This window comes from Scyliorhinus canicula, chromosome 2 (genome assembly GCF_902713615.1).
Source record: "Scyliorhinus canicula chromosome 2, sScyCan1.1, whole genome shotgun sequence".
NCBI classification, from domain to species: Eukaryota; Metazoa; Chordata; class Chondrichthyes; order Carcharhiniformes; family Scyliorhinidae; genus Scyliorhinus; species Scyliorhinus canicula.
The window spans coordinates 81,253,686-81,497,478 of NC_052147.1; the positions used below are offsets into that span (position 1 = coordinate 81,253,686).

A 243,793-nucleotide genomic window follows, 5' to 3' on the forward strand; every position below is an offset into this window, starting at 1 on the left:
CTATGTTACATCTCTGGGATTGTATGGTGGAGGAGACTGGTCCAGTCTGTGCTAAGATGGTGGCAAGAATCCATTTTTTATTGTGGTATAATTTCTTGCCAGAACCTCCTATCCCTGGCGGAAAACACGGTGTTTTGCCTTGTTCTCCTGCCGTATGACCAACTATTTATTTTGTCAGAGTGGTTTCAGCAAATCATAGTGACGTTTAACTGCCAGCAATACTGGAGAAACCTGGGTTACTGAGTGGCAGTATTCCTGTATGTGAGCAGGAATTTACTCAATCATTTAGACTGTGAACCCTTTTAACATAGAACATACAGTGCAGAAGGAGGCCATTCGGCCCATCGAGTCTGCACCAACCCACCCAAGCCCTTACCTCCACCCTATTCCCGTAACCCAATAACCCCTCCTAACCTTTTTGGTCACTAAGCAAAATTTATCATGGCCAATCCACTTAACCTTTTGGACACGAAGGGGCAATTTAGCATGGCCAATACACCTAACCTGCACATCTTTGGACTGTGGGAGGAAACCGGAGCACCCGGAGGAAACCCACGCAGACACGGGGAGAACGTGCAGACTCTGCACAGACTGTGACCCAGCGGGGAATCGAACCTGGGACCCTGGCGCTGTGAAGGCACAGTGCTATTCACTTGTGCTACCGTGCTGCCCCGAACCTGGTACCAGTCTCTCACAGAGGTGGGCATACCAGTAAACCTTTATTAATAATGATGGAATGTTAACTCTCACTCCCCAGAGGGGAACCTGCCTGTATGGATAGCTCAAGTCTTTGGGTGGAATATAGCTTTACCTGGGGTTTGCTTCTGAATTTTGGGGGGTAGTGTGGGGTTGATGATGGTGGTGGGTGGGGGTGGTGACACACGTGCTTTGGAAAACCACAATTCAGTGTGGTCTCACTTGTACGCCCGATGCCAACCTCCATCTCGGCGAATAGCCACTCTCTCCAGACTCACCAACCAGGTCCACTGCCTTCTGCTCCGCTGCGTTGAGGGGCCACAGATCTGGCGGTTACCCTCCAGTCTTTTCCCTCTCCCAGCATTGTGGGTTGTCTTCTCCTTTGGGGTGATTGGGGGGGGGGGGGGGAAGAGACAGAAAGTACACACTGGTTAAGCAGTCGGATGCAGGCAGCACAGGTGGCCCTCGTGTCCAGGGCACCCAGCCATGAGGGCTGATATGGGCACTAGTATGCAGTGCAGGGTGGGGAGCGCGCAAACTACCAGTCACCCTCCAGGAGGGCGGGTCACTGGTGTGTGGGATGAGGCTTAGTGCAGGAAATGGTGCTGGCTGCTCACCCTGGCCGCCCTGAGGTTGTGCAGTTTTTCCAGCACTGCTGTCTTGTTGGCTGGGATGAGTGTGTGTGGGGAGTGGAGTGCTAATATGTGGCTATAGCTTGTCAGCCTCACAAAGTGTCAATCCCAAGTCTGGTGTATCCTTACCGTTTCTCATTGGAACCGATCATCTTCCTTGTGGAACCGCTGCTAGCCCATTAACTGTTATAATAATAATAACTGTTAGGCTTACATTGCACTGCAATGAAGTTACTGTGCAAAGCCCTTAGTCGCCACATTTCAGCTCCAGCTCGGTACAGAGAGGGAGAATTCAGAATGACTCTAGAGAGGGCGCCACTGTCACAACATTCCAGATCTCAGCAGCTTCCTTATCATCCTCCACTGCAGACTACTGTGCATCTGTCTGGCAAATATCATCACACACACACATCTTGCTGTCACACAATTGAATTCAATTATGCATAACTGGAGTATTCTGCTCACCCCCCCCCCCCCCCCCCCCCCCCTCCCCACCACCCCTAGCTTCCTGTCTTCGCAAGCATCACTCACCCACTCATCTGCCGATGGACAAAAGCTTACAAGTTGGTTGAAGCCATCCATGCTGCACCTCACTCCGCGATGACCTGTTCAACTCACCTCCAGCTCGCATCCATCTTGGTGGCCCCTATTGGACACCTTTCCAGCAGACCTCCACCAAGCAACATCTACCAGCAGACATTCTTTGGACCAAGGAATGGAAAACACGGGATGTCACCAACTTGTGACAAATGTGATTTCACATGAGTGGCTCAGATCTGGAATGCACTTTCTGGCAATGTGCTGGAGGCAGATTTCATTGAGACATTCAAGAGGGCATTAGGTATGGGGAAAGGGCAGAGTAACTAAGCCATGGTGCTCGTTTGGAGAGCTGGTGCAACACAATGGGTCAAATGGCCTCCTTCCGTGCCATAACAACTCTGTGATTCTGTGAAATGGCACAATGGGAGGATTTGAACTACCAGTGCGAGAGTGGTCCTTGCTAAATAAGATCAAAACAGGCCAGGATCCCTGTGCAGCCAACCTCCACCTTGGGGACCTCAGTACAAACCCCTGCACTTGTGCGGACCCATAAACAATGGTGCATATTACTGAGGAATGTGTTCTTTACAGACTAAATGGCAGGTTAATAACATTAAACGCAGAAAATGAGGATGCTCTTGCTTGGCTTCGGGAATTTGCATTCATTAAGTAAGTAAATAAATAAATAAAACAAGCAAACTGGATCAAAATTCAAGAATTGTCTACCTAACATCACAAAGATTGGTTCCAGCAGACATGCCACCAATATTCTTTCCAGGCAGCTCCCTGGTTGGGCAATAACTGCATCTCTGGTAATATCCAGACAACAGAAAAAAAGGCTCAATAATTTAAGACAAGAACATAATTAGGAGTTTTGGGGAAGGTATTGTGGCACTGTGGATAGCATCCCTCTCTGAGACAGGAGCTTCTGGTTCAAGTCCTACTCCAGGACGCGATGGCCAAGGAAGATGGGGGCAACACGGTAGCATGGTGGTTAGCATAAATGCATAAATGCTTCAAAGCTCCAGGGTCCCAGGTTCGATTCCCGGCTGGGTCACTGTCTGTGTGGAGTCTGCACGTCCTCCCCGTGTGTGCGTGGGTTTCCTCCGGGTGCTCCGGTTTCCTCCCACAGTCCAAAGATGTGCGGGTTAGGTGGATTGGCCATGCTAAATTGCCCTTAGTGTCCTAAAAAGTAAGGTTAAGGGGGGGTTGTTGGGTTACGGGTATAGGGTGGATACGTGGGTTTGAGTAGGGTGGTCATTGCTCGGCACAACATCGAGGGCTGAAGGGCCTGTTCTGTGCTGTACTGTTCTATGTTCTATAACGCAGCCACAAATTGGTAAATCTTTCCAACATACGCTAAAGACAGGCATTAAGACCAGGCATTAAGACTGGTCAGCCATGTGATGAAAAGAAAATTTGAGTCTCGACCATCACTATCCATAGCTGCGGATTCTAACCTCAAGTAAAGGTGCATGTTAGCATGACCTCGGAGGTAGGGGTTTGGGACCTGCCTCCTTGGTGGAGGTCACTGCACCGTGGATCAGACCTGCTTTCAGGCAATTGAAGAAGGAAATGTTTTAAAAACATTTTCAAAAACAGAATTTATCGCTATCATTTGACTTCAGTGAAGATAATTAGCTTATCCCAATACCAATAATATGTACCTCCATATTTTGGTAATATTTTCCAGCATTTTAGATTAAACTATGAGCTATAAAATGAAAACTTGTAAATGTAGACGTGTGGAAATGGTATTGAAGGTTATGTCATACTTGGGACCCTCTGGTGGCGGCACATAAAGTAGCTCCTGCCAGGGTCCTTGTTTTTTGGTCTTTTGTACCAAGTTCCATGAGGATTTTGGTGAACAAACCCAGCCCATCTAATTGTATTAGTACAGGTCGACGAAAGTAATTTGAAAGTTACCAAAAAGGCTGCTGGGAAGAAGGGTACGAATGGGAGTCCTTTGATGGAACCAGAGAGAGTGGGGCGGCACAGCAGCACAGTGGTTAGCATCACATGGGGGTGAGAGACAGCAGAAGAACTTTGGCATCCGGGCAGTGCCAGGGACCGAGTTCAATTCCCGGCTTGGGTCACTGTCTGTGCAGAGTCTGCACGTTCTCCCCATGTCAGCGTGGGTTTCCTCCGGGTACTCCGGTTTCCTCCCACAGTCCAAAGATGTGCAGGTTAGGTGTATTGGCCATGCTAAATTGCCCCTTCTTGTCCAAAAGGTTAGGTGGGGTTACGGGGGGGTAGGGTGGAGGTGTGGGTTTAAGTAGGGTGCTCTTTCCAAGGGCCGGTACAGACTTAATGGGCCGAATGTCGTACTTCTGCACTGTAAAGTCTATGATTTTCTCATTGGGAGAGAAGATGGCGGAGACGGTCTCGGCCGATGTAGCCGCTCCTATCACAGTGGAAACGCTGACTGGGGTATTGACGCACAAAGTCCAAAAGCAATTTGAGAAACATTTTGAAAGGCAAGGAAGGGAGATGATGCAGACCCTCAGTCTGTGACAGTTTATGCACACAGGGGTTAAGAAATTTTATTTTTTCTTCCCCTTAAAGTATATTCTTGGATAAACTTTATCTTGGTGGGAACATCTCTTCTTCCTGGGGTGAGGAAAGCAGAGTACTCAGCTGTAGACATCTCAGACCATACTCACATTTAGTGGACCCGGTAGCAGAGATAGGCCCGGCTAAACGCCCGGCATAGAGGCTGGATATGGGATTATTGGCAGACATGCAGTTTTATGGACGGATATCGAAGGTTATAGATGAGTTTGTGGGGTTCAATGGGAATGGGGCGGTTTCGCTCTCCATTCTGTGGGAGGCCTCGAAAGTGGTGATTAGAGGGGACATTATATTGCACAAAGCATATGTAGATAGGGAGGTTAAAGAGGAGTGCCAGAAGTTGGTGGATTATATTTTGGAAGTGGACCACAGCTACTCGAACAGCTGAGGTGGCAGGTAGCTTCCAGGGAGATTATCCAGGTCAGAGACTCAAGCAGCAGGCAGGTGTCCACTCTGGATAAAGTTAATGGAGCATTCAAAACATTTTATAAGAACCTTGATAGGTCGGAGCCACTGGTGTGTGGGGGGGGGGGGGGTTTGATATGTCAGAGTTCTTGGAGGGCTTAAGAGTTTTCCGAGGTGGGAGAGGAAGAGCATGAGGAGCTGATGGCGCCATTGGGTCCAGAGGAGGTCCTGGTACCGATAGGGTGGACGCAAACAAGTAATGCACCTGGGCCAGACCGGTTCCCGTGGGGGTTTTACAAAAAGGTTGCTGGACAGTTGGTTCCGTTACTGCTGGGATGTTTGTGGACTCTTTCACAAGTGGCTTCCTTCCTGCGATGCTAATACAGTAATCGATTTCCCTTCTACTGAAAAAGGAAAGGACCCTGTGGAGTGTGCGTAATACCATCCTATTTCATTACTTAATGTAGACAGGATAAAAAGGTGGTATTTTTTTTGCAGTTTTGGAGAGGTTTGGGTTGGGGCCTATATTTGTGTCATGGATATATCCGTTGTATAAGGCTCCCTTGGCTAGTGTTCGCTCCAATGCCACGAGCTCGGGGTACTTTAAATAGGGGAACAAGACAGGGGTGCCCCATGTCTCCCCTCTTGTTTGCATTGATGACTGAGCCTTGGGCCATCACTGTGTGGCCTTCAGATAAGTGGAAGGGGTTAATTAGGGGAGGGGTGGTGCACAGGATGTCCGTGTATGCTGATGACTTTTTACTTTACGTGATGGACCCCATCCCCACTGTGTGTGATATAATAGAATTACTGAGCAGCTTTGACTCTGTTTCCAGATATAAATTAAATCTGGAAAAGTGTGCATGTTTTCCGTTGAACTGGAAGTGGAGCCAACCTGGTGGTACTTTCATTTTGCTTGGTCGGATCCAGTTTTAGGTATCTGGGGGTCCAGGTGCTTCGAGATTGGGCCCGACTTCATAAACTGAATTATACTAGCCTGGTAAGTAGAGTCAAGACCGAGATAATCTTCATAACTTTCCCCTGTCCTTGTGGGGACGGTCCAGTCAATCACGATCGTTCTGCCACAATTTTATTTTCCAGTGTCTGCCAGTTCTCCTTCCTAAATCGTTTTTTTTGGAAAGGTTGAGAAGTTGGTATCATCCTTTATATGGGTGTGCAGGGATCTATAGGGCAGTCCTTCAAAGGGATAGACAGTGGGGCTGGCGTTGCCAAATCTGCTATTTTATTATTGGGCAGGTAATGCAGAGTAGATGTTGGGTTGGTGTAGTGATCCGGGAGCTATGGGGGTGCAGATGGAATTGAGGTCATGTAGGAGGCCTGGTCTGGGGGCATTAGTGACGGTGAAGCTCCTCTTCTCGCCAACAGAATATTCGTCAAATCTAGTGGTTGTTTCCACTATGGAGGCAATTTCGACAACATTTTAAATTGGGGCCAATGTCGAAGCTGGCTCTCATCACTGTAAGGGGAGAAATCGAGTGCTATCTCTATGCCAACCATCTGTTTGAGCCGGCAGGATTAGATGCCACATTGGTTAGGGGGGGGGGGGGGGGGGGAGTGGGTGACTGGTTCCTGGAGGGTTGGTTTGCCAGTCTAGAGGACTTGACGGAAATGTTTGGGCTCCCAGGCTCAAGTTCCGTCAGATACCTCCAAGTTCGGAACTTTGCGAGACGGATTTTTCCGACATTCCTCATGGCACATCTCTAATGCAGAGGGTCCTTTGCGCCTGTATGGTCCGAGAAAGGTGGCACTTCCAGTATTCGGTGATTTGGTAGCCCCCTCCACTGAAAAAGCTTAGGTGGGAGGAGGAGTTGGGGCCCATATTGAATGATGAGGTGTGGAGTGAGTCCCTTCGCGAGGTGAACTCCACATTCTCGTGCACGAGACTTGGTTTAATCCAGCTTAAAGTTGTGTTTAGGGCACACCTGACCAAGTCTATAATGAGTAGTTTCTTTTTAGGGGCGGAGGACAGGTGCTGCCGCTGTTTAGAAGGTCCAGCTAACCATGCGCACATGTTCTGGTCTTGTCCCAAAGCTTGTGGGGATTTGGGTCTCTTTCTTTAATACCATGTCGGCAATTCTGAAGATTGAGCTGGAGCCCTGTCCTTTAGTAGTCGTATTTGGTGTGTCAGATGTACCTGAACTGCAGGTGGTTGCGGGGGAGTGGCCATATTTGGGGTGTCGGACACTCCGGAGCTGCAGACTTGTGCGGGGGCAGATGTCCTGGCCTTCGCCTTGCTGATTGCCTGGAGGAAAATTCTGCTGGGGTGGAAGTCTCAGTAAAACTGGGGGATCTGGTGGAATTCTTTTTGGAAATGGGAGGAGAAGGGGATTAAGACACTAAAAGATTTGTTCTTAGGGGTCGGTTTGCAGAACTGAAGGAGCTGGAAGCGAAGTATGGGCTGGAGTGGGGTAAGTGTTTAGATACATGCAGGTCGAGATTTTGCCAGAAAGGAGAGATAGTGCTTCCCGGAGGAACCGGCCTCCACATTGCTGGAGGAGGTGCTGACGGCAAGGGGGCTGGAGAAGGGGACAGTGTCACCGGTTTACGGAGATATTTTGGAAGAGGATAAGGCACCACTGGAAGGGATCAAAGCAAAGTGGGAGGGAGAGTTGGGAGAGGTTATAGAGGAGGGGTTCGGGTGTCAGGTGCTTCGGAGAGTAAATGCATCCACCTCATGTGCGAGGTTGGGGCTAATACAGCTGAAGGTGGTATACAGAGCACACTTCACGTGAGCCGATTCTTTGAAGGAGTAGAAGATGTTTGTGAGTGTTGCAGGGTGGGGCCCCGCTAATCATGTTCATATGTTTTGGTCCTGTCCAAAGCTAGAGGATTACTGGAAGGAGGTTTTTCGGGTAATTTCCAAGGTGGTGCACATGAAACTGGATCTGGGTCCCCGGGAGGCCATATTCGGGGTGTCGGACCAGCCAGGGTTGGAAACGGGGGCGGAGGCAGATGTTGTAGCCTTCGCCTCGTTAATTGCCCGAAGACGGATCCTGTTGGGATGGAGAGCAGCCTCTCCACCCTGTGCACTGGCGTGGCGGGGGGGACCTGTTGGAATACTTGACCCTTGAGGTTAAGTTTGAACTGAGGGGAAGGACGGAGGGGTTCTACAGTTCATGGGCATTATTCATTATGCACTTTCAAGAACTGGATAACATCGAACATTAGTTGGGGGGATGGGTGGGAGGGTTGGGGGGGAGGGGGACTGTGTGTATTAAGGGTGATCCCGGATTCCTTTTTGTCATTTGTTTATGTAAACATGTGGGCTGATGTTTGGGGGTTGGTGGGAGGATGGGATCGTTGTTATTGTTATGGGGATTGAAATATTTGTTGCTGATTATTGTTTATTGTTGGTGGGTGTAAATTTGGGAGAAAATGTGAAAAAGGAGAATAAAAATATTTGAAAAAGATTCTAATGGTTCTTTGTCCAACGTTGAGGAGGTTTGTCACATGACTTCCCCCAAGCTAGACTGTGATACCATCTGTTGGAATTGAATTTGATCATTTACTGTTTTGCCCCCAATGTGAACAGAACTTCAGGCTGTGCTGTCTACTATCAACTGCTGGAACCTTGGAACTTGTACCTCCAGATTAACTCACTCTACATAGAGCATAGAACAGTACACCACAGAACAGGCCCTTCGGCCCTCGATGTTGTGCCGAGCAATGATCACCCTACTCAAACCCACGTATCCACCCTATACCGTAACCCAACAACCCCCCCCCCCTCCACCTTACTTTTTAGGACACTACGAGCAATTTAGCATGGCCAATCCACCTAACCCGCACATCTTTGGACTGTGGGAGGAAACCAAAGCACCCGGAGGAAACCCATGCACACACGGGGAGTACGTGCAGACACCGCACAGGCAGTGACCCAGCCGGGAATCGAACCTGGGACCCTGGAGCTGTGAAGCATTTATGCTAACCCCCATGCTACCGTGTTGCCCCTAATGTCTTCTCTGGTCATCAAAATCTGGACTCTCATGTCTTCTCTGGTCATCAAAATCTGCACTCAGTCAACCTCCCCTCAGACGGAACCCAGTTGACTTCTGATTCTGGACACTGGACATACGTAAAACCTGTATTTTACCGTGGTCGTGTCCGGAACCCTCGTCCTTTTTCCTTATCCCCATTTATTATGCTCCTGTAAAAGGGATGGACATTGTGAAACCCCTTTTGTGTGTGTGTGTCTTGGAGTAAAAATAAACCAATCCTTTTTATTTCATCTTGCCTTCAGTTTGCTGTGCAGCAAGTTAATAGGGGATTGGAACATTTCCAAATTTATGGGTTGGGGAAAATAGGCCACCATTTCTAAATGGGGAAATCAGAATTAAATAAAACAATTTTCTGTTGACGGAAACGGTCCATTGATACAGAATGGGTAAATCAGGCCGTTTGACGGAAACGGTCCAGTGATACAGAATGAGTAAATCAGGCCGTTTGACGGGAATGGTCCAGTGATACAGAATGGGTAAATCAGGCTGTTTGACGGAAACGGTCCAGTGATACAGAATGGGGAAATCAGGCAGTTTGACGGGAATGGTCCAGTGATACAGAATGGGTAAATCAGGCAGTTTGACGGAATCGGTCCAGTGATACAGAATGGGGAAATCAGGCCGTTTGACGGGAATGGTCCAGTGATACAGAATGGGGAAATCAGGCCGTTTGACGGGAATGGTCCAGTGATACAGAATGGGTAAATCAGGCTGTTTGACGGGAATGGTCCAGTGATACAGAATGGGGAAATCAGGCTGTTTGACGGAAACGGTCCAGTGATACAGAATGGGGAAATCAGGCCGTTTGACGGGAATGGTCCAGTGATACAGAATGGGTAAATCAGGCAGTTTGACGGGAATGGTCCAGTGATACAGAATGGGTAAATCAGGCAGTTTGACGGGAATGGTCCAGTGATACAGAATGGGGAAATCAGGCCGTTTGACGGGAATGGTCCAGTGATACAGAATGGGTAAATCAGGCCGTTTGACGGAAACAGTCCATTGATACAGAATGGGGAAATCAGGCCGTTTAAAGTGACTCGGCCTGTGCCACCTCAATTACAAAAGAAACAAAAGACCCTAAGCTCTGCACTATTAATTCTAAACGCTGTATCACACAACAAACCAAGTCAAGAGATATGGTGAATGGGTGGCACTAGCACAATGGTTAGCACTATTGCTTCACAGCACCAGGGACATGAGTTTGATCCCGGCTTGGGTCACTGTCTGTGCGGAGTCTGCATATTCTCCCCGTGACTGAGTGAGTTTCCTCCGGGTGCTCCGGTTTCCTCCCACAAGTTCCAAAAGACGTGCTGTGAGGTGAATTGGACATTCTAAATTCTCCCTGTGTGCCCGAACGGACACCGTACTGTGGCCTCTGGGGGGATTTCCACAGTAGCTTAATTGCAGTGTTACAGTAAGCCTACTTGTGACACTAATAAAGATTATTATTATAGCTTTTTTTGATTCTTTTCCTTCATATCTTATGCATATAGTTGCTAACATCAAGTAGTTATGATAGTTGTTGTACATTAACTGTTGTGGTTACTATTCAATTGCAAGCAAACCTATTCACATCTTCTACAGCATATGGCCAATTATATTTGCAGTTTACATTTCAGCTCATTTCCTTACAATATAAACTATGGGATTATTACAAAGGATTACACTAGCTAGAGGACATTTAATAAAAACAAAAATATTAAATAATTTCTTTTAAAATATTTTATTTCTATTTTGGAAAATAGTGTAGTCTGTGCATCAAATAAGTATCACATTAATTGTACAACAGCCATTTCTGTAGGCTGAAAACTGAGAGAAAAATCCCTCAAAATCCTTTGGGTTCTGAGATCATTGATGGGTTCTGAGCTGTTAAATCCAATGCGTGATCAGCAGACTTTGCCACATGGAGAGGTGGTCAGGTACATGGGAATTTTGGAGAATGGTGCGCTCATTTTGACCCCCTCGACCTCACCTCTGCACACTCCTGGTGAGGTCTCTTGATGGATTCAGTGCAATCTTGGATCAGCGTTCTTCATTTTGATCAGTCATAAGTCAGGGACTCCTATGAATCGGCAGGTGTGTTTGACCTCTTTCAGTGATGTTTTGCAGACATCCGTAAACATTTCCACTGTCATCGTGGGAGTCTCCTACTGCAATTGAGTTCCTGAAAGAAAATTTACAAAATACAGGAATACTGATCAGATAGGTAATTGACGGAGATTTTACAGGCAGTGGATTGTCACAAATAATAATCTTTATTGTCACAAGTAATGATATTGGATCTAAATTTGACTTGGTAACCACTGCCTGATGGCATCAAAGCTGTTCATTCTCATTAAGATTCAGATGAGGGCATTCTGAATAAGCAATGTTTGCAGTTGACACAAAAATATGTACAAGGTTGAGTAATTAAGACCAAATAAATTAAGGTAGATCTGTAACCTATTGAAGAGTGTGAGCAGTTCTCCTTTAATACAGATAAGTGCAGTGTTATGCATTTTCAGTTGCAACAAATCAAGAAAGAAACCTGGCAATAATTATTAACAACACATTAAAAATGCACGGGGAAAGCAAACAAGGGCTCTTATTATGTGTAGCTAGTTTGGATCATCGATATAAAGCTAACACCGAGCTTATACAGTCAATCCCCATTTTAAGTTTTTATCCCCATTTTTATAGTGGTTTTAAAGGGCTTTACTTTTTATGTTTGAGTATCATTTGAAGTGTAGTATTCCCTGTTTTAAAGTGGAGGAGCAATGTGGTGACATCATAGTGTGACCATGCCCTGTGAGTAGAGGCCAGTTTGTGATCAGCACCAACTGTTCTTGCCTTCGAGGAACATTTTTTTTCCCGCTGCATTTCCTGTACTAAATTTCATTCTTCAACTTGTATATTGTTGCACGCTGTACTGGCCTTTGCAAACATGCCAGTAGGTCTTTTGAAAGACTGTTACACCTCAGATCAAGAAAGGCAAAAATAACACAGCCCTTCTCTGAAGCAGTTGCATTGGTGGTGCTATTCTTTTATGACACTTCTGTATCATCTTTTATTACACTTCTTTGTGTGTTTTGATATACTACGGAGTGTAATATGTGTTGCTCAAACTTGGTTGCTGATGAGGTCTTCTGAATCTCGATGAAAAAGACTCTAACTCGTCCAGTAGTAACAAAAGGTTTACTGAGTAATTATAACAATAATTGTGTGAGTTCTTTACTTTAACATTGATACTAGTGATAAGGTCAACGAGATCTAACTACAGTAACTATGCGTAACTCCACTAACCATCTGAGCTAATCTGATACTCTGGACCAATTTTTCAACAATCTGCCATTGCGTCATGGTATTGGATTCATCTACCACGAGTAGAGTCGTATTGAACTTTTCAACCGTGTTGCTGATGCTATGATCATCATATCCGAATAACTCAGCCATGTCGGAGTAGTATTCTTCAACATACAAATCACCTTCTTTGGTTTCGGATTTGTCATTGTGCTCTTCACTTTGGGTGGTGCAACTGCTTGTTCCAGGGTGCTGCGGAGGTTATTTCCAACTACTGATTGAAGTTCAGGCATTGTTCTGTCTTTCGAGGTAAAACAAATTGGGTTTTGCAGCTTTAAAATTCTTATTTTTAATTTTCGGACAGTGTTGCTTTAAGTGGGTGTGGTCTGACTCTTCTGACATAAAGCGTAGGAATCGATTGCACATGCGCAATTCGATTTTCCTTTACGAAGCACTCTTTTTGCAACTGCGGCTTCTCGCGCATGTGCAGAACGCTGTTTTATCGGTTTGCGTCTTTTAGGGAAGTGCGCATGTGCGGACTGGTCAGACTGCACACGCGCAAGATGGCTACTGCTCAGAACATCCATCTTCTTAAGTTTCAACACTGTGGTGATATTCGCGCTATTTTAACGGATTTTGTTTTCTCGATAATGATGCTCTGTTTGTAAAGAAAGACTCAAAGTAATGATTTTGTTTTTGTTCATAAGCAAGGCATTTCTGTATAGCGATCTCTAGAGTTAGAAACTTTTTTTGTTAAAGTTCTTCCCTCAAATTTTTATCAGATAGTCCATAAATCAATTGATCCATTATCATTGAGTCTCTGAAATCAGCAAATTTGCAGCCTTGTGCTAATAACTTGAGGTCTGTAATAAAATTAGTGATGGGCTCTCCGTTTCTCTGGCCCCTATGATGAAAGTTAAATTGTTCCAGCATCTCACCAGACTGACTTTTACAGTGCCTTTCAAATTTTGCGATAATCACTTTAAATTTAGTTTTGTCTTGACCTTCCAAGAAATTTTAAAAATATATATTTTTATTCTCCTCCTTTCTCACATTTTCTCCCAGATTTACAACCACCAACAATAAACAATAATCAGCAACAATATGTCACTCCCCATACCAATAACAACGATCCAATCCTCTCACCAAACCGCATTAGCCCGCATGTTCACATTAACAAATGACAAAAAGGAATCAGGAATCACCCAGTCACCATTAACACACAGAGTCCGCCTCCCCCCAACCAACCCCCTCCCCTCAAACTAATTTATGATGTCGTCCAGTTCTTGAAAGTGCATAATGAAAATGCCCATGAATTGTAGAACCCCTCCATCCTTCCCTTCAGTTCAAACTTAACCTTCTCAAGAGTCAAGAATTCCAACAGGTCCTCCTGCCACGCCAGGACACAGGGTGGAGAGGTTGCTCTCCATCCCATCAGGATCTGCATTTGGGCGATCAATGAAGCGAAGGCTACAACATTTGCCTCCACATCCGTTTCCAAACCCGGCTGGTCTGACACCCCGAATATGGCCTCCTGAGGGCCTGGGTCCAGTTTCACGGCATCAGAAATTGCCTGAAAAACCTCCTTCCAGTAATCCACTAGCTTTGGACAGGACCAAAACATACGAACGTGATTAGCGGGGCTCCTCCCGCAACGTTCACACACATCTTCTACTCCTTCAAAGAATCGGCTCCTCCTCGCCCTCGTGAGGTGCACTCTGTATACCACCTTCAGCTGTATCAGCCCCAGGCTCACGCACGAGGAGGAAGCATTCACTCTCCAGAGCACCTCACACCAGAAACCCTCCTCCATATCCTCTCCCAACTCTTCCTCCAACTTTGCTTTGATCCCTTTCAGTGGTGCCTTCTCCTCTTCCAAAATAGCTCTGTAAACCGCCGACACTACCCCCTTCTCCAGTCCCCCTGTTGTCAGCACTTCCTCCAACAATGTGGAGGCCGGTTCCTCCGGTAAGCTCTGTATCTCCTTTCTGGCAAAATCTTGAACCTGCGTGTATCTAAAAATTTCCCCCTGCTTCCAGCTCCTTAAATCCTGCAAACCGACCCCTAAGAAACAAATCTTTTAGTATCTTAATCCTCTTCTCCTCCCATTTCTGAAAATTTCCATCCCACTTCTCTGGCTCAAATCTGTGGTTCCCCCGAATCGACATTTCCCTTGACCCTGCCCCCAACCCGAAGTACTGGCAAAACTGCCTCCAAATTCTCAATGAAGCTATTATTACAGGACTCCCTGAGTATTTCCCCAGGGCCATTGGGAGCTGTTGCTGGTGCCTTCAATCCCGACCCCCTGCACAAACTCTCCTCCATTCTGCCCCACTGGGAATCAACCCCTCTTACCCAGCTCCACATTCGTTGGCCAGTAATAATGCTTTCGGAAGAATGTTGTACCTGCGGAGCTTTAGATCCCCAGGTATCTAAAGTGAGTCATAGATCATACAGTGCAGGAGGCCATTCGGCCTATTGCACCTGCATCGACCCTCACTTTCACCCTTCCCCATAGCCCAATAATCCAATCTAACCTTTTTGGTCACTAAGGGTAATTTATCATGGCCAATCCACCTAACCCTGCCCTGTGGAGTGGCAGCCCCCCAACCCCCGGTTGAGACACCATAAAATACTCACCTTCCAAGAAATTAAAGGAGTTATAGATCTCTATAGTTTCATGTCCTGCTACTGCGAGTAGCAGTGCTATTTTCCTTTTTTCAGCTGCCATATATGCTTGAAACTGTTGTGTAAATATTTTCCAGTTATTACTTAAGTTACCGTTATTTCAGCTGCCATGAACCTTGAATGTGGTCCATCAAGTCATTTAGTCGTCGAGGATCCATCTGCTGCGAAGTCTTCTGCAGTCGGTACTTTGTTTTCTTTCTTTTTGTCTAATCTCATCTACCTGGTTCTTTTAAAGCCAACAGTCCTGGTAACATCTTTTATTACACTTCTGTATCATCTTTTATTACACTTCTTTGTGTGTTTTGATATACTACGGAGTGTAACATGTGTTACTCAAACCTTGGTTACTGATGAGGTCTTCTGAATCTCAATGAAAAAGACTAACTCGTCCAGTGGTAACAAAAGGTTTATTGAGTAACTATAACAATAATTGTGTGAGTTATTTACTTTAACATGATACTAGTGATAAGGTCAACAAGATCTAACTACAGTAACTATGCGTAACTACACTAACCATCTGAGCTAATTTGATACTCCTGTCCTGGTCACAGTACATCCAAAAGAGATGAGAGGCACAATGCGGTTTACTTTTATACCCCTGTTGGTCCGGCCCTCTAGTGACCATCTGGTGCTACTGATTACCCCCTTATGTACATGCACATGGAGATCACTACACAAGGAACATTTTTGTTTCGCTGCATTTCCTGTACTAAACTCCATTTTTCAACTTTTATATTGTTTGCAGCCTGTGCTGGCCTTTTGAAAGACTGTTACACCTCAGATCAAGAAAGGCAAAAATCGTACAGCCCTTCTCTGAAGCGGTTGCATTGGTGGTGCTATTTTGCAATTTGCCCAGGTGTCCTGGGCTTTAGCATCAGAGAACCAGTTTCAATCATGGTTGATGACCATTGATAAAGAATAGAAGGTAGATGGCGGTCTTTTGCACTTGGGTATTCTTAGCTTTCCTCTGGTAGATCACAAATTTGGAGACATTGAGTCCAGGGGTCCATTGTCTGTGTTTTAGAATAAGCTTTGACAATAGCAGGTGTGAGGTTGCACAAAGGGATGCTGTTTAGGCATGTCCATTCAAAGGGAAGACCCCTACGCATTTCACTCAATTCGGAACTTTCTGGAAGCTTGCTAAGTAAGGTCTGTGTTGAAATTGCATAGGTTACATGACCCCCTGACAGTTGATCAATGTCCATTAAAAAAAATTAATACATTTTTAAACTTGCAGTGCATGATTCAGCGGATTTGAAACTAAGTCCACTTTTGGCGTGTTTGGCTGGGTGTTTCTTGGCAGCTGCAGCACTGGGATTCACCCCACTATTCACCGGCACTTTGCTCTTTTTTTTGGGCCTCGGGGGAGTTTCTTTCGGCTGAGGCTACATTTCAATTGACTTCCTGCACTGGTGAGCTGAGCTCGACAGGCTCCTCTCAGATTGGGTGGGTTGTGGAAACCAGTGCTAAACGGCACTCGGCCGAGATCTCGCGGCCGTTGGCACCAGGTCAAAGCAGCATCCGAATATTTAAATAAGCCATATTGATCTGGATCACGTCCAGCGAAGGCATGACTCGCAATCGTCCCGGCCCGGAGCCCAATTTGGGGCACTTGCGGGAGGCACCCGTTGTTCCCAGCTCCGTGCCAGGCACAATGTGGTAGCTGAATTACACCCATATCTTCATGCCTGTAATGGCATGGAAATCGTTTAAATGCATGCCCCTCGGTCCTCCAGAATCTCTCAAATTAGAATAATCTCAATTGGTTTGTAGTCCACTCCTTTTTCTTTTATTAACTCTATTAAGCCACCTCAACGTCTATCCTGTTCACGAGTAAATAGGCAGTCTATGCTTTCAGTGTTTCAATTTAGCACCATATAGGCTTCTGTACCTCTCATATAATTTCCTGCAATGGTATCAGCACTAATAGAAAATGGCACAACTCAAAAATTGATGTAAAATTTATTCTTTAATTTGAAATGGTGCCATTAAGAATGCTTAACTGAGCATCAGAATTCAGTTTCACCTATCTGATTTTTGACTAAAAGTGACAAAGGCCAACTCAATTGTCTGCTTCGTTCTCAAACCCAAATCTGATTATCCATTCTAAATCAGCAAAGGTCACTGATCAGGTTCTTCATACCGTTCCTTTAAGCAATATTATACTCTCTCCAGACCATGTCTGCTTGGTTTTCACCCCCACAACCCAAAGATGTGCAATTTAGGTGGATTGGCCACGCTGAATTGCCTCTTAATTGGAAAAAAATAATTGGGTACTCTACATTTTTAAAAAAAGTAATATTAAACTGGACACACAGCAAATATTTAATGAACATCTTAGTTATTTCCCAAAGACTGTAAGACATACTTATCTAAATATTTAAACTATTTGGGTTTAAGAGCTTATTCCAAACTTGCCAGTATTTAAAAGATTAAATTTTAGAAAAATAATTGAAAGTACCCAATTCATTTTTTAGCATGGCCAATCTACCTACTCTGCACATCTTTAGGTTTGTGGGGGTGAGACCCACGCAGATACAGGGAGAATGTGCAGACTCCACACAGACAGTGACCCAAGGCTGGGATTGAACCCGGGTCCTCGGCACCGTGAGGCACCAGTGCCAACCATTCCACCACCTGCCGCCCGGAAGATTCAATTAAATTTAATTTTTAAATGAAGTTGCCAAATTAGAACATAGAATACAGCACAGTGCTGAACAAAAACGCTCATCCTTGGAGAAATGGTTCCTACTGCATTCAAATATAGACAGTTCCATAAAGGATTACTGAAGGAGATAAAACATTAAGGCCCTGCTAACAACAGGAGTTGAGTATTAAAAAAATGACACCAATCACAAATTTGGTACAACATTTGTTCGAGGGGATCTGTACCGTTGGAACGGTCTCCACCTGAACCGATCTGGAACCACTGTGCTAGCGAAGAGGATAAATAGGGTGGTCAGTAGGACTTTAAACTTCTGAGTTGGGGGGAAGGGAAAGTGAAAGCGACAGGGAGCATGGAGTTAAATGGCAAGATACGCAGGAGCATAACATGTAGGCAGGTGGATTTAAGCTTGAGGCAGACTAGGAATTCAACAAAAAGGAAGGATAACTTTGGACATCTTAGGACTTCCAATATCTGTAATGATAAAAAAGTTAGCATTAAGGCACTTTACCTGAATGCTCGTAGCATTTGTAACAAAGTAGACGAACTAATGGCACAGATCATCGTGAATGATTATGATGTGGTAGGCATCACAGAGACATGGCTGCAGGGGGTTCAGGACTGGCAGTTAAACATCCAAGGATATACAACCTATCAAAAAGACAGGGAGGTGGGCCGAGGGGGTGGGGTTGCCTTGTTAGTTAAGAACAGAATTAAATCTATGGCACTAAACGACATAGGGTCGGATGATGTGGGGTCTGTGTGCGTAGAATTGAGGAACCACAAAGGCAAAAAAACCATAATGGGAGTTATGTACAGACCTCCTAATAGTGGTCAGGACCAGGGGCGCAACATGTACCGGGAAATAGAAAAGGCATGTCAGAAAGGCAAGGTCACGGTGATCATGGGGGACTTCAATATGCAGGTGGATTGGGTAAATAACGTAGCCAGTGGATCCAAAGAAAAGGAATTCATGGAATGCTTACAAGATGGCTTTTTGGAACAGCTTGTCATGGAGCCCACAAGGGAGCAGGCTATTCTGGACCTAGTGCTATGTAATGAACCAGACTTTATAAAAGATCTTAAAGTAAGGGAACAATTAGGAAGCAGTGATCATAATATGGTTGAGTTCAGTCTGCAGTTTGAAAGAGAGAAGGCAAAATCGGATGTAATGGTGTTACAGTTAAATTAAGGTAATTACGAGGGCATGAGAGAGGAACTGGCGAAAATCGACTGGAAGCAGACCCTAGTGGGGAAGACAGCAGAGCAAAAATGGCAGGAGTTTGTATGCATAATTGAGGACACTGTACAGAGGTTCATCCCCAAGAAAAGAAAGATTATCCGGGGAGGGATTAGACAGCCATGGCTGACAAAGGAGGTCAGGAAATGTATCAAAGAAAAAGAGAGATCCTATAAAGTGGCCAAAAGCACTGGGAAATCAGAAGATTGGGAAGGCTACAAAAACAAACAGAGGTTAACAAAGTACAAATAAGGAAGGAGAGGATCAAATATGAAGGCAGGCTAGCCAGTAATATAAGAAATGATAGTAAAAGTTTCTTTCAATACATAAGAAACAAACGACAGGCCAAAGTAGACATTGGGCCAATTCAAACTGATTCCGGAAGGCTAGTGATGGGAGACGAGGAAATGGCTGGAGAACTTAATAAGTACTTTGCGTCTGTCTTCACAGTGGAAGACATGAGTAATATCCCAAAAATTATAGAGGGTCAGGGGGCTGAGTTGAGTATGGTTGCCATTACAAAAGAGATGGTGCTAAAAAAGCTAAAAGGTCTTAAAATTGACAAATCTCCTGGCCCCGATGGGCTACACCCTAGAGTTCTGAGGGAGGTGGCTGAAGAAATAGCGGAAGCGTTGGTTGAGATCTTTCAAAAATCACTGGAGTCAGGGAAAGTCCCGAATGATTGGAAGATCGCTGTTGTAACCCCCTTGTTCAAGAAAGGATCAAGACAAAAGATGGAAAATTATAGGCCAATTAGCCTAACCTCGGTTGTTGGTAAAATTCTAGAATCGATCGTTAAGGATGAGATTTCTAAATTCTTGGAAGAGCAGGGTCGGATTAAAACAAGTCAACATGGATTTAGTAAGGGGAGGTCGTGCCTGACGAACCTGTTAGAATTCTTTGAGGAGGTGACAAGTAGGTTAGACCAGGGAAACCCAGTGGATGTGGTCTATCTGGATTTCCAAAAGGCCTTTGATAAGGTGCCACACAGGAGGCTGCTGAGTAAGGTGAGGGCCCATGGTGTTCGAGGTGAGCTACTGGCATGGGTTGAGGATTGGCTGTCTGACAGAAGGCAGAGAGTTGGGATAAAAGGTTCTTTTTCGGAATGGCAGCCGGTGACCAGCGGTGTCCCACAGGGTTCAGTGTTGGGGCCGCAGCTGTTCACCATATATATTAATGATCTGGATGAAGGGACTGGGGGCATTCTAGCGAAGTTTGCCGATGATACAAAGTTAGGTGGTCAGGCAGGTAGTGCTGAGGAAGTGGGGAGGCTGCAGAAGGATCTAGACAGTTTGGGAGAGTGGTGCAGGAAATGGCTGATGCAATTCAACGTGAGAAAATGTGAGGTCTTGCACTTTGGAAAAAAGAATCCAAGCATAGACTACTTTCTAAACGGTGAGAAAATTCATAATGCCAAAGTACAAAGGGATCTGGGAGTGCTAGTCGAGGATTCCCTAAAGGTAAACATGCAGGTTGAATCTGTGATTAAGAAAGCGAATGCAATGTTGTCATTTATCTCAAGAGGGTTGGAATATAAAAGCAGCGATGTGCTACTGAGCCTTTATAAGGCTCTGGTTAGGCCCCATTTGGAGTACTGTGTCCAGTTTTGGGCCCCACATCTCAGGAAGGACATACTGGCACTGGAGCGTGTCCAGCGGAGATTCACACGGATGATCCCTGGAATGGCGGGTCTAACATATGATGAACGGCTGAGGATCCTGGGATTGTATTCATTGGAGTTTAGAAGGTTAAGGGGAGATCTAATAGAAACTTACAAGATAATACATGGCTTAGAAAGGGTGGACGCAAAGAAACTGTTTCCGTTAGGCGAGGAGACGAGGACCCGTGGGCACAGCCTTAGAATTAGAGGGGGTAAATTCAGAACAGAAATGCGGAGTCATTTCTTCAGCCAGAGAGTGGTGGGCCTGTGGAATTTATTGCCGCGGAGTGCAGTGGAGGCCGGGACGCTAAATGGCTTCAAGGCAGAGATAGATAAATTCTTGATGTCGCGAGGAATTAAGGGCTACGGGGAGAATGCTGGTAGGTGGAGTTGAAATGCCCATCAGCCATGATTGAATGGTGGAGTGGACTCGATGGGCCGAATGGCCTTACTTCCACTCCTATGTCTTATGGTCTTATGGTCTTAACTACTGCTCGGAACAGTAACCATGATTTTTAGACTAGAAACAATATTATTGGCATCCATCATGCAACAGTTGAAAATATTTTCTGCATGCTTTTTTATGTTCCATTTTGTTAAACCAACATTGGTACACACAGGTACATTTCCAAAATAATCTGGAAATGTAATTTTGTTTTAGTTTGCAATATTAAAGGAGAATTTAACTTACTTAAAAGGGGTACATTTCAAGGCAGCACGGTAGTGCAGTGGTTAGCACTGCTACCTCACGGCGCCGAGGTCCCAGGTTCATACCCAGCCCCAGGTCAAGAGGTGTGGAGTTTGCACAGTCTCCCCGTGTTTGCACGGGTTTCATCCCCACAACCCAAAGATGTGCAGGCTAGGTGGATTGGCCACACTAAATTGCACCGTAATTGCAAAAAATGAATTGAGTACTCTAAATTTATTTTAAAAAAGGTACATTTCAGTAGTTTGTTCAGAAGCCTAGTTATGGCAGTCTGCCTTTTGGGGTAAAATTGCTACAAAAGTAGCAAATTCCTGCCAAAGGGTGTAAAACAAACGGGAAATGAGAAAGGTGCTACATGTTGAACGGAAGCTATACTGTTGATTTGGATTTGGATTTTGTTTCTCGTCACATGTACCGAGGTACAGTGAAAAGTATTTTTCTGCGAGCAGCTCAACAGATCATTAAGTACATGAAAAGAAAAGAAATCGGATGAAGCATACAGGGGTGTAGTGTTAATCAGGTCAGTCCATAAGAGGGTCGTTTAGGAGTTTGGTAACAGCAGGGAAGAAGCTGTTTTTGAGTCTGTATGCGAGTGTTCTCAGACTTTTGTATCTCCTGCCCTTAAGAAGAAGTTGGAAGTAAGCCGGATGGGAGGGGTCTTTGATTATGCTGCCCACTTTCCCCAGGCAGCGGGAGGAGTTGATGGAGTCAATGGATGGTAGGCAAGTGTGTGTGAGATGGACTGGGCTGTGTTCATGACTCTCTGAACTTTCTTGCGATCTTGGGCAGAGCAGTTGCCATACCAGGCTGTGTTGCAGCCAGGTAGGTTGCTTTTTATGGTTCCATCTGTAAAAGTTGGAAGAGTTAGAGTTAATGTGGATATGCCGAATTTCCTTAGTTTCCTGAGGAAGTATAGGCGCTGTTGTGCTTTCTTGGTGGTAGCGTCGACGTGGGTTGGCCAGAACAGATTTTTGGAGATGTGCACCCCATGGAATTTGAAGCTTCTAACCATCTCCACCTCAGCCCTGATGATGATGACAGGGGTGTGTACAGTACGTTGCTTCCTGAAGTCAATGACCAGCCAGCGCCGGCCCTAGGGTTGCTGGCGCCCCGGGCAAGCTGAGCTTCGGCGCCCTTGGGGGGGGGGGGGGGGGGGGGGGGGGGGGGCGGGGCCGAGAGGGGGGGGGGGGGCCGAGAGGGCCTCCGACCTTTTCCGCATTCTCAACGTCGAACCCGCTTTCAGTTGTCCAGGACTTGAAGCTCCGGAATGCTCTCCTCAAATCTCCTTTACGACACTCCGTTAGTCTACTTTTTTGATGAATGACCAAGATTCCTGTCACCTGATCCAACCGCGCCTCATGTGACTTGATGTCAAATTTTGTTTGATAACCATTCTGTGCAGCACCCTCGACTTTAAAGATGCAGTGAAATGAAAGCGGTTGTTGACAACATCATGACTGTTGGTGACTTCCTGTCTATGACATAAAAACATCTGCCAGTTTACAATAATAACCCTTCACTTACTTTCCCATTTAGTAAAAATAGGAAAAGAAAAACCCTACGTCCAAAAATAGTATTTTCCCAGCACCGCGGCGGAGTCTGTTATTTACTTTTGTTAATAAATCCACAGATGAAGAGCACTTATACAAACATGTAATGGCTTACTTCTATCTTTATTCTCGCACACATGGCGGGGGGGGGGGGGTGCGGGTGTGTGGGGAACTGGTGAGCGAATGTCTTCAGTAAATGTGGCAAGACTTTACATCAGGGCGTCAGACGTTTGTGTCTCGGGCTTCTGACGATATTGTTAAACCCATAAGCTTTGCCCAAGGCCTTAACGAACTACCACTGCTCAATGGGCACTCCACTGCTTCATAAAATGGCTGTATTCCAACACAGATCTTAAGGTCTCAGAACAGCAGCCACGCAGTGAGCTCTGTAGCATCTGCCCGCATCACATACTAAACAGGGGAGAGAAAAAATATTACAGATTAAAATCTGTACCCGGGGGGGGAGCGGACCCGAGGGGGGGGGCGTGGGCGGACCCGAGGCGGGGGGGGGGGGGGGGGGGGGGGGGGGAGCGGACCGAGCGGGCGGGCGGACCGAGGGGACGGACCGCGGGGAATGCGGCCACCGCGCATGCGCTGGTTGGCGCCGGCCCAACTGCGCATGCGCGGGACCCGAGTCTGGCGCCCCCGAGCAAATGGCGCCCCGGGCAACAGCCCGAGTTGCCGGTGCCTTGAGCCGGCCCTGTGACCAGCTCTTTAGTTTTGCTGGCATCGAGGGATAGATTGTTGTCACTGACCACTCCACTAGGTTTTCTATCTCCCTCCTGTATTTTGACTCATCATTATTTGAGATCCGGCCCACTATGGTCGTATCGTCGGCAAACTTGTATATGGAGTTGAAACCAAATTTTGCCATGCAGTCGTGTGTGTACAGGGAGTATAGTGGGGAAATTAAGATGATGTGGATCAAAGTTGACTAAGATTGCAGGTTCCTATTTCATCTTGTGCAAATACAATGTGTACCTACCTACTGGATGAAGTAACCGATCTTAACTGTTGCAATGAACTGGCCAGGTCAGAATTTATTGTCAATCCCTAATTACTCAATAAGGTGGTGGTGAGCTGCTTTTTGAACCATTGTTGTCCATGTGGTGTAGGTACACCCAGAGTGCTCCTAGGGAGTCCCAGGATTTTGACCTAGCAACACTGAAGGAATGGTGATGTATTTCCAAGTCAGGATGGTGAGTGTCTTGGAGGCGCCTTTCCAGGCGGTGGTGTTCCATGTGTCTGCTGTCCTTGTCCTTCTAGAATAGATGGTTGTGGTTGTGGGTTTGGAAAGTGCTGCCTCAGGAACCTTGGTGAGTTTTTGATGTGCATCTTGTAGATGGTACACACTGCTGCTAATACGCAATGGTGGTGAGGGTAGCAAATGTTTGTGGAAGGGATGCCAGTGAAGCGGGCTGCTTTGTCCTGGATGGTGTCGAGCTTCTTCTTTTAAAATAAAAATTTAGTGTATCCAATTTATTTTTTCCAATTAAGGGGCAATTTAGCGTGGCCAATCCACCTGGCACGCACATCTTTGGGTTGTGCGGGCAAAACCCATGCAAACACGGGGAGAATGTGCAAACTCCACAGACAGTGACCCAGAGCTGGGATCGAACCTGGGACCTCGGCACTGTGAAGCAGCAGGGCTAACCCACTGCGCCACCGTGCTGCCCTTGGTTTCGAGCTTCTCGAGTGTTGTTGGAGCAGCACTCAGCCAGACAAGTGGAAAGTATTATATTACACTCCAGACTTGTGCCTTGTCAATGGTGAACAGGCTTTGTGGAGTCAGGAGGTGAGGATTCCTAACCTCAACCTGCTCTTGTAGTCACGATATTTATATGGCTAGTCCAGATCAGTTTCTGGTCAATGGTAACCCCAGGATATTGATAGTCGGGGGTTCAGTGATGGTAATGTATTTGAATGTCAATGGGTGGTGGTTAGATCCTCTCATGTTGGAGATGTTCATTACCTGGCACTTGTGTGGCACGAATGTTACTTGCCATTTATCAGCCCAACACTGGATATAGTCCAGGCCCTTGCTGCATTTGGACATGGACTGCTTTATTATCTGAGCTATCGTGAATTATGCTGAACATTGTGCAATCGTCAGTGAACATCTCTGAGAATGCTGAGACCCAGGCTATTAGAATAGATGGCATTGAGGTGCGTAGGGAAGAAGTGTTGGCAATTCTGGACAAGGTGAAAATAGATAAGTCCCCGGGGCCTGATGGGATTTATCCTAGGATTCTCTGGGAAGCCAGGGAAGAGATTGCTGAGCCTTTGGCTTTGATTTTTAGGTCATCTTTGGCTACAGGATTAGTGCCAGAGGACTGGAGGATAGCAAATGTGGTCCCTTTGTTCAAGAAGGGGAGTAGAGATAACCCCGGTAACTATAGGCCGGTGAGCCTAACGTCTGTGGTGGGTAAGGTCTTGGAGAGGATTATAAAAGATACGATTTATAATCATCTAGATAGGAATAATATGATTAGGGATAGTCAGCATGGTTTTGTGAAGGGTAGGTCATGCCTCACAAACCTTATCGAGTTCTTTGAGAAGGTGACTGAACAGGTAGACGAGGGTAGAGCAGTTGATGTGGTGGATATGGATTTCAGTAAAGCGTTTGATAAGGTTCCCCACGGTCGGCTATTGCAGAAAATACGGAGGCTGGGGATCGAGGGTGATTTAGAGATGTGGATCAGAAATTGGCTAGTTGAAAGAAGACAGAGAGTGGTAGTTGATGAGAAATGTTCAGAATGGAGTTCAGTTACGAGTGGCGTACCACAAGGATCTGTTCTGGGGCCGTTGCTGTTTGTCATTTTTATAAATGACCTAGAGGAGGGCGCAGAAGGATGGGTGAGTAAATTTGCAGACGACACTAAAGTCGGTGGAGTTGTAGACAGTGCGGAAGGATGTTGCAGGTTACAGAGGGACATAGATAAGCTGCAGAGCTGGGCTGAGAGGTGGCAAATGGAGTTTAATGTGGAGAAGTGTGAGGTGATTCACTTTGGAAAGAATAACAGGAATGCGGAATATTTGGCTAATGGTAAAATTCTTGGTAGTGTGGATGAGCAGAGGGATCTCGGTGTCCATGTACATAGATCCCTGAAAGTTGCCACCCAGGTTGATAGGGTTGTGAAGAAGGCCTATGGTGTGTTGGCCTTTATTGGTAGAGGGATTGAGTTCCGGAACCATGAGGTCATGTTGCAGTTGGGGCAGCACGGTAGTAAGGGGCAGCATGGTAGCATAGTGGTTAGCATCAATGCTTCACAGCTCCAGGGTCCCAGGTTCGGTTCCCGGCTGGGTCACTGTCTGTGCGGAGTCTGCACGTCCTCCCCGTGTGTGCGTGGGTTTCCTCCGGGTACTCCGGTTTCCTCCCACAGTCCAAAGATGTGCGGGTTAGGTGGATTGGCCATGCTAAATTGCCCGTAGTGTCCTAAAAAGTAAGGTTAAGGGGGAAGTTGTTGGGTTGCGGGTATAGGGTGGATATGTGAGTTTGAGTAGGGTGATCATTGCTCGGCACAACATCGAGGGCCGAAGGGCCTGTTCTGTGCTGTACTGTTCTAAATTCTAAAGTTGTACAAAACTCTAGTACGGCCGCATTTGGAGTATTGCGTACAGTTCTGGTCGCCTCATTATAGGAAGGACGTGGAAGCTTTGGAACAGGTGCAGAGGAGATTTACCAGGATGTTGCCTGGTATGGAGGGAAAATCTTATGAGGAAAGGCTGATGGACTTGAGGTTGTTTTCGTTAGAGAGAAGAAGGTTAAGAGGTGACTTAATAGAGGCATACAAAATGATCAGAGGGTTAGATAGGGTGGACAGCGAGAGCCTTCTCCCGCGGATGGAGGTGGCTAGCATGAGGGGACATAGCCTTAAATTGAGGGGTAGTAGATATAGGACAGAGGTCAGAGGTGGGTTTTTTTACGCAAAGAGTGGTGAGGCCGTGGAATGCCCTACCTGCAACAGTAGTGAACTCGCCAACATTGAGGGCATTTAAAAATTTATTGGATAAGCATATGGATGATAAGGGCATAGTGTAGGTTAGATGGCCTTTAGTTTTTTTTCCATGTCGGTGCAACATCGAGGGCCGAAGGGCCTGTACTGCGCTGTATCGTTCTATGTTCTATCTCCACTTCTGACCTTATGGTGGAAGGAAGGACATTATTTCATAACCCTGAGGAACTCCTGCAGGAATGCTCTGGACAGAGATAATCAACCTCCAACAACCACTATCATCTTCCTTTGTGCTAGGTTTTACTCCAACCAGCAGAGAGTTTCAACCGATTCCCATTGACTCGTTTCGTTCGGGCTCTTTAATGCCATGCTCAGTCAAATGCTCCCGGATGTCAAGGACAGTCACTCTGGAGCACAGTGCTTTTGTACTGGTTTGCACCAAGGCTGTAAGGAGGTCAGTACTGAATGACCCTGGGGGAATCCCAAACTGAGCATCAGGGAGCAAGTTATTGATAAGCCAATGCCAATTGATGGCACTGCTGATGATCCCTTCCATCATTTCACTGATAATTGTGAGTAGACTGGTAATTGGCTGGTTTGGATTTGTCCTGCATTTCGTGTACAGGACATTCCTGCGCAATATTTCACCATTACCAGGTCGATGCCAATGTTGTGACTGTACTGGGACAGCTTGGCGAGGGGGCGCAGCAACTTCTGGAGCACAAGTCATCAGAACTATTGATGAAATATCGTCAGGCCCATAGCCTTTGCAGAATCCAGTGCCCTCAACTATTTCTTGATATCACGGGGGGGGGGGGGGGGGGGGGGGGGGGAAGAGAGAGAGAGAGAGAGAGAGAGAGGTGAATCAGATTGGCTGAAGACTGACATGTGATTCTGGGGACCTCAGGAGGAAACCGAGAGGATCATCCGCTTGTCACTTCTGGCTTAAGATTGTTGCAAATGCTTCAGTCTTGTCTTTTGCACAGATGTGCTGGGTTTCCCCATCATTGGGGATGGGGATATTTATGGAGCCTCCTCCTCCAGTGAGTTGTCCCCCAACGTACACGACTGGATATGGCAGGACTGCGGCACTCAGATCTGATCTCATGGTTGTGGAATCACTTAGCTCCATCTATTATGTTGTTGGCATGCATGTAGTCGTTGTTACAGTTTCACCAAGTCGACCATTTTCTTTTAGGCATGCCTGATGCTGCTTTTGGCAATCGGCAAGAGGTTTCCTTGCCCATTTTTGACCTGATGCTGTGAGTCTTCATGGGGTCTGGAGTTGATGCTGTGGATTCCCAGGGCAACTCCCTCTTGACTGTATACCACTGTGCTGCAACCTCTGCTGGATCTGTCCTGCCAGGGGAACAGGGCAGCGATGGTGATGATGGTGTCTGGGACAATGCCTGTAAGGTATGATCCTGTCAATATGATTATGTCAGCTCGTTGCTCGACTAGTTTATGAGACAGCTCTCGCAATTTTGGCGCAAGCCCCCAGATGTTAGTAAGGAGGACTTTGCAATGTTGACTGGGCTGAGTTTGCTGGTGCCATTTCCACTGTGCCACCACATCCTCTGTCTTACTGTGAAAGAAAGCAGCTTATGATTCAAATCAAACTTCAGCTCAGCTCATTCAGTATTAACAATAGTGGATAGTTACAAATATCCAGTCCGAATCACAAGTGGATACTATATTTCACATCCTGGATTATACTATTGTGTAAGTACATATAGGGCAGTACAATTTTCTTGGAAGAGGCTGAGATAGCCTGAGGGAGGTGCTTGATGCCACTGAACCAGAGTAAGTATTTATGACAGAATCATAATGGCGTATTTGAAAGAATAAAATCTTGTTGACGTGGTCAAAGCTTCTGCAATTTTAAAATGTCAAATCAAAAGCAATTTTTGCTGCACTGATTTCAGCAATTTGTTAAAATGATCCATTAAGTTTTAAATATTTGTGAATTTACAGTTTGTAATTATTAACAGATAGATCTTGAATCCTCTAAAATATCAACATTTTACAAGGGTGTGATAAAGTTTGGTGCAACAATCACTGGTCGGCATGTCAAAAATTACCTTAACATACACACATAATTAAATTCTAAAAGTCAATTCCTCAACATGGTTTCTCATCCTTCCCTACCAAACACAAACAATGACCTTTGCTTCTGTGATGGAAAAAAAAATTGAGTCAGGAAAGAAAATTTCACAATGTGCAAATTTTAAAAGAACTTTGACCAAGGCTGTTCGTTAAATATCTATTCTGAATAAGAAAACTAAATATTAATAAACAAAAAAAATGATAATTCGTCTAACTCACCCTCATATTAGCCTTGGCATATACAGGTGCCCATACTAGTGGAGTAAGCGGAAACATCATTTATGAGGGACATGCTCAATGAATGGCACAAAACCAGTTGACTTGGCCTGGTGTAACACAATCAGAACACACCCCTAAATGTAGTCTTAGGCCATTTTCCATAGCTGAATAATAATGCAATACTTGCTCTCTTGAACTAGCTGCAAATGTGCACCAGACACTCCAGTAAACTGGAGGGCAATTACAAAAAACATTCCAATCTGTAGAAAGGAAAGCAAAAATTCCTAAATTGAGCTGCTTTGACACTATAATCCACATATACCTTCACCTGTTGTAGAGAGGCTCATCACACAGCTGCTAGGTTAGACATAAGACCGTGGGGCCTCACGGTAGCATGGTGGTTAGCATCAATGCTTCACAGCTCCAGGGTCCCAGGTTCGATTCCCGGCTGGGTCACTGTCTGTGTGGAGTCTGCATGTCCTCCCTGTGTGTGCGTGGGTTTCCTCCGGGTGCTCCGGTTTCCTCCCACAGTCCAAAGATGTGCGGGTTAGGTGGATTGGCCATGCTAAATTGCCCGTAGTGTAAGGTTAATGGGGGGATTGTTGGGTTACGGGTATACAGGTTACGTGGGTTTAAGTGGGGTGATCATTGCTCGGCACAACATTGAGGGCCGAAGGGTCTGTTCTGTGCTGTACTGTTCTATGTTCTATGTTCTAAGACAGAGATGAAGAGGAATTTCTTCTCTGAGGGTAGTGAATCTGTGGAATTCTGTATTGTAGATGGCTGCAGAGGCTTGGTCATTAAGGATGTTCAAGGCTGAGATAGGCAGATCTTTAATCAGTGAGGGAATCAAGGACTATGGCGGGAAAATGAAGTTGAGCATCATCAGACCAGATCAGTCATGACCACATTGAATGGAAGAGCAGACTTGATGGGCTGAATGGCCTACTTCTGTCCTGATATCTGATAGTCTCATTTTAAATTACTGGTTCTATTGGTTTATCAGGAGATCCAATACTAATACAAAGAATATATCTTTGTGAATTAGTGAGAAAAACACCTAACAATTACACAAGTATCTGCTTACGGAAATAAAAACTACCAATTAGCTCCAGCCACACACAGGTGCAAGTAACTACAGTATAACACAAATGGTTTCTTCAGGTATATTGGATAAGTACATAACAAGGGCTAATCCAGGGGTGGGCAAACTTTTCCGTGCAAGGGCCACATTCAGAAATTCACAATTTTAAAGGGCCGCATAGTATATTAAGTAAAATAATTACTTCACCCGGTTATGATTCTGGGCGCCTCATATAGAACATAGAACAGTACAGCACAGAACAGGCCCTTCGGCCCTCGATGTTGTGCCGAGCAATGATCACCCTACTCAAGTCAACGTATCCACCCTATACCAGTAAGTAACCCAACAGCCCCCCCCCCCCAATTAACCTTAAAAAAAAAATTTTTTTTTTTAATGACTTGGTGGGCCGCATAAAGACCTTTGGGGGCCGTAGTTTGCCCACCCCTGGGCTAATCAGTTGTTATTTGATTAACAAAAAAACCCTAAATTGATTAAGATAACACAGAGAGAGGGAATAATTAACTCTCCAATGTCTTTAACAAGTGGCGAAATCGCGGAGAAGACTTGGGGCACCTCCAAAAATACGTCCACAAAAAGGGCAACGAGACAATTCAAAACGAACATCATTGTGGAAGGCAAATGCAATGTTAAGTTTTTCTAGAATTATAAACAGCAAGAGTGTCAACAAGAATTGAAATGGAGCATTCATTAAGACCGAAACATGGTAATTCGTTTTTAAGAGTATCATCACAGAAGACACCAACAATCACTTGAAGTTAACAAGTAACCTTAAATAAATAAGAAAATAAATAAGCTGGATAGATTTCAAGGACTCGAAATGAATAACCTGCCTAAGTCAGAAACTCGGGATGCGATCTGCAAATCAGGATGGGGAACCCAATGGCTAGATAATTTCCGGGCTCCAACTCGTACCACAACTTATTGCTCATGTAAAGCTATCTTGAAATGCAAATGCGGCATGGTAGCACAGTGGTTAGCATTGTTGTTTCACAGCTCCAGGGTCCCAGGTTTGATCCCCAGCTTGGGTCACTGTCTGTGCGCAGTCGGCACATTCTCCCTGTGTCAGCTTGGGTTTCCTCTGGGTGCTCTGATTTCCTCCCACAGTCCAAAGCTGTGAAGGTTAGGTGGATTGGCCATGCTAAATTGCCCTTAAAAGGATCCAAAAAAAGGATAGGTGGGGTTACGGGGATAGGGTGGAGGTGTGGACTTAAGTAGGTTGCTCTTTCCAAGGGCCGATGCAGTCTCGATAGACCGAATGGCCTCCTTCTGCAGTGTAAATTCTATGGTTCTAATTGGGCAGAAGGGAATTTGACACCCAATTAGTGGTGCTGAACCTGGAGGCGTGAAATGCCTGCAGAGCGCAAGCAGCATGGTCAGCGGACAGCCATGATGGGGTCTTCTGCTTGGATAAACAGGCAGTTTCTCAGAGTGCCAAGAGCCTCAGCAAACACAATAGTGGCAAAATGGAAAATGAAGCGCATGATCGCCCCTCAGCTTTCAAAATTTATCAATTTAAGAAAAACTTGCCTCAATCTCAAAAACTTTGCACTAACATACACCAGGACTGTTCGGTTTCAGCGATTTCAACCTGGAAAATTCCCTTCTTGCCCTCCCCATCACATCAACAATGGGCCATCAATTCGGAGGTGAGCCCATTCCCTGTTCCCCACCTTCCTTTGGAAAATTGCAGCGTTTTGGAGGCAGCAGGATCCAATACCAATTTATGGGAATGTGATTTTCAAATTGCACCCCACCCCGATCTGATCCCACTAGCAATTGAAAATTGGAGCCATATTTCCAAAGTTCCTAAGCCACAAACAAACTATAATATGGTAACAATTCTCAGGGGAGTCAATTGAATATGGATGTGTCCCACTGATTACAAACATGTTACTAACAGTATGTATTTTGGATGGCAATAAAACCATGGTAAATATGTAGCAATTCATTTTGCAATGGTAGACGTTCATTCATTGTAGCTGGGTCAAAATGCTGAAACTTCTCCCCCAACAGTATTGAGTGTACCTACACCACAGGGACTGCGTGGTTCAAGGCGGCCTTCACTACCGCCTTCTCAAGGGCAATTAGGGATGGACAATAAATGCTGGCTAGCCAATTACATTCTCAAATGTATTTTTTCAAATCCATCGACAAAATTGATAATGAACAAAGAACAATACAGCACAGATACTGGCCCTTTGGCCCTCCAAACCTGCGCCGATCACGTGCCCTATTTAGACAAACCGCCTGTATCCTTCTATACCCCGTCTTCATGCACCTATCCAGATAAGTCTTTAAGGTCGCTAACGTATCTGTCTCAACCACCTCACTTGGCAGTGCATTCCAGGCCACCACCACCCTGTGTGTAAAAAAACGTGCCCACACATATCCACTGAACCTTTCCCCTCTCATCTTGAACCTGTGCCCCGTTGTAATTGTCATTTCCGCCCTGGGAAAAAGCCTCCAACTGTTGACCCTATCAATACCCCAAATAATTTTATAAACTTCCATCAGGTCACCCCTCAGCCTCCGTCTCTCCAGGGAGAACAATCCCAGTTTATTCAATCTTTCCACATCGCTAATACCCTCCATGCCAGGCAACATCCTGGTAAACCTTTTCTGTACTTTCTCCAATGCCTCCACATTCTTCTGGTAGTGCTGTGACCAGAATTGGACACAGTATTCCAAATGTGGCCAAAACCAATGTTCTATATAACTGTAACATAACCTGTGAGCTTTTATACTCGATACCCCGTCCTATGAAGGCAAGTATGCCATATGCTTTCTTTACCACTATTTCCACCTGTGCTGACACTTTTAAGGATCTGTGGACCTGCACACCCAGATCTCTCTGTGTCTCTATGCTCCGGATGGTTCTGCCATTTATTTTATAAATCCCACCTGAATTGGATCTACCAAAATGCATCACCTCGCATTTGTCCAGGTTAAATTCCATCTGCCATTTCTCTGCCCAATTTTGCAGCCTATCTATATCCTGTTGTATTCTCTGAAAATCTTCATTACTATCCGCAACTCTTGCAATCTTAGTATCATCTGCAAACTTGCAAATCAGACCCGCTACGTTTTCTTCCAAGTCATTTATATACATTACAAAGAGCAGAGGTCCCAGTACTGATCCCGGCAGAACACCACTAGTTACAGACCTCCATTCGGAAACGACCTTTCCACTACAACCCTCTGTTTTCTATGGCCAAGCCAGTTCTGAATCCATTCAGCTAGTTCACCCCGACCCCATGTGATTTAATCTTTTGCACCAGCCTGCCATGAGGGACCTTCCAAATGCTTTACTAAAGTCCATGTAGACAACATCTACAGCCCTTCCGTCGTTAATCATTTTCGTCACCTCCTCAAATTATTCAATTAAATTATTGAGACATGACCTCCCTCATACAAAACCATGCTGTCTGTCGCTAATAAGAACATTCACTTCCAAATGTGCATAGATCATATCTCTGAGAATCTTTTCCAACAATTTCACTATCACTGACGTCAAGCTCACTGGCCTATAATTACCCGGATTATCCTTAAAACCCTTCTTAAATAACGGTACAACATTGGCTATCCTCCAATCCTCTCGGATCTCACCTGTGGCCAACGAGGGCACAGGGATTTCATCTCTTGTCTCCCTCAGTAATCTGGGACAGATGCCATCTGGCCCTGGGGACTTTTTAAACACACCTAACACTTCCTCCTTCATTGAAGTGTCCATATAAAAAATAATTTAACAGTTTCAGAAAGGGACACATTCTGCCTGACCAGTCTCCTTCTTGAAAAGTGGCATCCTGAATTGATGTTAAAAAACTAAATTTCCCCAGACTTTCTGAAAACCTTCAATGAACGTTTCACATGAAAGATTGACAAAGGAGTGAAAGTGCTGCAGAAACATCTGGACAATATTTACAAATGAGCAGAACCATGACAAGATTTTACACACAAAGGAAGAAAATTAGGTTATTGGAGCAGAATGATAAAAAACAAGTCCTGGATTTGTGCAAAGGGCCATTCCCATGAGGCATCATCAGGACACCTTGCAAAATCTTCTGCTCTCGCCACCAAACCCACCCAGCACAGACGGGAGTAGAAAAACCCGACCATGGTATACTTTGCGACACTCAGCCAGAAATCTGCTATCTTGTCAGGCACGTCCTTCTCCAGTGTATATACTTCTAAATCCTCATCCCCATCTTCATCTTCATGGTCTTGCCTCTCCAGCCTTGTGTCTATGCATGCAGCTTCCATTCTTCTAAAGCTGAGCTATTGTGTATATCCACACAAGGCTTTTTTGGTCGACCAAAATTAAGGCAAGTGAAATGAGCTTGCCACTTGACCCAACTACAATAGAAACATTTCTGCTCTCCATCAGTTTTGAAATATTCCAGCAGAATATGGAAATGTGGCTTGCAAAGGAAACAAAAGAGAGGTTCTTCGAGGGGTAGGATACCAAGTAGAATAGAAAAGATCAATCTAAGTTAAACCACAATTGCAGGACAAGGGGTACAGGTGTAAACAGGTAAAAGTTCAGGACAAACTGGGAAACATTTTTTTTCAAATGATTAATATCCAGATTAGTCTTCCAGATAGGGAAAACCCTGGCGTGGTTCAGGGTCCACAGAAGCTGCAGAGTTGGCTCCTCAGGGACAAGGACTAACCACTGAGGAGGTGGCTGATGACGCCTGTGTGGAGGTCACATATTGCTGAGGAGATCCTCGAGGGCGAAGATGTCAATCATAGGCAATGGTGATGTCCAGAGGAGGCAGACATGCTCATTGCCACAGAATTCATGGAGAGTTAAGACCACATCCAGCGATGTGTTCACATGCCACCTTAGAGCATTGAAGTCATCTCTTTTTAAAAAAAACTTTAGAGTATCCAATTAATTTTTTCCAATTCAGAGGCAATTCAGTCGCCAATCCACCTAGCCTGCACAGCTTTGAGTTGTGGGGGTGAAAACCCACACAAACACGGGGAGAATGTGCAAACTCCAAACAGACAGTGACCCAGAGCTGGGATTGAACCTGGTACCTCGGCGCCATGAGGCAGCAGGGCTAATCCCTGCGCCACCGTGCTGCCCCTATTGAATTCATGTCTGACTAATGGCAGCGCATGTACCCTCCGCAATAAGGCTCCTGTCATGGAGACATAACAGATACCCACAGTCCAGAAGGATACCTACATTTCAGAAGGAAATTAAATGAAAATGAAAATCGCTTATTGTCATGAGTAGGCTTCAATGAAGTTACTGTGAAAAGCCCCTAGTTGCCACATTCCGGCGCCTGTCCGGGGAGGCTGGTACGGGAATCGAACCGTGCTGCTGGCCTGCTTTAAAAGCCAGCGATTTAGCCGAGTGAGCTAAACCAGCCATTTACTGTGAAAAGCCCCTAGTCGCCACATTCCGGTGCCTGTTCGGGGAGGCCGATACAGGAATTGAACCCGCGCTGCTGGCCTTGTTCTGCATTACAAGCCAGCAGTTTAGCCCACTGTGCTAAACCAACCCCTATTTGCAGTGGGGGCAGTACAGAGATCCACAGAGTTTGTGTGAATGTCAGACTTCTATTTGGCTGATGAAAGCTCGCTTGCTCTCAGTGACCAGGGTCACTGAAAGATTAACTTTGCCTGATCCTACGGCATCCTTCATGTGCTGAAGCCTTGAGGGACACCGTCACCACAGGCAGAAGCTGATGAGATAAGGGACCAGCTGTACCTCAAGGTGCTGAGAGCACACATGGAGAATGACTGGAATCTGTGCTGCCAGCCCTGTACATTGTAGCAGACATCCTAATTCCCATCAAGATAAAGATGATGGGAATCATCATGACTAATGTGTTGAGTCACTGTGAGAACATCATCAATTTACTGGGAAGGTTACACAAAGCACAGAAAGGAAGCATGGACTGAGCACCCTGCCATTATCTTGGGCAGGAAGCAGATTTTTGTTTCTGACAGGGACATAGCTCATCATAAAAAGGAGCCACAGAAAGTGTGACATTAGTTTATTTACAGAGGCGAACGTTACGTAGAAGTTCCCTTGCTTTGCAACTACACTGTAACTTTTCTAACCCTGCCGCTACATCTTGGTGCATCCCCAAGATCCACAGCAGAGGTGGAGGCAGCTTGCTGACTGCTGTTGTCTGTGATGATGGGGGGGGGGGGGGGGGGGGGGGGGGGGGGCATGGACTGCTACTGGGTCCTGCTGTGGAGCTGACGCTGTCACAGGAAGAGAAGATTTAGGTGGGCAGGACACTAAGTCACCTGGGTGGTTGGCCTCGGGGTGTGCCCAATGGCTTACTCCTTGACATGAAGGGGTAGCTGGAGTAAGCTCGAGAAGACTCGCTGCCGCTGACCTGTGGCATTGGCACTGATGGATGCAAGTAAGTGCCTCTACCATGGAATCTATGAAGTACAGGAGTCTTGTACCAAGGTCTCTACTACGGCTGGCACCCTACCAACAACCACTTCAATGGGTTGGCCTGCTGGCGCATTAATCTTCGACTGAAGCCAGACAGACTCCTCCATGGACGTTCCTGAGCTTGTCTTTGCGGCTCCAACAATTGAGGTATGATTAAGTCCAGAGGTTTGTCATCTGACCTAGACTCAGAGGATTCCCGGTCACTAGCAATCCTCCAAGTGCCAGCATTTTGGAATATCCTAACCTCCGCTTCTTGTGGATCAGGCAGTGCAATGTGCTCACCAATTTGTGATCTTGAGGTTACTCTAAGACTAGGTCCCACCAAGGTTGTGTCTCTGAGCTGGTGGAGTGAATGCTGTGACTGTTCTTCCATTTCAGCCTCTTGAGATTTAATAGTCCATGCTGCTGTCAGAACTGGTGTCGGGGACCTGCCATGGACCCCTGGGGCTGCTTCCTGGACATGTTTACAAAAGAAAGGGGAGGTCATTAGTGCATTACAATGGTTTGAGAAACAAGAGATATAACTCACAGTCCGGTAAACTGATAGATGGTGCAGTGCTGGATCCTTACTTGGTTGAGTGCCCCCAACCTCACCATCAACCCTTTTTAACCAACTGAAGCACACCCTATTCAACGTTGGTGAGGGTCTTCAGTTCAACCATCCCTCCCTCTCTCCCTCTGGTTACATGCCAGCATTCCTGCGTGAACACAAATGGAGAGTCTAAGCAGGACACGTACCAGGATTGATGATAACAATGTCTGGCACGTGGGTGATGAGTGGGGCCATAGATGGGATGAGGACACAACCCCCAAGGAAGTTGAAGATGTGTGTAGGGTAGAGTGGTGCTGTTCCTTGAGCGAGATCCTGTGGATGTGTGATGGGCCGGAGAGTGTGAAAAGAGTGACTTACCCTGGCAGAATGAAGGAGAAAATTGGTCCTTTTGCAGCACTGGATGGCTGCAGTCTTCTGAATGACCACCACTGCCACCGCCTCCTATGCTGGATTGGTGATCTTGGTTGCAGGTCTTCACCCAGAGTGTGGGAACAGAACATTGTGATGGGCTCTAGCAGGTGCTCAAGGGTGGCGGAGAACTTGGGTGTGGTGTGTTTCCTAGGTCTGGCAGCCATGACTTCTTAGCAAATTCTGAAGTGTGGTACCTGTGTGCAGGTGCACCTGTATTATTGAATCGCTGAGGTCATGATGGGGTACGCCAACAAGAGGCTGCCTGCCAGCAATATGGCGTGGAACTCATGTCTGCCAGTTTTTCGACTAAATTCCACACAATACGGCAGAAAAAGCCGCATTGCCGTTGGCAGGCTAAACGCCGCTTTTCCTGCCTGACATCGGACTTTGCCGATATTGGAGATGATTCTGCCCCAAACGTGTTTTGAAGGAATCGTGGCTTGATGAGGCAGTAGTGATGTGGTTGGAGGGCTTGACGATGAACAAGGTATGGAGTTTGAATCTCAGGTCAGGACAGTTGTGTACCTGTACATTTGGTCAGTTAGCAGTTCGAGTCCGTGTCGAAAAGGGGAGTGGGGAAGGGGAAGGTGTCAGAAATATATAAGGAGCTGATGGAATGGGAGGGAGCCCCGATGGGGGAGGTGAAGCGGAAGTGGGAGAAAGAGTTGGGCAGGGAGTTGGAGGCTGGGTTATGGGAGGACGCCCTGAAGAGAGTTAATGCATCTTCGTCATGCGCCAGGCTTAGCCTGATACAATTAAAAAATAAATGAATTTAGAGTACACCCAATTAATTTTTTTTTCCAATTAAGGGGCAATTTTAGCGTGGCCAATCCACGTACCCAGCACATCTTTGGTTTGTGGGGGCGAAACCCATGCAAACATTGGAACAATGTGCAAACTCCACACAGACAAAATGACCCAGAGCCAGGGTCAAACCTTGGATCTCAGCGCTGTGAGGCAGCAGTGCCACCATGCGGCCCGAGGCTGATACAAATTAAAGCGATCCACAGGGCACATATGACTGTGGCCCGGAATGAGCAGGTTTTTTGAAGGGGTGGAGGATAGGTGTGGGTGGTGTGCGGGTGGGCCCGCAAATCATGTCCATCTGTTTTGGGGCGTGTCCGATGCTTGGGGGATTCTGGCAGGGGTTTGCCAACGTCATGTCGGAGGTTTTGAAGAGAAGGGTGGTCCCGAGATGGTGATCTTTGGTGTTTCAGAAGACTCGGGAGTCCAGGGGGCGAGAGAGGCCAATGTCTTGGCCTTTGCCTCACGGAGCTTGCTTGCATGGAGGGACTCAGAACCCCCGAAGTTGGGGGTGTGGGTGAGTGACATGGCTTGGTTTCTCAGGCTTGAGAAAATCAAGTTCTCCTTGAGAGGCTCGATGCTAGGGTTTGCCCGGAGGTGGCAGTCGTTTATCGACTTCTTTGTTCTTGGTGTAAAATTTATAATATAAATGCTTCAATAAAATATTTTTCAAAAGAAAAAGGACCATATGTTGTTCGTGAAATTATTTCCAAAGTCTTTAGTAATTAAACTGTTGGAAAAAGTTAATAGCTCAGGTTTGTAATGTCAAAGATATTAATGGCATAAAAAACATTTGGATATTTGGCTGAGTGCAGCAATAGAAGGTTTAGTAGTGGGAGGAAAGGACTTTTCCTATCCTTTCTTCATCAGATCAGGATAACTGAAAATAAAATATTGCAAACATATAGTCATGACTTGCATTTGATCATTGCAAAACTGCACCCTTGGTGTATCTGGTTGCCTTTTATTTATCAATGCAACAAAATACAAGTTCAACTTCAGTCAGTAAATACTTCTCACTTCACATCACAACAGTTAATCTTCTTGATGCCAAATATAAAATCAGTTATTTCTGTGTGCGATCACAACGTCACTACATTTTCCGCATTCATCATATGTTCCATTTAAATGTTCTGCTTCAGCAGCTGTTTTCACAACGAGTCTTGAAACCATCTACTTGAGGCAAAATATAATTGCAAACAAACCTGGATGCCGGAGTTAGGAACTACCCACTGCTCATCCATGAGGTGCTGGCAGTCTTTTCACCACTTCTGCAGTAAGTTTCAGGTACGCCTTCGCCTGTAATGTAAACCGTAAAGCTATAAAGTTAATTTATGTGGTCTAGTTAGAAATGTTGAGGAGATACATATACCTTTTTAAACAAAAAATGCAAATGCAAAATGTAAATTTTACATAATACAGAGATAAACTAAATGGCAGTTCTCGGCTACAAGCTACAGATAAACACTTGGGTCAGTGGGGAAATATTCCTAAGATTAACTCCCTCTGATAATATTGATTATTTTATTTCCTATGATAATAGTTGGTCTGTCATCAGTTAGAAAAATAGGAATGCAGGAAATGTGGTAAAAGACACATGCTGTATTGTTGTAATTATGGAGTGAAATGATGTTTGCACAATCAGTTCCTCACAGCAAATTCAATCCTCATTTCTCTATCTGCAATTGACATAATTAATTTAATGTTGAATTCTAGGCACATTTGCACAGAGGAATGAAACTGATACTGTACAGTTAAATTACTGTGCAAGACTCAATCACCACAAACTCAGGAGCTCTGCATCTAATTACCCTGAAGGATAAACAAAAGTATAACTGCATCTTTAAGGCATAGCTAACTTAAATACAGTCCCACATTCAGCCCCCCGAGCTGTCAACCATTACGTGATTGCGGTTAGGTGAAAATTACGTACTTGAAGTTAATTAAAAGACTGCACTATCCTGCCATGACAGAACACTCAAAGGTATGTAGCTTTAAGATCAAGCAAGACCAAATGAAATGAAATGAAAATCGCTTATTGTCACGAGTAGGCTTCAATGAAGGTACTGTGAAAAGCCCCTAGTCGCCACATTTCAGCGCCTGTCCGGGGAGGCTGGTACGGGAATCGAACCGTGCTGCTGGCCTGCTTGGTCTGCTTTAAAAGCCAGCGATTTAGCTGAGTGAGCTAAACCAGCCCCTCTGCTGAGATGGCGAAAATGTCCCAAAGGTCTTTACCTCAGAGGCTTCAAAGTGCCTGTTTTAATGTTCCTAACTATAGAGTGTTGAAAATAATTTTCCCTTTATACCCTAGTTATGAGCAGAAATTTGTCAAGTACAAGCTGGATGGGTATTTTATTCCAATAGATAGCATTGTCCTGATATTCGCAGAACCACTGAACATGCACTCCTCGGCCACTAGATGAATACTGCAATCATTTATTTTCTCTCCTTGGCAATGCATTACAATATTTTGCAATTTCTGAAACTAATTATTATCCCATTACTCGTTACAGGATTGACAACTTGATGAAATACTGTTCCTAGTGAGTTAAAAGACTGTTCCTAGAGAGCAGCCCGGGGGGGGGGGGGGGGGCGGCGGCGGCAGGGGCGCTGCCGAACTTCTGCAGCTATTATTGGGCAGCGAACATATCCATGATTCGGAAATGGGTAGTTGGTGTGTGTGTGTGTGTGTGTGTGTGTGTGTGTGTAAGCGGCTTGAGGCAGCGTCTTGCAAGGATACTAGATACTAGCTTGGGGGCACTGATAACGGCACCACTGCCACTCTTGCCGGCAAAGTAGAATACGAGCCCGGTGGTGATGGCGGCACTGAGGATCTGGGATCAGTGGTAGCATGGTGGTTAGCATCAATGCTTCACAGCTCCAGGGTCCCAGGTTCGATTCCCGGCTGGGTCACTGTCTGTGTGGAGTCTGCACGTCCTCCCCGTGTGTGCGTGGGTTTCCTCCGGGTGCTCCGGTTTCCTCCCACAGTCCAAAGATGTGCGGGTTAGGTGGATTGGCCATGCTAAATTGCCCGTAGTGTCCTTAATAAGTAAGGTTAAGGGGGGTGGGGGTTGTTGGGTTACGGGTATAGGGTGGATACGTGGGTTTGAGTAGGGTGATCATTGATCGGCACAACATCGAGGGCCGAAGGGCCTGTTCTGTGCTGTACTGTTCTATAATCTTGAATCTAATGGCGTTATGATTACTGCCTCCAAAATGCTCAGCCACCGCCCCCTCCAGCCGCCACCGCCCCCTCCAGCCACCGCCCCCTCCAGCCGCCACCGCCCCCTCCAGCCACCGCCCCCTCCAGCCACCGCCCCCTCCAGCCACCGCCCCCTCCAGCCACCGCCCCCTCCAGCCACCGCCCCCTCCAGCCACCGCCCCCTCCAGCCACCGCCCCCTCCAACCACCGCCCCCTCCAACCACCGCCCCCTCCAACCACCGCCACCTCCAACCACCGCCACCTCCAACCACCGCCACCTCCAACCACCGCCACCTCCAACCACCGCCACCTCCAACCACCGCCACCTCCAACCACCGCCACCTCCAACCACCGCCACCTCCAACCACCGCCACCTCCAACCACCGCCACTTCCAACCACCGCCACTTCCAACCACCGCCACTTCCAACCACCGCCACTTCCAACCACCGCCACTTCCAACTGTAGCCACCTGGGTTGGCCACTTCCCGACTTAAAATGGAGATTCGCAAAGAATGCAGGGAAAATTGGACAGTATGAGAAAACAAGCAGTTTGCAGAGTTCTTCTATGTATTCGAGTTGCAGAAAGCAGACAGCATTGAAACCAGCAATCTGAATATTAATGAGCGATTCCCAGGCACAATAGCAACAGTTAGGATAATCAAGGTAAAACCAGACTTCTCGGCGCCAGCAGGAGTCCAAGACAAAGAGGCTAACGAGCACCCAAGGACCGCCCAGCGATCAGGAAACAGCCCCAGTATTGGGGAATTCAAACCGATCGATTGGTACGTGATCCAATCGATTGGAGTCAGGTACGGGGTCCGCCCAAAAGGGCGCGAAGCCCCTGGGGCCTATAAAAGACAGGTCCCAAGTTCAATTCGCGCTCTTGGCAGTTTCTCTCGATAGACTTCTCGGCAGGGTCACACAGCAGACCGAAACACCACTTGACCCTGAACTGCCTTGCAGCTGCACCAACAAGTAAGTGTCCAGTCAACGCACGCTACGAGATAGGCGCTCCTGACCCTTAGTCCGTACCAGCTGGAAGCCTGCAGTCTCAGGATTAAACAAGAGGCCATTGTTCCCTGACCCAGTGGGTTTCTTTTCCAGAAGATAAGTATTGGCCTGTAGTGGTAGAAGTAGCTTAGTTTTGTAGTATTTATGCATGAGTAGCGATTGACTGTGTATATAATAAATGTGTTTTGATTTGAACCTTATTAACTGGTGTATTGATCAGCACTAGAACTTGAACCTCGTAGTGGTATCATAAAGATACCTGGCAACTCTAGAGCAAGGGAATAAAACAGCCAATTGAGTGTAAAGCACACTCACCAAAACGAGCAACACAACCACCGCCACTTGCAACCGCCGCCACTTCCAACTGCCGCCACTTGCCCAGTTTCGATACCTAAAATCAAGTCCAGGACCGCCCCCCCTCTTGTAGGATCCTCTCATTCTGGCTTAGAAAGTTCTCCTGGATGCATTTTAAGAATTCCGTTCGCTCTAAACCATTTACACTATGGCTGCCCCAGTTAATGTTGGGGAAGTTAAATCCCCCACTATCACTACCATATTGCGCGTCTCTGAAATGTTCCTACATATCGGTTTGTATGTAATTACGATCATATGGAATTCAATTCAGAGTCTTCCTGGTTGATACAGATCAGTACCACCCAAACCAGTCAAAAGTTTAAAAGACAACTGGAGCTGTTTCTAAATTTCCTGAAAACATTCCTTATTTTTTGTGTTGCTGTTCAGCTTTTAAAAGGTGCATTAAATAACTGACATATACCCTTTGAAATTTATGCAGATAGTGCAATGTTTGAACACTTTAAAACTGCTATGCAGACATCATATTAAGTATGGAGTTAATTGTTGGCATCTATTAGATAAGGAGGAACTAAAATCTGAATGATTTTTAAAAAACTATAACTGCTCTACTAATTACCAAAATACAACATACCTCTGGACTGTCTGGATGAGATACAACAATTGGTTGTCCTTTATCTGATGTTTCCCTTATATTTAAATGTAATGGGATATCACCTATGAAAGATAAATCAGAATGTTTTTTGCCAGTTTTTCCAGTCTGACAACAAGAATAAACATTTATTACTTTTATGGAATGTGAGCATCACTGGCTAGGCCAGCATTTTTTATTACCCATCCCTAGCTTTCCTCGAGAATGTGTTGGTGAGCTGCCTTCTTGAACCGCTGCAGTCCATGAGTTGCAGGTACACCCCTAGTGCTGTTAGGGAGGGAATTGGACCCAGTGCAATGAAGGAACGGCGATAAATTTCCAAGTCAGGATGGTGTGGTTTGGAGGGTAAATTGCAGCTGGTAATGTTCCCATGCATCTGCTGCCCTTGTCCTTCTAAGTTGTAGAGATCATAGGTGGCAGATGCTGTCCCAAGGAGTCATAGGAACATAGGAATTAGGAGCAGATCATGGCTGATCTCTTCAGCGATGTCATGGGGCGTCATGGTGCATTGATACATCTTATAGATGGTACACACTCCTGTCACTGTGAGTCAGTGGTGCAGGGAGTGGACTTTTAAGGTGGTAAATGGGGAGCCAATCAAGGGGGCTGCTTTGTCCTGACTAGGCGTCTTGAATATTTTTGGAGCTGCAGTCATCCAGTCAAGTGGAGAATATTTCATCATACTCGTGCTTTGTAGATGGTGGACCAGCTTCAGGGAATCTAAAGGAGAGTTCCTCATGCAGAATTCCCAGCCTCGGACATTCTCTTACAGCCACAACATTAATAACAGTGGTCCAGTTCAGTTTCTGGTCAATGTTAAGACTCAGAATGTTGATAGTGGTGATTCAGCAATGGGAATTCCATTGAATATCACGGGGAGGTGGCTGGATTCTCTCTTGTTGGAGATGGTCACTCTGTGGGGTGAATGTTATTTGCTACTTACCAGCCCAAGCCAGAATCCTGTCCAGGTCTTGCTACATCTGGGCACACACAACTTCAGCATCTGAGGCGTTGTGCATGTAGCTGCACATTATGCATTCAGCTCTGCAATCATCAGCAAACATCCCCTTAAACTTCTGACCTTATGATGGAGGGAAGTTATTGATGAAGCAGCTGAAGATGACCCTACCTTGAGGAACACCTCCTGGAACTGAGATGATTAACCTCCAAACAACTACAACCATCTTCTTTGATGCCACACTGGGTCAAATACGGCCTTGATATCAAGGGCAGTAACTCTCACTTCACCAATGGAGTTCAGCTCTTTTGTACATGTTTGAACCAAGGCTATAATAAGGCCTGGAGCTGAGTAGTCCTGGCAGAACACAAACTGAGCATCGGTACTGCTTGATAGCACTGTCAATGTCCCCCTTCCATCACGTTGCTGACGCTAAGGAGTGCAGACAAACGGGGCAGTAATTGGCTGGGTTGGATTTATTCTGATTTTTATGGACGTGACATATCTGGGAAATTTGCCACATTGCCCGGTTGATGCCAGTGTCGTCGCTGTACTGGAAGTGCTTAGCTTGGGGCGCAGCTACCTTTGTAGCACAAGCAATCAGTACTATTGCTGGAATGTTGTCAGTGTCCGCAACCTTTCTTAATGTTACGTGGTGTATATCCAATTGGCTGAAATCTGGCATCTGTGATGCTGGAAACCTCAGAAGGAGGATGATTTGCATCATCCACTTGGCACTCTGGCAGAAGATTGTTGCAAATGCTTCATCCTCATCTTTTGCACTGATGTGCTAGACTCCCCAATCATTGTGGACAGGGGGAAGTTTGTGGAGTCTTCTCCTTCAGTGAACTGTTTAATTGTCCACAACCATTCACAATTGGATTGGGCAAACTACAGAAATTAGATCTCATCCATGGGTTGAGGGATTGCTAAACTCTCACTATTAGAGGCTGTTTGGCATGCAAGTAGTCCTGTGTTGCAGCTTCAGCAGGTTGACACCTCAATTTTAGGTGTGCCTGGTGCTGCTTTTGGCATGTCCTCCTGCACTCTTCATCAAACTAGGGTTGATACTCCACCGAATGGTAATGGTAACATGGGGGATATGCTAGACCATGAGGTTACAGATTGTAGTTATATACATTTCTTCTGCTGCTGATGGCCCACAGCATATCATGAACGTCCAGTTTTGTCTTCCAGATTTTTTCAAAATCTATCCCATTTAGCAAGGTAAATGTCATAACTGTGATCGTCTGCGTGGAGTTTGCACTTTCCCTGTCTGCGTGGGTTTCCTCTGGGTGCACCAGTTTCCACCCACAGTCCAAAGATGTGCAGGTTGGGTGGGGCTGTGGGTATAGAGTGTGGCCTGGGGAGGGTGCTCTTTCGGAGGGTTGGTGCAGACTCGATGGGCCAAATGGTCTCTTTCTGCACTGCAGGGATTCTATGGATAACACAATGGAGGGTATCCTCAATGTCAAGATAGGGCTTTGTCCACAAGGAATCTGGGGCAGTCTTTCTTACCAATACGGTCATCGACAGATGGAACGGCAACAGGTTGGTGAAAACAAGGCAAAGTATGTTTTTCCCTTACCAACTGTCGCAATCCCAGTCTAGCAACCATGTCCTTTAGGACTTGGCCAGCTCAGTAGGATTTAGGGCTACCGAGCCACTCTTGATGATAAACATTGAAGTCCTTCACCCAGAGTACATTCTGTGCCCTTGTTACACTCAGTGCTTGCTCCCAGTGGTGTTCAACATGGAGGAGAGTGGTGGTGGTAACCAGCAGGAGGTTTTATGTTTGACCTGATGCCACGAGGTTTCATGGGGTTCATAGTCAATACTGAGGACTCCCAGGACAAGGCCCTCCTGGAACCGGATCTTCCCGTCTTCTCCAGACTCAGGAGAGGTGCCAGAGAACTGGAGAATTGCTAATGTTTTTTCTCTGATTGTTTACCAGTGTGCTGCCACCTCTTGTGAGTCTGCCCTGTTGGTGTGTCAGGACATACCTAGGGGTGGTGGTGCCCGGGACATTGTAAGGTATGATTCCATGAGTATGACTAGCATTCAAAAAAGAGAAGAAGGAAATGTTCATAGAATTATAGAATTTACAGTGCAGAAGGAGGCCATTCGGCCCATCGAGTCTGCACCGGCCCTTGGAAAGAGCACCCTACCCAAGCCCACACCTCCACCCTATCCCCGTAACCCCACTTAACCTTTTTGGACACTAAGGGCAATTTAGCATGGCCAACCCGTCAAACCCGCACATCTTTGGACTGTGGGAGGAAACTGGAACACCTGGAAGAATCCCACGCACACATGGGGAGAACGTGCAGACTCCGCACAGACAGTGACCCAAGCCAGGAATTGAAATGGGACCCTGGAGCTGTGAAGCAACTGTACTAACCATTATGCTACCATGCTGCCCCGCGCTGTTGAATAGATTGTCAGTACTGAAAATTGACAAGGCACTGGGACCGGATCTTCCAGTCTTCTCCAGACACAGGAGAGGTGCCAGAGAACTGGAGAATTGCAAATATTGTTCAAAAGTGATTGTAAGGATAGCCCCAGCAATTGCAGGCCAATCAGTTTAATATCAGTGGTGGGCAAGCTTCTAGAAACAATTATTCAGGATAGAATGAGTCATTATGATATCATTAGGGCTGGAGGAAGGTTTGTAGTTCTCAAGGTGTTAGTATTAGAATCCTTGCTTTTCCTGATATATATTAATGATCTAGATCTTGGAGGGCAGGGGATAATATCAAGGCTTTCAGACAGCACAAAATTTAGAACCATTGTAAACTGTGCAGAACTTCAAAAGGATAGAGGCAGGTTGGTGGAGTGGGCAGATAGGTGGCAAATGAAGTTCAATGCAAAGAAGTGTGAGGTAATGAATTCTGGTAGGAAGAGCAAGGAGGGACAATATAAAATAAGAGGTAAAATTGTTAATGGGGTGCAGGAGCAGTGAAAGTGAGAGGACAGGTGGAGAGAGCAGTTAATAAAGCACATAGCATTCTGGGCTTTATTAATAGGAGCATAGATACAAGAGCAAGGAAGTTATGCTGAATTTATACAAGACATTAATTAGATCGCAGCTTGAATACTGTGTAAATCTACGGATGCCACACTACACAAAGGATGTGAATGCATTGCAAGAGAGTGCAGAAGAGATGCAGAATATAAACTTCAGTTATGGGAATAGATTTGAAAGGATGGGGCTGTTCTCCTTGAAGAGAATTAGGTTAGGAGGAGATTTGATAGAGATGTTCAAAATTATGAGGGGGATGGACAGAGTACATGGGGAGAAGCTGTCCCCGCTCGTAAAAGAATCAAGAATGAGAGGGCGCAGATTTAAAGTGATTTGCAAAAGCAGCAAATGTGATATGAGAAAAAAAAAATTTCCTACAATGATTGGCTCAGGTCTGGAATACATTGTTTGGGAGTGTGGTGGAGGAGGTTCAATCGAGTCATTCAAGAGGGCATTAGATGCTTGAATAGAAATAATGTGCTGGGGAATGGGGAAAATGTCAGGAGGCCGGCATTAAGCAAAGGTGCCCGTTTACAGAGCTCAAATGGCCTCCCTTTGCACAGTAACAATTCTGTGATTCTGTCATGTCAGGCTGTCGCTCGACTAGTCTGTTGGACAACTCTCCCAATTTTGGCTCAAGCCCCTGGATGTTACTTTGGAGGACTTTGCAGGGTCGAGAGGGCTGGGTTTTCAGTTGTAGTTTCCAGTGACTAGGTCAATGATGGGTGGACCATCTGGTTTCATTCCTTTAGACTTGGTAGTGGTTTTATATAGTTTAACTGAGTGGCTTGCTAGGCCATTTCAGAGTCAACCACGCTGGTATGGGCCTGGAGTCACATGTTGGCCAGACCAGGTAAGGCCATAGAAACATAGAAAGTAGGAGCGGGAGTAGTCCATTTGGCCCTTCGAGCCTGGAACTTTCAACATGATTATGGTTGATTCTCAATCTCACAGGCAGCAGGGTAGCACAGTGGTTAGCACAGTTACTGTCTGTGCGGAGTCTGCACGTTCACCCCGTGTCTGCGTTGGTTTCGTCCGGGTGCTCCGGTTTCCTCCCATAGTCCAAAGATGTGCGGGTTATGTGGATTGGCCATGATAAATTGCCCTTAGTGTCCAAAACGGTTGGGTGGGGTTACAGGGTTACGGGGATAGGGTGGAGGTGTGGGCTTAAGTAGGGTGCTCTTTCCAAGGCCGGTGCAGACTCGATGGGCCGAATGGCCTCCTTCTGCACTGTAAATTCTATGATTCTACGATTCAATGCCATACTCCAGCTCCAGAACGCCCCTCATACTACTCGACAACTTGAGTCTAGGAATCTATTTCCATCTTAATTATATTCAGTGATTTGGCCTCAGCCTTCTGTGGTAAATAATTCCATAGGTTCACCACCCTCTTGAGTGAAGACATTTCTCCTCAGCTTAGTCCTAAATGGCCTAACCCGCATCCTGATACTGTGACCCTTTGTTGTAGACTCTCCAGCCAGACAAAACAATAGGACAGTAGATTTCTTTCCCCATGGGACATTAGTGAACCAGATCAATTTTTACAACAATAGTTTCACTGTCATTGTTACTGGTTCTAGCTTTTTAATTCCAGGTTTCTTAACTGAATTTAAATTCCACTAGCTGCAATTATGGGATTCAATTACTCGTCTGATGGTATAATCACTATGCTACGTACGATGCCTCCCTCAACCTGCAGACAAAATAAGGCTACATTGTATTGTTGCAACAAAGAAAAAAAAGTTAGTAAATTATTTTCAGAATACAGTCAATTTGATCTATGTTTTGATCTTTACCTAGGACATCTAGCCCAAGTTTTGTTGCCAACGTCTTTGCTCCATCAGCCCCAAAGATGTGAGTCTCATATTTGCATTTGGGACACTGGAAGACACTCATGTTTTGAACAATGCCGAGAACCTGTCAAAAGAGAGAGCGCTGCTAAGTTCAAAGATGAAAACATACAGAGAAACAATGTAGTTCAAGTGCAAAAAGGCAAGATCATTAAAGTTCCAATTTCCATACATTCCATCAACTCAATTTTGACATTAGAAATGGACATAAACTGATAAACTGTTTAGCCAAGTTAACACTTTCGCTGGCTTGTAATGCAGAACACAGCCAGCAGCACGGTTCGATTCCCGTCCCAGCCTCCTCGAACAGGCGTCGGAATGTAGCGACTAGGGGCTATTCACAGTAACTTCATTTGAAGCCTACTTGTGACAATAAGTGATTATTATTATGATTATTGAGATTGTAGCAAAATTGTTTAGGTTTTCAGCTAACTTGACATTCAGATCACAGTAAAATCGCTATTTACGATTAATGCAAGCTTTCTTTAAACTTCTGCGTAGAATTCCACTTGAAATGAATTAAAATATTTCCTCATAGCTTTCCAGTTACATTTTGTTTAATATCCTTTTCAGGAAAACCAGTTCCTCTCATTAACAGGGATTGAATATTACCAAGAACAGAAATGTTGTAAATAAATTTAATAATCCATACGGTAACTAGATTTTCAAAAAAATTCTCATAACTGGGCTTTAATACAAGATTTTGATAATTCTGTTAATTTATAAAATCTGTAGATTTTATTCTGTAACCCCAGTTTAAAATTAAATGGTCCAGTTTTGATTTTTTGCTGGGCAATTAATAGTCAAGATAGGGGAGGGCAGCACATGGCGCAGTGATTAGCACTGGGACTACGGCGCGGAGGACCAGGGTTCGAATGCTGCCCTGGGTCACTGTCCATGTGGAGTTTGCACATTCTCCCCATGTCTGCTTGCGTTTCACCCCCACATCCCAAAGATGGTTAGGTGGATTGGCCATGCTAAATTGCCCCTTAATTGGAAAAAAAAATAATGAGGTACTCAAAATTTATAAAGAGAAAAGAAGATAGTTGGGAACACAGGAAAAGCAAAATTATTTTGTTTTATGACGAGCTTATGTGAGCCTTGAGCTGAAGCCATCGTAGCACGGTAGCATTGTGGATAGCACAATTGCTTCACAGCTTTAAGGTCCCAGGTTCGATTCCGGCTTGGGTCACTGTCTGTGCGGAGTCTGCACATCCTCCCCGTGTGTACGTGGGTTTCCTCCGGGTGCTCCGGTTTCCTCCCACAGTCCAAAGATGTGCAGGTTAGGTGGATTGGCCATGCTAAATTGCCCTTAGTGTCCAAAATTGCCCTTAGTGTTGGGTGGGGTTACTGGGTTATGGGGATAGGGTGGAGGTGTTGACCTTGGGTAGGGTGCTCTTTCCAAGAGTCGGTGCAGACTCGATGGGCCAAATGGCCTCCTTCTGCACTGTAAATTCTATGGAATTCTATGATAATGGTCAAAATACAATCAAGTGTTTATTTTGAAATCAGTTTGAAGGAATAGCTAAAGCAGCCTGAACTTATGATGACACTACGTTTACTATGCATTGCTTTAATTGATCTGTGCCAGAGAGGAATCCCAATGATCAGAAGTGGTGTTCACCGTTGATTTTAGTAGCTTTAGTGTGGGGCTTGGATTAAGATATGGCAAGGGAAAGTGACTTTACTTATGGCTTCTCTGTATCTGGAAGGAAATGTACATTTGTTTGCGATGAAACGTAAACTTGGGTTTTATGACCCGTAAAGCAGGGATGGTTGCAAAAATGAGGAGATACTGGATGATTTGGTCTTATGGCCATGAAGGAAACCTGCTACTTCTGATAGGTAAAAAGATCATTGATTGATCCATTTGTTATAAATACTAAAGCCCAGTTCAAAAATCATTTTTAAAATGGATCCCATCATAAGACTGCAAATATGATCAAACACAACCTCAGCAATAACAAAAGCATGGATTTTGAAAATATTTGCAGTCGAACTAGAAGCAAATGCAACATTTCTACTGAAGGTCAAATTGACATTATAGTTTATATGAACTGTCCATTGTTCAAATGAACAGAATCACAGAGTTCAGTTCGATGATAAGAGCAAAGTTTGCATTTCAACACACATTTAAGAATTCCACATGCAACATTTACATTAATTTTAAAAATTCAACGAGATAATGTCGCACATTGAGGATTGACAACGCGACCATCAAATCAAGTGTATTGGGAACTCACCCAAACCAATCAGCACATCACAGGGATCGGGACAGATTGACTCAGATTGATAACAAATTCCTTAAAAAAATAGAGATCCGGGCAGCCATTTCTAGAATCATTCTATACTATTTGCCGAGCAAGAAACCATTACTGTATTTTGAAAGTTCAGATCGTTCGTACGCTACTAAGTTTAATTATACCTCTTAAAGTCTTCTGATGGCAGGGGCTTTCTTGAGAATATTTGATTTGTAACCACAAGAAGATTTCAAACTCTCAATTATAATCAATAGACACCCAATAAAGATTTGATTTCGCATCCGAGACGTGTAGTGCAAATTTCTACTGAGTCTAAGTGTATACGAGATTACACTTAACCAACGGGTAGATTACGGCAAAAGGGAGGAGTGCAAAGTCGGAGACGATCAGAAAGAGTCGGAGATGATCGGAAAGAATCGGAGGGAATTGGAAGACCGAAGATCGTACCGTTAACGGAAAGGCCAGAAGGACGGAAGACCCAAAGACATCTATCCAAAGAACGGCTAGACTGGGATAAGAAAATCTTTTTTCACCCATTAAAAGTCTTAAAGCCGCAACAGCTAGTGCTTCGACCCCTCGAGAAAGAACCTTTATAGAAAGAGCTATTCAATCGGGTGCAGGCCGTATAACTAAATAAAATACAACTGTATAGTTGTGGTTGTGTAATCTTCAAATTACACAAACTTGGGTACGACCAAAAAATTTGGTTTTAAGGCAAGATTTATGGCGGACAAAAGCCCTAAAATACACCTGGTTCCTTCAAATGGTAGAGAACAACTTCCCACAACTTCAAAGGGAGGTCGGGCTGTACCGAAAGTCTCTATTGACGATATATTGAGACACCTTAGATCTTTAATTTATAGACATTTTGGATTGTCTCCAGTAGCTATGGAAAGTGAATCAAAATATGATATCCCCAAAGGACAGTGGTCCATTGCCGACCATCAAAAGGGTTTGGGGAAAAACCACACGTTTGACCAGAGGGAAATGGTCGTTGGCAGTAATGTCACAGCTCCGTAGACAACAAGAGACAATCGTGAATCGAAACACGATCATGACCTTGGGCGAAATTCTCCGACACCCCCCGCAGAAATTCTCCGCCACCCAGGAATTGGCGGGGGCGGGAATCACGCCCCGCTGATCAGCGAGCCCCCCGCGGCGATTCCCCGGCCCGCAATGGGCCGTCCCGCCGCTGAGAGGCCTCCCCCGCCGCCGTGGTTTCAACCACCTCTGGTGGCGATGGGATTGGCAGCGCGATCGGACCCTGGGGGGTGCCCCCACGGTGGCCAGGCCCGTGATCGGGGCCCACCGATCAGTGGGCAGGCCAGTGCCGTGGGGACACTCTTTTTCTTCCGCCGCCCCCAAGACCTCCACCATGGCGGAGGCGGAAGAGAATCCACCAGCGTGCATGCGCCGGTGGTGACGTCAGCAGCAGCTGACGCACCGGCGCATGCGCGAACCGACGAAGGCCTTTCGGCCAGCCCCGGGCGTCAAAGGCTGCTGGTGCCAGTTTTGGCGCCAGTCAGCGTGGCGCCAACCACTCTGGCGCGTGCCTAGCCCCCAAAGGTGAGGAGAATTCCGCACCTTTGGGGAGGCCCGATGCAGGAGCGGTTGGCGCCACGCCGCTACGCCAGGAGCCCCCGCCCCGCCGGGTAGGGGAGAATCCCGGCCCTTAAGTCCACTAAAGACCCACTAGCAGCAGTTGTTACAAATCATTTATCATCTTCATCCATTAAATGGTGTGCAAATTTTGTCTATTATGGTAGGCACCCATGAGAGTCAAATTCTTGCGGATGAAGTAGACGTTTCCCTTGGGGAGGATATGCAAAATTTGGAAGCTGGTTGGGTAGTGATTAAGAATTGGCTATTAAGATTCCGTCCATCTAAGACCGATTGGTCAAAAATCACATCCTGTATTCAAAAAAATGGTGAAGACATACAAGATTTTGAGGACAGATTTAGACACGTCTGGATAGAATATTCAGGGATAGATCTCCAAGAAGGAGAAAATACTTTGGATACAAGTACTTTAGGACCGATCAAAACTGCTTTTGCTGCTGGTGTAAAACCCAAAATACCTAATGATTTAAACCTGGTCCAACCCACTTGGGCATCTACCGCTACATACCGAAAAACAGTTGACCGATGTATTCAGATAGATCGCAGCACGCATAGTCAGACAATCAACAACCCTCTAGCTGGTCAAATTCAGCCTGTGCCAGCTGCCCCTCCAGTGGCGGCTGTTGCAACTACTGCAGGGGTATTAGCCGTAAATACAACCTCTCCAGAAGTATCAGGTTCTGCATGTTCCCCTGCCCCTTTAAAAGAATATAGGAAACCTTCACAATGTCTTTATTGTGGTAAAACAGGACATTTGATTAAAACATGTTGTTTTAAACAGCAGGGCGAACAAAGAAATAATAGAACATAGAACAGTACAGCACATTACAGGCCAGGCCCTTCAGCCCACGATGTTGTGCCAACCATTTATCTTAATCTAAACTCAACCTAACCTACACCCCTTTAACTTACTGCTATCCTTGTGTCTAAAAGTTGCTTAAATGTCTCTGAATCCACCACCTCTGCTGGCAGTGCAATCCCCACACCCACCATTCTCTCTGTAAAGAACCTACCTCTGACATCTCCCCTGTACCTTCCGCCAATCACCTTAAAATGATGTCCCCTCGTGGCAGCCATTTCCACCCTGGGGAAAAGTCTCTGGCTATCCTCTCTATCCAAGCCTCTCGTCACCTCTCTGCCTTCTTCGCTCCAGTGAGAAAAGCCCGTGCTCCCTCAACCTTTCTTCATAAGACATGCCCTCCAGTGCAGGCAGCATCCTGGTGAATCTCCTCTGTACCCTCTCCAAAGCATCCACATCATTCCTATGAGGTTACCAGAACTGGACACAATATTCCAAGTGTGGTCTAACTAGAGTTTTATAAAGCTGCAGCAAAACCTCGCAGCTCTTAAACTCAATCCCCCTGTTAATGAAAGCCAACACACCACACGCCTTCTTAACAACCCTATCAACCTAGGTGGCAGCTTTGACAGATCTATGTATGTGGACCCAAAGATCCCTCTGTTCCTCCACACTTCCAAGAATTCTGCCTTTAACCCTGTATTCAACATTCAAATTCGACCTTCCAAAATGAATCACTTCACATTTATCAAGGTTGAACTCTGCCACTTCTCAGCCCAGCTCTGCATCCTGTCAATGTCCTGCTATAACCTGCAACAACCCTCAACACGATCTACAACTCCCCCAACCTTCGTGTCATCGGCAAACTTATTAACCCACACTTCCATTTCCTCATCCAAGTCATTTATAAAAACCACAAAGAGCAGAGGTCCCAGAACAGATCCTTGCGGGACACCACTGGTCACCGACCTCCAGGCGGAATACTTTCCATCCACTCCCACTCGCTGTCTTCTTTCACCCAGCCAATCCTGTATCCAGACAGCCATATTCCCCTGTATCCCATGCCCCCTAACTTTCTGAATGAGCCTCCTATGGGGAACCTTATCAAATGCCTTACTGAAATCCATATACACCACATCCACTGCCCGACCTTCATCAATGTGTCTCGTCACATCCTCAAAGAATTCAATGAGGCTTGTGAGGCATAACCTGCCCCTCGCAAAGCCATGCTGACTATCTTTAATCAAACTATGTTTTTCTAAATAATCATAAATCCTATCTCTCAGAATCCTTTCCAATATTTTGCTCACCACAGAAATAAGACTGATGGGTGTGTAATTCCCAAGGATTTCCCTATTCCCTTTCTTGAACAGGGGAACAACATTCACCTCCCTCCAATCATCCGGTACTACTCCAGTGGAGAGTGAGGATACAAAGCTCATTGCCAATGGCACTGCAATCTCCTCCCTCGCTTCCCATAGTAACCTTGGGTATATGCCATCAGGCCCAGGGGACTTATCTATCCTGATGCTTTTCAAAATTTCCAGCACATCATCCTTCTTAATATCAACTTGTTCAAGTATATTAACCTGGTTCACACTGTTCTCATGAGCAGCAAGGTCCCTCTCTCTAGTGAATACTGAAGCAAAATATTTATTTATGGCCTCCTTTACTTCCTCAGACTCCAGGCACAAGTTCCCTCCACGATCCCTGATCGGCCCTACTCTCACTTTGATCATCCTCTTATTTCTCACATAAGTATAGAATGCCTTGGGGTTTTCCCTAATCCTTCCCACCAGGGCTTTTTCATGCCTCCTTCTATCTCTCCTAAGTCCATTTTTGAGTTCCTTCCTGGCTACCTTGTAACCCTCTAGAGCCGAGTCAGATCCTTGCTTCCTCAATCTTACGTAAGCTTCCTTCTTCCTCTTGACTAGAAGCTCCACTTCTCTTGTCATCCAAGGCTCCTTCACCTTATCATTCCTTCCTCGTCTCAGTGGGACAAAACAATTCAGCACTTGCAGCAAGTGCTCCTTAAACAATCCCCACATTATTGTTGTGCATTTCCCCAAGAACAATTGTTCTCACTTTATGCACCTCAGCTCCTGTCTAATAGCAGTATAATTTCCCATGCCCCACTTAAATACCTTCCCATTATGTGTGTTCCTATCCCTCTCCATGACTATGGTAAAGGTCAAGGAGTTGTGGTCACGGTCACCGAAATGCTCTCCCACTGAGACATCCGACACCTGGCCTGGTTCGTTGCCGAGCACCAAGTCCAATATGGCCTCCCCCGTAGTCAGCCTATCTACATATTGAGTCAGGAATCCTTCCTGTACACACCTGACAAAATCTGCTCCATCCAAACCATTTGCACTAAGGAGGTTCCAGTCAATATTAGGGAAGTTGAAGTCATCCATGACAACAACTCTGTTACTTCTGCACTTTTCCAAGATCTGCCGCCCAATCTGTTCCTCTATCTCTCTGCTGCTATTGGGGGTCTATAGAAAACTCCCAATAAAGTGACTCTTCTGGTAACAATCTGCCTAGTGAAATGACCTATGACTCATACATTACGTTTCCGCCCCGTGGTCAGTCACATTACCTGCACAGACAGGACACGCCAGGGTTGTGTACCAACAAGACACATACAGGGAACAACCTCGGCCCCTCCAGCCATTGCCACATAGGAATGCACGTGATGACGATGAAGAAATGACTGACATGTTCAACAGCTTAGCCGCACAACACAGACAGGCTCTGCTGAGGCTTCAAGAAACTAATGGACCCCACTCTCGGTGATTCTTTTCATATTTTATTGCATGCATTTCTTGAACAGGAAAAGGATGGATTATATATTTCACTGAGAGTGGGAGGATATAATATCGATTTTCTTTTTGATACTGGAGCAGAACTAACCTGTGTCACTCAAGACAATGCTGATTTATTTCCCCTAAATGCAGGAAAGATTAATGTTTTTGCAGTGGGGGAGATTTATCAACCCTTCAAAGGACTGAACCAATGCTGTTAGAATTTGGACCACATCAACTGATGGCATCTATTTGGATAGGTCCAGTTACACAAGCATGGACATTCTATCTCAACTCCATTCTTCCCTTAATTTTAATAATGGAAAAATCACCTGGTCCATTAGACACCTCAAAAAGAGCGAGATACAGAATCACTCAATTTGGGCAAAAGACAAAAATGATTGTGGCCTATTAAAAATGGAATCAGTCTGCGCCGCCTTGTACCAAACAGTACCCTATTAATAACACTTCAATTCAATTTATTTATTTAAAACATTTTATTTATTTTTTAACCAGCTGGAGCGAAGCAACTTTCTGCGATCTCTCCCCAACAGATCCACATTTTACTTAACCTATACTCGTTCTAATCTCTTAAAATTTAATTCTCAGACTAACATTATTACTAACCTCTCTCTTTCATCTTTTCTTGCAGGCTTGAACATCCTCCGAGGCCCGTGGAGACCTTTAGACTCGACCCGACCTGACCTCCACGACCTGGAAGTGGATTGGGGCCAAATCGGAAGTGAAACCCCAACCTCGATTTGAAGCCGACCCGGACCTAGGAGCTCCCAACCCAGCCTAACAACTGACGCCAACCGCCGGATCGCCCGGCCCAGTCCCCAGACCTCCCGACCCGACCCCCGACGACGGGACAAGGCCCAACACGACACCGAGAGACCCACCAAGCGACCCAACCAGCAATCGGACCTATCTAGTGATGGAAGAAAGAAAAATCCACATGGCGGCCCGACTGGGCCTACTTCAAGACCCGACCCCAGGAGCGCCCAGGAGGAACAGACCACGGGACTCAGCCCAACCTGCCTCAGGAAGCTCCTGCCCACGACCCAGGATCCCCGAAATGGCGGAGACCCCGCGCGAGGACCCGAATGCGCTGCAAGGTATTCCCGCGCCCACAGAACACCGGGACCCATCCGGATCGCAAATATGCCCTCCCTAACAACCCCGCTACCTCAACCAGCGCCCGGGACCCTGCCAGACGTGACCCCAGAAACGTAACCAGCGCCCTGGTCCCCGCCAGTGCCCTGCACCCCGCCAGACGCAATCACCTACCTTCCACAAGGTCAGACTTTCCCCATTGGATCTGAGGATCATCCAGCTGCAGCCGCCGACTGAGGAAGTGACGGAAACGCGGCAGTCTGCAGGTTAGACTGAAGCAATGTGGTTTCAAGACCCTTCTCCCCAGCATACTCCTGGCAAACATCCAAGTGATCAAAAACAAGCTGGCTGAATTTAACGCCAGACTTACCTCGAAGACTGCTGTGTGCTCTGTTTCACAGAGACATGGCTCACCCCCGCCTCACCGGACTGTGCCATACAATCTGAAGGCTTCTCAATTCACCAGGCAAAGCGAAGGGTGGAGGGGTTTGCCTCCTCATCAACTCCTCCTGGTGCGTGGATGTGGCGACCCACTGCTCCCCGGACCTGGAATACCTGACCGTGATGTGCCGCCCATACTATCTTCCACGTGAGCTCACTTCAGCCATTATCACAGTGGTCTACAACCCACCCCAGGCAGAGGTGAGGAAGGCGCTGGATGAACTGTACACAGTTATAAACAACTACGAAACAGAACACCCGGAGACCTTGTTCATCATGGCCAGAGACTTCAATAAGGCCAACCTCAAGAGTGTACTGCAGAAATTCCACTAGCACAGCTCCTGTCCCACCAGGGGCAACAACACCCTTGACCACTGCTACTCAAAAATCAAGGGCGCCTACCGTTCCATCCCCCGACTGCACTTTGGGAAATCAGACCATAAGACGATGCTCCTTCTCCCGGCATACAAGCAGAAACGCAAGCGGGAGAATCCAGCTAAGGAGGTCGTGCAACGCTGGTCCGAGGAAACAGAAAAGCTCTTACGTGACTGCTGAGAGACAGTGGATTGGTCCATATTTAAGAACTCAGTGATCAACTTAAATGAGTATGCCACCACCGTCACAGACTTCATCAGCAAATGCGTGGACGACTGCGTGCCAAAGAAAGCAGTACGTACGTTCCCCAACCAGAAACCATGGCTCAATCGCGAGATTGACTCCCTACTGAAGGACAGATCTGAGGCGTTCAAGTCAGACGAGCATGACCTATACAGAAATCCAGGTATGACCTCTGCAAAGTCATCCAAGATGCCAAGAGAGTATATCAAACCAAGCTGGAGTCACAGACAAACTCTCGACGATTGTAGCACGGACTAAACAACATAACGGGCTACAAAGCAAAGCCAAACAGTATCTCCGGCAGCAGCGCACCCCTCCCCGGTGAACTCAATGTATCCATGCTCGGTTCGAGCAGGTAACCAACAATCTACTATCGTGTGCCCCAGCAGCCCATAACTCACACATACCCACCATCACAGCTTCCAAAGTCAGATCGGCCTTCCTGAAAGTGAACGGCCTTCCTTGGAAGACGACAGGCCTGGACAGTTTCCCTGATGGTGCGCTCAGAGCCTGCTCAGACCAGCTGGCAGAGGTGTTCGCGGACATCTTTAACCTGACCCTACTCCACTCCGAGGTCCCCACCTGCTTCAAGAAGACCACCATCATACCGGTGCCAAAGAAGAACCAGGCAACGTGCCTCAATGACTACAGTCCGTGGCCTGACTTCAGTCGTAATGAAGTGCTTCGAGAGGTTGATCATGAAGCGCATCACCTCCATACTCCCAGAATGGCTTGATCCACTTCCCCTACTCTACTCCCTGTACACACACAACTGCGTGGCAAAATTTGGTTCCAACTCCATCTGCAAGTTTGCTGACGATAGGACCATAGTGGGCCGGATCTCAAATAACGATGAGTCAGAATACAGGAGGGAGATAGAGAACCTAGTGGAGTGGTGCACCAACAATAATCTCTCCCTCAATGCCAGCAAAACTAAAGGGCTGGTCACTGACTTCAGGAAGCAAAGTACTGGACACAACCCTGTCAGCATCAACGAGGCCGAGGGGGAGATGGTTAGCAGTTTCAAATTCCTAGGGGTGCACATCTCCAAAAATCTGTCCTGGTCCACCTACGTCGACACTACCACCAAGAAAGCACAACATCGCCTATACTTCCTCAGGAAACTAAGGAAATTCGGCACGTCCACATTAACCCTGACCAACTTTTACAGATGCACCATAGAAAGCATCCTATCTGGCTGCATCATAGCCTGGTATGGCAACTGCTCGGCCCAGGACCGCAAGAAACTTCAGAGAGTCGTGAACACCGGCCCAGTCCATCACACAAACCTACCTCCCATCCATTGACTCCATCTACACCTCCCGCTGCCTGGGGAAAGCGGGCAGCATAATCAAAGACCCCTCCCACCCGGCTTACTCACTCTTCCAACTTCTTCCTCGAGCAGGAGATACAGAAGTCTGAGAACACGCACGAGCAGACTCAAAAACAGCTTCTGCCCCACTGTAACCAGACTCCAAAATGACCCTCTTACGGACTGACCTCATTAACACTACAGCCTGTATGCTTCATCCGAAGCCGGTGGTTATGTAGACCTTGTGTTGCCTTATTATGTATTTTCTTTTATTCCCTTTTCTTCCCATGTACTTAATGATCTGTTGAGCTGCTCGCAGAAAAATACTTTTCACTGTACCTTGGTATGTGACAATAAACAAGTCTAATCCAATCCAATTCAGGGAATATTGCCTATAGTGAAACAACTTGAAGAAAGGGGAATATTAGTGCGAATTCACAGCTCATCAAACAGTCCAGTATGGCCCGTCAAAAAGGCGAATGGCACATGACGCCTGACTATTGACTATAGAAAAGCCAACCAATTCATTGTCAGGAAAGCTCCTTTAGTGGCAGATCCATCTGCAGTCTTTAACTCTTTAACACCAGACCTTCAATGGTTTTCAGTCACTGACATGGCAAATGATTTTTGGTCAGTACCACTAGGTAAGGATGTACAGCCATGCTTTCGCCATCAATCAACAACAGGGCACATGGACTAGACTACCACAAGGTTTTCACAATAGCCCTACTGTTTACCACATGGCTCTCCAGGACCACCCCAGGCAACTGCCTGTTCTACCTTCCACCATTCTCCAGTATGTAGATGACATTCTGATAGCATCTATTAATAAGGATGATCACAAAAAAGACTTGCGTTTACTTTTGGATCACCTTAGTGAAATGGACAAAAGCTAGCTTTGCCAAAGTACAAATTTCCCAGAATGAAGTTGTCTACTTAGGTCAGAAAATAACCAAAGGCAAAAGAGAACTTACTCGGGACAGAACAGCTGCCGTCAAAGCCGCCAAGGAACCTACAACTGTCCAGCAGGTGAGATTGTTTTTGGGAGTGTGTAATTTTAAACAGAAATTGGATTGATTCTTTCACTCAGATAGCTCAGCCATTGAATGATCTTTTAAAATGTAACCGAAATTCAAAAGACACAGTTAACCTCAACACAGGACAAAAGTAATCATTCTTAAATCTGAAAAAGGCCCTATGTTCGGCACCAGCTCCAGGAATTCCAAACAATGGAAAACCTTTTACCATGTTTGTTCATGAAAAAGAGGGTTACATGTCTGCAGTACTAGCCCAAGAACATGGTGATCAGTTAAGACCAGTTGGATACTGTTCTATTAAACTTAACAACGTGGCATTAGTATGTGGCAGCTGTTTAAGAGCCATGGAAGCCACGTGTTCAGCTGTAATGGCAACATCAGGTCTTATCTTAGACCAACAGTTAACCATTAAATGGCCACATGCAGTTAATTCTCTACTATCCATGAACAGAGTATCACAAGTTACATCAGCTAGATGGACGAGATGGACTGCAGTTTTGGAAGCACCCAACCTTTGTTTCACAAAGTCAGTCCAGTAAACCCATCATCTTTGCTCCCGCTTCCCGAGGAACAAAAGGGAGGAGAGGTAGAAGAACATGACTGTGTGAAAATAATAGAGGAAATGGAAGAAGTACACTTAGCAGAAGAACCACTACAGAACCCAGACTTAATTCTATTCACAGGTGGTTCCTCCTTTATTGACAATGGTGTCAGAAAAGCTGAGTGGGCGGTCACAAGCCCATATGAAGTATTAGCTGAAGAAAGTTTATCCCCAGGAACATCAGCTCAACAGGCTGAAATAAAGGCACTAACAGAAGCATGTCATATGGCAAAAGATAAAAGAGCTAATATCTATACTGACTCCAGTATGCTTTTGGAGTGGCACATGATTTTGGCCACCTATGGAGAAAAAGAGGATTCCTCACAACAGCAGGAACACCTCTCCGAAATGCAAAGGAAGTACGAGACCTCCTAAAAGCCAAGGCCTTGCCAAAAGAAGTATGAATTGGACAGTGTAACGCCCATACTCATGAAGACACCATGGAAGCAGTAGGAAATGCTCTTGCGGACCAAGAAGCAAGGGAAGCTGCCTCTCAACGGTAAGAGGAATCCAATCACATCTACAAATTGGGTGTAACCAGCTTATTAAAGGATCTACGTGAAATGCAACGTGATTGTACACTGGAAAAAAAATGGACATGGTTAGAATCAGATATTGAGTTGTCTGATGATGATATTTGGAGACAAGTTCAGACTGATAAACCAGTTGAACCACAAGCACTGATGCCTTTTCTGGCCCAATAAACCCATTCATGGGGACATCTATCACCTCAACAAATGATGGATCGATTCCAGAGGAGCTAGTGTGGCAAAGGTGTAGGCACCTGGGGTGGCCATGTCCCGATTCAAAATGGACACTTGCAAGGAGTGCAGGGAAAAAGGGACAACACTAGAGAAAACAAGCAGGTGCAAGATTTTCTGTGTATTAAGATTTGCAGAACTCAGACAGAACTGAAACCAATAGCCATTAGCATATTAATGAGCTATCTCATTAATAGGGACAAAAAGAAACATTGAAACAATCGAGACCAAGACAGACTTCCGGCGCCAGTGGGAGCTAAAACAAAGGCAGGCCAACGGCCACATAGGGCCCGCCCAACGATCAGGGAACACACTCCGGTATTGGAGAAAATCAATACGAACGATTGGGACATGGTCCAATTAATTGGGACCAAATCCGGGGACCGCCCAGAAATAGGAAAAATGGCAAAGAAGGCAATGGAACGCCTTACGAACACCCAGGGTTTCGAGGTCGCAACGACCAGCAGAGTAGGACAGTGTCCCGTTTGGGAAGATGAGATTAGGAAATACCTCAAAGGGAAAGGATGGCCCCTTTGGAGCGAATTTTGCCCGAAAGAAGAAACAGGCCCCGGGAGTATAAGACATACTTGGTGGGAGAACCTGACAGAGATTCACAAGAGCAGCTTGGGAAAAGCTCGCAAGTCGATGGCAATCGTGTCCTGTCTGGCACAATTGCGAGGCACAGAGGAGGTCGTTAGGAGGCACCGTAGAGAGATAGAGGAGAGAGATAGAACAAGTAAGGTAGATGAGAGCGAGATAGAGAGAGAGAACAGAGAGTTAAAAGGGAAGTTAGCAGCAAAAGGCAGAGAGGTGGATGATGCCAAGAGGGCACACCAGTCTTGTCTGGCGCACTTACGCAGCTTCCAGACTCAGTACGACAAGGCCTACCAGGACACACAACGTGCGGTCCTGGTAAGACAAGAAACAGAACAGTAGGTAGAGGCATTGCAGAAGCAGTGCAGTGATTTAAAAGCAGCCCTACGAGCACTCCATGCTTCCACAACGGAACAAAGGCAGAACTCGGTAGACCACGCGAAGTGCCGGAAGCAAATTGCAGAGTTGCAATCCCTACTTTCAGTTCAGAATGGCTTTCAGAGCACATTCGGATCACAACTAGATGAGGAAAACGGCCCCGATTGGCAAGAATTAAATGAAACAGCCCATAGATACGTATATGGAGCATGTGCGCAGGAGAAACCCCAGAAAAGGAGAGCACCCAACCCCCCACTGAACAGGCAGGACACACCCCCATGAATCCGGTAACCACCTACCGCAGAGCCGCAGCAGAAGGAGAAACAGATTTTGTTTACACAACCCCCTTAACCGTGACCCAATTACGGGATGCGTGCGAGAAAATCATACCATTCCTCCCCACTTCAGACCCCGACCAATTCTTTGCGAAAGTTAAACAACAGGCCACCATGTACGGCCTGGATGAAAAAGAGCAGGTGAAGCTCACAGTTTTGAGTCTCGATCCATCAGTCGTAGCAGCCCTTCCCAACCCACAAAATGTAGGAGGAGGCACCCTAGCAGAGATGCACACAGCGATCCTTGATGCGATCGGCTATAACAGAGGAGACCCGGTAGAAGGCCTGAATAAATGATGGCAAAAGAAGACAGAGCACCCCACAGCGTTTGCTGGACGCTTGTGGATTCATTTCACTGCAGTTTTTGGAGAATTAGCCCGCGCCCATTTGTCCCCAGATAACATGGCAAAATGGACTCGAATCCTGACCCCTCAGGTGAGGCCCACAACGAGAAATGGGTTTTGAAAAGGTTGTCCCGCGCTTGGGAGCAATCCGTTCAGAATAAGACCAATTTTAGGAAACCCGAGGAAAAGCAGGCAGATGCAGATACGCATGCAATTAAAGCGCACCAGAACCCCGCACGGATAAATGAAGATAGGAACAGCCCACCCCAGCCCAAATCACAGGACTGTTACAACTGTGGTCAGTTAGGACACTTTGCACGAGAGTGCAACGCGCCACAGTAACAACAGAGAGCCCAACAGACAGGCACCCTAAATAGGAATAGGGCAAAGCCTATTCACAGTGTTAGCGTCTGTTCAGACCAGGGAGACATGAACGGCACAGACTGACGGTGTTCGGGCTCCCCAACTTGGGTCTGCGACACCCTTTGGGATAAGTCCGGCCAACCGGTCGTTGCAGCAAAAGTACGGGGCCAGCCCGTTGAATTTCTTTGGGACACAGGAGGGTCCCGCACCACACTCAATTCCTCCACCATGTTTCAGAAGGACACATGACCCACAACAGACACCATCACCCTCAGCGGCTTTACAAACCACTCACAGCAGGGACACATCACAGCCCCTGTACCCATACAAATCGGCAATATAACCACAAAACACCCCATAGTGTTAGTTGATCTACCCCACACAGCAGAACACATTTCGGGAATCGATTTTATGAGCTCCCACAACCTTTCATTCGATCCAGTCAACAAATGTGTCTGGAGAATGGCAAAAACAGCAAGACCCCTGCCACGCTCACAGTAGGAGATTATGCTAATAGGATCAGCACAGTAGGCGAATACTGGCTTGATACAAGGACAATTAGTTCAGACAAACAGGTTAGGGCAGTCTGCAAGAACACAAAGCAGCATTTGCACAGCACAAGCACGACTGTGGCAGTATGACTGGCTCTGTGCAGATTACAAGTCCTGACCCCAGACCCCAGAAACAGTACGGATTTCCCCAGGAAGCAGAGGGGGAAATCTCAACGGTAATAGACAGCTTATTAGAACAGAGCGTACTGAGATCAGTAGCCTCCACTAATAATGCCCCGATTTGGCCAGTCAGGAAACCCGATGGATCATGGCGACTGACCACTGATTACCTGGAACTGAAAGAAGTGACCCCAGCTGCAGCCCCCACCGTTGCCACAAGTCCCGAAACCATGCTCAAGCAGGGACTCCAGTCACGATTCTTTATGGTTTTGGACATTAATAATGGCTTCTGGCCCATTCCATTGGCTAAAGCGTGCCAGTACAAATTCGCATTCACTTTTAAAGGACAGCAGTACACGTGGACGTGCCTTCCACAAGGATTCCACAACACCCCCTCCATTTTCCACAGACAGCTGGCAAATGGATTAGCTAAATTTTCCCACCCCGAATGTCTGGTCCAGTATGTAAACGACCTGCTACTACAGACAGACACAAAGGCAGAGCACATTTCGCTTCTAGCAGAACTCCTAGGACTCCTGAAAAAATTGGATGCAAGATTAACCCCAAAAAGGCACAGATTTTGGAAGAAAAGGAGATATATTTGGGAACAGTTATCACGCATGGTAAACGCGAGATCGAGCATAAAAGGATTGACTCGATTGTCAAATTGCCACTTCCCCACAATATCTCAGCCGTCCGGTCATTTTTAGGACTGGTTGGCTACTGCTGAAACCACTAAAGCAGCGCCCCTCTCCAACCTTCTCAAGAAAAAAGCACCTTGGGAATGGCTTCCGCAGCATACAGATGCCGTGGATGCTTTTAAAAGAGCACTCAGCACAGCCCCCGCACTACAGGTTCCAGACCCACTTTCCCCCTATGCTATCGAGGTAGCAAGCACCGACCGAATCCTTTCGGCCATGCTCCTCCAGGAACGGCATGAACAGTTAAGACCTGTAGCATACGCCTCCCGAGTTTTAGACCCTGTCGAGCAAGGGTTTTTTGGCTGTGAAAGGCACCTGCCCGCAGTTTTTTGGGCAGTTCAGTATTTCTCATACATAACAGGACTCAACCCCATCACCATCCTCACAGAACACACCCCGACACAGCTATTATTAGACGGACGACTTAAAGATGGCACAGTCAGCCAAATCCGAGCAGCCCGTTGGACCCTTCTTTTACAGGGACGGGACATCACTGTTAAAAGAACAAAGACACACACTTTCCTCGCAGACAATTTACAATACCCAGGCACCCCTCATGAATTTGAAATTATCTCCACACAGCACAACACAGGCCCCTTCATTTCAAGAACACCTCCCACGAAGATAGGTAGCTCACCCGAGACCCCAGCCCACAGACACATGCGCACCCTGAAGATATATGTGGATGGCTTCTCCACAGTTTTAGACGGCAAATGCATAACAGGATGCAGTTTTTATGTAGTGGACGCGCAGGGACACGCCCTAGAAGAAATCTCCCTAAAGTTGCCAGGACACTTAGGCTCGCAGGCAGAGCAGAGCTGGCAGCAATAGTTTATATAGTAGATCACCCAGATTCCTTCCCCACTCCAGCAGACATCTACTCAGACAGCCTGTATATCTGTAACAGCTTAACAGAATTCCTACCCCTGTGGGAAGCAAGAGGATTTGTTTCCGCAGACGGAAAACCCCTACCATCAGCCTCATTACTCCGCCATATTTTAAAGCAGGCAAAGGACAGGAAATACGGCATTGTGAAAGTTCGTAATCACCACCGTTCTTCCCCACCTGGAAATGTTAAAGCAGACGCACTAGCTAAAGCAGGTTCCAGACGGTTATTTTTGGAGCCCCCCCGAAAGCACCCCAGTACACGCAGTTCAGGTCTCACAGACCAACATTCAAGATTTAGCCCAGGTACAGAAACAGGACGAGAAGCTCAGCGAAGTTTTAAAGGGAACCTTCCCAGCCCCTTATGACAAATTTAAGAATTCCATGACCACACATGACGGTGTGATTCTTAAAGACAGCCTTTATGTAGTTCCTGAGCAGGATAGGAACCAACTCATTTATTTGTTCCATGACAATCATGGACATCAGGGAATTGAACCCACTTTAGCCCACCTCAGACTGCTCTATTGGTGGCCAAATTTAAAAGCAGACATCACCCACTACGTTGAGAATTGCTTGATCTGTGCCCAGAACAAACCGGACAGATATGCAAAGAAGGCTCAACTTAGCCACACCCGCCCCGTTAATGGCCCATGGACTAACCTCCATATCGACTTCATAGGACCCTTACCCCCTTGCAGAAATGTATATAAATATGTGTTGGTGGTCATCGACACATTCACAAAATGGGTAGAAGCATTTCCATCCTGCACTAATACGGCAAAGACCACAGCCAAAATACTAACCCACCGCATCTTTACAAGATGGGGACTTCCCCGTAGCATAGAGTCCGATCAAGGCTCCCAGTTTACAGGACGAGTTATGAGAAACGTCCTCACAATTTTTGGAATTACTTAAAAGTTTCCTATCGCGTACCACCCCCAATCAAGTGGCATTGTCGAACGAATGAATAGGACACTAAAAGCCACCCTTAGGAAAATGGTTCAGCAGAATAACACCTGGGACTCAGTTCTCCCATTTGCATTGATGTTTTTACGAAACATGGTATCCACGTCCACAGGATACACCCCCCACACTCTCATGACCGGACGCCCCATGAAAGGAACGGAATATTTGTTAGGATTAGATTTGACCAGCCCCACACAGTGGCAGCCCTCACACACGAAAACGCTGTGCAGCAGCTAATCGAAAATGTTAAATCGGCCCAACTAGCAGCCACAGTAAGAATGGGCACAAGAAAGAAACAGAGCAAGGCTTGTTTCGACAAGACAGTGCATGCCACTGAGTTTGAAGTAGGGCAGCAACCCCAGCACATTCCTGTCACCTAAGTACTCAGGTCCGTACTCCATTTCGGACAAAGTAAGCCCCTCTGTCTACAAGTTAAAGTACCCCAATGGAACGACTGCGTGGTTTCATATAAACCAGCTCAAGGCTTATGGCTCGCTGTCCAACCACACACACCACATCCTGCTCGCCGCAGCAGACGAACTCGCCCCGCACACAGGGAACGCATTCCTACCCTCCCCCAGCCAGTCCAGCCCATCCTCGGACTCGACTTCGACTCCGCCCCCGACACACAATTCCGCCTCTCCCCGCCCACAGACAGCAGCGACAGCGAAAGCACTGACGACAGCCACAGCACACCACAATACTATCCCCCGGTAACAGGCCCCACTCCCAGTGACTCTGAGAACAATTCAAGTGATCCCTTCGAGATCACATACATTAAAGCCCCAGACCCAGACCCACCGCCCGACGATTACAGACTGAACTCCAATACCTCCCAACTAGACTCACGAATCTGGCACCGCGACAATTCATTCAGGCTCATCAGGAATGATGAGATGAACCCCAAGTCACCCCATGCAGTTTTGGCAAGACTTATACAGTCGAGAGTATGGTAACCGGGAGAAGATGATGACATTGAGTCTGACTCCAACCACGCAAATCCCTTTGCGACCCTGTTCGCAACGGAAAACTGAGGTGTCCAGATGATGTTTTAAAAAGGAATCGCTGGAGAGAAACGGTGTCCTTTCTGATGGAACCTGCACGATATTCATTGCATGTTTGTTTGTATGTCTTTGTTAAATGTTCATTGTTTGAAATTTAAACAGCCTTTCACGGCCAGACACCTAGTTTGTCCGCAGATACCTCTGATAACTTGCCAGCAAGCTTATCAGCCAAAACCACTGAGAACTTGCCAGAACCCAGTTCGTAACTGCTCTTCCGATTTGACGGTAGAGGCAGTACTGCAACCCACCACGATGACTACATTCTTGCCGGGCAAGAATAACGAGCAACAAAGGATTCGAAAAACATGTGCAATTGGTATCAAACCGTTGTGTAACCTGCCAAAAGAACAATTTGGGACATACAACATCAATACCTCAGCTAAAAGCTCCTGCTCCTGCAGGACCGTTCCAGGATATAAAGGTAGACTATACCACCCTTCCTAAATGCAAAAATACAATGACGTCCTTGTAATAGTGGATAAATTCTCTAGATGGGTAGAGTCTGTTCCAGTAAGGAGGGCCACAGCCGCCCATACAGCTAAAGTCCTATGCAAAGACTATATCCCCAAGTGGGGAGTACCAGCTAGCACTGACTCAGATAATGGAACCCACTTTACAGGTGCTGTTTGTAAGGAAGTATGTAGATTATTAAACATTGACTGGAATTTACACGGTCCTTATCATCCACAATCATCAGGACAAGTGGAATGTACGAATCAAACTTTGAAAGAGAGATTGTCTAAATACAACCACGAAGGTATGAATTGGGTCCAAGCCTTGCCAATAGTATTATGTAATTACACGCATGAACAGACTCAAAAACAGCTTCTTCCCCACTGTCACCAGACTTACTTCGGTTGTAGGTAAAATGTTGGAAAAGGTTATAAGAGATAGGGTTTATAATCATCTTGAAAAGAACAAGTTGATTAGCGATACTCAACACGGTTTTGTGAAGGGTAGGTCATGTCTCACAAACCTTATTGAGTTTTTTGAGAAGGTGACCAAACAGGTGGATCAGGGTAAAGCTGTTGATGTGGTGTATATGGATTTCAGTAAGGCGTTTGATAAGGTTCCCCACGGTAGGCTATTGCAGAAAATAAGGAAGTATGGAATTGAAGGTGATTTAGCGGTTTGGATCAGTAATTGGCTAGCTGAAAGAAGCAGAGGGTGGTGGTTGATGGCAAATGTCCATCCTGGAGTTCAGTTACTAGTGGTGTACCGCAAGGATCTGTTTTGGGGCCACTGCTGTTTGTTATTTTTATAAATGACCTGGAAGAGGGTGTAGAAGGATGGGTTAGTAAATTTGCAGACGACACGAAGGTAGGTGGAGTTGTGGATAGTGCTGAAGGATGTTATAGGATACAGAGGGACATAGATAAGCTGCAGAGCTGGGCTGAGAGGTGGCAGATGGAGTTTAATGCGGAAAAGTGTGAGGTGGTTCACTTTGGAAGGAGTAACAGGAATGCAGAGTACTGGGCTAATGGCAAGATTCTTGGTAGTGTAGATGAACAGAGAGATCTCGGCATCCAGGTACATAAATCCCTGAAAGTTGCCACCCAGGTTAATAGGGCTGTTAAGAAGGCATATGGTGTGCTAGCCTTTATAAGCAGGGGGATTGAGTTTCGGAACCACAGGGTCATGCTGCAGCTGTACATAACTCTGGTGCGGCCACACCTGGAGTACTGCGTGCAGTTCTGGTCACCACATTATAGGAAGGATGTGGAAGCTTTGGAAAGGGTTCAGAGGAGATTTACTAGGATGTTGCCTGGTATGGAGGGAAGGTCTTACGAGGAAAGGCTCAGGGAATTGAGGTTGTTTTCGTTAGAGAGGAGAAGGCTGAGAGGTGACTTAATAGAGACATATAAGATACTCAGAGGGTTAGATAGGGTGGACAGTGAGAGTCTTTTTCCTTGGATGGTAATGACCAACACGAGGGGACATAGCTTTAAATTGAGGGGTGATAGATATAGGACAGATATCAGAGGCAGTTTCTTTACTCAGAGAGTAGTAGGGGTGTGGAACGCCCTGCCTGCAACAGTAGTAGACTCGCCAACTTTAAGGGCATTTAAGTGGTCACTGGATAGACATATGGATGAAAATGGAATAGTGTAGGTCAGATAGGCTTCAGATGGTTTCACAGGTCGGCGCAACATCGAGGGCCGAAGGGCCCGTACTGCGCTGTAATGTTCTATGTTCTATGAAAGGCAGACTGTCATTTAACGAGTGATACTTTGCTTACTTATTGTCAAAATTTAACAAATGCTGTTAGTTCGGCTTCTCAACAGGTGTTGGCAGCTACGGGAGATCCCCCCAGAAGGCAGACACAGCCTCGTGCCTGGTGAGGTAGTGTATGTGAAAAAAACTACTGAAGGAGCCTCTAGGATCCAAGTGGGAGGGTCCATTTTTAATCTTCCTCACCACCCAGTCCGCTGTAAAACCGAAAGGAAAGAAAAATTGGATCCACGCGTCACATGTGAAGCGCGCATATAAATATTAAGATCTGTAAAAATGTTTGCCATAATATTCATTTTCAGTTATATAACTGGCCTTGTAAACCTTGTCACAGAGTTAAATGAAAACACATTTCTTTACACATCTAAGATATATGCTGAAAATTTCAATATCTCCAATTGTTGGGTATGCATTACAGCCCCCACCCACTCAAGAGAAGGCATTCCTTTCTTATCTATCCCTTATAATGCTTCAGAAACAGCAGACTGGTACATTTATCAGAGCGTCTCTCGCTCTACAGTAGTCTGTTCTGGAGCAGATTCATGTGAGAAAAGCAAGTACAAAGTTTATTTAGAAATTAGTTAAATTATGGAAATCTGCAGGTTATCCATTAAACACCTTTTCAGGATGGTATCAACCTAAATATAACACAAACAAAAATCCTCCACATATCAATCTCCCAGCTAATCTTAAACAAGAAGGATCAATATGTCTTACTAGTAATCACCCCAAAGGGATGAAGATAGGCTATAGTATTTGTACAAATTATTTTGATGTTAACATAGCCTATAAATATACCCGAGATTTTTCACAAAGAGCTCTTCGACCCTCAACAATAACAGGCCTACACAATATCACAAGTAATAAAACATTCTCAGAGCATTGGTTCTTCGAGGATATTTACCAATATTCGTCTCATAATGGAACTTATTTTATCTGCAATGATAAAGGATACCCCTGGCTTCCGAAATTCTGGTCAGGATCTTGTTATTTAGGATATGTAGTGCCTGCTATCCGTCATCTCCCTTTTCTATCAGGACTACCTGCTCGAAGAAATAGACGTGCCCTCCGTACACGAGATGCAATCTACGCTAAAATTATGCCTTTTTATTGGGAGACAAAGGTTGCCAACGAATTAAATAAAAAAACAATTATCATACAAAACGTAGCTGATTATACTGCCACTGCCCTGAATAAAATTTCTGACGAAATGAGAGCAATTCAAACCGTGGCATTACAAAATTGAATGGCACTTGACTATATGTTCGCCGAAAAAAGTGGCACCTGGTGCCAATTGTTGCACTTTTATTCCAGATAATTCAAAAGAAGTTAAAGGTCTGGCAGCACACATTCAAGAAGAAGTCCGAAAGCTTGATACACCCTCAGATATCTCTCTCTGGGAGAAACTTTGCGGGTGGTTGGGATCCACAGGAATGTCCATAGTACATGGAATCTTTTTCTTTTGTGTAGCAGGATTCACCATCTACATAACATTCCTGTTGATCAAATGCATTAGCCAACTATTCACTAAACGCAGGGCCCCACCAATCAGAATGATTCACATTAATCCCACTGCACCACCAGTCAATGAAATGGAACTAAAATATTATTGTTGAACCGTTACTAACCTATCAATTATTTGACTGTATTACGAAAAGATTAATACTGAATCAGTAGAATCAACTTCAATTAATTCATTAATTGTTACTGTATAATAATAATTCTTTAAGAATTTGAAGAATTTGTGCTGTAATGCTTGAAACACAAAGCTTGCCCGCTCTATTGTTGAAGGTTGTTTTCAAACAAGGAAACCATCAAAGACAATGTGAATGAGTTCCCCTTTGCACTTTTACCTATCCTATCGCATTTCTTCTTCCTTTTATTTTATTATGATACATCTCACATCTCACTTAATCTTTCAATCGATCAAAAGGGAGGACTGAAGGAATCCTGCTATTTCTGATAGGTAAAAAGATCATTGATTGAGCCATTTTGTTATAAATACTAAAGCCCAGTTCAAAACTCATTTTTAAAATGGATCCGATCATAAGACTGCAAATATGATCAAACACAACCTCAGCAATAATAAAAGCATGGATTTCGAAACATTTGCAGTCAAACTAGAAGCAAACAGTGCGCCTATTCAAAAAAGGGAATAGGGATAACCCTGGGAATTACAGGCCAGTTAGTCTTACTTCGGTGGTAGGCAAAGTAATAAAAAGGGTACTGAGGGTTAGGATTTCTGAACATCTGGAAAAACACTGCTTGATTAGGGATAGTCAGCACGGATTTGTGAGGGGTAGATCTTGCCTTACAAGTCTTACTGAATTCTTTGAGGAGGTGACCAAGCATGTGGATGAAGGTAAAGCAGTGGATGTAGTGTACATGGATTTTAGTAAGGCATTTGATAAGGTTCCCCATGGTAGGCTTATGCAGAAAGTAAGGAGGCATGGGATAGTGGGAAATTTGGCCAGTTGGATAACGAACTGGCTAACCAATAGAAGTCAGAGAGTGGTGGTGGATGGCAAATATTCAGCCTGGAGCCCAGTTACCAGTGGCATACCGCAGGGATCAGTTCTGGGTCCTCTGCTGTTTGTGATTTTCATTAATGACTTGGATGAGGGAGTTGAAGGGTGGGTCAGTAAATTTGCAGATGATAAGAAGACTGGTGGAGTTGTGGATAGTGAGGAATGTTTAAGGATTACTTGGTGTTGTATTCACTCTGGGGTTCTCTAAACCCTTGCCCATAACAATACCTATTCTCTACACTGTCCACCATTCGGCCAATCTCTGGGCCGTCTGCAAATTTCCCAATCGTGCCCCCCCACATTCATTTCCAAATTGTTAATATATAACACAAACAATAAAGGTCCCAGCACCAAGCCCTGTGGAACACCACCTAAAACAACTTTCCACTTGCAAGGGCAGCCATCGGCCATTACCCTTTGTTTCCTATTACTAAGCCAACTTTTTATCTAGTTTGCCACATTGCACTGTATCCCGTGGTCTTTTACTTTTTTGACCCTCTGCCATTTGTCAAACAACCCGCTAAAATCCATGTACACAACATCCACTCACTACCTTAATATTTTAAAAAACAATTTAGAGTACCCAATTATTTTTTTCCAATTAAGGGGCAATTTAGCATGTTCATTCCACCGACCCTGCACATCTTTGGGTTGTGGGGGCGAAACCCATGCAAACACAGGGAGAATATGCAAACTGTACACGGACAGTGACCCAGGGCCGGGACGGAACCTGGGACCTCGGCACCATGAGGCAGCAGTGCTAACCACTGCACCACCGTGCTGCAACTACACTACCTTAATCAACCCTTCTCGTCACTCCTCAAATGGGCAGCATGGTAGCATGGTGGTTAGCATCAATGCTTCACAGCTCCAGGGTCCCAGGTTCGATTCCCGGCTGGGGCACTGTCTGTGTGGAGTCTGCACGTCCTCCCCGTGTGTGCGTGGGTTTCCTCCGGGTGCTCCGGTTTCCTCCCACAGTCCAAAGATGTGCGGGTTAGGTGGATTGGCCAGGCTAAATTGCCCTTAGTGTCCTAAAAAATAATGTTAATGGGGGTTGTTGGGTTACTGGTATAGGGTGGATGCGTGGGCTTGGGTAGGGTGATCATTGCTCGGCACAACATTGAGGGCCGAAGGGCCTGTTCTGTGCTGTACTGTTCTAATTCTAATTCTTTCAAATTTGTGAGGCAAGACCTTCCTTTAACAAATCCATGCCGACTATCCGTGACTAGTTCATGCCTTTTGATGTGACAGTTAATCTCATCTCACAGGATTGATTCTACTAATTAGCCCACCACGGACACAAGACTAATTGGTCAATTGTTGGGCATTTCCTTCAATCCCTTTTTAAACAATGGAACCACTTTGCATTTCTCCAGTCCACCTGTATCTCCCCTGAATTTGATGAGCTTAATCCCCTTTGTGGATAATCTGTGATTCTCAAACTTTAAATCTTACCCTACTTCCTCAACTGCACATTGCTTTCTTGGTGAGATTATCAGGGTCGGCTTTATCAAATGCATTAATAGTATCCAATTTGATCTCTCCACAATCCTTTCTGTTCAATTGACTACTGCCAAGCTGTCAGTCACTTTCCCATGAAAGTAAATTTGTAAATGTTCTTTCAGCTGAACATCAGGAAGGCCAAAGCCATAGTAAGCAGCCCGCATTATGGATTCTACTGCTCTGACACCAAATCCAGCTACTTAGGCGATCCAGTCTGTGAAACACTGGCATCCTTTTCAATCAAAAACAGAGTTCCAAATCCAACATCCTGGCTAAGACTACTTGCTAACAACTTTGCAAGTATCTCCAAGAAACTCTACTCCAGACTCATCACCACAAACCCTTCTCCCAACCTTTACAAGAATTTTGATAGTCTCTTAATTTCAAAATCATCCAGAATGCAATTTATGCCTAGGATCCTCCATTTTATGATCAGGGCAAAAGCTGGATTACAGGAATTTGAATGAAGAATTTTGATAACTTGTCAAAAATTCAACAGCCTGCATCTTAGCCTGCGCTGAAGTCCACTTCATCAAGTACTCTACTCTCGCCAATATACTGAGCTCTTGGTCGCCCAACACACAAAGTACTCAAATCAAAATCCTTCCACTGCCGAACTCCACTCTCTCAGCAGCCTCCACCAACATTGCATCTCTTCTTACTCCTTTTCATTCTGACTAACTCCCATTAGTGTTAGATTCTCTGGACCCTCAACACAAAACTCCTTGGAAATCATATTTTCCATTTATCTCTCTCGCTACCTTGATATAGAAAAAACCCAACTCAAAACTTGGCTTTTCAATCAGGTTTTTGATTAGGCCTCCTAAATGCTCCCTCATGGCTTGGCATCCATTCCCCTAAATATTTCCACACTGAAGCAGTTGGAATGCTATTTTTAAAGAAAGTTTAATGAGCGACATAAATGCACGTTACTGTTCCGGGCATGAACAAATAGCTCAACATTTCTTTACTATGGAATTATTTGGCCATTTTATTGGAAAATGCCCAGGAAGTCTGCTAAACCGGTGATTCTAAAAAAAGACTTGCACTTTTCACAACCACTGAACATCCCAAAGTCTTCACAGCTAATTTGCACACAGCAAGCCTCCACAAGCAGCAACAACCAGTTCTTGTATTCTTGATTGAGGTAGGACACTGGAGATAATACCACTGCTCTTGGAAATAGGGGCTAGGATTCTCCAATCCCGCTATCAACAGCCCCCAGCTGGCTCGGCGGCAATCCCGCGGGCGCCCGAGAATCGGCACCGGAGAATCGGTAAGCCTGAGCCGGGCGTGATTCTCGTGTCCCCCCCCCCGGGGATTCTCTGACCCGGCGCGGGGTCGGAGAATCCCGGCCAGGATCTTTTACTTACAGCTGCCTGAGGGAGACAAGACCTCCGTTTAACGTCTCATTAGAAAGATGGCACCTCTGAGTGCAACATTCCTCAGTCAGCTTTGATGTTTGTGCTCAAGTCTTGGAGTGAGACCTGAACCCACGAGCTTCTGACTGAGCGTCGTTGACAACTGGTCCAGTAATGGATGTTCTATGGCAGAGTAAAGGGCATTTTATCATGTTAGATCATGTTAAATTGACTATATGTGTTCCATTCTGATGCAGGCTGTTTAAAATGGAAATTATTCTATCCCACAGCACCAACATGACAAATTTGATAATTTCAAGTAAACAGAGAGCATTTAGTGCAACGTTTTTAAAATCAAAGCTTCATGCATTCAACAAAACAGTCAAATGTACTTGAGATTAATTATGGAATGGCTTGCTCACCGCACAAAACAAAAATACATACCTTGTGTGTTGTGATGAATCAGGACCAAAGGCATGTTTGGCATATGAATGAAGCAGACCTACAAAACTAGTTAAAATAATAAACAGACTAGAACTCTTATTCAGGACTTCCGGTGCGGCGGCATGAAGTAGCGGCTGCATCTCGGGTAGCTCCCGCGCAGGCTCCGGCACTTGGGCTTATCTGTCCGATCGCAATCATTTTTTTAAAAACTGACTTTTCCGGTAGTAAAACTGGCCATAAAGAATGAAATGTCGAAATTGAAATTGAAAAGGGGCAGAGGGGTGAAATTTCAAACATTTGCACCTCGGGCAATGAGGCAAGGATAGTGAAGGAGGCGGCCATGCCCATCACACTCGACATGATGGCAGGACGGGTGGTAGCCAGAAAATGAAAGACATTTGGTGGAGAATTGGAGGCAAAGGTTGAGGAATAGAAGGGCCACCAGTGGTGTTGGTGAATGTTTACACCTTGGATTGGGATGATACAATGTTCATGATACAGTTGCTGGCAAGGGTACTTGGTCAAGACACCCAGCAGCTGATTATGGGAGGAGATGGGGTAGTACGGCAGCACAGTGGTTAGCACTGCTGCCTTACAGCGCCAGGGACCCAGGTTCGATTCCGGCCTCGGGTGACTGTGTGGAGTTTACACTTCATCCCCGTATCTACGTGGGTTTCGTCCAGATGGTCCAGTCCAAAGATGCGCAGTTTAGGAGAATTGGCCATGCTAATATAGCCCAAAAGTTAGGCAGGATTACAGGGATTGGAGTGGGGGATTGTGCCGAGGTAGAGTGCTCTGTTGGAGCAAGCAAAAACAATTATGGGAGAAGACATGAATTGCGTGCTAAGCCCAAGGGTAGATCATTTCAGACCAAGATCACTAGGCCCGAGGGGTATGGCAAAAGTATGTTTTTGTAGAAGAAACGGGGGGGTGGGGGGGATGAGAACGTGGGTCTGCTAGCAGACATTGGGTTTTGTTCAAGGATCTTAGGGGCTATTCAGCATTATATTTTGAACAATGACAATGGGAAGGTCTCTCCCTCGACATTATGAGAAGCATTGAAGGTTGTGACTAGCGGAGAAATTATATATTTTATGAGTTTTAATTATATTTGCGTTTGATAAGGTTCCCCGTGGTAGGCTTATTCAGAAAGTTAGGGGGCATTGGAAACAGGGAAATTTGACTGTCTGGATACAGAATTGGCTGGGCGAAAGAAGACAGCGAGTGGTAGTGGATGGAAAGTATTCCGCCTGAAGGTCGGTGACCAGGGGTGTCCCGCAGCGATCTGTTCTGGACCTCTGCTCTTTGTGGTTTTAAAAATGACTTGGATGAGGAAGTGGATGGGCGGGTTAGTACGTCTGCCGATGACACAAAAGTTGGGAGAGTTGTAGATAATGTCGAGGGCTGTTGCAGGTTACAACAGGACATTGACAGGATGCAGATCTGGCTGAGAAGTGGCAGATGGAGTTTAACCTAGATAAATGTGAAGTGATTCATTTTGGAAGGTCAATTTGAATGCTGAATACAGGGTTAAAGGCAGGATTCTTGGAAGTGTGGAGGAACAGAGGGATCTTGGGGTCATAAGAACATAAGAACTAGGAGCAGGAGTAGGCCATCTGGCCCCTCGAGCCTGCTCCGCCATTCAATTAGATCATGGCTGATCTTTTGTGGACTCAGCTCCACTTTCCGGCCCGAACACCATAACCCTTAATCCCTTTATTCTTCAAAAAACTATCTATCTTTACCTTAAAAACATGTAATGAAGGTGCCTCAACTGCTTCACTGGGCAAGGAATTCCATAGATTCACAACCCTTTGGGTGAAGAAGTTCCTCCTAAACTCAGTCCTAAATCTACTTCCCCTTATTTTGAGGCTATGCCCCCTAGTTACGCTGTCACCCGCCAGTGGAAACAACCTGCCCGCATCTATCCTATCTATTCCCTTCATAATTTTAAATGTTTCTGCAAGATCCCCCCTCATCCTTCTAAATTCCAACGAGTACAGTCCCAGTCTACTCAACCTCTCCTCATAATCCAACCCCTTCAGCTCTGGGATTAACCTAGTGAATCTCCTCTGCACACCCTCCAGTGCCAGTACGTCCTTTCTCAAGTAAGGAGACCAAAACTGAACACAATACTCCAGGTGTGGCCGCACTAACACCTTATACAATTGCAACATAACCTCCCTAGTCTTAAACTCCATCCCTCTAGCAATGAAGGACAAAATTCCATTTGCCTTCTTAATCACCTGTTGCACTTGTAAACCAACCTTCTGTGACTCATGCACTAGCACACCCAAGTCTCTCTGAACAGCGGCATGCTTTAATATTTTATCATTTAAATAATAATCCCGTTTGCTGTTATTCCTACCAAAATGGATAACCTCACATTTGTCAACATTGTATTCCATCTGCCAGACCCGAGCCCATTCACTTAACCTATCCAAATCCCTCTGCAGACTTCCAGTATCCTCTGCACTTTTCGCTTTACCACTCATCTTAGTGTCATCTGCAAACTTGGACACATTGCCCTTGGTCCCCAACTCCAAATCATCAATGTAAATTGTGAAGGTCCACGCACATAGATCTCTCAAAGTTGCTACCCAGGTGGATCGGGTTGTTAAGAGGAGAGAGAGAACAGTACAGCACACAACAGGCCCTTCGGCCCTCAATGTAGTGCCGAGCAAAGATCACCCTACTCAAGCCCACGTATCTACCCTATACCCGTAACCCAACAATCCTCCCCCCCCCCACCTTTTTTTTTAGGACACCAAGGGCAATTTAGCATGGCCAATCCACCTAACCCGCACATCTTTGGACTGTGGGAGGAAACCTGAGCACCCGGAGGAAACCCACGCAGGCACAGGGAGAACGTGCAGACAGTGACCCAGCCGGGAATCGAACCTGGGACCCTGGAGCTGTGAAGCAACTGTGCTAACCAGTGTGCTACCGTGCTACCCTTAAGAAGGCGTATGGTGTGTTGGCTTTCATTAACAGGGGGATTGAGTTTAAGAGCCATGAGGTTTTGCTGCAGCTTTATAAAACCCTGGTTCAACCACACTTGGAATATTGTGTCCAGTTCAAGTCGCCTCATTATAGGAAGAACGTGGATGCTTTGGAGAGGACGCAGAGGAAATTTACCAGGATGCTGCCTGGACTGGAGGGCATGTCTTATGAAGAAAGTTTGAGGGAGCTCGGGCTTTTCAAACTGGAACAAAGAAAGAAGAGAGGTGACTTGACAGATATGTACAAGGTGATGAGAGGCATGGATAAAGTGGACAGCCAGAGATTTTTCCCCAGGGTGGAAATGGCTGTCACGAGGGGACATCATTTTAAGGTGATTGGAGGAAGGTATAGGGGAGATGTCAGAGGTAGGTTCTTTACACAGAGTGGTGGGTGTGTGGAATGCGCTGCCAGCAGAGGTGGTGGAGTCAGAGTCATTAGGGACATTTAAGCGACTCTTGGACAGACACATGGACAGCAGTAAATTGAAGGGGTGTAGGTTAGGTTGATCTTAGATTAGGATAAATGGTCGGCACAATATCGTGGGCCAAAGGGCTTGTACTGTACTATGTGTATAGATATATATATATGGGCAGCACAGTAGCACAGTGGTTATCTCTGTTGCTTCACAGCACCAGGGTCCCAGGTTTGATTCCCGGCTTGGGTCACTGTGTGGAGTCTGCACGTTCTCCCCGTGTCTGCGTGGGTTTCCTCCAGGTGCTCCGGTTTCCTCCCAGAAGTTCTGAAAGATGCGCTGTTAGGTAATTTGGGCATTCTGATTCTCCCTCAGGTGCCGGAATGTGGCGACTAGGGGCTTTTCACAGTAACTTCATTGCAATGTTAATGTAAACCTACTTATGACAATCAAAATTATTATAGATTATTATAGATTAAGGCCATGTCCAGCTGGAGGCAAGGGGGGGGAGCCGGAAAATCTAGTAGACGATATTATAGAGGTAAACCGTAAATATGCATACGCCCCATTCCAAGAACTATTAGCGGAGAGAAGGAAACTGTAAATGCAGTTTGATCTGATCACTACAGATAGAGTGGTATGACAGCTGAGGTAAGCTAAAGGGGCTATTTACGAATATGGGAGAAGGTAAGTCGGCTCCTGGCATATCAATTGAGAAACAGGAGGCTGAACGGGAGATTATCCAGATCAGCATACGAAATGGGGGACTGATCTCGGATCAGGAGAAGGTAAATGAGGTATTTAAAACCTTTTACCAAAATTTATACACGTCGAACCCTCCACGAGATGGGAAAGATATGGTGGAATTCCTTGGTGAGTTGGAGTTTCCCAGGATGGAGGAGGAGTTTTTAAAAAATATATTTTTATTCTCCTTTTTCACAATTTTTCTCCCGTATTTACACCCAACAACAATCAATAACCAACAACAAATATCTCCAACCCCATAACAGTAACAACTATCCCATCCTCCCACCATGCCCAGACATCAGCCCGCATGTTAACATAAACAAATGACAAAGAAAAAAAAAGGAATCAGGGATTACCCATAGCCATCTTCAACATACATCCGCACCCGCACCCCACCCACCCACCCCCCAAACTAATGTTCGATGTTATCCAGTTCTTGAACGTGCATAATAAATAGTGCCCATGACTTGTAGAACCCCTCCGTCCTTCCCCTCAGTTCGACCTTAACCTTCTCAAGGTCCCCTCGCCACGCCAGGGCACAGGGTGGAGAGGTTGCTCTCCATCCCAGCAGGATCCGCCTTCGGGCGATCAACGAGGCGAAGGCTATGATATCTGCCTCCGCACCCGTTTCCAACCCTGGTTGTTCCGACACCCCGAATATGGCCTCCCGGGGACCCGGGTCCAGTTTCACATGCATCACCTTGAAAATTACCCATAAAACCCCCTTCCAGTAATCCTCTGGCTTTGGACAGGACCAAAACATATGAACGTGATTAGCGCCCCCCCCCGCAACGTTCACACACATCTTCTACCCCTTCAAAGAATCGGCTCATCCTTTCCCTCGTGAGGTGTGCCCTGTACAACACCTTCAGCTGTATCAGCCCCAACCTCGCACACGGAGGTGGAGGCATTCACTCTCCGCAGCACCTCACACCCCCTCCTCTATAACCTCTCTCAATTCTTCCTCCCACTTCGCTTTGATCCCCTCCAGTGGTGCCTTATCCTTTTCCAACATAGCTCCGTATACCGCTGACATTGTCCCCTTCTCCAGTCCACTTGCCGCCAGCACCTCCTCCTGCAATGTGGAGGCCGGTTCCTCCGAGAAGCTCTGTATCACCTTCCTGGTAAAGTCCCGAACCTGCATATACCTAAACACTTCTCCCTGCTCCAGCCCATACTTCGCTTCCAGCTCCCTCAATCCTGCAAATCGACCCCGAAGAAACAAATCTTTTAGAGTCTTAAACCCCTTCTCTTCCCATTTCCAAAAGCTTCCGTCCCATCTACCTGGCTCAAATCTGTGGTTCTCCCGGATTGGCATTTCCCTCGACCCTGCCACCAACCCGAAGTGTTGGCGAAACTGCCTCCAGATTTTCAACGAAGCTATTATTACCGGAGTATTTCCCCGGAGCTATCGGGAGTGGGGCCGTTGCTAGTGCTTTCAGCCCCGACCCCCTGCACAAACTGACCCACTGGGAATCAACCCCTCTGACCCAGCTCCGCACCTTCTCCACATTCGCCGCCCAGTAGTAGTACATCAGGTTCAGGAGACCCAAACCCCTGCCTGCTTTCCCCTCTGTAGCAGCACCTTCCTCACTCTGGCCACCTTCCCTCCCCATATAAACGAGGTAGTCCTCCCCTCAATCTCCCTGAAAAAAGACTTTGGCAGGAAAATCAGTAGGCATTGAAAAATAAACTGAAATCGGGTCAACACATTCATTTTAAATGCCTGCACCCGACCCGCCAGTGACAGAGGGAGACCATCCCACCTCGCCAGGTCGGCTTTCACTCTCCCCACCAAACTAGTGATGTTGTACCTGTGAAGCCTTCCCCACTCTCGGGCAACCTGCACCCTCAAATACCTAAAGTGAGTCCCTGCCCTACGGAATGGCAGCCCCACCACCCCTGCCCCTGCCCCCGCCCCCGGCTGAGACACCACAAAATACTCACTCTTGTCCAAGTTCAGCTTGTACCCAGAGAAAGACCCAATATTCCTCCTATCGACGCACTCGGCTCCGACACAGCAAGTCGTCGGCATAGAAGGACACCCTATGCTCTATCCCCCCCCCCCTCACTATTCCTTTCCATGCTCCCGAACTTCGTAATGCGATGGCCAACGGCTCAATCGCAAGCGCAAACAGCAGGGGGGACATAGGACATCCCTGCCTCGTCCCACGGTGGAGAGAGAAGTATCTCGAACTGATATTGTTCGTGCGGACACTCGCCTTCGGCTCCTTGTATAACTTTCCCCAGTTCACAAATCTTGGTCCAATCCCAAACCATTCCAGCACTGCCATCACGTACCCCCATTCTATCCGATCAAACGCCTTCTCGGCGTCCAGTGCCACCACCACCTCTGTTTCCTTCCCTTCTAAATTGCCCCTTAATAGAAAAAATAATTGGGTAATCTAAATTAAAAAAAAAAAAAGAAGTGAAATGGGGCTATACGACCCACACTCCGTCGGATCCTTATCCTTTTTAAGCAACAGTGAAATCGATGCCTGCCCCAAGGTTTGCGGCAGCACTCCCTGCCCTATCGCCTCTTCAAACATCCCTACCATCAGGGGTGCCAACTTATCCTCAAATCTTTTATAATATTCCACCGGAAACCCATCCGGCCTTGCCACCTTCCCCAACTGCATCCTCCCAATCGCGTCTTTTATCTCCTGCTCCAGTATTGCTCCTTCTCCCCTCGCCTTGGGTGCTCCAACCCATCTAGAAATTCCAGCATCTCACAGTCTCCTCCGGGTGACTCTGACCTGTACAACCTCTCGTAGAATTCCTCAAAAACCTTGTTAATCAGCTCCGGAGCCACCACCAACTTCCCGGCCCTATCCCTTACCTGAAGAATTTCCCTTGCTGCTGCCTCCCTCCGGAGCTGACCTGCTAACATACACCCCATCTTGTCTCCATGTTCATAAACTGCACCGCTCGCTCGCCTCATTTGGCACACCGCCTTCCTGGTGGATAGTCGGTCGAAGCTCGCCTGTAGTTCCTTCCTCTTTCCCAGCATCGCTAGGTCCCCATCCTCCGCATAACTCCTATCTGCCTCCAACATCTCATCTATTAGCCTCTGCCGCTCCAACCTCTCCTCTTTGTCCACCCTGGCCTTAAACAAAATTACCTCACCCCTCACTACCGCCTTTAGAGCCTCCCAGACGACTGCCATTGACACGTCACCCGTACAGTCATATGTACAGTTGAAACCTACATATTCCTTAATTACCGTTTCAATTTTCTCACAGAACACTTGGTTCCCCAAAAGCCCCACATCCAGTTTCCACCCTGGCCTCTGCGCTACCCCCTTCTCCAGCACCATATCCACCCAATGTGGCACGTGATCTGACACAGGAATTGCAGAGTATTCCGACCCCTTGACTCCAGCCAGCAAAGCTTTCCCCACCACAGAAAAGTCAATCCGCGAGTATACCCTATGGACTGCTGAGAAAAACGAGTACTCCAGTTCCCCTGGGTGCAGGAACCTCCAAGGGTCCACCCCTCCCATTTCCACCATTAGCCCAGCTAGCGCCTTTGCCCCCCTGCCCCCCCCCCCCCCCCCCCCCCCCCCCCCCGGATGGGACCAGCGAGCGCGGCCGTGATCTGTCCAACCTTGGCTCCTGCACAAGGTTCCAGTCACCCCCCACAATCAGCTTGTGTGTGTCCAAGTCAAGAATGGCTCCAAACACCTTCCTCGCAAATCCCGCATCGTCCCAGTTGGGACCGTATACACTTACCAGCGCCACTAATCTCCCGTCCAGCGCCCCGGCCACAGTCACATATAGAACATAGAACAGTACAGCACAGAACAGGCCCTTCGGCCCTCGATGTTGTGCCGAGCCATGATCACCCAACCCAAACCCACGTATCCACCCTATACCCGTAACCCAACAACCCCCCCCTTAACCTTACTTTTTAGGACACTACGGGCAATTTAGCATGGCCAATCCACCTAACCCGCACATCTGTGGACTGTGGGAGGAAACCGGAGCACCCGGAGGAAACCCACGCCCACACGGGGAGGACGTGCAGACTCCACGCAGACAGTGACCCAGCCGGGAATCGAACCTGGGACCCTGGAGCTGTGAAGCATTTATGCTAACCACCATGCTACCGTGCTGCCCCTTTTTAAAAACATTTATAACATCCTTCACCGGACCTCCTAGCCCTCTCACGTTCCACGTGACTATCCTTACTGGGGGTCTCTCACCTTTCTTATCCACCATCAACATACCGCCGGGCCCTGCCCCATAAGCCTGACCCGCCCCTGCCCATTGTTAACATCAAACCCCTTCCCCCCCTCCCGAAAACCCCCCCTACCTTTCCCCCTGAAACAACATCCCCCAGCATCCAACCCTTCCCCCCCCGCCCCCTCTCACTCGCCTCGTAGGCCCATTGACGCCTGCTTTCCAGGCTCCAATGTCCGCAGCCCTCCTCTCACCTCCATTCACTAGCTGACTTTAACTAGCTAGTGCGGGTGGCTCCCCCCGCCAAGACATATCATCCCCTTCCACCCAGTCCCAGAGAAAAAAAACCCAAACCCAACAATCGAACCCATACAATTCACTAACATAACATTTAACCGTTGCAACACAGAGCGCCCATCAACCCACCATTAATTTAAACTCTATAACAATACAAAGAGAAGTAGATTACAATACAAATGCGTAAAAATTAAGTTATAACATTTATACATTTTCCAGCTGTTCAAACACAGTCCACAGTCTCTCTTCCAGCTCCACTCTTCTTCGCCCAGTTTAACACCTTCTCCTTCATGCAAAACTTATGGAAGCAGATAATTACTGCCCTTGTCGACTCGTTCACTTTGGGCTTCGGCCTTAATGACCGATGGGCTCAGTCTAGCTCGCACTGGGAGGGGCTCTCACCGTCCCCCATCAGCTCCGCCAACTTCTTAGTATTGTGTTGGCCTTGGGCCCTCTGTCCCTTCGGGCAAGCCCACAATTCTCAAATTATGCCGCCTTGAGCGGTTTTCCAAGTCTTCCAGCTTTGCTCGGAGACCTCTATTAATCTCCACAGCCCTCCGCAACGCATCTCCCATCGAGGTGACCTGGTCGCTGTGTCGTGACATGGCTTCCTCCACTTCTTTCATCTTCTCGCCCTGCTCTCTCACCTCGGCCAATGCCTTTGCCACCGCCACCTTCATCGGGGCAATTATCGGGGCCATTGCTTCCTCCACCAGTAACTTCAATGCGGCCGCTGTCTCCTTTTTCCAGGCCTCCATGTGCCTCGCAAACTGTTTTTCCAGCTCCACCGCCATCACCTCAGTCATCTTCTCCACCGGAACTAGTGCGGCCCCGCTTTGCAGTTCGGTATCCGCCATCCTATCACCACTTTTATTCGTCTTCTCCTTCAGCAGCGACCTCCTTTCTTCGACAGTGCTTTTCGCATCCTTTAGCAGCTTATTGTTTTTCACTTTCATTCTCTTCTCCTCTCTCTCCCTCCACCCTTCTGTCCTTCATCAATCTGAATTATTCTTTTTTTTTTTAAAGACAAAGGGGAGGGGAAAAAAACTTCACCAAACTTCTTTAAATATTCCAGCTCTCTTCCTTTCCCCTCTGTACTCATCCAGAACTCCCCAGGGACCAGGTTCCAGCCTTTTTTCTTCCTCCTAGGTGGGAGCCATCCGTTGTGGGACACCGCACTTACATGGTGTCCTGGACTCGGGCCTGCCTCCTCGGCCTCCTCGCAGCTCCGCCCCCACTGCTCTGGCCCTGACGCCGCGCTGGGCCCAGGACCTCAGCCCCCGCCGCCCCAACACCCGCGCGTTATTCTTTACTGGTTTTTAAACCGGCCCCGCTGGCTGCTCGCGACTGCCCCAAAGGCCGACGGCAGTCGGGGGTGCGTTGAAACTATTTCCCCTAAATCGACGTGACTCGCGGCCACCGGCGGGAGCTCTTCGCGCTGCGGCTGCCCTGCACGCCCATGCCACCGGAAGTCCGGATGGAGGAGGAGTTACGAGATGGCTTTGAAACTCCGTTAGAGTTGGATGAGATAAAACAGGCGATGAAACTGATGCAGTTGGGGAAGGCACCAGGACCTGACGGGTTCCTGGTGGAATTTTAATGAAAAATCCATACACTTATTCGCCCTCTATTGTTAGGGATGTTTAGGGACTCCTAGGAGGAAGGCGCTTCGATTTCCCTGCTTTTGAAAAAAGACCAGGACCCTTTAGACTTTGGGTTGTATCGTCCAATGTCCCTATTAAATGTGGACGTGAGGGCAGCATGGTGACACAGTGGATAGCACTGCTGCCTCACGGCACCAAGGTCCCAGGTTCGATCCCGGCTCTGGGTCACTGTCCTTGTGGAGTTCGCACATTCTCCGTGTGTTTGCGTGGATTTCGCCTCCACAACCCAAAAGATGTGTAGGGTAGGTGGATTGCCCACGTTAAAGTGCCCCTTAATTGGAAAAAATTAATCGGGTACTATAAAATTTTTTTTAATGTGGACGTGAAACTGTTAGCTAAGGTGCTGGCATTAAAACTGGAACCTAAAACAAACTTTCAATACTATTATTGGGTAGCTAAATCTGAAAAGGTGCTCTGTTGATGGTGTGAAGGCAAAGTGGATGGTGGAGCTGTGTCCACTCTTGGAGGAGATTTGGATTGATGCGTTGAGGAGGGTGACTCGACCTCGTCCTGTGTGAGGCTGAGTCTCATCCAGCTGAAAGTGGTGTTCCAAGCACATCTTATGAAGGCTAGAATGATTCCGTTTTTTGAAGAGGTGGATGATAGATGCGATCAGTCTGGGAGGCATGGCACATCATGTGCACATGTTCTGGTCGTTCTCAAAGCTGCCGGACCTCAGGAGGTCCTTTTCTGAGACAATGTCGGCAATCCTGAACATTGGGTTGGAGCCTTGCCCAGTGGTGGCAGTTGTTGGGCTTTTGGTTGTTCCGGCACTCCGGACAGGGCCTGGCCTTTGCCTCACTGGTGGCAAGGAGGCGAATCCTCATGGGCTGGAGGTCGATTACATCGCCAAGTGCCTCGGCTTGGCTGAGTGACTTGATGGCATTTTTACATCTCGAGAAGGTTACGTTTACCGTGAGAGGTCAGTGGAAGGGTTTTATTGCAGATGGCGGCCGTTTACATTGTACTTTAAAGAGCTAGTCACTATTAGTGGTGTGGGAGGGGAGTTAGGAACTAAGTTTAACTTTTGTCAGGAAAGGGGGTGGGGGAGGGGATTCTTACTGTTTAATATTTATTCTGTGTTTTTGTAGGTTTTTCTAAAATTGTTAAAAAAGTTTTAACAAAAATATTTCCAAAACAAAAAGAACTCCTATTCAGTCAAACACTCTGATTCTACCGCTTTTAGCAAGGAAATGTTCTATTTTTCAATTCAATATCCTCACTCAAACAGATCGACTGGCAAATAGCTTTGCTGGCCACAGACCTGAATCACAGTGTGGAATTACAAGCATACTTTAGCAGCTCTCAAAATATGCAGAATAAATCTGTGATCACGCCCCATCAATCTACTGTTAGCTGAGAACAAGGTTTCCCAAAGTTTGAGCTGATAAATTCCTCATGACGTCTCAAGAACATTGGGGAAATCCAACACTCGTTTTTTTTTAAATTTAGAGTACCCAATTCATTTTTTCCAATTAAGGGCAATTGGGGGCGAAACCCACGCAAACACGGGGAGAATGTGCAAAGTGACCCAGAGTCGATATCGAACCTGGGACCTCGGCGCCGTGAGGCCGCAGTGCTAACCAACTGCGCAACACTCTCTATGTTGACGCCTCTTTTTTAAAACCACAAAATAGGTGCAAATATAGAAATCAAAAGTAAACAAGTCTTTTTCAGCTTTATCTATGCCTGTGGTTCCCAACTTTTTTCCATCATGGCTACCTTTATACAGGTCGAGTATCCCTTATTCGAAATGCTTGGTGCCGAGAACGTCTCAAATTCCAGAATGTTTTGAATTTTGGAATACCAAGCTGCAAAGACCCTTGGACGCTGCTCGGAGTCGCCAGTCATTAGACCATAAAACATCCCCATTCTCCTGCCTTCTCCCCATAACCCCAGATCGTTGCGTAACATTTGCAAGCAGTTAGTGTCTGAAATCAAGAACTCAGTAGAGTGGGAGAAAATCAGTGCTGTTATCTTTTGCGCTGCCTTTAAAATACGTTGGGCAAGATACACCAGGCCCCCAGCCATGTGTTTCTCGGCAGCGCACTGTTGGCTGCCGGTGGGATTCTCTCTTTCCGCCGCTTGTCAATGGGTTGAAGCCACCCCACGCCGCCAAGAAACCTGCTGCTGGTGGAATAAAAAGAATCCCAATGGCCTGGGAATTCTGGCCATTTCATAAAGCCAGTTTATTTTTTTTGCTGTGCGCAACAAAAGAGTACAGAATAAGATAACTTATTACACTTTTACACTCTGCAATAATGAATGAATTAATGCAGTAGCAAATCTTTCAGTGAGTAAATCCAATGACATGCTCACTGCAAAGACATGGTTGTTCTGACACACTGATCATCCTGCTGCTAAGTGGAGTTCTATTTAAGGCTGTGAAAAGTCTGACTGAGGCAAGCTCATTTTTTTTAATAACACACATGATACTCCCAGTGTCACATGTGCTGGGAGCGTGAACATTCCCCAGTTCAGTTTTCCCACCTAATACCGGTATGTTCATCTCCAGTTGTATCTCAGAAAATATGGATCATTTTTACAGTCTGTATACAGTTAAATATGATTTTTTTAAATCAATTACAAATGTTCCTATCTATAATATAAATCTCATCACCACCTGGCTTTGAATAATCAGATAAAGAAGCCTTTTGAAAGTATTCAGCCAAAGGACAAAGTTTTTTTCAGATGGTACTCTGACACCTAACTTCTTGCCACAAGACAAACATGCAAGCACAATTTTTAAAAATGAGAGCTTACCTGATGTTGTGAGTACTTCAGCTACAAAAAACAGAAATGTTCCAGGTTTAATCTACTGAGGTGACTGCTCTCACCTGGAGTCGGTAAAATAGGTGGAGGAGAGGGGATGCAAGCCTAAGCAGTTAATGTTTCTCCACCCAAGCACTGGTCCCTCTTCTAAAGTACCATCTAATTGTCTTTGAAAGGAATGTGTGGGCTCTGCTTTGACAGAGCACAAGAAGGGCGTTATGTTAAATTTATATAGAACACTGGTTCAGCCTCAGCTTTTTTTCCCTTTATTCTATCATGAGATGTGGGCATTGCTGGCAAGGCCAGCATCTGTTGTCCATCCCCATTCGTCCTTGAAAGGAGTGGCATGGTAGTCTATTTCAGAGAGCAATTCAGGGTCAACCACATTACTGTGGGTCTGGAGTCACATGTAGGCCAGACCAAAGGACGGCAGAGTTCCTTCCCTAAAGGACATTAGTGAACCAGATGGATTTTTACAACAATAAATAATAGTTTCATGGTCATTATTACTGAGACTAGTTTATATTTCAGATTTATTAATTGAATTTAAACTTCTACCAACTGCTGTTGTGGAGTATTGTGTTCAGTTCTGGGTGCCACACATTAGGACAGATGTGAAGTCATCAGAGAGGAAAAGGTTCAAGAGAATGGTTCTAGGGGCGAGTAGCTTCAGTAATAGAGATCAATTAGAGAAGTTGGGACGGTTTTCATTGGAGAAAAGAAGGTCGAGGGACACACTATTACCATTAGTAGAAAGATTGAGAACAAGACAAGTGCACATATTTAAGGTAATTGGCAAAAGAAGCAATGGCAACATGAGGATAAGCAAATGGTTAAGATCTGGTATGCACTGCCTGAGAGTACAGTGGAGGTTCAGAGTATAGAGTATAGCAGGTTCAATTGAGGCATTGAAGAAGGAATTGGATTATTGTCTAAAAGGATGACTGTACAGGGCTAATTGGAGAAGGTGGGTTGGGGGAGGATGGCACTCTGTGTCTGCGCCAGCTCTCTGAATGAGCAGTGCACCATGGGCCAAATGTCCTCTGTACAGTAACAGTTCTGTGACACAGAGTTAGAAGCAGAGAATTCCCCACAGTAACTATTCTCTATGGAAACAAATAATTCCTAATATAATATACTCTACTGCTAGCTAACTTTTTAATTCTTAAAATTTATATTGCTGCAGGAAATCAAGTAATAGGAGCATAATTTACTCATCCCATTTAATTTTAAATCATTAAGAGACAAAGCATTACTTATATAAATTGTACTTACAGGAACATTAACTTTTCGAAACATTTCTGCTGCTCTCTGCGCATCCAACAAAGCAATGTCCTGGGGAGTAGAAACAATAACTGCTCCTGGAGGAAAGTACAATAAACTACCATTAGAGCACCATCATTTTGGAACCACACGAAAATCTTTTTGAAAATGCAGTCAATGAGTAACAAACTAATAGTCATGTGTTTTGCATCAGACCCATGAAGTGCATCTATTCCAATAGCTCTTATGCTTAATTACTGAACCTGAAAATTGAGGTTTATTTTCATTACTTTTAAAAAGTAATAATTTGATCATCTCTTTCACTGATTTCCTCCCACATGCATCCTCTCTCTTTAACCTCTTCCTTTTACTGTATACTCTCTTGTCCTCAACTCTTCAATATACTTTTATCTCCATTTCTACCTCATTCCCTTCTCCTCTATCTCCTTCCCCAAATCATCTTATTTCCTCGGATCTCTCTCTGCTTCCTTCCCAGTGCTCCCTTATCGTTATTCCCTCTTCCTCCATCTCCTCTCCTTCTCCTATATCCCCAAACTCTGCTCTTCACAATTTCTAAAGAGCATTTAGTTTGCACGTTAATTTAGGGGAGATGCTGCAAGTACAATTTAACACAAGGTCTGGACAGTGTAACAAGATATTTCAAAATGAACGAACCAACAAATGTCAAATGTTAAGGTCAATACACAAGGCTCGGATGCCAGAATAGTGTCGCACATGCAGCGAGGGTGGGTTACAGAAAGGGGGAATGGAATCACCATGCTTGGGAATAGTCGTCGACCTCAAGAGGACAGGCTAGGGTGATATATGGCAGTTAAATCCAATGCAAAGGTTTTGATAGGAATAATGAGGAGCGAGAATGAATGTTAAATGATACAATTTCAAGAGATAGACTTAGGGTATTTGTGCGCAAATCCTAAGAAGGTAGAAGGACAGATTAACAAAGCAATTAATAAAAGTGAAACTGGGCAGTCAGGGAGAGGGTGGGTTGGAGCTGCCGAACTTCTGCAATTACTACTGGGCGGCTAATATAGCCATGATTAGGAAATGGGTAGTGGGGGAGGGGTCGGCATGGGAGCGCCGTCATGTAAAGACACCAGTCTGGGAGCATTGGTAACGACACTTCTGCCGTTTTCGCCGGCGCGATACTCCACAAGTCCAGTGGTAGTGGCAGCTCTGAGGATCTGGGGGCAGTGGAGGAGATATAAGAGAGTGGAGGGAGCATCGATTCGGACCCCGATCTATAACAACCACAGGTTTGTACCGGTAGGCTAGATGGCGGGATCCGGAGTTGGCAGAGGGCAGGAATTAGAAGGATGGGGGATCTATTTATAGATGGGCGCTTTCCCCAGCTTGAAAGCTTTGGAGGATGAATTTAAATTGTCAGCAGGAAATAGTTTGGGGTATTTGAAGGTGCGCGACTTCCTGAGAAAACAGGTGCCGGCCTTTCTGCTGCTGCCGCCAAGGGGCTTACAGGACAGAGTAGTTTCCAGTACCTGGGTGGGAGAGGGGAAGATATTGGATATTTACCAGGAGCTTTCGGAGGCGGAGGAAACTCCGGTGGAGGAGCTTAAGGGCAAGTGAGAGGACGAGCTAGGAGGAGAGATAGACGCGGGTCTATGGGTGGATGCCCTAAGCAGGGTTAATATCTCCTCAGCGTGTGCCAGGCTTAGCCTGATACAATTTAAGGTAGTCCACCGGGCACACGTGACAGCGGCCCGGATAAGCAAGTTTTTCAGGGTAGAGGAAAGGTGTGCGTGGTGCACGGGAAGCCCAGCAAATCATGTCCACATGTTTTGGGCATGCCCGAAGCTTAGAGAGTTTTGACATGGTTTTGCTAAGGCAATGTTCAAGGTGCTAAAAACACAGGTGGTGCCGAGTCCAGAGGTAGCAATCTTTGGAGTGTCGGAAGATCTGGGAGTTCGGGGACGAAAGAGGCCGCGTTCTGGCCTTTGCCTCCTGGTAGCCCGGAGACGGATCTTATTAATGTGGAGAGACTCAAAGTCACCGAGTGTAGAGACCTGGGTTAGTGACATGGCTGGGTTTCTCAGTCTTGAGAAAATAAAGTTTGCCTTAAAAGTGACATGGAGATTTATAAATATAGGGAGAGAATACAAAAGCTAGCAAAACTTATATGAAACACTCTGTTTAGCTCCAGCTGGAGCCAGGGCACGGCAGTCGGAAAGACGTGAAGGCTTTAGACAGGGTACATAAGTGATCATTAGAATGGTTACAGGTATAAGGGATTAAAGTTATAAATTAGACTGGAGTAGTTTGCCTGGCAGCAGTGAAGGCCAAAAGGAGAACTGATAAAAATATTTTTAAAATCACAGTGAGGAGGCAGCATGGTGGTGCAGTGGGTTGGCCCTGCTGCCTCACGGCGCTGAGGTCCCAGGTTTGATCCCGACTCTGGGTCACTGTCCGTGTGGAGTTTGCACATTCTCCCCGTGTTTGCGTGGATTTCGCCCCCACAACCCAAAGATGTGCAGAGTAGGTGGATTAGCCACGCTAAATTGCCCCTTAATTGGAAAAAATAATTGGGTACTCTAAAAAAAATTTTTTTTTTTTTTTTTTTAAATCACAGTGCAGGAGGCCATTTGGTCCATCACATCTGCACTGGTTCTCTGAAAGAGCATTCCACCTAGGTGGTGCACTCCCATACCATATTCTTGCAACCTTGCACATTCTTTCCAGATAGGACTCCAATTCCCTTTTGAATACCTTGATCAAACCTGCCTCTCAGGGTTCCAGACTCCAACCACTCTCTGGGTGGAAAAAAAACTTTTCCTCATATTACTTTTACTCTTCTTGTCAATTATTTTGTATCTGTGCCCTCTTTCTTGATGCACTCTTTGAAAGGGAACAGTTCCTCACTGCCTATATCCCTTAGAATCTTGAATACCTCTATCAAGTGTCCTCTCAGCCTTCTTGTCTCCAAAGAAAACGGACCCAACCCCTCCAATCTATCCTCAAAGCTGCAATTGTTTATCCCTAGAATAATTCTTGTGAATCTTATCGAACATAGAACATACAGTGCAGAAGGAGGCCATGCGGCCCATCGAATCTGCACCAACCCACTTAAGCCGTCACTCCACCCTATCCCCATAACCCAATAACCCCTACGAACCTTTTTGGACACTACGGGCAATTTATCATGGCCAATCCACCTAACCTGCACATCTTTGGACTGTGGGAGGAAACTTGAGCACTCGGAGAAAACCCACACAGACACGGGGGGAACGTGTAGACTCCACACAGACAGTGACCCAGCGAGGAATCACCTGGGACTCTGGCGCTGTGAAGCCACAGTGCTACCCTCAATACTCTCCTCGATACTCTCTCTCCAATGCCCTCACATCTTCAAGTATGACACCGAAAATCGGACACAGCACTCCAGATGAGGCCTAAGTAGTGTCTTATACAAGTTTAACATGACTCTTCTCCTCAATGCTCCAATTCATAAAGCCCATGATACTATACTTTATTAACCTCTCTCTCTCAACAAGCCCTGCCATCGTCAATGACTTATGTACATAAACAGTAAGGACCCTCTGTTCCTGCATCTCCTCAAGAGTTTCTTCCCTTTAGTTTATGGTCTCCTCATTCTTCCTGCCAGAATAAATCACCTCACACTTCTTGGCATTGAATGTAATCTGCCACTTGCCTGCCCAATCCAACACGTCTATGCCTTTTTGAAGTTCAAGCGATCCTCATCACAATTGACAGCATTTCCCATCTTCTGCAAATTTTGAAATCATACCCTGAACATTACAGTCTAGATCTTCATCAGGAAGAGCAAGAGTCTCAACCCTGGGAACTCCACTGCAAACCTTCCTCCAATCTGAAAAAACAACTACTTTAGGTTTTCAGTGACTCAGCCAATCTCCCTTTTATTTCAGGAGCAAGAATTTCTCTCACAGGTCTGTTGTGTGGCACCGTATCAAATGCCTTTTGAAAAACCACGTACACAATGTTGTCCATATAAATCTTCTCCGTTACCACCTCAAAAAAACTCCTGCAAGTTAGTTAAGCATGTTTTCCCCTGAATGAATCCATTGAATTTGAATATCACCATCTGCCATGGTGGAATTCAAACCCAGGTCTCCAGAGTATTTACTCCTTTGGATTACTAGTCCCACAATAATATCACTGGCCGGGATTCTCCCCTACCCGGCGGGGCGGGGGGGGTCCCGGCATGATGGAGTGGCGTGAACCACTCCGGCGTCGGGCCGCCCCAAAGGTGCGGAGGTCTCTGCACCTTCAGGGGCCAGGCTTTCACCTCGAGGGGCTAGACTCGCGCCGGAGTGGTTGGCACTCCGCCGGCTGGCGTGGACGGCCTTTGGCGCCACGCCAGTCGGGGACGAAGGGACTTCACCGGCCGGCGTAAGTCCGTGCATGCGCCGGAACGTCAGCGGCTGCTGACGTCATCCCCGCGCATGCGCAGGGGAGGGGGTCACTTCCGCCTCCGCCATGGCGAATGTGGAAGGAAAAGAGTGCCCCCAGGGCACAGGCCCGCCCGCCGATCGGTGGGCCCCGATCGCGGGCCAGGCCACCGTGGGGGCACCCATCGGGGCCAGATCGCCCTGCGCCCCCCCCCCCCAGAACCCCGGAGCCCGCCCGCGGCGCCTTCTCCCGCCGGTAAGGTAGGTGGTTTGATCCACGCCGGCGGGAGAGGGTTGACAGCGGCGGGACTTCGGCCCATCGCGGGCCGGAGAATCGCCCGGGGGGGGGGGGGGGGGGGCAACGACCAGCACGGCACGATTCCCCGCCAAATCTCTGGTGGCAGAGAATTCGGGACACTGCGGGGGCGGGATTGACGCCGGCCCCCAGCGATTCTCCGACCCACTATGTCACTTCCTTTTTTACATACAAAGTCACAGAAATTTCTTTGCGATCAACATTTACTAATCTCTTGCCTTTTTCTTTTCCATTCTTCATACCAAAGTGGATAATTTCACGCATCTCCATTATATCCTATTGCAGCCTGCTTGTGCAATCCTTGCAGCTAACTTTCTTGGTTCGCTTTGCATTGTTTTTTTTTTATAAATGTTTTTATTCAGTTTTCATATTTTATATTGAACAAATTACAAATTGTTAGGAGAAAGAAAAAAGAAAAAAAAAACAAACACGCAAAAATTAACATACATATTTACAGGTAAGCATCTTCGTAGTAGTAACTGCGCCCCCCACCCCCCCCCCCCCCCCCCCCCCTCAACATGTTTATTTAGTTTGGTTTTGGGCCTTAGCTAGCCATCGAACCCCCGTAACGAACCTGTAGCCCCCCCCCCTCCCGCGACTATTCTTCCTCTTGTACATTGGCCACAAATAGGTCCCGGAACAGTTGCATGAATGGCTCCCACGTTCTGTGGAAGCCGTCGTCCGACCCTCGGATGGCAAATTTGATTTTCTCCATTTGGAGAGATTCCGAGAGGTCGGACAGCCAGTCCGCAGCTCTGGGCGGTGCTGCTGACCGCCAGCCAAACAGGATTCTACGGCGGGCGATCAGGGAGGCAAAGGCAAGGGCGTCTGCCCTCCTCCCCAGGAATAGATCTGGCTGTTCTGAAACCCCGAAGACCGCCACTATCGGGCATGGCTCCACCCTCACTCCCACCACTTTGGACATAACCTCGAAGAAGGCTGTCCAGTACTCCACGAGTCTGGGGCAAGACCAGAACATGTGGGCGCGGTTGGCCGGGCCTCTTTGGCACCGTTCACATCTGTCTTCCACCTCCGGGAAGAACCTACTCATACGGGTTCTTGTTAAGTGGGCTCTATGTACCACTTTTAGTTGCGTCAGGCTGAGCCTTGCGCACGTGGAGGTGGAGTTGACCCTATGCAGTGCTTCGCTCCAGAGTCCCCACCCGATCTCCATCCCCAGGTCGTCCTCCCATTTCCTCCTTGTTGCGTCCAGTACGGTGTCGTCCCTATCTACCAGTCGGTCATACATGTCACTACAGTTCCCTTTCTCTAGGATACTTGCGTCCAGTAGGTCTTCCAGTAGTGTCTGTCGTGGCGGTTGTGGGTACGTCCTTGTCTCCTTTCGTAGGAAGTTTTTGAGCTGCAGGTACCGTAGCTCGTTCCCCCCAGCTAGCTGAAATTTCTCTGTCAGTTCGTCCAGTGTTGCGATCCTGTCGTCCGTGTATAGGTCCCTGACTGTCAGTGTCCCCCCGTCCTGCCTCCACCTTTTGAAGGTGGCGTCGGTCAGTGCTGGTTTGAACCTATGGTTGTTGCAGATGGGAGCCCTGTTCGACATTTTGGTCAGGCCAAGTTGCTGCCGCAGTTGGTTCCAGGATTGGAGGGTGGCTGTCACCACTGGGCTGCTGGAGTGTTTTTTGGGTGGGGATGGGAGTGCTGCCGTGGCGAGGGCCCGAAGGGAGGTTCCCATGCAGGAGGCCTCCTCCGCACGCACCCACTCAGCTTCTGGCTCCTGGATCCATCCCCTTACTCGCTCGGCTGTTGCTGCCCAGTGGTAGAATTGTAGATTCGGGAGGGCTAACCCTCCCCTGGTTTTTGTTTTTTGTAAGACCTTCTTTGGGATCCTAGCATTTTTACCCCCCCATACGAACGCCATGATGAGTTTGTCCAGCGCTTTGAAAAAGGCCTTGGGGATGTAGATCGGAATGGATCTAAACAGGAAGAGGAACCTGGGCAGTACGTTCATTTTGATCGTCTGAACTCTCCCCGCGAGGGAGAGCGGGAGTGTGTTCCATCTTTGCAGGTCCTTTTTAACTTCCTCCGTCAGGCTGGTGAGGTTCCATTTGTGGATCCCTTTCCAGTCATGGGCTATTTGGATCCCCAGGTAGCGGAATTTATGTCGGGCTTGTTTGAACGGCAGCCCCTTTAGTGCTGCCCCCCCCCCCCTTGCGGGTGTACTGGGAAGATCTCACTTTTGCTCATGTTGAGTTTGTAGCCCGAGAAGGCTCCAAACTCTTTCAGGAGCGCGATGATTCCGTCCATGCTGCTTTGTGGGTCCGAGATATAGAGGAGCAGATCATCCGCATAGAGTGAGACTCTGTGCTCTCTACCTCCCCTTCGGATCCCCCTCCAATTTTTTGCTGCCCTGAGCGCGATTGCTAGCGGTTCAATTGCTAGTGCGAACAGCAGCGGGGACAGTGGGCATCCTTGTCTGGTGCCCCTGTGCAGCTGGAAGTATTGGGAGTTGGTATTGTTGGTCTGTACACTCGCCATGGGAGCGTTGTACAGGAGCTTTACCCAAGCGGTGAACCCTGTTCCAAGCCCGAACCGCTCCAGTACCTCTATGAGGTATTTCCACTCGACTCGCATTGTTGGCCAATATGGATACATTATATTCCGTACTGCATTCATTTCATTGATGTAGATTGTAAATAGCTGAGGTTCAAGCGATGATCATTAGTAATACTCTGTCATTCCAATGACCGGTTTATTCCTACTTTCTGTTTTCTGTCATTAATGAAACCTCAATCCATACAATGACATCATTCCCAATTCCTCATGCTTTTTTTTTAAACTTTGTATGGAATCTTATTTAATGCCTTCAGAAAATCTATTACATCCATGGGTCCCCCCCCTTATGTAGCCAGCCAAGCTGTTCCAGTAGAGCTACAACACTGACATCCACCAGGCAATGTGGAAAATCACCCAGGTATGTCATGTACACAAAAAGCAGGACAAATTACCGCCCTATCAGTCTACTCTCAATCATTAGTAAGTGATGATGGGGTCATAAATAGTGCTATCAAGTGGCACTTAGCAAGAACCTGCTCACTGAGTTTGGATTCTGCCAGAGTCACTCAGCTCCTGACCTCATTACAGCCTTCGTTCAAACATGGACAAAAGAGCTGAACTCCAGAGGTGAAGTGAGAGTGACTGCCCTCGACATTTAAGGCAGCATTTAATCAAGTATGGCATCAAGGAGCCCTAGCAAAGCTGAAGTCAATGGGAATTGTGGAAAACCCTCCTCTGGTTGGAGTCATGCCTAGCACAAAGGAAGATGGTTGTGGTTGTTGGAGGTCAGTCATCTCAGTCCTGGGATCACTGCAGGAATTTCTCAGGGAACTAGAACTCAGTCCTAGGCCCAACCATCTTCAGCTGCTTCATCAATGACCTTCCTTCCGACATAAGTGTTCGCTGATGATTGCACAATGTTCGGCACCATTTGCAACTCCTCAGACACTGAAGCAGTCCACATTCAAATGCAGCAGATCTGGACAATATCCAGGCTCAAGCTGACAAATGGTAAGTAATACTCATGCCACACGCGTGCAGACAATGACCATCACCAATAAGGGAGAATCAAACCATCACTCCTTGTATTATATGACGGGGCAGGCTTGAAGGATCCGGTGGCCTACTCCTTCTATTGTTTGTGTTCTTTGACATTCAATGGCATTGCCATCACTGAATCCTGCACAATTAACATCCTGGAGGTTTACAATGACCAGGGACTAAACTGGACCAGCCATATAAATACTGTGGCTACAACAGCAGGTCAGAGGCTAGGAGTCCTGTGGCGAGTAACTCACTGCCTGACTCCCCAAAGCAAGTCCGGAGTGTGATGGAATACTCTCCCCTTGCCTGAATGAATGCAGCTCCAACAACAATCAAGAAGCTTAACATCATCCAGGACAAAGCAGCCCGTTTGATTGGCATCCCTTCCACAAACATTCCCTCCCTCTGGCATCCTTTCCACAAATATTCACTCCCTCTATAACCAACACACAGTAACAGCTGTGTGTACCATCTAAAACATGCACTGCAAAAACTCACCACAGCTCCTTAGGCAGCACCTTCCAAACCCATGACCAAACCACGTAGAAGAACAAGGGCAGCAGATACATGGGAACACCAGCACCTGGAAGTTCCCCTCCAAGTCAGCCTCAATCCTGCCTTGGAAATATATCGTCGTTCCCTCTCGGTCACTGGGTCAAAATGCTAGAACTCTCTCCCTAATAGCACAGTAGTTATACTTACACCATGTGGACTGCAGGTGTTCAAGAAGGCAGCTCACCACCACCTTCTTGAGGATAATTATGTTTGGGCAGCAAATGCTGACCTCCCTAACAAAGCTCACATCCTGCAAAAATGATTTAAAAAAAAAAAATTTCATTCTCAAAAACACTAATGGATTTGTCGAACAGTATTTCCCTTCCATAAAACTGTGACTCTGCCAAATACTCGGTTACCACATCCTCAATAATAGATTCTGGTGTTTTCCATATTCCTGATGTTGTGCTATTTAGCCTACAATTCCCCGTTTTCTCCCGTCACTTTTCTTTAACGGCAAGACTCAATTGGTTACTTTCTAATCCAAAGGGACTATTGTAGAATCTTTGGTTTTAATCTTGCAAGATTTCGATGCATCCCTATCTCCATAAGACAACTACTTTAAAAACTGAGGATAATAGATCATCAGGCCCAGGGAGTTTGTTGGCTTTTAGTCCTATTAATTCACTGATATTAATCCTAGAAATTCATCACTCTCACTAGACCCTTGGTTTCCTACAATTTCTGTTGAAGATAGATACAAAAGATATGCTGATAAATTAGTTCATAGAATAATTCAACACCGGAGAAAGCCTCCCCCTTAGAAGACTGGAAGACTTTAGGAATATTGGATTCTAAGTATTGGACAACGTAAGGGTTAAACACCCGGAGTTGAAGAGTGTGTTTAATTGCATTGGTCATGTTTGTTTAAAAAGAACTCTGTTTTATAGGGCATGGGTGTTTTTATCAGCCAGAAGGTGAACTTGACAAAGGCATATTTTTCAGGCTGGACTAACGGACTGTGGTTTGACTGGGAAAGTCCCTGGGGTGTTGATGTGTTTTGCAGCCTGCAGAGGTAATTTGTTTTTTTAGCTTGGCAAGCTGAAGTCTTTGCTGGGTAGAGCCAAGGAATGCAGAGAGACAAAGCTTTAGAGAGGCAGTTTTTGGAGAAATCTTTGGAGAGAGGAGTTGAATTCTGATCTGTCAGACCCCGAGTCCACAATTCTCCCACAATAAGATGGATTGAGAGCTGTATGTTTCTTGTTGCTTAATGGGAAATTGAGTAGTAGTGTTTAAGGGTAATTTGGCCAGTTGGATAACGAACTGGAGAGTGGTGGTGGATGGCAAATATTCAGCCTGGAGCCCAGTTACCAGTGGCGTACCGCAGGGATCAGTTCTGGGTCCTCTGCTGTTTGTGATTTTCATTAATGGCTTGGATGAGGGAGTTGAAGAATGGGTCAGTGAATTTGCAGACGATACGAAGATCGATGGAGTTGTGGACAGTGAGGAGGGCCGTTGTTGGCTGCAAAGAGACATAGATAGGATGCAGAGCTGGGCTGAGAAGTGGCAGATGGAGTTTAACCCTGAAAAGTGTGAGGTTGTCCATTTTGGAAGGACAAATATGAATGTGGAATACAGGGTTAACGGTAGGGTTCTTGGCAATGTGGAGGAGCAGAGAGATCTTGGGGTCTATGTTCATAGATCTTTGAAAGTTGCCACTCACGTGGATAGAGCTGTGAGGAAGGCCTATGGTGTGCTAGTGTTCATTAGCGAGGGACTGAATTTAAGAGCCGTGAGGTGATGATGCAGCTGTGCAAAACCTTGGTGAAGCCACATTTGGAGTACTGTGTGCAGTTCTGGTCGCCTCATTTTAGGAAGGATGTGGAAGCTTTGGAAAAGGTGCCAAGGAGATTTACCAGGATGTTGCCTGGAATGGAGAGTGGGTCTTACGAGGAAAGGTTGAGGGTGCTAGGCCTTTTCTCATTAGAACGGAGAAGGATGAGGGGCGACTTGATGGAGGTTTAAAAGGTGATCAGGGGAATAGATAAAGTAGACAGTCAGAGACTTTTTCCCAGGGTGGAACAAACCATTACAAGGGGACATAAATTTAAGGTGAATGGTGGATGTCAGAGGTAGGTTATTTACCCAGAGAGCACTGGGGGCATGGAATGCATTGCCTGTGGAAGTTGTTGAGTTGGAAACATTAGGGACCTTCAAGCGGCTATTGGATAGGTACATAGATACATTGGATCGGTAGAATGATGGAGTGTAGATTAATTTGTTCTTAAGGGCAGCACAGTAGCATTTTGTGGATAGCACAATTGCTTCACAGCTCCAGGGTCCCAGGTTCGTTTCCGGCTTGGCTCACTGTCTGTGTGGAGTCTGCACAGTCTCCCCGTGTGTGCGTGGGTTTCCTCCGGGTGCTCCGGTTTCCTCCCACAGTCCAAAGATGTGCAGGTTAGGTGGATTGGCCATGATAAATTGCCCTTAGTGTCCAAAATTGCCCTTAGTGTTGGGTGGGGTGCTCTTTCCAAGATCTGGTGCAGACTCGATGGGCCGAATAGCCTCCTTCTGCACTGTAAATTCTATGATAATCTATGATTAATCTCGGACAAAGGTTCGGCACAACATCTTGGGCCGAAGGGCCTGTTCTGTGCTGCATTTTTCTATGTTCTATGTTCCTTCCCCATCGAGGTAAGTTGATCACTGTGCTGCAATAATGTCTCCTCCACTTCCTTCAGCGCCTCCCCTTGCTTCCGCACCTCCGCCACTGCGCTCGCCACCGCCATCGTCACCGGGGAAATCGCCTCCTCCACCAGCACACTCAAAACCTCCCTCATCTCCTTCCTCATTGTCTCCATGTATTTTGTAAACTGCCTTTCGAATTCCGCAGCCATCACCTTAGTTATTTCTTCAGCCATAAGTAATGCGGCATTTACACACATTTTCTCAAAATAACTTTCAAACTTTTTAAAAATAAATTTAGATTAGCCAATTATTTTTTCCAATTAAGGGGCAATTTAGCGTGGCCAATCCACCTACTCTGCACATTTTTGGGTTGTGGGGGCGAAACCCGCGCAGACACGGGGAGAACGTGCAAACTCCACACGGACAGTGACCCAGAGCCGGGATCGAACCTGGGACCTCAGCGCCGTGAGGTGGTTGTGCTAACCACTAGGCCACCGTGCTGCCCTATAACTTTCAAACTTAAATGGTATGAACAAATCCATCAGTCCCTCCACGTGAATCAAAATGAAAAGTGCCCGCAACCTGCAATAGTTCAAATAATTCGGGGCAGCAGGGTAGCATGGTGGTTAGCATAAATGCTTCACAGCTCCAGGGTCCCAGGTTCGATTCCCGGCTGGGTCACTGTCTGTGTGGAGTCTGCACGTCCTCCCCCTGTGTGCGTGGGTTTCCTCCGGGTGCTCCGGTTTCCTCCCACAGTCCAAAGATGTGCGGGTTAGGTGGATTGGCCATGCTAAATTGCCCGTAGTGTCCTAAAAAAAGTAAGGTTAAGGGGGGGGGGGGGGGTTACAGGTGGATACATGGGTTTGAGTAGGGTGATCATGGCTCGGCACAACATTGAGGGCCGAAGGGCCTGTTCTGTGCTTTACTGTTCTATGCTGTACTGTTCTATGTTCTATGTTCTAAGTGGTCCAGCAATACTAGCGAATGTAGGATTTAAAAAAATTTGGTGTCCTAATTTTGTTGGTTGTGTAGAAAGGCTATACCTAACAGAGAAAAACGGCTCACACAAGGGCAGCTGACAAGCAAGATTAATTGGTTGCAACATTGGAAAGTTTAGACAAGAATGTGAGACAACTTAAACCTACCTGAAATAGGAACGTTTTGAGAGATGGAAAGTTGCACATCTCCTGTGCCAGGAGGCAAGTCTATCACAAGATAATCGAGATGACCCCAGTCAACCTATGGAATGGAAAATATTCACAGCAGGTTGGTTAGAGTGTATTTAGTTGTACATCTATCACAGAATTAGTACAGTGCAAAAAGAAGCCATTCGGCCATTGTGTCTGCACCATCTCTCTGAATGACCATTATGACTCAGTGCCATTCCCATGCCTTTTCTTTTGCACATGCCCTCTTGAATGTCTCATTCACACTTTCAGGCAATGCATTCCAGACCCCAACCACTCGCTCTGTGAAAACCTTTTCCCTCACGTCACACTTGCAGATCACTTTAAATCTGTGCTCTCTTGGGCGCGATTCTCCGCTCCCACGCCGGGTGAGAGAATCGCGGGAGGGCCGCTCTGGCACCCCCCGCGATTCTCCCACTCCCCCCAAAATCGTTTTTCACGGCGACCCGCGATTCTACGGCCCGGATGGGCCGAGCGGCCTGCCGACCTGTTCACGCTGGCAGCAACCACACCTGGTCGCTGCCGGCGTGAACATGGCGCCGAAAACTGTTTTGTGGCTTGTGGGGGACGGAGGGGGGGAATGAGCACCACGACCGTGCTCGGGAGGTGCCCACTGATCGTTGGGCCAGCGTCTCAAAGGGATGCACTCTTTCCCCTCCGCCGCCCCGCAAGATCAAGCTGCCATGTCTTGCGGGGCAGCAGAGGGGAAGACGGCCACCGCACATGCGCGGGTCTGAGCCGTCATCCGTCGTGACATCAGCCGCACATGCGCGGGTTGGAGCCGGCCAATCCGCGCATGCGCGGCTGACGTCATTAGGCGCGCCGGCCGCGTCATTCTCGGTGGCCAAGATTTACGGCACAGCCCTCCTAGCCCCCCCCCCCGGGGGGGGGGGGGGGGGAATAGGGGGTCAGGAGCGGCCTCCGACATCATCGTGAACCTCTCCGGGTTTCATGACGGCGTCGGGGCCTTGCGGAGAATTCCGCCCCTTGTTCTTAATCCCTTTCTCTATTCAACCTCCTCATGATTTTTAACATTTCTATCAAATCTCTTGCTAGCTTTCTTCTCTTAAAGGAGAATAGGCCCAAACATTCCAATCTATAACTGAAGTTTCTCATCCCTGGAACCATTCCTGTAAACCTCTGCTGCATTCTCTGCCATATGTTCACATCCTTTCTGTAACCTAGTGCCCAATACTCCAGCTGAGATCTAGCTAATGTCTTGTACATGTTCCACATTGCGTTTTTGTTCTTTGTACTCCAATAATAATGTTCAGGACACTGTATGCTTTGTTCCAACTGAACTGCTACCTTCAATAATCTATGCATATATACACCCATGTCTCTTTGCTCCTGCACCCCTTAAGAACTTTACCTCTTATTTTATATATTGTCTCACCATGTTATTTCTACCAAAATGCAAAGCTCAAGCTTCTCTGCATTAAACTTCATCTGCCACCTATCTGCCCACACCACCAACTTGTCTATGTCCTTCTGAAGTTCTATACTGTCCTCCTCATAGTTGACAATGTTTCCAAGTTTTGTGTCATCTGCAAATTTTGAAATTGCCCCCTGAACACCAAACTTTAGATTATTAATATATATCAGGAGAATAAAAGGGTCCAATTAACGTCCCAAAGGTTAGCACTGCAAGCCTCCCTCCAGTCTGAAAACTATCCACTGCCCATTACTCTTGGGTTTCCTATCACTTAACGAATTTCATATCATGTTGCTACTGTCCATTTTATTCCATTAACTAATGCTTTTCTCAGTCTGTGAGACACTGTATTGAATACCTTTTAAAAGTTCATGTCCACAACATCAACAGTATTACCCTCGTCGATCCTTTCCGTTACCTCCTCAAAAGAAAGTTAGTAAAACATGATTTCGCCTTTAGAAATCCAAAATATCCCCTTTTAGAAATCCTTAATAAATAAATAAATATACAACAATTAAAGTGCCAGTGATATTGATAGCAAAGCTACAAATGGCAAGCTAGGTTAAGAAGAAAAGACTTAATGAAAGCAGATCTCAAATTACAATTGTAAATAAGTAATATTCACAAAACTACTTTTGCTGATGGACCTGGTTGTCCATAATAATGATGGACCTGGTTGGTATGACACCAACATCCCATTCTGCAACCAATATTCACTGAGCATCTTCACATTGCAAACTCCTGATCTGTGTGTCTGCATGGTGCTTAGCACAAGATAAGCCTCTCAGACATTTGGAAAATAAATAAAAAATAGCTGATGGCATTCCAACATGTTTCAAATCAGTCAAAGGGCAGCTTTGATGGAACATGAATATGGATGATTTGGAACTCTGCATAGGGAACACGTTCACACATTTCAAAAAGTACTTGTGGATTATAGTTTAAATATAATTTCTGTACCAATTATTCGGTTCTTCGAAAAGATCCACGGGGAAAGATTTCCTCACCTGTCTTAATAGCTTTTCTATTGCTGACATCACCATGAGACCTCTCCAAACAATTGGTGCTGCTTCCTCTACCAGAAAGCCCATTGACATGCTGAAAAAGAATGAGCAATTAAGAAGTTGTAAAGTCAAAGCTAATTTAATAATCATCAAAGGGTAACATTTTGTCACTGATATATCTAAGTGAATGATTTCAAAAAAAGTTGGAATGTCATTGAATGGAAAATCCTTACCAGACAATCCCGAAATTTACCAAGGGTCTCATCAAGTTGCCTTTGAGAAAAAAACAGTTTTATATTATATTGAAAATATTTCATCAGAAGAATTGTTAACAACAGCCATTTCCCCTTATTCCTAGCTCCCCTCAATGCAATTGCACCAAATACAAGCACGTTTGCAGCATGTTAGTATCACAATATTTTAATGTCATCATGCAAGAGACATTACAGCAACACAAAAAAAGGGTAGGGCAGGAAAGGATATGATTAGAGGGTGAAAGGATTACTGAGATAGCTTCTGGCATAAATACACAGATGAATTCATAACAGAAATGTTTATAGAAAATGGATCCAGCACAAAAAAATCTTATTAAATTATATTTGGTGCCTTATGGTGGAGCTCGACTTGAGAAACAATTTTTATTTTGGGGAACAGAACTGAGGGAGGTCAGACTACAGAGAAACTATTACAAATTTGAAGCTAACACATTCTGTCACACATTTGATTAGAGGTGGCTACTGTAGATGCTAAACAATCTAAATTGTTTGCTGAGAGATGTGACATATTTGGATCCACAAACAAATGGGGGATGTACACTTGCAGGAAGTGCCCACTAATGGGTTGTTTCTCAAGCTGGGGCCCACATACAGGGTTGTGGAGGGAGGGTGGCGTCCCGAAATACTTTCCAGGATATCTGCAAAACAGTCAGCTGGCACACATGTGAGGAACAGCTAGCTGGATGTAGGCTTGGTGTGAACTGAGTGTTAGAGTTACTTGTGTATTGCAGAATGGACAGGCTGCCTTAGCCTAGGACCATGCATGGAGGAGTCCTGAGAGACGCACAAAGATTGCTAGATGGACTTTCGGTTATCAAGGTTGGTAGTGGGTGTGCAATGAATCCAGCCTTGTTCAGCTTGGGGCGGGGAAAGAGAATGAAAAAATATATTGAAACTCAAAACAAATACTGCCAAATATAAAAGTTTGTTTGTCTGATTATTATGCTTTATCTAGATGGATGGAGGGGGTTCAGAGTCCATGGTTATTAATCCATTTGAAAACCTGTCACAGTCGAGGCACGAAGAAGAAAAAAATATATTTGTCAGCTGGACTACATTTTAAAGCTTTTTTTCTTGTGCTTCTCAAAATGGACAATTGCTGAGCTGACAAGATAGCTCCTGCTGGTAACATGAGGACTCCCAGTAGTTTCGGAGCCATTTCAAAATGAACAAAAAGACTAACACCTCAAACATCTGGAATGTAACTCTTTGCACTGCATAAACATCCCAGTCAAACTAACATGGTTGGTCTGCTCCAGCCAACCCTTCGCAGTTCCTAATCTCCAATAATGGTATTTACAGCCCAAGCACTAATTGTTCTAAAACAATGGTTTCAACATGAGGGCTTCTTTTAACAACTGAAAACCAGTATCACATGAATGAGATTTGGGTCAGTTGACTACCTTTAGTTATGCAGTCTTTGAACCTTGTGGTCAGTTATTGTTTGACCTCCAACGAAACAGCAGCTCCAAGCAAACTGCCGCATTGTCCGCCATCTTACCATCAATCACCTGGTGGCAGCAAAAAGAACTTTGACCCTCACCAAAAACTGCAAACTGCTGGAACTTTAGAATTCCGGCCTCTCAAACTAACTCACTCCCTGTGCATTCTCCCATTGTGGAAGTCTAGCTCTGGAAAGGTAGATCCACCTTGCAATCAACCAATCTCCGTCGGGTGAAATCCTCCATTGGACTTCTGATTCCGACACATACCCGAATTTGTAGTGGTTGTGCCCTGATCCCTCTTCCTTCTTCTCATCTCCTGTTTATTGTGCGAGTAAAAAGAAGTGAATATTGCATAGATACATAGAATGTAGGAGCAGGAGGAGGCCCTTTGAGCCTGCTCTGCCATTCATCACGATCATGGCTGATCAATAGCCTAATCCTGCTTTCTCCCCATAGCCTTTGATCCCATTCTCCCCAAGTGCTATATCTAGCCACCTCTTGAATATATTCAAAGTTTTACCACCAACTACTTCCTGTGGTAATGAATTCCTCAGGCTCACCACTCTGTGTGAAGAAATGTCTCCTTATCTCTGTCCGAAATGGTTTACCCTGAATCCTCAGGCTGTGACCCCTGGTTCTCGACACATCCATCATTGGTAACATCTTCCCTGCATCTACCCTGTCTCGTCCGGTTAGAATTTTATTGTGAAACCTCTCTCTTGTTTGTGTGTGCACCCGTGTGTGGGTGTATAAAAATAAACTAATCCTTGTTATTTTATCTCGTATCCTCAAGTTTGCTGTGCAAATTATTCTTGGAGGATTGGAATAATCCAAGTGTAAGGATTGGAGAAATATACCGTCCCTTAAAAAGGGGGAAATCAGAATTAAAAAAAGAAACACTTTTCTGCTTACGGATGGGTAGTGAGCAGGGAAATCAGGACAGTTTCAATTGACCCCTCTCCTGTTTGTATCTCCAGATATATTGTGTGTTATATTTTGTATTAAATACAAGCAGGAAAAGTGTCCATGAGCGGTTACCATTGCAATAAGCAGCAAAAGGTAACTTGGCATGGCAACTTCTCTGGTATGTACAAATTAGTTAACCACCAGATTTTCAGCATTATTCAGGATTGGCAAACACATAGAAAACAGTCGGAATAAATGGCTCATTCTGGTGTTGACAGGCTGTGGCTAATGGGGTACTGCAAGAGTCAGTACTTGGGTATCAGATGTTCACAATATACAACGATTTGGATGTGGGGACAAAATGTAATATTTCCAAGTTTGAATATGATAGAAAGCTAGGCAGGAATGTTGTGAGGAATGGATATGGGAGAATTTGGACAGACTTACTGAGTGGGCATGGCAGATGGAATATAATGTGGAAAAATGTGATGTAATCCACTTTGGCAGAAGGAACAGATGTGTAGAGCATTTCCTAAATGGTAAGAAATTCAAAAACGTGAATGTACAAAAGGGATCTGGGTGTCTGTCCATAAGTCACTGAAGGTTAACTTGCAGGTGGATCAAGCTAGGGAGACCAATGGAATCTTAGCCTTTATCACAAGAGGATTTGATGACAGCAGTGAGGCCTTGCTTCAATTGTATAGAAGCTTAGTTAGACGGCACCTGGAGTAGTGTGTGCAGTTTTAGTCCTCTTACCTCAAAGGATATTATTGCCATCGTGGGAGCATAACAAAGGTTCACCAGACCCTCTTCCAGGGAATGCCAGGATTGTCTTATCAAGAGTGATTGGGCAAACTGTGCCTGTATTCTCTGGAGTTTCGAAGAATGAGAGGTGATCTCATTGAAAACTACAAAATACTAAGGAATAGACATGGTAGATCAGATATTTTCCCTTGGTTGGAGAGTCTAGAGCCAGGGGGTACAATTTCAAAGTAAGGGGGATGCCACTTAGGACCAAGATGAGGAGAAATCTCTTTACACGGTGTTCTGAATATTTGGAATTCTCTACCTCAGATGGCTGTGGAAGTTCAATTATTGTGTATATGTACGGTGGAGTTTGATAGATTTCTGATTACAAGGATTATGGGAATGGTGTCTGTAAAAGCCATTGACATATCCGATCATGTCAATGTAATATCATTGTAATTGCCTTTTTAAAAAATAGTTTAAGACACTAGTTGTAGACCAACATTTCTCTCTCAAATGGAATGAGGAATTCTATCATGTTGTGACCACATGTGTTTACAAAGAAGTCTTTAATAAATTCTGCCTTGTTACACATTTCAAGATCCAAAATAGCCCGTTCTCTGGTTGGTTCCAGAACAAGTTGTTGTTTTCAGAAGCTGTCCCAAATACACCATGAATTCATGCTCCAGGCCACCGTTGCCAATTCAATTGCCCAATCCATGTAAAGATAAAATTCACCAATGACTGTTGCAGATGCCGTCTTGAAAGCTCCCATTTATAACCTGATGGAAACTCTATCCTTCTTTGTTGTTCTGGTTAGGGGAGAATATAAACTACTCCCACCAGATCTTCTTTCCTTTGCTATTTTACATTTCCACTCAAACTGATTCTATGTCTTGATCGTCTGAACCCAAGTGGTGACAGGCCTCGTTTTCTCGGGGGTGAAGTTGTAAGTTTGGAAAGTGCGGCTGAAGAAGCTTTGGCAATTTGCTACAACGCATCTTGCAGATGGTACACACTGCAGCAATAGCGTGCCTGTTGGGGAGGAAATTATTAGACGGGTGGATGGTCCATAAGTAGTGGCAATTAAGTAGTTGGATTTATCCTAGTGATGGTGTGGAGCTTTAGTTGCAGCTGCACTCACCCACCCAAATGGAGAGTATTCTATCATACTTCTGCCTTGTGTCTGTTACGTGGTAGGAAACAGAATATCCAGCCTCTGACTTGCACTTGGTATCCACAATATTTATGCCGCTCATCGACTGAAGATTATTTTGGCAGGAAGGGGGTGGGGGTGTTGATACTTGATGAAGGCATGGCCATTGAATACCATAGGAGATGGTTGCAGAATGTTCTTTTGAAGCTCTGTACATGGCTATTCAGCAATCTTAAAAGAACCAAGCAGTGCAACAAATTGGCTGCAAAACGAAAAGTTAGAGAGAAGATAGGTTTTTGCCTGGCACAAATATTCTTTGCCCAACCCAACATGTTATCCGTCCAGCTCATGTTGCATGAGGGCATGACTGCTTCATTTCCTGGGCAATTACACATGTTGTGCAACCATCAGTGTACGTACCACTTCAGAGCTTATAACATGGAGAGGTGAGTGATGAAGCATCTGATGAAGATTGGGCCGAAGATACTGCCTTGAGGAACTCCTGCAGAGCTAAGGTGATTGACCTCAAACAACCATTTTCATTTGTTCGAGGCTGGATTCCAGTCAGTGGAAACCTCTCTCTCTGATCCCCAGTGACTTCAGTTTTATTCTAGCTCCTTGGTGCCACACTCGGCCAAATATTGCCTCGATGTCAAGGTCACTCTTCTTGAAATCACCACTCTTAACCATGTATGAGCCAAGGCTATTACGAGGTCTTGAGCTGGGTGATCCTGGTGGAAGCCAACTTGAGCATTGTTGAACTGGTTTTTGGTATATGCTGGCTAACACTGTTGTCTACACCCTCAATGATGTGGTTGGGGAGAAGGCTGAAGATGCAGTAATGGATTGGATTTGGCCATTTTGTGGAAAAGGCAATGTTGGATGGATGCCAGCTTTGAAGCTGTACTTCATCTGCACGGTAGTTCAAGTGGATAGCACTGTGGCTTTGCAGCGCCAGGGTCCTAGGTTCGATCCCGGCTCTGGGTCACTGTTCGTGTGGAGTTTGCACGTTCTCCCCGTGGGTTTCGCCCCCACGATCCAAAAGAGGTGTAGAATAGATGGATTGGTCATGCTAAATTGGCCCATAATTGGGAAAAAATTAATTGGATGGACTTCCGGTTGCGGTGATGCAGAGCTAAGCCGCACATTCGGTAGCTCCCGCTATTTTCGGTCTTTTAAGGGCCCGTTGTGGTGCTGGTTGGACTTTCCCCGGTGTGGGAACACATCCACTGCGCTTTTCTGCCGGTGGATGGACTGGACCAGGAGTGGAGCGGTTAAAAAAATCGGCTTTGGAGCAGAGAAAGGTGCGAGGCAGTAGAAACAAGATGGCGGCGGGCGGGGAGCCGGCAGCGTGGCAGCAGTGGGCACAGGAGCAGCAGGAGCGGCTTCAGGGAGCTGAAGGCTGAGCTTTTGGAACCGCTTAAGGCCTCGCTGGACAAGCTCATGGCGACTCAGATGGCCTAGGGTGTCGAGATCCGGGAGCTACGGCAAAAGGCCTCGGAGAGCGTGTACGAAATCCTAGGCCTGGCAGTGAAGGTGGAGTCGCACGAGGCGCTCCACAAGAAATGGTAAGCGAGGCTGGAGGAGATGGAGAATCGCTCCCGTCGGAAGAACTTGCGGATCCTAAGCCTCCCGGAGGGCTGGAAGGTTCAGACTTGGGGGTCTATGTGGCGGTGATGTTGAACTCGCTCATGGGCGCGGGGTCATTCCAGGGGCCCTTGGAACTGGAGGGTGCCCATCAAGTGCTGATGAGGAAGCCCAAGCCAAACGAGCCGCCTCGGGCGGTGCTGGTCTGTTTCCACCGCTTCGTTGACCGCGAGTGTGTGCTGAGATGGGCGAAGGAGAGGAGCAGCAAGTGGGAGAATGCAGAGATTCAGATTTATCAGGACTGGAGTGCGGAGATGGCAAAGAGAAGGGCTCGTTTTAATCGGACAAGGCAGTGCATCACAAGAAGGGGGTGAAGTTTGGCCTGTTACAGCCGGCACGCCTCTGGGTCACTTACAAAGACCGCCCGCTCTACTTCGATTCCCCGGAGGATACCTGGGCCTTCGTCCAGGCAGAGAAGTTGGACTCGAACTGAAGACTGGGGGGCTGGGGACTGATGTACATAGTCCGAATGCTTTGTCCTCCGTAGTATCCTTTTGTTTTTCTGGTTGTGGTTGTTAATGTCTTTTTGCCTTTTCGTGTTTTTGGGGCTCTTATTTATTCATTTTGATGCTTTCTTGTTTTTTCACTGGTGGAGGGCTGGGGAGCTGTTCGCGGGCCCGCTGGTCACACGCCCTTCTTTTTCCCGCGTGTTGGGTCGGGGGGGGCCGGGTCTGAGATGGAAGCGCGGGCTCTCTTCCCGCGCTGGAGGAGCAGTGCCTGGACCGGCACTGGGTGGGGGGAGTGGTGGTTGTGTTGCACTGGGGAGGATCATTGGGGCGGCAGGAGCAGCCGGGGTCAGCAGGAGTCGGCTGACTAACAGAAGTATGATGGAAGGGATTACGCAGCTAGGGTGGGCCCTAGCTGGGGGGGGAATGGGAGATGGGGGGGGGGAAGGAGGTACCGGGCTGCTGCTGGAGGGGCTGAAGGGGAACTGCTGGCGATGGGGGGGGGGGGGGGGGGGGGGGGGGGGGGGGGGGGGGGGGGGGGGGGGGAGTTGGGAGGAGGGTCTGCCACCGTGGGGAACGGGCCTGGGGGGTTTTGTGAGCAAGTGGTAAACCGAGGGAGAGTCATGGCTGACCGACGCAGAGGGCGGGGGAGGACTCCCCCGATTCGGCTGCTCACATGGAACGTGAGGGGGCTGAATGGGCCGGTGAAGCGGTCCCGGGTCTTGGCGCACTTGAAGGGTCTGGGTGCGGATGTAGCCATGCTCCAGGAGACGCACCTTAATGTGGCGGACCAGGTGAGGCGGAGAAGAGGTTGGGTTGGGCAGGTGTTCCACTCGGGGCTAGATGCGAAGAATCAAGGGGTGGCGATTTTAGTTGGTAAGAGCTTGTCCTTTGTGGCGTCGAGTGTGGTGGCAGGTAGCTGTGGCAGATACGCAATGGTGAGTGGTAGGCTTCAAGGGGAGCGGGTGGTTCTGGTTAATGTGTACGCCCCCAATTGGGACGATGCAGGTTTCATGCGGCAAATGTTGAGCCAGATTCCGGATCTGGAGTCGGGGGGCTTGATTTTGGGAGGGGATTTTAATACGGTGCTGGACCCAGCTCTGGATCGTTCTAAGACGGGCAAGAGGCCTGTGGCGGCCACAGTGCTGAGGGGGTTTATGGATCAGATGTGAGGGGTAGATCCTTGGAGGTTTTTGAGGCTGGGAAGTAGGGAGTTCTCCTTTTTCTCCCATGTCCACAAGGCTTATTCCCGGATTGATTTTTTTGTACTCAGCAGGGCGCTAATCCAGAGAGTGGGGTGTTCAGGTCCTTCTACGAGGAGCTGTACCGGTCGGTGCCCCCTAGGGAGGGGGGGGGGCGGGGTGGACCACTTTCTGGTCAAGCTGGAGTTCCCAAGAGTGGAGGAGGAGCGGGATGAGGGGCTAGGGGCCCCAATCGAGTTGGAGGAGCTGATGGAGGCGCTGGGGAGCATGCAGACAGGGAAAGCACCTTGACCTGATGGGTTTCCGGTGGAGTTTTATAAGAAGAAGTTCTCAGACCTGCTGGGCCCGCTGTTAGTGAGGAACCTGAATGAGGTGAGGGAGGGGTGGCTTTGCCCCCGACGATATCCAGGGCAATAATTTCACTGATTCTGAAGCGGGATAAGGACCCCCTCCAGTGTGGGTCTTACAGGCCGATCTCGCTCCTCAACGTGGACGCAAAGTTGTTGGCTAAGATATTGTCCAGGAGGGTGGAAGATGTGGTCCCGCTGGTTATCCATGAGGACCAGATGGGGTTTGTGAAGGGGAGGCAGCTAAATGTCAATGTGCGGTGGCTACTTGATGTTATAATGATGTCGGCAGCGATGGGGAGGCGGAAATAGTAGCATCGATGGATGCGGAGAAGGCCTTCGATACGGTGGAGTGGAGCTACCTGTGGGAGGTGCCGAGGAGATTTGGGTTTGGTGAGGTATTCATTAGGTGGGTGAAGCTGCTGTATGGTGTTCCGGTAGCGAGAGTGGTGACAAACGGGAGGAGGTCGGAGGATTTTCGGTTGTCCCGGGGGACGAGGCAGGGGTGCCATCCTTGTCTCCCATCCACTTCGCGTTAGCAATTGAGCCCCTGGCGCTGAGGGATTCGAAGACCTGGAGGGGGATTGTGCCCGTGGAACAGATGGAGGAGGAGTTCAGGAGGTGGGATAAGTTGCCACTCTCCTTGGCGGGCAGGGTCCAGTCGGTTAAGATGACGGTGCTCCCGAGATTTTTGTTTCTCTTCCAGTGTCTCCCCATCTTGATCCCGAAGGCTTTTTTTAGGAGAGTGAATAAGAGTATTCTGGGGTTCGTGTGGGCGAGGAAGGCCCCGAGAGTGAGGAAGGTATTCTTGGAGCGAGGCACGGAGCTAGGTGGCTTGGCGTTGCCCAACCTGTGTGGGTACTACTGGGCTGCAAATGTGGCGATGATCCATAGGTGGGTGATGGAGGGGGAGGGTGCTGCATGGAAGAGGATGGAGGTGGCGTCCTGTGTGGATACGACTTTGGAGGCACTGGCTCCCACTCCCCCGGGCAAGGTATTCTACGAGTCCAGTAGTGGTGGCTTCCCTCAAAATTTGGGGTCAGTGGAGGCGGCATAGGGGGGGGGAAATGAAGGCCTCAATCTGGACCCCGATACGGGGTAACCATCGATTTGCACCAGGAAGAATAGATGGTGGGTTTTTGAGTTGGCATAGGGCAGGCATCAGGCGGATGGGGGACCTCTTCCTCGACGGGAAGTTTGTGACTTTAGAGGAGTTGGAGGGGAAGTGGGGTCTCCCCCCCGGAAATACTTTCAGGTACATGCAGGTTAGGGCGTTTGTTAGGCGGCAGGTGGCGGAGTTTCCGCTACTGCCGCCAAGGGGGGTGCAGGATAGGGTGCTCTTGGGGACGTGGGTCGGTGAGGGTAGGATCTCGGCAATTTATCAGGTGATGCAGGAGGGGGAGGGGGCCTCGGTGGAGGAGCTGAAAGTGAAGTGGGAGGAGGAGCTGGGGGAGGAGATCAACGAGGGGACGCGGGCAGACGCCGTGGGGAGGGTGAATTCGTCCTCTTCTTGCGCTCAGCTCAGCTTAATTCAGCTGAAGGTGCTGCATAGGGCGCATATGACTGGGACCAGGTTGAGCCGATTCTTTGGGGGTGAGGACAGGTGTGGGAAGTGTTTGGGAGGCCCAGCGAATCACACCCACATGTTCTGGGCATGTCCGGCGTTGGAGGGTTTCTGGAAGGGGGTGGCGGGGATCCTGTCCAGGGTGGTTGGTTCCAGGGTGGAACCGGGATGGGAGCTCGCTATTTTTGGTGTAGCATCGGAGCCGGGAGTGCAAGAGGCGAGAGAAGCCGGTATTCTGGCCTTTGCGTCCCTAGTAGCCCGGCGAAGAATCCTTTTACAGTGGAGGGACGCGAAGCCCCCCTGAGCCCGGAATCCTGGGTCAGCGACATGGCTGGGTTCATTAAACTGGAGAGGGTCAAGTTTGCCCTGAGGGGGTCGGTGCAGGGGTTCTTCCGGCGGTGGCAGCCTTTTCTTGATTTCCTGGCGGAGTGTTAGATGATCATGGAGACACCCCTCCCCTTAGTTGTTTAATTGTTCAGCACCATGCACGACCTGTTGTGGCAGGACAAGAGTTTTAATCTGATCTATTAGTTGTGGAACTGCTTAGCAATGTCAATAATATGCTGTTTCAACAGTTTAGCATGTAATCCTATGATGTAACATTGGCAAATTGACATCTCATTTTCAGATATGTCCCAGGGATATTCTTGATATCCTCATCTATAACCTCATCGAACCGTGTTGGTCATCTGGCTTGATGATAATGGTAGAGTGAGGAATATGGTGGATCACAAAGTTATAGATTGCAGTGGAACACAATTCTGTTGTTGATGATGGCCCACAGATGTCCAGTTTTGAGCTAGGAGATCTGTTCCGAATCAATCCCTTTTAGCACGTAAGAGTGTGACCTCCATGTGACGACGGGATTTTGACTCAGAAAGACAATGCGGAAATCACTCCTACTGATACAGTAATGAAGAGATGCTTGGGCAACTGGCAGTTCGGAGGATGTGATATTAAGTAGGCTTTTCTCTCATATTGGTTTTCCCATGGCATCGGTTTCCTTCAGGACTTGGCCAGCCTGTTCACTGGAGGTACTTTTGAGCCACACTTGGTGAATGATACTGAAGTCCCCATTCAGGGTATACTGTTTGTCCCAGCTACCCTCAGCGCTTCTTCCAAATGGTAATCAACATGGTGGAACACTGTTGATAACAATCAGCAAGTTTCCTTGCCCATGTTTGGCTGAGGACTTGAGACTACATGAGATCTGGAATCAAAGTCAGAACACCCAGGGATAATTCCCCCAGACTGTATTGCACTGTAGGACAGAGCTAGGGATGGAGATGGAGGAGTCCGAGACATTGGTTGTAGATTTTGTGAGTAAAGCTATGTCAGATTACTCTGTGGGACAGCTTTTCTTACTTTGGCAAAATTTACAAATGATCAATTGAGCCTCCTGTGCTTTAGTAGCATCCAAATCCATTGCCTAGGTACAAGCCAAGTGGTTCTATTCTTCCTTGAATCCTTTGTAGGGTTTTGACACAACATATTGCGAGGAGGGCAGCTGAGAAACAATTACATTGTTGTGGGTCTGATGTCACACAGAGTCAGACTGGGCAAGCGGGTTTCCCTCACTAAGGGCATGATTTAATCAGACGGCTTACAGTTCAAATTTCAAAATGTACCACCTGAACCTTATGAAGGTGACTAATATAGGATTATGGGGAACCTTTGTACTCTGGTCCTTCAATAGCTTAGAACTAGACTAGGAACATAGAACATACAGTGCAGGAGGAGGCCATTCAGACTATCGAGTCTGCAACGACCCCCAAGCCCTCATTTCCACCCTATCCCCGTAACCCAATAACCCCTCCTAACCTTTTTGGTCACTAAGGGCAATTTATCATGACCAATCCACCTAACCTGCAAGTCTTTGACTGGGGGAGGAAACCGGAGCACCAAGAGGAAACCAACGCAGACACGGAGAGAACGTGCAGACTCCGCAGTGACCCAGCAGGAAATCGAACCTGGGACCCTGGTGCTGTGAAGCCACAGTGCTATCCACTTGTGCTACCGTGCTGCCCTTGTTTATTTAAGCTTGACTGGTTTTATTTCTTAGTGTCATAGAATCCCTACAGTGCAGAAAGAGGCCATCTAGCCCATCGAATCTGCATAGACTCTCTGAAAGAGCACCCAACCTGGGCCCAGCTCCCCACCCGATCCCCGTAACCCCACTTACCTTTTGGACACTGAGGGGTAATTTAGCATGGCCAATTCACCTAACCTGCACATTTTTGGACTGTGGGAGGAAACCAGAGTACCCGGAGGAAACCAACGCAGACATAGGAAGAATGTGCAAATTCCACGTGTACAAGTCACCCAAAGTTGGAATCAAACCCAGGCAGCAGTGCTAATTACTGATCCACCCTAATCTAATCTATTCTATCCAATTTAATCTATTATGTCGATTTAGGTTGGATTCAAACCCAAGAAGGGTGCTTTGACTTATAAGTTCTCAAGTTTAAAAAAAAAATATTTCCTTGATTAAATATTGATTAAACGCCTCTATGTCATTCAGAACTGCTCAGTGATGCAGTGACCACAATACCATTTGAGGAACTCTCTTCGACCTTGAAGAGTCACAACAGACTCCAGCAAGTTGCTGGAAGAAAAAGCACTTGTTTCCTTCAACATGGTTGAATGATGTTCTGCACATGTATTCTCTAAATTTTTCTGTCACGCCACTGAGATAGGGTTTGGACATCTTAACAAGTGGCGTGTTGAAGGACAAGCCAATGCCATACAAACAGAGAGCGGACCCACTTAAGGATAAAGTAAACCTCAAAACTAAAGGTCATTTTAATTTACAAAAATAGAAAAAGAAACCCAATAAGCATCTTCAAACCCAATCGACGAAACCCTTGTCCACCGCAACATATTATTTATCAACACAAATCATCCAAACCCCTAAATACTATTGTGAAACCTACGCGGTAGTTTCTAATTTACTTTTACTTGATGGGATGAGGGGATTGCTGGCTGGGCCAGCATTTATTGCCCATCCCTACTGCCCTTCAGCTGCAGTCCCAGAGGTGTAGGTATACCCACAACGCTGTTCGGGAGGGAATTCCAGGATTTTGACCCAGCAACAGTGAAGGAAAGTGATATATTTCCAAGTCAGGATGGTGAAAGACTTTGATAAGAATTTCTAGGAAGTGGTGTTTCCAGGTATCTGCTGCTCCTGTCCTTCTAGATGGTAATGGTCGTGGATTTGGAAGATGCTGCCAAAGGAAACCTTGATGAGTTCCTGCAGTGTGTCCTGTAGATGGGACACACTGATGACACTGTTGGTCAGCTGTGAAGGGATTGAATGTTTGTGGAAGGAGGATAAATCAAGCAGGCTTTTCCCTGGATGGTGTTGCGCTTTGAGTATTGTTGGAACTGCACTCATCCAGGCAAGGGAAGAGTATTCCATTACATTTCAGATTTGTGCCTTGTAGATGGTGGACCGGCTTTGGGGAGTCAGGAGGGATGAACAGGCTTTGGGAGTCAGGCGAGTAGCTCACCGCATGATCCCTAGCCTTTGACCTGCTCTGGTAGCCAGACTATTTATGTGGCTACTCCAGTTCAGTTTCGGCTATTGGTAACCTCCAGAAGTCTGATAGTGGGGGGGTTCAGGGATGGTAACGACATTGAATGCCATGGGGCTATGGTTAGATTCTCTCTTGTTGAAGATGGTCATTGCCTGGCACTTGTGTGGCGCAAATGTAACTTGCCAGCCAAGCTTGTATATTGTCTAGGACTTTCAGCATTTACAGATGAACACGAACAGTATCTGAGGAGTCGCGGATGGTGTTGAACATTGCTCACCCCTTCTGACGTTATACAATAGAACAGTGCAGAAAGGGGCCTTTCGGCCCATCAAGTCTGCACCCATCCTATCTAGGTCCAGTCCCCCATCCTATTCCTGCAACCCCACCTAACCTTTGGACATAAAAGGACAATTAAGCATGGCCAATCTACCTCACCTGCACACCTTTGGACTGTGGGAGGAAACCGGAGCACCCAAAGGGAACCCATGCAGCTATGGGGAGAATGTTCGAACTCCACGTAGACAGCCACCCACAGCCAGAACCTGGGTCTCTGGCGCTGTGAGGCAGCAGTGCCACCTTATGATGGATGGAAGGTAATTGATAAAGCAGCTGAGGAACCTCAAGGTATTCCTGCAGTGCTGTCCTGAAGCAGAGATGATTGACCTCCATCCACCGCAACGATCTTCTTTTGTTCCAGATAGGATTCCAACCAACGGAGAGCTTTCTCTCGGATTCCCATTGGCTAATTTTGCTAGGGCTCTTCGATGTCACCTTTTCTGTCATTTTCAACAACATTCACAAAATTCAGCAAGATGCATTAGGATTTGTCTGAAATATATGTAACTTTCTTAAATTATTCATCTAACTTTCTTTCTTCAATACCCCATGGAACTTCCTGCAACCTTAATTTATAATACCTCAGGTTAAGAAACTTACTGTCTGTTAACTCTGGATTTCCCCTTAAATTCATCATACGTGGTATAGATGGACCATACACATCTGCATCCAGCAGTCCCACGGCCTTAATCGGAGGAAAAATAACAGATTTACTGGACAATTCAGGTCAACAGTGTTGGATATATTCAGTCTTACATTGTAACACAATTGAAGAAGACAGCTTTGCAACAAAGCAAACATCTAATTCCCCAAAAAGAACTTAACTCAAAATGTCAGCCCCAAATCAGGATTACAAACAGCACAGAAATTGCAACAGGTACCTTGGGTTCTGATACGGTCATTGCCCAAATTGCTCACTTATCCCCCCTTTAGGGGTTAATTATTGTCATTTGCTAATTTTTATATTTTTTGAGGTTGAGACTTTATTTTTCCAATCTGATTTTAAATAACACGTTTATGAAAATATATATTAAAACCATATTAACTATACTAATTTCTCTTCAAACAACAACAAAGAGAGAAACAACAAATACTACATGCTATACCAGGCATTGTCAAACTCAGGGATGTGATCCGTGGGTGGGTCACCGGCAGGGTCACGGAGCCGTCTGTCGCGGCGTTCCCGATCGCGTAAATCCGTGCGCAACAGCCGCAGAAGCCGGCTTTTAATGATGCCGGCTGCGAGCGGCCTTCAAAATGGCCAGGAATAGATTTCTAAAATTTAGCTGCACTGCGCATGCGCACCGATGATCGGGCACGCATGCGCAGTGCGGCCGCATTTTTTTTTCATATGGTTGCAGTTTCATTTTTTCCAAAGTTCGGGAGGCCAAAGGGACCAAGGACAATTGTGGCCAAAGGGACCAAAAACCATTTCCTCGATTTTTGTCAGCAACAAATAAGGTAACAGAAAATGGTGGGTCACACAGGTCAGCCGGCGAGGGTCGCAAAGGCCGGCCGGCACGGGTCCCGAGGTTTGGCTGGTTGTTAAAAATGGGTCCCCGGAAAAAAAAGTTTGAAAAACACTGTGCTACTCTATTGAATTCAGTTCAGCGTCATGGGCTCTGATCATTGTGAAGACCTTAAACATAAAGACGGCCTGCCCCACGTAATCACTCCCCCAGAACAGGGACAGTGGTAAGCATCAAGGCAAGAAAAAGCAAATAAACTTAGAGAAATAAAAAAAAGCCATCTTTAGAAAAGGAAAAAATAAAGGAAAAAAAACTGTAAAAGTAAAGGAAGGTGTCCATGATGTATTTCCTGCAGCCAGCCTCTCCCTGTGGCCCCAGTCACAGTCCATCTATACTTCCAAGTATGGTAATCAAAACAAAATTTTACATTTTTCTCGAACAATTTCTTCAGAAACTTCATTAAAAACAGTTTTTATTGCCTTTTACCCTTTATACATGTAAAACCTTACGGTGGCTGGATCCTATCTAATTAACTCCCTTGTAAAGTGTATTTGTTGTTCCTGATTTTGCCATTTGTGAGGTTGAGAGAATGTAACCCCCACAAACAGTGGGACACCACACTCTTAAGGAACCCTCAAGGGGCGGCACGGTGGCACAGTAGTTAGCACAGCTGCCTCATAGCACCAAGGACCCAGGTTCAATTCCAGCCTTGGGTGACTGTGGAGTTTGCACAGTCTTCCCATGTCTACATGGGTTTGGACTTCCGGTGACGGGGATGTGCTGAGCAGATGCACGAAAAGTGGCTCTCCTCCCAAGAACCTGAAATTAGGCTCTTTTATCCAAAATAGCCAGCTAGAACTCTAATAGCATCACAAGTAACGATGCCCAACAACAGTAGATCCGAAGGTCGCAAAGAAACAAAAAGCAGCAGTAGCCAAGAGAAGCAAGCAATTGAGACGGCGGTTGATGCACGAAGCGAAGAAACGACGGCCACACCAGAACGAGAGGTACCAACAAGCCGCACGCGGGGCTCCCCCTCACCGGAGGGTGGATGAAGGTCCTCACCAGGGGGCTAAGGGAGCTCAAGGAAGAGATAAAGAGCTACATTAAAGCTGTGGTCAGGATGGGGGTCAGGTTGGACCTGGACAAGGCAGAAAAACAACCGGAGGTCCAGGGGAACACCATCAAAGAATTGGAAAGAGCCTCAACAGACCAGAGTGACCGGAACATCGCCCTAGAGATGGAGATAATGAGGTTGGTGGTGGTGCAGGGAATTCTAAAAGTGAAAATAGAAGACCAAGAGAACCGGTCACGGCACCAAAACCTAAGGATAGTGGGCCTGCCGGATGGAACTGAATGCAAGGACCCCATGGACTACGTGGCCCAGATGCTCGGAAGCCTGGTGGGAAGGGACAACTGCCCCAACCTGCCAGAGATAGACAGAGCGTGCAGATCGCTACAGCCGAAACACAGGGCCAGAGAGCAACCGAGGGCGATAATCGCCAAAATGCACCGGTACCAGGACGGGGAAAGAATCCTGCGCTGGACGAGGCAGATAAAGACCTGCAACTGGGGAGGACACCAGATTAGGATTTGCCAAGACATTGGGGCAGACCTGACAAAGCGCCGGGCAGTGTTTAACAGAGCCAAGGCGGCTCTGTATAAAAGCAAGGTGAAATTTGGGATGCTGTACATGGTCAAACTATGGGTCACATTTCAAGGCAGGGAGCATCACTTCACAATCACCAGCGGATGCGAACAAATTCATCCAGGAGAACGGGCTGGGAAGACAGCCATAAAGGCAGCAGTGAATAGATCTCCAAAAGGGACTTAAACGACCAAAACCACCAAAGAGACACTTTGCGCAGGACTGTACCGCTTTGCTCTGAACCTGGGAACCTGAATATCGGAAGGAATGGGTGAGGGCAGCGGAGCGCAGGAGAGGGTGAGGAGGAAAAAGTATTGGGAGCTATGCAGTGGGCGAAGGGTAGGCTTAAAACCGACCCCAGAAGAATGACCACCACACCAGCAGGAAAGCTAGCACCAGGAGGTACGAGTGAGGGAGGGTATCTCCCCTGCTGGGGTGAGAGCGCCTGGCGATGGGGGTACACACCATCAGAATAGTCACCTGGGACTTAATGGCCCAGTGACAAGTATGAAAGTCAACAGTCCTCCTTCAAGAGACACACCGGAAGGAGAAGGACCGACTGCGAGTAAGAAAGGACTGGGTGTGATAAACATACCATTCAAGCTATGGGGCAAGGGTCGGGGGGGGGGGGGGGGGGGGGGGGAGCCATACTATTAAATACGAGGACAATGTCCACAGCAACAAGGACGGTTACGGATCTAGGGGTACAGTACGTCATAGTCAGCGGGTCCTGGGTGGGGCACCAATGGTCCTGGTCAACGTTTACACTCCCAACTGGGGCAACATGGAAATTATAAAGAAGACCATGGCAGAAATACCCAACATATATACCCACAGACTAATCATGGGGGCTGTGGGGGCGGGGCGAGGTCTCTGATATGCCGAAAGAACTTAACACATTTATGGAGCAGATGGGGGCAGTGGACCCATGGATGTTCACACACCCAGGTTCTCCTTTTCCCAGGTATACTCGCGCATCGACTTCTTTGTAATGGGGAAAGCGGTGCTTCCAGGGATAGTAAGAGCGAATTACTCCACAATCCCAATCTCCGACCATGCTCCATATGACAATGATAAAAGGTTGGAGACGGGCGGTCCATGGAGGTTGGACACCCCATGGAGGTTGGACACGGCCCTCCTTGCCAAAAACGCATTTTACAAGAAAATAGCACATGTCATAGACGAGTACATTACCAACAACCAGAACGGGGAAGTCTCACCCTCCACGCTCTGGGAGGCGCTGAAGGCTGTGATCAGGGGTGAAATTATCTCCTCCAACTGCAGCTGGTGGATCGGCGATACTCCGAGGCCCCGACCATAGACCTTCTGACGGAGAGGAAAAAGCTACACTGTGACCTGCTTTCCACTAGAAAAGCAGTGCCCCAACTCCGCCATACACAGGGGACCTTTTACGAACACAGAGACAAAGCCAACGGCCTGCTGGCTCACCAGCTACGAAAGCAGGCGGCCACAAGGGAAACAGCACAGATCAGGGACAACAATGGCAGACTAGTAACTGAGCTGGAGCAGGTCGACGAAGCATTCAAGGCCTTCTGAAGGGACTGTGCACTTCTGAGCCCCCCGAAGGGAACTCGAGGATGAAGCAGTTCCTCTACTGACTGGACGTGCCAGTCGTGGGGGAGGATAGAAACCGGGAGCTGGAAGCACCATTAGAACTGGGAGAGGTTAAGGGCAGCACAGTGATCAGCGCCGAGAACCCGGGCCAAGGGTCACTGTCCGTGTGGAGTTTGCACATTCTCCCGGTGTCTGCATGGTTCTATTACATAGAATTTACAGTGCAGAAGGAGGCCATTCGGCCCATCGAGTCTGCACCAGCTCTTGGAAAGAGCATCCTACCCCCTATCCAAGGTCAACACCGCCACCCTATCCCCATTACCCAGTAACCCCACCCAACACTAAGGGCAATTTTGGATACTAAGGGCAATTTATCATGGCCAATCCACCTAACCCGCACATCTTTGGACTGTGGGAGGAAACCGGAGCACCCGGAGTAAACCCACGCACACACGGGGAGGATGTGCAGACTCCGCACAGACAGTGACCCAAGCCAGAATCGAACCTGGGACCCTGGAGCTGTGAAGCGATTGTGCTATCCACAAGGCTACCGTGCTGCCCCTATTCTTGGGATTATACTTGTGTCTACTATGTACGTACTGTGTACGTTTCTCGGACGCAGAAGAATACTTTTCACTGTACTTCGGTACATGAGACAATAAATCAAATTAAATCAAATCAAATCTAACCCCCACAACTCAAAGATGTGCAGCTAGGTGAATTGGCCACGCTAAATTGCCCTTTAATTGGAAAAAAAAGAATTGGGTACTTAAATTTATTTAAAAACTGGGAGACGACATGGAGAGCATAAACTCCAGATGGATTCCCAACAGGTTTCTATAAAAGATTTGCACTAGCACTGGCCTTGCACTTGCAGGAGATGTTCGCAGATGCGCTAGCCACCAACGCCAATCTCCGACCATGCTCCACATGACAATGATGAAAGGTTGGAGAGGGCGGTGCCATGGAGGTTCGACACCCCATGGAGGTTGGACACGGCCCTCCTTGCCAAAAACGCATTTTACAAGAAAATAGCACATGTCATAGACGAGTACATTACCAACAACCAGAACGGGGAAGTCTCACCCTCCACGCTCTGGGAGGCGCTGAAGGCCGTGATCAGGGGTGAAATTATCTCCTCCAAAGCACAAAGATAGGCAGGAGACGGTGGCTAGGAAACAGCTGGTCGACTGCAGCTGGTGGATCGGCGATACTCCGAGGCCCCGACCAGAAGGCCTTGAATGCTTCGTCGACCTGCTCCAGCTCAGTTACTAGTCTGCCATTGTTGTCCCTGATCTGTGCTGTTTCCCTTGTGGCCGCCTGCTTTTGTAGCTGGTGAGCCAGCAGGCCGTTGGCTTTGTCTCTGTGTTCGTAAAAGGTCCCCTGTGTATGGCGGAGTTGGGGCACTGCTTTTCTAGTGGAATGCTAGCAAAAGCCTCAATCTTGCTGACATCAAAGAAAGACAAAGACCCAACTGAATGCAGGTCTTGCTGGCCCATTTTGCTGCTCAATGTAGACAAGAAAATACTGGCCAAGATCTTGGTCAGGCAACTGGAGAACACCAGAGGTGATCATCTCCCTAGATGCAGAACAAGAGTTGAATGGAAGCACCTCAGAGAGTACTGGGAGAGGTTTGGCTCAGAGCAGGGTTCACTGCCTCGGTGAAACTCCTGTACAGCAATCTCATGGCAAGCATGTGGACCAACACCACCAGCTCTAAATACTTCAAACTGCACAGGAGCACAAGGCACAGACGCCTACTGTCCCCGCTCATATTTGCCCTGGCAATCGAACCACTGGCAATCGCCCTTAGAATGGCGAAAAACTGAAGGGGATCCAGAGAGGGGACAGAGCGCACAGAGTCTCACTTTATGTGGATGACCTGCTCCTCGATGTCTCGGAGCTGTTGGAAGCAGGCAATGTAGGAAGGACGAAACTGCAGGGACCTATATGGGCCACAGTTGGAAGAGGCATGTTCCCCGCTGGACAAGACACAGGAGGAAGAACTAGGGATAAAAATAGGGTGGGAACTCTGGAGCAAAGGACTGAGCAGGGCAAACTCCACCTCCATGTGCGCAAGGCTAAGCCTAATGCAGCTAAAAATGGTGCACAGAACACACCTAATCACAACCCGAATAAGTAGGTTCTTCTCAGAGGTGGAGGACAAATGTCAACAGTGTCATGGAGGCCCAGCCAGCCACACCGACGTGTTCTGGGAATACCCCAGAGTTCTTGGGTTCTGGACAGTCTGCTTTGAAGCAATGTCCAAGGTTGTTGGGGTGAGGGTGGAGCCAAGCCGGAAAGTGGAAGTCTTCAGGTTATCAGACCAACCAGAACTCTTCAAAATGGGGAAGGGGGCCGATGCCCTTGCCTCCCTAATCGGCCACCGAGGAATCCTTCTCAGCTGCCGATCGGCAGCACCAACCAAAGCTGCAGACTAGCTTTCCGACTTGCTGGAATTTCTCCATCTGGAGAAAATCAAATTTGCCACCTAGGAGTCCGAAGAGGGCTTCCACGAGACGTGGAAGCCATTCACCAACCTGTTCCAGGAACTGTTTGTAGCCATCAGCCATTAGAGCGGGGGTGGGGGGGAAACTCATGGATGAGCCACAGATAGCAAAGGGAGGGGGCGTTAAAACCCACAAGAGGCACAGCTGCAGGGGGATAGGCCCAAGGGTAAAAGGAGGACCAGAGGGAGTAGCAACAAGTGGAGAAGCACAAACCAGGGGCAACAATAGGCAGGGCAGCAGAGCCAGACCAAATAAGGCCCACAGCCATCGAAGGGAGACTTGTAAATATGTACAGCAAGCCTCACCTGTTCGTTCTTTGGTTGACTTCTTAATTTTCTCTCTTGTATAAACCAGAACCCCACCCCAATTGCTTTTGTAAAATAATGCTCGTGGGTACGATACCTGTAACTCAATGTTCAAACTAAAAATGTGTCGCATAAAATGCGAAACCAACAAAATAGTTTGGGGGTGATATAGGGTGGGGGGACAGGGGGTGACTCCTGTTATTATGCATCATTGTTTGATCTTTTGTAAACTTTGTATAAAAATTTTCAAAATTTCGATAAAAGTACATATTCTTTTAAATGTTTGCATGGGTTTCCTCCGAGTACTCCAGTTTCCGCCCACAGCCCGAAGATGTGCAGGTTAGGTGGCCTTACAGGATAGGGTGAGAAAATGGGCCCAGGTAGGGTGACCTTTCGGAGGGTGGATGCAGACTCAATAGGCCGAATGGCGTCCTTCTGCACTCAGGGATTCTTTGATTTTATATGTTATTTCTCATCTATTTGGTTGGAAAAGCCTACTTTTCCAATTAGATAACATTAACCTGGACTTTTCAGCAACTTATCCATGAAACTTGTGGGATTTCATACTGCGAATTCCAGTTAAATGAGATTTCCAGTTATCAGACAGTAAAAGCAGTTTGTCGCTCTCTCCACTCGATGAGATTTTTGAGATTAAGCCAAGCAGTAATGCTCCTCAGGCAGACTGAAAAAACCTTGGTGAGACTTCAAGAATATTTAATTCAATGTAAAATCAAAATAAAGTGAGCGGCAAGGAATCTGGGATTGTGGGAGCCAAGAGGCAGAAAGAAAATGTTTCAAGTTGTTAACCATTTTCAATAATTAAAATCTGCATACATCCAAAAATAAATTTACAATGCCAGTGAGGCTATTTGCACAAATTAAGATTCATCACACCATTAAAATTTTATTACACTCAAATGGATGAGCCCTAATATTTGTTTAATGGGTGAACGCAGAGAGCCACGTTCTTGCCACAAAATCCAGATAATTCTGTTTTGAGCCACCAACAATCTTGAGCATTATGACTAGTCTTGATCAAAAATGTCAGATTTTTTCTGGCTCCATAGCATACTCAGATTTTTCCACCCCCCAATGTTGGTGACAGAGCTTATTTTTAAAAAGTATATTTACTATAAGGTTTTACAATTTTGAAAACAATGCAACAAAATTACAAAAAAAAAAACTACATTGGCAAAAACCGCTCAACCTACATGAAGACAGAAGGGAACAGGAGAACTACATTATTACCGGCTAGATACACTCATTAGACATAGCTAGACAACTCTTTAGCCCCAACAGGGACCAAAGCGAAACAGGATGAAGCCATGAAAATATGGTGAAATCGCATCTGCTCGCAATTACCACGAGAGCTCAGGATAAATTTTTCACGCCATGTGTGAGCATGTATATATATATTTCCCTCAACTATCGCAGCACCAAAGGCTCCAATGACACCCCACAGCCTCCTCGCCTCGGAAACCAGATCCAGTTGTACACATGCAGGAGCCAATCACTGATTCTTCGCACCCACCCTTATATAAAAAGAAAAAATACGCGAAAGATCCAGTCCTGAGGGAAGTTACATATATCTCACACAGTGCAACATAACCCCAATTTCAGGTGCCATAAAAAACCAACATTGTTCTAAACACTTGTACAGAGGGAGCCGGTAACAACATATTCCGATTATAATCAAGCCCTCAGGGTCTCCCAGAAGGCAATAGCAACCAAAAGTACAGGATAACTAGAAGTCGGGACCCCGCCTTAGTTCTATGTTCCCCTGGCACACACCAATGAAGAAAAAAATAGGCTGCTCATTCAAACAAAAAACCTGCACCTCCCCAACCATATTCAGGGTAGAGCATGTTATACTAGAAAGAAAGGGATAAGTGACAGAATTTCTAATACCACAGCAGTTAGTATTAAAATATAAAAGCATACGTTATTTCTCAGTAAACCAACGTAGACAATGTTTCTATAATACAGCATTCATTTTACAAAAATGCAGTCACATCATGAACAAAAAATGCATATTGTGCTACAACATTCACTTCATAACAATCTTCATTTGTGTCACAAGTAGGGTTACATTAACACTGCAATGAAGTTACTGCGAAAATCCCCAAGTTGCCACATTCTGGCACCTGTTCAGGTACACAGAGAGAATTCAGAATGTCCAATTCACTCAACAAACATGTCTTTCGGGGCTTGTGGGAGGAAACCGGAGCACCCGGAAGAAACCCACGCAGACACGGATAGAACGTGCATACTCCGTACAAACAGTGACCCAAGCCGAGAATCTAATCCGGGTCCCTGGCACTGTGAAGCAACAGTGCTAACCACGGTGCGCTACTGTGCCACCAAGTGGAACCACATAAGCATGGCCATCATTTAACAGAAATCAGCCAATTAAAGAAAACCCATCTCTTGAAGCTGTAGGGGCTAAGGTCAGAATCATAACTGATTCATGCTTACTACGCATTTACAGACATCCCTGGAGATGGTCTTCACCCAAACAGCACTTCTGGAGACTCTTCTTAGCTAGGTTCATGATAGTCTTGATGGCACAGATTCCCCAGATAGTCCTTTATCCAAACCCCATTAAACTAAACTAGTCTATTAGGTTGGCTGTGGCAATACTAAAACAGCAGCAGTAAAATGGTCCTATTCACAATCCCTGCTCTAACCCAGTCTTTGGCTTTGTGTTGCGTTCAACCATATTAAACATGCACAGCTACTTGTAAATATGCCTTCTCTGCTTCCCCCTCTGCTGCACCTCTCCTTTGTGTTTGCCAGCCTTAATCTCCTTCTTATTGGTACAGCTTTCAGTTCAAGAGTCATAAGGTCACCTTAGTATCCAAGAAAATTACAATTGGTCTCAACTATTAAAATCCTTTCCAAACATATTTAACAATTTAAGGTTCCACAGAAATTATAAATAAATTTCAAATTTACATACTTTATTGCTTCTGGGTCCAAGTTCAACACAACATGGGAATTTTCCATAAATAAATTATAAAACAAATTATCATTAACTTGTTCAGTGTTGAGAAAGCATAGTTTACAATAAGAATTGTTTCAGTAGAAATTATAGTGATAATAAGAATAATAAGAATAGTATCAGTAGAAATTATAGTGATATAGTCACCATCGTTAACTTTCACACAAAAGTCACATCTTATACAATGTTTTAACAAAATTCTTTTGTAAAAGCACATTCACCTACCAAATTGTCAGCTGCTAATCCCAGAGCCAAATTCACTGGAATTAAAGTAAATTTCGATCAGTACAATACATCATAATGACATATCAGAACTTAAAATTAATATATGTCTACCAGCTTGAAAACATTAAAAAGTAGACAACACACCGTCCATTAGCCCTCCACCGTCCCTAAAATTTGGAATAGATATTCCACAAAGTGATTTATCGCGAGTGCCTCTGATTTACCAGCTTACACCAGTTGCCAAGCAGGGCAGCATTTGCAGAGAAATGCAAAACAGCAGAAAAACTAGTAGTACAAGACTGCAATCCAATTTATCATTTAAAATCACAGCAGGGTACTTCATATATCGCTGAAAAGAGAGAGGTGCTGCTAAAGACCGAATGAGATTGTAAATTGAATGAGAAGCTGGAAATGTGGTTCAGATGGGAATTCGACACAAAGGGTGAAAAGAGGTGTTCCTTTTCATACTTTTTTCAGCCACCAGTGGCTTGTGTGTTTCCTTCCTGGTCTCCAAGCTAGGTGAGTGCAGCTTTCTAACACTTTATTAATATGAATTACTAACAATTTAACTAAAGTAAATTAGACTGGACGGTAATGGCACAGCTGAAGTCCCATGACTGCAGCATGTGGGTGTCTGTAACAGCCACTGAAATCCTGGCCAACAATCTGCAGAAAGTAGTGGCTGATCTAGAGTCTCAGTGTGGACGTTGCAGGGTATCAGAGAGGAGGAGTGTTACCTGGACACTTTGTTCCAGGAGATAGTCACGCACCTTAGCTTAAAACAGAAACTTACGTTGGTCAATGGTCAGCGACAGAAGGCGGTTATGAGAAACCAGCATGTAGTGATGGAGGAGCTTCAGCCTATGACAGACTAACATCACAGACTCTCGTCGGTTGTGGCAAGGCTTAAACACCATAATGGGCTTCAAAGCGAAGCCAAATAGAATCTCCGGCAGCAGTGCACCCCTCCCCGATGAACTCAATACATTCTATGCTCAGTTCGAGCAGGAAACCATCAAACTGCTGTCAACTGCCACAGCAACCTCAGAGACGCTCGTACCCACAGGCACAGCTTCCGAGTCCGATTGACCTTCTTGAAAGTGAACCCTCAGAAAGTGACGGGGTCGCTAGTCGTGCGCTTAGATCCTGCACGGACCAACTGGTGGATGTGTTTGTGAACATCTTCAACCACTCCCTATTCCATTCTGAGGTTCTAGGGCCTTGACATAGATTATGAAGTGCTTCGAGAGGTTGGTCACGAGACACATCAACTCCATACTCACAGAATGCAATGATCCACTGCAATTTGCAAACCGCCACAACTGATTGACAGCAGAAGCCACCTCCCTGGCCCTACACTCATCCCTGGAGCATCTCGACAACAAGGACTCCTACATCAGACTCCTATTCATTGACTAAAGCGCCGCTTTCAACACCATAATCCCAGCCAAGCTCAAAGCTCCAAAACCTAGGACTTGGCTCCTCAGCATCTGGATCCTGGTCTTACTGACCAATAGACCACAATCAGTAAGAATAAACAACAACACCTTCTCCACGATAGTCCTCAGAACCGGGGTCCCACAAGGCTGCATACCTAGCCTGCTATTATACTCCTATATACACACACGGCTGTGTGGCAAAATTTGGCTCCAACTCCATCTACACGTTTGCTGATGACATGACCGTAGTGGGTTGGATCTCGAACAACGATGGGTCAGAACATAAGAGGGGAGTAGAGAACCTAGTGGAGTGGTGTAACGACAACAATCTTTCCCTCAATGTCAGCAAAACTAAAAAGCTGGTCATTGACTTCAGGAAGCAAAGTATCGTACACACCCCTGTCTGCATCAATGGTGCCAAGATGGAGATGGTTGACAGCTTCAAATTCCTATGTGTGCACATCACAAACAATCTGTCCTGGTGCACGACAAGGAAAGCAAAACAGCGCCCATACTTTCTCAGGACACTAAGGAAATTCGGCAGAATCCTGGGATTCTATTCGGCTTCGCTTTGAAGCCCATTATGGTGTTTAAACGTTGCCACAACCGACGAGAGTCCGTGACGTTAGTCTGTCACCAATTTTTACAGTTGCACCATAGAAAGCATCCTATCTGGCTGCATCACAGCCTGGTATGGCAACTGCCTTGAGAAAGCGGGCAGCATAATCAAAGACCCCTCCCACCCGGTTTACTCACTCTTCCAACTTCTTCCATCGAGCAGGAGATACAAAAGTCTGAGAAAACTCACTAACAGGTTCAAAAACAGCTTCCTCCTCGTTGTTACCAGACCTCTGAATGACCCTTGTATGGGCCGATTTGATCTCTTCAAACATCTTTTCTACTGAGTAGTACTGCACTCCTGTATGCTTCACCCGATGCCTGCGTCTATGTATTTACATTGTGTATTTGTGTATGCCCGATGTTTTTTTCATGTGTAGAATGATCTGTCGGACTGTAAGCAAAACAATAATTTTCACTGTACCTTGGTACACATTTTTTTTTTTTTTAATTTAGATTACCCAATATTTTTTCCAATTAAGGGGCAATTTAGCATGGCCAATCCACCTACTCTGCACATTTTCTTTGGGTTGTGGGGGCGAAACCCACGCAGACACGGGGAGAATGTGCAAACTCCACACGGACAGTGACCCAGAGCCGGGATGGAACCTGGGACCTCAGCGCCGTGAGGCTGTTGTGCTAACCACTAGGCCACCGTGCTACCCTTTACCTTGGTACACATGGCAATAAAACAAATCCAATCCAACACAACTTTGTCCAATAGGTGCACAGCTTTACGCAGGTGAAGGAAACACAGCCTGAGTGAGTGAGACACAGGTAGAATAGGAATTGGAACGTGGTAATTTGCGCTGTGTGGTAATTAAAGAGCTGGGTTCTGTATAAATGACAGACAGAAAGCGCACTCAGTAAGCTTTGTGCAGGTGGAGGAGACACAGCCCAAGTGGGAATTGGAACTTGGTAATTTGGGCAGTGTGGTAATTAAGAAGCAAGTGGTGAATTCAAATCTTCAAAACGGTTTTCCAGTTAAAAGGTCAGTGTCTAGCTCAGTGTCTGTTTGGCTGAAGCTGCCCCCACCTGAATTGCCGAGAGGCAGATATCTGTCTGTCACGCGAGGCCTGTTTAGTGGCACAAGGGTGTATATTGTATTCAGAACATAAGAAGTAGGAGCAGGAGGAGGCCATCTGGCCCCTCGAGCCTGCTCCATCATTCAACGAGATCATGGCTGATCTTTTGTGGACTCAGCTCCACTTTCCGTCCCTATCACAATAACTCTTAATCCCTTTATTCTTCAAAAATCTATCTATCTTTACCTTGAAAACATTTAATGAAGGAGCCTCTTCTGCTTGACTGGGCAAGGAATTCCATAGATTCACAACCCTTTGGGTGAAGAAGTTCCTCCTAAACTCAGTCCTAAATCTACTTCCCCTTATTTTGAGGCTATATCCCCTAGTTCTGCTTTCACCCGCCAGTGGAAACAACCTGCCCGCATCTATCCTATCTATTCCCTTCATAATTTTATATGTTTCAGAAAGATCCCCCCTCATCCTTCTAAATTCCAACGAGTACAGTCCCAGTCTATTCAACCTCTCCTCGTAATCCAAAACCTTCAGATCTGGGATTAACCCAGTGAATCTCCTCTGCACACCCTCCAGTGCCAGTACGTCCTTTCTCAAGTAAGGAGACCAAAACTGAACACAATACTCCAGGTGTGGCCTCACTAACACCGTATACAATTGCAGCATAACCGCCATAGTCTTAAACTCCATCCCTCTAGCAATGAAGGACAAAATTCCATTTGCCTTCTTAATCACCTGTTGCACCTGTAAACCAACTTTCTGTGACTCATGCACTAGCACACCCAGGTCTCTCTGCACAGCGGCATACTTTAATATTTTATCGTTTAAATAATAGTCCCGTTTGCTGTTATTCTTACCAAAATGGATAACCTCACATTTGTCAACATTGTATTCCATCGGCCAGACCCTAGCCCATTCACTTAACCTGTCCAAATCACTCTGCAGACTTCCAGTATCCTCTGCACCTTTCGCTTTACCACTCATCTTAGTGTCATCTGCAAACTTGGACACATTGCCCTTGGTCCCCAACTCCAAATCATCTATGTAGATTGTGAACAATTGTGGGCCCAACACGGATCCCTGAGGGACACCACTAGCTACTGATTGCCAACCAGAGAAACACCCAATAATCCCCACTCTTTGCTTTCTATTAACCAACCAATCCTCTATCCATGCTACTACTTTACCCTTAATGCCATGCATCTTTATCTGATGTAGCAACCTTTTGTGTGGCACCTTGTCAAAGGCTTTCTGGAAATCCAGATATACCACATCCATTGGCTCCCCGTTATCTACTGCACTGGTAATGTCCTCAAAAAATTCCACTAAATTAGTTAGGCACGACCTGCCCTTTATGAACTCATGCTGCGTCTGCCCAATGGGACAATTTCTATCCGGATGTCTCGCTATTTCTTCCCTGATGATAGATTCCAGCATCTTTCCTACTAACGAAGTTAAACTCACTGGCCTATAATTTCCCACTCTCTGCCTACCTCCTTTTTTAAACAGTGGTGTCACGTTTGCTCATTTCCAATCCACCGGGACCACCCCAGAGTCTAGTGAATTTTGGTACATCATCTTGTTTAGCTGGGTTCTGTATAAAAGACAGACAGAAAGCGCACTCAGTAAGCTTTTCGCAGGTGAAGGAGACACAGCCTGAATGAGTGAGACACAGCCAGAATGGGAATTGGAACTTGATAAATTGGGCCAAAGACTGTCATCTTCAGACCTGAAAAGTGTCTAGTCCACCTCAGTTTATCTTGGGCATGCAGAGTCTCTCAAAAATTTGAACAGGTTAAGTGAGCCTTTTCACACGGCTACTAAGCAGTGGTTGCACAAGTGGTATTTTCCACTCACAGGATGTGCTGTCAATCCAAAAAGAGGTTCTGCTGCCACACAACTGAACAATGAAACGCATGAATTTCAATGCTGGTGTGATTCCAGGTATGTAGGCCATACACTCCAGTGACAGGCTGATCAGGTCATACAGCATGTTCCTTCTGTTGTTCCCAACAGGCAGAGTACAGATCATAAAACCCAGAACAAAACTTCCACTGTTAGATGTGGTTCCGCAATTGAGCAGCACTTGTTTAACAATCCTATGTATTTCCACTACTCAGCATAAATGTTTTTTATTGGGTTTTTGAATAAAGTATATTTGCCGTTATGTACACAAAATTGAATACAATATATATATATATACACATATACATATATATATACAATATATATATACACATAGAAGAGAAGGGAACATAAACGAAAAACAAAACAAACACCAAAAAAACACAAAAAAAGTTTGAATAAAATAACTGGTAGGGTATTATGTGCTAGCTGAACAACAGCAGCTCTGTACAATGGGCAGTATTATTTTTAGCACATAAATAGGCATCTGTTTGTGGGGGGTGATGGGGAAACTGGGGGGAGGGGGGTGTATATACATTTGGGCGCCGGGGAAACAAATACAGAACAATTACAGAAGGCAATACACAAATGGATCTGGTGTTGGTGTTGTCTTTGCTTAATAATCCTGATTGTGCTATGTGCTACACCTACAATCATTTTACGATGAACAAATTAAACAAAATACTCCAGATGCTGGAATCTGAAACAAAACAGAATGCTGGGAAAACTTTGCAGATCTGACAGTATCTGTCGGGAGTGAAAACAGAGTTAATATTTCAAGTCCGTTTCACTGTTCTACAGAACTAAGAGAAGGAAAATGTGTTGGATATTGAACTGTAGCTGGGAGAGATTGCAACAAAAATGTAGCAACCTTAAGAACAAGAGACAGATGGCTTGGTGTGGGATAGAAGGTGGGGGGAGGCAATTTGCATTGAGACAAAAAAGTATGGGGTATTTAAAATGTTAAAGAACAGGAAGTCAGGATCATGCTTGGGGGCTGGGTGAAGGTGTTCTGCAAAGCGGTCACCCAGTGTGTGTTTAGCTTTCCCAATGTAGACGAACCGCATTGGTAGCAGCAAATACAATGAACCAAGCGAAGGCAGTGCAAGTGAAGCGCTGCTCAACCTGAAAGGAACGGCTGGGGCCTTAAATAGTGAGGAGGGAGGTGGAGAAGGGGGCAAATGTTCCACCTACCACAATTGCAAGAGAAGGTGCCGTGAGAAGGGGATAATGAGTTGGGTTTGATGGAGGATTGGACCAGGGTGTCATGGAAGGAGCAGCTCTGTCGAATATTGATGGGAGAAGATGCGTTTCACGCATCATGACGGAGTTGGCGGAAATGGTGGAAGATGATTCTTTGAATGAGAGGCTGGTGGGGTGAAAGTATTCTCTATTATGGTTCTCGAAGGGAGGGAACGGGTGCAGAAAATGGGGTGAACCCGGTTGAGTGCTCTGGCAACCACCGTGCGAGTGGGCGGGAATCTTCGTTAAGGGACAATGCAGACATTTTATAAGCGCCATTTTCAAAGGTGCATTGGAGGCAGAGAAACTGGGATGGAGTCCTTACAGAAAGCAGGGTGTGAGGAGCTGTATTCGAGGTAGCTCTGGTGTCGGTGGGCTTTTAATCAACATTGGTGGTCAGGCTATCACCAGATATGGAGACAGAGAGGTCAAGGAAGGAAAGTGTCAGAGATGGCACGGGATACCGGGAAATTTGGTTGCCAGGATACAGAATTGGCTGGCCGAAAGACGACAGCGAGTGGTAGTGAATGGAAAGTATTCCGCCTGGAGCTTGGTGACCAGTGGTGTCCCGCAAGGATCTGTTCTGGACCTCTGCTCTTTGTGGTTTTTATAAATGACTTGGATGAGGAAGTGAAAGGGTGGGTGAATAAGTTTGCTGATAACACAAAGGTTGGTGGAGTTGTAGATAGTGTCGAGGGCTGTTGCAGGTTACAACAGGGCATTGACAGGATGCAGAACTGGGCTGAGACGTGGCAGATAGAGTTTAACCTAGATAAACATGAAGTGATTCATTTTGGAAGGTTGAATTTGAATGCTGAATACAGGGTTAAAGGCAGGATTCTTGGAAGTGTGGAGAAACAGAGAGATCTTGGGGTCCACGTACATAGATCCCTCAAAGTTGCCACCCAGTTGATAAGGTTGTTAAGAAGGCGTATGGTGTGATGGCTTTCGTTAACATGAGGATTAAGTTGAAGAGCCACAAGGTTTTGCTGCAGTTTTATAAAACTCTGGCTGGACTAAAATGGAATATTGTGTCCAGTTCTGGTCGCCTCATTATAGGAAGGATGTGGTTGTTTTCGAGAGGGTGCAGAGGAGATTTATCAGGATGCTACCTGGAATGGAGGGCATGTCTAATGAAGAAATGTTAAAGGAGCTAGGGCTTTTTTCACTGGAGCAAAGAAGGAAGAGAGGTGACTTGATAGAGGTGTACCAGGTGATGAGAGGCATAGATAAAGTGGACAGCCAGAGATTTTTCCCCAGGGTGGAAATGGCTATCACGAGGGGACATCATTTTAAGGTGATTGGAGGAAGGTATAGGGGAAGATGTCAGAGGTAGGTTCTTTACACAGAGTGGTGGGTGTGTGGAATGCGCTGCCAGCAGAGGCGGTGGAGTCAGAGTCATTAGGGACATTTAAGCGACTCTTGGACAGGCACATGGACAGCAGTAAATTGAAGGGGTGTAAATTAGGTTGATCTTAGATTAGGATAAATGGTCAGCACAACATCGTGGGCCGAAGGGCCTGTACTGTGCTGTACTGTTCTGTGGACCATGTGAAGGTGAGAGTTGTGGAAATTGGATGACTAATTGACAAATGTTTTGAGGTTCAGACAAGAGCATGAATTGGCAATAATACATTGATCAATGGAATGGAATTAGGGAGTGGCCCAAATAGGACTGGAACAAGGGCGGCATGGCAGCACAGTGGTTAGCACTGCTGCCTCACAGCTCCAGGGTCCCAGGTTCAATTCTAGCCTTGGTGACTGTGTGGAGTTTGCACGTTCTCCCCGTGTCTGCATGGGTTTCCTCCGGGTGCTCACGTTTCCTCCCACAGTTCAAAGATGTGGTTAGGTGGTTCGCCATGATAAATTGCCCCTCAGTGTCCAAAATGTTAGGTGGGGTTACTGGGTTAGGGTGGAAGCATGGGCTTAATTAGGGTGTTCTTTCCAAGGGCCAGTGCGGATCCGATGGGCCGAATGGCCTCCTTCTGCACTGTAAATGCTATGATGAAGAAGTGTTCCACAAACCCACAAAGAACAAAGAAAAATTACAGCACAGGAACAGGCCCTTCGGCCCTCCACGCCTGCACCGATCCAGATCCTCGATCTAAAACTGTCGCCTATTTTCCACGGTTTTTAATCCCTCTGCTCCCTGCCCATTCATGTATCTGTCTAGATATACGTTAAATGACGCTATCGTGCCTGTCGCTACCACCTCCGCCGGCAATGCGTTCCAGGCACCCACCACCCTCTGCGTAAAGAACTTTCCACGCATAGCTCCCTTAAACTTTCCCCCTCTCACCTTGAACTCGTGACCTCTAGTAATTTGAGTCCCCAACTCTGGGAAAAAGCTTCTTGCTATCCATCCTGTCTATACCTCTCATGATTTTGTAGAGGTCCCCCCTCAACCCCCGTCTTTCTAATGAAAATAATTCTAATCTACTCAACCTCTCTTCATAGCTAGTGCCCTCCATACCAGACAAACTCATGGTGAACCTCCTCTGCACCTTCTCCAAAGCATCCACATCCTTTTGGTAATGTGGAGACCAGAACTATATGCAGTATTCCAAATGTCGCCGAACCAAAGTCTTATACAACTGTAACATGACCTGCCAACTCTTGTACTCGATACCCCTTCCGATGAAGGAAAGCATGCCGTATGCCTTCTTGATCAGTATCGGCCTGCGCAGCCACCTTCAGGGTACAATGGACCTGAACACCCAGATCTCTCTGTACATCAATTTTCCCCAGGGCTTTTCCATTTACCGTATAGTTCGTTCTTGAATTGGATCTTCCAAAATGCATCATCTCACATTTGACCAGATTGAACTCCATCTGCCATTTCTCCGCCCAACTCTCCAATCTATCTACATTCTGCTGTATTCTCTGACAGTCCCCTTCACTATCTGCTACTCCACCAATCTTAGTGTCATCTGCAAACTTGCTAATCAGACCACCTATACCTTCCTCCAGATCAAAGCCAACTAAGGAAATTCAGCATGCCCACATTAACTCTTACCAACTTTTACAGATGCACCACAGAAAGCATCCTTTCTGGCTGCATCACAGTCTGAACTGGCAACTGATTGGCCCAAGGCAGCAAAAAACTTCAGAGAGTTGTGAATACAGCCCAGTCCATCACACAAACCCACCTTCCATCCACTAACTCCATCTACAATTCCCGCTGCCTTGGGAAAGCAGTTAGCAATAAAGACTCCTACCACCCAGCTTACTCACTCTTCCAACTTCTTCCATTGGGCAGGAGATACAAAAGTCTGAGAACGCGCTGTTACAGATTCAAAAACAGTTTCTTCCCCGCTGTTACCAGACTCGTGAACCACCCTCTTATGGACTGACCTGATTAATAACACACTCCTGCATGCTTCACCCGGTGCCAGTGTCTATGTATTTACATTGTGTGCCTTGTGTTGCCCAAGTATTTTCTTTTCATGTACTAAATGATCTGTTTGAGCTGCTCGCAGAAAAATACTTTTCGCTGTACCTCGGTACACGTGACAAAAAACAAATCCAATCCAATAACGGGGGCCCATGCGGGTACTCATGGCCACATCTTATTACTTACAAGAATTGAGACAAGTTAAAGGTGAAATTGGTTGTGTCAGGGCAAGTTCAGCCAGGTGGAGGAGAATGGTTGTGGACAAGCATTGTTCAGGCCTCCGCTCAAGGAAGAAGCGGAGTGCCCCGAGACCTTACTGGTGGGGGATGGAGGTGTAAAGGAATTGGATATCCATAGTGAAGAGAAAGCAGTTACGGCCAAGGAGCTGGAAACTGTTGATATGGTGAGAGAGCACCAGAGGAATCATGAATGCAGGTGGGAAGAAGGGAGAGTGGATGAAGTCAGATGAGAAGAAACTAGCTCCGTGGGGCAAGTACAGGCTGATACAATGTGTCTACCAAGTCAGCCTTGTTTGTGGATTTTGGGAAGGAGGTAGAAGTGGGTTATGTAGGGATGGGGGACTATGAGGTTGGAGAGAAGAATTCAAGAGGCAATCAAGTCAGTGACGGTCCTGGAAACAATGGTTTGAGGTTTGGTGGAGGGGTTATGGTCCATGGTGAGAGAGTTGCCACTCAGCCTCTGTGAGATGGAGGTCAGTATGCCAAACAACAGCCATACCACTCATGTTAGCAGGTTTCATCAGGTCAGGATTGGACCCAAGAGAACGGAGTATAGCAAGCTCAGAGGAAGACAGGTTGGAGTGGATGAGAGGGGCAGAGAATTGAGATGGCCGATGTCACGCTGTCTGTTCTCAATGATGAGATCAAGAGCAAGTAGGAGGCCAGAGGGTGGAATTTAGGTCGAGGGAGAATACCGCAAACAGGTGAAAAGATCCATTGCCTCGGCTAGAGTTTACTTACCAACCAATTGGAACCCGTTTCTCCTTTCATATAAATTGTATATTAATTTTGATCATTCAAAATTAGACATTCTTGCATTTGTCCCAAATGCAAGTTAAAAAGCTTTGACAACAGATCTCTCTTTTCAGCAATATTTATGAATATGATTGTCATATACATAATTTGGGAATTCTTAAATACAAATGAAACAGTAGTCACTAGATTTTCTACCTGCAGTAGTTGATTTGCCAACACCTCCTTTTCCTGAGGCTACAACAATAACCTGCTTCACTCCTGGTATCACTTTTTGCTTTGGAAGTCCCCGAGCCATCAAACGTTTTTGTCTGTCCTGTACCGATTCAACATTGGACCCTGAAGACTTAAATAATTGACACAATATGAGAATGCATTTCTGAATTAAAACACATAAGCCTTTCTTGAAAAAAATCATTTTCGATGCAAGTTCCATCAGCCTTGACCAGTTGAGTGACCAATCACCTTTTTGAACATCTCAAATCCACCTGGTGTTCCAGGGTTGAGTCAGCAACAGTGAAGGAACTGCAATATAGTTCTAAGTCAGGATGGTGTACAACTTGGATAGGAATTTGCAGGTGATGGTGATTCCATGCAGCTGCTGCCCTTGTCCTTCTAGGTGGTGTAGGTCACGTGTCTGCATGATACTGTTGAAGGAACTGTACCATGTTGCTGCAGTGCTTTTATAGGATCCACCAGCCTGGCCAGGCCCTCCAAGTTCTCCTTCCTCTGCTGGGCAAACATCTCATGGAGAAAGGTCACTATCTGCTCCATTGACCACTGGGCCGGCAGGCTCAGACCTGGACCCTCCGCCATCTTCCCTTGTGTCGCAGGCTCCACACCAGCTTTGACAATTATTCCCTCCTTTTTCAACCACCTCTGGTCCAAAAATCCATAAGCCGGTGGGATACACTTTTCTACCACCTCTCCTGAACCTTATACCATCACTCAGCTCTGCCGTTAGCCAGGGAAAAAGGTCCAAAAAAGTCGACCACGAGCGGGAGCCACCAAATGTGCGACCACTCACTTCATGGTCGACACTAGAAGTCCACCAAGTCTCATTCACTCATTACGAATGTTCATCTGAACTACTTTAGCTCCTAGTTCATCTCAATTTTAAAATTCTCATCTTAATTTCAAATCCCTCCCATGAACATGCCCCCTCCCAATCAGCCATGGCTTAACTGGTGACACTCTCATCTTAAATAATCAAAAGGTGTGGGTTCGTGTAGCTATCTGGGATGGCCACTTACAAAGGAAACATGGATACTTGCAAAGACTGGAGGGAAATATGGCCAATACAGGATTCAGGCAAACTCAGAGCCTAAATGTATATTTGCTAACAGAAAACCAGACAGCATCGAAACCCCTAGTCGATTTGCATTCTAATGGTCCATTTCCCCAGGACAAAGGACTGGTACTCAGGTATCAGATACAATTCCAGACACATCAGCGCCACTCCCTTCACCCAGGAAGCCCAAACAGCCACGTTCAATGACCACTCAGGACACGGCCAGCCACTGAGGCAACCACCCCTTTATTGGCTCAAATCAAAGGCAGTAATCAAAGTCTGCCGAATTATTGGGTCCAAAGATAAGGACCGCCCAAAAGAGCGCGAAACCCCAAAGGATAACGTATCCCCTCAGGTCAACACCATACATCTTATGGAATATTTCAAAAAGCACGAGAGCTATTCCCGGTGCTCTAGCCAATATTCATCTTCAACCAATATGATAAAAACAGGATGATAAAAGGAGAGACACTGCCACGTGTTCGGATCTCTTTTGGCCCTGGCACGCCGGCACTTTCCGGCCCGGCCTATACCTGAAGCCAATTGCAGCACCACAACCAGAAGCAAGTTCAAGATCAACAACCACTACCAGACGGGTGAGCCCAGCAGAACCGAAGTTACTTCTCCAGACCCAGCCACTCCAGATCCAAATAAAGGCCTTGTTCCTCTGCCAAAGCCTGGTGCCTGAAGTTAAGTACAGGTTGCCTAGTGTTAGGTCTAATTTAGCTTGTAATGTTTTTATCTTGCATGTGCGAGTTAATCCTGTGTGTAAATAAAGTATTATTGAACTTGAACTAACTGACTGGTTGTTGGGTCTTTGATCAATATCCGGTTGAACCTTGTGGTGGTATCATCGGATACCTGGCGACTCTGAAAAGCAATATCATTCAATATTAAAAAGGGCAACATTATTGGCGTCTTCGGTGCAAATTGGCAACACAAGTATCACCCCTCTCAATTTGAGCACAAAAATCAAGACTATAACTCCAGTGCCATAGTAAGGGAGTGCTGCACTGTCAGACATTAAACCAAGTCCTAATGTATCCCCTCAGGTCAACACCATACATCTTTTGGAATATTTCAAAAAGCACGAGAGCTATTCCCGGTGCTCTGGCCAATATTCATCTTCAACCAATATGATAAAAACAGGTCCTGATCGCATTGCTGTTTGTCGGAGCTGGCTGTGTGCAAAGTGGCTGCCTTGTTTCCTACACTTCAAAGGGTATTCAAGTATGTGAATGGTTTTGGAATATCCTGTTGTGAAAGTTTCCAAATCAACAAAAGTCTCTATTCATGTCTGACAGGCCTCAGACACCGGATCTCTTCTCATTCTAGCCTCTTGGGGCATTCCTGATTTTAATCACTCTACGGTGGTCTGCAGTCAGCTGCCAAGCCTTAAACTCTGTTCCTTGCCGTAACCTCTCTTTCTTCAAGATACTCCTTAAGAGTAGTGGTATGGGAAAATCCGGTGAAGGTGGTCATGAAGGTCGTGCAACGCTGGTCCAAGGCAACAGATGAGCTCCTACGCGACTGCTTGGAGTCAATGGACTGGTCCATATTCAAGAACTCAGCGGCCAACCTAAATGAGTGTGCCACCACTGCCACAGACCTCATCAACAAGTATGTAGAAGATTGCATCCCAAAGGAGGGAGGACATACGTTCCCCAACCGGAAACCATGGTTTTATTGGGAGATTCACTCCCTACTGAAGGCCAGGTCTGAAGCGTTCAAGACAGGCAACCCTGACCTATACAAGAAATCTAGGTTCGACCTCCGTAAAGCCATCAGGGATGCCAAAAGACAATACCAGACTAAGCTAGAGTCACAGTCTAATGACATGTTGCTTGTGGCAAGGCCGAAACAACATAATAGGCTCAAAGCAGAGTAGAATCTCTGGCAGCAGCTCCCTCATTGCTGAACTCAATGCTCATTTCGAGCAGGAAGCCAACAGACCATTGTCAATTGCCCAGGCAGCCTAGGCACACCTATACCCACTATCACAACTGCCGAAGTCAGATTGGCCTTCCTGAAAATGAACCCTCGGAAAGCAACGTGTCCTGACCGAGTCCCTGGTTGTGCACTCAGATCCTGTGCGGAACTGGCGGATATGTTCACGGACACCTTCAACCTCTCCCTACTCCGTTCCGAGGTTCCCAACAACTTCAAGGCGACCACCAAAGAAGAACCAGGCAACGTGCCTCAACGACTACTGTCCGGTGGCCTTGGCATCAATCATTATGAAGTGCTTTGAGAGGTTGGTCATGAGACACATCAACTCCATAATCCCAGAATGCCTTCACCCACTGCAATTCACATACCCACAGTCCACAGCAGACGCTATCGCCCTGGCCCTACACTCATCCCTGGAGCATCTCAACAACAAGGCTCCTAATCATGAACCACAGCTCTGCCTTCAACACCATAATCCCAGCCAAGCTCATAATCAATAATAATAATAATCACTTACTCCAAAACCTAGGACTTGGCTCCTCCCTCAGTAACTGGATCCTCGACTTCCTGACCCATACACCACAATCAGTAAGGATAAACAACAACATGCCCACCACGTTATTCCTCAATACCGGGGCCCCGCAAGGCTGCATACTTAGCACCCTACTATATTCCTTTACACACACAAAGCTATGGCAAAATTTGGTTCCAACTCCAAGTTTGCTGATGACACAAACGTAGTGGGTCTGATCTCGAACAATGATGAGTCAGAATACAGGAGGGAGATAGAGAACCTAATGATGTGGTGTAATGACAACAATCTCTCCCTCAACATCAGCAAAACTAAGGAGCTGGCCATTGATTTCAGGAAGCAAAATATTGTGCACACTCCTGTCTCCATCAATGGTGCCGAGGTTGACAGCTTCAAATTCGTAGGTGTGCACATCAACAATCTGTCCTGGTACACTCAGGTCGACGCTGCGACCGAAAAAGCACAACTGCGCCTATACTTCCTCAGGAAACTGAGGAAATTTAGCATGTCCACATTGACTATTACCGATTTTTTCAGAAGCACGATGGAAAGCATCCTATTTGGCTGTTTCACAGTCTGTTATGGCAGCTGCTCGGTCCAAGACCGCAAGAAATTAGAGAGTTGTGAACACAGCCCAGTCCATCACGTGAATCCGCCTCCCATCCGTTGACTCTGTCTACACCTCGCCCTGCCTAGGGAAAGCAGGCAGCATGATCAAAGACCCTTCCCACTCGTGTTATTCTCTCTTCCATCAGGCAGGAGATACAAAAGTCTGAGAACACGCACTAACAGATTCAAAAACAGCTTCTTCCCTTTTGTTACCAGACTATGATGGACTGAACTGATCATTCCATATATCTTCTCTACAGAGTAGTACTACACTCCATATGCTTCATCCGATGCTTGTGTCTATGTATTTAAATTATCTATCTATTGTATTCTTTCTGAATGTATGGAACAATCTGTCTGGACTGTATGCAGAACAATACTTTCCACTCTACCTTGGTAGACGTGACAATAAACCCAAATCCAATCTCTTGAGTCATCTACCCAAACATCCTTGTATGGTTCAATGTCAATTTTCTGTTTTAAATGCTCCTGTGAACCACCTTAACATGTATTTATATGATGCCTTTAACATAACACAAGTTGTTGTGTTAGCCAACTCCACACCAATCTTCTCTTCATGCTCACTGGATAAATGATTGCAAGTCAGAGATACTCAGCAGGTCAGGCAACATCAGTGGAGAAAAACAAGAGCACAGACTGCTTGAGAGTTCGAAAAAGCAATGGATCCAAAACATGAGTGTTGCCTGTATTCACGTTATCTCAGATTTTCAACGGATCCAAAACGCGAATGTTTCCAGAATTCATGCTATCTCAGATTTTCAACGACTGTCATATTTTGCTTTTTGGATTCAACACTTTAATTCAGAATAATTTAAGTAACTGATTTTGATATATTTTCATTAATGTGTTGGAAATAAGATTTAGACTCTCACAAGCTTCTTACCAATTGAGTAAGATTACATTGTGTAATCTTCATTATTGCTAACTAAACATTCTTGAAGCAGTTGCTCATTGAATCACATCAACCACGCACTTTAGTATGAAATTAGCCGGCTCAGTAAAACTTACCATTGAAGGGCAACTTATTCTGTGGTAAAATTACATTTATCCTTTTGGCTAAGATCAAGCGTAGTGCTTCTTGGCCTTTTGGCTAAGACGAGCGTGGGATCAGGTGTAATGCATGGATCTCATATGTCTCTCTTGTGGAGACCATGAATTGGATTCAATTTGAATTGTTTTTTGGAGCAGGCAAGGAGTTGGATTAGGGGTTCGCTCCTGTCCACACTCTGAGCTCTGGCTTTGTAAGTCTAATGGATAAAAAATCATGAATTCATATATGCCCCAAAGCAGTGGCATTGACCGACAGTTTAAATCGGAGCTGGACGAGTTAATTGTGATCAAGTACAAGAGATATAAGCACGACACTATGTATTAGTGTCTCCTGTGGGACAACCCCCATCGTCAGCGGGCGGAGGCGGGAACCTTTAGGTGATACTCACCCAGAACCTCGGCACAGAGGTTGCCAAGGGCGGACCCTGCAGAATGTGACACACGGCCGGCCATCGCCCGCAGACTCGGTGCAGCCTAGGCCCGCCGGAGCTGCACATCTTCACCGCGGAATTCGCGCGCGCCAACCCGAACATTTATACCAGCATGTCGCTGAGCCTCGCGCACAATTACAATTAGGGGAACAAGCAGCCGTCACATTTACTCCCCCCACTCCCCCGCGGTAAAATGACGAATTTCCGGCGCCCGGCCGCCGACACGCCCCGTCGACGTCACGACGCCCGGAAGGGGTCATGACGCCGGCGTCTACCCATGGTTCTCAGAGGGGGCAAATTTGAAGGGGCCTTTCATGTGAGCCGTTTGTTTAAATCTCGGGGCTTTTCTTTGGCGTTTTGTTTTGCTGCCTTCCTTGCTGTTTAATTGGGGCGGGCCGCAGCGTGGCCGCCCTGGAGCTGCTCGCTGGACGGAGTTGGGAGGTTTTCGTGTTGTGTATTTTGTTGACGGTCTCCGGGGCGCCGGCAGCTTGGATTTCCAATGATGTCGGAGGTGAGGTCGGAACGCGGTGCCCTGTGGTCCGATGCCGAGACCCTGGCGCTGATCGCTGTGTGGAGCGAGGAGAACGTGCAGACGGCGTTGGACGAGCAGCTCCGCAACAGCCACGTTTTTAAGTTCATCTCCCTGCAGCTGCTGGACCAAGGTTACATCCGCACCCCGGAGCAGTGCCGCATCCGCATCAAGGGGCTGAAGAGGAAATACACCCTGGCCAAGGACAGCATCAAGCGGGGCTGCAGCGCCAGCGGGAGGAAGATCTGCCGCTTCTACGAGCAGCTCGATGTGGTGCTCGGTTCCCGGGTAGCCAGCGAGCGACCCGTACTTATGGACGCAATCCCCACAACCGGTGAGTCGCAGGATATCAAAGAGGAGCAGAGCAGTCCGCACTCGGATATCAGTCAAAGGGTTGAATGCCGGAATGGCCATTGTTCTTCCGAGGAACCCGATCTCTCGTTGGGGGAGACGAGCAGTCGGCAGTTTGAACCGCAACCCTCGACCAGTGCTTTCTGTAGTAAGTATTTTTCTTTTTTTTTCTTTCTCATTGATTCAAAACGTACAGAATTATATTTCAAATGAGAGATCCTGGAATGTCCGGATCATGCAATTGTCATATAACAAAAAGCAGGTCAAGCCCCAAGCTGCAATTCCATTTGTGACAAGAAATTCAACCCCGGCAAATGTAAACAATGCTCTGATTATAACGGAACTTGTGTGTAAATGTCTTCGGTTTGCCATACCTTTCTAAATGTCATGAGCAACTACAAAGCCGTTGGTCAATATTAGGCAAATAATAGAATAGATAATCAGTAGAAAATTTGAGTATGTTTACAGTAATAGATTCAGAATGGGTAAATTCAGCATAATCAACTCCTTGACTATATGCGCAGTGTCCCAGGGATTGGCATTGGACTGCTCCTGGATCAACCACTTGGATTCAGAAACTCAATGAAATGAAAATCGCTTATTGTCACAAGTAGGCTTCAAATGAAGTTACTGTGAAAAGCCCCTAGTCGCCACATTCCGGCGCCTGTTCGAGGAGTGGTCAAAGATCCAAATAATGATTAACTAGGTGAAGAAAAGTTGATCCTGGGAAGACAGCTTAGGAAATGCAAAATGAGGTGGAAAGATTTGAAGGTGGCAGAATTATAGCCAACAAAGCTTTACACAAATAAACATAAATCACAACATTGAGGGGGAAAAGGCAATGTAGTAATTCCATGATAAACATCAAAAACATTGAAGATGAAAAAGATCTAGATGCTAAACTTTTTTAACCACTGCAGAGCAGCACTCAAGAAATCAAATAGACTTGTAAAACCAGAGTGCAAGCCATACTGGACCTTGTATTGTGCAACAAGATCGGATTAATTGATAAACTCATGATGAAGGCACCCCTAGATAGATTGAATTTTGCATTCAGTTTGAGGGATAGAAAAGTGTAACGAAGGCTAGTATTTGGAACTTAAATAAGGGCAATAAAGTGGAGCTAGAAAGTGAACTGGTGAATCAGATTAGGCGATGGGTCAATGGAGATGCAGTGGCAGATATTTAGAACATAGAAAAATACAGCCCACAATGTTGTGCTAGATTAATCATAGATTATCATAGAATTTACAGTGCAGAAGGAGGCCATCGGCCCATCGAGTCTGTACCTGCTCTTGGAAAGAGCACCCTACCCAAGGTCAAAACCTCCACCCTATCCCAGTAACCCCACCCAACACTAAGGGCAATTTTGAACATTAAGGGCAATTTATCATGACCAAACCACCTCACCTGCACATCTTTGATCTGTGTGAGGAAACCGGAGCACCTGGAGGAAACCCACGCACACACTGGGAGGATGTGCAGACTCTGCACAGAGAGTGACCCAAGCCGGAATCGAACCTGGGACCCTGAGCTGTGAAGCAATTGTGCTATCCACAATGCTACCGTGCTGCCCTTAAGAACAAATTCATCTACACTCCATCATTCTACTGTAATCCATGTACCTATCCAATAGCTGCTTGAAGGTCCCTAATGTTTCCGACTCAACTACTTCCACAGGCAGTGCATTCCATGCCCCCACTACTCTCTGGGTAAAGAACCTACCTCTGACATCCTCCCTATATATTCCACCGTTCACCTTAAATTTATGTCCCCTTGGATTGGTTTGTTCCACCCGGGAAAAAAGTCTCTAAAGGAAAGCCGGGACGATCAATATTCCACAGCCTGATACGTGTTCTGCTTTCTGTTATAGGCAAAAGTCTTAGACGGCAGTACCAGTTTTCTAAGGTGCTGCATGAATTGTACAATGTGTGATGGCTTAAAATCTGATTATTGTAAGAGAGTTAAAGGGTATGAAAATTTATAATAGCTAAGTAATGCACCACAGGAAATTGTGTTATTACTAGTCCAAAAACTGCTGTGAAGGAAGATACAGAAACACTAATAAGCGCATAATTGCTGGTGTGTCAGGGAATATTTAGAATTTAGAACAGTACAGCACAGAACAGGCCCTTCGGCCCTCGATGTTGTGCCGAGCAATGATCACCCTACTCAAACTCACGTATCCACCCTATACCCGTAACCCAACAACTCCCCCTTAACCTTACTTATTTGAACACTACGGGCAATTTAGCATGGCCAATCCACCTAACCCGCACATCTTTGGACTGTGGGAGGAAACCGGAGCACCCGGAGGAAACCCACGCACACATGGGGAGGACGTGCAGACTCCGCACAGACAGTGACCCAGCCGGGGACCGAACCTGGGACCCTGGAGCTGTGAAGCATCGATGCTAACCACTATGCTACCGTGCTACCCCTAATATATGTAATATATATAATATATAAAATGACTGCCACTAAAGGCCGCCAGCAGTTGCTCAGAGCTTGAGGAAGGTGGAAGTTTAAAAGTTACCTTGGCATTGATAACCAGTCCGTATTCAAACACCTCCACCGACGTTCGGCCTTTAAAAACATTGTGTGTATATCAGTACGGTATCTCTCGTCCTAATGGGGTGTTTTATGCGGGGAGTGTTCTGTGTTTTGAAAATACATGGGACAGGATTGTGTGAGCTCTGTCGTACCTGCAGTCAAGTCATTAATATTTGATGCAATATTTGTCGGTATTTTGAAATTGTCAAACACTGAGAGTATCTTCCCTTTTCTGTTGAAAACTAGTGAGAAGTTTTATTTGAGGCATGTGTGAGTTCTTTTTACAATTGAGACAAACCAAATCCGTCTCATGTTTTTCATTTGTGAAACTGCGATTAGCTCCCAGTTGGTTTAATGTACCTTGAGTGGGGAAGTTCTAGTTTCCCACTCTTATCTACACCAAGTTGGAGCAAATTAGAAACAGTTTCTGTCCTGACACACAGCGCGGCCAGGCGGGCCAGTGGTGTTAACTCTGAGCCGATGGATTGTTAAATTCTTGTTTTGACAGGGGAGCACGTTGAAACGTAGAATCCCTAGCATCTCCCTGTGAATTACCGAATTGTTACAAACTACAGGCTCCGCGGCCCTTCTGATACCCATCTGTGACTCACTCGCGGGTCACTACCAGCACTATGAAAAACCATGTCCTAAGATCTTGAAAGTAGTGGCTAAGATAGTTGATGTGTTGGTTTTAATGCTCCAAAATTCCCTAGATTAGGGAGAAGTGCTATTTGATTGGAAAATAGAAAATGTAACTCATTTATTCAAAGCGCAAAGGAGGTAGGAAGCTGGCAACTATAGACCAGTTAACCTAACATCTAATCATGGGGGAAATGTAAGAAGCTTTTTTATTAAAGATTGTAATGGCAGGGAATTTAGAAAAATTCAAGGTAATCAGGCAGATCCAACATGGCTTTGTGAAAGGATAATCATTTTTAACCAATTTATTGAGATCTTTGAAGAAGTCCCATATGCTGTGGGTACTGTACTTAGATTGCCAGAGAGCTTTTTGATGAGGTGCCACATCGATGTTACTGTGGAAACTAAAAGCTCCTGGTGCTGGGGATAACATATTGATGCAGCACGGTAGCATTGTGGATAGCACAATTGCTTCACAGCTCCAGGGTCCCAGGTTCGATTCCGGCTTGGGTCACTGTCTGTGTGGAGTCTGCACATCCTTCCCGTGTGTGTGTGAGTTTCCTCCGGGTGCTCCGGTTTCCTCCCACAGTCCAAAGATGTGTAGGTTAGGTGGATTGGCCATGATAAATTGCCCTTAGTGTTGGGTGGGGTTACTGGGTTATGGGGATAGGGTGGCGGTGTTGACCTTGGGTAGGGTGCTCTTTCCAAGAGCCGGTGCAGACCCGATGGGCCGATGGCCTCCTTCTGCACTGTAAATTCTATGAACTCTACGTGGATAGAGTCCCACCCAACACTAAGGGCAATTTATCATGTGGATAGAAGATTAGCTAGCTAACAGGAATCAGAGAGTTGGCATAACTTAATCTTTTTCTGGTTGGTAGCATGTAATGAATGGTGTGCCACAGGGATCAGTGATGAGGCTGTACCTTTTAACAATTTATGAAAATGACTTGCATGACAGGACCAAAGGTATGGTTGTGAAATTTGCTGACGACACAAAGGTAGGTAGGAAATTAAGTTGAAGAGGGTATTAATAGACTACAAAGGGTCATAAATAGGTTTGAGTAAGCAAAGATCTGGCAAATGGAATATAATGTGAGAAAATGTGAAATGGTGCATTTTAGCAGGAAAAATTAAAAACAAACCTATCTAAATGATGAGAGATTTCAGAGCTCTGAGATTCAGACACATCTGGGTGCCCTGGTGCATGAATCACAAAGGGCTGGTATGTAGGGACAGCAAGTAATTCAGAAAGCCAGTAGAAGGTTTTTGTTTATTGTGAAGGGAATTGATTTTGAATTGTTATGCTCAGTTGTACAGGGCACTGGTGAGACCACATCTGGAGTACTGTGTACAGTATTGGTCTCCTTATTTAAGGCATGATGTAAATGAATTCTAAGCAGATTGTTTTATGAGAAAAGGTGAGCCAAATTCTGCGTGTATCCACTGGAGCTTAGGAGAGTGAGTGGCAAATTGACTGAAACCTTTAAGATCATGAGGAGTCTTGACAGGTTGGATGTCGAGTGGGGATTTCCTCTTGTGGGAGAATCTAGAACTAGGGGCCACTGCTTGAAAATAAGGGCCGCTCATTTAACACATGAGAATTTTTTTCTCTCAGAAGGTCATGAGTCTCTGGAACTCTCTTCCTCAAAAAACAGAATCTTTGAATATTTTTAAGGCAGAGCTAGGTAGATTCTTGATCAACAAGGGGGTGAAAGGCTATCGGGGGTAGGAAGGAATGTGGGGTTGAGGTTACAATCAGATCAGCCATGATCTTATTGAACGGTGGAGCAATCTCAAGGGGTCAACTTCTCCTAATTCATACATTCATTTATATGTTTTTGTGTAAACTGTGTAGCCATAACATGTAAATGAGAAGAAATTATGTTCTTAAGGAGTTTTAGTCAGACCACAGCTTGGGAATTGTGTCCACTCTGGTCACCAAAGCTTAGGCAGACATGAAATCACTTGAGGTCATGTGAACAGTAAATAACAACAAGACCTGAAGTGTTGAAGATCACAAGAGTTGAGTTATGAGGAAAGACTGTTGAATCTTGGAAATTGTATCCTTGAAGGGGGGAAATTGAAAGGTATGTAAAGTAATAAAGTATATGAACAAGGAAAATCTGTATATTTGCTAAGTTATGTTCCAAACTTTAGACAAGGGGACATTATTTAAGAAAGAACAAAAAAAGTACAGCAGAGGAACGGGTCCTTTGGCCCTCCAAGCCTGTGCCGACCATGCTGCCCATCTAACCTATAACGTCTACACTTCCGGGGTCCATATCCCTCTATTCCCATCTTATTCATGTATTTGGCAAGATGCCCCTTAAACATCACTATCGTACCTGCTTCCACCTTCTTCAGCAGCGAGTTTCAGGCACCCATTACCCCCTGTGTAAAAAGAATGTCCCTCGCACATCTCCTCTGAACTTTGCCCCTCGCGCCTTAAACTTATGTACCCCTGTAATTGACCCCTCTACCTTGGGAAAAAGCTTCTGATTATCCACTCTGTCCAGGCCCCTCATAATTTTGTAGACTTCTATCAGGTCGCCCCTCAATCTCCATCGTTCCAGTGAGAACAAACCGAGTTTATCCAACGTCTCCTCGTAGCTAATGCCTCAATACTAGGCAACATCCTGGTAAACCTCTTCTGTACACTATCCAAAGCCTCCACATCCTTCTGGTAGTGTGATAACCAGAATTGAACAGTATATTCCAAGTGTGGCTTAACTAAGGTTCTATACAGCTGCAACATGGCTTGTCAATTTTATACTCAGTGCCCCAGTCGATGAAGGCAAGTATGCCTTCTTGACTATCTTCTCCACCTGCGTTGCCACTTGCAGTGTTCTGTGTACCTGCACACCCAGATCCCCCTGCCTGTCAATACTCTTTTTGTTTTAATTTAGAGTATCCAATGATATATTTTTTCCAATTAAGGGGCAATTTAGTGTGGCCAATCCACCTACCCTGCACATCATTGGGTTGTTGGGGTGAGACCCATGCAGACTAGGGGAGAATGTGCAAACTCCATCAGGATAGTGATCAGGGCCGGTATCGAACCTGGATCCTCGGCGGCGCTGTGAGGCAGCAATGCTAACCACTATGCCACCATGCCGCCCCAGCCTGTCAATACTCTTCAGGGTTCTGCTATTTACTGTATATTTTCCACCTGTATTAGACCTTCCAAAATGCATTACCTCACATTTTTCCAGATTAAACTGCCATCTCTCCGCCCAATTCTCCAACCGATCTGTATCCTCTGACAATCCTCATCGCGATCGTCAATTCCACCAACCTTTGTGTCGTCAATACACTTGAAGGTACTGCCATTTACTGTATATTTCCCACATGTAAAGGCAAATTTGAGTTAGATATCAACAAGTTCTTCTGCAAAGAATGTTCAGTGCATGGAATAAACTTCCAAATAGAGTAGTGACAGCATAAACAAGTTAGGAAAATGTATATGCTGCAATGGCACATGCTGAGGTATGGGGTCGAGAAGTGCACACTTATTTCTGGATAGATGTACTCCGATATGGGGAGGTAGTGGAAGCAGATACGAATGTGACTTTTAAGGAGCCTCTTGACAAATACAGAAATAGGATGAGAATAAAGGGATATGGTCCCCAGAAGGATAGGGTGTTTTAGTTCAGATGGGTAGCATGGTTGGTGTAGGCCTGGAGAACTGGCTGTTCCTGTGCTGTAATTTGTTCTTTGATGGGCCACATGTCTTTTTACTCTTGAATTATTTTGTTATCTTGCAGAACAAAGGGGCAGCACGGTAGCATTGTGGATAGCACAATGGCTTCACAGCTCCAGGGTCCCAGGTTCGATTCCGGCTTGGGTCACTGTCTGTGCGGAGTCTGCACATCCTCCCCGTGTGTGCGTGGGTTTCCTCCGGGTGCTCCGGTTTCTTCCCACAGTCCAAAGATGTGCAGGTTAGGTGGATTGGCCATGATAAATTGCCCTTAGTGTCCAAAATTGCCCTTAGTGTTGGGTGGGGTTACTGGGTTATGGGGATAGGGTGGAGGTGTTGACCTTGGGTAGGGTGCTCTTTCCAAGAGCTGGTGCAGACTCGATGGGCCGATGGCCTCCTTCTGCACTGTAAATTCTATGATAATCTATGAACAAGGCTGTAGATGTGGATATATGTAAATGGTGGCTGTGATTAAGCATTATAATTCTTGAGGAGCAATGTGACTGAAAAATAATTAAAAAAAAAAATAAAAGCTGGTAGAAACAGGAAAGCCAATATTGGTCCATAAATTGCTGGTTCCCCAGTGTCGTATTTCAAGAGTACTCCAGTAGTGCGCTGGGGAATCTCTCCCAGAAGTTCCCACGTAAGAATTTACCTGGCAATTGCTAACTTCCTCTGGACAATTGGGCTGGGAACCATCCAACAGAAATTATTGAAAGTGCTAATTTGGGGTGGTACTGCCAAGTTTACCCTGATAGTTACTCTGAAAGAGATGGAAAAAAATATTTCTAACTCCAGAGTAATTTATTTAAACACCCAGACCTAACCTCGCATAGGACACCCAGTACGCACACGACCAAAGGGGACCCACCACACCCTGTCCCCCTTTGGCTGGCATCTGCCCCCTTTCCTGCCTCCTCCATGGTATTTCCCCCGATTACCTGCACCGCCTACCTTTGAAACATACCATCTCTCTTTACGTTGTCCGATTAAACATCCCCTTTACAGCAGCTAGTGTGTTCCTTTCTTTGCACTCCAGTTTAGTCCACGCTGATATAGCCAGGGGCGTGCTTAGCTGCTTCCCTCTCACCCAGTCTGAGTGAGGAAGGTTGGGTGAGACCGGAGTTTTAGAATTACATCGAGGGTAAATTAATCTAGATTGCCATCTGAGAAATTGTGGGCCAATAAATCAGCATGGTGAAGTATTTATTAATGTTGAAGGAAAGGAATACTGAAGTACAAGATTGTTTATTAAACAAGAGACTGGATTCTTTACCCAACCATGTTCTAAACTATGTGATGGAGGGTAAACAAACCCTGAATTGTCTGAATTCTGTTTCTCTGCAAATGTTGCTTGCCTTGCTGAATATTTCCAATACTTTTACCTCTGCTACTCAAGGTGGGCAGAGGTAATGTTTTCTCCTCTGTTCCTCTTCTTCCGTTCTCTGCCCAAAGTCAGGTTCCACCCACAGCAGCAGAACTTAGACCATGGGTAAGGCAAGCAGGCAGATCCCATATCATCTCCAAACAGCACATGGATCGTTCCAGACCAGAGCTCCTCTCCCTGCCAAAGAGTAAGGGACTAGATTCAATCTTATACCCGACAAGGGAGCTCCCTCTCCCCGCCAGAGAGTAAGGGACCAGATTTGAACCTTGTACATGGCAAAGGAGCTCTGCTGCCAAAGTAAGGGACTGGATTAGATCCTTGCATCCAGCAAAGGAGCTCCCTCCGCCTGCCAGAGATTAAGAGATTGGATTTTAACCTTGTACCCGGCAAAGGAGCTCCCTCTCCCCTCCAGAGAGGGGCCTTCCAGCCAACTGAGCCAACCCACCATCAAAGGAGTTTGCATAGCTGTGACAACATGCCCTTTTGCATGCATCTGGTAACCTTCAGCTATGGATAGTGATGGGAGAGGTGCCAATTTCTTTCCCATTTCATGGATGACCAGGAATCTCTCCTGTTCTTACTGCCTCTCACTGGCGTATATTGGAAGGATTTATAAATGAATGCTCAACCTATTGGTAACTTGAACCCAGAGCTTCTCAGAGGGACTCCATCACTGCGCCACAGATTTGTTAGTCTATTTGTCTGTAAATAATATACCTAATGGATGGATTCCAATGAAACATGGCACACAGGCCATGGCCCAAGGAAGAACTGATTAGGTTTTGGCAAAGATGTGGAGGCTGGAGTTGTAGGATCCGTTTATGCTGGGAGAAGGGGGCAAACTTACTTTCTTTAGAATGTTGTGAGTTGTTTTATTTCAAATGTTGGTGATTGTTTTAGAATATTGTGGATTACCTCGGCTACTGTGGTGCACTTTGTCTTCGAGTTTTCAGAGCAGGTTGTTGGTTGTGGATTGGCCTGAGTGAGATGGAAGTTCTTAATAAAAAGATTTATCTTTTCAGCTTTGCAGTTACAGAGCATCAACCAGGCAGGGAAAAGCCTCAAGAAAGAGCTGGCGAAGGTATGTGCTCTACCGAGTGTCCACTTCACTTGTCTGTTTTTGTTTTTAGAGTTGCTCAGGATTTCTAGATGTGAAATCTATGGATAAATTTACACCATAAGGGAAAGTGAGTTTAATACACAAATACTCCTGATGTCAGTCAATTTTGCTGCAGAACATTGGCAGTTGTCACCTAATATTCAGTTGCTTTACAGTTGTGATTCTGATGAGTCTGAAATTGCCATTTATAGTTGCATCTTTTCATGAATTACTTTAGTCCAAGGGAAATTGCGTTTGAAGGTGATGTTGATGTGTGCCAGGCCTATTTTTGTATTGGATAAGGGATACAGTTATCTGTATCTTGATTAAGGGGAGACGGTGGCGTAGTGGTATTGTCGCTGGACTAGTAATCCAGAGACCCAGGTTAATGATCTGTACCCAGGTTCAAATCCCACCACAGCAGATGATGAAATTTAAATGCCTACTCAGTTGTACAGTTGTTTTCAACTGCTATGAAAACACAAAAAAGGAATGGAACTGGACGGACCACCCAACATCAAACAAGGCACCTAAAAAAACAAAGGCAAAGTGACAGCTGCCAACCCTGCAAAGTCCTCCTTACTAACATCTGGGGGCTTGTCCCAAAGTTGGGAGAGTTGTCTCACAGACTTTAAGCAACAACCTGACATAGTCATACTCACATAATCGTACCTTACAGAGAATGTACCAAGCACCACTATCACCATTCCTGGGTATGTCCTTTCTCACTGGCAGGTCAGACCCAGTAGAGGTGATGGCACAGTGGTGTACAGTAGGGACAACAGCAACTCTGAACCCCATGAGTTTCAGGTTAAACATGGGCAAGGAAACCTGCTAATTACCATGAACCGGTCACCATCAGCTGATGAATCAGTACTCCTCCATGTTGAACACCACTTGGAGGAAGCACTGAGGGTCGCAAAATATGCTCTGGGTGGGGGACTTTAATGTTCATCACAAAGAATGGCTCGGTAGTACCACCTAAAGGATATGGTTGCTAGACTGGAATTGCAGCAGGTGGTGAGGGAACCAACAAGAGGGGAAAAACATACTTGACATAATCCTCACCAATCTGCCTGCTGCAGATGCATCTGTGATATACTGTCCATGGCAGTACAGGTAGAAGTGACCACCGCACAGTCCCGTCTTCAAGTTGACGATACCACCACAGGCCTAGTTGGCTGGGTCCTAAAGGATATCGTTGCTAGACTGGAACTGTAGCAGGTGGTGAGGAAACCAACAAGAGGGAAAAACATACTTGACATAATCCTCACCAATCTGCCTGCTGCAGATGCATGTGTGATATACTGTCCATGGCAGTATTGGTAGAAGTGACCACCGCACAGTCCTGTCTTCAAGTTGACAATACCCTTCATTGTGTTGTGTGGCACTACCACCGATAGACTTTGAACAGATCTAGCAACTCAAGACTGGGCATCCATGTGGTGCTGTGGGCCATCAGCAGCAGCAAAATTGTATTCAACCCCCACTCTTCCATTACCACCAAGCCGAGGGATCAACCCTGGTTCAATGAAAAGTGCAGGAGAGCATGCCAGGAGCAACATTAGGCATACAGGAAAATGACAACACAGGGCTACTTGTGTGCCAAACAGCATAGACAGAGCGAAACGATTCCACAATGAACGCATCAGATCTAAGCTCTGTAGTCCTGCCACATCCAGCCGTGAATGGCAGCGGACAATTAAACAACTCACTGGAGGAGGAGGCTCCATAAATATTCCCATCCTCAATGATGGAGGAGCCCAGCACATATGTACAAAAGACAAGCATTCACAACAATCTTCAGCTAGAAGTGCCGAGTGGATGATCCATCTCAGTCTCCTCCAGAGGTTCCCAGTCTTCAGCCAATACGATTCACTCCACGTGAATTCAAGAAATGGCTGAAGGCACTGAATACTGCAAAGGCTATGGGCCCTGACAATATCCCGGCAATAGTGCTGAAGACTTGTGCTCCAGGACTTGCTGCACCCCTAGCGAAGCTGGACAAGTACAGCTACAACACTGGCATTTCTCCAGCACTATGGAAAGTTGCCCAGGTGTGTCCTGCACACAAGAAACAGGACAAATCCAACCGAGCCAATTACCGCCCTATCAGTCTACTCTCCATCATCAGCAAAGTGATGGAAGGAGTCATCAACAGTGCTATCAAGCCTCATTTACTCAGCAATAACCTGCTCACGGACGCTCAGTTTGGGTTTCACCAGGGTCACTCAGCCCCTGATTAAAGCCTTGGTTCAAACATGGACAAAAGAGCTGAATGCCAGAGGTGAGAGTGACTGCCCTTGACAGCAAGGCAACCTTTGACTGAGTATGGCATCAAGGAGCCCTAGCTAAACTGGAGTCAATGAGAATCAGGGGTAAATTGGAGTCAGACCTGGCACAAAGGAAGATGGTTGTGGTGTTTGGAGGTCAATCATCTCAACTCCAGGCCATCACTGCAGGAGTTCCGCAGGGTAATATCCTCGGTCAGCCATTTTCAGCTGCTTCATCCATGGCCTCCCTCCCATCATAAGGTCAGAACTGGGATATTTACGGATGATTGCACGACTGCACAATGTTCAGCACCATTCGTGACTCCTCAGATAATGAAGCAGTCCATAACCAATTGCAGCAAGACCTGGACAATATCCAGGCTTGGGCTGACAAGTGGCAAGTTACATTTGCGCCACACCTGTGCCAGGCAATGACCATTTCCTACAAGAGAGGATCTAACCACCGCCCATGGCATTCAATGGCATTACCATCGCTGAATCCCCCACAATCAACATCCTGGGGATTACCATTGATCAGAAACTGAACTGGACTAGCCACGTTAATACTGTGGCTACCAGGGCAGGTCAAAGACTAGGAATTCTTTGGCGAGTAACTCACCTCCTGACACCCCCCCCCCCCCCCCCCCCCCCCTGCTCCCAAAAGCCTGTCCACCATCTACAAGGCACAGGTCAGGAGTGTAATGGAATACTCTCCACTTGCCTGGATGAGTGCAGCTGCAACAACACTCCATAAGTTCGACACCATCCAGGACAGGGCATCCCATTTAATTGCTCCCCCTTCCACAAACATTCAAACTCACCACCACTATTGAACAGTGGCAGCTGTTTGTACCATCTACAAGATGCACTGCAGTAACTCACCAAGGTTCCTTCGACAACACCTTCCAAGCTCTTGACCATTACTATCTAGAAGGACAAAAGCAGCAGATACATGTGAGCCCCACCATCTGGAGGATCCCCTCCAAGTCACTCACCATCCTGACTTGAAAATATATCTCCGTTCCTTCACTGTCGCTGGGGCAACATCCTGGAACTTCTTCCCTAACAGCACAGTGGGTGTACCTACACCTCGAACTACAGCAGTTCAAGAAGGCAACTCTCCACCACCTTCTGAAGGGCAACTAGGGATGGGCAATAAATGCTGGCCTAACCAGCGACACCCACATCCCGTAAATGAATAATAAAAATTAATTATTTGTTTGGATTTGGATCTGGTACTCCAATGGTAAGAATTTTCACACCTCTTTTTTGAGGTAGAAGATCAACCATGATCTTGTTGAATAGTGGAGCAGGCTCGAGGAGCTGAATGGTCATTCCTATTTCCTATGTCCTCAGAATAAAATTTATTTAGAAGTTCAGCGCAATCCTTTTCGTAGTTCCCAATGCTTGCAAGTTTCGTATCCTCAACAAATTTTGAAGTTTTGTCTGTACCCCAAGGTCTAGGTCATGAATATATATCAGGAAGAGAAAGTGACCCAGTAGTGACCTCTCGGGAAATTGACTGCAAACTTTTCTCTAATCTGACAAACATCCATTAACCGCTACTTTCTTTTTCCTGTCACTCAACCAGTTTTGGAGACGTGTTGAAACTGTCATTTATTCCATGAACTAGAACACGGCACCATATCAAATGTCTCCTGGAAGTCCATGTACATCGACAGCAACGGCTTATCTTTCCACCCTTTTCTGAACAAGGAACACTTGCAATTCTCCAGTCCAAGGGAAACTGAAAAATTATGACCAACGCTGCATCAATTTCCGTTCTCATTTCCTTCAGTTTGCTTTTATCCAGATGTTCCCCTATATCTTACAGGGTCTTGAGGAGTCCTTTCCTTCTCCTGGGAGTAAACCAAAGGGTGTCAGTGCTCTATCATTCATTTAATTCTCCTCGGTATTTCCGCTATTCTCCGAAGTATGAAATTTATTGGAATCCTTCCAATAACATCTAACCTTCAGCACCTCACAATTGTGAATTCACCAACTCTGCATAGGCCACACTGTATTCTTGCATAGTCACTTCAAATCAGAAAGTACCCGCGGTTTCTGAAGCTCTTTGCTACTGATTCCAGCTGCTTTCCAGATTCAGACTTCTGGAAATGGGTGATTTTGCAGAGCAACAAAGTCTAAAACCAAGAAGAATAGCTCTCAACCTATCCTGGGATGTTCCAAGTAGAAATTTAAACTGATTATCCACAACTCCACACCATCTTTTTGTTCTGGGAAACCATATGAATAATTTAAATCTCTTAGAGACCACTGTGTATGGCTTATTGAGAGAATAGTCCATTGTCTAGTTTCCAATACTTTCCCCATGACCTAATAAATGAACAAAGGTCACCCACTTAGTGCAATTGCTTTATGTCTCTTTAATTTGTGTGATGAATTTGGAAATTTATATATATTATCTTTAATATCTGTGGCAATAATGGTATTAAAGACCCTGGTTGAAAATACATGGAGGCAATATGTCTGCTAAAATTGGAATTAGAGTCATAAAATATGAGTTTAATGACCAGAAAGCCAGCGGTAGGAATAACAAAAGGATGTATTTAGCGTAACAAAGTCTGCCCACGACAGTAACTATTTATACCTCATGGACAACCAACATGCCGGTCGCTGCTCGGGTCGGTTTTTATGCTCAGTCTTATGAGCCCCAGCTAGGTGGGCCTCCACCACTATTATGGAAGCTCGTATTCCACAAACCCCATGGGGAGATCAATTACGGTTTCCCAGTGGACCTCATGAGGGTTAATACAGTGAGGTAATGATGGATTCCAATCACTTACTTGGTCACATATAAAGGGCAAATGGAATCCTGTTTTGAAGGCTGGATGGAACTGAATGGGATACAGATGATGATATTGATGGGAGGAACCAGGTCTGTCAGTTTTATTTTAAATTGAACAATAGTTTGGTATAGGATTTGAATCTGACAAGACAGATGGGTACTGGGTCTGCTTTTGAAAGGGTCCTTCTCTGACCAACTAAGCAAGCATATTTGCTGTTAACGTTATTTATAAGTGGAATTTGCACTGTATTGGGTTGCTTAATTGGAATCAGTGACAGCTGCAGATAGTAAGTAACCAAGATTTTCCACTTATTTAATAACTGTTAATTGTAAAGCTATTTCTTTTCTGTTAATGTGGTTAATTCTGTGCTAAAATTGAAGTTTGTTTTAACATAAAAAATACCTGTTGGTCAGAGTTCTCACTACTGGGGTGGTTAGCATTGTTGCTTCTCAGCGCCAGGGTCCGAGGTTCGATTCCTGCTTGGATCACTGTCTGTGCAGAGTCTGCACATTCTCCCTGTGTCTGCGTGGGTTTACTCCAGGTATTCTGGTTTCCTACCACAAATCCCGAAAGATGTGCTGTTAGGTAATTTAGACATCCTGAATTCTCCCTCTGTGTACCCGAACAGGCGCCAGAATGTGGCGATTAGGGACTTTTCACAGTAACTTAATTCCAGTGTTAATGTAAGCCTACTTGTGACAATAAAGATTATTATTATTAAGTATTCTTTGTGCACAGTTTTGTAAATTTAAAAATTGTTGGGGGTTCTGGTCCAGTAAGTCAACAAAAGTTGTGGTGTGGTCCAATTTAATAACATTTGTAAGATAAGACTAAAAGTCATATGCCCCCAATGCATCCCTGTCCAGCCAAATGATCATGTATTGCATCCTCAATCATTCTGTCAAACCTTTCCCTATTACTGAAATCAAAGTAATGGAAGTTTTGTTATCTGAATCCACTTTGTCCCCTTTTAAAAACCACCATCTTCTGTCCAAGAATTCAGTGAGCTGTTAAAAATACAGGCATGGGACCTGTATAACATGTGTTCTATCTCCTAAAGACTCAATGGTGGATTGCGTCCTGTCTATTTTCAGGTTCTTAATTTTCCGTTAAAACTGTGTTCATTTATGTTATAATTCATTGTTTTATTATTAACATCATCATTAAATTCTAAATGTTAAATATTGTCGTCAAGAATGAAGATTTTGGCAAAATACTCAATTTAACATTTCCACCATGGCCTGCCCTTGAGCATCCTTCATTGGCCCAATACAATCTTTGACAGTTCTCTGACTTTCCACATAACTGAAAAGCTTTTCCAATTCCACAGTTGCCTGCAATTCTCTTATCTATTTTGCAGTCCTTATTTTAATAAGCTGTTCCTTGTATTTAGCTCTGTTGGGTATTGAATGCCTTCAGATTGTAGAAACATTTCTGTTTACATCTTGCATGATATATGATTTTTATAAAAGTTTGACAGATAATGAGTTGCTGTATATATTGCCCCAAAATAGTAAAGGGTATTTCTGATGGGAATTCCCCTGAATCTAGTTTTGTTGAAGTTGCAATGGGTCAACAGGCAGATCTGGCTACAATAAGGGTAACACTATGTCTAAGAACTGGTACCCTTATACTTGAAGGTAAATGCATAACTATCAGGAGTGGCACTTGCACAGACTGCAATCAATTGCAGCCTGTGAAAGGGATATATCATGTGCTACAAAGTTAGCTACAACCAAACTTGTCTGAAGACATTGCACTACCAGTGGCTTGAAAAGTTTAAATTGCTCCTGGGTACACTGATGCTATAGCCCATGGCCGTTAATCCACGGTTTATAGATGTATAAAATCAAATGCCTTGTTCTCTCCGTTTCATCATCTCCTGGCTCTGCTGGCCAACATATACAATGATTGTGTAAGTCTATAAAGAGTTGAAGTTCTGGTTTGTAATGGTACATTGTCCTTTGTCCTCCACTGCACAAAACTACTAAATATACGAATTGACGAATATTTCACTTTCTGTTAATTCATTTGTGACAATAGGACCAGATTAAACAAATCAATAAACATGCGCTCAGTCAGAAAATTGAAGTTCCCGTGTTTTACTGTCCCACAGGTGTACACACTCCTTTTTTTGACATAGTACTTTTTTGTGACTCATTCCTATGGGTGGCTGAGGCTCACTGGAAGCCATGAATTTAGTGGAACCTTTGTTTATACTAGTTTAGTTTAGCAAAACTGGTCACGCGTTAATGTTGAAATTGACTGTGAATAATGTCTCTAACTTTCAAGATTAGCTTGTTGGTATTTTGTTTAGCACTGAAGCTTGTTCCTTGTGATATCCTCCCATGACACCCAGGTCCATTCCTCAATCATCACCAACACCACCTCCCCTTCCCAAAGCACTATTCTGTGCAAATGCAAAAGATGCAGTACCTGCCCTTGTACCTTCTCTCCCTTCACTGTCCAAGGCCTGCATACTTCTTCCAAGTGAAACAATGACATTCATATGCGTCTTTCAATTTAATATACTGTATTTTCGACTCATAATATGGTCTGTTCGGTCGGTACTGGGAAGACCAAATGGCAATTGGGTGACCGTTTTGTGGAGCACCTCTATAAAGTCCAGTTGCCTGTTATTTTAATTCTTCACATGATTTGTCCCCAGACTTCTGCAGTGTTCCAATGAAGCTCAAGATGAACTCGAAGGACAGTACCTCATTATTCAGTTAGGCACTCGACAACCTTCCAGCCTCGTCATGCGTTTAACACTTTCAGGCTATAATCTCTGCCCCCATTTTGAGCCTTTTTGTTTGCTAGTTTAGGCTTTTTCGAATCATAGACTAGTTGCGTCTAACTACTTCGGCCCATTGTGTCATTTCTGGCTCCCTGGAAGAGCAACTCAGCTCGTCTACTCTGTCGCCCTTTTCCTGCAGCGCTGCAAATTCTTTTCTCTTCAGGAGGTTATCCAATTCCCAACTGCATTGTATATGCCTCTGCCAAACTTTCGAGGTGGTGCGTTCCAGGTCCTATCCACTCACTGGGTAAAAAGGTTTTCTATCATGTTACCATTGGTTGTTTTGTAAACCTATTAAATTGATGTCCTCGGGATCGCAAACTTTCCGTTAATGGGAACAATTTCTCTCGTCATCTGGACCTCATGATTTTGAACTCCTCGGTGAAATTTCCTCAATCATCTATTCTCTTTTTAAAAATAAATTTATAGTTGCTTTTTCCAATGAAGAGGCAATTTAGCGTGGCCAATCCACCTACTCTGCACACCTTTGGGTTGTGGGGGTGAGGCCCACGCAGGCATTGGAGAATGTGCAAACTCCACACGGACGGGTCGGGATCAAAACTGGGTCCTCGCCAACGTACGGCAGCAGTGCCGATCACTGCACTACCGTGCCGCCCCAAGAACCATCTATTCTCAAGCTTTTCATTTTAGTATTGTTTTACAATTTATTTTGCATTCTGGGGGATCTGTTCTTGTTTCTTGTCCAATCACCATGCCCTTTGGCACAACACCACCAGATATTTTTTTTTAAATAAATTTAGTGTACCCAATTCTTTTTATCTGATTAAGCAATTTAGCATGGCCAATCCACCTAGCCTGCACATCTTTGGGTTGTGGGGGCGAAACCCACGCAGACACAGGAAGAATTTGCAAACTCCACACGGACAGTGACCCAGAGCCGGGATCGAACCTGGGACCTCAGCGCCTTGAGGCTGCAGGGCTAACCCACCGTGCTGCCCTTCACCACCAGATATTTGTCATTTAATCTCTCCAACCTTCGATCCTATTTTATTCTTTTCTTTTTGTCTTTTCCCAGCCTCCCTCATTTCACTTGTTATTACGTTTATCTATTACATTTCTAACTTTTCCCTTTTCTGATGAAAAGTCATCAACTTGAAATGTTAATTGTTTCTCTTTCCACAGATGCTTCGTGACCTGCTGAATATTTCTGGCATTTGCTTTTGATATTTGTGATGCAATACTGGTAAATCATTTTTCATATAGATCTGTAAAATCCAGTAGTCATCTATCTTAACTGATCAGTGAGTAAAATATGAAATGCGTTTTGTCTCTGGGTGCTTTTATTCCCGTCCAGGTGCCAGCAGACAATATATATTTGAGTGTAAAAATATAAATGCATACGTGCAAGAAAAATTGCATTCATTTTGTCTTTTGAGATGAAGGCTGTAATGCCCCTGCTTTTGTTATAACTATTAATGCATATCAAGAGAACAGGCGTTGGCTAATATTCAGTCTTGAAGCTATTCTGTTCAAGTGAATCACTCATTTACAATCGTACTGAAATCTGAACTCTTCACGGATCAAATTCTTAATTATTCATTGAGTTATAAGATACTTTGTTCCCTTTCCAAAAAGGCAGGTAGTGGAAAACAAAGTCCATTCTTTATAGGAATGTCTCTATCTAGTGGCCAGATGTGAATATCTGTTTTTTTGCTGTGTCAGATGTGTTGGAAAATTCAGGATACTTATGAGATGTCTATGTACTTCAACTTCAGTCTGAGGGTACAGTTTTCAGTGGAAATGGAATAAACTGAGTAATGAATCAGACCAGTATATTTTAATAGTAATCTCTTTTGATGTTTAATTTTATGTAGCAGCGCAAACCTTGCATAGAAACTATTGTTGACACCACCGGAAACAACTGACCAAAAACTCTTTCAAAGAGCTGGCACAGTGGGCCAAATGGCTTCCTTGTGTACTGTATCATTCTGATTCCAAAAATCACTGGTTAATAGTATTCCATAAAAACAACAGCACAGACTGATGAACCTGCTATTATGAGACTAGAATCTTTTTTTATTTTGTAGTTGTTACAATCCTGTTTGGGATTGTTAACATTTACAGAAGAAATCCATACACCCAGCAATTAACTGAGATTTCACATTTTTAAACGAAACAAACTTTATTGTAGATTTAACAGAATTAAATAAAGTAAGCACTATTAATTTAACACTATAGTTTACAACTACATATAACGTGAACTCAGTTTTACTTTTTACTTCCCCTCATCGAGAATTCACTTGTACGTTATAACAACCATGAAGGTGCATTCACTTCTCGAGAGACCAACCCAAAAGTATGCCACAGCCCTTCGGAATTCACTTTACTTCTCCTCAGTGTTCCAGCTTTACTCTGAGGTAAGATTCTATAAAGGGTCCTTCCGTTAGCTTTTTGTCTATGCAGCCCTGCACCTTTACTTTACAGACCTCACAACTCTGGATGCCTCGGCTCCTTGTTCAGGTTGCCAGCAGGTGCCCAACTGCCTTCCCACAGCTTTCTGCCCTAATTCTGCTGACTGCTTTGTGCAGGACAGCACCAGCTGCAAACTAGAGCAGGTCTTCCAACTACTTTACCCCCTCAAAAAATTGAGAGCCCTATCCAAATTCCACATGACAAATGATGGTTTTTATTTTCTCTGTATGAAGGGCATGCTGACTATCACCTTGTGTTTGCTTTCTCAATCGGCGAGATGCAATTTAAAGCAAAGTGCAATGACTGTTCCCCAAACTCTACTGCTTGCTTTTATTAGTGTGAACACAAATAAATCAAACAAAAGAACCTTTAACCAAATCTCCACCATGAATCACTATGGCAATAAGACATGCATTGGGATGGCTCAAACTAAAACGCAAGCAAATGATTTTACTTTCAAAATAAAGCTTTGATTCTGCAATCCATCTGAATAATTAATATTGCTAATTGACTTTTACAACCCTCTTTTCCATTAATGGTTTTAAGATCTTTTGATGAAGATAACTGTAGAACTCTAGTCCTACCTTGAGGTCCAGAAATGGGTCACTCATTATTTAAGTTAATTTTCACTGTCAAGTCTAACTTTATAAGATATACACAGTAGAACAGATATGTTGACAGATTAGTGAGATTTGTCAAAATAACAATAGGGTCATTATAATGGGAAATTTCCACTTCCCCAACATCAATTGGAATAGTCATAACATAAAGGGTTTAGAGGGGGTGGATTTCTTGAAATGTATTCAGGAGAGTTTTTTATGGTACAATTTATAGAAGGTCCAACAAGGGACAGTGCAATGCTGGATTTAATTCTGGGGAAGAAAGCCGGACCAGGTGTTCAATGTGGCACTGGGGGAACATTTAGTGATAGCAATTGCAACACCGTGTGATTTAAGTTTGTCCTAGAAAAGTAAAAGATGATTTGCAAAAAACTATTCTGAGTGAGGGAAAGGCAGATTTTATTAAAATAAGGCAGGATCCACGGCACCAAGGACCCGGGTTTGGTCCCGGCCCAGGGTCACTGTCTATGTGGAGTTTGCACATTCTCCCTGTGTCTGGGTGGGTCTCACCCCCACAACCCTAAGATGTGCAGAGTAGGTGGATTGGCTGTGCTAAGTTGCCCCTTAATTGTAAAAATTAGGCAGGATATGGTCAAAGTAGACTGGGAACAGCGTCTTGTGGGAAATCTACAGCAGAGCAGGAGGGAGGGGTGGGGGGGCATTCAAAAAGGAAATGGGGAGAATTGCAGGCCAACATATTCCCTTTCGAGTGAAATGGAGGAGCAACAAGCGCAGAGAGCCCTGGATGTTTAGACGTAGTCAGGACTGGATCAGAAAGAAAAGAGAGGCTTTTAGCAGGTATAAGGGGAGAAAATAGCGGAGGCCTTGTTGGAGTATCGGGGGGAGCTTAAAGCAATTAGGAGAACAAAGAAAAACATGGACAGGTAAGATTAGGGAGAATACCAAGATATTCAATAAGTATATTAAGGGGAAGAGGATAACCAGGGAAGAGGATTGGGAGAGAATGAATTTTAGTAAAATATGGCAGGATCTGACCAAGGCAGACTGGAAAGAGTTACTTGCGGGGGAAACCTACAGAAGAGCAATGGGGAGGGGCGGGGAGGTGGTCAAAGATGAAATGGAGAGGGGACAGGCCCAAAATGTTACCTCCAGGATAATAGGAAGGTGTAACAAACCCAGAGATCCATGGATGACCAGAGACATTCGGAAGGAAAAGAAAAGCTTTTAACAAGTATAAGGGGAGCAAGTCTGTAAAGGCATTAGTGGAGGACAGAAAGTGCAGGGTGGAGCTTAAGAAACCAAGCAGGAGAGCAAAGAATGCATATGAGAAAGCTCTGGCTGGTAAAAGTAGGGAAAATCCCAAGATAATCTATAAATATATCAATGAGAAGAGGATAACCAGGGAAAGAGTAGGGCCCATTAAGGGCCAAGGGGGAAATCTGCGGGTCTAACCAGAGGACATTGGTAGGGTGTTGAACAAGTATTTCACATCTGTCTTCACCCAAGAGAACGAGGACGTAGTTATGGAACTCTGGGAGAGAGATTGTGAGGTTCTTAAGCAAATTGTCATTGGGAGTGACGAGGTATTGAAGGTATATTGGCCGGGATAAAAGTGGACAAATCTCCAGGTCCGGATGAATAGTGGCCCAAGCTGCTGTGGGAGGCAAGGGAGGAGATTGCCGGGGCACGGGCCCAAATTTTTAATTCCTCTCTGGCCACGGGGGAGGTGCCAGAGGACTGGAGAACAACTATTGATGTCCCGCTACTTAAGAAAGGTTGTAGAGACAAGCCAGGGAACTACAGACCAGTGAGTTTCACGTCACTGGTTGGGAAGCTACTGGAGAAGATTCTGAAGGACAGAATCTATTTCCACTTGGAGAGACAAGATTTGTTCAGCGATAGTCAGCTTGGCCTTGTCAGAGGGAGGTCAACGAATTTGATTATTTTTTTGAGCATGTAACCAAGTGTATAATGATGGTAGTGCAGTTGATGTAGTTTACATGGATTTCAGCAAAGCCTTTGTCAAGGTCCCACATGGGACACTTATTAAGAAGGCAAATGCACATGGGACACAGAGTGATCTGATAAGGTGGCTCAGCGATAAGAGACAGCGAGTGATGACAGACGGCTGCTTTAGTGACTGGAAGCCATTGTCCAGTGGTGTACCACAGTGATCCGTGCTGGGCCCCCTATTGTTTGTCATTTATATAAATGACATAGATGGCGATGTGGAGAGTAAGATCAGTAAGCTTGCGGATGACACAAAGATAGGCCGGGTGGTTAAGAGGCTGGGTTTCTTGGGTTACAGGAAGATATGGACGGAAAAATAGTAGATGGAATTTAACCCTGAAAAGTGTGATGTGATACACTTTGGAAGGAGTAATTTAACAATGAAGTATACTATGAAAGGTCTGACACTGGGAAGTTCCGAGGAATAAAGGGACCTTGGTGTGTTTGTCCATGGATCTCTGATGGCAGAAAGGCAGAATTTGTTTTTTAATTTAGAGTACCCAATTCATTTTTTCCAATTAAGGGGCAATTTAGTGTGGCCAATCCACCCACCCTGCACATCTTTTTGGGTTCTGGGACCGAAACCCACGCAGACGTGGGAAGAATGTGTGAACTCCTCATGGACAGTGACCCAGGGCCGGAATCGAACCTGGGACCTCAGCATCTTAAGGCAGCGGTGCTAACCACTGCGCCAATGCACTGCCCCTGGCCGAAGAGCAGGTTAATAGGGTGGTGGAAAAGGCATATGGGACACTCGCTGTTATCAATCGGGGCATAGATTATGAAAGCAGAGAGGTCATGATGGAGCTCTTTTGGGAGGCTGCAGCTGGAGTACTGTGTGGAATTTTGGTCGCCACATAGGAAGGATGTGATTGCACTGGAGAAGGTGCAGAGAAAATTCACCAGGATGTTGCCTGGGATGGATCATTTAAGTTATGAAGAGAGGTTGGATAGGCTTGGGTTGTTTTCTCTGGAAAAGAGAAGACTGAGGGGTGACCTGATTGAGGTCTACAAGATTATGAGGGGTGTAGACAGGGAGAAGCTGTTCCCCTTAATTGAAGGGTCAATTACGAGGGGACACAAGTTCAAAGTGAGGGGTGGGAGGTTTAGGGGTGGATTGGAGGAAAAGCTTTTTTACCCAGAGAGTGGTGATGGTCTGGAATGCACTGCCTGGGAGGGTGGTAGAGGCGGGATGCCTCGCATCCTTTAAAAAGTACCTGGATGAGTACTTGGCACGTCATGACATTCAAGGCTATCGGCCAGATGCTGGCAAGTGGGATTAGATGGGCAGGTCAGGGCCTTTCATGCATCAGTGCAGATTTAATGGGCCAAAGGGCCTCTTCTCCACTGTAGGATTCTGTGAACCGAAGGCCTCCTTCCTCATAATTAGCCTCCCTGCCAATCTTCGTATCATCTGCAAACGTACTTATCATCCCCCTCCATTCTCATCTATGTTGCCTGGGATGGAACATTTGAGTTTTGAAGTGAGGCGAAATAGACTCTGGTTGTTTTCTTTAGAGCAGAGAAGGCTCTATTGGATGTGTATAGGATTATGAGGGGTATGGACAGGGTGGATCGGAAACAACTTATCCCCTTAGTTAAGCGGTCAATAGTAAGGGGGCATAGTTTTATGGTGAGTTTTAGAGGGGACTTGGAGGGAAATGTTTTCACCCAGAGAGTGGTGGAGGGAAATGTTTTCACCCAGAGAGTGGTGGAGGGAAATGTTTTCACCCAGAGAGTGGAGGAGGGAAATGTTTTCACCCAGAGAGTGGAGGAAGGAAATGTTTTCACCCAGAGAGTGGAGGAGGGAAATGTTTTCACCCAGAGAGTGGTGGAGGGAAATGTTTTCACCCAGAGAGTGGTGGGAGTCTGGAATGCACTGCCTGGAAGGGTAATAGAAGCGGAAAACCTCACAGCCTTTTAGAAGGTACGTGGATGAGCACTTGAAATATCATTACATTCAAGGTTATGGGCCAAGTGCTGGAAAGCAGGATTAGTGTAGATTTAGTGTAGTTTTGAGTTTTGTAGGTGCATACTTGGTGGACGAAGGACCTCTTTTAAAAAAATATATATAAATTTAGAGTACCCAAATCCCCCCCCTGTGTTTGCTTTGGTTTCGTCCCACAACCCAAAAATGTGCAGGGTAGTTGGATTGGCCGCACTAAATGTCCCCTTAATTCGCATAAATGAATTGGTACTCATAATTTATATTTCAAAAAACAATACATGGTATGTACTGTTGAGGCTGTATACGGCTCTGGCCAGACCCCGTGTGGAATATTGTGAGCAGTTTTGAGCCCCATATCTAAGGAAGGATATGCTGGCCTGGTGGAGGGTCAAGAGGCGGTTCACAAGAATGAACCCCGGAATGAAGGATTTGTTATATGAGGAGCGGTTGAAAACTCTGGGTCTGTACTCAATCGAGTTTAGCAGGATGAGAGATCTCATTGAAACATACAGAATACTTGAAGGCCTAGATAAAGTGAATATGGAGAGGATGTTTCATTTTAGGAGAAACACGAACCCAAGGGCACAGCCTCAGACTGAAGGGAAAATCCTTTAAAACAGATGAGGAGGAATTTCTTCAGCCAGACGGTGGTGAATCTGGAACTCTTTGACGCAGAAGACCAAGGTAGATAGGTTCTTGATTAATAAGGGGATCAAGGGTTATGGGGAGAAAGCAGGAGAATGGGGATGAGAAACATATCAGCCATGATTGAATGTGGAGCAGACTCGATGGCCTAATTCTGCTCCTATGTCTTATGGTCTAATTGGTGAAGATGGATATGTCTGAACTCTATATTCAAGTTGAATGCAATTTGGGTTTTTTTCTTTAAATCTCTTTATTGAAATCATATTCTGAATTCATATTAAGTTACTTAAATTAAGTTACAAGCTATTAAAAATAAAATAAAAATGACCTCTTTCAGAATTAGCTTTTCAAGCATTAGATTTTGTAATCCACAATCAGGTTATTGGTTAATATTTTGTTAGCTGATTGGATCAATGGTGTTTACATTGGTGGCCTCTTACAGTTGGACGCGTATGTGACTGAAAATGTCGACCTGTGAAGGCCTTCATGATGGATATTTTTGCATCCAAAGAATCTGTATATGGACACATCCCAACATGTAAACAGAGGGGAAGTGTAAGGCAATCATGTTTATGTAGTCACACATTAGTCAATATGAATGACTTTTCAGAAGCACTGAGATGGCCATGATAGTTGATCTTCAAACAATAGCCTTTGTAAGTTTAGATAAGTGCCGACATACCTTGATATTTTAGGTTAGTTTGTTATGCATCTCCTTAGTCATGCAATGACGAAGCACTAAGTGATTAGTTATTTAATGGTGGTATTTTTAAATGTGTGCAGGAATCTAAAGAGCACCCACCTGAACCATTTTTATTACTTTTTTGTGGAACAAATCCTTTAAAACCAAGAGGCAAAGGAGAAACATGGCTCTTCTATTAAAATATTGAGGGGAATGTTTTTCAACATAACCTCATGACTCGGGTGAAATCCAATAAACATTAAGGTTGTTGGCTGTTTACTGTGGTATGCACAACAGCTTGTAATATATTGTCACATATACTCATATGAAATGGCTGTAACAGATGTTTTCTTGCTTTCAAATCCCTCCATAGCCTCAGCCGTTCCCATCTCTGTAATCTCTTGCCCCAGAAATATTGACACTCCTCTAATTTTGATTTTCAAACATTCCTGGTTTTAATCGCTTCACTTTGGTGGCTGCGCTTTCAGCTGCCAAACCCCTAAGCTCTGGAATTTCCTCCCTAAAGTTCTCTTATCTCTGTTTCCTCTTTAAGACGCTCCTTAAAAGCTACCTCTTTGCCAAATGTTTGGGCATCTGCCCTAGTATATTCTTGAGTGACTTGGTGGCAAATGTTACTTGATAATACTCCGATGAAACACCTTGGGATGTTTGATTAGATTAAAAGTGCTATATAAATATAAGTTTATTGTTTAAACTGCCCATTGGAAAATTGCAGACTGTATTTGGGAAGAGGGCTAAAATCCTAAATAAAGACAGCTAACGGAATGACAACAAACTACCTTTTGAAAACTCAAAAGGTTCCTCTTTATAAATTGATAATAAATTATTTAAAATGCAGGTGCTTAGTTTATAAATGGGGATAAAAACCCACTTATATTTGAAATTCAGCATCAAATTATTGCCCCATTATTCATTTTAGCAGAACTGCAAAGAAGGTAGGTGAGTATTGAAGGATGTGTCTCCCAGCTACCATGGTGTCCTTGAACTTTTGAAATCCGGGTTTTCCAAGAATGGACTAATTACTTTCATCTCTCCAAGGGGATTGTGGAATTCTGCAGGAAAGAGACCATGGTGTATAGAAGTTAAGTTGTGACAATTTAGAACAGGCTTTGTACAACATCTAGTCTTTTCCAGATCTTCGTTTAGTATCGTGAACAAAATGAGACTTGCGTGTTAGTTTTGCATAGCCCGTTTGGTTCAGTGGGATATGTTTCAAATTTTTGGGGATTTTTTTTTTTGTTACCCCTAGCTCCCCGTGTGCGACGTGCCCATTCTTCTGTGCCACTTACACCTCAGCCCAAGAAAGCGAAGAAACACTCACTGGAGGACATAATGGATGGTATGATGGAGAAGTTCATTCGCTACAGTGAAGCTGCTGATGAAAAATTTCTTCGTTATATGGAGGCATCAGAAGAACGGTTTGCTCGTCTTGAACAACTACGCATGGAAATGGAGGAAAGGATGAGACAAAATGATAGAGAACACGAAGCTCGTGTTTTATTCATGTTGGGACAGATGATGGGCCATAATATGGCTGACTTTCCCTCCACATCGTCAACTGCTGAAGGTGAAATAACTGAAAGGAAAGTATTTTAGGTCACGGTTAAATTCACTGTCAAACAGTTGTATCTTTGTCGCGTATTTTTATTTTATACACAGTATGTTTTCTGATGTGACTGCATACAGGTTCATAACCAAAATGTTTTTTAATTGTTGGTAAGCTTGCATGTTGAGTGGTAAACAATTTTTTTTGGAAAACTATTTGGAGCAATAGCTCAACAGTAAACCTGCCATCTCTTTGTCGGCTAATTTCTGGGGTATGGGGACTGCCTATTATTGGTTTCAATGCAAAAATCGACATGACGTCAGGAGGAAATATTTGTAACATTTCTAAGATAGCACAAGAGTTGCGACTTCAAAAATAAGATAACCAAAAAATCAATCTCTAATGTTCTTTCATATAGCCCTAAGAAATAGATAAGACTATGGCGATCAAATGACCCAATGTAATATTTCCAATCTATATGATGGAAAATGTTGCATTAAGTCCACTGCCCTGCCATCATTTTTCCCCCTTTATTTCACAGCACAGTTAGAAGTGGTTTGCTGCAGCATAGCCAGTCATAAATTCTATTGTTTCCCTCACAGCAATTACTATTAGTATGCAATGCACTTAGCAGTTCTTCAAAAAATGGAAATGTTACACTATATTAGAGCAGTGTTCCATATTGAGTAATATGGAATTTGGTACAGTATTTTGTATAACTGAATCTTAACACCATGAAGTGTGAACGAGTGAATGTTTTTTTTCTAAATTAAATGTGTATGTTATCTGTTTTCTTTAGCATTCCAGTTTTAGTAAATGGACTCAACATGGCCTTAATGGGACCTTTCCCCTCGCTGTGTTGAATGGCATCTGCTCGGACCAGAATGTTCACAAATTGCCATTACTTTAACGGAGGATCCAGCCTTCTGTTACCCACAGAGCAATACCTATTTGTTTCTATTTTTAAGAAATGTAATTCTTAATATTTTTAAGTGTCACTTTTACAGAGTCACCTTACTTTGATTTTTAATTTTTAGATGATGTTAGAAGTTCTGAGTAATTAGTTTGAATTTATGCTGAATTAGCCACAGATAATGATGTGCATTTGATTTGAGATGCATGCATTTAAATATTGGCCATTGTGAAATTAAATGGAGTTAATGCCGCTTTATAAAAGAATTAGTAGCTCCCAGGGACTTGTAATGAAAGGTTTAAATATTTTACCCCAAAAAAACAAAAGCAAGCTGTGTTTCTTGACAAGATGGGAGTGTTGTCTCGCCAACTGTAGTTAAAAAGAATTACAGTTGAACAGTTCTGTCCAAATTGAGATATTCTTGACAAGAAACCTAAAAGCCTTAAACATGATTGGTAGATGGTGATTTCTCACACATATATCATTTGTAAATGAATCTGTCAGCATGTGAATCAGAGGTGCTAGTTATGAACTATATTTTCTCACAATTTACTCTTCATAAATATTACTAGATTAAGGTGTTGAATACAATTAAACTGAAAAAGATCATGTTAACTGGTTACTCGGATAGGACAGTTTGAGTTTGATTACTAACCCCTCCTGGTAAAAGTATGCTTCATTTCTTGGAAGATGCAAATGTTAAAATATCTTAATACTGGGAATTACAACTTATGTGGAGGAACAGATGCATATTTTAAAACTGAGTTTCTGTTTATCGGTGTTTTAGCTTGTTTACTTAATTACTGTAATTTCATGCCAATAGGTTTCAGTCTGTATACTTATTCTATATCCTTCCCTTTATAGATATTTTCTACCTACAGGAATTCTTGCTAAATTGCAGAGAAGTTATGATCTCTGTAGAGACCGGAACTTTTAAAAACTTACAGTTAATAGCTAAAAAGATGGTACAACTTGATTTTCATATTAACTGTAACAAACAGACTAAAAGCACCATTAATGAAACACGTTTTGTGGACAACCTCCACTTTAAACTGTAAAACTGAACTTTAAATGCAACCAAAAATCATACCTCGCAAATACATTTTACTTTGCTTTTTAAGTAATCGTCAATTCTCCTGGAATCAGTCATTCTTAACTCTCAGGCTGTTCTTATCCTGTCTCAACCTGGGATCTTTTAAAGTCTCTTTCAAAGTGAGGCTTTCCACAGAGATTATTCCTCCAGCACAAGATAGGCAAATTTTCCAGCTTTGTTTTAACTCCTAGTGAACTTTGGCTTTTCAATCAGAGCTCCACCTCCCATCCGCATTACTGCTTGGTGAACCACCATATCTTGCCACCTATCTGCTCTGCAAATCCCGGAACTTGGCAGACTAATATTGCCGTTTGAGTTTTCAAAGATATCTTAAACCCTTATCCTTCCAAAGGTATCTCCATGGCAACATGAATCACACAGGCCTTGTATCTAGGTGGAACTGCTGATTAGCTATCCTTGAGACCCCAACTCGCTTAAATCTTGGAAGTTAATGCAAGGCTTAAAGCACAATTGATTACAAGCTGACATTCTCAACATTTTTCTGAGACTTTGGAGACTCAGTTTATCCAGTGTTAGCAAACAAGCTGCTGCCATTGTCCTCGAGTGTAAACCTTGCACCTTCTTTCCAGTAACACAATATGGGCCCCCTTTAACCTCTAACAATCGAATCATTCAGGCTTGCTGTCAAGCAAACTTCAAAACATGACCCCCTTCACTTTACCTTGTATTAAAGGCACAGTCCCAAAGCAGAAGTCTTATGAACTTCATAATTGCAAAGCCATTTTTGTTTGCTATCTTTAACCACTCCCTTTGACAAATTTCTATTTTTTGCTGAAGTTTACAGTGACTATTTTGACCATGTAGAATGAAAAAGGGTTAAAAAAGAACAATCTAGATGTCCAAGTTATAAATATAATTCAGTTATCATTTAAGAAAAGAAACAAGTTCTTGTGAGTATGTTGAGTGCGCAATTCATTTGAACTTTGAACAACGGAAATGAAAGATCAATCCCACAAACTGTGAATAGACCACTTCCCACAGTGGGGGAGGAATCCTTTCTCTTTCAGTTTGAAGTATTTTGTACAATTTTGTACTGTAGAATAGATTGTTACTGAAGTAAAATAAAAGCTTACTGTTGAAATTTGATTTCACAGTGTGATCCATTTTCAGAATGTAGAGATCATGCAAAAGGTTAATGTCAATTTTAGAGGGAGGAATAACAAAGGGGGGAGCAACATTTTTCCTAGTATGAGTTTATCTTGATAAAATAAAAGAGATGCATTGCGTAGTATTTTTTGCCGTGTTTCTGGGAGTAAAGAAATAGATGATTTGGGAGAGCTACGACTCCAATTCCAATAATGCAAGTGACAGGAGGTCTGAGATATTATTAGCAAAATGTTTGCTTGTTTCTCTGTGACTTTTATTTCTTCACTTACATAATCCCATAGATCTATTTATTTTTCTCGTGTCTCAATTGTATTTATTCTACAGTACAGAGATACAACCGATAAGTGGCCTGATTTCAGCTTAATTGCTTTGTTAAGTGGTTTTTCAGAAATTAGTCTGGGTTGAATCCAGCTTCTGGATAGCTGGCCTGAGATGGTTATTTGTCAGGCAATTGTAAAAAAAAAAATCTGTGTTAATGGACTGAGTTACAGATAAGACGCCCCGAACAAACTATGCACTTGTTTCATTTTATTTCTTTATATTCACATTTTTAAATCTGTTTTCCTCACTTGAGTTTCTTTTGTTCTACTGTTCCTTTCCTTTTTAAAAAAAAATGTATTTTGTTCCAAACATGTGTAGAAAACAACAACATGTACAACAATACACTCCACAAACTCAGAACACAATTTGTACAATTTAACCCACACCCCCCATATTGACGAACAGTTCCTCAAACATCTTGAACAACCCTGACCATGTCTTGAAGCCCTTCACCGAGCCCCTCAACTCAAATTTAGTCTTTTCCAATAGGAGAATATCGGTAAAGACAGGCCGCCACCCCCGGTGGCGTATCCGACCTCCAATTCAGCACGATCCTTTCGGGCAATTAGTGAGGCGAAGACCACAACATTGTTCCCCTCCCCTCCATCAGCTTTGGCACTTTCAATACCCTAAAGGTCACAAAAACATTGGGTCCGGCCTGACCACCCCCACAATATTAGATGACGTCCCAAACACCAATTCCCAGTATCTTTCCAGGTTCTTGTAACCCCAGAACATGTGCGCATGATTCGCCAGCCCTCTTCAACATTTCTTGCACCCCTTGGAAGAACCCACTCATCCTCGCCTGGGTCATATGTACCCTGTGCACTAGCTTGAACTGAATCAAGCTCATCCTCGTGCAGGAGGTTGAATTTGCACTATGCATCGCCTCACACCACAGTCCCCAGCCTATCTTCTCCTCCCCCCCCCACCCCCGTAACTCTTCCCATTTGTTCATGATCCTCACCACCTGTGCCGCTCCCCCAACCATCCGTATATACCCCCAATTCTACCCTCTCCCAACTTATCCAGGAGCAGCAATTGCTCCAATAAGGTGTACTCCGGCAACCTGGAAAATGTTCTCCACTTCTTTCATGCAAAGTCTGTCACCTGCATATATCTAAATTTACTCCCCCTCGGCAACTCAAACCTCTCCCGCAACTCATCAAGACCTACAAACCTCCCTGCCAAGTACAAGTCCCTCGTCCTACCAGCCCCGTGTCCCTCCACTTTCCATCCATCTCCCCCAGTTTAAACCTATGGTTCCCGCACAGCGGTGTCAACACTGACATTCCCTTCAACTTAAAGTGTCTCCGCAGCTGATTCCATACCCTGACCGTTTACTGTACCACCAGGCTCCCCATATACTTCCCCGTAGCTAACAGAAGCGGAGCCGTCACCATAACCATCAGACTGCAGCGGGTTCGGGAGTGCCGGCCCCCATTTCTGCCTCTGTAGCAGGGCCCTCTTTACCTCGGCACCTTCCCTGCCAATACAAACTCCAAAATCACTGTCTCCAATTTCCGGAAGAAGGCCTTGGGGAGAAAGAACAGGAGCGTCTGAAAAGCACATTCATCTTTACCCTCCTTGCCTGTGTCAGGTGTGATGTATCTTAAAATCCCCCACAATCTCCTGTACCAATGCTGTCAAATTTTACCTGTGCATCGTATGATCCGCACTCCCAACGAATCCTTCCTCTTCTTTGGGATTAGCGTGATCGATGCCTGTGTCAGTGTCTCTTGCAGCCCACCCTTCTCCAATACCTCACTACCAACATCCCAATCACATGCGGTACCAACTCTGCCGCAAACGCCTTGTGAAACTCTGCCACAAAGACATCCCGTCCTAATGCTGTCAATCACCTCCCTCAATACCAGCGACTCCTCCAAAGCCTGCCGCCTCTCTTCCGCCAACCCACCTACAAACTGTCTCCCTTTCCTCTCCACCTGGCTCGATCTTGTACAGCTTCTTATAGTACCCCCCTGAACACCTCCCCAGCTCTGAAACTACCTCCCCCTTCCCTAATAGCACCCTTCGAATTTCCCTGGATGCAGTCTGCCTCCGCAGCTGGTGGGCCAGCATTCGGCTCGACTTCTCTCCATATTCATATTGAGCCCTCCGTAGCTGCCCCATCGTCAACCTATCGAACTACCCGTGCAACCTCTTCCTCTCCGCCAACAACTCTTTAGTGGGAGCCCCCGAGTATCTCTGTCCACCTCGACTATTTTGTCCAGCAACCGTCCATGCTCCTCCCTCCTTCTCCTATCCATATGCGCCTTGAACAAAATAATCTCCCCTCGGACCACCATCTTCAACGCCTTCCAGAACGTAGCCGCTGACACCTCCCCATTCTGATTCAGCCCCAATCACCGACCTCATCTTTTCACAACACTCCTCATCTGCCAGAAGACCCGAATCCAGCCTCCATCCCGGCGTCTGCACTTGCCCTGAGCTACGCCTCACCTCCAGCCAATGCGGCGCATGATCACGATTCCTGGAGACTCCGCCCCCATCAACACCGCTCGACTCGCCACAAAGAAATCAATTCCCGAATACACCACGTACATATTAGAGAAGAAGGGAAAAAAAGAACAGTACAGCACAGGAACGGGCTCTTCGATCCTCCAAGCCTGCACCGATCACATGTCATATCTAGACGAACCGCCTGTATCCTTCTATACCCCATCTGTTCATGTGTCTATCCAGATGAGTCTTAAAGGTTGCTTAAACTTGGAACTCCCTAAAAGTGGCAACACAGGTGGCCAAGATGATTAAGAAGGCATATGGCAAGCTTGACTTCAGCCAGGGCAATACAGGAGTTGGGAAATCATGTTGCAGCTATATAAAATCTTGGTTAGGCCGCATTTGGGGTATTACTTGCAGTTCTGGTCACCACGTTATTAGAAGGACCTGGAAGCTTTGGAGAGAGTGCAAAGAACGTTCACCAGGATGTTGCCTGCTCTCAAGGGTGTTGGCTATGAGCAGAGGTTAAATAAACTAGGATTATTTTCACTGGAAAGACCGAGGCTGAGGGGAGACCTATAGAGGTCTGCAAAATTGAGAGGCGTAGACAGGATGGATCGTCCGAGGCTTTTTGCAAGAGTGGAAGTGTCAATTACAAGGGGACACCAGTTCAAGGTGAGAGGGAGAAAGTTTAAGGGAGATGTGCTGGGTACATTGTTCACGCAGAGTGGTGGGTGCCTGATGCCAGAGCTGGAGGATGTGATGGAAGCAGATACATTAGCAACATTTAAGAGGCATCTGGATGGATACAATAGGGAAGGAATAGTGATACGGACCGGGTAAGGGCAGAGGTTTTTTTTAGTTCGGAATCATGATCGGCACAGGCTTGGAGGGCTGAAGGGCCTGTACCTGTGATGTACTTTTCTTGTTCTTTTTATAGTTCCTCCATCTCACACCAACTCTCAGTTCTTCCCCAGTTTATGGTACCTCATAAAGTCATTGGCTTCTTCTGGCGTTTCAAAATAATACTCCCAGCCTTCAAATGTGACCCACCATTTTGCTGGGTACAAAACCCCAAACCGAATCTTCCTTCGGTACAACACCGCCTTGGCCCTGTTGAATCCAGCATGCCTCTTTGCCAGCTCTGCACCAATGCCCTGGTATATTTGGACATGATTCACCTCCCATTCACAGTTTTGCTTCTCCTTTTCTATGAACTTGTGCAATCACAACATCGCCGCTCGCGGCAGCCCCCCAGCTCTTGGCTTCTGCCTTAGAGACCTACGGGTCCTGTCCACCTCTGGGGCCTTGTCCAGCACCCTCTTCTCCAACAACCCGTCCAGCATCCTCAACACATATTTTGTGGTGTTTGTTCCTTCCACTCCCTCTGGCAGACCCACAATTCGCAGGTTCTGCTGCCTGGATCTGTTCTCCTGTTCCTTGACCTTCACTCTGTGACTTGCACAGATCCCTGCCTCCAGCACCTTCTCCAGCTCTATTATCGTCGCCTCTGTCAAGGCACTTTTCTATGTCGTTCATCTATCCTCGCAGAGATGCAACTGCTCCCTCAATGGCCTTCGACCAGTCGCCATGCATCTCCTTCCTTTGCTGGTAAAATTCATCTTTAATGAAGGCCATCAACTGTTCCATCTGGGGCTTTCCCACTAGCGATGACCCTTCCCCCTCCGCCATTCTCGCAATTGTTGCTGAGCCACAGGTCCATCCAATTCCTTAGCCAGGTCTTTAACTGTTTTATGCTGGGTCTGGCAACCGGTAGACATGCCAATCTTACAGAGAACCTCTTCCTCTACACTTTTTGCACCACTTTCCTGATGGAACTACCCTACTAACTAGTATAAAGGGCCCAAACCAACGCCTTCGAGCCAGAACTGCACGATGTGCCACCATTCACTCCGTGGCAGCCACCGGAAGTCTATTGTTCCTTTCCTATTGTTGATCTTTTCCAATACTTGTGAGCTCCTGACAGCAGAATTCAATAGAGATAATAAAGGCGGGAGAAAGCAGCGTGATGCACAGAGTTGTGAATGCAATTGGACTGGCGAGTATGCTGAGCTGGTGCTTCACAAAAAAAAATAGTTTCTACTCAAATGTGAGTACTGACGTTGACTCATGATTGGAACGGTGAGAAGGAGGAAACTTCGACATTTCTGATCAGTGTTGAGTTTAAAGACAATTAAGTACACTGATTGCAATGGAGATAAAACATTTTGGAATTGAATGAGCACCTATTCTATATAATTGATCAGAAATCAACTTAAGAATGTTTTCAAATTATGCTCTTCTCCCTGCTTTTCTTTAATTCACAGGTCCAAGTTGATTCTTCGGTAATTTTATCAGTCCTGTTGTGTTTCAGTTTCAACTTGCCTTTGAACCTGTACACTTCCACTTTACTCATTGTTTTTTTTAATACTTGTTCTTGGTACACATTGCTTTTTTCAGGGGAGGGGTGAGGAATTTTATAATTGGTTATAATTCTGGCTTGTGCATTTGTAATGCAGAAATATGCTGAATGAGATACCCTGGGTATTGTGCCTTATTGTCACTTAATCAATGCACTGAGCTGTATTTTCAGATTGTTCTGCCAAACCTTTATTCTCGAGCATTCACTCGTTTTGCTCTTCCATTTCCCCCCAATTCAACGTTTCGGTGCCATACAAATAGCTCCATATTTACCAGTTCATGAAAATGAGCGCTCTGAGATGCCTGGGGTACAAAAACATCCAGTGTTCGTCACTGCTAGGTTATCATGGCTTCTGCCTGCTGTTTATTTGGGTTTTGAAGGTAGTTGGTGGATCTTTCTGCAGAATTGATTGAGCAAATGGAGCCTTTATTATCTGACTACTGCTTCAGTTACTGTTTGAACCAATTCCTTATATTTCTTTATTTTACAATAAGTCATGGCTTAAACATGTGTTTGCCTGGAAATTTTGCATTATATGTTGAAGGAAGTGATCAGATAACATACTGTCATGCATTGATACTTTTGTGAGATTTTTTTAACTGTTAGTAATATGATGTTGCACATATCGAGACCAGTCTCAAAATTGATTAAAATGGAGAATGTCAGTAATTTTAAATTCAAATCTTTCTGTAAATGCACAGGTTTCCTTCACCTTGTGAATCTCGCTTCACAGGTTATGTCTTGTTTCAAACTCCAAAGGGATGAGTGGCAAGTATGTCAGTGGCCTCTGATAACTCTGCTCTTTCAGAATAATGCACCTATTCTGACCTCATTATTCAGTATTATATAGGACGGCCCAGCCAAGATCAGCAAGTTACCATCCAAAAGAAGCTAAGTGGCAAATTGAGTTTTTAATTGTGAGAAGGAAATTATTTATTATATTTTACACAACTATTCTGTGTAGTGTTGCATATTTTAAATTTGCTGTTACTGATATTTGATTAACCAAAATAGAAGTGTCTCCATTCTACTTCGGTTTCGCCAATTTGTGTGGAAAATTCACCACAGATTCAAAAATGTTTCCCAATGCAACCAAAACGTGTGTCTTTTTAATCTTTACAGATCTCTAGATCATAAAAAAGCTCCTTAGTATCTTTCCAAGGAGTAGAAATTTGTATCATGACTCTGAGCTGTTGATTTTTATGTTTGTTGATATGTGTGGGGAGTCCAGTATTCGTTGTCTTAAGAATGTTACCTTCATTATTGGTACATAGAAAAGGATAAGTTGTCTGAATGCATTGTTACTGATCTTTACCATGTAAGCCTTATATTAATTATAGTTCACTGCAAGTTTCGAATTCTCTGCTGCCTCAGTATCTCCACATAGTTCTTAGAAAAGATTCCAATTACAACAATGTTTGCACCTGTGTGTGGCTGTTAGGTCAACTATTCAAGTTGTCACTCAAATGTGTGCACTCATGCTGCTATCTAGTTATCTGATTGGTTAAAATTCTATTGATTTAAAAATGCAGTCGAATTTTTTTTTGGAAAATAGGTTTCAATATTGATACAGTAGTAACTATATTGAAAAACTGCAGCTTTTAAATATGGTTGTAAATATATACTTTTTCTTTTATGCTTTTTTAAAAGAAGGAAATTTGAACAGTTTTTGACACTTCTGTTTGTGTAAGCACTGAAATGTTATCAGTCCACCTTATACTGAGAAATATTACACCGGTAATGTCAGAAGTCTTCCACTTGGATGAAGATGCAGTGGTACTTATTAGTTATAGATCTTTCAAGTTAATGAAAGAGTAATAATACCTACCTGTCACTGGTATGATATCCTAGGTTTTCCCAGTGTGTTATACACTGGCATATGTTCTAAGTTTATTCTAAAGGTGTTGTTTATTTTCAGTATTGTTTCCCAAATGCTGTAAAAATGTGATAAGCATTTGTTTCTCAAATTAAAAAAACTTTGTGTTTTTACCTATAGTCGGACAATTTTTTAGTGTACATCATTGTATTAACAGTTCAACCACAGCCTTTCTGCTTAGTGCTGATGAAGGTCTATTCCTACAATGTTAACAATATTTGTTTCTTTTGGGATGCCACCTAACTTGTTGAATGTTTCCATCGTTCTCCAGTCTTACTTAGATTGCCAGCACTTAATTTATGTCTTGTTGAAAAACAATTGTTAAAAAGGACAATTAAATTAACATAGAACATACAGTGCAGAAGGAGCCCATTCGACCCATCGAGTCTGCACCAACCCACTTAAGCCCTCACTTCCACCCTATCCCCGTAACCCAATAATTCCTCCTAATATTTTATGGTCACTAAGGGCAATTTATCATGGCAAATCCACCTAACCTGCACGTCTTTGGACTGTGGGAGACATGGGGAGAACGTGCAGACTCCGCACAGACAGTGACCCAGCAGGGAATCGAACCTGGGACCCTGGCGCTGTGAAGCCACTTGTTCAACCGTGCTACCCAATTACCTAAATGTTACCTAATTACAGCTTTTGGATGTACCAATTCTCTCGATACCCTTTTTTTTTAAAATTAAAGACTGGGTGAATTTATTCTGGAAGCCAAGTTTGATCATATGTATTGCATGATCGGCAGGCAAATGGTTATTGGTATTCAGAAATGTGATTTGGAACCGTATGTGTTTATTTGAATCTGTATTCCAAGTAAGAATAATTAGGCTTTGTTCTTAAGTGTGTTCTTATCAGGGGTCTGTGATTTGAATTCCAGTCCCATGTTGCCGTGTTCTAAGAGTACCACATAGACACAAGTTCTTTTATCCAACTTGTTATTTGATGTTTCACAATCATGAGACTTTTATTTGCCTTTACCTCCTCCCTAGAGTTTTAAAAAGAGTCACACAGTTGGGGGTGTTCTTCTGAAGCTTGGGATGAGCAGTTTTCAATCTATTCAACTGATAATGCTTGATGATGAAACTGAAAAAACAATTCCATCTTTCAGGGTGACTGCCAACAAATAAAGTGCTCAAGCAACTCAAAGATCCATCAATGACATTAATAATCCACTGAAACAATATCTTTAGTTATCTCAAACTTTGCTCATCTCAAACTTTGCTTCTGTGATTTAATTTGTTGCATGGATAAAATACCAAAGGATTTACATAACTGAATAAAATAAAGTTACAGCAATCAAAAAATTATTGACATGAAAAAAGCAGCAAACCATATAAAATTGTAAGTCCGGTGACTTTGGTGGTGCTCTCGAGAGGAGTGGCTGCGTCGAGTAGAGGCTCCCGCCGGTCCGCGATTTTTCCGACTTTTTCAGGGGTTTCCCCGTGGTTCGTTCTTCCCACGAAAGGGGAACGGTTTCTTCGGCCTTTGGGGCCTGAGGGACGGGCCTCGGGTTGGTCCGGTTTGGAGCCGGTGAGGAGCCCCGCGGAGTGTCTAGCAGCCGGAGCAGGAGGCATCGCACAGAGGTCGGATGCGTGGGCGGAGCTTGACACGAGGCGAGGCAATCGAGGTGGCAGGCCTGAGTCCAGAACGCGATGTGGAGGGGGAGTAGAGCACACTGGGTGGCTCCCACTGAAAATGGATCTTTGAGGAGTTTGAAGTCCGGTCCCCAGAGGAAGAGATTTCCTGACTTTGGAATGTTTGGGGGAAAAATTTGTGAAAACAATTATTTAATTTTTTCGGATTGAAGAAAGAAAGAAGAAATAATAAGTCGTTAGAGGATGCGAAAAGCAGCTAGGAAGAAAACCCGGGTTCGCCGTTGAATGAGAAAGCCAGCAAAAGCGCTGACAGGATGGTGGATGCTGGACTGCATGGTGGGGCTGCACTATTTACGGTGGAAAAGATGACCGAGGTGATGGCGGTGGAGCTGGAAAAGCAGTTTGTGAGGAAGGAGGCGGCGGTCGCATTGAAATTGTTGGTGGAGGAGGCAATCGCCCCGGTGAGGGTAGCTGTGGCAAAGACATCGGCCGAGGTGAGAGAGCAGGGTGAGAAGATGAAGGAAGTGGAGGAAGCCGTGTCGCAGCAGAGCGACCAGCTCACCTGGATGGGGGACGAGTTGCGGAAAGTGGTGAGGTCAACAGAGCACTCCGAGCAAAGCTCGAGGACTTGGAGAACCGCTCGAGACGGCACAATCTGAGAATTGTGGGCTTGCCCGAAGGGACAGAGGGCCCAAGGCCAACCGAGTACTTCGCTAAGAAGTTGGCAGAGCTGATGGGGGTGGGTGAGAACTCCTCCCAGTACATGCTGGACTGAGCTCATAGGTCATTAAGGCCGAAGCCCAAGGTGAATGAGCCGCCAAGAGCAGTAATTATCTGCTTCCATAAAGTCTGCATGAAGGAGAAGGTGTTAAGCTGGGCGAAGCGCAAGGTGCAGTGGGACGGTGATGGAGTTTGGATCTATCAGGACTTGACGGTTGAGTTGACAAAGAGATGAGCGGCTTTCGGGCGGGTGAAGGTGGCACTGTACAAGAAGGGGGTGCGATTTGGTATGGTGTACCCGGCGAAGCTGAGGGTAACATATAATGCCAAAGACTTTTATTTTGAAACAGCGGAGGTGGCTGAGGCATTCGTGAGGGCAGAAGGCTTGGGATTGACATGAGGAGCAGAACTGGAAGAAAGACTGTGGACTGTGTTTGGGCAGCTGGAAAATGTATAAATGCTACAACTTTGTTTTTACTGATGTATATTGTAATTTACTTCTCTTTGCATTGTAACAGAGTTCAAGTTAATGGTTGGGTGCGTTGGCGTTCTGTGTTGCGACGGTTAAATCTTATGTTAGTGAATTGTATGGGTTGGATTGTTGGTTTTGTTTTTTTCTTTCTCTGGTACTAGGTGGAAGGGGACGATATATCTTGGCGGGGGCAGCCACCACGGAGGTGAGGTGAGAGGAGGGATGCGGACGTTGGAGCCTGGATAGCAGGCTTCAATGGGCCTACGAGGCGAGCGAGGGGGTTCGATGTTAACAACGGACAGGGGTGAGTCAGGCTTATGGGGCAGGGCCCAGTGGTATGATGATGGTAGATAAGAAGGGTTGGGGGGGTGAGAGATCCCCAGTTAGGATAGTCACGTGGAATGTGAGAGGGCTAGGAGGTCCGGTCATGGGTGCTTGCGCATCTTAAGTTTGAAAGCCGATGTGGCAATGCTGCTGGAGTCTCACGTGAGGGTGAAGGACCAGGTGAGACTTAAAAAGGGCTGGGTTAGTCAAGTGTTTCACTCTGGATTTGACGGAAGGGCTCGAGGGATAGCGGTAATGGTCAGCAAAAGGGTACGGTTCCAGATGGAGAAGGTGGTGGCAGATCAGGTGGGTAGAATGTGATTGTGGCAGGGGCGCTAGAGGGGAGATTAGTGGCGCTGGTAAGTGTATACGGTCCCAATTGGGACGATGTGAGATTCGCGAAGAAGGTGTTTGGGGCCATCCCCGACTTGGACACACACTAACTGATTGTGGAGGGGGACTGGAACTTGGTGCAGGAGCCAAGGTTGGACAGATCACGGCCGTGCTCGCTGGTCTCATCGCGGGGGGGGGGGGGGGGGGGGGGGGGGGCGAAGGCGCTGGCTGGGCTAATGGTGGAAATGGGAGGGGTGGATCCTTGGAGGTTCCTGCCCCCAAGGGAACGGGAGTACTCATTTTTCTCAGCAGTCCATAAGGTATACTCGCAGATCGACTTCTTTGTGGTGGGGAAAGCTTTGCTGGCTGGGGTTATGGGGTCGGAATACTCGGCAATTGCTGTGTCAGATCATGCTCCGCATTGGGTGGAAATGGTACTGGAGAGGTACGCAAAATGGTATGCAGAGGCCGGGGTGGAAACTGGATGTGGGGCTTTTGGGGAACCAAGTGTTCTGTGAGAAAATTGAAACGGTAATTAAGGAATATGTAGATTTCAACTGTACGGGTGAGGTGTCGAAGGCAGTTGTCTGGGAGGCTCTAAATGCGGTGGTGAGGGGGGAGGTCATTTCGTTTACGGCCAGGGTGGACAAAGAGGAGAGGTTGGAGCGGCAGAGGGTAATAGATGAGATGTTGGAGGTAGATAGGAGTTATGCAGAAGATGGGAACCCAGCGAAGCTGGAAAAGAGGAAGGAACTACAGGCGAGCTTCGACCGACTGTCTACCTGGAAGGCAGTGCGCCAACTGAGACGAGCAAGGGTGCAGTTTATGAACATTGGAGATGAGGCATGTTTGCAGGTCAGCTCCGGAGGGAAGCAGCGGCAAGGGAAATTCTTCAGGTGAGGGATAGGGCAGGGAAGTTCGTGGTGGCTCCTGAGCTGATTAACAAGGTTTTTGAGGAGTTTTGTGAGAGGTTCTACAGGTCAGAGCCACCCGGGGGAGACCGTGAGATGCAGGAATTTCTAGATGGGTTGGAATACCCGAGGCTAGGGGAGGGGGACAGGGCTACATTAGAAGGAGCAATAGTGGAGCAGGAGATAAAGGATGTGATTGGGAAGATGCAGTTGGGGAAGTTGGCAGGGCCGGATGGGTTTCCGGTGGAATATTATCAAAAATTCAAGGATAAGCTGGCATCCCTGATGGTGGGGATGTTTGAAGAGGTGACAGGGAAGGGGGTGTTGCCACAAATCTTGGGGCAGGCATCGATTTCACTGTTGCTAAAAAAAAAATAAGGATCCGATGGAGTGTGGGTCACATAGGCCCATATCACTTCTGAATGTGGACGCAAAAGTATTGGCGAAGGTACTGGCGGGTAGGCTGGAGGAGTGCCTCCCGAAGGTGATAGGTGAGGATCAGACGGGGTTCGTGAGAGGAAGGCAGCTTTTTTCGAACATTTGGGGTGTTTTGAACGTTGTCATGGCCCCAGCAGAAGGGAAGGAAACAGAGGTGGTTGTGGCCTTGGACGCCGAGAAGGCATTTGACCGGGTAGAATTTTGGCCTCGGCTACTTCCTGTGGTAGCAAATTCCACAGATTCACCACTCTTGCGGTGAAGGGATTTCTCCATACCTCATCCCTAAAAGGTTTATCCCTTATCCTCCAGCTCTGACCCCTATGACAACTATGATTGGCAGATAGGAACCAAAGAGTAGGATTTAATGGGTCTTTTTCAAATTGGCAGGCAGTGACTAGTGGGGTACCGTAGGGAGCGGTGCTGGGCCAGCAGCACGGTTCGATTTCCGTAACAGCCTCCCCGAACAGGCGCCGGAATGTGGCGACTAGGGGCTTTTAACAGTAACTTCATTTGAAGCCTACTCGTGACAATAAGCGATTTTCATTTCGTTTCAGCTATTCACAATTTATGTTAATGATTTAGATGAGGGAACAAAATGTAATATCTCCAAATTTGCAGATGACACCAAGTAGTGTTGGAAGGTAAGCTGGGAGGAGAATGCAGTGTGATTTTGACAAATTGAGTGAGTAGGTAAATGAATGGCAGATGCAGTATAATTTGGAGAAATGTGAGGTTATATGCTTTGGTAGCAAAAACAAGAAGGTGTCTAAGAGTCGCTTAAATGTCCCTAATGACTCTGACTCCACCACCTCTACTGGCAGTGCATTCCACACACCCACCACTCTGTGTAAAGAACCTACTTCTGACATCTCCCCTATACCTTCCTCCGATCACCTTAAAATTATGTCCCCTTGTGACAGCCATTTCCACCCTGGGGAAAAGTCTCTAGCTATCCACTCTATCCATACCTCTCATCACCGTGTACACCTCTATCAAGTCACCTCTCTGCCTTCTTCACTCCAGTTAAAAAAGCCCTAGCTCCCTTAACCTTTCTTCATAAGACAGGCCCTCCAGTCCAGGCAGCATCCTGGTAAATCTCTGTACCCTCTCCAAAGCATCCACATCCTTCCTATAATGAGGTGACCAGAACTGGACACAATATTCCAAGTGTGGTCTAACCAGGGTTTTATAAAGCTGCAGCAAAACCTCGTAGCTCTTAAATTTAATCCCCCTGTTAATGAAAGCCAACACACCTTCTTAACAACCCTATAAACCTGGATGGCAACTTTGAGGGATCTATGTACGTGGACCCCAAGACCCCTCTGTTCCTCCATACTTCCAAGAATCCTGCCTTTAACCCTCCGTTCAGCATTCAAATTCGACCTTCCAAAATGAATCACTTCACATTTATCAAGGTTGAACTCCATCTGCCACTTCTCAGCCCAGCTCTGCATCCTGTCAGTGTCCTGCTGTAACCTGCAACAACCCTCAACACTCTCTACAACTCCCCCAACCTTTGTGTCATCGGCAAACTTACTAACCCACCCTTCCACTTTCTCATTCAAGTCATTTATAAAAACCACAAAGAGCAGAGGTCCCATAACAGATCCTTGCGGGACACCACTGGTCACCGACCTCCAGACGGAATACTTTCCATCCACTTACACTCGCTGTCTTCTATCGGCCAGCTAATTCTGTATCCAGACAGCTAAATTTCCCTGTATCCCATGCCCCTAACTTTCTGAATGAGCCTACCATGGGGAACCTTATCAAATGCCTTACTGAACAGTAGCATTGTGGATAGCACAATTGCTTCACAGCTCCAGGGTCCCAGGTTCGATTCCGGCTTGAGTCACTGTCTGTGTGGAGTCTGCACATCCTCCCCGTGTGTGCGTGGGTTTCCTCCAGATGCTCTGGTTTCCTCCCACAGTCCAAAGATGTACAGGTTAGGTGGATTGGCCATGCTAAATTGCCCTTAGTGTCCAAAATTGACCTTAGTGTTGGGTGGGATTACTGGGTTATGGGGATAGGGTGGAGGTGTTGACCTTGGGTAGGGTGCTCTTTCCAAGAGCCGGTGCAGACTCGATGGGCCGAGTGGCCTCCTTCTGCACTGTAAATTCTATGATATACATCACATCCACTGCCCGACCTTCATCAATATGTCTCGTCACACCCTCAAAGAATTCAATGAAGCTTGTGATGCATGACCTGCCTGTCACTAAGCCATGCTGACTATCTTTAATCAAACTATGTTTTTCTAAATAATCATAAATCCTATCTCTCAGAATCCATTCCAATATTTTGCTCACCACAGACTTAAAACTGATGGGTCTAATTCCCAGGGATTTCCCTATTCCCTTTCTTGAACAGGGTGAACAACATTCGCCTCCCTCCAATCATCCGGTACTACTCCAGTGGAGAGCAAGGATGCAAAGATCATCACCAAAGGTGCTGCAATCTTCTCCCTCGCTTCCCGGAGTAACCTTGGATATATCCCGTCAGGCCCAGGGGACTTATCTGTCCTGATGCTTTTCAAAATTTCCAGCACATCCTCCTTAATATCAATCTGTTTGAGTATATTAACCTGGTTCACACTGTTCTCATGAGCAACAAGGTCTCTCTCTGGTGAATACTGAAGCAAAATATTCATTTAGGGCCTCCTTTACTTCCTCAGACTCTAGGCACAAGTTCCCTCCACTATCCCAGATCGGCCCTACTCTCACTCTTATTTCTCACATAAGTGTAGAATGCCTTGGGGTTTTCCCTAATCCTTCCCGCCAGGGCTTTTTCATGCCTCCTTCTAGCTCTCCTAAGTCCATTTTTCAGTTCCTTCCTGTCTATCTTGTAACCCTCTACAGCCGAGTCAGATCCTTGCTTCCTCGACCTGACGTAAGCTTCCTTCTTCCTCTTGACTGGAAGCTCCACTTCTCTTGTCATCCAAGGCTCCTTCACCTTATCATTCCTTCCTCGTCTCAGTGGGACAAAACAATTCAGCACTGGTAGCAAGTGCTCCTTAAACAATTCCCACATTACTGTTGTGCATTTCCCCAAGAACAATTGTTCCCACTTTATGCTCCTTCGCTTCTGTCTATTAGCAGTATAATTTCCTGTCCCCCAATTAAATACCTTCCCACACTGTCTGTTCCTATCCCTCTCCATGACTATGGTAAAGGTCAAGGAGTTGTGGTCACGGTCACCAAAATGCTCTCCCACCGAGACATCTGACACCTGGCCTGGTTCGTTGCCGAGCACCAAGTCCAATATGGCCTCCCCTCTAGTCGACCTATCTACATATTGAGTCAGGAATGCTTCCTGTACACACCTGACAAAATCTGCTCCATCCAAACCATTTGCACTAAGGAGGTTCCAGTCAATATTAGGGAAGTTGAAGTCACCAATTACAACAACTCTGTTACTTCTGCACTTTTCCAAGATCTGCCTCCCAATCTGTTCCTCTATCTCCCTGCTGCTATTGGGGGCTCTATAGAAAACTCCCAATAAAGTGACTACCACTTTCTTGTTTCTAACTTCCACCTATACTGACTCAGTCGACAAACCCTCCTCAACTACCTCCTTTTCTGAAGCTGTAGTGCACTCCCTAATTAACAGTGCCACTCCCCCTCCTCTTTTATCCCCTTCCCTATTCTTCTGAAAACATCTAAACCCCGAGACATCTAACAACCATTCCTGCCCCTGTGAAATCCATGTCTCCATAATGGCCACAACATCTTAGTTCCAAGTACTGATCCATGCTCTAAGTTCATCTCCCTTATTCCTGACACTCCTTGCATTGAAACAGACACACTTTAACCCATTCCACTGAGTGCAACTTTGCCCTATCAACTGTCTATCCTTCCTCACAGACTTGCTGCATACTATTTCTGCCTGTTCAACAGCTACCCTATCCTCTGATCCATAGCTCTGGTTCCCATGCCTCTGCCAAACTAGTTTAAACTCTCCCGAAGAGCTCTAGCAAACCTCCCACCCAGGATATTGGTGCCCCTCGAGTTTAGGTGCAAACCGTCCTTCATGTACAGGTCCCACCTTCCCCAGAAGATATGCCCATGATCCACATATCTGAAGCTTTCCCTCCTGCACCAGCCCTGTAGCCCCGTGTTCAGCTGCACTCGCTCTCTGCTCCTTGCCTCACTTGCACAATAAGAAGTCTTACAACACCAGGTTAAAGTCCAACAGGTTTGTTTCAAACACGAGCTTTCGGAGCACGGCTCCTTCTTCAGGTGAAGAAGGAGCCGTGCTCCGAAAGCTCGTGTTTGAAACAAACCTGTTGGACTTTAACCTGGTGTTGTAAGACTTCTTACTGTGCTCACCCCAGTCCAACGCCGGCATCTCCACATCACTTGCACAAGGCATCGGTAGTAATCCCGAGATCACTATGCTTGTCCTGCTCTTCAGCTTCCAACCTAACTCCCTAAAATCACTTTTTAGATCCTCATCCTTTTTCTCAGCTATGTTGTTGGTGCCTATGTGCACCACGACTTCTGGTTGCTCACCCTCCTTAAGAATCCTGTTGACTCGATCCGAGACATCCCTGGCCCTGCCGCCCAGGAGGCAACATACCTTCCGGGAGTCCCGGAATCTCCTATCCATTCTCCTAACCATTGAGTCTCCCATCACTATTGGTTTTCTATTCTGCCCCCTTTCCTTCTGAGCCACAGAGCCAGACTGAGTTCCAGAAACCTGGCCGCTAGGGCCTTCTCCCAGTAGGTAATCCCCCCAACAGCATCCAAAACGGTATACTTGTTTTGTAGGGGAATGGCCAAGAGGGATCCTGCACTGTCTGCCTGTTCATTTTCCTTCCCCTGACTGTAACCCAGCTACTCTTGTCCTATACCTTGGGAGTGGCTACCTCCCTGTAACTCCTCTCTATCACTCCCTCTGCTCCCGGATGATCCGAAGTTCATCAAGCTCCAGTTCTCTAACGCGGTCTCTGAGGAGCTGGAGTTGGTGCACTTCCCGCAGGTATAGTCAGTGGGGACACCGGTTGTATCCCTCACTACCTACATCCTACAGGAGGAGCATGCAACTGCCCTAGCCTCCATCCCCTCTGATCTGAATTCACAGAGATTTAAAGGGGGAAGAAAAAAGAAAGATTAAACACCTGTTAGGCCCTTATACTGTTGCTACTCTCCCAAATGAACCCTCGAAAATTGGTGATTCTGCAAAATGAAAGAATGATAGCTTGCTGCCTCCCCAAATAAAAACAAACACACAAAATTAATTTTTTTTAAATTTTAAAACCCAAATTTTAAAAAACCCCCAAAACAAGCAACTCTTGCCTTACAGAATGTAGCTGCCCTGTGGACCAACTGGAACTCTGCCCTCCGACTCTGCTCCCAGTCAGCTGCACTGTCTGTAAATCCCAGCTCCCTTCATGCTCTTTGAGGAAATGAAAGGAGGACCTTGCTCCTACCTCACCTAACTCAGTCACCAAACTCTCACTATAGCACTCAAATGCACCCAAATTTAGCACGCCGTACAAACAAAAAGAAAAAAAAAGTTCAGTAAATATTTTCAAATGAAATGTTGAGAAATTTTATATTGTTCCGTCTGCACTGCTGAGACTGAAATTAAGTCACCTCCCTCGCAGTAGCTCAATGGATCAATGTACTTTGTCGAACTGCATAGTCATGAAAAATTACAGCAGGAACCTTTTGAGCCCATCAAGCATGTCCCATATGAGTTGCATTTCCTGTTTTTTTTTCCTCCATTCCCTTATCAAAGTTTTATGTCAAATATTTAGTTTCTGGTTGGGCATTCATGTCTTAACAGTCCTTTGCACAAAACAAATTCTGCAAATCTCTCCTTTTGTTCTATTGATTACCTTGGCCTCACGGTAGCATGGTGGTTAGCATCAATGCTTCACAGCTCCAGGGTCCCAGGTTCGATTCCCGGCTGGGTCACTGTCTGTGTGGAGTCTGCACGTCCTCCCTATGTGTGCGTGGGTTTCCTCCGGGTGCTCCGGTTTCCTCCCACAGTCCAAAGATGTGTGGGTTAGGTGGATTGGCCATGCTAAATTGCCCGTAGTGTAAGGTTAATGGGGGGATTGTTGGGTTACGGGTATGTGGGTTTAAGTAGGGTGATCATTGCTCGGCACAACATCGAGGGCCGAAGGGCCTGTTCTGTGCTGTACTGTTCTATGTTCTATGTATGTACTGCTACGGTCCCAGCTAATGCTACTACTGGATAAGTCCAAATCTTAGGGTTGATAAATCCTAACTTTTACTTTTTTGTTTAGAAACATGGAGGGCAGCTACTGAATAGAGCCACAGAGACTGCTGATATACTTTTTAACAAAATAATAAAACATTTATTCAACAAGAAAATAACTATATTACACTACTCCTTCTCCCATTTTACGTATTTATACAGATTCGTCAGCATAACACAAGTTACAAAACTTATACTCCAATGTCCTCTGATTTAGTTAGTACACAGTCCATGTAAACCAATGAACTGTGCTCAGTAACCCCCCCCCCCCCCCCCCCACCCGCATGCTGAAACCAATGACAGGTGTCGCCCAATACAGATTTCTCAGCAGTTTCCCCCCTCCCCCCAACTTCCCCAGATGCTTATCACATTGAGCCAAATGGTCTCACTGGAACTCTTTTCACACGAGGATTTCCAATGTATTCTTTCGCAGAACCCGCCTTGGAATCTTTTCCCAAATGTCGCTTTCTCTTGTCTTCACCAAGGATCCACATCCAGACTTTCAACCTCTCCCTCCAATTTTCCTCTCCCCTGGAGCACCACGTGCATTCTGGCTTCACTTTCCACATGCACTCTCTGGTATTGCATTATACCAATGCAACACCACTGCTCCACAGGCCGGGCGCAGTGGTTAGCACTGCTGCCTCACAGCACCAGAGACCCATGTTCAATTCGGGCTTTGGGTGACTGTGGAGTTTGCATGTTCTCCCAGTGTCCGTGTGGCTTTCCTCCATCACTCCAAAGATATGCAGTTTAGGTGGATTGGCGTAGGATTATGGGGAAAGGGTGGGGAGTGGGATTAGATGGGTATCTTTCGGAGGCTCGATGCAAACTCGATGGGCCAAATGGCCTCCCTCTGCACTGTAGGGATTCTATGGAAATTGAGGAGTCGCCAAACTTTGGGCCTCCTTGGATCTCTGGCTTTTCGCAAGCCCACGTATTCCAGGTCTGTACCTTTTACTGTCCTGTTTTTCAACTTAGAGCCTCAGTCTTAACTTCATGGAACAGGATTTGTTTCAAATTACTGTTCTGGTTCCTGATTTAAGTGTCCTCCTGCTCCCTGCACTTCCCTCTACTAGTAGACTGCTGACAACTAGGTTTCCCCCTTGAGATCCAGAAGTCTCTCCACATTCACTGTTAACTTCAGAACTTATCCAAGATTTTAACTTTTCTCATCAATCTGCAAACATGTCCATCTCGAAAGAGACTTTACATGCTCCCTTCATCTTGGAGCATAATCACGAAATGAACCTCAAACTGCTTTCAGGAGACAATATTCTAAATGAAGCCTAACCAATGATCCCGGTCCTCACGGATAAAACAAATCCTTGGCTTGGTCCATCTGGAATGGTATAAAAAGTACTGTTATTGGCTTCGAAGATGTTGAGACTTTCAGAAAATGTTGTTTTTGAACCTCTAGGTCTGTCCGTTCTATATGCTCTTGTGTATTTTCATTAGGTTTATCCTGACCCTTTTCTCCCAAAATATATTACATCCAACTTCTACATATTAAATATCATCACCATCTATCTGTCCAATCAGCTAATCTTCTATCTTCTCAAAGTGATCACAACAATTAAAAAAGATTTCCTGAGCACCATTGTCCTTTCAGTGATTTTTAACAAACAATTCACAGTGTATGGGTGTCACTGGCAAGGGCAACATTTATTGCCCATGCCTAATTACCCTTGGGAAGATGGTGGTGATCTGCTACCTTGAACCATTATAGGCCATGTGGTGTAGGTATATCCAGAATGCTGAGAGGAAGGAATTTCCATAAATTTGACCCTGTGACAGTGAAGGAAAGGTGTTCTAGTTCCAAGTTAGGATGATGTATGGTTTGAAGAGGAAGTTGCAGGTGATGGTGCTCCCATGCACCTGGTACCCTTGTTCTTCGAGGTGGTAGAGGTTGCGGGTTTGGAAGGTGCTCTTGAAGGTGCCTTGGTGAGTTGCTCCAATGTATCTTGTCAATGGGGGAGGAAATGAATGTTTAAGCTCATGGACAGGGTGCCAGTTAAGTGGCTGCTTTGCCCTGTATGATGTCAAGCTTCTTGAGCATTGTTGGAGCTGTATTCATCCAGGCAAATGGAGATTATTCACATTCCTGACTTGAGCCTTGTAGATAGAACATAGAACATTGAACAGTACAGCACAGATCAGGCCCTTCGGCCCTCGATGTTGTGCCGAGCATTGTCCGAAACCAAGAGCAAGCTATTCCACTCCCTGTCATTCTGGTGTGCTCCATGTGCCTATCCAATAACTGTTTGAAAGTGCCTAAAGTGTCCGACTCCACAATCACAGCAGGCAGTACATTCCACACTCTAACTACTCTCCGAGTAAAGAACTGACATCGGACATCCCTCCTATATCTCCCACCCTGAACCTTAGTTATGCCGCTTTGTAACAGCTACATCCACCCGAGGAAATAGTCTCTGAACGTCCACTCTATCTATCACTCTCATCATCTTATAAACCTCTATTAAGTCGCCTCTCATCCTCTTTCGCTCCAATGAGAAAAGCCCCAGCTCCCTCAACCTTTCCTCATAAGACCCACCCTCCAATCCAGGCAGCATCCTGGTGAATCTCCTTTGCACCCTTTCCAATGCTTCAACGTCCTTCCTATAATGAGGTGACCAGAACTACACACAATACTCCAAATGTGGTCTCATCAGGGTCCTGTACAGTTGCAGCATAAACCCACGGCTCTTAAACTCAAGCCCCCTGTTAATAAACACTAACAGCCTTCTTCACGGCTCTATCCACTTGAGTGGCAACCTTCAGAGATCTGTGGACATGAACCCCAAGGTCTCTCTGTTCCTCCACATTCCTCAGAACCCTGCCGTTGACCCTGTAATCCGCATTCAAATTTGTCCTACCAAAATGAATCACCTCGCACTTATCAGGGTTGAACTCCATCTGCCATTTTTCAGCCTAGCTCTGCATCCTATCAATGTCTCTTTGCAGCCTACAACAGCCCTCCACCTCATCCACTACTCCACCAATCTTGGTGTCATCAGCAAATTTACTGACCCACCCTTCAGCCCCCTCCTCCAAGTCATTGATAAAAATCACAAATAGCAGAGGACCCAGCACTGATCCCTGTGGTACACCGCTGGTAATTGGTCTCCAGTCTGAAAATTTTCCATCCGCCACCAGTTACTTATCCAATTGGCCAAATTTCCCTCTATCCCACACCTCCTTATAGAACATAGAACAATACAGCGCAGTACAGGCCCTTCGGCCCTCGATGTTGCACCGACATGGAAAAAATCTAAAGGCCATCTAACCTACACTATGCCCTTATCATCCATATGCTTATCCAATAAATTTTTAAATGCCCTCAATGTTGGCGTGTTCACTACTGTTGCAGGTAGGGCATTCCATGGCCTCACCACTCTTTGCGTAAAAAACCCACCTCTGACCTCTGTCCTATATCAATTTAAGGCTATGTCCCCTCGTGCTAGCCACCTCCATCCGCGGGAGAAGGCTCTCGCTGTCCACCCTATCTAACCCTCTGATCATTTTGTATGCCTCTATTAAGTCACCTCTTAACCTTCTTCTCTCTAACGAAAACAACCTCAAGTCCATCAGCCTTTCCTCATAAGATTTTCCCTCCATACCAGGCAACATCCTGGTAAATCTCCTCTGCACCCGTTCCAAAGCTTCCACGTCCTTCCTATAATGAGGCGACCAGAACTGTACGCAATACTCCAAATGCGGCCGTACTAGAGTTTTGTACAACTGCAACATGACCTCATGGCTCCGGAACTCAATCCCTCTACCAATAAAGGCCAACACACCATAGGCCTTCTTCACAACCCTATCAACCTGGGTGGCAACTTTCAGGGATCTATGTACATGGACACCGAGATCCCTCTGCTCATCCACACTACCAAGAATTTTACCATTAGCCAAATATTCCGCATTCCTGTTATTCTTACTTTCTTCTTGAGCCGACTATGGGAGACCTTATCAAACGCCTTACTGAAATCCATGTACATGACATCAACTGCTCTACCTTTATCTACACACTCAGTTACTTCCTCAAATAATTCAATCAAATTCGTACGGCAAGAATGACCCATCACAAATCCGTGTTGACTATCCCGGATTAAGCTGCATCTTTCCAAATGGTCATTAATCCTATCCCTCAGGACCCTTTCCATTAACTTGCTGACCACCAAAGTAAGATTAACCGGCCTATAATTACTAGGGTCATTCCTATTCCCTTTCTTGAACAGAGGAACAACATGCGCCTCTCTCCAGTCCTCTGGCACTATCCCCGTGATGTGGAGATACCGGCGTTAGACTGGGGTGAGCACAGTAAGAAGTCTTACAACACCAGGTTAAAGTCCAACATGTTTGTTTCAAACACTAGCTTTCGGAGCACTGCTCCTTCCTCAGGTGAATGGAAGGAGCAGTGCTCCGAAAGCGAGTGTTTGAAACAAACATGTTGGACTTTAACCTGGTGTTGTAAGACTTCTTACTGTACTATCCCCGTGGACAGTGAGGACCCAAAGATCAAAGCCAAAGGCTCTGCAATCTCATCCCTTGCCTCCCCAAAGAATCCTAGGATATATCCCATCTGGCCCAGGGAACTTGTCGACCCTCAGGTTTTTCAAAATTGATACATCTTCCCTCAGGACATCTACCTCCTCCAGTCTACCCGCCTGTATCACACTCTCATCCTCAAAAACATAGCTCTCTCCTCAGTGAACACCGAAGAAAAGTATTCATTCAATGACTCTCCTATCTCTTCTCACTCCATGCACAAGTTCCCACTACTGTCATTCTTTTATTTCTCGCATAAGAGTAAAAAGCCTTGGGGTTTTCCTTGATCCGACCCGCCAAAGACTTCTCATGCCCCCTCCTAGCTCTCCCAAGCCCTTCTTTTAGCTCATTCCTTGCTACCTTGTAACCCTCAAGCGACCCAACTGAACCTTGTTTTCTCATCCTTACATATGCTTCCTTTTTCCTCTTGACAAGACATTTAATCTCTTTTATGAACCATGGTTCTCTCACACGGCCATTTCCTTCCTGCCTGGCAGGGACATATCTATCAAGGACACACAGTATTTGTTCCTTGAACAAGCTCCACTTTTTATTTGTGCCTTTCCCTGACAGTTTCTGTTCCCATCTTATGCTCCCTAATTCTTGCCTAATCGTGTCATAATTACCCCTCTCCCAATTATAAACCTTGCCCTGCCGTATGGCCCTATCCCTCTCCATTGCAATAGTGAAAGACACCAAATTGTGGTCACCATCTCCAAAGTGCTCTCCCACAACCAAATCTAACACTTGGCCCGGTTCATTACCCAGTACCAAATTCAATGTGGCCCCACCTCTTGTCGGCCTATCCACATATTGTGTCAGAAAACCCTCCTGCACACACTGTACAGAAACTGCCCTGTCCGAATAATCAATATTTGGAAAGTTAAAGTCACCCATGACAACTACCCTGAGACCTCTACACCTATCCATAATCTGCTTTGCAATTTCTTCCTCCACATCTCTATTAGTATTTGGGGGCCTATAGAAAACTCCTAACAACGTGACCACTCCTTTCCTATTTTTAACTTCAGCCCATATTACCTCAGAAGGCAGATCCCCCTCGGACTGGCTTTCTGCAGCCGTTAAACTATCCTTGATTAATAATGCTACTCCTCCACCTCTTTTACCACCTTCCCAACTCTTACTGAAATATCTATACCCCGGAACTTCCAACAACCATTCCTGTCCCTGCTCAAACTTTGTCTCCGTAATGGCCACAACATCGTAGTCCCAAGTACCAATCCACGCTCCAAGTTCACCTACCTTATCCCGGATGCTCCTTGCATTGAAGTACACACACTTCATCCCACTTCCTGCCTCCCGGTACATGCCTGCGACCTTGATACCCTCCTCACTACTCTCCACACTGGCTTCTGGACTGCAGCTCGTTTACCCATCCCCCTGAAAAATTAGTTTAACCCCCCCCCCCCCCCCCCCCCCCTGAAGAGCCGTAGCAAATTTTCCTCCCAAGATATTGGTGCCCCTCTGGTTCAGATGTTGTACAGGTCCCACCTTCCCCAGAATGTGCTTCAATTATCCACGTAACTGAAACCTTCCCTCCTACACCATCCCTGCAGCCACATCTTTATCTGCACTCTCTTCCTGTTCCTCAACTCGCTAGCACGTGGCACCGGCAACAAACCAGAGATGACAACATGGTATATCCTGGCTCTCAGCTTCCACCCTAGCTCCCTAAATTCCTGTTTTAAATCCCCATCCCTACTCTTACCTATGTCGTTGGTAGGGATGTGTACCAAGACTTGTGACTGTTTCACCTGTGTATTCTGAAAACACAGTCCGAGACGTCACGGACCTTGGCACCCGGGATGCAACATACCATCCGTGAGTCCCTTTTGTTGCCACAGAACCGTCTATCTGTCCCTCTAACTATCGAGTCCCCAATAACTATTGCTCTCCTGCTCTCCCCCCTTCCCTTCTGAGCCACAGGGACAGACTCAGTGCTGGAGATCCGGTCACCATGGCTTACCCCTGGTAAGTCGATCCCCCCCACCAGTATCCAAAGCGGTCTACTTGTTACGAAGGGGAACAACCTCAGAGGATCCTTGCACTGACTGCTTCCTCCCTGCCCCTCTCACCGTCACCCATCTATCTTGATTCTTCGGACTAACTACATCCCTGAAGCTACTATGACCACCTCGGCCTCCCGAGTGATCCGAAGTTCATCCAGCTCGAGCGCCAGTTCTCTAACGTGGTTTCTGAGGAGCTGGAGATGGTTGCACTTCCCACAGGTGAAATCAGCAGGGACACTGACGTCATCCCTCACCTCAAATATTCTGCAGGAGGAAAATTGCACTGCCATCCCCCCCCAGATAACTTGTGGTAAAAACAAGAAAAAGAAAGAAAGAGCTTACCCGATATTCACTCACCCCCTTAGGTTAGAGGAGGTGGAAGGGTGGAGGACACTACAAGTGTAGTGTCTCGGGTTTAGCAACCGCCCAACTTAAATACAGGTAAAAATAAAACATTTAACCAGCAATCACTGCATCTTGTGGCTGTCTCTCCTCTCGCGCTGTTTTCAATGTCCCGACTGTCTCTCCTCTCGCGCTGTTTTCACTCTCCCAACTGTCTCACCTCTCGCGCTGTTTTCACTCTCCCGACTGTCTCTTCACTCGCGCTGTTTTCAGTGTCCCAACAGTCGTTCCACTCGCGCTGTTTTCACTCCCCCGGCTGGGTCTCCTCTCGCGCTGTTTTCAATGTCCCGACTGTCTCTCCTCTCGCGCTGTTTTCACTTTCCCGGCTGTCTCTCCCCTCGCGCTGTTTTCACTCCCCCGTCTGTCTCTCTCGCGCTGTTTTCACTCTCCCAAGGGCCTCTCCCCTCGCGCTGTTTTCAATGTCCCGGCTGCCTCTCCTCTCGCGCTGTTGTCAATGTCCCGGCTGTCTCTCTCGCGCTGTTTTCACTCTCCCGACTGTCCCCTCGCGCTGTTGTCAATGTCCCGGCTGTCTCTCCTCTCGCGCTGTTTTCATTCCGCCGACTGTCTCTCCTCATGATGCACAGACTTTGTAGAGTTACAAAGGTGAGTTACTTGCCACAGAAATCGCGGCCTCTGATCTGCCCTTGTCGCTTCATCTTCTGGTCAACGTAAATCCCCAGAATGTTGGTGCATGTGATTGCAGTGATAATAATGCCATTGAATTGTGGCGTGTGTAACGTTGAGTCCTTATGTGTAAATGAAGATACAGATGCTAACTGAAGTACTCTGCAGCTTTATATGCTGTGACTCCGGCCATGTGGGAGTGCCCCACCAGAGGTGCAAACACCCTGGACCACTGCTACACGAGCATCAAAGGTGCCTACCGCTCCATTCCCCGATCACACTTTGGCAAATACGGCCACAAGTCGGTACTCCTACTTCCGGCTTTCAAACAGCAATTCAAGCCCAAAACAATAAGTCCCAAGAACCGCCCCAGTGACCGAGGAACTGCCCATTATTGGGGGATTCAAACATATCGATTGGGAAGAGGCCCAATCGATTCCAAGCAGGTAAGGGAGTCCGCCCAAAGGGGCGCGGATCCCCTGGGACCTATAAAAGACAGGTCCCACACATGGTTCAGTCTTCTGATCCAGCCCTCCAGCCCTTCTCTCTCTTTGACCAACACTCCTCTGTGGACCAGCTTTTGCCAAGAAGATCTTGAACAAGAGAGAGGCGAGGGTTCGGACAGCAGCCGCCAACAAGTAAGTGCCTCACAACGATCGCTACCGGGATAAGCCCTCCTGACCCCTTTTAACTGATACCAACCTGAAGTCTGCAGACCAGAGCAGAGCAAGAGGCCTTGTTCCCTGACCCAGCAGTTCCTTCGAGATAAGTATTAGTTTATTTAGCGGTAGGAATAAGTTTAATCCTTTTAGCATGTGCATGGGTAGTTATTATAATTGTATTATAATAAACTCAGTTGTTTGGACTTACTAATTGGTGTATGGTTTTATTGCTTTAAACTTCACCTTGAAGCTTGTGGCGGTGTCTTAACGACACCTGGCAACTCCAGAGCTAAGTACAGAAACAGAGCCAAATTCAGTGTTAAACACACTCAACCAGAACGACCAACAACACAGTGAGAGCGAGGAGAGCGGCGGGGACACAGCGAAAGAATGCAAGGGAAGCGGAGGGTACACAGAGCGAGGAGAGCGGCGGGGTCACAGTGAAAGAGCGTGAGGAGAGCGGCGAGGACACAGTGAGAGGGGGAAGAGCGGTGGGGACGCAGTGAGAGCGAGGGCGGCAGCGGGGACACAGTGAGAGCGAGGAGAGCGGCGGGGACACAGTGAGAGCGAGGAGAGCGGCGGAGACACAGTGAAAGAGCGCAAGGAGAGCAGAGGGGACACAGAGCGAGGAGAGTGGCGGAGACACAGTGAGAGCAAGGAGAGCGGCGGGGAGACAGTGAAAGAGCGTGAGGAGAGCGGCAGGGACACAATGATCACGTGGAGAGCGGTGGGGACACAGTGAGCGCGAGGAGAGTGGTGAGGACACAGGGTGAGAGCGGCGGGGACACAGTGAGAGGGAGGAGAGCGGCGAGGACACAGTGAAAGGCGCGAGAAGAGCAGCGGGGACACAGAGTGAGAAGTGCAGCGGGACACAGTGAGAGCGAGGCGAGCAGAGGGGACACAGTGAGAGTGAGGAGAGCGGCGGGACACAGTGAAAGAGCGCGAGGAGAGCAGCGGGGACACAGTGAAAGAGCACAAGGAGAGTGGTGGGGACACAGTGATAGCGAGGAGAGCGGCGGGGACACAGAGCGGCGGGGACACAGTGAGAGCGACGAGAGCGGTGGGGACACAGTGAGAGCGAGGAGAGCAGAGGGGACACAGTGAGAGTGAGAAGAGCAGCGGGGACACAGTGAGAGCGAGAAGAGCAGCGGGGACACAGAGCGAGGAGAGCAGAGGGGACACAGTGAGAGCGAGGAGAGCAGAGGGGACACAGTGAGAGCGAGGAGAGCAGAGGGGACACAGTGAGAGCGAGAAGAGCAGCGGGGACACAGAGCGAGGAGAGCAGAGGGGACACTGAGAGCGAGGAGAGCAGAGGGGACACAGTGAGAGTAAGGAGAGCGGCGGGACACAGTGAAAGAGCGCGAGGAGAGCGGCGGAGACACAGTGAAAGAGCGCAAGGAGAGCAGAGGGAACACGGTGAGAGCGAGGAGAGCAGCGGGGACACTGAGAGCGAGGAGAGTTGTGGAGACACAGTAAAAGAACAAGGGAAGCGGAGGGGACACAGTGAGAGCAAGGAGAGCGGCGGGGACACAGCAAAAGAATGCAAGGGAAGCGGAGGGTACACAGAGCTAGGAGAGCGGCGGGGTCACAGTGAAAGAGCGTGAGGAGAGCGGCGAGGACACAGTGAGAGCGGGAAGAGCAGCGGGGACACAGAGCGAGAAGAGCGGCGGGGACACAGTGAAAGAGCGTGAGGAGAGCGGCGAGGACACAGTGAGAGCGGGAAGAGCAGCGGGGACACTGAGAGCGAGAAGAGCGTCGGGGACACAGTGAAAGAGCGCGAGGAGAGCGGCGAGGACACAGTGAGAGCGGCGGGGACACAGTGAAAGAGCGTGAGGAGAGCGGCGAGGACACAGTGAGAGCGGGAAGAGCGGTGGGGACGCAGTGAGAGCGAGGAGGGCAGCGGGGACACAGAGCGAGGAGAGCGGCGGGGACACAGTGAGAGCGAGGAGAGCGGCGGAGACACAGTGAAAGAGCGCAAGGAGAGCAGAGGGGACACAGAGCGAGGAGAGTGGCGGAGACACAGTGAGAGCAAGGAGAGCGGCGGGGACACAGTGAAAGCGAGTAGAGCGGCGGGGACACAGTGAGAGTGAGGAGAGCGGCGGGGACACAGTGAAAGAGCGCAAGGACAGCGGCGGGACACAGTAAAAGAGCGTGAGGAGAGTGGTGGGGACACAGTGAGAGCGAGGAGAGCGGAGGGGACACAGAGCGTGGACAGCGGCGGGAACACAGAGCGAGAAGAGCTGTGGGGACACAGTGAGAGCGAGGAGAGCGGTGGGGACACAGGGTGAAAGAGCGAGGAGAGCAGCGGGGACACTGAGCGCGAGGAGAACGATGGGGGCACAGTGAGCGTGAGAAGAGCGGCGGGGATACAGTGAGAGCAAGGAGAGCGAGGGAGACACAGTAAAAGAGCGTGAGGAGAGCGGCGGGGACACAGTGAGATCGAGGAGAGCGGTGGGGACACAGGGAGAGCGAGAGAGACACAGTGAAAGAGCGCGAGGAGAGCGGCGGGGACACAGTGAGATCGAGGAGAGCGGTGGGGACACAGTGAGATCGGGGACACAGTGAGATCGAGAGCGGACAGTGAGAGCGACAGAGCGAAAGAGCGCGAGGAGAGCGGCGGGAACACAGTGAGAGCGAGGAGAGCAGATGGGACACTGAGAGCGAGGAGAGTTGTGGAGACACAGTAAAAGAACAAGGGAAGCGGAGGGGACACAGTGAGAGCAAGGAGAGCGGCGGGGACACAGCGAAAGAATGCAAGGGAAGCGGAGGGTACACAGAGCGAGGAGAGCGGCGGGGTCACAGTGAAAGAGCGTGAGGAGAGTGGTGGGGACACAGTGAGAGCGAGGAGAGCGGTGGGGTCACAGGGTGAAAGAGCGAGGAGAGCGGTGGGGACACAGGGTGAAAGAGCGAGGAGAGCGGCGGGGACACTGAGCGCGAGAAGAGCGGTGGGGACACGGTGAAAGAGCGCAAGGAGAGTGGCGGGGACACAGTGATCACGTGGAGAGCGGTGGGGACACAGTGAGCGCGAGGAGAGCGGTGAGGACACGGTGAAAGAGCGCGAGGAGAGCGGCGGGGACACAGTGAGCGCGAGGAGAGTGGCGGGGACACAGTGATCACGTGGAGAGCGGTGGGGACACAGTGAGCGTTAGGAGAGCAGTGAGGACACAGGGTGAAAGAGCGCGAGGAGAGCGGTGGGGCCACAGTGAAAGAGCGCAAGGAGAGCGCGGGGACACAGTGAAAGAGAGTGAGGAGAGCGGCGGGGCCACAGTGAAAGAGCGCCTGGAGAGCGGCGGGGCACACAGTGAAAGAGCGCGAGGAGAGCACGGGGACACAGTGAAAGAGAGTGAGGAGAGCGGCGGGGCCACAGTGAAAGAGCGCGAGGAGAGCGCGGGGACACAGTGAAAGAGAGTGAGGAGAGCGGCGGGGCCACAGTGAAAGACGCACGTTCAGTGAGTTGGTCACACCGCAGATTATGATTGGTGAGGGATACAGGGAATGGGTGACCAAATGGCAGAGAAAGAGCAGGAAGGCAGTGCAGGTGTCCCCTGCGGTCATCTCTCTCCAAAACAGGTATACCGTTTTAGATACTGTTGGGGGAGATGACTCACCAGGGGAAGGCAGTAGTAGCCTGGCTCATGGCACCGTGGCTGGCTCTGCTGCATAAAAGGGCGGGAAAAAGACTGGCAGGGCAATAGTCATAGGGGATTCAATCGTAAGGGGAATAGACAGGCGTTTCTGTGGTCGAAAACGAGACTCCCGAATGGTATGTTGCCTCCCGGGTGCACGGGTCAGGGATGTCTCAGATCGGCTGCAGGATATACTGAAGGGGGAGGGTGAACAGCCAGTTGTCGTGGTACATATAGGCACCAATGATAAAGGTAAAAATCGGGATGAGGTCCAACAATCAGAATTTAGGGAGTTAGGAGATAAGTTGAAAAGTAGGACCTCAAATGTAGTAATCTCAGGATTGCTACCAGTGCCATGAGACAGTCAGAGTAGAAATTCAAGAATAGTCAGAATGAATACGTGGCTCGAGAGATGGTGCAGAAGGGAAGGGTTCAGATTTTTGGGACATTGGAACCGGTTCTGGGGGCGGTGGGACCATTATAAATGGGATGGTCTACACCTGGGCAGGACTGGAACCAATGTCCAAGGGGGTGCTTTTGCTAACACTGTTGGGGAGTTTTTAAACTAATGTGGCAAGGGGATGGGAACCAGATTAGGAAGTTAGGGGTCAGTAAAGAGGCAGCAACTAAAGCCAGTAAGGAACTAGATAATAAACTCAATGTGACTAAGGGGAAGAGTAGACAGGGAAGAGATGATGAACGCAAAGGGACTGGTGGTCTGAGGTGCATTTGTTTTAATGCGAGAAGTGTAGCAGGTAAGGCAGATGAATTTAGGGCTTGGATTAGTACCTGGGAATATGATGTTATTGGTATTACTGAGACTTGGTTGAGGGAAGGGCAAGACTGGCAACTAAATATCCTAGGGTATAGATGCTTCAGGAGGGATAGAGAGGGATGTAAAAGGGGTGGAGGAGTTGCATTACTGGTCAGAGATTATATCACAGCTGTGATTAAGGAGGGCACGATGGAGGATTCGAGCACTGAGGCAATATGAGTTGAGCTAAGAAATACGAAGGGTGCAGTAACATTGTTGGTACTTTGCTACAGGCTTCCCAAAAGCAACCGTGAAGTAGAGGTACAAATATGTAGATCGATTACAGAAGAATGTAGGAGCAATAGGGTGGTCGTGATTAGAGATATTAATTTCCCCAACATTGAATGGAGCTCATGTAGTGTTGGAGGCGTAGATGGAGCAGATTTTGTAGGGGCATCCAGGAGAGTTTTTTTTAGAGCAGTATGTAAATAGTCCAACTCGGGAAGGGGCCATACTGGACCTGGTATTGGGGAATGATCCCGGCCAGGTGGTTGAGGTTTCAGTCAGTGATTACTTTGGGAATAGCGATCACAATTCCGTAAGTTTTAGAATACTCGTGGACAAAGACAAGAGTGGTCCTAAAGGAAGAGTGCTAAATTGGGGAAAGGCCAAGTATGACAAAATTCGGCAGGAGCTAGGGAATGTGGATTGGGAGCAGCTGTTTAAGGGTAAATCCACATTTGAAATGTGGGAGTCTTTTAAGGAAAGGTTGATTCGAGTGCAGGACAGACATGTCCCTGTGAAAATGAGGGATAGAAATGGCAAGATTTGGGAACCATGGATGACGGGTGGAATTGTGAGACTAGCTAAGATGAAAAAGAAAGCATGCATAAGATCTAGGCAACTTAAAACTGATGAAGCTTTGGAGGAATATCGGGAAAGTAGGAGAAATCTCAAACGTGCAATAAAGAGGGCTAAAAGGGGTCATGAAATATCTTTGGCTAACAGGGTTAAGGAAAATCCCAAAGCCTTTTATTCGTATATAAGGAGCAAGAGGGTAACAAGAGAAAGGATTGGCCCACTCAAAGACAAAAGAGGGAATTTATGCGTGGAGTCAGAGGAAATGGGTGAGATTCTTAATGAGTACTTTGCATCGGTATTCACCAAGGAGAGGGACTTGACGGATGTTGAGGCTGGGGATGGATGCTTAAATACTCTAGGTCAAGTCGGCATGAGGAAGGGGGAAGTTTGGGGTATTCTAAAAGGCATTAAGGTGGACAAGTCCCCAGGTCCGGATGGGATCTATCCCAGGTTACTGAGGGAAGCGAGGGACGAAATAGCTGGGGCCTTAACAGATATCTTTGCAGCATCCTTGAGCACGGGTGAGGTCCCGGAGGACTGGAGAATTGCTAATGGTGTTCCTTTGTTTAAAAAGGGTAACAGGGATAATCCAGGGAATTATAGACCTCTGAGCTTGACGTCAGTGGTAGCCAAACTGTTGGAGAAGATACTGAGGGTTAGGATCTATTCACATTTGGAAGAAAATAGACTTATCAGTGATAGGCAGCATGGTTTTGTGCAGGGAAGGTCATGTCTTACAAACCTAATAGAATTCTTTGAGGAAGTTAATTGATGAGGGAAGGGCTGTAGATGTCATATACATGGACTTCAGTAAAGCGTTTGATAAAGTTTCCCATGGCAGGTTGATGGAAAAAGTGAAGTCGTATGGGGTTCAGGGTGGACTAGCTAGATGGATAAAGGACTGGCTGGGCAACAGAAGACAGAGAGTAGTGGCGGAAGGGAGTGTCTCAAAATGGAGAAAGGTGACTACAGGTAGTGGTGTTCCACAGGAATCTGTGCTCGGACCACTGTTGTTTGTGATATACATAAATGATCTGGACGAAGGTATAGGTTGTCTGATTAGCAAGTTTGCAGATGATACTAAGATTGGTGGAGTTGCAGATAGCGAGGAGGACTGTCAGAGAATACAGCAAAATATAGATAGATTGGAGAGTTGGGCAGAGAAATGACAGATGGAGTTCAATCCAGGCAAATGCGAGGTGATGCATTTTGGAAGATAAAATTCAAAAGCAGACTATATGGTCAATGGAAGAGTCCTGGGGAAAATTGATGTACAGAGAGATCTGGGAGTTCAGGTCCATTGTACCCTGAAGGTGGCAACGCAGGTCGATAGAGTGGTCAAGAAGGCATACAGCATGCTTGCCTTCATTGGACGGGGTATTGAGTACAAGAGTCAGCAGGTCATGTTACAGTTGTATAGGACTTTGGTTATGTCACATTTGGAATACTGCGTGTAGTTCTGGTCGCCACATTACCAGAAGGATGTGGATGCTTTAGAGAAGGTGCAGAGGAGGTTCACCAGGATGTTGCCTGGTATGGAGGGTGCTAGCTATGAAGAAAGGTTGAGTAGATTAGGATTGTTTTCGTTGGAAAGACGGAGGTTGAGGGGGGACCTGATTGCGGTCTACAAAATTATGAGAGGTATGGACAGGGTGGATAGCAGCAAGCTTTTTCCAAGAGTGGGGGTGTCAGTTACAAGGGGTCACAATTTCAAGGTGAGAGGGGGAAAGTTTAAGGGAGATGTGCTTGCAAAGTTTTTTACGCAGAGGGTGGTGGGTGCCTGGAACGCTTTGCCAGGGGAGGTGGTAGAGGCGGGCAAGATAGCATCATTTAATATGCATCTGGACATATATATGAACGGACGGGGAACAGAGGGAAGTAGATCCTTGGAAAATAAGCGACAGGTTTAGATAAAGGATCTGGATCGGCGCAGGCTGGGAGGGCCGAAGGGCCTGTTCCTGTGCTGTAATTTTCTTTGTTCTTTGATACATTTGCGGATGATACGACTGGTGGGTCGTATCTCAAACAATGATGAATCAGACTACAGAAGGGAGATCAATCACTTGATTGCATGGTGTACCGAAAATAACCTCTCTCTAAATGTTGGAAAGACCAAGGAGCTGTTCATCGACATCAGTAAGCGTAGCATGACACCACCTCCCCCGTCTACGTCAATGGCTCCGAAGTAGAGATGGTCGATAGCTTTAAGTTCCTGGGGGTCACCATCACCAAAAGTCTATCCTGGTTCACTCACGTTGATGCAACAATCAAGAAAGGCCAACAACGTCTCTGCTTCCTACCGAAGCTAAAGAAATTTGGATGTCTGCATCGACTCTCTCAAACATCTACAAATGTGCCAGAGAGAGCATCCTATCTGGCTGCATCAGAGCCTGGTATGGCAACTGCTCGGCCCAAGATCGCAAGAAACTGCAAAGTGTGGTGAACTCAGCCCAACACATCACACAAGTTTGCCACCCTCCCATTGATTCTGTCTGTACCTCCCGCTGCCTCAGGAAGACAGTCAGCATTGTCAGAGACCCCTCCCACCCAGGCATTGCCCTCTTCTAGACCCTTCCATCAGGCAGAAGATACAGAAGTCTGAAGACCCGCACATCCAGACATAGGAACAGCTTCTTCCCCACAGCTACTAGACTCCTCAACGACTCTCCCTCAAACTGATCTGTTCCCTGTAATAATAATGCCTATGCTACTCTTGCTCATGTATTGCTTTGTTTGGCCCTTGTTCCACACTGTAACCAATCACTATTTGTTGATGTACCATTTGTCAATGTGCTCTGTCGATTATTCTTTTGTCTCTTATATACGTTCCCTTGGCCGCAGAAAAATACTTTTCACTGTACGTCGGGACATGTGACAGTGAATATCAATCAATCAATCAGGGTGCCATTCGGCACTGTCCCCCGCATCCCATATCATTACCAGTGCACAGGCTGCCTGCCAATGTGCAAATGAATGCACACTCTACACCTTTCCCATTTTGGTTTGAACAATCTTGACTGAATGAAAAAGAATAGAACAAAAAATAGCAGTCGAAAAACACTAAGGAACTTGAATGCACGAAACATGAACTTGAGCAAATTCCAAACGAGTTCCTTCCTCCTCTCTTTTCAGAAACTGCTTATGTATATGTTATGTAGAAAATGTCAAAATAGATAAGTCCCCTGGGCCAGATGGGATTTATCCTAGGATTCTCTGCGAAGCCAGGGAGGAGATTGCAGAGCCTTTGTCCTTGATCTTTATGTCGTCTTTGTCGACAGGAATAGTGCCGGAAGACTGGAGGATAGCAAATGTTGTCCCCTTGTTCAAGAAGGGTAGTAGAGACAACGCTGGTAATTATAGACCTGTGAGCCTTACTTCGGTTGTGGGTAAAATGTTGAAAAAGGTTATAAGAGATAGGGTTTATAATCATCTTGAAAAGAACAAGTTGATTAGCGATACTCAACACGGTTTTGTGAAGGGTAGGTCATGTCTCACAAACCTTATTGAGTTTTTTGAGAAGGTGACCAAACAGGTGGATCAGGGTAAAGCTGTTGATGTGGTGTATATGGATTTCAGTAAGGCGTTTGATAAGGTTCCCCACGGTAGGCTATTGCAGAAAATAAGGAAGTATGGAATTGAAGGTGATTTGGATCAGTAATTGGCTAGCTGAAAGAAGACAGAGGGTGGTGGTTGATGGCAAATTTCCATCCTGGAGTTCAGTTACTAGTGGTGTACCGCAAGGATCTGTTTTGGGGCCACTGCTGTTTGTCATTTTTATAAATGACCTGGAAGAGCGTGTAGAAGGATGGGTTAGTAAATTTGCAGATGACATGAAGGTCGGTGGAGTTGTGGATAGTGCTGAAGGATGTTATAGGATACAGAGGGACATAGATAAGCTGCAGAGCTGGGCTGAGAGGTGGCAGATGGAGTTTAATGCGGAAAAGTGTGAGGTGGTTCACTTTGGAAGGAGTAACAGGAATGCAGAGTACTGGGCTAATGGCAAGATTCTTGGTAGTGTAGATGAACAGAGAGATCTCGGCATCCAGGTACATAAATCCCTGAAAGTTGCCACCCAGGTTAATAGGGCTGTTAAGAAGGCATATGGTGTGCTAGCCTTTATAAGCAGGGGGATTGAGTTTCGGAACCACAAGGTCATGCTGCAGCTGTACATAACTCTGGTGCGGCCGCACCTGGAGTACTGCGTGCAGTTCTGGTCACCACATTATAGGAAGGATGTGGAAGCTTTGGAAAGGGTTCAGAGGAGATTTACTAGGATGTTGCCTGGTATGGAGGGAAGGTCTTACGAGGAAAGGCTCAGGAAATTGAGGTTGTTTTCGTTAGAGAGGAGAAGGCTGAGAGGTGACTTAATAGAGACATGATAGTCAGAGGGTTAGATAGGGTGGACAGTGAGAGTCTTTTTCCTCGGATGGTGATGACCAACACGAGGGGACATAGCTTTAAATTGAGGGGTAATAGATATAGGACAGATGTCAGAGGCAGTTTCTTTAGTCAGAGAGTAGTAGGGGTGTGGAACGCCCTGCCTGCAATAGTAGTAGACTCGCCAACTTTAAGGGCATTTAAGTGGTCACTGGATAGACATATGGATGAAAATGGAATAGTGTAGGTCAGATAGGCTTCAGATGGTTTCACAGGTCGGCGCAACATCGAGGGCCGAAGGGCCCGTACTGCGCTGTAGTGTTCTATGTTCTATGTTTCAGCAGATACATAATCCTTAAACCTTGGGTTTGATCTGCTCAGTCTCCTGGGAGGAAGCTGGGTGACTATCCGCATTGTGAATGATACAAGGTAAACTTGGGGTGAGCTTGGTAGCTGCAGGGCTTGTTACACTGATAGTAGGAAGGCCCTCGGTCTCAACTGGTGTGGGAAGCACGGACTGAAAAACACGGTCCATCAGCCTCTGTGGCACTTGGCAGGGCTGGGTTAGGTACCTGAAGCAGATGACACCTGTTCCTGACAATAATGGCACCATCTGAGGCAGGCATTGTCAAACTCGGGGGCGCGACCCGTGGGTGGGTCGCAGGCGGGTATCGGGAGGGTCGCGGAGCTGTCTGTTGCGGCGCTGCCGATTGCGCAAATCTGCGTGCAACAACCGCAGCAGCTAGCTGTTAGAAATGCCGGCTGCAAGCGGCCTTCAAAACTACGCATGCATGCCAGATCATCGGCGCGCATGCGCAAAACTATGCGCATGCACGCTGATGATCTGGCACGCATGCGCAGTGCAGCCGCTTTTTTTTTTAAACAGGCGCAGCTTTTTAATTTACAAGTTCGGGGGGGGGGGGGTTATTCATTTATTTTATTCATTTAACTTTAATTTATTTTATTCATTTTATTTTTTTTTACAAGTTCGGGGGGGGGGGGGGGGGGGGGGGTTTATTTGATAAAATTTTACCGGGAAAAAATGCAGAACTTTGGACAGATGGAAACTCCATACTTTCCGACATCAGAAGGCTTCACCTTCATCCAACAGGTTCCATTGGAGGAGCATGTATGAGGGCCAAAGGAACCCAAAACCATCTCCTCCATTTTTGTCAGCAGCAAACAAGGTAAGAGAAAATGGAGGGTTGCGCAGGTCAGCCGGCGTGGGTCGCGAAGGTCAGCCGGGTTGGGTCCTGAAGGTTGGCCAGTTGGTAAAAATGGGCCCCCGAAAAAAAAGTTTGAAGAACACTGATCTGAGGAGACCATGCAGCTGTTGGGTTGGGGAGCATGGTTGTGTACAATAGCCAGTTTGTCATAGCCCCACATAGTTTGCTTTCTTATTGTCTGGGCCGACTCCAGAGGCCAGAGTTCGAGGGCATTGTGATTGTAGTAACTCTTCCCTCTTTGCTGTTGCTTCATAAGAGTTTCCTTCACATTTGTTTCCACTTTAGGCTGCAGCAGGATTTTAGCAACAGGGTTCATGGTCCTGGTGCGTCTGGAGAACATTCTCTGTGCTGGTCAGGGCAGACCTTCCCTTGGCAGGTTGTGCAAATTACGCAATACAGTATAAAAGTCTGAGTTGTCATTGAGGCATTTTTCGAGGAGGTGCTTTGTTGAATGCACTGCATATTCCACCAAGCCATTCGATTATGAATAAAGGAGGCTGCTTGTAACATATTCAAAGTCCCATGTGTGTGCAAAGTCCTGGAACTCCTTGCACACAAACTGCCTGGCATTGTCTGTCATGTGCCATTGTGGAATATCAAGCACGGCAAAGTGCCTCTTCAGCTTCCGATTTACTCTTCCTCTGTCAGGTAAGTAATCAATTTCAAACCACCTTGAGAATGAATCAACAAGGACCGGATGGTGCTTCCCATTCCTGTGAGGGATTATGGAAGGTCTGGAATCTCATGAAAGTGCAGTGTTCTTTAGTTTGGTGAGGCTTGGGCACACTGCATGGTGCACCCTTTCTATGTTGTCACACATTGACAGCCAGTACATAGCAACTCTGTCATTTCGACCCAGGTGCCCTTGGTGGAGTTCCTGGTTTGTAGTATTTCCTCAGCGAGTGAGGGATTACGAATCACTGGCCACCCAGTATCAATCCATTTTGCACTGTTAACTCCTCTCTCATGGTGTAAAAAGTGCAGAGCTCATGGGGAAGCTCTTTTGCCATTGCAGGCCAGCCCTTTATGATGAAGTCATGGAGTTGCTTGCAGGTGTAGTCCATTTGCAGAGCAGCATTGTGTTCATCTGTTCTCTGCAACGACAACACTTGGATTGTCATAATGTCTATATCCCCTCATGCTCAGTATGCTCAGTGGTGGGCATGTGATCCCTTGATAGAGCATCAGCTAAGTACAGTTCCTTACCACGCCCAAAGGTCACACTCAGTTGTATCTTGGAACTTGGGCATCATTCTCTGCAGGCGTGGTGATGCGGTATGGAAGGGCTTTTTGAGAATGGTGATGAGTGGCTGCTAATCCCTTTTAAGTGGGTGGGTGCCGTAAATGAAGTCATGAAATTTCCGACAGGGTGTGAAGTTCCTTCTCGAGTTTCGGTGAGGGCACGCAATGCAAAAGTTACTAGTCTGCCATTCTGGATGCACACTGTGCTGAGATGCAACTGCTGATAACAGTCCAGGTTTTCAGACATTCAAGTATTATAACACTGGAAGGGATGAAAGCAGGTCCTTGAGTCTGCTGAACACACTGTTGTGGTGCTCCTACCAGCACCATTCCGCATCCTGGTGGAGAAGTTGATACAGGGGGGGCAATCACTTCACTGTAGCATGTACTGAACTTTGATAGGTAAGTTGTCGAGGAAATGCTGCAGTGCATGTTTGTCAGCAGGAGTGGGCATCTGCGAGACTTCCGGTGGCTGTGATGGAGCAGTAAGCCACACATTTGGGAGCTCCTGTTTTAAAGAGATTTTTCGGCTCTTTTGAGAGCCCAAAACGGAAATTTTTCGACGTCTCCCGGTGGGGGAAGGTGTGCTGAACGACTTTCCCTGCAGTCCATGCCTCGAAACTCGGAGTGGAAAGGGGGAAAAAACAGCAGCAGCTCCTCAGAAAAAATGGGGGAAGGGATCCAAGATGGCCACCGACAGAGCTCCAGAGGAATGGAGACTCTGGGCCCAGAAACAACAAACTGATCTCCTGCGCTGCTTTAAAGAATTCAAGGATGAAGTACTGAGCTCTCTGCAGGAAACAAACAGAAGGCTGTCAGAGATTCAGCCCACCCAGGGTGCTGCCATCAAGAAGTTGCAGACGCAGGCCATTGAACGAGAGGAGGAGGCCGTGGTCCTCGTGAGTAAGGTGGGAGGGGCACGAAGCACTCCACAAGAAGTGGCAGGAACGCTTCGAGGAGCTGGATCACCGGATGAGGCGGAAAAACCTGCGGATCTTGGGCCTTGCGGAGGGGCTAGAGGGATCGGACCTGACAGCCTATGTGGCTGTAATGCTGAATTCGGTAGTGGGGGCCGGGTCTCTCCATCTGCCCTCTGAGCTGGAGGGAGCGCACAGGGTGCTGGCCAGGAGGCCCAAGGAAGATGAACCCCCGCGTGCGGTGCTGGTGAGGTTCCACCGGTGATCGGGAGTGCGTGCTGCGCTGGGCCAAGAAGGTGAAGAGCAGCAATTGGGAGAATGGGGTAGTGCGGATCTACCAGGACTGGAGTGCGGAGGTGGCTAAGCGGCGGTTCGGATTTAATCGGACGAAAGAGGTGCTTTATAGAAAAAAGATAAAGTTCGGAATGTTGCAGCCCGCGCGCCTGTGGGTAACTTATTTGGACCGGCACCATTATTTTGATTCCCCGGAGGAGGCGTGGGCCTTCGTGCGGACGGAGAAACTGGACTTGAACTAGGGGTTGGGGGTTGCGAGGTCGGCTGTAAGATATTAGTGCTGGATTCTGCTGTTGCTGTGTTCTCTTTTTCTTCTGTTTTTTTCTTCTTGTTTTAGTACTTTTGCAATTTTGATATGGTTATTTACGGAGGGGTTGTTCTGCTATGTTTTTGTTTTTGTGCTGTGGGGCATTATTTGGGCTGTGTATCTTGAGGGGAGGGTCGGGGGGATATGTTGTATTCTATGTCGGAGTGGGGGTATGGAGGGTGGCTGATATTTGGGAGCTGCGTCAGAAAGGTGTGGTGGGGCAGGGCGAAAGCACGGGCTTTCCTCTGGTTTCCCGCGCTGCGGGGCTGGGGGGTGGAGACGGTGACGGGGGAGGCGGGGCCTTAACTGGTTCTTCCCCGCGCTGGAGCGGTGCCAGGAGGAGGGATAGATTGGGGGATGATCCCACTTAGGGAGGGGTCGGGCTATTGGCGGGAGTTTCCGGGGTCAGTAGAAGTTAGCTGACCCACGGAAGTACAATGGAGGACGGTTCGCGACTGGGAGGGTTCCTAGCCTGGGGGGGAAGGGAGGGGGGGGGGGAAAGCGGGATACCGGGTTGCTGCTGGTAGGGTCAAGAAGGAGCTGGTGGGGGCTGGGGGGACAGAGGTGAGGGGTTGTCGCTATGGGGACGGGGTCGAGCAGAGGTTGCTGGCCTGGGGCGGGCAGTTAACGGGCTATGGCTAGCCGACGGGGGAGGGGGGCGGGACGCCCTCTGATCCGGTTGGTCACCTGGAATGTGAGAGGGTTGAATGGGCCGGTGAAGCGGTCAAGGGTACTGGCTCACCTGAAGGGGCTAAAGGCGAATGTGGCAATGCTTCAGGAGACCCACCTGAGGGTGGCGGACCAGGTCCGCCTGAGGAAGGGATGGGTGGGGCAGGTTTTCCACTCGGGGTTGGATGTGAGGAACTGGGGAGTGGCGATTCTGGTGGAGAAAAATGTGTTGTTTGAGGCATCGGAGGTGGTGGCGGATAAGGGGGGTAGGTATGTGATGGTTAGGGGCAGGCTACAAGGAGAGAAGGTGGTAGTGGCTAGTGTGTATGCCCCAAATTGGGACGATGCGGGCTTTATGGGGCGTATGTTGGGACGGATCCCGGATCTGGAGGCGGGAGGTCTGATCATAGGGGGGGACTTTAATACGGTATTGGATCCTTCACTGGATCGGTCCAGCTCTAGGACGGGTAGGAGGCTGGCGGCGGCCAAGGTACTGAGAGGGTTTATGGATCAGATGAGTGGAGTGGATCCATGGAGGTTTGTGAGGCCAAGGGCACGCGAGTACTCTTTCTTCTCCCACGTACATAGGGTCTACTCTCGGATAGATTTCTTCGTGGTGAGTAGGGGACTGATTCCGAGAGTGGAGGAGGCCGAGTATTCGGCCATTGCAATCTCCGACCACGCTCCGCATTGGATAGAGTTGGAGATGGGGGAGGTGCGAGACCAACGTCCGTTGTGGCGGTTGGATGTGGGGTTGTCGGCGGAGGAGGTGTGTAGGAGGGTCCGGGCAAGTATTGAGGGGTACCTTGAGGTGAATGATACGGGGGAGGTTCAGGTGGGGATGGTCTGGGAAGCCCTGAAGGCAGTAATTCGTGGGGAGCTGATATCCATCCGGGCACACAGGGAGAGGAGCGAGAGGAGTGAGGGATAGACTGGTGGGAAAGATGCTGGAGGTGGACAGGAGGTATGCAGAGGCACCAGAGGAGGGACTGTTGGGGGAGAGGCGCAGCCTGCAGGCTAAATTTGATTTGCTGACCACTAGAAAGGCGGAGGCACAGTGGAGGAAGGCACAAGGGGCAGTGTACGAACATGGTGAAAAGGCGAGTAGGATGCTGGCTCATCAGCTCCGTAAGCGGGATGCGGCTAAGGAGATTGCTGGAGTGAGAGACAAGAGTGGGAATGTGGTGCGGAAGGGGGTAGAGGTGAATGAGGTCTTCAAGGACTTTTACGGGGAACTGTACCGGTCGGAGCCAACGGGGGAGAGGAGGGGAATGGAGAGTTTACTTGACAGGCTTTCTTTCCCGAAGGTGCAGGAGGAGAAGGTGGAGGGGCTGGGTGCGCCGATTGAGCTGGAGGAGCTAGTTAAGGGGATCGGGCAGATGCAGTCAGGGAAGGCACCGGGGCCGGATGGGTTCCCGGTGGAATTTTATAAAAAGTTTGTGGATCCAGTGGGCCCCTTGCTGGTGCGGACACTCAACGAAGCGTGGGAAGGGGGGACTTTGCCCCCGACGATGTCACGGGCGCTGATCTCGTTAATTTTGAAGAAGGACAAGGACCCCCAGCAGTGTGGTTCATACAGGCCCATATCTCTCCTCAACGTGGATGCTAAGGTGCTGGCAAAAATCCTGGCCACCAGGATAGAGGACTGTGTGCCAGGGGTTGTGCATGAGGACCAGACAGGTTTTGTGAAGGGAAGGCAGCTGAACACGAATGTGCGGAGATTGCTGAATGTCATTATGATGCCGGCGATTGAGGGGGAGGCAGAGATAGTGGTGGCGCTGGATGCGGAGAAGGCCTTCGATAGAGTGGAGTGGGGGTACCTATGGGAGGTGTTGGGGAGGTTTGGATTTGGTGAAGGGTTCATTAGATGGGTAAGGCTGCTATATGAGGCCCCGATGGCGTGCGTGGCCACGAATAGGAGGAGGTCGGAGTACTTCCGGCTTTACCGAGGGACCAGGCAGGGTTGCCCCCTGTCCCCCTTGTTGTTTGCACTGGCAATCGAGCCATTGGCGATGGCATTGAGAGATTCAGAGAGGTGGAGAGGCTTGGTGCGAGGTGGAGAGGAACATAGGGTGTTGTTGTATGCCGACGACCTGTTACTGTACGTGGCGGACCCGGTGGGAGGGATGCCGGGAGTGATGGAGTTACTAGCCGAGTTTGGGACCTTCTCAGGTTATAAATTAAACTTAGGCAAGAGCGAGGTGTTTGTGGTGCACCCTGGAGACCAGGAGGAAGTAATTGGTAGGCTCCCGCTTAGGCGGGCAGGGGAGAGCTTTAGGTACCTGGGGGTGCAAGTGGCCGGGGACTGGGGGACTCTCCACAAGCATAACTTTACCAGACTGGTAGATCAGATGGAGGAGGAGTTCAGGAGGTGGGACATGCTGCCATTGTCGTTGGCGGGGAGGGTGCAGTCCGTCAAAATGACAGTGCTTCCGAGGTTCTTGTTCCTTTTTCAGTGCCTCCCCATATTTATCCCCAGGGCCTTCTTTAGGAGAGTGACCGGCAGTATTCTGAGCTTTGTGTGGGCACATGGGACTCCGAGAGTGAGGAGGGTGTTCCTGGAGCGAGGAAGGGATAGAGGCGGGCTGGCGGTGCCCAACCTTCTGGGGTACTATTGGGCAGCCAATGTGTCAATGGTGCGTAAATGGGTGATGGAGGGGGGAGGGGCGGCGTGGAAAAGAATGGAGATGTCGTCATGTAGAGGTACGAGCTTGGGTGCCATGGTAACGGCACCGTTGCCGCTCTCCCCTAAGAGGTTTACCACGAGCCCGGTTGTGGCGGCAACCCTAAGAATCTGGGGACAGTGGAGACAGCATCGGGGGGAAACAGGGGGCTCGATGGAGGCTCCACTGGGTGGCAACCATCGGTTCATCCCGGGGAACACGGATGGGGGATTCAGGGGGTGGCATAGGGCGGGCATCAGCAAATTGAGGGACCTGTTTATTGGCGGGAGGTTTGCGGGCCTGGGGGAACTGGAAGATAAATTTGGCCTTCCCCAGAGGAACATGTTCAGATACCTGCAGGTAAAGGCGTTTGCTAGGCGACAGGTAGAGGGATTCCCTTTGCTGCCCTCGCAGGGGACGATGGACAGAGTGCTTTCGGGGGTGTGGGTAGGAGAGGGGAAGGTGTCTGACATCTATAAGGTAATGCAGGAGGTGGAGGAGTCGTCAGTGGAGGAGCTGAAGGCTAAATGGGAGGAGGAACCCGGGGAGCAGATAGAGGACGGGGACTTGGGCGGAGGCCTTGGAGAGAGTCAACTCTTCCTCCTCATGAGGCTTAGTCTCATCCAATTTAAGGTGCTGCACCGGGCCCACATGTCCGGGACTAGGATGAGTAGGTTCTTCGGGGGTGAGGACAGGTGCACCAGATGTTCGGGGAGTCCTGCGAACCACGCCCATATGTTCTGGGCATGCCCAGCACTGGAAGAATTCTGGAAGGGGGTGGCGGGGACGGTGTCGTGGGTGGTTGGATCCAGGGTCAAACCAGGGTGGGGACTCGCGATTTTTGGAGTTGCGGTAGAGCCGGGAGTGCAGGAGGCGAAAGAGGCCGGTGTCCTGGCCTTTGCGTCCCTAGTAGCCCGTCGAAGGATTCTGTTACAATGGAAGGATGCAAGGCCCCCAAGCAATACAAGGGTTCTATAAACGATGGCAGCCTTTTCTGGACTTCCTGGCTCAGAGATAGGTAACTGGGTCAATAGCAGCAGCAACCCGGGGGGGGGGGGGGGGGGGGTGCATTATTGTAGTGTTTATTCTGTAACTTTATAGTGCGTTAATTTGCGTTGTTAAAATGCTGGGTTGTTCATGGGGATGGGGCGAATGTATGTGATTGTTAATATTATTGTTATTTTCGGTATTTTACTAAGGTGCGTCAATGTTGTATAAAATCAAAATTTCTCAATAAAAATTATTTTAAAAAAAAAGGAGTGGGCATCTGCCATATGGCCTTTGTCTCATCTGGGTCTGGTTTCACACCATCGGCAGTCAGCAAGTGGCCCATGAAGGGGACCTCACTGACTCAATTTACATTTAGCAGGGTTGACGTTCAAAATGTGTGGTTCTGATTCTGTCAAGGACCAAACGTAGATGTTTGTGCATCCCCAAAGTAGGATGTCATCAATGATTTCACAAGGTTGCCCTGCAAAGAGCTGTTCCATGGATCGTTAGCAAACCTCATGACCAGTGGAAATAGGGCATTTGCAGAAATCTGTATCTGCCTATTGGAGAAATGAACATCATAAGCATCGAGCGGGATCTCCCAAAATCCGCATTTTGCATCCAAGATGCTGAACATCTTGACATTGGGCATGTCTGCTATGACCTGTTCAGCTGTCTTCATTGGATGGTGAGGTCTCAGAAGTGTTTTTTTATGGTGAACTGGGTTGATACAAATTCTGATTGTGCCATCTTCTTTCACTGCTGCTACCATTATGGAGACTCATTCCCCAGTCTTGTCATTCTGTCCAGCTCATCTATTACTTTCTGTTTCATGGAAAGGGGTACTCTTCTTGGGGCGTAGACAGTAAGAGGCACTGAATCATCCAGCCTCATGTGTGTGATAGATAACAGGCAGCTTCCTAATAATATCACAGTCAAACAGGTCTCTGTATTCCTTTATCTCTGATGCTTGTTGCTGAAAGCATGCACATCCGGACCAAGGTGGATTTGTTCCAATGCAATACTGTCAGGTTCATTCTCAAAAAGCCCCTCCGTATGCATCACCGTGCCTGTGGAGAAGGATGCTGAAGCTCCAACGACACAACCTTGTGTGATCTATGAGCGTAGGTTACATCCTGGTTGATTATGTGGAATTGAAACTTGCCTTGCGTGCAGTTCAGGGTGACTGGCTTCTGAGTGCATGGTGTTTCCATCAAATGCAACAAGGTTCACTTTAGTCAAATCAAATGAAGCAGAGCTCACTTCCTCAGCAGCAGTTTTGATAATACATTACATTTTGCTCCAGAATCAATTTTGGCTTTCAGTTTGACATTGCTGAGAACAATGCTGAGCGTTGTGAATATTTCACCCGTTTCAGTGATGAAGCCAACACTTTCACAGCAGAATGCTTCCAGGGGCTCAAGTTTTTGTCTTATATCCAGCTGATTCACGATGGTTCGGAATGTCCAATTCACCTAACAGCACATCTTTCGGGACTTGTGGGAGGAAACCCATGGAGACACAGGGAGAACATGCAGACTCCGCACAGACAGTGACCCAAGTAGGGTATCGAACCTGGGACCCTGGAGCTGTGAGCTACCATGCTGCCCATTTTGAGTTTGGGGAGGTGACTTTGGTAGCTGGCTGTAACATGACTTGTGACAGTAGCTAATTGATGTGGATTGTTGCCGGTCTGCTTTGATCTACAACATTTGGCAAAGTGATTCCGTTTACCACTGTTATGACAGTGCCTGTTAACTGCAAAGCATTTGCTTGTTGTTTGTGGGTGCTGGTCACCGCAGTAAAAGCAGTGTATGTTTTAAGAACATAAGAACATAAGAACTAGGAGCAGGAGTAGGCCATCTGGCCCCTCGAGCCTGCTCCGCCATTCAATGAGATCATGGCTGATCTTTTGTGGACTCAGCTCCACTTTCCGGCCTGAACACTGTTGGAACCAACAATTCTACGGACACGTGCTTGTAGGATTAGAATAGCGATTTTAATATACTTACAACAGAGCCAGCCTATTAGCCTATTAGAAAGTTGAACTTTCGGTGAACTGGCTGGCTGACCCTGTGGCACGGATCTTTATACAGCAGCTCCGGGGGAGGAGTCCTGGGCGGAGCCACGGGAGGAGCCCAGTACAAACTCTCGAGTACTCTTAGAGCTACTCCCCCTGGTGATCAGGTAGTGCAACTGCACTTACAATATTGATACATATATACAGATTATAATACTGTGTGAATCTCATTCACCACAAACACCATAACCCATAATCCCTTTATTCTTCAAAAACCTATCTATCTTTACCTTCAAAACATTTAATGAAGGAGCCTCAACTGCTTCACTGGGCAAGGAATTCCACAGATTCACAACCCTTTGGGTGAAGAAGTTCCTCCTAAACTCAGTCCTAAATCTACTTCTCCTCATTTTGAGGCTATGTCCCCTAGTTCTGCTTTCACCCGCCAGTGGAAACAACCTGCCCGCATCTATCCTATCTATTCCCTTCATAATTTTATATGTTTCTAAAAGATCCCCCCCTCATCCTTCTAAATTCCAACGAGTACTGTCCCAGTTTACTCAACCTCTCCTCATAATCCAACCCCTTCAGCTCTGGGATTAACCTAGTGAATCTCCTCTGCACACACCCCAGTGCCAGTATGTCCTTTCTCAAGTAAGGAGACCAAAACGGAACACAATACTCCAGGTGTGGCCTCACTAACGCCTTATACAATTGCAACATAACCTCCCTAGTCTTAAACTCCATCCCTCTAGCAATGAAGGACAAAATTCCATTTGCCTTCTTAATCACCTGTAAACCAACTTTCTGTGACTCATGCACTAGCACACCCAGGTCTCTCTGCACAGCGGCATGCTTTAATATTTTATCGTTTAAATAATAATCCCGTTTGCTGTTATTCCTACCAAAATGGATAACCTCACATTTGTCAACATTGTATTCCATCTGCCAGACCCGAGCCCATTCACTTAACCTATCCAAATCCCTCTGCAGACTTCCAGTATCCTCTGCACTTTTCGCTTTACCACTCATCTTAGTGTCATCTGCAAACTTGGACACATTGCCCTTGGTCCCCAACTCCAAATCATCTATGTAAATTGTGAACAATTGTGGGCCCAACACTGATCCCTGAAGGACACCACTAGCTACTGATTGCCAACCAGAGAAACACCCATTAATCCCAACTCTTTGCTTTCTATTAATTAACCAATCCTCTATCCATGCTACTACTTTACCCTTAATGCCATGCTTCTTTATCTTATGCAGCAACCTTTTATGTGGCACCTTGTCAAAGGCTTTCTGGAAATCCAGATATATCACATCCATTGGCTCCCCGTTATTTACTGCACTGGTAATGTCCTCAAAAAATTCCACTAAATTAGTTAGGCACGACCTGCCCTTTATGAACCCATGCTGCGTCTGCCCAATGGGACAATTTCTATCCAGATGTACCGAATAGACTTCAGTTTCTCTTAGCTCTTTACTGCTCTTCTCGAACTGTTCATTCAGCATGCAAATAGTAATAGCGGATTCCAATGTTAAGTTATTTTCACAGAACAGCTGCTTGCAACACATGATATGGTCTCTAACAAGAACAGAGGACACTGAAAAAGCTCAGCAGCTCTTTCCAGCATCCTCTGTTCTTGCTTTGGATTCCACCATCAGCAGTATTTTGGTTACTTTACAGTCTTTAACAAATTCATCTGTGAGAGTACCGAATTCGTACTTTTTTGCTAGAATTTCTAGTATTGAGACATATAAGAGTATTGATTCATTGGATTTCTAACAAGCAGTGTCGAAAGCGTGTCCATCCATGGTTATGTATTTTGCAAGCATGCAGATTTGTTCAAATCTCTTTAGTAGTACCTCAGAATTCTCTTTGTCTTCTTCCGCCTGGAATACAAAAGATTGCGATTTCTCCTCAACCTTCGGGCCCGCTAGGTTCAGCAGACATTCTTTGACTTTTTAAAAAAATAATTTTTATTGAAACATTTTGTATTTATATAACGAACCGCAATAAAATACCAACAATAACAATAATGATAACAGTCACAAACATTCGCCCATCCTCAATGAACAACAAAACATATTAACAACTTAAATTAGCACAATATTAAGTTAAATAACCATAGAAAAAAATAGAAACAATAAAGAACACTCTCCTCCTCCCCCCCCCAATTCGGGATGCTATTCGGCAAGATTTAGGATGTATAGGATATGGAAGGAAACTGCAGGGGATGGGTACAATCGAAATGTGGAGCTTTTTCAAGGAACAGCTACTGCGTGTCCTTGATAAGTATGTACCTGTCAGGCAGGGAGGAAGTTGTCGAGCAAGGGAACCGTGGTTTACTAAGGAAGTTGAAGCACTTGTCAAGAGGAAGAAGAAGGCTTATGTTAGGATAAGACATGAAGGCTCAGTTAGGGCACTTGAGAGTTACAAGTTAGCCAGGAAGGACCTAAAGGGAGAGTTAAGAAGAGCGAGGAGAGGACACGAAAAGTCGTTGGCGGATAGGATCAAGGAAAACCCTAAGGCTTTCTATAGGTATATCAGGAACAAAAGAATGACTAGAGTAAGATTAGGGCCAATCAAGGATAGTAGAGACTTGGCACATCAAGACTCTTTTAAATGATTTTTTCCTCTACCACCCTTTCAGGCAATGAATACCAGACCCCCACTGTGGAGGGTGAATTAATTAGCATATTGCTGGACAGCTTGTGCACCAGTAGTAATATGGAATGTGAGGGAGGGCACTGGAAGACACTCCCACATGGATCTTTACTTGGCACAACATCGAAGGCCGAAGGGCCTGTTCTGTGCTGTACTGTTCTATGCTGTACTGTTCTATGTTCATGCAATCTTCACGTGTACATTTTCCAATGTAGATCACTAATGGAGGTCAGGTGTGATTACCCGAGCTGATTTTATTCCTTCCTAACTTAAGGGTCTGAGGCCAATACCAGCTCATCTGTTGCCAGCCTGCAGAAATAAACTAAATTAGTATTGACTTCTAATCACATCAGGAATGTTGAAGTTCAATTGCATCCAGGAATGAAGCTTTTCAACGCTTAAGGTGACTCATATTAACTGGGAACATTATGAGGCCAGGTGAAGGGAACAATAAACATTGTGGTGTTTTCTGCCACTCTGTTCCTAGATTCTTGTTGTTATGTTCAAATGTGGAAGTTGAGATATATGGATACTGAGTGGAGATCCAACAAATTCAGGATGGAAACCAAAGACAAAGAGGAATAGCAAAATGAAAACCGATGCAAGCAATTAGACAGGATAAACGAGCAACACAGGTAAAAGGAACTTGCATTTAAATGACACTGTTCACAACCTCAACATTTCCTGGATAAAACATTTGGCTGGGCACTACTAATTCAGGTAAAATGGCGTTTGAAGAAATGTAAAGCAACTCTCCCTGCAGATGCTGTCAGACCTCCTGAGCTTTTCCAGCATTCTTTGTTTCCAAACAAGTTGCCCTTCAACATAATATAAATATTAGAAAGCGTCCCAAAGGTAAATAATAAGACAACAATTGACACAGAGTAAAATAAACTGGCTGACAACCAGGGAGGTGGGGTGAAGCGACTCACTGAATCACACCTGCTGAAACGGCATGGCGCCGCTCCGCGCCGGCACCTGACTACCCGGACCTCGTGCACCGCGCTTCCGGCGGAAGTAGTAATGCTGAGTTGTCAATGGCGGCCCGTGTGTTGTTGCAACAATGTCTCTCTGCCCGCCTGCAGGTGACGGACGCAGAAGAAGCTGCTGAATATGCGGAGGTACTCCACAACCACACTGTGTCTCTTTGTTGCTCCTGAGAACCAACTCAAAGTTGACATCTGAGGAAGAACAGGGTCTCTTGAGCATGTGGAATGAGATGACGCTTAATCCCATCCCGACCCCACTCCATCACTTTCCCTCCTCCCCTTCCAGGGGTTTTACGCCGCACTTCACTCTGAAAAGCTTATTTGGATGGAAGACATCTTGTGTATTTTTTGCACTAATTTATCTGTTTTACAGATTCCAAGAGGGACATTGATCTATGTCTGTTTTTGTAAAGGTGCTACTGTCGATATTGTTCCAAAAATGGGTAAGTATGTAGTACATTTTGTAAAATAGTTTTATTAAAGTATTTTAAAGTTTTTATTATGATAATAACAATGACATAAACATGGTACAATAAACATTTCCACCTCCGTCCCAATCTTCACACCCCCCAACCATAAAACAACAATCTGGCCCTCTTCTCTCCCCCCCCCCCCCCCCCCTTGGAATATTGCATCTGCTGACATTTTAATTTTCCCCAAGAAAGTTGATGAACGGCTGCCACCTCCGGGTGAACCCTACTATTAATCCTCTTAAGGCAAGCTTTATTTTCTCGAGACTGAGAAACCCAGCTGGGTCTCTACGCTCGGGGGCTTTTGAGTCTCTCCACATTATCCGTCTCCAGGCTACCAGGGAGGCAAAGGCCAAGATGTCAGCCTCTTTCGCCCCCTAAACTCTCAGCTCTTCGGACACTCCAAAGAGCGCTACCACCGGACTCTGCACCACCCATGTTTTTAGCACTGTGGACATTGCCTTAGCAAAACCCTCTAAGCTTCGGGCATGCCCAAAACATGTGGACATGATTTGCTGGGCTTCCCGTGCACCTCGCACACTGAAAAACTTGCTCATCCTTGCCACTGTCAAGTGTGCCTGGTAGACTACCTTAAATTGTATCAGGCTAAGCACATGATGAGCATGTATTAACCCTGCTTAGGGCATCCGCCCACAGACCTGCCTTTATCTCTCCTCCTAACTCGTCCTCCCACTTGCACTTAAGCTGCTCCACCAGAGTTTCCTCCGCCTCCGAAAACTCCTTGTAAATATCCAATACCTTCCCCTCTCCCACCCAGGCACTGGAGACTTCTCTATCCTGTATCCTCCTTGACGGCAGCAGCGGAAAGGCCGGGACCTGCTTTCTCAGGAAGTCTCACATCTGCAAATACCTAAACCCATTCCCTGGTGGCAATTCAAATTTATCCTCCAAGGCTTTCAACCTAGGGAAGCTCCTGTCTATAAATAGATCCCCTATCCTAATTCCTGGCCTTTGCCACCTCCGGAACCCACCGTCCAGCCTACCTGGTACAAACCGATGGTTATTATAAATTAGGGTCCACACCGATGCTCCCTCCATACTCATACCTCCTTCACTGCCCCCATATTCTCAGAGCCACCGCCACCACCGGACTTGTGGAGAATCGGGCTAGCGAGAACAGAAGAGGTGACGTTATAAGTGCTCCCAAACTTGTGTCTTTACATGACGCAGCCTCCATTCGCTCCCACACCGACCCCTCCCCTACTATCCACTTCCTAATCATGGCTATATTAGCCACCCAGTAGTAGTTGCAGAAGTTCGGTAGCGCCAACCCCCCCCCCAAGGCTCTATGGCCACAGCAAACAGTAACGGGGAGAGGGGGCACTCTTGCCTCGTCCCTCGGTCTAGTTTAAAATACCCCACCTCAGCAGGTTCGTACGCATACTCGCTACTGGTGCCTGATCGAGCACCTGCACCCAGTCAATAAAGCCCTCACCAAATCCAAACCGTCCCAGCCTCCCACAGGTAGTTCCACTCCACCTGATCAAAAGCCTTCTCAGCATCCATTGCTACCTCCACCTCTCCTTCTGAGGGCGTCATAATAACATTTAAAAGCCTTGGAACATTGGCCTTGAGTTGCCTGCCCTTTACAAATCCCATTTGGTCTTCCCCTATCACCCCCGGGACACAGTCCTCTCTCCTTGTGGCCAGTATCTTAGCCAGCAGTTTGGCGTCCACATTCAGTAGAGAAATTGGCCTGTATGACCTGCATTGTTCCGGATCCTTCTCCCATTTCAGGATCAGTGAAATCGTGGCCTGCAACATTGTTGGGGGGAGGACTCCCTTCTCTCGTGCTTCATTAAATGTCCTCACCAGCAGTGGGCTCAATATCTTTGAAAACCTCTTATAGAATTACACCGGATAGCCTCAATCTCAATTGGGGCTCCCAGCCCTTCCACAAGATCCTCATCTACTCTCCGTATCCTCCCCGTGACTGCGTGGGTTTCCTCCGGGTACTCCGGTTTCCTCCCACAGTCCAAAGATGTGCAGGTTGGGTGGATTGGCCATGAAAAATTGTCCAAAATTCTATGATTAACCTAGGACAAAAGTTCAGCGCAACATCGTGGGCCGAAGGGCCTGTTCTGTGCTGTATTTCTCTATAATCTATATCTTGGAAACCTCAACTGATCCAAAAACTGCCTCATCCCCTCCACCCCAGCCGACTCATATAATTTACAATAAAAGTCCTTAAGCACCTCATTCACCCCCACTGGGTCAAGGACAGTATTCCCACCTCTACTCTTCACTCTCCCTATCTCCTTGGCCGCCTCCCTTTTTCTGAGCTGGTGTGCTAACATTCTGCTTGCCTTTTCTCCGTACTCATAAATCATCCCCCTTGCCTTCCTCAACTGTTCCATTGCTTTCCCTGTAGTCAACAGCCCAAACTCCGCCTGTAACCTCCGCCGCTCCCTCAGTAGCCCCGCATTCGGGGCCTCTGAGTATCGCCTGTCGACCTGTAGTAACTCCTCCACTACCCTATCCCTCTCAGCCCGTTCTGCCTTTTCTTTGTGGGCCCGTATCGAGATTAATTCTCCTCTGACCACTGCCTTCAAAGCTTCCCAAACTGTCGCTGCAGAGACCTCCCCCGTATAATTTGTTTCCAGGTAGTTCTGGATGGACTTGTTAACCCGCCCACAGATCGCTTCGTTCACTAACAACCCCACATCCTGTCTCCACAGCAAACGTTGCCCTCTCTCTACACTAAGCCGCAGGTCCACCCAATGTGCAATCACAAAAAGCATCACATTCTCCCGTAAATAAAACATCAAAAAAACAGTGAAGAAACAGCCACTTTAGAAAAAAAAACACACAAAACAGAAATAGCCCCAAAGACCATCCCCCCCTCTAACCAGCTTCCTGCAAGACAAAGTTAACTTTAGCCATCAAAACAGCCCCTGATGACACATAACACTACTTATACATGTACAGCCCAGCACAACAAATCGCCACCACAGTACTCTCCAAGTCTTCAGTGTCTTTTAGTTCACCTCCAGTCTTTTTTTCTTTCATAAAAGTCCATACTCCGTCTGGTGTTTCAAAGTAGAAATCCCGTTCCTCATGTGTGACCCACAGGCAGGTTGGGTACAACATCTCAAACTTCACCCCTTCTTAAAGAGGGCCCTTTTTGCCTGATTAAACCCAGCTCGCCTCTTAGCCAAATCCGCGCCCAGGTCCTTAATACACAGCTCACAATTCTCTCATTTGCTGCTCCATTCTTCCTTATCCAGGAATTGGTGAAAGCGTACTACCATTGCCCTCGGCGGCTCGTTCGCTCGGGGCTTCTTCGCGACGGCTCTGTACACTCTATCTACTTCCAGGGGCCGAGGGAGCGTCTCAGCCCCCATCAACTTCTCCAACATGTCCGTCACATAAGCCCTCGCATCTGATCCCTCACTGCCTTCAGGGAGGCCAACAGTTCTAATATTCTGCTTTCTGGACCTGTTCTCCAGGTCCTCCAGCTACTCCTGCATTCTTTTCTGGTGATCTTTCATCATCGCCACCTTGGTCTCCAGCGCGGTTATGTATTCCTTGTGCTCGGACACCTTTTGCTCCACCTCCTGGATGGCTCTTCCGTGGGTCTCTTGATTCTGCACCACTTGATCAACCGAAGCCTTAATCGGGTCCAGCGTGTCCGTCTTCAGCTTGGCGAAGCAATCTTCAAAAAACTTCACCAGCTGCTCCGCAGACCACTGTGCCGTCTCCCCACGGCCCTTGCTCTTCGCCATGCGTTCCCACGTTGCCAGCTCTGCTCGCGTCTTCCTTATAGGACTTTGTCTTCTCACACGGCTACCTCTGGTACAATTCTTCATAGACTGGAGGGGGATTTCTCCTCACTGTCTCACTCTTCACCGATTTATCCCATAAAATCCAGAAAAAAATAGGAGAAAAAGGTTCAAAAGTCCGTCACAGGAGGGAGCTATCAAACATGCAACCTACTCACTGCTACCGGAAGTGAGTATGCAGTACATTAATGGTACATATTCATATCTGCTGTCACATCTTGCAGTTTCTTCAACTTCCAATGCAGAATCAGTCACATTTAAGACAAAACTGTGTAAAGCAACCTTAGAAACATGAGAACCTAGCACTTATAAAACTCAAGTTTTTAGGAGTGTGTGATAAAGTTTACAAGAAACTAAAATGGATATTCGTACTTAACTAATCAAAGAAACAAAAATTAATTTGAGGTGGAAAAATATTGAGGTTTGGCAATAGAATGACATCGCTAATGGTCACAGATTGTGAAAGCGTTTCTTGTCAGTGGGTGATGTTAGCCTCAGGCTGCTGTTGAGTAAAGAGTCAAGAGTTCGGCTCCTTTTCCTAAACACGTTTATTTTTCCTTGCACACACTCAGCACCAAACTCTATCATCACATCACATGCCCCTATGGCCACCTGTAGCCTTTTGCTTATCAGTGGCAATTATTGGATCAATGAGACATCTAATTGGAATGTTTCTTAACCCATTCCTTAACAGTCTCCCCTTCCTTGGAGAAAAAAAATATTTGGTAAAAACAAAATTACAAGAAACTCAAAAACGCATGCAACTTCATTTTTGTAAGGAAAAAAACCCAAAACAAACAGTCACAGAAACAGGCACCCGTCATTAACAATATCCAAAAGTTTCTGTGAACTAGCCCCACTTTTCGTTGAACAGTCAGATAATTGATAGCTACTGTTGACCCATTTAATTTTTGCTATCTCCCCTGTGTCCAACATCTGCTTCAAACTTGCGATGTCTATTCTTTTCTCATTGACACTTTTTATATAGAGCACATTTTCCCACAAGGATTTATTGTCAATGTTACACTCAATGGGTACGTTGCCCAAATCCTCTAATCCCAAAATGTCTGTCAATATCTGCGATATATAAAAGGCCATATCCACCGCCTCTACGAGGCTTAAAGTCTTAGCAGCCAAAGTGCTTTTGACCACTCTCCTTATTTTCTTTGTTTCCCACACAAGAGGGCAACATTTACTATTGTTCCCCATGAGGAAAATTATAAAAGCTCCTTGAAACCCCATCACATAAATTTGCATAGGACACATCACTATAAACTGAGTTTCAAGTGGCTAAGATCACCTAAAACCGGGAACCTCAAAACATTTTTCCTGCATTTTTCTTTGACCAGCGCTTTATTTGCCCTCATTATGTCTTCGACTTTCTGATCATTCATTTTTGTACTCGACTCTTAAGACATCAAAATTAACACCCGGTCTAGTCTGTCGACCTGACCAATTCAGTTGCCCAATTAAACTTCGATGTTGCTCTTTTCCATCTTTGAAACCACTGCATCTTTTTGTGAAACCCGACTACAACTGCTATTGGGCTGATGCTCTCCAAATAAGATTGTTGACGTAAAGTTGCCCCAAACTCAGTCTGTCCGATTTCCAGTCCAATATATTTAAATGCACCGGAAGCCTGACTTCCAATTCTTTCCTCAACCCAGAGATTACAATAGCTTCGAAATCACTAGTCCCACCCCACAAACAATCATTGGCATGCATCATAAAGATGCCAGAAAGATTTCCTTTATGGTGCCAGTAAAACATTGCCGGATCTGCTTTCAACTGGCAATAGCCCAATTTTAACAACTTTAACAAAACTGACCTTACCGAAAAATACCAGACCCTGGATGCAGACCCTGGACAGTGCTGGTTTAGCTCAGTGGGCTAAACAGCTGTCTTGTAAAGCAGAGCAAGGCCAGCAGCGCGGATTCAATTCCCATACTAGCCTCCCCGAACAGGCGCAGGAATGTGGTGACTGGGGGCTATTCACAGTAACTTCATTGATAAGGTTCCCCATGGTCGGCTCATGAAGAAAGTAAGGAAGTGTGGGATAGAGGGAAATTTGGCCAATTGGATAAGTAACTGGCTATCACACACAAGACAGAGTGGTGGTGAATGGAACATTTTCAGACTGGAGACCAGTTACCAGCAGGTGTACCACAGGGATCAGTGCTGGGTCCTCTGCTATTTGTGATTTTCATTAATGACTTGGATGAGGGAATTGAAGGGTGGGTCAGTAAATTTGCTGATGACACCAAGATTGGTAGAGTAGTGGATGAGGTGGAGGGCTGTTGTAGGCTGCAAAGAGACATTGATAGGATGCAGAGCTGGGCTGAAAAATGGCAGATGGAGTTTAAACCTGATAAGTGCGAGGTGATTCAGTTTGGTAGAAAAAAATTGAATGCAGATTACAGGGTCAACGGCAGGGTTCTGAGGAATGTGGAGGAACAGAGAGATCTTGGGGTTCATGTCCACAGATCTCTGAAGGTTATCACTCAAGTGGGTAGAGCTGTGAAGAAGGCCTATAGTGTGTTAGCGTCTATTAACAGGGGGCTTGAGTTTAAGAGCCGTGGGGTTATGCTGCAACTACAGGAACCTGGTGAGACCACATTTGGAGTATTGTGTGCAGTTCTGGTCACCTCATTATAGTAAGGATGTGGAAGCATTGGAAAGGGTGCAAAGGAGATTTGCCAGGATGCTGCCTGGTTTGGAGGATAGGTCTTATGAGGAAAGGTTGAGGGAGCTAGGGCTTTTCTCTTTGGAGCGGAGAAGGATGAGAGGCGACTTAATTGAGGTGTATAAGATGATAAGGGGGATAGATAGATAGATAGAGTGGACGTTCAGAGACTATTTCCTCGGGTGGATGTAGCTGTTACAAGGGGGCATAACTATAAGGTTCAGGGTGGGAGATATAGGAGGGATATCCGAGGTAGGTTCTTTACTAAGAGTGGTTAGGGTGTGGAATGGACTGCCTGCTGTGACAGTGGAGTCGGACACTTTAGGAACTTTCAAGAGGTTATTGAATAGGCACATGGAGCACACCAGAATGACAGGGAGTGGGATAGCTTGACTTGGTTTCAGACAAGGCTCAGCACAGCATCGAGGGCTGAAGGGCCTGTTCTCTGCTGTACTGTTCTAAGTTCTATGTACTTGTGACAATAAGCGATTTTCATTTAATTTAATCCATATACACATTTGTTCAATTTCCAGAGTACCCATTCTATGTTAGCTGCCTCTTTAGAAGGACAGAGAAAAATGTCTCTCTGAAGCTGCTGCCCCTGCGCAAAGGCAATTTTTATATCTATAGATTTGCATTCCCATGCCTTTGTGGCTAATTGAGCCAAGAAGATCTTTAAAATACCCTTTCCTGCGTTAAAGTTTTCTTCAAATCCCTTTGCCACAAGCCTGGCCTTTTCCTTATAAGTGCCCTCTGGAAGAACCTTTTCCGTGCAAATCCATCTGTGGGATAGAGCTCTTTATCCACTATCTGGCACGTCTGTGTATACCCCAAATTCACTCCAACTGTGCAGTTCTTGCTGTCTGGCATCTTTGATTACTTTTTCATCCAATTTTTTGGAGGCCACCACAATCTCGCGTGCATGTGGGATTCTGTTCCTAATAGTATTCATAGTCTTACCCATGTTCCTCAACCTTGACAAACTACATCCCCTATCCCGCCTGGTATCTCGTTCTGTACTGCTACTGCTTGATCTTTTCCTTCTGCTGTGGGGTGTCATTTCAATAGTGCTCAATCTTTTCCTGCGAACCTGTTCACTATCCGATGTACTATCTGAACTAGCACTGCGTTTCTGTGCCTTCCATTTTTGAACTTTGTGTTCCCAATCCATTGTCTTTTTTTTATAAATAATTTTTATTGAAATTTTTTACAGAAAATATAACAACAAACAATGAAAAGCAACAATAAAACACCATAGTAACTGTAACACCCCCGAGACCGTATCAACGCATGTATCTCACCCCCCCAAACCCAGTAAACATCAAGAGAACTTAAAAATAAATTTAAATTAAATAAACATAGTCTGCCCCCCCCCCCCCCCCCCCCCCCCCGGGGTTGCTGCTGCTGCTGACCCAGTACCCTATCGCTGAGCCAGAAAGTCAAATTTGACCTTCTCCAGCTTGATAAATCCCGCCATGTCATTGATCCAGGTCTCCACGCTTGGGGGTCTCGCATCCTTCCACTGTAGCAAGATCCTCCGCCGGGCTACTAGGGACGCAAAGGCCAGCACACCGGCCTCTTTCGCCTCCTGCACTCCCGGCTCCACCCCAACCCCAAAAATCGCGAGTCCCCGGCCTGGCTTGACCCTGGATCCTACCACCCTCGCCACCCCCTTCCAGAACTCCTCCAGTGCCGGGCATGCCCAGAACATATGGGCATGGTTCGCTGGACTCCCCGAACACCTGACACACCTGTCTTCGCCCCCAAAGAACCTACTCATCCTAGACCCGGACATGTGGGCCCAGTGCAGCACCTTGAATTGGATGAGGCTAAGCCGCGCACATGAGGCGGAAGAGTTAACCCTCTCCAGGGCATCAGCCCATGTCCCATCTTCGATCTGTTCCCCCAGTTCCCCCTCCCACTTAGCCTTTAGCTCCTCTACTGACGCCTCCTCCACCTCCTGCATTACCTTGTAGATATCAGATATCTTCCCATCCCCGACCCAGACCCCCGAAAGCACCCTGTCACTCACCCCCCTCGCGGGAAGCAAAGGGAATCCCTCCACCTGCCGCCTAGCAAACGCCTTTACCTGCAGATACCTGAACATGTTCCCTGAGGGGAGCCCAAATTTCTCCTCCAACTCCCCCAGGCTCGCAAACCTCCCATCAATGAACAGGTCCCTCAGCTGTCTGATGCCCACTCTGTGCCAACCCTGGAACCCCCCATCAATGTTCCCTGGGACGATGCGATGGTTCCCCCTTAACGGAGCCTCCATCGAGCCCCCCACTTCCCCCCTATGTAGCCTCCACTGCCCCCAGATCTTGAGGGTAGCCGCCACCACCGGACTCGTGGCATACCTCGTAGGAGGGAGCGGCCACGGCGCCGTTATCAGGGCCCCCAGGCTTGTGCCTCCACAGGATGCCACCTCCAACCGTTTCCATGTTGCCCCTTCCCCCTCCATCACCCACTTGCGCACCATCGACGACATTTGCTGCCCAATAATACCCCGAGAGTTTGGGTAACGCCAGCCCCCCACCATCTCTACCCCGCTCCAGGAAGACCCTCTTCACCCTCGGGGTCCCATGCGCCCATAAAGATGGGCAAACACTGAAAAAGGAACAAGAACCTCGGGAGAACCGTCATTTTGACGGACTGCACTCTACCCGCCAACGATAGCGGCACCATGTCCCACCTTTTGAATTCCTCCTCCATCTGTTCCACAAGCCTGGTAAAATTAAGCTTATGGAGAGTCCCCCAACTCCTGGCCACCTGCACCCCCAGGTATCTGAAACTCTTCACTGCCCTCTTGAATGGGAGCCTCCCAATACCCTCCTCCTGATCACCCGGGTGCACTACAAATATCGCTCTTGCCCAGATTCAACTTATAGCCCGAGAAGCTCCAAAACTCAGCCAACAGCTCCATCACCCCCGGCATTCCCCCCTCTGGGTCCGCCACCTGATCGGCACAGCCAGTTGCGACTGAATAAGGCTTGCCAGTTTATTGACTGTTCCCTTACTAATATGGTTTTCTTCAATGTGTCGCAGAAATGTGAGTAACCTGTAACAGTTTGGGCTTTTAATGACTTAGAAAGCATCTATTTCTTCACAGTGCTGACAGCAATCGCTGTTCCCTTGCAATTTGAGGTTCAGTTTATTTGGAATTGAAAAGATGTCTGCAAGTTAGGATATAGTTAACATACAACTCTCATTTCCCAGAAATTCCCTGCATTTAATGCACGTGGGCTTTGTGTCTTAATTTGCACTGGCACAATTAACAAAGCCATACCTCAAGAAATCATCTTCATACTGCTTTGTTCCCAATTTCAGTTTCTTCTTAATGGGTTGTTCACCAGAAGCCCTGGAGCTCTGTATACAGCTCACACATCAGCCCTGCTGTGGACTCTTCTGAGCAGATCTCTCCAGATTCAGTTGCCGGATCCTGGCCAGTTTGTGTCTCTGGCCCTCTCTTCCTAATTCCAAAATGATCCATCTTCAGTTCGTCACAGTCCTGTTGCTTACTTGCGGGCAGCTGCAAAATGTAGCAATCTCTCCGTTGTTATTTCTCTCACAAAGCACGGTGTACAGGGCGTGTGATGTCCGTGTACGTGCCCGGCGCGTGATCTGCTCTCTTGTCGCTGCTTCTGGTGGGAAGACTCCATAGTTTGTATTTAAAGTCAGGTCGCGGCCTTAAAAGCCCTCGCAGCCGTTGGCCGCTTCTCCTGCGATCGGGAAAGCTGCACTGATTGCTCCATGACTCTCTCAACGCACGGGACACAACCCGCAGTTTGAAAGACCCTGAGCTATGATGCAGAGATGTCAAATTGAATGTGATGATGTGGGGATGCCGGCGTTGGACTGGGGTGAGCACAGTAAGAAGTCTTACAACACCAGGTTAAAGTCCAACAGGAAGAGTGCTTCACAACCACGGTCACATTTATTAGAATTTTCCAATGCTGAGGCAAGGGAAACCTAATTGAAGAAATTCAAACATGTTCAAAGGTCTTGGAAATGGAAATGAGCTTGGAAATGAGGTGAGAGTTTGCAAGGACAAAATAAGTTGAGGGTGTTCTCTTAAGGAGAGGAGTAATAATTGCAGTTTTGAAGGACGGGGGTAGGTTAAAGTACCTATGGGGCCAGCAGGGGAAATTTGATGATCATCAGTTCAGTGGAATAGGGCTTGGAGAACAGAAGGTTGATGATCTGGGCATGATGAACTAATTGAATATGAGGGAGCATGACGATTGGAAGATTTTAGGAAATTGGATTATAAATATAGTGGTCAATTTAAAGCTTAAAAGTCTGAGGTCAGTGTAGTTTGACTAGGGAAGTCCCTAGAGAGTTGATGATTTGCAGCCTGCAGACATACTATTTTTTTCATCTTAAGGGGAAGTCAGTGCTGGGTGAAGCTCAGAGACACAGCCATTTTGAATGCATTAGAAGTTTAGTGTTTTGGGGAGAAAACTGAAAGGAAGTAATCTCTGATCTGGCAACCTTGTGTGTCCACAAGAGAGCCAGTTTTCTTTACTAATGAGATAGCAAGTGATAATAGAGAGCAGCCTTGTCTGGAGACGAGGAACAGGCTGAAAGAACTTGTGTGAAGTAACCATTTGAAGACATTCGGATAGAGTCTGAAGGGGTTCTCACAAGAGCCAAGATCTGTTTTGGAATACAAGTATCACTTTAGGCCTTGCTGGTTTAAGCTGGATTGAGAGTTGTATATTTTCTTCTTATTTCATGGGAAATGGGTAGTAGTGTTAAGATGCAATTAAAGCTGTTTATTTCAGGTTTGAAGTTAAAACCAGTTTGATATTCTGATTCATAATAAAGTTTTGATTTAAAAATCCTGTTTTTTCATGCAATCACTCCTGGAGCGAATGGTTCTTTCCACAGTCTTACAAAATAAAATATTGGGGTTTTGGTCCAGTATCCTAGTCACTGTTGGGGTCTGGTTCGGGATCGTTATAAGAGAAACAAGAGAAAGATTTTAACATTTCTTTAAGGTATCACTGCAGATGTCAGTTGTAATTTTTTTGAATATTTCTGACATTCTTCTCAAAGAAAATTATCTTTTCTATTTATAAAACATCTCCAATTTATCACTGGTGTTAATTAGCTGTACGTTAATTATACTTGGAATGCTATTGTTTCCTCTAATATTGAACATTTCTACTTTTTGAAATAAGATAACAATATAGTTATGGATGTGCATAGCAATTCATTCTATTGTCATTTAATTATCCAGGATAATTCTACAGTCTTTCACTACTGCACCTAAATGTTTCTTGGATAAATCCAAGATTTGCCCCTCTTATCACCTCCTCGATTGAGAAGCCAATTACAGGCGTTGATCACACTTTATTTGAAGAAGTACTTGCCTTTAGTCTTGAATTTACCTCTTACACGTTTGGACCTGTATCCTGTTGACCTACTTCGTCATTTTTTAAATTGAAGTGGTATTCTAATTTACTTTCGCTAAGTCCTTAACTTTTCTTCTTTAAAAAAACCACGTCAGCTTTCTGGCCTTCCTAATAACTGACTCTTGACAGCAGAAATCAGTCTTGTGTTGGTCTAGTTACTGTCTACAGCTGCCAAATGTCTCCCCTGTTTCTTTCTGAGGAAGGAGCTGCGCTCCGAAAGCTCGTGTTTGAATCAAACCTGTTGGACTTTAACCTGGTGTTGTAAGACTTCTTACTGTGCTCACCCCAGTCCAACGCCGGCATCTCCACATCATGGCTACCATCGACACCGCAAACTGCCGGCTCAAAGTGGAGAGGATCTCCAGGAAGATTGCGCATATAGACACTGACATTAAGTTTCTACACTGAGGAAGGAGCTGCGCTCCGAAAGCTCGTGTTTGAATCAAACCTGTTGGTCCTTAACCTGGTGTTGTAAGACTTCTTACTGTGCTCACCCCAGTCCAACGCCGGCATCTCCACATCATGTTTCTTTCTAACCTGAATTAGACTTGGTATTGGAGGTGCCATTTGACCAGAGCACTGTATGGTTTAACCATGACTGTTTTGTTTCGACTGTAACTGTTTTGGTTACATAATTCAGCATTATTTCCTAATTGCTGCTCTGCAATAATTTGACAAATATGTCGAGTCAACTTGGACTCCGATCTCTTTCGACATAACTCTTAAGATATTTCAGCACCTTGTCTGAATTAAATTGCATTTGATTGTTGTTTTATTCACTCACGTTTTGCCCAGTTTGTGCTAAAACTTCTGAACTACCTTCAGTTTCACTCCCCTTTTCCCATCATTGGCCCATCAAGTTTGATATTGCCCGAAAAGCTATCAATTTGCATTGCGTTTTTGAATCCGGGTTATTGATATAAATTAGAAACAAAATTTTATATCATGCCTTTAACATAAAATGTGCCAAGGCGTTTTACAAGAGCATTATAAAGTAAAATATGACAACCCAGCTGCATATTAGGTTAGATGATCAAAAATATGCAAAATAAGTAAGTTTTAAGAAGTGTCTTAAAGGAGGAAGCATAAGAAAGCAAGGTAAGAGAGCCAGTGCGGTTAGGGATTTGGCAACAGAAGTTACAGTCACCGATGGAATAATTAAAATGTGAGATGCTCAAGAGGCCAGAATTAGAGGAGCACAGATATCTTGTAGGGTAGTAGGGCTGGAGGAGATTACAGAAATGGGGAGGGACAAAGCCTTGGAGAAATTTGAAATCAAGGATGAGAGTTTTTAAATCAAGCAGTTGTTTGACCTGGAGCTATTGTAGGTCAGTGAGCACAGAGATATTAGGAAAGGGTCTTGGTTCAACTGACGAAATGGGCAGCAGAGTTTTGGATGACCTCCACTTTACAAAGTGTTAAAACGGTAGTCTTCGTCCATTTGGTCGCCATGTTTTTGAATTTAATTGCCACTTTCATCAGTTTCCAAGAAACTGGTACCACAGCTTTTGAGACTGCTAACCATTTGGGAACAAGTTATCTGGTTACCGAAGTATTTTTACCACTGGTGATTAACTTATCACAATGATATTAGTTAGCATTGATTGCTGGGATGTCGTTCAAGAAGCTCCAGGAAAGAGGAATATCAACAAGTTTCACCCGGATAGAGTTGGGCTGCCTCACAAGGCTGAGGCATATCCGTGAAGCATAGTGGAGGGAAATTAATTCTGCATTTGACCAATAGCTGGAGTGTTTGTTTCATATCTGAAATGGAAATGTTTGGTTTTCCAACTCTTATACCTCATCTTGAGCAGGAAATGAAATGTATTGAAAGGAATGGGGCAAGAATAGCCTTTGGGGAAACAACATCTGTAGATTAAAAGTCAAAATTTAAATTGTGAAAATGTTACAGTTTCAGATTTGCTAAGAAATTGCAACTTGGGCACAATATAATATTTAATAGAGTATGAATAGGTTGTTTGATCTATTTCATTCCATGGGGTCCTTGGAATGACAGGTTCTCAGCTCATTGTCTCCTTGTTCTTCATCCTGAGCTGTTTCTTGGCAGTTTTTGTCAAATGCAGATTGCCATTGCCTTCTACTCTCTGGACTCGGGCAAGGAGGCAGGACCCAAATCAACCTCATCCAGAATGGGAATCAAACCAACTGTTAGCATTATTCTGGTCCATGCTGTAGCCAGCCAAGATAATTCAATTTTGTTCTTGTAGATTTGATTAAATGTATTGAAGTTAAGCAATTAGTTGAGGTTATGAATGTAACTGCATGAGTGTTAAGCTTTTTATGATTTTTGTTTCCTTGCTGCAGTTAACACATTGTTGAATGTGAAACTCTGTGAGACCAATGAAGGCAACTATGTGTCAGTGCTGGATCTACCTGCTAATATTCTCATTATACCTCAGGCCACATTGGGTGGTAAAGCCAAGGGACGTAACATGCAGTACCATTATAACATTGGAAAAGAGAATGGAAAAGCACTTTATGCACAGTTTGTTGCTCTATGTGAAAAGGAGTTTGCCTTGAACTGTAAATGTGTTGAAGCCGGAGTTGTGGTCAGGCATGGTACCTACGGGAACAGACAAGTCCTGCAAATGGACACCAATGGACCGTATACACACCTGATTGAATTTTAAGTCATTTCATATTGTAGAAATGTGTATCACATTCTCTTTCTGCTGATTATAATTGAATAGGTCATATTTTAGAGCAGACCTGCAGTAAATCAATCAACTGGTATTACTAGAGTGTTGAATTTGAATTCTTCTTCACCTTGAATGAAATTTTCTTTAGCAGTTTTGGCTGGAATTTTGGAACAAATGCAACACAACGTGAATGCTGTAAACCAGGCTAGAATCATAGAATTTACAGTGCAGAAGGAGGCCATTCGGCCCATCGAGTCTGCTCCGGCCCTTGGAAAGAGCATCCCACCTGAGCCCATACCTCCACCCTATCCCCGTAACCCAACCTAACCTTTTTTGGACGCTAAGGACAATTTAGCATAGCCAATCTACCTTATCTGCACA

At 46.2% G+C, this 243,793-nt stretch overlaps 3 protein-coding genes across 12 annotated transcripts; 2 read left to right on the forward strand and 1 right to left on the reverse strand.

Annotated features, from left to right (window-relative positions):
• Positions 1 to 10,573: 10,573 nt before the first annotated feature.
• nubpl (nucleotide binding protein-like) lies at positions 10,574 to 228,400 on the reverse strand. 9 transcript variants are annotated; one of them, XM_038781300.1, is made up of 13 exons: positions 147,216 to 147,474; positions 141,572 to 141,719; positions 130,747 to 130,781; positions 120,614 to 120,698; positions 106,640 to 106,679; positions 106,410 to 106,500; positions 103,926 to 104,019; positions 91,342 to 91,427; positions 90,058 to 90,078; positions 49,192 to 49,312; positions 43,396 to 43,478; positions 39,441 to 39,534; positions 10,578 to 11,030 (listed from the first exon to the last, which is right to left on the reverse strand). In XM_038781300.1, exons 1-12 carry the CDS (start codon positions 147,357 to 147,359, stop codon positions 39,472 to 39,474), a joined length of 1,011 nt encoding a protein of 336 aa, XP_038637228.1. In that variant the 5' UTR covers positions 147,360 to 147,474; the 3' UTR covers positions 10,578 to 11,030; positions 39,441 to 39,471. The 9 variants fall into 9 exon arrangements, 7 of the variants coding, with proteins under 7 accessions (XP_038637242.1, XP_038637228.1, XP_038637251.1 ...); XM_038781350.1 differs by lacking the exons at positions 10,578 to 11,030; positions 147,216 to 147,474 and adding exons at positions 226,589 to 226,683; positions 228,323 to 228,400 and having other exon boundaries at positions 39,160 to 39,534; XM_038781314.1 differs by lacking the exon at positions 43,396 to 43,478 and having other exon boundaries at positions 10,574 to 11,030.
• Positions 147,515 to 228,317, forward strand: LOC119955283 (myb/SANT-like DNA-binding domain-containing protein 2). 2 transcript variants are annotated; one of them, XM_038781369.1, is made up of 3 exons: positions 147,515 to 148,285; positions 157,439 to 157,497; positions 227,878 to 228,317. In XM_038781369.1, exons 1-3 carry the CDS (start codon positions 147,757 to 147,759, stop codon positions 227,908 to 227,910), a joined length of 621 nt encoding a protein of 206 aa, XP_038637297.1. In that variant the 5' UTR covers positions 147,515 to 147,756; the 3' UTR covers positions 227,911 to 228,317. The 2 variants fall into 2 exon arrangements, with proteins under 2 accessions (XP_038637297.1, XP_038637291.1); XM_038781363.1 differs by lacking the exons at positions 157,439 to 157,497; positions 227,878 to 228,317 and adding an exon at positions 174,965 to 185,590 and having other exon boundaries at positions 147,538 to 148,285.
• dtd2 (D-aminoacyl-tRNA deacylase 2) lies at positions 228,374 to 243,509 on the forward strand. Its single transcript, XM_038781381.1, has 3 exons — positions 228,374 to 228,511; positions 228,753 to 228,822; positions 243,078 to 243,509. The coding sequence occupies exons 1-3, from the start codon at positions 228,428 to 228,430 to the stop codon at positions 243,401 to 243,403; spliced, it is 480 nt and encodes a 159-aa protein (XP_038637309.1). The 5' UTR covers positions 228,374 to 228,427; the 3' UTR covers positions 243,404 to 243,509.
• Positions 243,510 to 243,793: the final 284 nt, after the last annotated feature.

Excerpts from the sequence above, each read along its gene's own strand:
- LOC119955283 (XM_038781363.1), top strand. The coding sequence starts at position 147,757 with ATGATGTCGGAGGTGAGGTCGGAACGCGGTGCCCTGTGGTCCGATGCC. Across the intron at positions 148,286-174,964 it reads CTCGACCAGTGCTTTCTGTA|CTCCCCGTGTGCGACGTGCC; the intron begins GTAAGTATTTTT and ends TGTTACCCCTAG.
- nubpl (XM_038781300.1), bottom strand. The coding sequence starts at position 147,359 with ATGTTCGGGTTGGCGCGCGCGAATTCCGCGGTGAAGATGTGCAGCTCC. Across the intron at positions 120,699-130,746 it reads GATTAGCAGCTGACAATTTG|GCCGTGGGACTGCTGGATGC; the intron begins GTAGGTGAATGT and ends CCTCCGATTAAG. Across the intron at positions 106,501-106,639 it reads GTAAATTTCGGGATTGTCTG|CATGTCAATGGGCTTTCTGG; the intron begins GTAAGGATTTTC and ends ATTCTTTTTCAG.
- dtd2 (XM_038781381.1), top strand. The coding sequence starts at position 228,428 with ATGGCGGCCCGTGTGTTGTTGCAACAATGTCTCTCTGCCCGCCTGCAG. Across the intron at positions 228,512-228,752 it reads AAGCTGCTGAATATGCGGAG|ATTCCAAGAGGGACATTGAT; the intron begins GTACTCCACAAC and ends TCTGTTTTACAG. Across the intron at positions 228,823-243,077 it reads CGATATTGTTCCAAAAATGG|TTAACACATTGTTGAATGTG; the intron begins GTAAGTATGTAG and ends TCCTTGCTGCAG.